The sequence below is a fragment of the Mesocricetus auratus genome, unplaced genomic scaffold, assembly GCF_017639785.1.
Source record: "Mesocricetus auratus isolate SY011 unplaced genomic scaffold, BCM_Maur_2.0 Super-Scaffold_100010, whole genome shotgun sequence".
Classification (NCBI taxonomy): domain Eukaryota; kingdom Metazoa; phylum Chordata; class Mammalia; order Rodentia; family Cricetidae; genus Mesocricetus; species Mesocricetus auratus.
The window spans coordinates 47,873,431-48,161,788 of NW_024429194.1; the positions used below are offsets into that span (position 1 = coordinate 47,873,431).

General features: G+C 45.0%; 4 protein-coding genes, 3 long non-coding RNA genes and 4 other non-coding genes across 13 annotated transcripts; 3 read left to right on the forward strand and 8 right to left on the reverse strand.

Annotated features, from left to right (window-relative positions):
• Positions 1-35,093: 35,093 nt before the first annotated feature.
• On the reverse strand, positions 35,094-57,802 carry Nop58 (NOP58 ribonucleoprotein). Of its 2 annotated transcripts, none has more exons than XM_005070597.4 (15): positions 57,547-57,802; positions 54,264-54,340; positions 51,788-51,840; positions 48,923-49,044; positions 47,834-47,970; positions 46,382-46,446; positions 44,666-44,800; positions 43,528-43,673; positions 42,566-42,692; positions 41,377-41,540; positions 40,361-40,495; positions 40,136-40,197; positions 37,903-38,036; positions 35,983-36,161; positions 35,094-35,348 (listed from the first exon to the last, which is right to left on the reverse strand). In XM_005070597.4, the coding sequence occupies exons 1-15, from the start codon at positions 57,589-57,591 to the stop codon at positions 35,298-35,300; spliced, it is 1,632 nt and encodes a 543-aa protein (XP_005070654.1). In that variant the 5' UTR covers positions 57,592-57,802; the 3' UTR covers positions 35,094-35,297. The 2 variants fall into 2 exon arrangements, with proteins under 2 accessions (XP_005070654.1, XP_040609468.1); XM_040753534.1 differs by lacking the exon at positions 57,547-57,802 and adding an exon at positions 51,465-51,580.
• On the reverse strand, positions 42,423-42,508 carry LOC121143005. The gene has a single exon (XR_005880148.1). It is a non-coding gene; the product is annotated as a small nucleolar RNA SNORD11 (small nucleolar RNA).
• Positions 43,387-43,469, reverse strand: LOC121143006. The gene has a single exon (XR_005880149.1). It is a non-coding gene; the product is annotated as a small nucleolar RNA SNORD11B (small nucleolar RNA).
• Positions 51,600-51,684, reverse strand: LOC121143000. Its single transcript, XR_005880143.1, has one exon. It is a non-coding gene; the product is annotated as a small nucleolar RNA SNORD70 (small nucleolar RNA).
• On the reverse strand, positions 52,846-52,931 carry LOC121143001. The gene has a single exon (XR_005880144.1). It is a non-coding gene; the product is annotated as a small nucleolar RNA SNORD70 (small nucleolar RNA).
• A 17,167-nt stretch (positions 57,803-74,969) lies between the features above and the next one.
• On the forward strand, positions 74,970-95,390 carry Sumo1 (small ubiquitin like modifier 1). The gene is made up of 5 exons (XM_040753537.1): positions 74,970-75,126; positions 86,876-86,950; positions 89,174-89,251; positions 91,443-91,514; positions 94,564-95,390. The coding sequence occupies exons 1-5, from the start codon at positions 75,115-75,117 to the stop codon at positions 94,630-94,632; spliced, it is 306 nt and encodes a 101-aa protein (XP_040609471.1). The 5' UTR covers positions 74,970-75,114; the 3' UTR covers positions 94,633-95,390.
• Positions 95,391-96,183: 793 nt separating this feature from the next.
• Positions 96,184-206,156, reverse strand: Kiaa2012 (KIAA2012 ortholog). 2 transcript variants are annotated; one of them, XM_040753535.1, is made up of 22 exons: positions 205,811-206,156; positions 204,367-204,633; positions 192,980-193,139; positions 190,316-190,471; positions 185,316-185,458; positions 184,084-184,246; positions 182,553-182,695; positions 178,322-178,490; positions 176,373-176,519; positions 172,419-172,586; positions 152,397-152,476; positions 137,154-137,291; positions 127,817-127,883; positions 109,874-109,961; positions 107,503-107,656; positions 106,399-106,513; positions 104,213-104,550; positions 101,889-102,091; positions 100,849-101,021; positions 99,715-99,928; positions 98,300-98,459; positions 96,184-96,301 (listed from the first exon to the last, which is right to left on the reverse strand). In XM_040753535.1, exons 1-21 carry the CDS (start codon positions 205,892-205,894, stop codon positions 98,321-98,323), a joined length of 3,309 nt encoding a protein of 1,102 aa, XP_040609469.1. In that variant the 5' UTR covers positions 205,895-206,156; the 3' UTR covers positions 96,184-96,301; positions 98,300-98,320. The 2 variants fall into 2 exon arrangements, with proteins under 2 accessions (XP_040609469.1, XP_040609470.1); XM_040753536.1 differs by lacking the exon at positions 137,154-137,291.
• Positions 206,157-208,312: 2,156 nt separating this feature from the next.
• Positions 208,313-227,666, reverse strand: LOC121142814. Its single transcript, XR_005879922.1, has 3 exons — positions 227,483-227,666; positions 223,935-224,076; positions 208,313-209,161 (listed from the first exon to the last, which is right to left on the reverse strand). It is a non-coding gene; the product is annotated as an uncharacterized LOC121142814 (long non-coding RNA).
• A 15,485-nt stretch (positions 227,667-243,151) lies between these two features.
• Positions 243,152-246,047, reverse strand: Fzd7 (frizzled class receptor 7). Its single transcript, XM_005070599.3, has one exon. It carries the CDS (start codon positions 246,045-246,047, stop codon positions 244,242-244,244), a length of 1,806 nt encoding a protein of 601 aa, XP_005070656.1. The 3' UTR covers positions 243,152-244,241.
• A 9,868-nt stretch (positions 246,048-255,915) lies between these two features.
• LOC121142815 lies at positions 255,916-259,560 on the forward strand. The gene is made up of 2 exons (XR_005879923.1): positions 255,916-256,834; positions 257,109-259,560. It is a non-coding gene; the product is annotated as an uncharacterized LOC121142815 (long non-coding RNA).
• Positions 259,561-271,070: 11,510 nt separating this feature from the next.
• On the forward strand, positions 271,071-278,719 carry LOC121142637. Its single transcript, XR_005879666.1, has 3 exons — positions 271,071-271,279; positions 271,552-271,636; positions 278,104-278,719. It is a non-coding gene; the product is annotated as an uncharacterized LOC121142637 (long non-coding RNA).
• Positions 278,720-288,358: the final 9,639 nt, after the last annotated feature.

Sequence of the window (288,358 nt, forward strand, 5' to 3'; positions counted from 1 at the left end):
CGGGCGGCGGCGGCGGCGGCGGCGGCGCCACAGAGCCGCACTGCGCCTGCGCGCCCGCGGCCCCGCCCGGCCCCGCCCCTCGCTCCCAGGCTAGCTGCCGTGGAGCCAGGCCCTGGCGCGGCGTGTCTCACCCGAGCGGCCCGGGGCAGGGTGGGGCCCGCGTGGGGCGGGCAGCCTGGGTCCCTCTGCTCACACACGCGTCCCTGCCGCACGTGGATGGTGTGGCGGTCTGTGCGAGCGGGTTGGGGGAGGGGGGCGGCCACATCTTTTGTTTAACGTCGGCTAATGCTACCCTGGGATCTGGGTGGAAAGCCTGGAGGACATCCTGCCGCTGCTGTCGGTAGCGGCGGGCGCTTCCTCCTCGGTTTCCCTGAGAATCCGGGGGCCGAGCCGCCTTTCCCAGGAGCCGAGACTCCGGGGCCGCGTCCGTCTCCCCTCCCCTCGCGGCGCAAACAAAAGCCTCACTCGTGAAGACCGTGAACCTGACGTGTGCGCGCTAGTCGGGGTCGGCCTTCGCTCGAGCTGCTGGCCCCACGGCCTTCTTAGGTGACGAGGCTGCTGAGCGATGGCGAGGATGGGCAGCCGGCGAGGAGACTTAAAATCGCACCCGCCGGCCTGCTGTGCGAGCGTGAGCCCGCACAGCCGCCCGCACCCCTCCCAGGGAGGGCTGTATTCACAAAGGCTGGAGGGGCTTTGCAGGGCCTGTGTCAGGAAAACTGCGGCGGGCGCAGAGTTGTGGTCTCCAGGTATGGAGTGGGATCCTGTCTCCTCATCCAATGGAGAAGGTCTCGCCCGCACCGCAGTTTCCTACGACCGCTTTAAACCTTTTTTTTTTTTTTTTTTAATCTCAGTTTGGTTGTACTCTGGGAACCAGGATAGGGGAGGGCACTGTGACTATCCCCTGCGGGGGTCAGCCGACTTGGGTGGGATTTTGCTAGGGGAGAGGGGAGAAGGTGACGTGCTTGGCGCCATGATCGGAAGTCTGGCTTTAATTCTTTAACTGCGAGGTGGAAAAATTGCGTGGGAGGGCGATCTTAAGAGATGGAGTCTAGCCCTCCCTCCTCCCGGTAGGCAGAAAGGCTTTCTGAAGGCTGGTTTTGCCGGTCTTTCATTGTGGCTAAAGGCTGTTCCAGGATACATTCATAAGTACACTCCTCAAGCCTTACTGTTCCCTTGCTTATTCAAGTCTTTTATCTTTTTATCTGAACGTGATGTTAATAAATCACATTCCTTAAACTGGTTTCTGTTATCATAGTAAATATCTGCTATAATTAAGAGTTGTGGTAATACCTGCCTAGGGCTCTTTTTTTAGCTGAAATATTTTTATACTGTTTATCCTTCAGGCAGAGAGAATTTTTTTCTCTGTAATAAAATCCCTTTTGAAAAAATAAAGAGAATATGCATTGACTCTAGCTTTACTATCATTTTGTTTTGCCTAAAAGGCCTAAAATAAGGAACTGGCATTGGTTTAACATTTAGTTTTCAAAATATGAAATTTAGTTCTCAGAGAAATGACAGATGTTGAAGGTGCAGCAAGTTTATTAGCTGGTGAAATACAATTTTTCTTCCTCGAATTGAGGTCAAGTACTTTATTATTCAATTATTATTTGCATAAAATTTTCCCAAGAAACATTAAGTGCCCTTGTGCATGTTATAAATGTGTAATAAATTATGTAGGAAAGAAATCTTGGGAAATTCATGTGGAAAAAGTTCATACCACTAACTTAGCAGAAATAATCAGTAGATCTTAATATGCAGCTCTTGTCCCTTTTCTATTGCTCTTACAGTCACTATCTGAGTCCAGATGTAACTATTCACAGTGAGACAATCACCTAGAAGAGTTGACACTTAGCAGTGACTTAATCTACTACAAAAGATAGGCAACACCAGTCTAGTTGATAAAAAAACAGAACCGATAGGGCAGTCAGGTTTGGAATCTAGTGATCAGGATAGGGTAGGTTATAATAACATCCCACAGATCTTGTTAGCTTATTAAGGCAGAAATGTACGTACCCTGTTTTGTGTTTGATAGAAGCATTTAGTGGACCTATCCTGAGTGGGGTCTCTATGGAACCAAGGAAAGCAGGACTAGAGAGTGTGGGATAGACTGAGCTATAACATAGTTGCAAAGCTTCAGCGAACCTGCAGGTGCTCTGGAGTTGGAGTGGCTTTTGAGTGTTGCCCTAAAATGTGGCAGGGTACCAGGTCTCTCTCAACCAGTTGTTTTATAGAGACTGCGGGGTTGGATGGAAGGTGACCTTAGTCAAGAACTCTCAAGGACACCTGAGAACTGTCCGTTACCAGGGCTTCCAGTGTTTAGAGAAAGAAGATGTCATGTAGATCTACAGAATTCAGCATACTTTTCAGGGATGCTACTCATTGCAGTCCCTGAGGTCCCTGGATTACTGAATGCTTCACTAAGATATAGGCTTTCAAGATTGCCAGAGTAGGGAATCATAAATTTTAATTGCTAGATGTCCAATGTCTTGCTCTGGCTGTTTAAAAATTAAAAAATATCTTCCACCAGATGCAATGTGCCCTCACGTTTTATTGGCCAGTGAGGTCACATGGCCAAATCTGACCTCAGAAGAGTTGGGAATAGAGTCCTACTACGTTACTAGAGGGAGAGCCTGAGGACTGTGAAGAGCTTTAGCGTCATCACCACCACCACATCCAAGGACAAATCCCAAGTATTCCAGTTACCAAAAGTTTAGCAAGCAAGAAGGGATCCTAATAGACAGGAATAACGGAAGTAAGGAACCCAGGAATGGGGAAACAACACAGAAATCCAGTAGACAGACCAACTCCATCTGAAAAAGTAATGGATCTTCATTTTACATTACGGTCCTTCATGGAGTCCATCTTTCCTTTAAATTAGAGAACTGACAAAAGCAAAGCAAGTCCTCAGGAGGGGATGTTAGTTTGCCGTTTTAAAGAGATAGTCTCAATATACTGCCCTGACTGCTTGAACCTGCCACTGCCTCTTCAGTGCTGTGATTACAGATAAAGCCAACTGACCTGGCATAAACATCATTAGAACTGGACCTGGAGAAGAGTCCAAGGAGAGTTCATGTTTTGCCAATGGGGAAACTGAGGAGTTGCCTGAGCTCAGAAATATGAAATTCTTCTACGAATAACCCTCACGATCATTTTTTTTTAAAGCTTAACTCTAGCAGAGAAACATGGCAAATATCCAATGGTTGTCCCGGAGATATCTACCCAGGTCAGAATAACAGAAAACAGAGCTTCTTAGGGGCTAGAGAGATGGCTCAGCCAGTCAAATACATTGCCCCTCACTGGGGAGGACCAGAGTTTGCTCTCAGCATCCATGTCAGGTGTCTCACAAACTTCTGAAGCTGGATGATGGTGGCACATGCCTTTAGTACCAGCTCTCGGGAGGCAGAGGCAGAAGGATCTCTGAGTTCGAGGCCAGCCTGTTCTACATAATAAGTTCCAGGACAACTAGAGCTACCTAGTGAGACTGTAGGCATTTCGGGCAGATCGGGTGGGACAGGTATTCTGGCACTCGGGAGTCACAAAATACTGAGTGTTACACAGCTCAGATGGAAAGGTATCCTGGAGCTCAGGAGCCAAGAACTATCACAGGCCGCAGCAAGTGTGGGCAGCTTACAGCCCTGCCTCAGGGAAAGGCTTCCCCAGTGTATTGGCTCTGCTCCAGCAGGAGAGGGTCTTCCAGCTGGGGATGTTTGCCCAGTGTAGCAGGAGGAGAGTGGAGAACCCAGTGTAACAACACGACTCTGCCAGGGGAAGGTTACCCCGGCAAAAGTGTTACAGCCCCACTCGCTCTGCTTTGCCCAGGGTCGCTGCAAAAGAAGGTCTTCAACCGAAGCTCATCCAAGGGGTTTATTGGGAGGGAAGAATCCAGGAGAGTGGCGCAGAGGACAGCCAAATAGCATGAACAGACACAGAGTGTATATAGGGCTTCCAGGGTGGGGATTGGTCAGATTTCAATGCTGAGCTCAGATTAGCTAGAGCTCCTGCTCAAGGATTGGTTAGTTTTCTGCACAGGTTAGGGTCAGATTTGGCTCTGGTTTCAGGGCCAAAGTATGTTTCTTTCACTGGTCCTTTTTAGCCTTTTGGCTCTAGTTTTAGGGCCAGGGTTCCTGATTCCTGATTCCTGGGTCCTGATTTCACTGGTTCTGATTCCAGGGACAAAGTGTGTTTCTTTGACACTGGTTTCAGGGTCAGGGTGCATTTCTTTGGTTCTGGTTGCAGGGCCAAAGTGTGCTTCTTTGGCTCTGCTCACTGTGTGTTTCTTTGGCTGGACATTTTTCCCTACAGAGACCTTGTCTCAAACTCCCATGTCCACCCCCAAAAGAAAATTCTTCGAAGACTTAAATTTTCCACAATTTAGGCAGGTGGTGGTGGCACAAGTCTTTAATTCCAGCACTTGGGAAGCAGAGGCAGGCAGATTTCAGTGAGTTTGAGGCCAGCCTGGGCTACAAAGCAAGTTCCAGAACAGCCAAGACTGTTATACAGAGAAACCCCATCTCAAAAAACAAAAACAACAAAAAATTGTCCCACAACTTTTAAAAAGTGTACTGTTATTACTGGGGTAAGGGAAAGTCCCAGGGTTCTAGCTCAGATTGTACCTTTACCCTCTGAGCCATCTTGCTAGTCCCATACTTTCCACAATTTACTTGATTTACCCTGGACTTCTCTACTGACATAAGAGCTCTTCCTTACTGATGCCAGAAACTAACTCTGCTGTTCAAAGAGTAGATATGTGACCTTTTGTTTCTTTTCTTTCCTGTCTGGCTTTTTTTTTTTTTTTTGAGACAGGGTTTCTCTGTATCCCCAGGTTGTCCTGGAACTCGCTCTGTAGATCAGGCTGGCCTCAAACTCACATAGATCCACCTTCCTCTGCCTCCTGAGTGCTGGGATTAAAGGCCTGCAAGGGCTCCTTTTGTAAATGTCTATCTAATGTTGCATTGTCACACTGCATTTTCGTCACTTTTTTTCATTACTAGATGGCAAAACAATTTAAAATTAGAGACTGTGTAACTGTGCCTGATTCATCACTATCCCTGGTAGCTGTCCTCAAGAACACTGTTGGAATAAATTGTTCAAGACTGTCCCTAAGACATGAGAAAGAAGCTAGCCGTGCTGGGTGTTGGTGGTGCATGCCTTTAATCCCAGCACTCAGGAGGCAGAGGCAGGCGGGTATCTGTGAGTTCGAGGCCAGCCTGGTCTACAGAGTGAGTTCCAGGACAGCGTCCAAAACAATACAGAGAAACCCTGTCTCAAAAAACCAAAAATAGGAATAAAAATTGTGCTGAGCTCTTGAAGTTCCTGGAATCTATCCATCATCCCCCCCCCCCAAGCAGGGTTTCTCTGTGTAACTTTGGAGCCTATCCTGGAACTAACAGCATGCACCACCTCCGCCCAGCATCCTTTATTATTTCATGAAGTTAATTAATACGTAAAAATCATATTTCCTTAAAAAGATTTGTGACATCAGAGAACAGTGACCAAATCCCCTGCTGCTACAAAGCCAGAAAGTGTTGAATAAATCATAACCAAAGTGAAAAGCCAGCTAAAGGTGCACACCTTTAATCCCAGCACTCGGGAGGCAGAGGCAGAAAGATCTCTGTGAGTTCGAGACCAACCTGGTCTACAAGAGCTAGTTCCAGGACAGCCTCCAAAGCCACGGAGAAACCCTGTCTCTAAAAACAAACAAACAAACAAAAAAAAAGCTAGCTAAATACATAAAGCAGCACAGATACTTGATCCTGTATAAGCTTCACGGTGCCTAGAGGATTGGGGGAGGGGGTCACAATGAATATCCTATTTATTGCACATTCTACAGATGTTTGATAATTTTCCAATACTTTCTCTGGTTATTAAGTAAGTTCCCATTTTTCTCACCAGAGGCTAAGGCTGCTGCATAAGCATTTGAAATTCACTCAAGTTTAAACACAAGACCTTCTTCTGGCCTTGCATTCTAGTTTTTCTGGCTTTTGATAAATATTTATCTGGCCCTTCATAATGACCTCCAAATAACTGTGCTAGACTATCTGCTTTCAGAAATTACAAAGATAATTTCAAGGGCACAATTTGTGCAATAACGAAGCTACTGTAATACTCACACTCCCGACCTTCACCCTGAACAAAATTAGTATACATCCATCCTTCAGAGAGGCTTTCTCAAACAAAGAGAAACCCACACCCAAAATGAGTTCCTTCTTTCTCAATCGAGAATTCCCATAGTTAAAACCAATTAAATATTTAGAGATGGCTTCCAAACAAAACCATTATGCCTTAAAATGTGAACTTCTTCCTTAGAGCTAAAAAGCTACTTTTTTATGTGTACGTGTGTGTGCCTGTGTAAGTCACACATGTGTTGGTGTCCTTGAGGCCAGAAGAGGGTATCTGTTCCCCTGGAGCTGGGGAGGAGGGTTGGGATATCAAGGTTGATGAGAATAAAACTTGATCTTTAGAAGAGGAGAAAGTTTTTTTTTTTTTTTAATATTTTATTTATTTATTATGTATACAATCTTCAGCATGCCAGTAGAGGGCACCAGATCTCGTTCAAGGTGGTTGTGAGCCACCATGTGGTTGCTGGGAATTGAACTCAGGACCTCTGGAAGAACAGTCAGTGCTCTTAACCGCTGAGCCATCTCTCCAGCCCGAGGAGAAAGTTTTTTTGACTGCTGAGTCGTCTCTCAAGATTCAACTTTTGTTTTTTGTTCTTGGTTTGCAACAATATCTTGCCCTTTAGCCTAGGCTAGCACGGAACTTATGACACAGCTAAGGTTACCCTAGGACTCACATCAATCCTCCTTCCTTCGCCTTTCATATGCTGGGATTCTAGTTGTATACCACCATACCTGGTTAAAAGATCAGTCTCTTCTGTGGTAGGAAATCATACAGCAAATTTATATAATTTATCTTTCTTTTCTGTTCATTGGTGTCTTGCCTCCATGTATGTCTGTGTGAGGGTGTCAGAAGCCCTGGAACTGAGTTACAGCCAGCCAGGTTTGCTGGTGCAAACCTGAAATCCTTACATTCCAGGGATGGAATATGAGGGTCAGAAGTTCAAAACCATCTATGGCCACACACTGAGTTTCAGGTCAGTCTATCTCAGAACTAACCAACCAAACAAACAAACAAAAAGCCCTGATGATAAAAATAACATTCAATCTGGAGAGATGGCTCAGTGGTTAAAAATAACATTCAAGGGACTGGAGATCTGGCTCAGTGGCTAATAGCACTGGCTGCTCTTCCAGAGGACCCAGGTTCAATTCCCAGCACCTACATGGTAGCTCATAACTGTCTGCAACTCAGTTCCAGGGAATCCAAAACACCCACAGAGGCATACATGCAGGCAAAACACCAAAGCACATAAACTAAAAATGAGTAAAATTTAAAAAATAACATTCGAAACATCAATTATAAAGATAATAGTTGATAAAAAGACTGGATATGCCCCTACTTCCACCAACATGACACAATATCATTGGCACTTTTGAATTATTATTGCAGAGGCTAGACAGATGGTGCAAAGAACCAAGTTTGACTCTAAACCTATATCACACCTGTGACATCAGGTCCAAGGGGATTCATCACCTCTGACTTCCAAAAGCACTGTATTCACGTGCACATGCACACACACACACACACACACACACACAAACACATATGCACACACACATACACACTCACACAGACACACATTAAAATAATACACATAAATGTAAAAACCCACTACTGCCTTCTCCTAACTGACTTATTCCTTTTTGAGGACATTGTTTTGCTGATGGTTCTCATATCAATAATTTCCCCTTATGTGTCTGTTACCTGATGGGGTTATCCTTCCGTGTATATGTTTCTCTTATTGGCTGGTGAATAAAACATTGTGTGACTAGTGGCCAGGCAGGAAGGATAAGTGGAGCTACCAGAGGAAGAGATTTCTGGGAAGGGTAGGTAGACAGGAGTCGCCATGTAACTTGCCAAAGGAGGAACAGATCCAGACCATTCTCTGGTAAGATAAGACCATGTGGAAATACTTAGATTAATAGAAATGGGTTAATAATTAAGACAGAACTAGCCAATAAGAAGCCCAACCTACCGGCCAACGGTTTTATAACTAATATACTGTCCATGTGCTTATTTGGTTGAAACAGCAGCGGGAACCTATCAGGCCAGAAAACTCATGCTTACAACTACCATCCAAAATGCTCTTTTAAAAAATCCCAAACTTGTCTTGAAAAACAAAAACAATCCCCAAACTGCCAGAGCTTAGGAGACCAAACAAGGGGGATCTCTGTGAGTGTGACACTAGCCTGGTCTACAAAGGAAATCCCAAGATAGCTGGGGTTACATAGTGAGACCCTGTCAAAACAAAACACACTAAGAAATAAGCTCAAAACATTTATTCTTTTGAAAACATTGAAAAAAAGGTGAAACTATTAGACTTCTCATTCTTTTCTTCCCTCTCTCAAATGCCACACAATAATTTTTCGAAGACACTAAAAATAAATACCTTAGGAAAATGTAACAATTCCAAACTATACAAAATGACTTAGTAGCTAAAAGTTTGCAAAGTTTTTATGCAAAACATCTGTATGAAATCTTATTTGCCCTTATCTTGCCTTCCTATATCTCCCTATAATGATTTTTTGGTTGTTCTTAGACATAAAAAATTAGTAATAAAAAATATGGCCACTGGGCAGTGGTGTCACATGCCTTTAATCCCAGCACTCTGGGAGGTAGAGGCAGGCAAATCTCTGTGATATATATGTATATTGAGTCAGAGGGAAATTCAGAGAAGTGATTGGATCACAAAACAGTTTTCTAGTTAGAGGGTTAATGATCACACTTCAATTGTCCACCACTTACCCACTTAAGTATAATAGAGAACAGGCTTCAGCTTAATTCCTCAGCCTAACTCCCTTCACCTTATTTCTGTCTTTATCCCTTGCTTTCACTCTTAATATTCAGAAACATTGAATCTCTCTTTTAAAATGTATTTAACTTTTACTTTATGTGCATTAGTATAAGATTCCCTGGAACCACAGTTACATATGGTTGTGAGCTGCTATGTGGGTACTGGGAATTGAACCTGGGTCCCCTTCAAGTGCTCTTAACCACTGAGCCATCTCTCCAGCTCTCTTGAATGTCTTTTTTGTGTAGTTCTGGTAATTGAACCCAAGGCCTTGCACATGCTAGAACTATACAGAGATCCTGTCTACAAACGAAAACAAACAACAAAGGTAAATGGGGCCAGCAGAATGGTTCAGAGGGTAAAAGCACTTGCCACTAACCCTGATGACCTGAGTCTGATCCTCAGAAACCTTGAGGTAGAGCGCTGCGGAGCTGCCTCCTGAAGATTTTCCAGCGATCTTCATTTGCATGTTGTCTCATACACACACACACACGCACACACACACACACACACACACACGCATGCACGCATGCACGCACTCACACACACACACACGCACGCATGCACGCACGCACGCACGAACCCCCTCATATACATCAGATAAATAAATAATATTTAGGTCTGGGATGGTGGTAATGCACATCTTTAATCCTAGGACTTGGCAGGCAGAATCAGGAGAATCTCTGTGAATTCCAGGCCAGCCTAGTCTACAAATCGAGGTCTAGGGCAGCCAGAGCTGTTACACAGAGAAACACTATCCCGAAAAAAACCTAAAAAATAAAACTTTTTGAAAAAAATTAAAAATAAAAACTGTATTTAAAATGTAAGTGAAAGCATTTTATCATTGGCTAAAGAATTACTAAAAGTCATACTTAAAAAGGGCAGGAGTTTAAAAGCAACGACAACAAAACACTCCTCTCGCTTTGCCATTAACCTTGGAAGCAGTATGAAATCAAAATGACAAAACGGGTCACTTCTTTCCCATGGTCTTTTGTCTGATATTATCTGCGTATTTATAAACAATTTAGTTCTTTGAGAACAATTCCAGAGATCTAAAGCTGTTTTAAGATATAGACAGGGGCCAGGCGTTGGAGTCGCACGCCTTTAATCCCAGCGGATCTCTGGTCTACAGAGTGGGTTCCAGGACCGGCTCCAGAACAACACAGAGAAACCCTGTCTCCAAAAACCAAAAAAAAGTATATATATATATATATATATATATATATATATATATATATATGTATGTATATATATGCATATATATATATGTAACACAAATACAAAAATTAACAAGCAAAATCTTAGCTTTAGGTCTCAAAGTGGGTTCTGGACTTTGCTGTGATCCCCAGGGACCTTTTGTCTCCCCTTCAACCCTTGTAGCAGTGTACTGAGCCTGCGATAGGAGAATTTCTTATAATGCAGTGCAATGAACCCTCAGCTGAGATGCAATCTTGTTAGCAGACTTGCTTTCTTTCTTTCTTTTTTTTTTCCTTAAAGAATTCTTACCCAGTAATTCCAGCATTCAATCCCGTGCAACTTTTACAGCATTCAAGTTGATGAAACCCACAGTGATGGCAAGGAGTCACATTGGTATCCCAGTACTATGACTAGGGAAAGAGAAACTAACAAGAGCAAAATGGAAAACAAATACCGAGAGTAAGGGGTGAAGTCATTGGTTCACTAGTGACAAGAAAGTAAGGAGTGAAGTCATTGGCTCACTAGATATACTTAGAAAACCAGCAAGCATTTTTGCAAATATTGCTGCAACAACAGGAAGGTACTTGCCCTCCAGACTAGGTTCAGGAAGGTAGATGTCTAGAACTTCCTTGATTAGTCAGTAAAGTGAAGTTTATTTAAGTTTTCAGATTACAAACCATCATCCATATTTTTTGTACTTACTTTTTCTTTTCTTTTCTTTTCTTTTTTCTTTGCATTGTAGTCTCCATGACTGGTCTGGAGCATGTGTCATCATCACTGTCATAGGAAATAGGTCTAGGGATGTAGCTCAGTGGTAGACTTCTTGCCTAGTACATACGAGGTCATGGCTTCAATCCCTTTATCACCAAAAAATAAATATAATATAAAATGTATGATTATTATATAATAACATAAAATAATGACAACAACCTCTACATTCAGGATGCTGAAATAGGAAGACAGTCAAAAATTCAAAGCTGTGCATGGTGGCACATGCCTTTAATCCCAGGGCTCAGGAGGCAGAGGCAGACGGATCTCTGTGAGATCAAGACCAGCCTGGTCTACATAGCAATTTCCAGGATAGACAGCACTACACTGAGAAATCCTGTCTTGAAACCTGCCCCAAGTAGTAAAATAATAATAATAATGTTCTCCCTCCCATCTCCAGGCCCAGTGATGAGCTTATGGTCCTTACATTCTAATACACTTCACTGAAATGGGGTGGAGATAGGAAGAAACAGAAAACATAAAATTTAAAAATAGTTGTGTTTTTAAAATACTCAATTTATGAATTGTTATCTTTTAAAGATTTATTATGTATACTATGTTTCTGCCTGCATGCAAGCCTGCACACCTAAAGAGGGCACCAGATCTCATTGTAGATGGTTGTGAGCCACCATGTAGCTGCTTGGAATTGAACTCAGGTCCTCTGGAAGACCAGCCAGTGCTCTTAACCTCTGAGCCATCTCTCCAGCCTGTGCATAGCTATTTTAGCTTGATTTATTTGCCCAACAACTGTGTGTGTGTGTGTGTAAAGTGTATGTGCAGATGTGTACATTCATGTGTTTGTGTTGGTGTATGCCCATGTGTGTGCATTCTTGTGGTCAGGCTTGGGAGTAGTTCCTCAGAAGCCATCCACTTTGTTCTTTGAGACAGAGTCTCTGCCTGGGATCTGGTACTTGCTGATTAGGCTAGACTAGCTAGCAAGCCCCAAAGCAAGCCCCAAAGATCACTTGTATGTATCTCCCCAAAGCTGGGATTACATGTATGGGTCAGCATGCTAGCTTTGGCACGGGCGTTGGATATCAAGCTCAGGTCTTCATGCTGTCCTGGTAAGCACTTCACTTTTTAAGAAAGAAAATTTGCTGCCGGGCGTTGGTGGCGCACGCCTTTAATCCCAGCACTTGGGAGGCAGAGGCAAGTGGATGTCTGTGAGTTTGAGACCAAGCCTGGTCTACCGAGCAAGTTCCAGGACAGGCTCCAAAACAATACAGAGAAACCCTGTCTCAAAAAAGGAAACAACAAAAAAAGGGGTTTCTTTGTGGCTTTGGAGGCAGTCCTGGAACTCGCTCTTGTAGACCAGGCTGGTCTCAAACTCACAGAGATCCGATCTGCCTGCCTCTACCTCCCGAGTGCTGGGATTAAAGGTGTGCACCGCCAACGCCCGGTGGAATGAGAGAATTCTTACTTTCATTAATAGTAAGGAAGTGTAGGATTCTGGGAGATCAGTGTCTGCCTCCTCATGTGGAGAACAGGCATAATCAAATGCATCTAATTCTTATAACCAAATTACCTACTGCTTATAGTTGTTATGAGAACTAATTAACAACTTTGAACTGCTTTGAAATCCCATATGAAAGACACTTGATCTTTATCTGGGAGAGACAGATAATGCAGGTATGGGAAGTCACCCCTCCTCCAGAGCTGAACTTGGTTCTCACTTGTTCAACTTGGACATCTACTTGGCAATTATAATTCAGAGCCATAGAGTGAGACCCTGTCTCCAAAACAAATAGATAGATACAAGTAAACAAAAGAATGACTTGGAAGATGGTCCAGGGGGTAAAGGTGCTTGGTATGCAAGTCTGATGACCTGAGTTAAATCCCTAGAACCCTCATAAAGGCAGAATGAAAGAAGTAACTTCAGGAACTTGTCCCATGACCTCCATAAGCAGGCCCCCAACCCCACAGCATGCATAAACACAACAATAAATACATTTTTAAAAAGTGTGTGTGTATGTGTGTGTGTGTGTGTGTGTGTGTGTGTGTGTGTGTGTGAGTGCATGTGCCCTTGGACCTTGGCCCTTGGCCTGAGGTGTTGGAGTCCCTGAAGTACAAATGCTTGTGAACTGACAGACATGGATGCTAGGACCTGGACATGGGTCTTATTCAAAAGCAGTATGTGCTTTTAATCACTGAAATGTCTTTCCAGCTCCTAGAGTGTCATAAATTGCCCATTGTTCTTATTTTATCCATCCCAATGGGTGTGTAGTAATCTCATGTGTGGTTTTAGCATTTCCCCAATGGCTACCTGGGTGAAGAGATGGCTCAGTGGTTAAGAGGAACCGGATCCAATTCCCCACACCCACACGGTGACTAACAACCTGTGTAAATCGGGCTCCCGGGGGATCTGATGCCCTCTCTTAGCTTCCATGGGCAATGCATGTACATGATGCACATACACTCAAGCAAAACACCCACACACAAGAAAATAAATAAAGCTGCCGGGTGGTGGTGGTAGCAGTGGCAGCATCTAGGAATGCACACCTTTAATCCCAACACTGGGGGGTAGGGGGCAGACAGAGGCAGGCAGATCTCTGTGAGTTTGAGGCTAGCCTGGTCTACAGAACAAGTTCCAGGACAGCCAAAGCTACACAGAGGAAACCCTGTCTTGAAAAAACAAACAAATAGACTTAAAAAATAAATAAAGTTTAAAAGATGCTTTTAAAATCCAGGCAGTATACTGGTCATTGGTGGTGCACACCTTTAATCCCAGCACTCAGGAGGCAGAGGCAGACGGATCTCTGTGAGTTCGAGGCCAGCATGGTCTACAGAGCAAGTTCCAGGACAGGCTCCAGAACAATACAGAAAAACCCTGTCTCGAAAAATAAAAACAAACAAACAAAAAAAAGTCAGGCAGTGGTGACTCATGCTTTTAATCCCAACATTTGGAAGGCAGAGGCAGGTGGATCTCAGTGAGTGCAAAGAGACTGGCATGTCTCTTTTTTACAATATTTATTTACTTTATGTGTATGAGTGCTCCATCTGCATGAAAGCCTGTATACCCATTATAGATGGTTGTGAGCCACTAAGAGGCTGCTAGGAATTGAACTCAGGTCCTCTAGAAGAACAACCAGTGCTTTTTTGTTTGTTTGATTTTTGGTTTTTTGGTTTTACAAGACAGGGTCTCTCTGTGGCTTTGGATGCTGTCCTGGAACTAGCTCTTGTAGACCAGACTGGTCTGGAACTCACAGAGATCTGCCTGCCTCTACCTCCCGAATGCTGGGATTAAAGGCGTGTGCCAGCAACGCCCAGCATCTAAAATAATGTTTTTTATGTTCATTCATTTCTAAATTTTTATTGTGAATTTCATATCAGGTACCAGAATCCCACTCATCTCCGGGTTTCTCCACATCTGCCCTCTGCCCTTGTAACCTCCCCACCCAAAGGAAACAAATAGCAACAATCTTGATGTGGAAACTGTGTTGTGTCACTATGTGTCACACAGTATACACTTTTGCCCAAAAAGCTTTACTTGCAAATGTTCATTACAATGGGTTTTTTTGTCTGGTTCAGGCCTCCAGCTTCTGCTACACTATCAGTGCTGAATCCTGGATTCTCACTAGGACTCTCAGATTTCCTGTAGCTGCCCTGTGTAGTGGAGATCCTGCAGCTTTGGTTCTGAAAGACCAGCCACTTTGTGTGCTCCAGCAGTTTACCGATGGGGGAGATGCTGGAGCGGGCCAACTCAAATGCCTAGATCTGGGCCTGGGTAGTAGCTGAGTTGGTCAGCCTGCCTGTTGTCCTGCACATGCACCACCTGGCCGGCTCTCCCACACTCCTCTGTGGGTGTGGGAGGGGGCCGGGGAGGCAGCTCTCCCTCCCTCACAGCAAGGCCGGCTCTACCATTCCATCAGGCAAGGTGTAGGAACCCCCCAGTGAGTGGCTGGACTAGCTCATCCAATCTCATGCCTTTGGGGCCAGCTTTCCCACACTGTCCAGAGGAGAGATGGCTTGGTCTCGCCCATACCACCAGGGTCAAATTTACTGTGCTGTGTTGTGAAGATTTTTTTAACTGGGCAAAGATGTATTATATTTACTTCTGCTGCGGAACATCACCATGGCCTCAGGTTGCTGCACAGGCTACTCAAGTCACCTTTCCTGATCTGCCTCTCATGGCAGTGCACAAACCTTCCCCCTCTCTCCTCTCCCGGCTCCTGTCTCCCCACCACACCTCTTGCTCATAGAGGCACCTGACTCACAAGGCTGTAAGCGGGGCCTCTCCAGTGTCTTCTGCCCCCACCCGTGCCGTGTGGCAGCAGGCAGGAACCTCTCCATGGTGGAGGGCCAAATAATGAGTTGTTTGCTTGTTTTTATAGACAGACAAGGTTTCTCTGTGTAGCCTGGCAGTCCTGGAATTCACTACGTAGACCAGTCTGGCCTGATACCACAGAACGGCCTGCCTTTGCCTCCCAAGTGCTGGGATCACAGGCATGTACCACCACCACCTGGCTGAATGGATGTACTTCTATTTCCAATTCCATTTCATTTAAGTTTTTACAGGTACTATGTGGCAGTGCGATATATCAGGGTTATTGTTACTTTGCAGTTAAGTTTTGCAGTCAGAAAACCTGAGTTCTTTGTTCTTTTTCAAGATTGTGTTAAAGCTGTGTGCTGGTACAGAGGCAGAAGGATCTCTGTGAGTTCCAGGCCAGTCTGGTCTACAGAGCGAGTTCCAGAACAGCCAGGGTACACAGAGAGACCCTGTCTAGAAACCGAAATAATAAATAAAAATAGAGGGAGCTGGTATGGGAGGTGGTATGGGAGAGTTGGGGGTCATGGTAAAACTCAGCTGGACTTGCTCCTATAGATTTCATTAATATATTTATTCGTGACTCTCACAGTGTCAGAATTATCAAATCTCTCTCAGGTCTATCTTACTGAGCTTTGTGACATAGCAACAGGTTATTAAAAGATTCAGACTTTGGAAGTTTGTGGAATATTTGTCTCCTGTGTGCAACTTAAGGTGAAAGCCAAGTGGTTTCATTGAACTTAACTCGTATCTTCAGGAGCTGGGACAAAGCTGGGGACTCGGCTCAGTGGAGAGCACTTTGCTGGCAACAGGAGGCCGTGGGTTCCATCCCATAATAAAATAAAACGTGAACAATGGTCAAGGAATCTAGCACTGGAAAACTCATTTTCCAAACGAGTTACAATTTTAAAATTCCACTAAGTCTCCCTACTTACTTATTTGAAAGTTTCTTGAGAAAGAGCCACAAGGATTCTTAACTCCCAGTTCTCTTAAATGAAGCTCCTTCTTGGCAAATAACACTCACTGGAGGAATTCTCATCACCAAGCAAAAGCGGGAAGAAATCAGCCCTGGGGTGTTTAGGCTGCACACTACAGCTGCACAATCTGCCTGTAGCGACTCAAGCCAAGTCATAAACAAAGAGCAAGCCTAGCTGTGCAGGACTCAACTTGATAGGAAATCAAGGAAATTCAACAACAACCATCCAACATTACACGGTTTGGACTTCTGTTTTTCAGAACACTGTAATTTTCCTGCGTCTTTTCTTGAACTTTCTGTCATTGGGTATGTCCCTTCCTGTGGATTCTTCAGAAAGTCTGTCCTAAAGTGACATGAAAAGATGACCATGCCTCCTCAGAACGCCTGGATTCTAGCCCAGCTCTGGATCCTTGGGCTAATGACCAAAACACTGTTTCTGGCTGGTGACCCATGTCTTCAACCCCAACTCATGGACAGATCTCTATGGGTTTTCAGCAAGCCTGGTTGACATAGTGAGTTCCAGCCAGGCAGAGCTACGTGATAAGACTGTCTCAAAACCAAACCAAAACCAAACAAAAAACGTTTTTTTTTTTTTCTGGACTAGTGAGAGTGTTCAGTGGGTGCAGGCATTTGCCTCCAAGCCTGACAACCTGAGTTCAATCCCCAGAACTCGTGGTAGAAGTGAAGAAAAACCAACTACAGAAAGTTATCCTTCAACGGCACACACTTTTGTGTTGATGGGCCTGCTCCTCATTGCTCAGCCAGGGTCGACTTTACGTTTGCAGGAAGGCCCTGGGTATTGTGAAATGCTGTATAAAGGAAAAATACAGTTATTAGTTTTCCACTGCACAACCACCATTATTACACCATGGCTCAGCACCCTTTAATTTCCCTTAAGATTAAGATCAGTCTCGGTTTCACTATCATCATGTATTGAACAAGCACCGGAAAATTTCCAAGACATAAAATCCTTATCTACCCAGAGATAAGCAGTCTTTGACACTTCCATCTTTCCATCTATACTGGTCTCTCCCTTTTTGCCAGTAACCCAAAATTCTTTTGTTTTTGTTTTTGTTTTTGTTTTTCAAGAGGTGGGGTTTCTCTGTGTAGCTTTGGAGAATGTCCTGGAACTCACTCTGTAGACCAGGCTGGCCTTGAACTCATAGAAATCTGCCTGCCTCTGCCTCCTAAGTGCTGGGACTAAAGGTGTGCACCACCAATGCCCAGCAAACCCAAAATTCTTATGCTGGACTACAACCTTTGGTCGATCTGTAAAGTCAGATCCTGACTAGTTTATATAGACAGTGCTATCGCTAATGAGTTATCCCTAAGTGGGCTGTTTCTGTTTCAAATGAATTGTTAGGCTGGACATGGTGGTCCACTCCTATAATCCCAGTAGTTGGGGGGCACATGAAGGAAGATTGCCAAGAGTCTGAGGCAAGTCTGGGCTATGTAGTAAGTTCTAGACCATCCTGAGCTAAAAGTAAGACCTTGTCTCACAACAGTAAAAGGAAAAGTTGATCCTGTTTCTCCCATCTAGCAAAAGTTTCTTTTATGTTTACCCTGAAAAACTCTACCCATCCTCCAAATTCGTTACTCTGTAGCCTTCCCTCCTGTGGCTCCCCACTGCCCTTTGTACTCACATTCCTATTATCTTTGTCGCTTTAAAAGTTAGAACATGGGGGCTGGAGAGATGGCTCAGAGGTTAAGAGCACTGCCTGCTCTTCCGGGGGTCCTGAGTTCTATTCCCAGCAACCACATGGTGGTTCACAACCATCTACAATTGAATCTGGTGCCCTCTTCTGGCAGAACACTGTATATGTAATAAATAAATAAATCTTTAAACAACAAAAAAAGTTAGTACATATTATGGTGGGAATGCGTGAGGCAGCTGCCCCAGTCTTCCTGTGAGCTGAGGGGAGAGGAGGGCTAGTTACTCAGATGCTGAGGGGCCCCGAGTGCAGGCTGGGTGCTGTGTAATACTAGAACAGGAGTTCACAAAAATATGTTCTGGAGAACTGAGACAGTTCTCCCCGCAAGAAAAAACGTCTAGTGCTCCTCAGGCTCCATCATGGAGTATGGTCCCTGTGTGTGCCACCCTGCCTTCTCTATGGAGAAAAGTGAGGTTCCAGACCTTACCTTCACAGTAATGTCTTGACATCCCTCTCCTTTGCCATGGTGCTGGCAATCAAACCTGAGCCCTTGTGTTTGTTGCCCCCGTAGTGTGATTTCAGGCAAGAGCCATCATGCCCAGATTCTCTTTTCTCTCCAAAAAGGAATATGACTTCATTAAACAACACAAATACTTCTATGTCCTTTTGAGTGCATTCTTAATTAAAAAGAAGTGAATTTCATGCCACTATGGCAAAATATCTGACATAACAAGTTTCATGGGGGCCGGAGAGCTGGCTCCGTAGTTAGGAGCACTGACTGCTCTTGCAGAGGACAGGGCTTGATTCCCCCATCCCCACCCCCCAAATGGTAGTTCACAAACATCTGTAATTCCAGCTCCAGGGGTTTCAACACCTTCTTCTGACCTCCCCAGGTATCATGCACAGATATGATGCACATACAAAACAAAACACATGAAGTAAAAATAAATGAATAATAATAATGAGTGTTATTATTATTAACTTCACAGAGGAAAGATATTATGGCTCCCACTTTCAGAGGTTTAGTACATCATACTTGGCTTCATGTGAGGCAAGGCATGATGGTGATGGTGATGGTGGTGGTGATGGTAGTGAAGACAGAGGCAGGCAGATCTCTGTGAGTTCGAAGCCAGCTTGGTCTACAAAACAAGTCCCAGTCCCAGGCCAGTTAGGGCTGATATACAGAGAAACCTTGTCTGGAAAAATCTATAATAATAATAATAATAAGAAGAAGGAGCCAGGTGTTGGTGGCACATGCCTTTAATCCCAGCACTTGGGAGGCAGAGGCAGGTGGATCTCTGTGAGTTTGAGGCCAGCCTGATCTACAGAGCGAGTTCTAGGACAGCCTCCAAAACAATACAGAGAAACCCTGTCTCAAAAAACCAAAAAGAAAAAAAAGAAGAAGAAGAAGAAGAGGAAGAGGAGGAGGAGGAAGAAGAAGAAGAGGAAGAGGAGGAAGAAGAGGAGGAGGAAGAGGAAGAAGAGGAGGAGGAAGAGGAGGAAGAAGAAGAAGTTCCCCTAAATCTTAGCCCCAGAGCTAATAATAGCAACAGCTGTAATTTGATGATTATTTAGGGCATTGCAGTGATAAACTGAAAAAAGAAACTCGAGTGATCCTCAAGCCCAGTGGTTCTCAACCTGTGGGTCATGTCCCCTTTTGGGAGTTGAACAATTTTTACAGGTGTCGCCTAAGACTGTCAGAAAACACTGGTATTTTCCAGGCGGTGGTGGCACACACCTTTAGTCCCAGCACTCGGGAGGCACAGACAGGTGGATTTCTGTGAGTTCCAGGACATGATCCAAAGCAATACAGAAAAACCCTGTCTCAAAAAAAAATCCACAGATATTTACATTGTGATTCATAACAGTAGCAAAATTACAGTTATGAAATAGCAACGAAAATAACTTTATGCTCTGGGGGATCACTATAACCTGAGGAAGGATCTGTATTCAAGGGTGGCAGCATTAGGAAGGTTGAGAATCACTACGTCTCAAGCAAATAATTTTGGCATATAACCTAAACTGGTCTCAAACTCACAAACCACCTGCCTTTACTTCCTTTACTTCCTCTGAACTGAGATTACAGGTGTGGGCCTCCACGTCTAGCTAAGGAGGTTATTTAGACTATCTTCAGCTATAAGTAATTGTCAGAGGTGGATATATAAAGACAGTCACAATATAAAACATGAGTCCTCCCACTGAAGGGGGATCACTAAATGTGCACAGAATAAGTTGTGACTGGCCTGGGGCTCAGAAGAAAACCAGGTGTCTTAGTTCATGTATGCTGCTATAACAAAATTTCTGAGACTGGGTAAGCTATATGCAACAGAAATTATTCTTCACAATTCTGGAGGCTGGGAAATCCAAAACCAAAGAGCTGGCCTATTCGGTGTCTTCTAAGGGTCCAATTTCCATGTCTAAAATGGTGCCTGAAGGTGTATCCTCCCCAGGGAATGAACTTTGTGTCCCTATATGAACTGGAAGAAATGGTGGAGGGCATAAGGGCTGTCAACTCTGCGTAGTCTTTTTTTGTTTGTTTGGTTGGTTTTTGCTTTTTTTTTTTTTTTTTTTTTCCGAGACAGGGTTTCTCTGTGGCTTTGGAGGCTGTCCTGGAACTCGCTTGGTAGTCCAGGCTGGTCTCGAACTTACAGAGATCCGCCTGCCTCTGCCTCCCAAGTGCTGGAATTAAAGGCGGGTTTTTGCTTTTTAAGACAGGGTTTCTCTGTGTAACACCCCTGGCTATCCTAGAACTTGCTCTGTTGACCAGGAAGGCACTTGAATTCAGAGATCCACCTGCCTCTGCCTCCCAAGTGCTGGAATTAAAGGTGTGTGCCACCACCACCTGGATACTTGTTTTTTGCTTGTTTGTTTGTTTGCTTGCTTTTTAATTTATTTTATGTGCATTGGTGTAAAAGTGTCATCCCCTGGAACTGGAATTTCAAAGAGTTGTGAACTGCCACATGGGTGCTGGGAATTGAACCCAGGTCCTTTGGAAGAGAGGCCAATGCTCTTAACCTCTGAGCCATCTCTCTAGCCCCAGGTTTTTGTGTGTTTATGTGCATGTACCCATGTGGGTATGAAGGACATGCGTGTGTGCATGCGGAGGGCAGAGGTTGTCAGTGGGTGAAAAGGAACCTCTTGCTAATCCAGGAACTCACTGGTTGGCTAGGCTGGCTGATAGGCTTGCTCCTGGGATCCTCTTGTCTGCACCTCCCAGCTCTGGAATCACAAGAGCATTGCATCCCATTGGGCTTTTTTTAACAGTTGCTGGGAAGCCAAACTCGGGTCCTCATGCTTTTGCAGCAGGCATTTTACTGACAGAGACATCCACCCAGACATCTAATAACATCTATTTTAAAATTTTTTTATTTTAGTTTTAATTGTGCCTGTGCTTGTGTGTGTGCGTGTGTGCACATGAGTGTAGGTGCCCACAGGAGTTTGGATTCCCTGGAGTTACAAGCAGTTAGAAGCCTCACAGTGTGAATGCTGGAACCTAAATTTATGTCCTCTGTAAGAGCATTAGCTTTTGAGCCATCCCTCCAGCCCCTCTATTATCTTCTTAAAGGCCCTACTTGTTTGTATACTATCATATTAGTTGTCAAGTTCCAACATACGAGTTTGGGGAACATATCTGGGCCATAACACCAGGCTCTTAGTCTAGGCATTTTGTTTAATTTTTTAGGCCTTTCAACCCTCATTCATGAAGAGGAACTAAGGATAGTTATATCTATCCAACCTCTACAGCACCAAGTTCCGAGTTATCCATCCCCTGTGCTGTGTCTCCTGGTTCCTGGTCCTGCATAGATCTTGAAGAGAAAAGCTTTCTATTAGGATCACACTAAATGAACAGTGTGGTTATTTTAGCAAAGAAAAATATGTAAATACCTTACGTATGGAGCCAGAGGAAGGCGAGGAGAAATGTGATGTGGAGAGGAATTCATCTTATGAAGCCAAAACCACCTAGAAGAGATCTTGGGAAGTACTGATTGCTACATTTCTTCATTGAATCACTCAGTGCCAAGTTCAATGAGAAGACCTCAAAGGCCCTCACATCAAATCCATCACCATGACTCCATTTCGATGTAGCACTTTCTCTTTTCCCATTAAATCAAACACACCCTCACCAATTAGCTTCTGCAATTGCTAATCCCTCTCCCTGGAGTCTTTTCTTCCACTCCCCATTTTCCCGCATTGCCTGACTTTACTTTCTTCAGCCTCTGCTCAGTTAGCATAGCGCTGGAAGGCCTTTTCTGTTCACCCCGTTTATAAGGTCTTCATTATATTATCCTGATTATTTTTTTCTTCAGTCACTGTGGAAAGTTATGTCGTGTATTTATTTGGGGTCTGTCTCTCCCATTAAAATGTATTCTCCAGAGGTTCTCAGTGAATGCTATCAAGAATGAAGAGCTCGGCCGGGCGTTGGTGGCGCACGCCTTTAATCCCAGCACTCGGGAGGCAGAGGCAGGCGGATCTCTGTGAGTTCGAGGCCAGCCTGGTCTACAAAGCGAGTTCCAGGACAGTCTCCAAAACAATACAGAGAAACCCTGTCTTGAAAAACCAAAAAAAAAAAAAAAAAAAAAAAAAAAAGAAGAGCTCGGAGCACTGAAGTTATCAGCCTTAGCTTCCCAGCGTCTGACAAGAGTCTAATGACCCCATTCCCCGGGGGGGGGAGTGGAGCCAGTGATATTATCGAGTAGATACAAGACTGCGACAAATGCAAAAGGGCCCAAGAACTATGAATGCTACTTGCAAATGAATGTTTGCCTGTGTGGTTCCATGGACGTTGGCATAGACATGAATCTCCCATGTCAGACGCAAGGGACTTTTTTTTTTTTTGCTCTGATCATAAAACATAGCATATTCATCAGTATACTGAATGAAAATGAGGACGTGGTGATGGCGCACACCTTTAGTCTCAGCATTGGAGAGACAGAGGCAGGTGGATCTCTGTGAGTTTGAGGCCAGCCAGGTCTACACAGCGCCAGCAGGATGGCTCAGAGGGTAAAGGCCCTGGGCGAGGCAAGTGTGACACCTTGAGGTGGAAGGAGGGAGACAACTCCACAGTCGCCCCCGACCTCTACGCTTGCCTGTGGCATGCGCACCCCCTGCCCACACACAGAGAAGGAAGGAGGGAGAGAAGAGACCAGCGTGACTCTTTAATTGTCATGAACGTGCCCATAGCATATGTTAACCACGAGGAAACTCGATGAGAGAGGTCTAGGGGACTCTGTATCTACATTTATAATTTTCCTGTAGCTGTATTATTATTCCAAAATAAAAGATTTTTTTAATCATAGGAGAAAGACTGATTCTTCCAGCACAGGCTGCGGCATTCACTTTAAAATACATTATTCCTCCTTGAAAGTGTTCTAACTCGAGGTAAGGAGGCCAGCAGGGTGAAGAGCCCTTAGAAGTGAACCCTTAACTCTGCACACCCTGGCTTAGGGCAGAAGACACTAGCATTTGGTGTAAGGAACTGAGCATTCAGGAGAAAACTTTACACAGTTCACACAGACAACGTAAGGGCCTGCCTGTTCTTGCCCATGGCTTTATTCATCTGCCCTTGTTTTCTGATAGAAGCTGGGATCCGACATCTGAAAGAACATTTTCCCACTGATTTCCCATGCTAGCCTGGGGCCTCCCAGAACCAGGGGGGTGAGCCTTCAAGCGGAGCTCTGAACTTGGGGAAGGCCCCCAAGAGCGTGATTATGCCCAACGGCTTCCTGCCTGATTTCCCCTTCCTCTACTTGATCGCACAAGCACAAAATTATAAAGACAAAAGGCTTCCATCAACACCAAACCAATGGGAGCCAGAGAGATTTTCTTACTATGGTTCTATGGTTAGGTGGTTAGGTCATAACCACAATTTCTCATTCTCTCTCTCTCTCTCTCTCTCTCTCTCTCTCTCTCTCTCTCTCTCTCTCTCTCTCTCTCTCATCCATCCCTCCTTTCCTTCCTACCTTTCTGTTATTCCTTCCCCCTCACCTTCTTCAAATGTATTTAAAGTCAGGATTTTGACTTCCCTGTGCTTTTTGCTAGAATTTATATTCTAGAAGTACAGCTAGACACAAGTCTAAGTGTTTCCAAGATGAGTAGAAGCAAGTACGTTAAAGCCTGGCAGCTTCCTTTCCAATTTCCAAGGAAGGGAGGGGCCAGAAGCAATCGAAACAATTCATTCCTCCTATTGTGTGCTTCGCTGACACCACGGCAGCAGTTAGGGCTCTCTAGAGGAACACAACCCATAGAATGACTACACATCAAAACAGGGCTTGTTAGACTGGCTTGTACCATATGGTCTGGGTAGTTCAACAATGACTGACTTCACAATGGAGGACCTGAGACCTTGTAGCTCCTCAGACCACCAGGCTGGACGCCTCAACTAAGCAGGCACTCTGCCAACTGGGCTCCCTCTCCAGCTCTTCTCATGCTGAATTAGATCTTGGAAGTCTTCTCTTGGAGGTTTGCAATCTGCTGGAGGAGGCGGCTACGGCTGGGTAAATGAACAGCAGCAGACTTGAAGTTCAGGTGAGGGATATGGTTGATGCTAGGAAGGCGGTCAGAAGGCCTCAGAGGAAGTTCTGCAGACAGTGACCCCTGTGAGCTGGACAGCCAGCAGTCAAGCGTCTGCTGCTTGATTCGCCGAGAAAAGAACCATTGTTTGATTTTGTCACTGTAGGAATATCACAGAGTGTACTCACGAGCCTAGACCCTATGGCTCAGCAAACACCCAGGCTGTATGTATGGGAAAGCCTATTGTTCCTAGGCAAACAAACCTGTACCTCTGGTTCCTCTGCTGACAACTTTAAGTATCTAAAGAACCAAGCATATCTAAATAAAACAGGCATGGTCGCACATGCCTACAATCCTAGCCCTAGAGCACTGAGGCAGAACAGTGAATCTAGGGTAAGTGCAGACTACATAGCAATCCTTGTCTGAAAACAAGAGCAAAAAGCAAAAAGCAAAAAAAAAAAAAAAAAAAAAAAAAAAACAGGCTGTGGTGGCTCATGCCTTTAATCCACACAGTGAATTCCTGGACAGGTTCCAAAGCTACACAGAGAAACCCTGTATTGAAAAACAAAACAAAACAAACAAAAGCAGGGGATGGAGAGATGGCTCAGTAGTTAAGAGCACTGGCTGCTCTTCCAGAGGACCCAGGTTCTATTCCCAGCACCCACATGGCAGCTCATACCTGTCTGTAACTCCAGTTCCAAGGGATCTGACATCCTTACACCTATGCACATTAAATAAAGTATTAAAAAACAACAAAAGCAGAGAGAAAAAGAAGGAAAGATAAAGTAAAAACAGTATGTGAGAGTCAGGTGTGGCAGGTCACACTAGTAACCCGACACTTAGGAAGTGGAGGTTGGAAGATCAGGAGTTCCAAACCTACACAAAATCTACACAAGACATTAGGCAACAACTTCACACTCCATCACAGTCCCCAGCCCTGCCCCTGCCCCCAAAGCTGAGGTTCAAATCCAGGGCCTGCACAGGTCTACCACCTTCCATCTTTATCACCCCCGCCCGGCAGGCCCCAAGCCTGGATGACTTCAACCTGCTTTCTAGGTACCCACACTCAGGCTGTTAACAGAAACCCAGCCCCGGGCAGGCAATGCTTTTCTGAATTCATGGGTACACCCCACTACAGTGGTCACTTCCCACATCCCTTTCACCTTCTGGCACGCCTCAGAAGGTGACCTCATGCTTTCTACAGAAAACAGAATCTAATTCCCAGCAACAGGTGGTAAATGCAACCAGCCCCTGCCTCCCCTATTCCCATGTCTGCTAACATTCGATTCCCTTTTCCTTCTTTGAGTCCAGTCTTCGCTTCTGGATCCTGGATTCCTTTCTCTCCTGTCTTTGTGGTCTTGTACTGTGACTAAGGCCAGGTGGCGAGATAAGGCTCTCTCTGTCTCGCCTTCTGGAGGCTCTTTCCTTTAGCATGAGAACACACCCACACCACTCCTTTCAAAGTAAAACATCAACAACAAAAGACCTCTGTCTAGACCTCCAGTACCATTCCAACTGCAGACTCGCTGTCCTTGTTGGAGTTTTTCTCTCTCCTCTTTACAAGGCTTCCTTTCCTCTGCCCATAGAGTTCCCTAAGCCAGCCATAGTGATGTGTACCTGTAACCTTGGCACTTGGGTGGCTGAGACAGGAGGACTGCATGAGTTTAAGGCGAGTGTGGGCTATCTAGCAAGGCCCTATGTCCTAAAGATAAAGAGGAAAAAGCCAGATGTGGTGGTACAGGACTGTGATCCTAGCCCTTAAGGGGCAGTGGCGGAGAATTCCTTTAAGGTCAGTCCATCTACACATGGAGTTCCAGACCAGCCAGGCCTCACAGCGAGACCCTGTTTCAAAACCAATGAAACCAGATAGGATTCTCATCTGTGAGTATGTCCCCTTCTCTTGACAAATGTCCATTTATTCAGGCATCACTCATAAATCACTAGAACAGTAAAAAGAATTATAGTGGTTCAATTTATTCTCTTGAGAAATATCTTTCCTGTCCTGGAACTGGATTTGTAGTTCAAGCTGGCCTCTAACTCACAGAAATCTACCTTTTCAGTGTTGGGATTTAAAAAAAAAAAGCAGTAAAAATGTAAAGGTCTCCCATCATTTAACTATAGAATTAGAGATTAACATAACATTGACTAAAAAATTATATCCAGTTAGTTGAGCAGTGGTGGCAGCGGCATAGGCCTTTAATCACAACACTCAGGAGGCAGAGGCAGGGATCTCTGTGAGTTCGAGGCCAGCCTGGTTTATAGAATGAGTTCCAGGACAGTCTCCAAAAACTACACAGAGAAACCATGTATCAGAAAACAAAATTATTTCCAGTTAAAAAATTCCTGTAGGGCTAGAAAGATGAATCAGCAGTTGAGAGCACTGGTTGATCTTCCAGAAGTCCTGAGTTCAATTCCCAGCACCCACATAGTGGCTCACAACCATCTCTAGTGGGATCTGATGCCCTCTTCTGGCATAAAGATAGAGCACTCATGTACAAATAAATCTATTAAAAAAAAGAAAGAAAGAAAAAGAAATTCTTCTGGCTGGGCAGTGATGGCACATGCCTTCAATTCCAGCACTGGAGAAGCAGAAGCAAGCAGATCTCTGTGAGTTCCAAGGCTATCTTGGCCTACAGAGTGACTTCCAGAACAGCTAGGGTTACACAGAGGAAACCCTGTCTTGAAAAACAAAACAAAACAAAACAAAAAATATTTGAAATGTAGCAAAATAAAAAGATGGGAAGGAGTTCATCCTGACATTCTCTGACTTGATTCTTTCTCTGTGTTTCTATGGCCTGATGCCTCCCATTTATATCTTCTTAAAAGCAACTCAGAAACCATTTGCTTTCTTCCGTTACACTCCTCAGACTTTAGGGCTTTTTTTGTGTGGCTAGGTATTTGTGTGATTTTTGTTGTTTGTGCATGTTCTCCTGCTGGAGTTTGCATGCACACATGTGGACATGTGTGTGGGAACCACAAGTTGCCTTCCTCAATGGCTTGCCACCTTCCTTCCTTCCTTCCTTCCTTCCTTCCTTCCTTCCTTCCTTCCTTCCTTCCTTCCTTCCATTCATTAAGATTTTATTTTTAGCCAGCAATGGTGGCATACGCCTTTAATCCCAGCACTTGGGATGAAGTCTGGTCTACAGAGTGAGTTCCAGGACACTTAGAGCTACACAGAAACCCTGTCTCAGAAAACCATAAACAAGAAGAAAGATTTTACTTTTATTTAGTGTATATGAGTATTTACCTGCATGCATGTTAGTGTACCACATTATGTACAGAGCCCATGGGAGCCAGAAGAGGGCCTTAGGTATGCTACGTGAATGCTTTACAATAGAACTGTATCTCTAGTTCCAGCCTGTAGTCCAGGTTTTGCAACACTGCTGATCCGCGAATATTTTGGAAGGCATATAAATCAGCTGGGTTGTGGTTTGAAAGAAGTTCTGATTGTATGGTAGAAAAATGACTGGCCTTCTTCTAGGATACCCATAAGTAAGTCCATCCCTTCCAGGCTTGGATGCTGTGGTTTTTACTGCCAGTTGCTGGCAGATGGCTACATGGAAAAAGAAGGCTGTGACTTGGCAACATGTCAAAGTCTTGCCACGCCCCCACCCCCAAAACTGAGATTCCTGGCAGTCAAAGAAAGGGTTTTCTCCAGAACATAATTACAGTAATGCTCTGGCCAGCCAGTCCCTGGGTTTCACGGGGTGGGAGAACATCTGTGATTTGGGAAGTGGAAAGAAAATGGGATTTCAAGAATTGATGAGAGATTAAGAAAAAAACGAAGGGGCAAGCAAAGCAGATCTTCCAGTAAAGGTGCTTGCCACGAAGCCTGGCAACTGAGTTCATCTTCAGAACCCACATAAAGGTAGAAGGTGAAGAGCAACCCCACCAAGCTGTCTTCTGACTACTGTCCATCCGTTGAGCCGGGTGCACTCCAACATGCAGGCACAATAATAATTAATACCAATTTCAAAAACCATCTGAAGTTTATGAAAAGTAAGACTCTAAGGAAGACTGTGAGAAAGACCAAAGCCCACGCAGGATGGGTGGGAAGGGTGGGGCATTTGAGTTAGTACAGGAAAATCACTTAAATTTAAGCCAGATTTTTGCCGGGCGTTGGTGGCACATGCCTTTAATCCCAGCACTCGAGAGGCAGAGGCAGGCGGATCACTGTGAGTTCGAGGCTGGGCTGAACCGACAGCCTCGAAAACAATACAGAGAAACCCTGTCTCGTGAAAACCAAAAAAAAAAAAAAAAAAAAAAAAAAAGATCCAGAGAAAAAGGAGACACCATGATGAACAGTAAATACAATACTTAATAATTGTAACATCTTGCTATACTGACTCCATCTTTTTATAACCATGATTTTTGCTGAACTACTTGAAAATAAGTTAGATGCCAAGATATTTCTTATCCTTAAAAAAACTAGGGTTATCCTTCAAAACTACAATACCATTACATCTAAAAATAATACAATTCTTCCAGATTATTTGCTGCTTTCCTCTCTGTCTCCAAAATCTCTGATCTCTTTCTTTTCTCAAGGAACCAAGATACACACACTGCATTTCAGATCCCTTTAATCCCAGCACTCGGGAGGCAGAGGCAGGCGGATCTCTGTGAGTTCGAGACCAGCCTGGTCTACAGAGTGAGTTCCAGGACAGCCTCCAAAGCCACAGAGAAACCCTGTCTCGAAAAACCAAAAAAAAAAAAAAAAAAAAAAAAAGTTTGAGGCCAGTCTGATCTACAGAGCAAATTCCAGGACAGCCAGTGCTGTTACACAGAGAAACCTTGTCTTGGGGAAAAAAAAATGTACTTATGGGTATGTATGTTTGTTCACATGTGGAATACTTGTGAAGGCCAGAAGTCAAATCCCTTGGAGTTATAATTTCAGGCTGCCAGACCAAACTCTGGTCCTCTGGAAGAGCAATAAGCATTCTTAACTGCTTGGTCATCTCTCCAGATCCAAGAATAATGGGAGGCAGAGGTGGGTGGATCTCAGAGTTTCAGGCCAGCCTGGTCTACAGAGTGAGCTCCAGAACAGCCAGGGATACAGAGAAAACCACTGCCTCAAACAAAAACTTAGGGTTATATCATAGCAACTTAGAAGAATATGCGTGTTAGATGATAAAAAGGGTCAGGCAGTGGTGGTGCACATCTTTAATCTCAGCACTTGGGAGACAGAGAGGCAGATGGATCTCTGTGAGTTTGAGGCCAGCCTGGTCTACAGAGCAAGTGCCAGGACAACCTCCAAAGCCACAGAGAAACCCTGTCTCGAAAAAAAAACAAAGCCAAAACAAACCAAAACAAAAAAACTGTTAGCCCTGTACCCTTTCTCAATTCCCAGGATGGGATTCCTTAAAAATGATCAGTACTTGGGAGCTGGGAAGAAGAGAAGGGGAGAAGAGGAAGAGAGAGTAGGTCATGGGGGAACAGGAAGGTTGAGTGGGGGTTGGGTAGAATAGGGGGAAGAGGGAATCATAGGTTAGAAGACAGATCAGGTACCAGTGTGTCCTCTAGTGATCTAAAGGGATGACACCAATTGGCAAGTTAAGCAATAGTGGAGAGACCACCTCAAATGCCCATTCCTGATAATGAACTTGATGTCTATAACCATCCGGGAGCCTTCATCCAGTGACTGATGGAACCAGAGGCAAACACCCACAGTTAAGCACTGAACTGAACCCACGGAACCCAGTGACAGAGAGAGAGGAGAGATGAGCAAATTGGCAAAGAATGGGCTGGCAAAACCAGCAGAGACAGCTGATCTGAACAGAGGAGAGCTCTTGGACCCCAGACTGACAGTGGGGAGGCCAGCATGGGACTGATCTGGACCCCCCAATGTGAGTGTCAGTGAGGAGGCCTGGGCAACCTATGGGGTCCTGAGCAGTGGATCAGTGTTTATCCCTGGAATACAAACAGACATCATGTGCCCATAGCACAAAGAGGGATGCTCTCTCAGCCTGGACTCTTAGGGGAGTGCCTGGACCCTACCCTGAGTGAAATGACAGACTCTAGATATCCCTTATGTGGAAGGAATTGGCAATAGGGTGGGAGGCTGGGGGGAAGAAGGGGAGGTGCAGGAGGAGAGGAGGGAGAGGGAACTGGGATTGACATGTAAAACAAGCTATTTAAAATTAAAATAAAAAAATTAAAAAAAAGAAGATCAGTACTCTCATGTCCCCTCTCAAAAACCTTTTGAGACAGTCTCACTTACCAGAAACAGCCCAGGCTGGCTCCAAACTTTAATGCTTACAATTAGCCTTTCTGGTTACTGGATGGTCTAGTCCACCATCCAAGGTACTTTGTTTTTGATGTATGTATGTCTGTACACAATGATGTTTGTGAAGGTGTATACATGTCTCGGCCAGAGGACCCACCACCTTTCATGTTGCTCCTGGGGCACTGTCTATCTTTCTCAGTTGGGACAGGTTCTTCCGATGGTTTAGAACTCACCCAGTAGGCTAGGCTGGTTGAGCAACCCATTTTGGCATCCCTGGTCATGAAATTAAAAGATCCTGTCTTCTGGGGATCCTCATGCTTGCAAGGCAAGAGCTGGGTAATTCCCACTCCTCCTTCCTGTTTTTGAAGTGGAGTGAATGTAGAGTTAAGGAAAAGAATACCCTTATAAGCCGGGCAGGGTGGCGCACACCTTTAATCCCAGCACTCGGGAGGCAGAGGCAGGCAGATCTCTGTGAGTTCGAGGCCGGGCTGGACGGACAGCCTCCAAAACAATACAGAGAAACCCTGTCTCGTAAAACAACAACAACAACAACAACAAAAGAAGTCCCTATAAGCTCCAAAAGGTAGAGCCAGGGCACGTGCCGGTCTGAATGTTTGGTATCGTGCTGGAAACTAGACCCAAGGTTGGATGAAAATATAAAATTCTCTTAAGGCATACTGATGGGGAATGTTATTCTGTATACATGTTTCTCTTATTGATGAATAAAACACTGATTGGCCAATAGATGCAGGAAGATAGGGGAGGCTAGGAGATGAGGAGAATGCTGGGAAAAGGACAGCAGAAAGACTGAAAAAGAGACCAGAAAGATAGGATGCACCAGGTGTTCTCTAGTAAGATAAGGCCACGTAGAAATACATAGATTTATACATAGTTATGGTTAATAATTTAGACAGAGCGAGCCATTAAGAAACCCTAGCAATCAAGTAACAGTTTTATATATTTTTTTAACAATTACAATTTTATTTATTTACTTATTGGTTTTTCAGGACAGAGTTTCTCTGTGTAGCCCTGGACCAGGCTGACCTACAACTCAGAGATTTGCCCGTCTCTACCTCCTACATGCTTAGATTAATGGCATGCGTCACCACTGCCTCAGCTCTCACTTGTTCTGGGTTGTTCTGCTGAGAAAGGGTCTTGTCAGACAGTCCAGGCTGTCCTACAACTTGCAACCCCCCTAGCTCCAGTCTCTCAAGTGCCAGGATTACAGGAATGTAGCTACCATGCCAAGATACTGCTGATATTTTATCTTGTAAAACACAGCGGGAGCTGGGAGTGGTGGCAAAAGCCAGTAATCCCACTACTTGAGAGGCTGAGTAAGCAGAATGGAATCTGTAGCAAGTCTTTCTCCAATGATAATGGATGATGGTGATGATAGTAATAATGATACAGCTTAGTAATAGAATGTTTGTCTAACATGTGTGAGGACCTATTAGGTTCAATTCTTGGCACCACAAAAACAAGCAAAAAGTTATTTTCTCAAAGACAGTAATAATTAAGTGGAGGGCACTGGGGTTTGGCAGCTCCAGACCTTTGAGACTCTGAACTGATGACAATGGAAGGCACTGTGCAGAAGATGCATGGTATGGGCAGTGTTCTTCTACTATGTAGGCACATCAGGGAGAACAGAATGCCTTAAGAATCCCATCCCCACCGGGCGTTGGTGGCGCACGCCTTTAATCCCAGCACTCGGGAGGCAGAGGCAGGCGGATCTCTGTGAGTTCGAGGCCAGCCTGGTCTACAAGAGCTAGTTCCAGGACAGCCTCCAAAGCCACAGAGAAACCCTGTCTCGAAAAACCAAAAAAAAAAAAAAAAAAAAAAAGAAAAAGAATCCCATCCCCATAGGAATCACTGTTTGGAGTATGAGGGGGGGAAGATCAGTTGGTCACCAGCAGTGTCGTCGCAGTTGCCAGAGAGGTCAAGCATAGCCATCATGGAATCAGACAACTTATTGGCGAGTTTATCTGAACGCCTCTGCAATTTTTTCTTACTCAAGGCAGACACTAAAGCCTGGCCTTGTTGAAGTGAGTCTGTCTCTAGGATTCTCTGCAACATTGGGTGGTTGTCTACTGAACTGACATCTACTACACGATTGTTTTGGTGGCAATGGTGGCCCACATTGCGTTTAGCCCAACCCATCTGTTGACAATATCCAGTGAGGCTTCCAATTTTATATGCAGTGGTTTTATTTTCAATGGCATCTATTTTCACCAGCAGAGAATGGAGCCAGACATCTATTTCTTGTGGGTCCATGTCACGCAACAGCTTCTCCCAATGCAAAGACACCACTGTTAGGATCCTGGCTTGCACTTGCTGCCAGCCCTCTGATCAGGCTTCACCCCAGTTTTATAATTAATACAGGGTCCGTGTGTTTATTTGGGGGAAAGCAGCTGTGGGCCCAGGCGGGGCAGAAACCTCCATCTTCAGCACACAAGGCTGTACAAGGTGATCAACTAGCAGTAAGATCGTGAATCAGCTCTGAAAAGTGACAGCACAGAACTGTCCTCTCACTCATGGCCAAGGTGCTCAATTACCTTGACACTCGACTAGCAGCCATGCAGGGCTGTACTTATGAGCATGTTGGTCTTTGGCTACTTTCAGGAGACATACTCAAAATTATGCTAAAGTTCACCTTTCAGTTTTGAAGGCTGCATTTTCTGAGAACTCAGGGAAATGGTTAACAAGCTTAGCACTAGAATTTCTTTGGTTGTACCAGCATAAGTCAGACCTTGGGGAATCATTTTCAAAATTATTACTGGGCACACGAGGCTTGGTTAATACCAAGGACAGAAAGCTTCGTAGCTCAGTCAAGCCCAATCAAAGAAATAAATTCAAATATGGTATTTAAACATAAAATTCACCAAAACAGCACACCATGTTTTTTGTTTCGTGTGCTAGGTAGACATGTTCTCAATCCTTAAAGCTGAAAAAGCAGGTCAGGTGGTGGTAGCACAGGCTTTTAATCTCAGCACTCCAGGGGTAGAGCTCTGTGAGTTGTAGGCCAGCCACAGCTACATAGTGAGATCCTAAAACAAAACCCCAAAACAATGACTAATAAATGGGACATAATGCCCTGAAGCTGTGCGTCAAAGTTTTTATGGCATTATGAATTATTTTTATACTTTACAGAAAGTAAGTTTACCATAAAAATCATTAGGGGCTTAACGTACTGGCTCAGAAGTCAGGAGCACTTGCTGCTCTTACAGTGGACCTGGCTTAAAACCATCCATAACTAGTTCCAGGAGAGCCAATGAACTCTTTTGCCCTCCACAGGCATAAAGCATGCATGTAGTTAGTACACACACATATACAAGCAGGCAAAACACATACACCCACACGCACAGAGCCAAGGAACTGAAGATGCAGTTCAGAAGTGAGGTTCTGGGCTCCCATCCCCAGCACAAACACAAGAGTTTAAACTAAGAACCATTTCATTTTACCCTTTAAGAATAAGGAACTGCCGGTGTTGGTGGTCACGCCTTTAATCCCAGCACTCGGGAGGCAGACGGATCTGTAAGTTTGAGGCCAGAAGAGCGAGTTCCAGGACAATCTCCAAAACAATATAGAGAAACCCTGAATCGAAAAACAAAACAAAACTAGGGGGATGGGGGCTAGAAAGTTGGTTCAGCAGTTGAGAGTACTGGATGCTCTTCCAGAGACCTGAGTTCAATTCCCAGCAACCACATGATGGCTCACAACCATGAGATCTGGTGCCCTCTTCTGGCCTGTGGTGATATACTCAGAACACTTCATACATAATATCTTCTAAAAGTGGGGGAAGGGAGTGAAGACCAGCCTGGTCTACAAGAGCTAGTTCCAGGGCAGCTTCCAAAGCAATAGAGAAACCCTGTCTCAGGAAAAAAAAAAAAAAAAAAAAAAAAAAAAAAAAAAAGGGGGTGGTGGTGGTGGCCTGGAACGAGGAATACAGTTTAGCTGGTAAAGTCCTTGACAGGCATGAAACTGTGGATGGGCTCTTCAATCTTAAAAAACAATCGCTACACATGTCTATAATCCTAACACCTGGGAAGAAGAGACCAGAGCATCAGAAAGAAGCTCAGTCATTCTTGGTTCCACATTGAGTCTAGGCATGAGACCTCATCTCAAAAAACATACATCAAAAGCAGTGAATGATAAAATCACAACCATTTTCTTCCTTTCTGAAGCAGGTAACAACATTCTGCACAGTCAGTTTTAAAATATGATAAGAGCCGGGGGGTGGTGGCGCATGCCTTTAATCCCAGCACTCGGGAGGCAGAGGCAGGAGGATCTCTGTGAGTTTGAGGCCGGGCTGGACCGACAGCCTCCAAAACAATACAGAGAAACCCTGTCTCGTAAAACCAAAAAAAAAAAAAAAAAAAAAAGAGAGAGAGAGAGAGAGAAATAAGAGAAAAACCACAAGATCTTAAATTGGCCCATCTAAATCACCACTTTTAAAAAAGCTATTTCTAATTTTGGAATTTCCAACCATTGACAACTCACTTTTCAACAACTATAATAAAATTCTAATAAATACCAAGTCAAACATAGAAAGGGCTAAAGATTCTCTACCTAAAATATAAAGAGATCACACAAATGCCTTATAATACAAAGAAAATATTTTTATTTGTATATCAAAGACTATAAGGTTAACAGTTGATGACAAGACACAAAAACAGATTGAGAAGTTACAGATAATCATGGTTGGATTCACCTCCCTTGATTATTTTATAGAGCATCTGATATGCTCCCAACTGAATGTTAAGCATGATGTGTCCAGGTGACAGAATTATAGTTCCTTCCCATCAGTCCTCAGCTTCTTTCTTTTTTTTCTTTTTCTTCTTTTTCTCTGGACTCTGAAAAATAACCAATAAGAATATTAACCTTTCCTTACGAAGTGCATAAAAGCTACTCTTAGACAATTTTCACTAAAATCTATAATTGCAATGCCAGGAAAGCAAGCTTCAACAAATGGTGAGCTTGGGGTGTGGAGGAGTACAGAGCACTTACTTTCCATGCATAAAGCCTTTGGTTCAATCCTTAGTACAGTAAACAAAATCAAACCATATTCCTTCCTCCCTTACAGCAAATTCTTTTCATGGTAAAAAACGAAATGAGAGGGCTGGAGAGATGGCTCAGAGGTTAAGAGCACTGACTACTCTTCCAGGGGTCCTGAGTTCAATTCCCAGCAACCACATGGTGGCTCACAACCATCTACAATTCAATCTGGTGCCCTCTTCTGGCTTATAGGCAGAACATTGCATATGTGATAAATAAATCTTAAAACAAAACAAAATGAAATGAGAAATGGCCTCTAATACAATTGGGCAGCTTTATTTTTCTACTACATTTTCCTTAAAAAACACCTTGCTATTTCTGACCAAGACTAGAATACATATTATTACTATCTATGGTTAAGGTTTTTTAAAACTACCTGCAGTAAACCCAAAAGATAAGAAAAAACAAAAACCAACAACCAAAATGACATACAGGAATTGCTGTGCTGGTGCATGGCTCTTCCTCAGAAAGCGGCTCTTCCTTAATGTGTTTCTTTTTATCCTTCTTCTTTTTCTTCTTTACAGATGGCTCCTCTTCTACTACCTGCTCTTCCTCTTCCTCCTCCTCCTCTGCCTCCTCAACCTCCACTTCCTCTTCCTCCTCTACTTCAGCTGGCACAGGAAGAATTAGAATTGTATTACTTATTTCCCTCAAACTCTAAAATACTTTTCTGTCATAGTCAATTCTCTAGTGTCTATTATTGTGATCATTTTGTAATTGGAAACTTCTAATAGGAGTCTCTCTCCTTGTCTAATACCATTAACCATAAAATAACCTAGACCAACCTCAGAAGTAATTTTTCTTTTTTTGATTTTTCGAGACAGGGTTTCTCTGTGGCTTTGGAGGCTGTCCTGGCACTCGCTCTGTAGACCAGGCTGGCCTCGAACTCACAGAGATCCGCCTGCCTCTGCCTCCGGAGTGCTGGGATTAAAGGCGTGCGCCACCAACGCCCGGCCAGAAGTAATTTTTCATGATGAGCTATTACATAATAGAAGTCAGCATTAAAACAAAGGTCAATTGATTATGTAGCCTGATAATTTGGAAGAGTCATCCACATTAGAAAAAGTCAAGATATAGGAGTTTCTGTAGCTTCGCCTACTTAAGAATGTTTGATTGGACTTAACAGTTTGATCCTGAAGGTAGACAAATGGCTCAATAGGTTAAGGGCCCACTGTACACTTGGGCTATGTTGTCTAGCACCCAAGTAAGAACTCAGGCACAGTGCTGCAAGCCTGTAACCCCATACAGCTGGGAACAAGTAGACAGAATCAATCTACACAATCACAGAGCTGGTGAGATCTTGCCACAAAACAACAAAACTAAGGCAGAAGATACCTGATGTTGACCTCTAATCTCTAGAGACACATTTTCACACCCACAGTGACCCTAGTTTTATAAATACTCAGTGAGATATGGGTGAGACATGAGTAAATAATATACTAAACAGGCAATAATAAATACTAAGGTTAAAGATGAAGCAGTTAGGGAGATTGCACATGGCTAATTCAACAGGGGTCAAAGATGGACGATAGTGATACCAAGACAAGAGTATTAGAGAACGCCAATGGATCAAGGCAACTACTCTGGAATGAATATATATGCCTTGGTTTTCTGTTTTAGTTTTCCAAACTTTTCAATTAGGAAAATAGAAACACAAGTTAAACAAATATTTTATAGTTTCTCTACAAATTCTTTATATCTATTAACAACACATTTTTGACAACAAAGGTATTTAGAAACTAATCACTGGATCTGTTTTATTCTGGCCATGCTAGGAGGCACTCAAAATCAGGTGTAATAAATAGGTGCTTGCTCTTATTATCAACTTCATTTGAGATACTCTTGTTGATAATGAACAGCATGCTGCAATGATATTCTTCTAGTATATCCAATGAACCAAGGAATGGAGAATATCATTGTGGCATCAATCTACATTTCTTCTTAATCAAGTAACTAAAATCAGGGTACCAATTTACAAGCCACTTAACAAATAGCTCAAAGGATTCACTGTAAAATCTAACAATATTTTAGTTTCACAAAGAACAGAATGACATTATAAAACATTACCAGTTTTCATCGAATGCAATGGTAGATATTTCTTCAATACTTAAGAAATCCATAGTTTTTAAAGATCAAGATATTTGAGCATATTATTCAAGTAATTAAATGTAAAATTTCAACTAGGGCCAACAATATGGCTCACTGGGTAAAGGCACTGGGTGGAAGCCTATAGACCTGAGTCTCTTTAATTTCTGGATTCAGTCATAGAAGGTGTCCTCTCTGTATACTGTACCATCCCCAAACAAGTAAATGCAAAAAGTACAATGTTCGTTTTTTAAAATTCAAACTAACCTTTAATTTTAATCTTGGCTTTTTTGGCTTTCTTTTCAGTAATTTCATCCTCTTTATCTACCTCTTCTATTTTGCGTTTTCTAGAACAAGTTGCAAGTGTGGAGTCACCAGAGGGATCATATGTCTTCACTTCACTGAAAAAACCAAGTAAATTATGGAAAATCTTTATAGACACCTGTAACTGAAATATTCAAGAAAAAAAGCAAATGCTGCTGGAGAAGACAAAAGCACACAATGCTGTTTCACTTTAGTGGCTGTAGGGTAGTTTTGGCAAGTCAATCACACTCAAGAAGTGATCCAAATAAATTGTGATTTAGTAACCCAGGCACTTACTATTACATACAAAAACAACAGCATTAAAAGGAATAATCAAGTGAAACCAGTTTCCAAGTAAAACTGCACTGATTAAATTTACATAGATCACTGGGTAACTAAGCATCAAACACAAGTGTTCCACAATCTCATTCCCTAAGTGGGAAAGTAACAAAGGATGACACACTGATCCCCTACAAAGTATATGAAATCTCACAGCTGATGTCTTAAGTGTGTCATGAAACAAAATGAGCTATGCTCTGTCCAGCAGAGCTGTAGATGAATGGCTGCTCAACTGTAAATATTTACCATTTAACATTGTTAATTTACCATTTAACAATGATGGGCTCTATATGCTTATAGATACTGTTATTAAACATTGTTGTCCATTTATACTCTATGATTTCATTAAAATTCATACATACCTATTTTTACTTTAGTTTTTTTTTTTGAGACAGGGTTTCTTTGTGGCTTTGGAAGCTGTCCTGGAATTAGCTCTTGTAGACCAGGTTGGTCTTGAACTCACAGAGATCAGCCTGCCTCTGCCTCCTGAGTGCTAGGAGTAAAGGCTTCAGCCACATACCTATTGATGGTAGCATATGTCTATAACCCCAGAAAATGTGATAGTAAGAAGAATAGTTTTTAATTTTAGGCCAGCTATTTTGCTTTTAAGAGACAGGAACTTGTGTAGCTTAGACTGGCCTCCAACTTGCTATAGAGGCAACGATGAGTATTATAAATTTCCAGCTATACTGCCTCCATTTCCAAAGTGGTTTACCGAAGGACCTTGATATACACTGTCAATTTATCATAAAAGATGCACAAGTTACAAACATCCTTCAAATGATAACCAAAGAATCCATTTACATATAGGTGTGGACTGTATTTTTTAGGCTGGCTTGTGGTTTTAAGAAAAAGTTTCATAGCCGGGCAGTGGTGGCGCAAGCCTTTAATCCCAGCACTTGGGAGGCAGAGGCAGGCAGATCTCTGTGAGTTCGAGGCCTGGCTGGATCGACAGCCTCCAAAACAAAACAGAGAAACCCTGTCTCGTAAAACCAAAAAAAGAAAAAAAAAAGTTTCATTAATAAATGACACACTACAGCGTAAGTGAAGAGACTGAATTAAATACATGTTTATGAAGGACCAGCAAGAGGGCTCTAAGAAGCATTTGATACCAAGCCTGAAATGACCACCTCATTTCAATCCCTAGAAACCACATGGTAGAAGAGAAACAACTCCTGAAAGATGTCATCTGACCTCGAGTGCCATGGCTTGCCCACCTTCACACACACTCCAAACATACACAAATACATGTAAAAAACCAAACAAACTAAAAGTCAAATATGAAAACTAAATGACAAGAGAAATTATAGATGTGGACATTATGGTAGGGACTATAATAGACATGTTCCTGAAGATTGCTCAAGATATGAACTATTCAACACAAAAAGATTAAGCTATGCTTAACTTAGTGATTTCATAATTGCATACACTTTTCAAAATACTGACACGCAAAATAAATGATTTTTATTTGCAATTTTAAAGAGTCATGGATTTCATGTATGTGTATGTGTTCTGACAGTTGAGAGCTGCTATGTGGATGATTGGTATCAAACCCAGGTCCTCAGCAACAGAAGTTAAGTGCTCTGAACTACTGAGCCATGGCTCCAACCCCATCAGATTAAAAAAACATGTTATGTGTATGAGTGCTTTGCGTGTGTGTGTGTGTGTGTACACACAAGTGGCCCTAGTTCTGAGCTACCATGTGGGAACTGGAACAAGATGACCTGAACAAATGGTCTTTAATTGCTGATGCATCTCTCCAACCCCCTTTCTGGGTTATTCACACTGAGCTTACAATAAAAAGGTAGTCAAAACATTTAACAAGTGATTCTATCCTGCAATGTACTTTATACTTTACCTTTTGTGTTCATACTTTTCTGCTTTTGCTAATGCCTTTCCTGTTCCACTTATTTTTCTTATCTAAGAAGAAAAATGAAATGAAAATTACTAAGTCAAAATCTACAGCACATACTATTGTTTGGCATACAGCAAGCAGCATGTGATAACTTCTTTGCTAATTTGAGTAAGCATCTCAACGGAAACACTGTTTAACAGCTGCCACACACAGCGTTGTGATTCTTACCCCTCTGTCTTCCAAAATTCTTAATCTGGCCTCTAATTTGGCTCTGTTCTCAACTCCCATTGCAGAACTGGAATCTTCACCAAAAGCATCATATCGGATAGCCAAAACGGTTTTGGCTGCCAGCATTCGCGAAATCTATTAACAAGCATAAAGTAAGAGGCAGCAAGGTTACTTTCCAAGGAGAGGTAAAACCTTCCCAATCTTTACTCATGGGAAAATTTTAGTAAATTTCCATGTACTCTAAGGCTATGAATGAGAAGTTCTAGTCCAGTTCTAGCCCTTTTTTTCTTCCACTTAACACCAAGTTTGATGACCAACACGAGGGAAGGAGAGAACTGGTGTGTGTAAATTGTTCTGACCTCTGTGGGCACCACACACATTTTAAAAGTAAAAGAATCTCTTCAGGGCTGGTACCTAACATGTATGAGGATTTAATCTCAATCTCAGGCAGAGGAAGAGAAAGGATGAGCTTAGCCAATGTCTAAGTATTTGTGTGCCCTTTTTCAAAGCAATTTATAGCGTTTACTTATTCCTTTATTTTTATTAATGTGCTCTCAATTCTACAAAATTTCAGTTCAGTCCTATTCAATTAGGTATCTACAGAAACAAATGTGTAAAATAGACATTCAAACCTGGCTTTTCAAAGTTAAGCACAATATATATGCTACATCTAATAGACTGGTTTTCTTGACAAACAATAGGTCAAATTACAAATTATCATTTAATGTATAAAAATGCCTTTTACTTAAATATTGTAGTAAGCTGAAGGAGCTAAGTTTTAATGTACACTGTAATTACAGTTAGAAAAAAACACAGTTCGGGGGCTGGAAAGATGGCTCAGATATTAACAGCATTTGCTGATCTTACAGTTTGGACATAGACACCATACATATGGCAGCTGACACCACCAGGAACTCCAGTTCCCAGGGATCTAATGTCCTCCGGCACCAGAGTACAGGCATGCAGAGCAGTACATACACACATCTTGAAATAAAAGGGGAAAAACTGTAACTCACCTTCCCTTTGTGTTTGGGACTCGTCTGGCCTACCAGAGAAGCATGATATATAAGCCCATACTTAGGGGTATCTCGTCTAGATTTAAGGGCCCTGAAAAGTGCTTTTTCTGCGCCAAGAATCTGAACTGTAGAAGCTGCATGCTTGGCCAAATTCAAAAGAGAACCTACATAATAAAAAACAAAGTAAGGTTAAAAAAAAGTTCTTTCAGGTATATAAAAAGTTCTATATGAAAAGTATTTAATTCACAGAAAACCCTAAATGCTTCGTATTATTCTGAGTGCAAGGAAAGCTATGAACTGGAAACTTGAGATTCTCATTCATTCGCATGTTAATCTGAGTGATAGGAACATTAGCAATTTGATCCATTTTCTAAGATTCTGAAAATCAAGTATGCTGTTTCTATAGATACATTAGGTCATATCAATGATATGAAGCTGATATTTGTTTTAGCCTTCCTATGGAAGTGAATTAAGAAACATTTCTAGGGCAGGAGAAATGGCTCAGTGGTTGGGAGCACTGGCTGCTTTCCAGAGAACCTAGATCAACTGCAGCACTCACAACTGTCTGTAACTCAAGTCTGAGGGGATTGAACACCTTACATCAATGCACACAGAATAACATTACAAATTATTTTTTTAAAAAAGGATATGCACCTGACGTATACTAAGGAAGTTAGAAATACAATACTAATGGTACAAACTCAATCATTAGAAATACACTTAGAGTACAGATTCACACTCCAGCTAGGCTGCATGTCTCTTACTGCTGTGTTAAGAGGTAAAGATCAGAGCAACAGTGCACAGGTGCCACAACCTCACAGCAAAGGGCACTTGAATGGACTATTTGTCTGATATTACTGACACTACTGAAAGAATTACTCCAGCTTAAGAGATTTGCTATGATCAAGTCTAGAAATGCATCCAGCTAATACTATAAATTAAAAAATTTACTCAAAACCTGGTCTCATGAATTTTTTTCTGATGCTGAGGCTTGAACTTAGGACTAAAATATGATACTGAACTGTTAGCCTTCTGACCAAGGACCACAGTCTTTCAGAAGAGGTAGTGACTGAAGATGCCCTCATTATTCAAAAAGAAATCAGGCAAAGCAACAGGAATCATCATTGTACCATGGTCCTTAGTCTGCAGTGCTACACACACTTGTTTACAAATCACATTAAACCGTCACCTGCATGAGCAATGAGCCGTGCTCCAACTAACTCCCCAACCATAACTGTAACATTAGGTGCAATGGCCATCATTCGATTTTGTAGATATTCATACAGCTGAGTTCTGTATTCGGAAATTTCAATCACCTAAAATGAGGAATTAAATGAGGAAGTCACAAATGTTATGAGTATATAATTCATTTTGAAAATACCAGATTTTGGCCGGGCGTTGGTGGCACATGCCTTTAATCCCAACACTTGGGAGGCAGAGGCAGGCGGATCTCTGTGAGTTTGAGACTAGCCTGGTCTACCAAGAAAGTTCCAGGACAGGTTCCAAAACAATACAGAGAAACCCTGTCAAGGAAATATCAGATTTCAATAGATATATATATAGAAATGCACTGGTAACTTACTGACAGTTCTCAATATTGCAATGGCTGGGGCAAGATTGCATGAGCATGGGAGTTAGAGGCCGGCTTAGGGAGCTAAGCTGCTAGCGCATGCTCATAACCTCAGCACACAGGAGCCTGAGGAAGAATTACAAAAAACTCAGAATTAAGCAATCTAATTGGTATATCTTTGTAGTCTTAAGAAATTGGGTTAAATCACTTCAAAATATAGATGGGGTGGTGCATGCCTTTAATCCCATACTCAGGAGCCAGGAAGAACTCTGCAAATACTAATCCAGCCTTGTCTACACAACAGTGAGTTTAAGAACAGTCAGGGCAAGGTAGGGACCGTGTCTCATAAAAAACAAACCCTCAAACAAAAATTATTGCCCATAATATAAATTACTTCACTTTATTACCTATTGCATAAACCACACCTAAGCGTACACAAAAGATGGCATCAGATGAGGTAGTGACTGAACACCTTCATATATTGTCAGGTGAACAATAAATGCAAAAATCATCATTGCCATCAGTAAATCATTAACACACCTACATAGACGTCAACTACAGCCTCTGTGGGGATAACGTACCTGGGTACACAGGTGGAGAATGTTGCAAATATCTTCTTCAGAAACTTCTGTTCCCATGGATATCTCTGCAGCTGCTTTCACTTCAGCTTCTACTTCCTCTGACAGCAAGTCAGAAAGAGTGGCAGATGCATAGTTCTTCCTGTCACCTATGGCATGTTCAGAAGATGAAGCAGAATCATTCTTGGATATTATAAAAATAGCAAAGGGGGAAGGGGCACATACATCCAGATATAACTCCACTAGTGGCTATATAAATGTGAACAAGCCTGACTCTGGCTTTTCTTATAAAAAGTGATCTAGAAATAAAATGTCAGGTGGTGGCGGCTCAAGCCTTTAACCCCAGCACTTGGGAGGCAGAGGCAAGTGGATCTCTGTGAGTTCCAGGATAGGCTCCAAAGCTACAGAGAAACCCTGCCTTGAAGAACCAAAACAATAAATGAACCTCAGTTGCCTTGGATTTCTCATAACCCAAACTAATGAAAGCTGTTATCTTTGAAAGCCAACATTGATGGATACTGGTTAATAAACAGTAATTTTGCCGGGCGTTGGTGGCGCACGCCTTTAATCCCAGCACTTGGGAGGCAGAGGCAGGTAGATGTCTGTGAGTTCGAGGCTAGCCTGGTCTACAAAGCGAGTTCCAGGACAGCCTCCAAAACAATACAGAGAAACCCTGTCTCGAAAAAACAAAACAAAAAACAAAAAAAAAACCAAAAAAAAAAAAAAAAACCCCCCAGTAATTTTGTTATCTGGGTCAGTTGGGATCATTTGGAGCTAGTGCCACTATCTAGTATTTGTAAAGTTAGATATTTAAAAGGAGGTCACTTAAAAAAAAATCAAAGTTAAAGCTCAGTTTTAAAACAACAAATATACTCAGGAGACAGGGACAGGCGAATCTCTGTGAGTTCGAGACCAGCTTGGTCTACAAGAGCTAGTTCCAGGACAGCCTCCAAAGCCACAGAGAAACCTTGTCTCAAAAAACAAAACCCATAAATAAAATAACAAACATGAAATGGCTACACTTTGAAATTTTTAAAACTTCAGTAATCTTAAGTGCGTATTACAATTCTACTGAGCTGTATCAATTCTGGGTTATATTAATTTATTTTCAGTAACTTAAAAGGGTAAACATTTGACTCACCGACTCTCTGTAAACACCTGCAGTATGTTAAATTATCTGAAATAATTTTCCCCATCTCAGGGAAGTGCCAGCCATACCACTCCCTACACCGCATAATGTAGTTGTTTAGTTCTTTATCCAAGTCGTCTAATAAGGCTGCAAAATGAAATAAAAACAAATCTAATGAGAGATTGATAGAAGTTAACATACATAACAAATTGCCTCAAAGAATTCATTTTCAAGCATTTAGTGGATTCATACCATTCTGTTTTCATAATAGTTCCATTACCCTCCAAACTGAAAATCCTACAGCCTTCCAAAAACAACCTCTGGGGCCAGGCGATGGTGGCACACAGTCCTTCATCCCAGCATTCGGAAGGGGCAGGCAAATCACTGGGAGTTCCAGGCCAGCCTGGTCTACAAAGCTAATTCCAGGACAGGCTACAAAAATCCTGTCATGAAAACCAAAACAAACAAAACAAAAACCCAACCTTTGGAACCAGGTGTGCTGACACACATCTTTAAGACCAGCATTCTAGAAGTAGGGGGAATGTTGAAACTCAAGGCCAGTATTGTTTCCATTGCAAGCTCCAGGCTAGCTAGGACTACATAGTGAGACTTCATTCCCAACCAAACAAAAAACAAACTGCTGACATTTATAACAGCCTAGTCTGTGAAGTCACTTGCTGTCAAGACTAACAACCCAAGTTCAATCCTCAAGACCCACTCGGCAGAATGACAAATAGAAACGAGACTTCCAAAAGGTGCCTCTGACCTTCACACAAATGATGTGTGTGTATATGCTCTTCTCCAATTCCCAGGAATCTCAAACAACTTTCTACATCAATTCTAGGCATCTCTTTTCTGTTCATGCCTGATGCCCCTCAAGAGGGCATTAAGAATGGTTGTAAGCCACTATATAGGTTCTGGAAATTAAATCCTGGTCCTTCCCGCACTGTTTGGCTCCTTTTACAGGTTAAGTTTCCCTCATTTTGGCATGTATTTCATGTTATTCCTTTTAAAGGCCAAATGGCCTTTAAAATGTCTATCTGTTCCGTAAGTTCGAGGCCGGGCTGGACCGACAGCCTCCAAAATAATACCCTGTCTCGTAAAAAAAATAAAAAAGTCTATCTGTGCCTACATTTTGTTTATCCACTGAATGATAAAATTTTCCTTTTCAGATAGTATAAATAATAATATGAACATAGGTGTGGTAACCAAAAAAAAAAAAAACTAAATCCATGATACACATTTAGTAATAGAATAGTTGGTCAAGGCAAAATTTTTTTTGGTTTTTGGAGACAGTGTTTCTCTGTGGCTTTGGAGGCTGTCCTGGGACTAACTCTTGTAGACCAGGCTGGTTTCAGTCACAGAGTGATGCCAAGTGCTAGGATCAAAGGCGTGTGCTACCACTGTCTAGCCAGTCAAAGCAATTTTTTATTACCTGTCTGTTTCTTAAAATTGTTTAATTCATGAGAAGTCTAAAAAAGTCAGGTGAAAAACAGAACACTCAACTACAGATTCTTCTTGCAGTTTTATCATTCATGGAAAACAAAATCAATCAGTACAATACAGCATTAACAAGATTATCTCACAAGAGTCAAACTAAATTGTTTTTCTACTCTGCTTTCCCAATTATCTACTCATTGAAATTCTAGTGCATCTTTCTCAACAGACAAAATTTGTAACATCTGGGGAAAAAACAGAACTAAACAGATCAGACTGCCATATACTTACAAATTGCCTGAACAATCATCGTGTCTACTTTATCAGCACTGAATTTCAATCTGTATCGAGACAGGCTGGGGAGATGAAGAGAAATAAATTAGATAACATTTTTAAAAAGCACTTTAAGGCCCGGCAGTGGTGGTGCATGCCTCTAATCCCAGCACTCGGGAGGCAGAGGCAGGTGGATCTCTCTGAGTTTGAGGCCAGGCTGGAGGTCCACCTTGTTTCTATGGCAGGGCCTCTCACTGGACTGGAAGGTTCAGCATAGGTTAGTAGGCTAGGAAAAGAGCTCCAGGGACCTACATGGGATTTTAGTGCTGCCAAGCCCAGGATTTTTATGTGGGTTCTGGAAGACATTTGTAGCCTTACATGAATGCTGGAGGGACTATCTCTGATTTTTAACACAAAGAATGGTCTTTCTTGTTTTTTTTAAGTGCTGAACTATTTTTTAATATACTCATAGCCCTTTCCTTTTTCCCCCAAAACAGGCTTTCTGTAACTTGGGAGGCAGAGGCAGGCGGATCTTTGAGTTCAAGGCCAGCCTAGTGTACAAATCAAGTTCCAAGACAGATAGGATTGCTTCACAGAGAAACCCTGTCTGGGGGGGGGAGACAAGTAAGAAAATCTAGCTCTAATACAGGAAGACTGATGGGTCTACTGATTTCTAGCCAGCTCCAGAATCCTGTGTCCCGGGTTCTAAGGGAAATGGCCCCAGAGGGTTAGGGAGAATGATAAAGGACAACTTCTTTTGGCCTTAAGCACACACCATGCACAAAGCAAATAAAGTTCTCTCAGACCACAGCAATGGTCCAACACTACAGGGGAAAAGAAATCCTATGATGCTGTTCTTAAGAATATAGGCAATAAGCCGGGCGGTGGTGGTGCACGCCTTTAATCCCAGCACTCGGGAGGCAGAGGCAGGTGGATCTTTGTGCGTTCGAGGCCAGGCGGGACCGATAGCCTCCGAAACAATACAGAGAAACCCTGTCTTGTAAAAACCAAAAAAAAAAAAAAAAAAGAATATAGGCAATAGGGGTTAGAGAGATGTCTCAGAGATTAAGAGTACTGCCTGTCTTCCAGAGGTCCTAGAAGTTCTATTCCCAGCACCTACATGGTAGCTCAAACCATCTTCTTCTGACCTACAGACATACATGTAAGCAGAACACCACACACAAAATAAATAAACCTTGGTTTTGTGGGTTTATATCACTTATCAGCCATATTGAAGGTGAGCAAGTTTCTTCATAGGAGCAAGAGTAGCATCTTCCTCATATAAAATGAATACTGGTAACATTGAGTATAGTACACTTAAATCTATACATAAAAGTGAGCAATCGGGGGAGGGGAGAGCTGGGATTGACATGTAAAGCAAGTTTACATGTTTCTAGTTTAAATAAATAGAAAAATAGTGAGAAAAAAAAACAAAACAGTGAGCATTCTTAATTTGTCTCTAAATCTTACCTGTGTGCCAATCCAAGACACATGGCTGCCATCTCACGTGGTTCTACCCCAGGAATCAAGCCATCCATTTGCGATCGAATTCCTCTCATAAGTTCATTAACAACAGGACTATGGATGCAGCTGAGATTCAATTTTTCCTGTAAGAACATTTACATTAGATGAAAAGGTTTTCCTGTTGTTTTTCAGAGTGACTCTCTTAAGAACTTACTAAAACGAGGCCAGCCTGGTCTATAGAGTGAGCTCCTGGACAGTCTCCAAAACAATACAAAGACACCCTGTCTCGAAAAACCCAAAAAAGAACTTACTAATATAGCAGACTGATTTCAAACTCTAAGTAGCAATCCTGCCCCCAGCATCCTGGAATGACAAGCATGTGCTACCACACTGGATTGTGAAATAATTTGGTCTTTTAAAACCAAATTATTGGTTTTAAAACCAATGATTGGTTGGAAAGATGGCTGCTCTTGAAGAGGTCTGGGGTTCAATTCCCCACACCCACCCACACAGTGGTTTGCAGCTGCAACTAACTCCTGACCCAGAGGATCTCATGTTCTTTTCTGACCTCCACAGGGACCACGTACACACATGGCAAACAGACATACCCAAAGACAAAATACTCATACAATAAAAATAAAGATATAGAATTAAAAAAAAACACAACAAAACCAAACTAAACTACTTTTATCTGTCCACATCTATTCACTAGCTCCTTGATACAGACCACCTCCATTTCATAATATACAAGTCATTACAGGCTTGGACCACCATAATTCACTTAACGGTCTCCCTCTTTTAGTTTATATCAGCCACTAAAAACATCCAATGAACACATCTTTACTGAACGGAAAAATGTTTTATGTGAGGGTTATCATACAATGTTAATAGATACTAACAGGGTTAGTGCTTACTTTATTCCTTTTTTGTTCATCTTTATTCTCTATAACGTACAGGGAATACTTATTTCTGCAACTCTACTGGAGCTTATTATGCTGCCTAAAGGAAAAAGACTGATTATGAGAACTTGTGACAACCTAGAACAGAGAGCAAGCTCCGCAGCACTTACAGGCACAGAAGAGCCATGGCTCTTACCTTTATCACCCCTCCTAGTTTAGCATCAGCCACAGCCAGGGGCTCATGGGCTTCTTTTACTATTTTCTTCAGCACTTTCTTTAGCTGCTTGTTGATTTTGCCCTCCATCAGAGCTGTAAATGCTTTTCAGGAAAACAGAAAAATATGTATTATAACTATGAGAGCTCTTCTCATGTAAACTTTAAAGCAAATATTTCCTTTGAAAAGGTCCAAAGATTTCTTTTGAAATGAAAATGACCCACGACCAGACAGTGTTGGTGCTCGCTTTTAATCCTAGCACTTGGGAGGCAGAGGCAGGTGGATCTCTGAGTTTCAGGCCAGCCTGGTCTGCAAAGAGAATCCAGGACAGCCAGGGCTGTTACACAGAAATCCTGTCTTGAAAACACCAATGTATATGTTTTATAAAACCCAGTCCTAAATGCCACTCATAGTGATGTACACTTTGAACCCAACATTTCAGAGGCAGAGAAGCAGGAGGATTGGAGTTAAGCTTATGAACCAAGTGCTGTGATCTAGGAGTGTTCTATTACACCTGTCTATTTCATTCCACCTTTTAATGCTGTATACACTGGTTCTAACAGACTGCTTCCTTTTATTCTTTCCTTACTTTTATATCTGTGCACTACTCGCTTTTCTGGCGATTGTAGAGGCCAGAAGACAGCAGATTCCCTGCAACTGGATTACAAACACCTGTAAACTGCCAAGTGAGTGCTAGGCTCCTCTGGAAGAGGAACAACTATCCAGCGTTTTTAGTTTGTAATTAGTGACACCCATTTTAATTAACCAAGCACAAAAACCCTTCCCCTAAATATATATTTTTCTAAGTACAAAATCCCTATACTAGACTAACTCTAGATTTTATTCCAGGTTAGCAACTGGAAATAGTCATCATTTCATAAAAAACAATCTCATATTTTAAGAAATTGACTTCATAAATTGGGTGTGGCGCCTCAAGCCTTTAATCACAGCTCTCGGAAGAGGGCGATCTCCAGCTTGAGACCAGAAACTGTCTTGGTTGAGGGGCCAAAGAAATAGCTTCAGGGGGCTGGAGAGATGACTCAGTGGTTAAGAGCACAGGCTGGTCTTCCAGAGGTCCTGAGTTTAATTCCCAGCAACCACACGGCAGCTCACAACCCTCTGTAACTGTAACCCCATGGGATCCAATGCCCTCTTTTGGTGTGCAGGCAGCTTAGTGAGCACCTAAGTTGGACCCCTTGAACCTACTGTGGTGAAGAGAACTCTCACTAGTTGCCCAATGTTAGAGGAATAAATACCATGTATGAACTTCTGATATATTAATCACAGCCCACAAGACTCTAAAGTTAGTTACTTAGCTTTGGCCAAACTGCTTTATAAGACCAGAGAGATGGTTCAGCAGGTAAAATGCTTGCCACTCAACCCTGCATAACTAAATCAAGTTCCCGGATTCCATGTAAAGATAAAAAGAGAGAAGTGAAATCACGAAATTGTTCTCTCATTTTCATGTATATATCATGGCATATATATCTGCTCCCCTACACCAACTCTTCATGGGACCTGGGATATTGCTAGTTGGAGTGCTGGGTCTAATCTCTACTACTTCGAAGGTAGAAGCAGAAGACCAGAAATTCAGTTGCAAGGCTATCTTATGCTACATACACCTGTCAAGATAACCCCCCCCAAAAAAAACTGCCTTATGAGACATAGATAATTAACTACTATGAAAAAACTGACCTATTTGACAAAACATTTTATCAGATAAGGAATTTTAGAAGTTTCCATGATGGCACTCCTAACAAAGTTCAATTATTTTCCTCACTTAAAAATGTTTATTATAAGCCGGGCGTTGGTGGCACACACCTTTAATCCCAGCACTCAGGAGGCAGAGGCAGGAGGATCTCTGTGAGTTTGAGGCCAGCCTGGTCTACAGAGCTAGTTCCAGGACAGACTCCAAAACAATACAGAGAAACCCTGTCTTGAAAAACCAAAAAAAAAAAAAGTTTATTATAAACCTTCTCTGTGTTTTGCCATTTATAACAAATAATATTTCTTTCACAGGACTGATTTAAAGACTTTGAGCAATTCATTAGCACAAAACAACACTAATCAAGCATACGACAAAACCCAAATAAACAAAAATCTTGTCTAGTCTTAATTAATTTTTAGTCCTTTGTTCTCAAATTATATCAAACAATCAGCTTATTAGTGACACAGAACATGCCTGTTCACTGATCATGGGGCCGATTTTATTCATATTTTAAAGAATTCTACTTCCCCTCAGTTGAATATTGATATGCTTTTACACAGTGGAGAGCTTTCATTTTGTTTTTTACAAGACAGGGTTTCTCTGTATTGTTTTGGAGGCTATCGGTCCAGCCAGGCCTCGAACTCACAGAGATCTGCCTGCCTCTTCCCCCTGAGTGCTGGGATTAAAGGCGTGCGCCACCACTGCCCGGCTTGTGGAGAGCTTTTTATTAGCACCTGTTATTTCAGGGAGCTATGCTCGATTTTCCCCCTGAATTAAATTAATACAAGCATTAGACTGGGCACATGACCACATTACCTTGGTCCCTTGTAGAACAGCTTTTACTGAACTGTGCTTCAGCATTAGGCTATTGGTTTCCACAGGGAGATCAATTTAAGCACTTGTCATCTCTCATCACATGGGGGAAACCAGCCCTATGGTGAAAAAAGCTAACTCAATGTTGTCTCAGTGGTAGTGACGAATGGATTAGATCACTTAAATTCAGTTCCAATAAGGATGCATCATTGACAACATTGAGTAAGATTAACTCAGGCAACTGAAGAAAACAACCTTTTAATAAAAAGAAAAGGCCAAATTTTTAAAGTAAAAAAAGGAAGAAAATTCTCTATCCTCTTACTTACCTGCTAATGCTTCTGCTGTATCCTGAAATTTCTCAAAATGTTTTAACTTTACTCTAGAATGGAAAGAGAACAAATACATTATTGGAACAGTTATTCTGAAAAGGTATATAGCCAGAAAAGAGACGCTGAATGTGTACAGCATACACTAAGCAAAACAAACTTGGGAGATGTGGTGACACGTATCTAATTCCTGCTGCCACAAGAGGATCACAAAGTCAAGGCCAGTGCAGGTAACTACTTAAATATTGCTTCAACTTATTTAAAAAATAAACAAAAATAAAAGAGCAGGGCTGGGTGGTGGTGGTGCAAGCCTTTGATCCCAGCACTCTGGTCTACAGAGTGAGTTCCAGGACAGCCTCCAAAGCCACAGAAAAACACTGTCTCAAAAAACAAACAAATAAAATAAAAAATAAAAGAGCAGGGTAAACTGGGCGGTGGTGGCGCATGCCTTTAATCCCAGCACTCCGGAGGCAGAGGCAGGCGGATCTCTATGAGTTCGAGGCCAGCCTGGTCTACATCTCGAGTTCCAGGACAGCCTCCAAAACAATACAGAGAAACCCTGTCTAGAACCCCCTCCCAAAAGCAGGGTAAGCTTCCATGTGCCTTTAATCCCTGCAGTTGGGAGGCAAGAGGATCTGTGTGTTCAAGGCCAATGTAGCTCACATATTAAGTTCCAGGCCAGCCAGCTCTACAAAGAACAAAACAAACAAAAAAGTTGGAAAATTTGTTCTATATTAGAGTATCAATCATCTGGTGCATCCAAGACCAGAGCTCTATCTTTAGCATCACCACCACCAACTAGACAAACACCAAGTACAAGTGAAAAATAACCCACTGCCCAGTGGTGGTGGGAGCATGCCTTTGATCCCAGTGCTCCAGAGGCAGTTGGATCTCTGGTGAGACCACCCTGATGGAGCCGAGTTCCAGGACAGTCAGAGCTTTGTGAGACCCTGCCTCCCACCCCCTCAAAAGAAAAAAGCTTATTGTCAGACTCACATTCCGTTATTGCCTACATAGTTTATCATGATGTTTTCTGTACAAAGAAATGTGTTAGTAAATTCATTGCTGTCTCAGTGGTAGTGACGAAATTATTAAATCACTTAAGACTCAGTTCCAAAAGGAATACATCATTGACAACAATGAATAAAGATTAACTGAGCAAAACAGATTAGATTCTCTTAAAATAGAAAAATTAAGTCTTCTATATGCCTAAAAAAGTGTTAGCTAAAATGAGGTTTTCTTACCTGGGAAGGTAAATGCTGGTTTAGCCCATCAAATGCACTTGAAAGCACACAGTACTGCTGGGTGATGATGGCACTCACCTTTAAGCCCAACACTCGAAAAAGGCAGAAGCACATGGATCTCTGTGAGTTTGAGGCCAGCCTGGCCTAGAAGAGCTAGTTCCAGGACAGCTAGGACTGTTTACACCGAGAAACCCTGCCTCAAAAAAAAAAAAAAAAAAAAAAAAACACCTCCCCAAAGTCCTAATCTTACCTTTTTTTAGACCCTATTCTAACCTGGTTTCTACATGTATACAAAGAGCCATCTACATCTCTCAGAACATGTCTAAATGTTCAAGGATCCAGAAAGACATAAATCGCTAATGCTTAATAGTCAATTACTCTGAAGCTTCATTTTCCTCAGTGTATCAAGAACATCTCTAAATCCAATCAGTAATGCTACTGCTGATGGAACATCACAAATGATATGATTACATTTCATTTTGCCCTTTCTCTGGATTATCATTGTTTTGCATTTATTAGCAGTAGCAGATGAATGACCAAATTATGTACATCCATGGACAGGATCCCTCCTAATCCACAAGTACCACATTTACCTAGTAGGCTATTACACAAGGTGATTCGAGGTGAAACAGCAACCCTGACTAAACCCATTATCTCTTAACCTACTTAGTTACTATTGGATATTACTTTCTTGTCAAACATGGTATACCCTTCAAGGATTTACAACCTAATTAACATATCATACCCTAGAGCTAGGAATAAATCATGGAAGATGAATACACTAATACACTATAGAGTTAGAAACTGCCACAAAAGCTAAAATTCTTCCTTGATCTGTACAATTACTGCCCCCTCCCCTTGGTTTGCTTTTGATTTTTTTCTGAGACAGGGTTTCTCTGTGTAATAGTTAGGGCTGTCCTGGAACTCTATGCAGCAGGCTGGCCTTGAACTCAGAGATCAGCCTGCCTTTGCCTCCCTAGTAATGAGTTCAAAGGCTTGTGCCACCACTGTCCATCTACAATTAGTGCTTTTAAAAGGATTATACTTAATGATATAGCATGCCTTCAAATATCTCATAAAAACATAATCTTGGGGCATTGTCCACTGTAGTCTCTAATACAAAACTGTGACAACCTATGTTCTAAAACCCAGTAAGCTGAAAATAACATCCAAAGGGGAGATACCCACAAACTAGTATAAATGCCCAAATCCTTAGATTCAATATTACTTACATTTTATTCGCTTTTTCTGGAGTTTCAAATTCTTTCCACAAACTATCAACCTCTTGAAGTTTCTTCTCATTCAGTACCTGCAATAAACCAGATTTCTTCAATTGGGAGTTTAGGCATAACAGCTACACTCTTCAAGTTATAACCATCCATGAAAAATACCAGCAGAGAAATAAATATGCTTCTCTCTCTTTTTTTTTTTTTTGGTTTTTCGAGACAGGGTTTCTCTGTAGCTTTGGAGAAATATGCTTCTCTTATTATAATGAGCTAGTTCTTACAAAGTATAAGTTATGGTCAAATTAATAGGAAACCTCATTGCAGTCTTTGAGAACCCTTCCTGTATTTTTTCTGCCCCAAAGTTGATTCTATATTTTCCCTAAGCTCTTAAACATATTACTCTTTTTAAAAATATTTTATTTATTTATTGTGTATACAGTCTTCTGACTGCATGCCAGCAGAGGGCACCAGATCTCATTCAAGGTGGTTGTGAGCCACCATGTGGTTGCCGGATATTGAACTCAGGACCTCCGGAAGAACAGTTAGTGCTCCTAACCGCTGAGCCATGTACTACTACTCTTCTAGGACTCAAGTCAGGTTCCAGCACCTACATACGGTGGATCATTAAAAGCCCGTGACTCCAGTTTCAGGGTTATTTATTGGGTGACTCTGTCCTCCTCAGGTACCGGTACTCAACATGTGCACACACAAATATATACATAATTAAAAATAAACCCTTGCCTGACCCCTGTAGTACTGGATTATAGGTTATGTGCCACCATACCCAGTTTATGCTTTGTGCATGTTAGGCAAGCATTCTTATCAACTAAGCTACATCCTCTGGCCCACTACAGAGACTTTCTTTATATGGGTTCATATAAAATCAAAAGCAAATTAAAGATTTTTGTTTCAACACCAATACTCTGATAAAGCAACTCCAAGAACAGGATAAGGCAGATCAATCCTCAAATCTACCACTCCCATTATCAAACACCCCTGAAATTGGGATGTTTTACAATGACTCATTTATCTAACTGGCACTGTAAAAGAACATGTTAATCATGACACAAGATAATATACAGTTATGCATATAATTTTACAGCAATACAGTCGGTAATTATCAGACCATACAACAGTCACACAAGGTCAGGTGATGGTGGCACACAACTTTAATACCAGCACTTGACAGATCTCGAGTTTGAGGCTAGCCTGGTCTACAGACCCAGAGAGGAAACCCTGTCTCCAAAAAGACAAAACAAACACAGTCACACATTAACATTTATAATCTCAGACATTTTTCATGAAAAGAATTTCAATTATTAAGGAACTTTGCTGTTAAGGATTTGCTGATATTTAAATTTAGTCCTAGGACTGAATATGTTAGCTCATTTGGTAAGAGTGCTTACCTAGGGCCGGGCATTGGTGGCGCACGCCTTTAATCCCAGCACTCGGGAGGCAGAGGCAGGCTGATCTCTGTGAGTTCGAGGCCAGCCTGGTCTACAAGAGCTAGTTCCAGGACAGCCTCCAAAGCCACAGAGAAACCCTGTCTCGGAAAAAAAAAACCCAAAAAAAAAAAAGAAAAGAAAAAAGAAAAAGAGTGCTTACCTAGCATGTTGCTGGTTGGCTTCCCAGTACTACATAAAAACCAGATGTGGGGGAGCATATCTCTAATCTCAGCATTGGTAAGGTGGGAGAAGGATTAGAAGGCCAAAATTGGGTTATCCTAAACTACACTGCAAATTTGAGGTCAGCCTCAGACACATGAGATCCTCTCAGACACACACACTCAATCAAAGGTAATCTCTAGCTGGGAAGTACACAGCTTTAATCCCAGACTCAGGAGACAGGGGTGTAGGTGGATCTCTGAATTCCAGGCAGCCATGGCTTGTAGAGACCACATATTAAAACAAACAAGCACAGGGTTTTTTGTTTTTCGAGACAGGGTTCCTCTGTATTGCTTTGGAGCCTGTTCTGGAACTCGCTCTGTAGACCAGGCTGTACTCTACCTCACAGAGATCCGCCTGCCTCTACCTCCCCAGTGCTGGGATCAAAGGTGTGCGCCACCAACACCGGCCTGTTGTTAGGCACTGTTCTATGTAGTGCTTTTTGCCCTATACTAACGCATAAATTTAGAAAAATGAAAATTCTCTATTAGTAGAGTTGAGAAGACTGCCTAGCAGAGTCCTCACTCTACCTCATGGCTCCCCATGTCAGTAGCATCGGTGTAGGAAAACACCACCGTTCTATCATTTCTATGACCACAAACTTGTAGCTAATTCATAAAACTTTTCCCTATTTAAACAAAGAACACTAAAGTTGATAGCACCCATCATATTTCTCACCAAAGCTTCAAATTATGAACTCCCTGATTTACACAATTTCATCACCACGGCTTATCGACAAGCCTCACACAACCCAAACTGGAAATCATGAGCACCAGTGCCGACAACCTTCCTAAACGAAAAACTCGCTTTCAGTTCTGTAGTATACATCCAACTGGCGGCCAGAGTCAGCTCTTATATTACAGGTAACTCAGGCATTTGTCCTGGGTTTGAGACTAACACCCATGTCGTCTTTTTAAAGCATGTCCTCCTGTTATCGTCACCAAATAAAAGTAACCTCATAAAAAGACAAATTACACTAAGTCACTACTCAATAGCTTCCAATCATGCCTGGAAGGACCCTGATCGTGGGCTCGGGCTTTAATCTAATTGGTCTAAATAGTGTTTCGAGTCAGCCGAGGCAAATAGCAGGATCCTCAATAAATGGATGAATGGCCAGGCGCTGGTGGCGCACGCCTTTAGTCCCAGCACTCGTGAGGCAGAAACAGGCACATATTTGTGAGTTCGAGGTCGCCCTGGGCTGCAGAGCGAGTGCCAGGACAGGCTCCAAAGTTACAGAGAAACCCGTCTGGAAAAACAAAGTGCACAGCTAGATGCATAAATAATAATTGATTTACGTTGGGGGGTATAGTTCTGTGACAGGGAGCTGGCTTTACAAGGACTTATTTCTACCGTGAATATCTTATTAAATGAGCGCTTAATCGTCACTTGCAATATGGGTGCAGTCCATTTTTTAAGCCGAGCAAATCCCTCTGAAGCAGAGTCCGCTGAGCCACGTGTTCACCTCTCTTGAACTCCCGGCCCTTGACTTTTCACATCCTCTCGGAGCCCGGGAACTTGAAATTTGACATTCAAATGTGCTCCGCTGTTTCGACCTCTCTGTAAGTCTTATCCCACTCCCTGACTGTCCAACAAGCCTTTCGGTCCAACACCTCCATCTGACCTACCTTAAAGATGGCGTAGCCCACGGACGTTTCAAACAGGACCAACATGGTGAGGCCGGGTCACCGCGCTGTGCGGTCGGCCGCGAGCTCTCACCCCACTGCAGAAACCTAACCTCTCGGCCACTGAAGGCCCGCTAGGCCTCAGAGGCGAGGGCGCAAACGCGTTCGCCTCCCCGGGAGCTGCTGGACCACGCGGCCAAGTCGTCCCACGCCTCTCCGCATGGAGCAGCAAGTGCGCGAGTCTCCTTCTCCGAGGAGTCTGGGACGGCAACGTCACTTCCGACCAATCGCTGCCGTAGAGCGTGCGGTCATTTCCGGGATTTTCCCGCCGGCGGAAGAGTCCGGAGAGAGGGGGCAGGAAAATATCGCGAGACTACTGAGGCCCTGAATTGATTTTTTTTTTTTTTTTTTGGTTTTTCGAGACAGGGTTTCTCTGTGGCTTTGGAGGCTGTCCTGGAACTCGCTCTGTAGACCAGGCTGGCCTCGAACTCACAGAGATCCGCCTGCCTCTGCCTCCCGAGTGCTGGGATTAAAGGCGTGAGCCACCAACGCCCGGCTCCTGAATTGATTTTTGAAGCTGCCAGTTTACACAGTTATATAAGGGCGAGCAAGTTCTATGTAATTTATATGTAATATATATACAATTTATAAGCATATACATTATGTATGTATAATTTACACCACATTGTACCACGCCCCCGCCATGTAAATGACATATTTTATCTTTAAACAAACGGACAACAACCGGGCAGTGGTGGCACACACCTTTAATCCCAGCATTTAGGAGCCAAAGGCAGGCAGATCTCCGTGAGTTCAAGGGCAGCCTGGTCTACAGAGGGAGTTCTAGGACAGCCAGGGCTGTTACAAAGAGAAACCCTGTCTAGAAATAAAAAAAAAATGCAATTCAGAGCTAACTGGGTGCGTGTCTGCTGTTGGCATGTGGAATTTAAAATGGTCCGTATTCGCCGGGCATTGGTGGCACACGCCTTTAATCCCAGCGCTTGGGAGGTAGAGGCAGGTGGATCTCTGTGAGTTTGAGGCCAGCCTGGTCTACAGAGCGAGTTCCAGGACAGCCTCCAAAGCCTGGCCTCAAACTCACTCTGATCTGAGAATGACCTTGAATTCTTGTGTGTTTGTTTGAGACAGGCACTCTCTATGTAGCCCTTACTGTCTGTCCTGGAGCTATGTCGACCAGGGTGACATGAACTCACAGAGACCCATCTGCCTCTGCCTCCACAGTATTGAGATTACAGGCACACCCAGGCAGGTGGATCTCTGTGAGTTTGAGGCCAGCTCTGGGGACAGAGCCCAAGGCTTGGTAGGCAAACAATCTACTAAGTGACCCACAGCCATAGCCCTGTTTTGGTTTTGTTAAACAGAGTCTCTGTATGTGGTCCAGGTTGTCCTCCTGGATTGGCCTCCAGAGTGCTAAGATTAGACGTCTGTGTGACCATCTATCTTCAGTGACTGGATTTAAATACTCCAGTTCTGAAAAGACTGACCTATACGCAAATAGAAAGGAATTCCTCGAGCCGGGCGTTGGTGGCCCACACCTTTAATCCCAGCACTTGGGAGGCAGAGGCAGGCGGATCTCTGAGAGTTCGAGGCCAGCCTGGTCTACAGCCTCCAAAGCTACACAGGGAAACCCTGCCTTGAAAAACCAAAAAAAAAAAAAAAAAAAAAAAAAGAAAGGAATTCCTCGGAAAGCTAGTGTGCAGGCAAGAGCAGAGTTGATTAGAATGACAGTTAAACTCATATTTAGAGAGACAAGGAAACCAAAAAATGTAAGGGAGAGGAGAGGAAGGGGGCAACAGTATAATAGGAGCAGAGAGTATCCTCCAAATTAGCTTGATTTGGGAGAAGGCTGTTTGGGTAGATGGGTAAGCTAGAAACACTATGTCACTTCTTTTTTTTTTTTTTTTTTTTTTGGTTTTTCAGGATCTCTCTATATTGTTTTGGAGTCTGTCCTGGAACTCTTTCTGTAGACCAGGCTGGCCTCGAGCTCACAGAGATTTGCCTGCTCTGCCTCCCGAGTGCTGGGATTAAAGGCGTGTGCCACCAACGCCCGGCCACTATGTCTTTTTATAGTTCTAACTCCTACTAGTTTTGTGTCTTGTGTCCTTAATACATGTTATTTCCTAAAGAGTTCTATCTGCAGTTTATGCTTACCTGTGTCTAAATAACTGTGTGATGTTATTCATCATATAAGATCTGATTAGGTAATTCTTAACATTTAAATAAAGGAATACTTTCAGGAAGTAAAAGTCTTTTCCTTACATCTAAACATTTGTGTCTGCCACTTACATAATTCCCTCAGTGCTGTTCTTCAGAGCTGTCTTAGGTTTGGATTTGGATATTGGCCAAATAAAGTAATTGTCTGAAATTCCCTGTAGTTAAACAAAATACTGGGTCAAGGAGATATGGTACGAAGAAATATTAAAGGGAAAATACAGGAAGCTGGAAAACAGCTTAATAATTACAAACACTGCTTTCCATTCAGTTCCCAGTGCCCATATAAGGTGGTTCACAACTGCCTGCAAATCCAGCTCCAGGGTATCTTATTTGTTCTTTTAGCCACACACCCATATATGCATACATAAATAAAAATAATAAATTTTGAAAAAAGAGTATGTGAGAGTGTAGGTAATAAGGACTTACAGTTTTAACATGGTAAAATGACAATAAGAAACATGGTTCTAGCCAGGCTGTGGTGGCGCATCCTTTTAATCCCGGCACTCAAGAGGCAAGGCAGGAGGATCTCTGAGAGTTCAAGGCCAAGCTGGTCTACAGACTGGGTTCCAGTTATGCCCAGGGCTGTTGTACAGAGAAACCCTGTCTTGAAAAGCAATAGTAGTACTCAACCATGTTCACTCACTGTCTCCAACTCTCTATCCCTCTCCCCAGATTCTATTATTGAAAGACCCCGGCACGCTTCAGCAATTATTATCCGGGTCCCATGACTACTATGGTGATCATAGACACAACTAGGGGCAAGGGTAGTTGCCAAGGACTAGGTTTTCTAGTATTGTCATATGAAAGTTCCCAGCACGCTTCAGCAATTATTATCTGGGTCCCATGATTGCTATAGTGATCAGACACAATTGGGGGCCAGGGTAGTTGCCAAGGACTAGGTTTTCTAGTATAGATTTCAGTACCAATTGATAATGCTACTGTACCTATAACCTTTATGTCCTTTTGTATAACAAAATTTATATAGGCTTCAGAGGATCAAAAGTCATACAGCTTGGATCCACTTCTCACAGGTCAAAGAGGACTCCAGATAAGTACAGCCAGTTATCCCACCTGTCTGTTCCTGAGAATGAGATTTTCTCTCCTGGTCATGGGATTCCTGACCTTCCTGATCACTAATACTAATGGGCCTAAAGAGTTCCAATTAAATACATAAGTTTTAACTTCTGTTCCCAGTTTTAAACATGTCTTAAACAGGTTTCCACTTCTGGCAAACACATCTGAACATCAGTTGCTGACCACAGCCTGTTCCTAAAGACTGCGAGCCCTAGACTTGCTGTGAATGTGAACCAGTTCAGCTGATGTGGACAACCCCTGTCTCTTCAACACAGTCGGCCAATCAGCTGCTCCTGGATAGATACCCCATTACCTAAATTCCCTTTTTGCTTTTGACTTGCATTTCAGCCTTCTTGGGTCCCCTAACTTCGTCCCAAAGTCAGCAAGAAGTAGCATGGAAAGGAATACATCGTCTTCTTTTCCCTGGTTGAGATGCTAAGTCAAAAGAAAAAAAAATTCCCTTACATTGGGAACAGTATAATAAGAGAGGGAGACATATGTGCCACTCTCAAAGAGGAATGTTATTTTTATGCAGACAAGACTGGGGTAGTAACCAAAACTCTGGATAAACTCAAGGAGAGGCTAACTGTGTGTCAGAAAAAATTTAAATCCCAACAATACTGATATGAGGGTTGGTTTAACAAATATCCCTGGTTCGCTACACTAGTCTCTACTCTTATGGGCCTCCCAACCTTTGGGCCCTACATTCACAAACAATAATTCAAGCCTTAGTCCTAACTCAACAATACCATGCCCTCAAACATATGGAACCATAAGTAAACCTTAAGTAGAGAGGGCTGGACAATAGGTAAAAGATTCTACCTATGCACAAGAACAAGGGGGGAATGAAAGACCTCTACCCAGGACCCCCTAGGAAAAGAAAAGCAAGGCCTATATATACTCTCACATACTTGCCTAATGAAAGAAACCCAGACCAGGTGTCTCACCCTCAAAACAGGATGTCTGTGGTAGCAGTCATGGGACCCGGATAATAATTGCTGAAGCGTGCTGGGAACTTTCATATGACAATACTAGAAAACCTAGTCCTTGGCAACTACCCTTGCCCCCAGTTGTGTCTATGATCACCATGGTAGTCATGGGACCCGGATAATAATTGCTGAAGCGTGCCGGGGTCTTTCATAAAGTAATACCAGGAAACTTTGTCCGTGGGAACTACCCCTGCCCCCAAGATGAACCAATGAAATGCCTGTTACTTATGTATAAATATTGTACTCCCTACAAGCCCGGTTTGCTCTGCACCCGAGTTGCAGTAGCATCCGCAGGCGCCTGTGTACTCAATAAATCACCTCTTGCATTTGCAGCCAGTGGTCTGGCCCCGGTTCTTGGGCAGAGGGTTTGGTTCAGTGCCCGGCGCTTTGATGCCGAGGTCTTTCATTATCTGGCTACATCCTCACCAACACTAAGAGCCCTTTCGGTTTTATGAAGAGTTTATGCTGGGTGCTTGCTGGCCATGTTGGTGAATACCTGTGATCTCATCACTTAGTATATAAGGCAGGAGGATCAAGGAGTATAAGGCCAGCCTTGGGTACACAGTGAGGTCAAGGTCAGCCTAGGCAATATTTAGTTTTGAGGAAGGACTTTTATCCCAAACTGGACTGAAATTTACTCTGTATTCCAGACTGGCTTCAAACTACCAATCCTGCCTCAACCTTCCAAGTGCATACTCTCTAGCAGGGGAAGTTCTACTTATGGAAGTAGAGGAATAGATCATTGTTTTGGATTTATTCTGCTCTGACTAACTAGAAGAAGTGGGGAGGAAAAGATGGAATGTGCTCTTTAAAAGGCATCTGATAGTTATTAAGGCAATGAGGATTTAGGAGAAAAATATCTCAGAGAAGAAAAACAACCCAGTGTTGTAGTTCAAATACAGTTGTCCTCGGCCGGGCGTTGGTGGTGCACGCCTTTAATCCCAGCACTCGGGAGGCAGAGGCAGGTGGATCTCTGTGAGTTCGAGGCCAGCCTGGTCTACAAGAGCTAGTTCCAGGACAGCCTCCAAAGCCACAGAGAAACCCTGTCTCGAAAAACCAAAAACCAAAAAAAAAAAAAAAAAAGAAAAAAGAAAGAAAGAAAGAAAGAAAAAAAGTACAGATGTAATCCCATCCATGCTATTTAGAGTAAGGCTTTTGGGAAGTGGTTAGATTAGATAAGGGGTAACCTCCAAACTGGACCCTGGTGACTTTCTAAGGGGAAGGATAGAAACCTCACAGAAGAAGCTGCACAAATGGTCCAGACAAAATGGTAACTTAACCAAGAGAACCCCTGCAAGAGCTTGTGCTGTGATGCTTGGATCTCTAACCTCCAAACCTGTGGTTTTTTGTTTGTTTGTTTGGTTTTGTTTTGTTTTGTTTGTTTTTCAGGGCAGGGTTTCTCTGTGGCTTTGGAGCCTGTCCTGCAACTAGCTCTTGTAGACCAGGCTGGTCTTGAACTCATAGAGATCCACCTGCCTCTGCCTCCCGAGTGCTGGGATTAAAGGCGTGTGCCACCACCACCTAGCCCCCTCCTAGTTTTATTTTAAAAGATTTTTCTTTTTTTTTTTTTTTTTGGTTTTTTGAGACAAGGTTTCTCTGTGGCTTTGGAGGCTGTCCTGGAACTCACTCTGTAGACCAGGCTGGCCTGGAACTCACAGAGATCCGCCTGCCTCTGCCTCCCGAGTGCCACCAACGCCCCGAGCTTTGCTTTGCTTTTAAGCAGCTTTTCAGGTGTCCCAGGCAGTCCTCAAACTCACTATGTAACTGAGGGAACCTTAAATTTCTGATTTTCCAGGCTGGAGAGATGGCTCAGAGGACTCAAGTTTAATATATTATTTATTTATTTTTGTTTTTTTTCAAGGCAGGGTTTCTCTATGTAGTCCTGGCTGTCCTGGAATTCACTCTGTAGACCAGGCTGGCCTCAAACACACAGAGATTTGCCTGTCCCTTGCCTCCCTGAGTTCTGGGATTAAATGTAAGAGCTACCACTGCTTGGCTTTCTTTTTTTCTTTCTTTCTTTTTTTTTTTTTTGCTTATTTTTTTTAAATGAAAACAAAAAGAAAAGAAAATGGAAAAAAATTCTGATTTGACCTCTACCTCCTAAGTAAAAGAGGCTTGGGGTATATAGCTCAGCTGACAGAGTGTTTGCATGTCATACATGAATCCTGGGCTCAATCTTTAGTACCTCATGACTGGACATGGTGGAGCACACCTGTAATCCCAGCATTGGGTGATGGAGCAGCTGAAGGTCATCCTAGATCATGTAAGGAGTAGGTTCTAAATCAGCATAGGATTCATGAGACCTCAACACAACAGAGACCATGGTTGTGGAGGTGCCCTAGCCGGTAAAGTGCTCACTGGGAAAGTGTGGGGAACTTAATCTGGATTCCAGCACCCCCATTAAAGCCAGGTGTGGCTCTCCTTGGTAACCCAGTGTTGTGGGTAGCAGAGACACAAAAGAGGATCACTGGAGTTTGCTCACCAGGGAGTCTAGCAATTGCAAGCTCCAGGTTCACTAGTAGATACTTAGGACATATTGGCTCATGCCTGCAATCGGAACAGCATTGAAAAGATAAGGCTGTAGTATCAGTTTGGATTCAAGGCCAGCTTGGGCTATGCAGGGTGTGTGAGTGTGTGTGTGTGTGTGTGTGTGTGTGTGTGTGTGTGTGTGTGTGTGTGTGTGTGTACAATTTCAGGGAGTCAAACTCAAGGCCTGTACAAGTGTTCTACCACTCAGCTACACCTAGCCACTGAGGGGCCCTTTTTTTGTTTTTGTTTGTTTGTTTTGTTTTTTCGAGACAAGGTTTCTCTGTATTGTTTTGGAGGCTGTCCTGGAACTCACTTGGTAGACCAGGCTGGCCTCGAACTCACAGAGCTCCACCTGCCTCTGCCTCACAAGTGCTGGCATTAAAGGTGTGAGCCACCAACGCCCGACTGAGGGGCCTTTATAATTCCATTTCTTTGTTTCTTTCTTTCTTTTTTTTTTCCCCCCTCTCTATGGTTATAAGTCACCAAAAGAAAGAATCAAAATATTCTGGCAAAATCAGAATTTAAACACTTGTATAAGTTGTTCAATTCTGCCCCCATTTTCTCCTCTTATGAAACACAGTTAATGCTATTACTTCAGGAGTTCAGGAGATATATGTATATGTGTGTGTGTTCATGTATATACATATGCATACATATGCCTGTCTGTGTATGTGAGTACATATAATACATGTGCAAGACTCAAAAGGCGTGCTATTCATGAAATGTGTGAATATTGTAGTTTGGATTTTAAACAGATTTATCTATTTAATGTATATGTGCCAACCTGAATAAGTTTATGTGCACCATGGACATGTAGGTGTCCACATAGGTCAAAGGGCATTAGATCCTGTGATTGTTAGCCACCTGATGTGGATGCTGGGAACTGCTTTTTCTTGCAAGAGCGGTAAGATCTCTTTTTTTCCTGGGGGGAGGTGTGTGTGTGTGTGCGTGTGTGTGTGTGTGTGTGTGTGTGTGTGTGTGTGTGTGTGTGTGTGTGTGTTTCGAGACAGGGTTTCTCTGTATTGTTTTGGAGGCTGTCCTGGAACTCGCTCTGTAGACCAGGCTGGCCTCGAACTCACAGGGATCTGCCTGCCTCTGCCTCTGCCTCCTGAGTGCTGGGATTAAAGACATGCACCACCATGAAGGCCATGCAGTTTGGATCTTAAATATCCCTCAAAGGCATATTGGTTAAAGGCTTAATCACTATAGTGGCAACTTTGGAAGGCAGTGGAAACTTTAAGAGGTTTGGTTTTAAGGAGAGATCTTTAAATTACCGGGGACGGAGTTTTCAAGAGGAAAGCAGGAACCGAGTCCCTTCTTCCTCTTTCATGTGTTTTTAGCCAAATGGTTGGTTCTACATGTGTCTATGTGCTGTGCTACCTTAGCTCAATTCAAAACGAAGGGTGCAAGTGATCATGGACTAGAACATCTGAAGCCTGTCAGTCTGGCGTGGTGGCGCACACCTTTAATCCCAGCACTCCAGAGGCAGAGGCAGGAGAATCTGTGAGTTCCAGGTCAGCCTGATATACAAAGTGAGTTCAAGGACAGCCAGGGCTGTTACACAGAGAAACCCTGTTCCAATACATACATACATACATACATACATACATATTTTTGACGGAGTTTCTTTGTGTAGTTTTGGCTCTCCTGGAACTCTCTCTGTAGAACAGGCTGGTCTCAAACATAGAGATCTGCCTGCTTCTGCCTCCCAAGTGCTGAGATTAAAGGCATGTGCCACCAAATCCTGGCTAAACCTTACCTCTTTGTAAGTTGATTATTTCAGGTGTGTGTTACAGTCACAGACAGCTAACATGAAGAGGACCTGCCATTCAGTGAATTTTAACTTTATTAACTTTGATATGCCAATGACTTCTAAACCTCTTTCTTTGTTTCCTCTCTGTCTTAGAATATGGAAATTATTAGATTGTTTTTTTTGTTTGTTTGTTTGTTTTTTTGGTTTTACGAGACAGGGTTTCTCTGTATTGTTTTGGAGGCTGGCTGTCCAGCCCGGCCTCGAACTCACAGAGATCCGCCTGCCTCTGCCTCCCGAGTGCTGGGATTAAAGGCGTGCGCCACCACCGCCCGGCTATTAGATTATTTTTTAAGTATATTGCATGCATGTATATATGTGGACCACATGTGTGTTTGTTGCCTGCCGAGGGCATCAGATCACATGGGACTGGAGTTACAGATTGTTGTGACCCACCTTGTAGGGTGCTGGGAATCATAATTGAGCCCTCTTCGAGAGCAACAGGTGTTGTTGACCTTGAGCCAACTCTCCAGTCCTATTTTATTTATTTGGTTTTTTAATAACTTTTTGTTCTTATTTTATGTACATTGGTGTTTTGCCTGTATGTATGTCTGTGTCAGATCTTGGAGTTACAGATAGTTGTTAGCTGCCATGTGGGTGCTGGGAGTTGAACGTAGGTCCTCTGAAAGAGCAGAGTGTTCTTAACCTTTGAGCCATCTCTCTAGCCCGTTTGTTTGTTTTTCGAGACAGATTTTCTCTATGTAACCCTGGTTGTTCTGGAATTCACTCGGTAGTCCAGGCTGGCCTGGAACTCAGAGATCTCCCTGCCTCTGCCTCCCAAGTGCTGGGGATTTAAGGTGTGCGCCACCGCTGACAGGTTGTTTTTATTTTTTTAAATTAATTAATTTATTATGCATACAGGGTTCTGCCTGCTTGTATGACTGCAGGCCAGAAGAGGGCACCAGATCTCAATATGAATGGTTGTGAGGCACCATGTGGTTGCTGGGAATTGAACTCAAGACCCCTGGAAGAGCAGCCAGCGCTTTTAATAGGGTCTTAGTATGTTGTCCTGGCAGGTCTGGAAGTTTCGGTGTAGACGAGGTTGACCTCAAATTCAGAGATCTTCTTGCCTTAGCCTCCAGAATACTGGTATTAAAGGTGTCCAACTCAAACCACCAGTTTACACTTCTCCCTCCCTCCCTTCCTTCCTCCCTGTTTTTGGACTATCAATGCAGCCAGCTGACAGACTGACAGGCTGCTTTCTTTAGGCTTTTGTTTGTTTGTTTTACTTCCCACAGTGAGAGCTCACTTTATCATTCTTCATGTTACCCAAACTTTTACACTTCCCCAGCACCTCTACTTCCAGCCCTGTTCCTTTCTATGCCAATTCCAAAAATTTAAAAATAGTTTAGTAGACTTTTCAGGAATTAGTTCCTACTTTCCCCACTGATGCTTTCATTTCAGAGTCCACCTCCCAAACCCATTTCCCCCACAGAGATCTGGTCCCACTCATCCCTTCCTGAGCCGTTTGTCTAGATCCGGGAAATCTCTCATGTTCCTTCTAGTCAGCAGTTCTCAAAATATGGTCTGTGTGTTGCATGAACTTTAACATTGGGTGTATAAAAGCGGTGATTCATAAAACTTTTGATATCTTAGCACGGATCAAGAGGTCAACATCAAAGCCGGGCGTTGGTGGGTCAGAAAACAGAGTTCACATTCCCTCTAGAATCCAGAGCAGGTAAGAAAACAAATTGTTGCTTAGAATATCCAGGAAACCAAAGCCTAATACATGTCTTGATTTTAGGAAATCATTTTTATTAACATTGTTTATGTATATGAGTGTTTTGCCTCTATGTAAGTCCACCATGTGTGCCCGGAACCCTCAAAGACCAGAAGAGGGTACCAGATCCCCAAAGCAGGAGTTACAGACAGGTGTGAGCTACCGTGTAAATACTGGGGCTATACAGTAGGAAGATCAGTAAGGGCCCTTGACCCTGAAGTTAGAGTTTCTGGCTTCCAGAACTGTAAGTGCTACGGTTTGTCCTGTGGATTCATGGTTAGAGGCCTGGCCTCTAATGGAACAGTACCAAAACCTTATAGAACCTTTGAGAACCAGGACTTGCTGGAAGGAAATTAGGCATAATGGTTTTGTCATTAAAATAACTTAATGTTGGCTTCAATGACAAAGGGTGGTTAAAAAAAAAACGAGCAGGTCTGCCATCTGAGTTCCTCTGGCCTCTTCTGTGACTTCCTGCTATTGTGATACCATTTGCTTGATAGTGGTGTAGCCAGAGGCCCTCAACAGAGCCAGGCCCATGTTGGTGCATTGTTCTTTTTTTTCCAGTTTTTTGAGACAGGGTTTCTCTGTGGCTTTGGAGGCTGTCCTGGAACTAGCTCTTGTAGACCAGGCTGGCCTCAAACTCACAGAGATCTGCCTGCCTCTGCCTCCTGAGTTCTGGGATCAAAGACATGCGCCACCACCGCCCGGCTGGTGCATTGCTCTTTAAACGTTCCAAACGGTGTTCTTTATGTGCTAATACAGACTGCGATATATTGTTAGAGCAACAGAAAACAGAGTAAGACAGTAGCATGGTAATACATTTGTGTTGTAAACCACGGATCATAGCATAACAGAATTGTTAGAAATTGTGCATTTCCCTGTCTCCTCCTTTGCCTTCTACCTTTCACTAATCCGTTGTAATGAAGAGAGTTCCTCCCCTAGGTTCTAGCTAATCTGCTATAGGAGAATAAAATCTATTTTGAGATTCTGCAGAGAAATTTAAAGAAGGCATGCTCCATCACACCATAACACCTGGCTACAAAGATTTTTTTTAAGATTTATTTATTTATACATGTACAGGGCTCTGCCTGCATGTCTGCCTGTAGGCCAGAAGAGGGCACCAGATCTCATTACAGATGGTTGTGAGCCATTATGTGGTTGCTGGGAACTGAACTCAGGACCTCTGGAAGAGCAGCCAGTGCTTTTAACCTCTGAGCCATCTCTCCAGCCCCAGAGCTGGCTTTTTAATAAACTTGCTTCTTTCTACCAATTCCTGCTCTTCTACCCTACCAAGTTAGTTCCTAAAATAGCAAGCATTATTGACTTCAGATTCCAGTCACAGTTCACGGTAATTTGTTAAAACCCCAACAAGAAACTTGAACATTAATTTTGTTAGGTTACAGTGCTAAATATCATTTGAGTATTCTTTGTGAAGAATTGTAGCCATTTTTACTTTGTATGGAGGCTATTCCTGGAAAAGCACATAAGATTGGGTCTGAGCTTGAGGCAGGTAGGAACTATCCTTTTGGGGAATCACACCTATTTTGTGCTTTTATAGCAGAGCTAACCAAAGCCACAAATGGGTACTTATCTGCAATCCCAAAGTTAAAAATACAACAGCTGAAAGTATATTCTCTCTCTCTCTCTCTCTCTCTCTCTTCCTGTTTTTTTTTTTTTTTCAAGACAGGGTTTCTCTGTGTTACAGCTCTGGCTGTCATGGAACTAGCTCTGTGACCAGGCTGACTTCTAACTCTGTTTGCTTCTGCCTCTCAAGTGATGGGACTAAAGCCTGTGACACCACCACCCTGTTGAAAAATGCATTCTTCTTACACAAATGCAAATAGATAGCCTTTTCAAAGGCTGCCTTGCTTAGTAGTCAGTGCTCACCAATAAACTGCCCAGACGCCGGGCGTTGGTGGCACACTCCTTTAATCCCAGCACTCGGGAGGCAGATGCAGGCGGATCACTGTGAGTTCGAGACCAGCCTGGTCTACCGAGCGAGTTCCAGGACAGCCTCCAAAGCCACAGGGAAACACTGTCTCGAAAAACCAAAAAATAAAAATAAAAAATAAAAATAAATAAACTGCCCAGACTTGAGCTCAGACATCTATTAATGACTGGACCCTTTCTACAATCTTGAACCGTTTAACCAAGATTAGCTGCTCTTATTTAACATGCTCAAGGTTCATAACACCTTTCATTCTGCAGCATAGCTATTATTCATAGATTCGTTTTTCTCGATATGGTAGAACACATCTAATTCCAGCACTTGAGAGGTGGAGGGAGGCTGAACCATCACCAGTTTGGGGACAGCCTATTTCTTTTTTTTTTTTTTTTTTTTTTTGGTTTTTCGAGACAGGGTTTCTCTGTGGCTTTGGAGGCTGTCCTGGAACTAGCTCTTGTAGACCAGGCTGGCCTCGAACTCACAGAGATCCGCCTGCCTCTGCCTCCGGAGTGCTGGGATTAAAGGCGTGCGCCACCAACGCCCGGCTACAGCCTATTTCTATTATGAAAAGACATCTCTATCAAGAATTCAACCCAGCACTCGGGAGGCAGAGACAGGTGGATCTTTATGATTCGAGACCAGCCTGGTCTATAAGAGCTAGTTCCAGGATAGTCTCCAAAGCCACAGAGAAACCCTGTCTCGAAAAACCAAAAAAAAAAAAAAAAAAAAAAAAAGAAGAATTCAAAAGTCAAAATACAAACAAGCAGCCAGGCATGGTGGTAGTTCATTTTTATCCCAATACTCAGGAGGAAGAGGCAGGCAGATCTTTGAATATACATTAGTCTACATTTGAGTTCCAGGTCAGCCAAAACTACATAGTGACAGTCTGTCTCAAAATGGAACAAAACAAAATACAAGCAAACAACCCCTGCTGAACAAACAACCTTTTAGATTTATAAAACATCACATATTAATTGTGCACAATAGACTTCACTGGAACACTTCCATATGTTTTTAATGCATTTTGAGCATATTCATCTATCTCATTTCTACTTCTTTTTCTCCTTTCCCCCGTTCCCTTTCCTGTGAATATGTTTTTACATTCTTTTAATTGTTTTAAATTACATCTATGTGTAAGTGTGCAGCCATACCTAGAGAATGGCATAGGTATGGAAGCCAGAGAAAACATGCAGGAGCAAGTTCTCTCCTTTTACCCTGTGGGCCCCAGGGCTCAAACTTAAGTTAGACTTGGAAGTCCTACTGAATTATCCAGCTGGTCTTTGAATCTGCTTTTTTGCATGGCCTTCATAATAGACTGGTGCAGTCTCAGTAATATATCTGTCCTCATAGATTTGCCTCTCTGAACATGTCATATAATAGAATCTTGTTTGTGAATTGCCTTCTTTCACTTAGCACAGTGAGTCAATGTTCATCCATATTGTGGCAGTTATGAGCACTTCATTTTTTTATAGCCCAATAATGTTCTACCATATTGGTTTTTTGTTTGTTTTTCTTTAAGGTTTTTCTTTTTCTTTTTCTTTCTTTTTTATTTTTTTGGTTTTCCGAGACAGGGTTTCTCTGTATTGTTTTGGAGGTTGTCGGTCCAGCCTGGCCTCGAACTCACAGAGATCCACCTGCCTCTGCCTCCCGAGTGCTGGGATTAAAGGCATGAGCCACCATCGCCCGGCTTTCTTTAAGGTTTTTCAAGACAGTGTTTCCCTGTGGCTTTGGAGGCTGTCCTGGAACTAGTTCTTGTAGACCAGGCTGGTCTCAAACTCACAGAGATCCGCCTTCCTCTACCTCCCGAGTTCTGGGATCAAAGGCGTGTGCCACCACCGCCCGCCCATATATTTTCTAAAAATTACATTTTATTTGTGTGTGTGCACAAGCATGTGCCAAGGCATGTGTGTATGTGGAGTTTAGAAGACAACTTGCAGACATTTGTTTTCTCCTATTACCATGTAGGTCCTAGAGATCCAACTTACATCCTCAGGGTTATTAGCAAGCAGCTTTACCCAATGAGCCATCTTACTGGTCCATATGTACATATGTCTTCAGGACGTGACAGTGCATACTTTTCTTTCTTTCTTTCTTCTTTTTTTTTTATTTTTGGAGACAGGGTTTCTCTGTGGCTTTGGAGGCTGTACCTCACTTCCTGTTTGTCTGTACAGATCTCCAGATCTCTGTGGTTAGCTAGTGGCAAGCTCCATTCTCTGACCTTCAGACAGGCTTTCTTTGTGCAATCAAGATATCACCACAGGAGGGGTATTGGAAACTTGAAATTCTAGTACTTGGAAGGCTGACACAGCAAGAGCTGAGTTCCAGGACAGCCTGGGCCAAATATAAACACCCTGCTTCCAAAAACATAATCAACAAATAAAAGTCATAAAGATTTGTTTGTGTTCTCTCCTGAGAGTTTTACTTTTAGGTCTTTGTGCTGGATAGTTTTATGTCAACTTGACATGACCTACAGTCATCTGAGAGGAGGGACCCTCAATTAAGAAAATGCCTCATGGCACACACCTTAAATCCCAGCACTCGGGAGGCAGAGGCAGGCGGATCTTTGTGAGTTCGAGGCCGGGCTGGACGACAGCCTCCAAAACAATACAGAGAAACCCTGTCTTGTAAAAACTAAAAACCAAAAAAAAAAAAAAAATGCCTCTAGCCTGGCAGTGGTGGCACATGCCTTTAATTCCATCATTCGGAAGCCAGAAGCAGGAGGATCTCTGTGAGTTAGAGACCAGCCTGATCTACAGAGTGAGTTCCAGGACAGCCTCCAAAACTAGAGAAACCCTGTGTCAAAAAAATAAAAAACAAAGCGGGGCGTTGGTGGCGCATGCCTTTAATCCCAGCACTCGGGAGGAAGAGGCAGGCGGATCTCTGTGAGTTCGAGGCCAGCCTGGTCTACAGAGCGAGTGCCAGGACAGCCTCCAAAACTACACAGAGAAACCCTGTCTCGAAAAACCAAAAAAATAAAATAAAATAAAAAACAACAACCCTGGGTGTTGGTGGCGCATGTCTTTAATCCCAGCACTCGGGAGGCAGAGGCAGGTGGATCTCTGAGTTCGAGGCCAGCCTGGTCTACAGAGCGAGTGCCAGGACAGCCTCCAAAACTACACAGAGAAACCCTGTCTCGAAAAACCAAAAAAAGAAAAAGAAAAAAGAAAAAAAAACCCCCAAAAAAACCAACAACAACAACAAAAAACCCAAAACAAAACCAAATAATCAAAAGAGAAAACGCCTCCATAAAGTCAGGTTATAAACAAACCTGTAGTGAATTTTTTGGATTAGTTATTGATGGGTGGTGCCAACCCTGGATAGGTAGTCCTAGGTTCTGTAAGAAAGCAGCTGAACATGTCATGGAGAGCATCCAGTAAGCAGCACCCTCTATGGCCTCTGCATCAGCTCCTACCTGCTAGTTCCTGCCCTGTTTGAATTTCTGTTCTGTTTTCCTTCAATGATGGACTACGATGTGGAAGTAAAAGCCAAATAAACAATTTCCTCCCCAGTTTAATTTTTGGTCAGTGTTTCATCACAGCAATAGGAACCCTAACTAATGATAATAATAAAAAGAAACCCTAACTAAGACAGTCTTACACACACACCTTTGAAACATTCCTTCTTCTGCATGTGAACGATCAGTAGTTTCATTACTAATTATATTGCTATTATTTTTTAAATGCTTAGATGTGTATGGGTGTTTTTGTCTGCATGGATGTCTATGCCATTTGTGGAGGCCTGGCCTGGTGCTGACAGAAGGTACTCTGGGACTTGAGCTACAGGTAGGTGTGGATGAGTGGGGTGGGGGGGCTGGGAATCAAACCTGAGTCCCTGGAAGAACAAGCAGTGCTCTTTGGTTGCTGGACCATCTCCAGTGGCCTCATTACTAACTGTAGAAAAGATTCTTTTACTAATGTCTTATACTGTGAAGTGTTATTGATTTAAATTGTCAGTTTTGCCTGGTGGTGTCGGCACACGCCTTGAGGGAACAAAAATTAAAATTTTTATTTTTATTTTTTTATTTTTTATTTTTTTGGTTTTTCAAGACAGGGTTTCTCTGTATTGTTTTGGAGACTGTCCTGGAACTCGCTCTGTAGACCAGGCTGGCCTCGAACTCACAGAGATCCGCCTGCCTCTGCCTCCCGAGTGCTGGGATTAAAGGCGTGCGCCACCAACGCCCGGCTCAAAAATTAAAATTAATAAAAGTTTTAAAACCTGAAAAGAGATCTGGCTGGCCAGATGAACAATAAATGGAACCTTTTGCTTTTGCATCAGAGTGTCGATTTGGGATTCCGCAAACCTGGCACAACAGCCTCTAATCCCAGCACTTGGTAGGCAGAGGCAGGTGAATTTTTGTGAGTTCGAGATCAGCCTGGTCTACAGAGTGAGTTCCAAGACAGGCTCCAAAACTACACAGAGAAACTCTGTATTGGAAAAACACACACAAAAATTATTTTTTTTCAATTTTACTCTTTTTTCTTATATATCCGTAATCCACACTGAATGTCTATGCAAGAAGGTCAAAGAATTTTAGGTCTTTCTGTGACGAAAGGCAACTAATAGGTTGGAGGTAGCTCCTTCTGCCCACGACTTTAAAATTTTCAACATTTTAATTATCTACAGCTCGCAAAATTGTCCTAGAGCTGAGGGCAGAGGAGAGGAGGCTCCCTGCGAGTTCGAGGCCAGCTTGATCTACACAGCGGAGTTCTAGAGCAGCCAAAACAAAAGATGTATCTTAAGGGGTCGTCTTTTCGTTGTGGTTTTAAATCAAGGTCTTGAGTGTGCTGGCAGCAAGCAAGAGGAGGTAATAAAAATATTATGCTCACGATTCGCTATATTTAGGGTCGGTTGGCGAGGTTGGGAGGAGACAAAGAACTAACTCGGTTTAGCCCTGAGAAGCGCGCAAGGTGTCCGAGAGGGAGGAGTCTAGGATGTCAGTTTGACCTCAACCTTTCAGCCTGGTGGCGAAGCCCTCGTTTCCCCTAGGGGCTGAAGCAGCGGGCCGGGTTCTCCCTTCGGCAGAACAGTTGTTCTCTTGCTCCGGGCAAGCAATGTTACAAGACAGACGCCCCAAGGCCCTTTCCCGCCTCCTTTTCCCGTCTTCCCAAAGTCTCCTATGCGCGCAGCGGAAGTGACGCAAGACGTAGCGGAAGTCCCTGCAGCGGCGGTGTTGTGCTGTGGGGAAGAGACAGATTTGTAAACCTTAGAGTGAGGTTCTGCCTGCCGGAGGCCGCTGTGGTGCGGAGACCCCCCGGGTGAAGCCACCGTCACCATGTCTGACCAGGTACCGGGCCCGGACATCGGGGCTCAGGGCTGTCGGCCCCTGGCTGGGCCCGGGGACCGAGGCGCGGGGGGAGGGGACGCGGCTGGGGGAGGGGGCTGCTGGCGGGGAGGGGGCCGCGAGGGACGCCGAGCGCCCGGCCGAGTTGGGCCGAGCCGCGGGGACGCGGGGCTCCGGACAACACCCGCCCTCCGCCGCGGTCGCCGCGCCGCCCCTCCCGCTGCCTGGCGCCGCGGCTCTCTCGACGGCTCCCAGGTTTCTCGCGGGTGCGCCGGGTGCCCAGGCCAGCTCCCCAGTGCCTGAGAGCCGCCTAAGAGAAAACGGCCGTTTCCCTTCAGAGGACCGATGGCAGAAGCGGGGCCCTAGGCCCAGTTATGTAACGAGAGAACCCCAGGCCGGGAGGGTAGGTGGCCCCGAAAAGCGGCTCCACTCCACTTTGGGTTCTTGGTCTCGGAGTGGGGGCTGGAGAGGAAGCCTTGCCCTAGGTTCCCGGGACCCGAAGACGCTGCTTTCCGCTTTCCGTTGTGTTTGCCGGGAGGGCCTGTCCGCCGCTGATCCCTTCTGAGTCTCTTTTTTTCCATCTGGGGGTGCGGAGCGGTCGGCTCTTTTTCTGTACTTTCCATTTCTTACTCGGGATTGGCCCATCAACTCTCTAGTTGGAGGAGCGCGCAGAATAACCGAGAAACAACGAAACTAGGTTAGAGTACCACCACCACCAAGCCATTTCATCTGGGCATTGACCTGCTTATGATTGGTACCTTTTCAAAAATAGCACTTTTTAAAAACACGATAGACAATCTTGATGATATTGCACCCCCATGTCACCCTCTTCCAGGTGATATTTTTGAGGAGAAACTGCTTTTACAATTGTAGAATCTTTACAGAAAGCTGTCAATAGTAGAATGCTGTGTCTCAGTATTAATGTTAAGAATTTGCATGGTACTTACATTCAAATAGGAGCATTGCCACCTACATTTTCCTTTATCCCTTTTTTTTTTTTTTTTTTTTTGGTTTTACGAGACAGGGTTTCTCTGTATTGTTTTGGAGGCTGTCGGTCCAGCCCGGCCTCGAACTCACAGAGATCGCCTGCCTCTGCCTCCCAAGTGCAGGGATTAAAGGCATGCACCACCACCGCCCGGCCCTTTATCCCATTTTTATTTACCACATTTATGGCTAGTTTTAATACATAGGATTTTTGTCTGGTTCCCCTTTGTTTGCTTAGATGACTGAATTTTCAAGTTTTTTGACATTTATATCTATAATGATAATCAGTAAACTTTTTCATTCAGCTCCTCAATGTAGTTGAATTGTTTTTTTAATTTTATTTTTAATTTATTTTTTGTTTTGTTTTTCAAGACAGGATTCAGTGTAACCTTGGCTGACTTGGCTAAAATGGTTCTATTTTTATAGCCTATCCATACTGTAGATTAGTTGTGGGGTGGATTTGTTTATAAATAATCTGGATTAATTTCTGTTTAATCTGGATAGAAATGTTTATGAATATCTCTCCAGTTAGTTACAAATAAGGGAGGAGAAGGGAGGAAAGATGAGTTGTAAATGCTTCGTGTCATCAGCCTTTTATTTTGGAAGGAACTAGAAGGTGTGCCAACCTGATTAAGGGCTCTAGTTTGAGCTCACATCATTTAAGAATATGGAGAAAGTCTCCAAAGTTACACAGAGAAACCCTGTCTCAAAACACTTAAAAAAAAAAAGAAAGAATATGGAGGAAGGAAAAAAGGACCCTAGGACACAGGCTGTTTTCAGGGGATCTGTGAAGCCACACTAGGGTGTAGTACTTCTTACTGGACACTGGACTTAGGCCTCACATGTGTACATGCCAGGCAAGCACTGTACCACTAAGCTAGACCCCGTCTCTTTTACATAGTCTCACCAAGTTGCTAGGTTGTTCTTGAACTTAATTCTGTAGCACAAGGTATCTTTTAATCTCAGTGTTGCAGAGTAGGGAGGATTAGAGTTATGCTGCCATACCTGGCTAGTAGGTGTGTGATGTATTTATTTTCTTGCTCATTCTTTCATGATTGTCAGTAAAGTTTTTAGAGACATAACAGAAAAAATGGAAACAAGTCTTTTTTTTTTTTTTTTTTTTTTTTGGTTTTTCCAGACAGGGTTTCCCTGTGGCTTTGGAGGCTGCCCTGGAACTCACTCTGTAGATCAGGCTGGCCTGGAACTCACAGAGATCCTCCTGCCTCTGTCCCGAGTGCTGGGGATGTGCACACAATATCTGGCAAAGTTTTGTGTTTGTGTTTGTTTTGTTTTTTTCAAGACAGGGTTTCTCTGTAGTTTTGGAGGCTGTCCTGGAACTCATTCTGTAGACCAGACTGGCCTTGAACTTACAGTAGATATCAGCTGCCTACCTCTGCCTCCCAAGTGCCACCACCACCTGACTCAAAAACAAGTCTTTTTAAGTGAGCTACACAGTAAAGCAATATGCAAGAGTGTGAAATAGTGCTACTTTTAGAAATTTAGACTTGAAAAAAAGTATGCTAACATTTTAGGGGTTATTTATTCATTTTCTTTTCCAAGACAGTGTTTCTCTGTGTAGCCCTAGTTGTCCTGTAACTTGCTGTGTAGACAAGGCTGGCCTCAAACTCAGAGATCTGCCTGCCTCTGCCTCCAGAGTCCTGGAACAAAAGGCGTGTGTCACCAGGCTGATGGGATTGTAAATAATTGAGAGTGTGTTACTCGATTTAGGAGCTATTGCTCTAGGCTGATTGACCTCATTACTATTAGTTCCCAGAATAAGTTCAGTATTGAGTGTTAAATTTTTAGAGATGAATGGTAAATGAATCCTTACCTTTAAGGGGCTAATAAGTGAGGACAGGAATACTGCTGTGTAATAGCAACACATGAGACTGAACTACTGTTTTCAGAAAGTAGCCTTAGATAGTATTTTCTTCGTCTGAGGGTGTAGGTCAATGATAATGTTCTTTGAACAAGGATACCTTGGGTATCCTTTTCTGAGGCAACTCTTAGAAGTTTTATCTTGTGCTTAAAATACTGAAGTTGAGTAATTAGTTTCAGCTTTTCTCTTAGTTTTTAGATGATCTCACTGTGCGTCCAGGCTGGCAGTGATCCTTCTCAAGTGTTTTCCCTTTCTCAAGTGCTGGGATTACAGGTGTATGCGACCATGCCCAGCTGTAACTTCAGTTTAAAATAAGTGGACATTATGTTCACAAAGAGCTTACATTGTTGGGTTCTTCAGTGATGAATACCCTTTTTTTTTCTCGAGACAGGGTTTCTCTGTATTGTTTTGGAGGCTGTCCTGGAACTTGTTCTGTAGACGAGACTGGCCTCAAACTCACAGAGATCCACCTGCCTCTGCCTCCTGAGTGCTGGGATTAAAGGCGTGTATCATCACCGCCCAGCCAAATATTATTTTTTATGTTTGAATAAAAAATGTGTATTTGGTTGATCTGGAACTTTGTATACTCTGTGAATTCGAGGCCAGCGTGGTCTACAGAGCGAGTGCCTGGACAGCCTCCAAAGCCACAGAGAAACCCTGTTTCTGAAAAAAACAAACAAAAAAAATCAGCCCAGTTGGAAATAAACTTATATCACCTAACTTTGGAAGTGTAGCCTGTATTATATCACTCAATTGAATTCCTAAGGTCAGCCCAGATTCATGGGAAAGATGTATCTCATTTCTCAGTAGGAATAAGAAAGAATTTGCAGTTATCTTTAGTCTACCTTATTACTTGTTTGTTGCTGCCATGATAGCATTTGTTCTACAGTGTTCTTTATAGGTTCGTGTTCTTAATCTCTGCTGATCTTGGTAAACAGCTGGAGTTTGCAGGAAAATATGAAATGGTTGTATATTAAAATTTATAGCTTTGTATACCACATATTTCTGATTGAGTGAGGTGTTGCTAGTGGGTATTACAAACCAATTATAATGAAGCACATCAATTAGAATATAACAATTTTATAGTATATTTTAAAAATTTACTTGTCTTTATTTTATGTGCATTGGTATTTTTGCCATACATGTCAGGTCCTTTGGAACTGGAGTTACAGGCGGTTGTGAGCTGCCATGGGGGGTGCTGGGAATTGAACCTGGGTCTTCTGGAAGAGCAGTCAGTGCTCTTAATCACTGAGGCATCTCTCCAGCCCCCAAATTTTATAGTATATTGAAATAATATGATAGTCATGCTTATAGTATTCATAGTTGTATAGTTGAAATTTCAAAACTATAAAACTTTTTTTTTTAAGATGGTCTCTTTGTAGCCCTAGGTATTCTGGAACTCCCTATTATGTAGACCAGGATAGCCTCTGTATCCTGGGATTAGAGCTGTGTACCAGTATACTATGCAAGTAAAATGTTTTTTCAAATAATTGTGATATTCCATAGTAGTTAGGTTAGCTCTGTTACAAGTTACATATAATATTCCTTATATAAGTATCTATTTTTTTAAACATTTTTGTGTGCACATGTATGTCATAGTATGTGCATGGAGGTCACAGGACAATTTTCAAGTCTATTATAGATGGTTGTGAGCCACCATGTGGGTGCTGGGAATTGAGCTCAGAACCTCTGGAAGAGCAGCCAGTGCTCTTTACTTTTTGAGCCATCTCTCCAGCCTAGTATCTAATTTTTTTTAAGCTTATTTCATTTACATGTATGGGTAATCTGCTTGTATGTGTGTATGTGCACCATGTGTGTGCATGGTGCCTCTGGAGGTAATGATAGCATCAAATCTCCTGGAATTGGAGTTAAGGATGATTGTGAGCCAACATGTGGATGCTGGGAACTGAACCTTGGTCTTCTGGAAGAGTAGCCAGTACTGTTAGCCATTGAGCCATCTATCTAACCTTACATTGGGATTGTGATAGACAGTAGTCTCTTAAAACATCTTTAGCATTCCCTTCTGGAAATCCTTGAAATTGTGAATATTTTCATAGATAATTGTGGTCATTCAGTTTTTAACAGATAGTTATTGAACCACCTTAGTTTTGTAGTTCAAAATTTGGATATTGTAGCTGGGAGGTGGTGGCGCACGCCTTTAACCCCAGCACTCAGGAGGTAGAGGCAGGCGGATCTCTGTGAGTTCAAGGCCAGCCTGGTCTGCAGAGGGAGTGCCAGGACAGTCTCCAAAGCTACACAGAGAAACCTGTCTTGAAAAACAAAAACTACCAATCAAAAAGAAGAACACATCGAGAGTAAACTCAGTTGGGTGGTTGTGGTACACACCTTTAATCCCAGTGCTTGAGGGGCAGAGGAAGGCTGAATTCGGTGAGTTAGAGGCCATCCTGGTCTACAGAACAGCCAGGCCTGCACAAAGAAACCCTGTCTCAAAAAACAAAACAAACAAAAAAATTGGATATTCCTGCAACATATTTTTAAAAGATATGCTGTGATCTCTTCTTCCTCCTCTTGACTCTTTTTGCATTTAATGCCTTTTTGGAGTTAATAGGATATGAAGGAAAGACAGGAAGGAAGGAGGAGTTATGTTTTCTTGCCTTATCTAGGGCTGGTTATTTAAAGGTTTGCTGAAATTTGCAAATTTATGACATCTGTGTAACCTACACCCAGATTAAGAGCTCATGTAGTTATTTTATTTTTATTTTTTAAATTTATTTATTTTGGTTTCTCAAGACAGGGGTTCTCTGTATTGTTTTGGAGGCTGTCCTGGAACTTGCTCTGTAGACCAGGCTGGCCTCGAACTCACAGAGATCCGCCTGCCTCTGTCTCCCAAGTGCTGGGATTAAAGGCATGCACCACCAACTCCCGGCTTTATTTTATTTTTTTTTGAGAAAGGCCAGTATGGCTTTGAACTCACAATGATCCTCCTGCCTTTGTCTCTGCCACAGCACCCTGCATAAATACTGTACTGTATTTCTAAAATACATAGAATATACATTCGTATATTCCAGTAAAACCCTGCCTCAATCCTCTGAAAAAGGAAAAACAAACAAAACCAACTCAGCAGTTCAAACTTTTTATTACATTTATTTTTTTGTAGGTGTGTGTCTGTTTATGTACACTTGCCATGAGTTCACTTGGAGCTTAGAGGGCAACTTTGTGGAATTGTTTCTGTTTCCACTCTGTGGTTCTCAGGAATTGATTTTAGGATGATGTCAAACTTGGCAGCAAGTGCTTTTACTTACTGATCTTTCTAGTCCCTCCCCCCCCACACTAGCGCTTTTGTGTGTGTGTGTGTGTGTGTGTGTGTGTGTGTGTGCGCGCGCGCGCGCTCTCTCCTGTCTTTCAAATTTTTATAATATGTCTTATAAGTGTATACCCCATGTGTGTGTGCCCAAGGAGGCCAGAAGAGGGCGTCAGAGTCCCTGGAGGTGGAGTTACAAGTAGTTGTGAGAGAATTGAACTCTGTTACTTTGCATAAGCCCAAGCTCTCTTAACTGCTAAGCCTTCTATGTGTGTATCACCGAATATCATTGCCATATTACATTCCAGTCTGTTTTTACCGCAAAGTATTTATACAAAGTTACGTAGGCCTTTTTTTTTTCTTGAGACAGGTTCTTACATTGTAGCCCATGCTGACCTCAAACTTGTGACAGTCTTCCTCTGCCAGCCTCCTAGTGTTGAGATTACATCTGTGAGGATCCATCCAGTAGAGACTTGCTTTAAACATAACCCAAATGATACTTGCTTACAGTTCTATTTTGTCAGGGTTGCTTTTGGGTTGAATTATAGACTGTCTAATAGATCTTGGGTTGGATAAGTATTCTGCTAGTTTGTCTCATGAAACAAGTGTAGACACATATTGCTTTGGTGCACTAGATAGGAGAAAATGTAGAAAGTAGAGTTTATATTCCATGTCTCATATGTTATAGGACCATTTTAAGTCCTGACTGTCCAGGAATTCTCTGTACACTAGGCTGGCCTTTAATTTAGAGATCCACCTGTCTCTGCTTCCTGAGCAGTAGGACTAAAGGTGTACACCACTGGGCTGGAGAGATGTCTCAGCAGGTTAAGAGTGCTGATTGGTTTTCCATAGGCCCTGAGTTCAATTCCCAGCACCACTGGCTCACAACCATCTATAGTGGAAGTGATGCCCTCTTCTCGCATAAAGTTGTACAGGCAGACATTAAAAAAAAGCCTTAAGGCCGGGCGTTGGTGGCGCACGCCTTTAATCCCAGCACTCGGGAGGCAGAGGCAGGTGGATCTCTGTGAGTTCGAGGCCAGCCTGGTCTACAAGAGCTAGTTCCAGGACAGCCTCCAAAGCCACAGAGAAACCCTGTCTCGAAAAACCAAAAAAAAAAAAAAAAAAAAAAAGGCCTTAAGAAAAAATAAGGTGTGTACCGCTGCCGTCCTGCTTATTTAAAAAAAAAATTACTGTTGTTATTATTATTGGATTTTTTAGAGAAAGGGTTTCTCAGTGTAGACCTGGCTGTCCTGGAACTCACACTGTAACACTGTAGATCAGGCTGGCCTGGGAGAAAATCCTGCCTCTGCCTTTCAAGTGCTGGGATTAAAGGCTTGGGTCACTACCGCCCTGCCTTTGAAAAATTTTTATTATGGAAAATTTAAATATGTATACAGTGCACCTCATATGTTCATTTTTAAATCTACAGCATTCTGTCCCATTCCATCTTATTTTTGAAGTCAGTCTCAAACATTCATGTATAAATAGGACCTGAAGTTTTCTTTTTAAATTATAATCACATTTCCCTTTCCCCTTTCCTCCCTCCAAGCTCTCCCTGGTAGCCCCTCTTGCTCTTTCAAATTTATAGTCTCTTTTTCTTTAATTGTGTGCATTCTTAAGTACATAAATATAACCTGCACAGTCTGTATACTTGTGTGTTTTCAGGGCTGACCATTTGGTATTGGATATCTGATAGTTGGTGTGTTCTTCCTGGGGAAGACTACGTGTGTGTTTTTGTTTTTGATTTTTGGGACAGGGTTTCTTTGTAGTTTTGGAGCCTGTCCTGGAACTGTCTCTGTAGGCCATGCTGACCTTGAACTCACAGAGATCCTCACAGAGCCTCTGCCTCTGAACTGCTAGGATTAAAAGCACCCGCTGGGTATAAGACAATTGTTGACCTCTTGACTTTCCTTAGTAGTTCTTAGAGCCTTTTGGGCTCCCCCTCCCCCATCCACATTAGCATGTCTATTGGTGATACCCTTGTTGAGGTCATGTAAGCAGCCATATTGATAAGACTTTAATGGGTGTGTAGCTTCTGACATTTCTAGGAGACATAATCCACAATCTCACAGTATATTCTACTTTTTTTTTTTAAAAAAAAATTTATTATATATACAGCATATGTTTGTATGCCCACATGCCAGAAGAGGGCACCAGATCTCATTACAGATGGTTGAGAGCCACCATGTGGTTGCTGGGAATTGAACTCAGAACCTCTGGAAGAGCAGGTAGTGCTCTTATCCTCTGAGCCATCTCTCCAACCCAGTATATTCTACTTTTATTCTCTTTTATTTTTCTTTTCTCCTTATTGCTCGCTCTCCCTCTCTCCCTCTCTTTTTTTAGTGAAGGGCAGATATGTAGCCCTCACTGACCTGGAACTACTTATGTAGACTGTGCTGACTTCAAACCACAGAGATTTGCCTGAATGCTGGGATTAAGGACGTGTGCCACTACTGTCCAGCATGATTGCTAATTCTTACTGAAAGAGAAGGGATACTTGGAAAACACTAAATTTTTTTGTTTTGTTTTTTGAGACCAGGTCTCTCTATGTAGTCCTGTCTGTCCTGGAACTCAACTTGATACACAAGCCTAGACCAGGCTGGCCTTGAACTCAAGAGATCCTCTTGCCTCTGCTTCCTAAATGCTAGGATTAAAGCAGTGCCTTTTTAAAAAATATATTTCATTCATTTTATGTGTATAGGAGAGGCAGGTGGATCTCTATTGAGTTCAAGTCTACACACAGAGAAACCCTGTCTCCAAAAAAAAAAAAAAAGTATTGGTGTGGCTGAAAGGACCAGCAACAAATTAGTTAAATGAGATGCTCTGTCTATGTGACTGAGTTGTGCTGACTGCCAAAGAGTACATCTTTGTGAAGATTGTTAGACTTGAAATAGTACAGTATGAATATAGAGCACTTAAAAAATGCAAGCTCTGTTTTCCATATCTTCCACTTAGTTCACGTCTCAGTTCTGTTTCTGTGTTGTTTCTTGGAGAGCAGAGCTATAGTGCTCAGTTCTTAGTAAATTTCTTTACCTTCCCAGTTAGGAGGGTTCAATCTCAGTGATTCAGCCTGACAACTTGTCATGACTTTCTTCTGCTCTGTTGGCTGAATATTCTCAGATAACAGCTCGTGGAGAGTAAAAGGGCCCGTAGCAAATACTGACTTGTGCTATGGCTCTGTGAAGGGACTTAGACTTCAGTTGATCTGTAGGGTTAGATCTCTTTGAATTGATTCTTAGGAAAGACTACCTTTATGTCAGGTAAAGGAAACTGGGGCCATAAATGGAATAAGGCTGATGGGCATATTTGGGGTGTGGTAGTTTGAATGAGAATAGCCCTCATAGGTTCATATTTTTGAATATTTGATTCCCAACTGGTGACTGTTTGGAAAGGATCAGGAGGTGTGGCCCTATTGGAGGAGTAGATGTGAGTTTTCAAAACCCAGCCATTCCCACTGCACATTCTACAGCTACCCTAATCTAGGGAATACTGGAATATCTTCTAAATAAAACTTCTCACTTGCTCTCCTCTCTTTAAAGGGGCTCTTTAAAGGGGTTTTTGTTGCCTTTTATTGCTCTTCACCACAGAGAATACGCTCTTTGCTCTCTAGATACTTGCAGGAAGAAGCAACTCTTTACTATGACTGGACATTGGTAGGAATGTGGCAAGACAGTGTTTGAAGATAGTCTTCTAGTTTTCAGGTGAAATACCATGACTAAAGAAGTTAATCTTGCCTGCTGACACAGTACTCAGTCCACAAGCTTTGAAAGCTCTGCTGAGTGAAAACCAGGCATCTTGTTCCACACTGACACTGTCTCTTCTGTCACCTAAGCATTTTCTTAGACTCTGGACTGATCAATCTTGGAAGAAAAAGCTACTTGGAGCTTGGTACACTTACTCACTTTCTTCCCCTCCCCACACTTAATAACATAAATAAATGCTATTTTTTTTCTGAGACAGGGTTTCTCTGAGGCCATATAAATGTTGTTTTTATACATGATCTTTGTACTTGCCCTCTCCCCAGACATGCTGCTCTGTCCCCTCTATCCTTATTGCTGGTCCTTTTCCTCCTCCTCCATTATCCCCCTTCTGCTTTCATAATACATACACTCTGTTACCCTCTTGTTATTTCCCCACTGTAGATTTCTTTCACCCTTCTCATAGTTCCCTTTATACATACAAATGTGAACTTCAGTCTAGACTTAATACATTTGAGAGAAAACATAAACCATTGATCATTGATTGGGTTGTTTTTAGATTGTAGATAGTGATCTCCTTTTAGATAATACAGTTGAAAAAGACTTCACCCATTTCATAGACTCTTTTCACTCTATTGATTATGTTACTGTACAGAGACTTTACTTTCATGTAATATTGTTGTCAGTTCTTGGGGTTTTTTCCTGTGCTTTTGGAATTGTGTTCTGTTCATTTCTAAATGTCAAAGACTTCAGTAGTTTTAACTGTACTGGCATGTGCTATAGAGTTTCTTTGCTTTACTTGTAAAATTCAGTTTGTTAATTCTTCTCCTACCCCCCTTGCCTCCAGACTTGTTTTCTCTGTGTATCAGTCCTGATTGCCCTGGACTCAATTTGTAGACTAGGATGGCCTCTCACAGAGATCTGCCTGCTTCTGTCTCTTGACTGCTGGGATTAAAGGTGTGAGCCATGATGCCCGGCTCAGTATATTAATTCCTAGTGAGCGTGGATTAACTTTTTTTTTTTTTGAGACACTATATCCCTGGCTGGTCTAGAACTCTAGGCTAGCTGTAAACTCAGATTCACTACATGGCTGGATTAGCTTTTTGAAATACTACAAATAGCAAGAATATTTTAGATATTTAAGTGTGATTGATGGTTGAACTAAAGTGTGTGTGGGGGCTACTTTTCTGTATCACTAAGAATGACTTAACTGAGGTGCTTTATGCTGAGATTGTTCTCATGTAATGTAGTTTCAGTTGCTTTGTAATACTCCTTTATTTGAAATGTGTAAATCCTTTTTGTCTTCCCATGAATCTCCTTTTTCTTCACCTTCTCACTCCTAGATTTCAGTCACTGTTTTCAGTTCAGTCAGAACTTATAACTTGTAAACCTGGATGAAAATGCTTCAGATTGACTTTAATATTTAGACCAGTGCTTTCCTATTTGATTGTCCTTTCTAAATAGCCTTTGCTTGTGATGTATTTACATATCTTGGTTTAGCAGATTGCCTCAGGATAGTTTTCTTGAAATCAGAATGTTTTGCTAAGAACTCCAGGAGGATTAACTTCTGGTTAAGAGGAATTGGCTTTAGGGCAAGAGTTTTTAAATTGCTCCTCTTGACAGCAGCATCTTTGTTACCTGGTAACTTGTTAGAAACATTCTCAGTGCTGGGGCTCATTGATTTGTCTTAAGTCCTTGAGCTAACTAATATACATTGGTTAAGTTTTAGATTCTTACTATAGGATATGATACTTAAAAAAAACAAACAACACTTTTATTGATCTTTAGTGGATGGGGAGTTTGAAGAGTAATTGAGTGTTGGGAAAATAAATGCTCTCCCAGGTGCAGAGTATGTTATCTGGGGGAAAGGAATGGGTGCTCATAAGCAACATAGTATTTAGAAATTTTTAATCTGGAAATTTCTTTCAGGAGGCAAAACCTTCAACTGAGGACTTAGGGGATAAGAAGGAAGGAGAATACATTAAACTCAAAGTTATTGGACAGGTGAGTTTCATTTTTTTCTCATTTGACATTCTTCCAGTGTGTAAAAACAGAAAAAATATTAGTTAAGACAAGCTTTTTTTTTTTCTTTTTTTTCTTTTTTCCGAGACAGGGTTTCTCTGTGGCTTTGGAGGCTGTCCTGGAACTCGCTTGGTAGTCCAGGCTGGTCTCGAACTCACGGAGATCCGCCTGCCTCTGCCTCCGGAGTGCTGGGATTAAAGGCGTGCGCTACCAATGCCCGGCTAAGACAAGCTTTTTAAAAATTGGATTTTTACTTATTGTATATATGTCTGTTAAGGTTAAAAGAGCTGATACTGTTTTTGAGACAGGGTCTCACTGTGTAGCTCTTGCCTGGTCTTGAACTTATGTAGACCAGGCTGTCCTCAAACTCAAGAGAGCTATTTGCTTCTTCCAAGTGCTGGAATTAAAAACATACCACCATACCTGGAATGCTGTTATTATTATTATTTTTAAGATTAGAAATAGTGAATGGTACATTCTTACGATCAAAGTATGATAGCTTTTCACATTCTTCTAAATGTGTGATCAGTGCCACTGTAAAAGTTTTGCTTTTGCATTTCCTTGATTGTTGAGAAAGTTAATTTTTTGAGGGGTCTGCTTTTTCTCTGTCTCTCTCTCTCTCTCTCTCTCTCTTTCTCTCTGTGTGTGTGTGTGTGTGTGTGTGTGTGTGTGTGTGTGTGTGTGTGTGTGTGTGTGTGTGTGTGTAGTGGTGGTATGGGGGACTGAACTTAGGACCTGGGACAAACCAGGTACAAGTTCTACCATTGAACCATATCCCCAGTGTTCTTCTTACTCTTTATTATTACTTTGAGTGTGGTATGTGTGCATGCAGTGGGCACACTCAGTTGCTTACGCTCACATAGTGGGTGTCAGAGAAGGATGATAGTGTCTGCTCTTACTCTTAGGCTTACTCCCCTGAGACAGGAGTTCTCTCTGTTCCTAGACCTGGCTGGTGACTAGCAAGTTTCAGTGCTCCTCCTAACTTTCCCATAGCATTGGAGCTGGGCTTGGCATGTTTTTTAGTGTTCATATTGGGATCTGAACCTGGATCCTCAGGCTTGTGCTGTCTTTTTTTTTTTTTTTTTTTTTTTTTCCGAGGCAGGGTTTTTCTGTATTGTTTTGGAGGCTTTCCTGGAACTCCCTTTGTATACCAGGATGGCCTTGAACTCACAGAGATCCGCCTGCCTGTGCCTCCCAAGTGCTGGGATTAAAGGTGTGCGCCATCAACGCCCGGCTCAGGCTTGTGCTGTCTTGCCTATCTTTTTCTGCTGAACCTTTCTTTACCCTCTACCCTTCTTTGTTTTTAAATATTTTTTTAAATTTATTTTTGTGGGTATTTGGCTATATATATGTTTGCACCACCTGAATGGAAATGGAGTTACAGAGATGGTTGTGAGCGTGGGTGCTGAGAAATCAAACCCGGGTTCTCTGAAAGAGAACCCAGTGCTCTTAACCACTGAGCTGTTTCTCCAGCCATTGTTACCACCACCACCATCATCATTATCATTATTTTGAGATGTAGAACTCACTTGGTAGACCAGGCTGGCCTTGACCTCTCAGAGATCTGCCTGCTTCTGTTTCTTGAGTGCTCACATTAAAGGAATGTGCTGTCACCTGCCTAAAAATTTTTTTTTAATTGTATACTTCTGTGTCAGCATATGAGTGCAGGTGCCCAGCGAGGCCAGAAGTGTCAGATCTCCTGAAGTTGAAATTACAGGTGGTTGTGAGGTGCCAGACATAGTGCCTGGAACCAATTTCAAGTCCTGCACAAGATATATGTTCTTAACCACTGAGCTGGTTTCTCTACCCCACCACCCACCCACCCACCCACCCATGCATCCATCCATTTTGGGTTTTTTCGAGACTGAGTTTCTCTGTGGCTTTGGAGGCTGTCCTGGAACTAGCTCTTGTAGACCAGGCTGGTCTCGAACTCACAGAGATCCGCCTGCCTCTGCCTCCCGAGTGCTGGTATTAAAGGCGTGCGCCACCAACGCCCGGCTGATTTTTACTTTTAAGTTGTAATTTTTTTTACAATTTTTTTTTTATAATGGGTTGCTAAAAAGTAACTTGGAATTTGATGAGATTGTTTTTAATGAAGAATATTTTAATGGAAAACTAACTGACAAGGCATAATTAAATAATTTGGTTCAAGTTGGCTTAGTAGTATAGATAATGAAGGAATAATGTTTCCCTTTATCTCCTTAGGATAGCAGTGAAATACATTTCAAAGTGAAAATGACAACACATCTCAAGAAACTCAAAGAGTCATACTGTCAAAGACAGGTTTGTATATTGTGACATTAAATATAGTGCTTTGCCATAAAGTTTTCTTTTCTGAAGGTTGTTAAAAGACATTGTATTTTTACCATTAGAGACTTAAGGAGAACACCCTAGTGTTAATCTGTCATTAATCATCATACACTGTTCTTTTCCTCTTGTGACCCATTACAAAGTTTTAATTAATAGGATATAGAAAAAGTTTGAAATTAACTCACTTTTACTGACTGCTCAAATGAATATTTTTGCCTGGTTGGTTTACCTCTGTATATAACAATAAAAGGTTAGGACTAGGGTTTTGGTGATTATTGTGAAATTTCCCTGTGCTTCTAACCATGAGTTTTAGGCCATATATCAAATTTAAATCTATAGTTTGTTTTCTTGGCACTGGAAATATGGCTCAGCAGGTAAGAGCACTAACTGCTCTTCCAAACGACTTGGGTTCAATTCCCAAGCCCTACTTATTGGCTTACAACCATCTGTATGTAGCTCCAGTCCTAGAGGATCTGAGGCCCTCCTGTGAGCACAGCACACACATGGTGTACAGACATATAGGCAGGCAAACATCCAAATCCATAAAAAAATACTTAAAAATAGTTTTTTCTTTATACATGATTCAGATTGCTGCTAATTACATTTCATATTTTCAAGCATATTTCAGAATTATCCTTTAAAAAGAATCTGTATGGGGGCTGGAGAGATGGCTCAGTGGTTAACAGCACTGGCTGCTCTTCCAGAGGATCTGGGGTCAATTCCCAGCACCCACAGGACAGCTTATACCTGTCAGCTGGAGTTTCAGGACTTCTGATACCCTCACACAGACATACATACAGGCAAAACACCAATGAACATAAAAAGAATATCTGTATAGTTGACTGTATTCACACGTAAGTTCAAGAATAAATGAAATCTTCAGCTCCAGCTAAAAATGTTCTAGGATAGCCAGAATACCCTGCCTCAAATACATAAATATATGAGTGTAAGAATGTATTTTATGCTGGGTATGTGGGATACACCTTTTATCCCAACACTGATGGGGTGATGTAGGCAGGAGGTCAAGAGTTCAAGGTTGGTTATTTTCCACTATATAAGAAATTTGAGGCCAGCCTGAGCTGCATGAAGTCCTGTTTCATAAAACTAAAAGCAACACAAGAAAAATAATACATTAGAGATAGCCAAGGTTGACTTTTTTGTTTGTTTGATTTGAGACAGAGTATGACACAACCTTGATTGTCCTGGAACTCACTATGTAGATCAGGCTGACCTGGAACTCAGATCCTTCTACCTCTGCTCCCTGAGACTTGAGTGCTAGGATTAAAGGTGTGTACCATCACACCTGATGTGTTTTAATATCTTTAATTTTTTTCAGGGACAGTGTTTAAACACCCACAGATAAAAGTGTCTTAAGTTAGTTTTTTTTTTGTAAGTTAAATTTTGTTTGTGTATGGTGTTTGTCTGCATGTATGTCATGTATGCCTGTGCATTACATACATTCAGTGCCCTCTGATGTCAGAAGAAGGCATTGGACCCCCCAGGAATAGAGTTACGTTAGCTGCCATGTGGGTGCTGGGAGTTGAACCTGAGTCTTGGAAGAACAGCCAGTCCTCTTAAACACTAAGCTATCTGTCTAGCCCTTAAATAGGTGATTTTTGATTCTTCCTAATGAAGTTATTTTTCTCTAAATGAGTTATCTCCCCTTTAGCTATCATGTTGAAACAGTTAGAAAAATACAAACATGTTTTGTGACATTTAGACATAACGTGTTCTAATATGTTATATGTATGGTGTGTGTGTGTGTAATCTGTTTTTTGCTTTACCAAATTCTTTGGATTTATTGTTTAAAAACAACTGTGCATATATAATTAGAAGGTCCTTATTTGCTTTTATACTATCTCAGGGGAAATGAATACAGTAGTGGTTTGGAGGATAGGTTTATCAATCATTTTGAGATAAAATTCTTAGCTTCTTTTATCTACAAGCTTTTATCTACAGGCCTTAAGCTCCCTAGTTGTAAAATGAAGGTGAGGTGGTAGTAGCTTCTTGAGTCTTTGCAAAGAACATTATGAATGCATATAAAGTACAGGATAGCCTTCCTAACAAATAATTAGTTCTCATTATATGGTAATTATGGTTGAATGGGTGATCTAATTTTATGACCTATGTAGCTTGTTAAACCTTTATGCTTTTTCCTTTTTAGGGAGTTCCAATGAATTCACTCAGGTTTCTCTTTGAAGGTCAGAGAATTGCTGATAATCATACTCCAAAAGAAGTAAGTATGATTTATCTTCTGAATCACACTTTTGAAATAAATAAGATTCAGTGATAGAGCATGTGCTTAGTGTGCATGTGTTCCAGAGTTTGAACCCTAGCACCAAAATAAAAGAGAAAAAACAGTAAGTTCTAAAAATTGATATTTGCTGGGCAGTGGTGGCATACGCCTTTAATGCCAGCACTCAGGAGGCAGAGGCAAGCGGATCTCTTGCCTCTCTGTGAGTTCAAGAGTTCGAGACCAGCCTGGTCTACAAGAGCTAGTTCAAGGAAAACCTCCAAAGCCTTGAAAAACCAAAAAAAAAGTTCCTTATTTATTATGTGTATGTTCATATACACATATGTTCATGAAGGTCATGATGCATATGTGAGGTCATTTCTCTCTAACATGGGCATCCTGGGGGTAGTAAGTCCATGGGGACAAAAAACAGGTTTTTCCTTGGGGCTCAGAGGTTAAGGCTACTTGTTGCTCCTGCAGAGGACCTGGTTTCAGTTCCCAGCACCACATGATATACCATCTGTAACTCTACTTCCAAGGGATCTGAAATCCTCTTTTTTTGGTTTGCCTCTGCCTTCACTTCCTGAGAGCTAGGATTAAAGGTGTGCACCACCACCACCCAGCTGGAAATAAATCTTCTTTTTCTTCATTTATTATGTATAATATTGTATGCCTGCCTCAGATCTCATAGATGGTTGTGAGCTACTGTGTAGTTGCTGAGAATTGAACTCAGGACCTCTGGAAGAGCAACCAGTGCTCTTAATCTCTGAGCCATCTCTCCAGCCCCTAGAAATAAATTAAAAAAAAAAAAAGGCAATTTTTCCTTCTTAGATGACATGACTCATCGCAGTGAAAGCACTTGCTGCCACGTTTTGCATCCCATCCCCAGAATTCACATACTGGAAGGAGAGAATTAACTATATAAATTTGTCCTCTGACTTCCACACACAAGCCATGGTACATTTGACTGTCTTCTTCCCACATCTCATACACACATACCTACATACATAAGTAATAAAATGAAAATCTGTTGAGATTCCCCTGTGTACTTGTCAAAAGTGCCACTAAGAAGAGGGTAAAGCAAAGATTGAGTATGGGATAAGGCATCTATGATAACCCTATTAGAGACAGACACATCTTATATTTGATCAATTTCTGGTACTTTGATGGTGATAGTGACCTCAGAAACTGAACTTGGGAAATCTAGAGCAGTCCTTACAGTCTTTTTTGATTTTTCCAGACAGGGTTTCTCTGTGTAACAGCCCAGGCTGGCCTTGAACTCACAGAGATCTGACTGCCTCTGCCTCCCAAGTGCTGGGATTAAAGCGTTGCACCTCTACCACTGGCCGGTCCTTTTTGTTGCTGTTGTTGTTTGAGACAGGGTTTCTCTGTGAAGCTTTGTAGATCAGACTGGCCCCAAACTTACAGAGATCCTCTTGCCTCTGCCTCCCGAGTGCTATCACCACTGCCCAGTTTATAAAGTCTTTGGTTTTGTTTTTTTGGTTTTTCGAGACAGGGTTAAGGTCCTTGTTTTTTAAGAGTATAGATAGTCCTTTGTGTTTGTTTATAAAAATGTTTTCATAATCGTGATTGTAAAATTGTTTTCCTACTTAGCTATTAGTTTTGATAAGTCATGATACAAGTTTGACTATCTTTTGTGGCATTTAGAGTTATCTTTGTCATTAAAGGGTTAATTTACTTTGCTAGCTTTTTTCTTTTTTCAAATTCTTAGGATTTACTATTTTAAACTAGTTTTGGTAGGAGTATTACAGAGTGAAGCTGTATATTTCTGAGTATGACATGGTGTCTCTCTGTCCCATTGGGGGCAATGTTGATTTCCTTTGTTTATTTTGTTTTTTGAGACAGGGTATCTTTCTGCAGAGCTATGGCTATCCTGGGAATTCACCATGTAGATCAGGATTGCCTTGAACTCACCTCCTCCATCCCTGCCTTCCATTAAGAATAATGCTAACTTTGTTGACTCATGATAATTGCCAGATTCATCCACTGTAAAGTTACTGTATTAGGGTTCTATAGTGGAACAGAACTGATAAATATATATAAAGGAGATTTATTAGAGTGGTTTACAGTGGCTGTCTACCAATGGGAGGTCCAGGAATCCAGTAGTTGTTCAGTCCATGGGGCTGTATGTCTCAGCTCATTTTGAGTATCCTGAAGAAATGGGCTCTAAACCAATAAAGGAATGCCAGGGAGAGTGGACAAAGGGACAGAGTTCAAAAACTTCCTTCTTGGCAGGCGTTGGTGGCGCACACCTTTAATCCCAGCACTCGGGAGGCAGAGGCAGGCGGATCACTGTGAGTTCGAGACCAGCCTGGTCTACCGAGCGAGTTCCAGGACAGCCTCCAAAGCCACAGGGAAACCCTGTCTCGAAAAACCAAAAACAAAAAAAAAAAAACAAAAAAACAAAAACTTCCTTCTTCATGTCTTTTATATAAGCTGCCACCAGAAGGTGTGGTCCATATTAAAGGTGGATCATCCTATCTTTAGAGATCCAGATTAAGCCTAACTGGGTGTAGTTTCCAGATGCAGGCAGGTCTCAGAGCTGGAGGACAGCCTAGGTGGTCTATAAACCAAGTTCTAGGATGGTTGGGACCACACAGAAACCCTGTCTCAAAAAACTGAACTAACTAAAAAGATCCAGATTTTGAGACAGTCTCATAGCCCAGGCTGGCTTGGGACTTACTGATGGTCTTAAACTCCTTATCCTCTTACTTCCACTTCCCAGGTGCTGGCCTCACAGAAGGAGAATTTCTTTTTTGGTTTTTTGAGACAGGGTTTCTCTGTGGCTTTGGAGGCTGTCCTGGAACTCGCTTTGTAGACCAGGCTAGTCTCAAACTCACAGAGATCCACTTGCCTTTGCCTCCCGAGTGCTGGGATTAAAGGCGTGCGACACTACCTCCCGGCTAGAGGGTTTTAATTACAGATGACACTTGTTTCTTCTTGTACTTTAAAATAGTGGCCACATAATTGCATTCAATGTAAAAAGTTTGCTTTTATAGTACAGTATTAACCTACTTCTCTTTTCTTTCAGCTGGGAATGGAGGAAGAGGATGTGATTGAAGTTTATCAGGAGCAAACTGGGGGTCATTCGAGGGTTTAGATAATTCTTTTTATTTTTTTCCTTTTCCCTCAATCCTTTTTTATTTTTAAAATAGTTCTTTTGTAATGTGGTGTTCAAAATGAAGATTGAATACTGGCACTCCATCTCTTTTAGACCATCTGGTAATCTGAATTATAGTGTTCAATATTCATTATTGGTTGTTTTTGTTGTGCTGATTTTTGGTGATCAGACCTCAGCTCCCATAATATTGCCCTTCTTATTTTAAAAAAATTCATGTGTGCACAGAGAGGCCACCCTTTTCAGGACTGTGCATTTCAGGTTTGTGATGATAAAAAGATCAACTAGTGGGAGCTTTCCTATGACCTTCCAATTGGCCCTGAAGTTCCAGCATGCAGTTGCCTCACTCCTGGACTGTGATTTTCAGTGGGAGATGGAACTTTTTCAGAGAACTGAACTGTGGGAAAATGATCTTTCCTCAGCTTGAAGCTACTTTTAAAATATGAGGGTCTGGACCAAAAGACGAATATCACATTTGTAGTCAAGATGACAGATACAGTGAGAGTAACAACTAACTCCAAAGATGGCTTCACTGGAGAGGAAGAAGCGTCCTTGAGAGTAAGACAGGCTGTCTGAAGATCCCAGGAAAGCAGTTAGTAACAGTTACTCATGCAGAAGTGTATGCAACAGACACTGCTCCTTTTGATTCTGTTTGTACTTTTTGGCCTGGGACATGGGTTTTCAAGGGACATCGTCTGTACCAGCTTCATTAAAAATAAACAATATTTGTAAAAACCGTACTAAAGTTCCTTTTATTTTAGTTATGTAGGGAGAAAAATGAAAATGTCCCAGATAGGATTTTCTTGCTTGAGTGTATTTCTTTCGTACTGTATAGACTGTATAGCTATGACCTTAATGACTTTGAAGCAATGGAAGTTACAGGGGTACCTTGTTAATTAAGCATTTAGTTATGATCACAATGTCTTTTTAAAAACTTGGCTGTCCTGTCTTTTTCGATTGTGTTATTCTTGGATGGTGCACATATACCATTACTGGTTTTATTTTTTTTTTCCTTTTAGAGTACTTTTAAAATCCCAATGAGTCACAGGATTAGGTATATGTACACATTCAATTTCATGTTATTCTAAGTACAGTGTCTTCTGCCTGCTTTAGCAAATAAACCTGTCTCAGGTGCATTTTATAAACTGTTAGCAGCTTACATACCCTTCTCAGGTAACTTGTTCAAAAAGTATATTGCTTGAAGCTCTTATATTTGACCCAGACTTTATTTGTATTGTACAAATTGGAGCTTTTAGACTGCCTCCTGGCATTTTACACTTATGTTCTGGAAATAGTAACTAGAAATTAGGTTCAGTTGTAGAAAATCTTTGAGTTGCATCATTTGTCAAGACCAACCAATAGATTTTATTGGTTATTTGAGCTATTCAGAATTCATATAGTTCACCATCTTAAATTTTTTTATCTCTAAATGGAAGCTTTAAGCATTTAATGGTGGAGCTTAGTTTTAGAATAATTTTTGTTTTGGGGATTTTGGGGGGAGTCTTCTACTGTTGACCTAAAAAATATACTCAATTGACATAGTAGTGCTGTTAAAACAGACACTTGAAGCACAAATTTAATAGATGATGTTTGGGAAGGACCCCAAGTAGTATTTATTAACCACTCTTATCTGGTGCTTGATTTCAGCATCCTAAATTTGCAAAAGGGAAAAAAACAAGCAGTTAATGTTTTCCTTGCATATTTATTCTTGAGTGCTTGTTAATTACTATTGAATTTGCAAATAGGTTTAACAAAAACTTAGTGCTATTTAAGTTTACTATAATCTTATCTATTGTGTTTGGCCATTTTCTATTTTACATGATACAAGGAGTTAATTCCTGTAGTATAGAATGTAAAAATAGCTAAATTTCTAGGCTGGAGAAGTGTAATTACTGTACCTTGTGAGTATTAGTGGGGAATTACCTGTAAACACTGTTCTTTACTTATGGACAGTGTGATGATTAAGTCTTCATTGTCATCTTGCCTGAGTTTAAAGTCACTCTGGAAAGACCTCCGGGTGTGTGTCCAGAAAGGTTTGATGTGGGAATTCCTACCCTGGGTGGGGTCGCTGCCATTCTGTGGGACCCAGCACTGAGTGAGGCTAAAGTGGGTGAGGTGCTGGCATTCATCTCTGACTTGACTACTGATGCAGTAACCAACTGCTTACCTCTTTAAGGGGTTTTTTGGGGTGTGTGTATAGTTTTGTCGCAGTAATGTGATTAAAAGTTAGGAAAATTGGGCTGGGGATGTGGCTCAGTGGTTAAGAGCACTGGCTGTCTTCTAGAGGACCCGGGTTTGATTTGCAGCACTCATGGCAGCTCACAACTCTTAACTCCAGTTCCAGGGGCTCTTACACAGACATACAGACATATATAACATATATAACACCCTTACACAGACATACATGCAGGCAAAACAACCAAAATTAGCAATGCACATGAAATAAAAACAATTTTAAATTGGGAAAATTCAGATACTACTTGGTTTTTAACACCCTTTTCTTTCTTACAATTTCTCTTCTGTGATGCTTTCTTTCTCCCTCCCCCCTGCTTTGTTTTTCGAGACTGGGTTTCTCTGTGTTACAGGCTGGAACTAGCTTTTGTAGACCCAACTGACCTCTGCCTCCCCAGTGCTGGGATTAAAAGGTGTACAACACCACTGCCTGTGATGTTTTGTTAAGAAGGATGTTTGTTAGACATTAAAAAGAGCCGTTAAAGGACAGCCTCAAGTCACAGAAACCCTGTCTCGAAAAACAAAAAAAAAAAAAAATGGTTAAACGACTTAAGACCTACTAGGATGAAGTCTTAGTTTTATGAGTATGTTCTTCAAGACACAGTTGGGAAAAAGTCTCAAGATTTGTTGGTTCTCAAGGATCAAAAATAATGAAGTTTCTAAGGTGATGAAATAGTTTTATTTCTTTGCTGATGTAGTCACCGGCAACAACCTGTGGCCATTGAACATTTAACTGTGACATGTTGCTCTAGATCTGTGCTTTGAGGACAGAATTTCCTCATGAAACAGCTCATTTTGCTCAGGTGAACCTGTATCAAGTGATTCCAAACATCCCTTCAAAAAGATTTGTTTTATATTCCCAGGATGAATTGTAGGTTGTGTCTTATAGAGCGATTTCTTTTTTTTTTTTTTTCTCGAGACATGATTTCTTTGTGTAGCTTTTAGACTAGGCTGGCCTCGAATTCACAGAGATCCATCTGCCTCTGCCTCCTGAGTGTTGGGATTACCAAAGACATACACCACCACTGCCTGGCTGGAGGGATTTCCTAATATATGATTAGCTCCTTTTAGTTAATCCAGTTATTGCATGACAAAATGTTCAATCACCATCAACTTTTGAACACATTGAACACAGTATACTAAGACTGCTAGTGTCTCCAACTTTAACAATATGGAATGGTAGTTTAGGCACCATGGCTTTTGAACTTACATGGTCCTAAAAACAGAATTTAAGTAAGTGAAAAGTTAATTGGGCCCGAGTGTGTGGAGTATTGCAGGAATGCTGGGGGGGATAGAGAGGTTCCAGGGTAAAGAAAGTGGGAGGTACGGGTTGAGGTCAGATGAAATGGGACGAATTGAGCTCAGGCTAGTTTTACTATAGAAGTATACCTTTTTCTGTCACCACATCTCAACTTACTTTTTTTATTTTCTTTTAGCCTTATGGCTTGGGGATTTGTAGGAACTGGAAATATGAGTAGACCCATGGTCTGGAAATGTTCTGTGTCCACTGCAGACCACTGGCTTCCTTTAAGAGTTCTTGATGAAAGTGAAGATGTTTTTCCAAAGCAGCTTTTTGCCTAAGGAGACAACCCCACCCCCAGTTCCAAAAATGATTAATCATTCAGTCTTCTAAATTGGTAGGGTTTTGGGTTTGGGTTGTATGATTACCACATTTGGGTTATACTCTGTTCATTTAGTGCCTTCCATGAGAGTTTTGGGGGCATCATAGGATTCCTATAGAAAAGGAAGAAGGAAAGCGGTAGTTTCCAGTTCTTAAACTTGGGTTGTGGAAGGGATTCCTTTGCTTGTTTGCTTGCTTTATTTGTTTTTGTTTTGTTTTGAGATAGGGTCTCCTTGCTAGCCCTGGCTGTCCTGGAACTTGGTATTTAGACCAGACTGACCTCGAACTCGCAAGATCTGCTTGCCTCTGCCTCTGCCTCTGCTTACTGAGTGCTGGAATGAAAGTGGATTCCCTTGCTTTAGAGAAGGAAACAACAGAGAAGCACAGGGGCAGATGTCACAGACAGAGATGGAGGGAAGTCAGCTGGCACTGATTTCCCGGTCTTGGAGGGATGAGACTACCCATTCTTTAGCGCTTGGTTTCCTGTCTCAGCTTCCTGGATTAGTTTTACGTAGTCACTCTTATTACCTCAATAACTAGTGTCAGTTTTTCTTGGAAAGTTGAGGTTCTAGTAGTTTGCTTTTTGTCTCATTACTATTACGATACATGATGTCTATCTATTGAAGCTGAACTTTTCTAATAACCTACTTTGTAATTCTAACAGCTGAAGAAAGTTCAGGGCAGAAACAACTCAAGGTTAATGAAGTCTTGAGAGTTCTGGTACCTTCTCTTTCTGGACCTCGTTCACTGGGGAGTTGGACCCAGGGCATACATAATTGGAATATTCTAACAACCTGCACAGTAGTCCTGGGATTCACTTTTTTTTTTTTTTTTTTGGTTTTTCGAGACAGGGTTTCTCTGTGGCTTTGGAGGCTGTCCTGGAACTTGCTTGGTAGTCCAGGCTAGTCTTGAACTTACAGAGATCTGCCTGCCTCTGCTTCCCGAGTGCTGGGATAGGATTCACTTTTTTTTTTTTTAAATGGGATTAATTTATCTGTAAACCAGAAGATTAAGATAAACAATCTTAAATTCTTGTCTAGCTTCAACACAAGTTTTATAAGCCATGACAGAGCACTGCCATGTTTGTAGCAGCAGAAGGCCCCTTGTGTTTTAGTCTTTCTAGCCATGCTAAGGCAGTACAAGATGAGCACTGGCACCAGATCAAGCCTCTAACGTGCCCTGACAGCAGCCGGTGTCCAGCTCTCCAGTACCTGGTTTGTTCCTGTACAAGTTCTGCAGCTTCCTCCAGAGCCAGCCTTGCTGCTTCCTCTTCCTGTTGCCTCCTCTCCTCAGCCTCCCGCCTGGCCTTCTCCTCTGCTTCTTCTTTCTGCCGCTGGTACTCCAGCCGTTCTTCTTCTGCCATTTCCATCAGGCGTTTCTGTTCTTCTGCTAACTGCATTTCCAGTTCCTTCTGCCGTTGCTTCTCTGCAGAACAGAAAGAGGTGGGCTCAGCAGGGGGCACCAGTAGAGCAGCTGATGTTTCCGGTCTACCTTGCCAATCTTCGAGAGACTCTGTGGGTTTGCTAATCCAAATCCTCTGGCAAAGTGCCTATGGCTGGCTTTAAGTCTTAGGGAAGGTTTTCCCAGACTGTGAGTTCACCGGGTATTGTGCAGCTGTGTGGGGAGGAGCATCAGACTAGGGTTTAGAGAAGCATGCTGATTTAACAGCACACTGACTAATCTAAAGGATGTGAACCGGGAATTGACCACAGCATCATCTATTGAACTTTCTGCCTCATCCAGAAAAGTATCCTGGAAGAGTACCTGGTCCATACCTGAAGGTGTGGATTGAGGCTCTCCAGATATTTGTGACTATCTCTATCTGCCAGAGGAATGGGGCAAATAGAGCACTTTGGGTAGCTCTTGAGCAAGCTGACAAGGGCAATTACTGTACCAGAAGTCCGACCCTGCAATCATTTCTACAAGAGTCTTCTGTTCATATCCCATCCTTTTATATCAACCCTCTATAGTCAGACATAATTACCATTCTGGGGAAAAAAAACACCAAAAAACCAAAAACAACAACAAAAAACACCCCCAAACCAAAAAAAAAACAACTAGCTTACACATGCGGAGTGCATTGTGCACAGAGGCCTAGGATAGCAATAAAAGAGTGCCCACGGAGCCGGGCGTTGGTGGCGCACGCCTTTAATCCCAGCACTCGGGAGGCAGAGGCAGGCGGATCTCTGTGAGTTCGAGACCAGCCTGGACTACCGAGCGAGTTCCAGGACAGCCTCCAAAGCCACAGAGAAACCCTGTCTCGAAAAACCAAAAAAAAAAAAAAAAAAAAAAAAAGTGCCCACGGTGGGTTTAAAGTATTTTTGGAAGCTCAGGAATCCTCTCACCGGCCCTCTCCACCTCCTCCTGCTGCCGCTTTCTCTGCAGTTCCTGCAGTCTCCTCCGGAGCTGCTCCTGCTGCTGCCAGGCTCTCTCCTGGGCAGCCTGCAGCTGGAGTCTCCGCTTCCTCTCCACTTCCTCCTGCCGCTGCCGTTCCTCCTCCAGCCTCTGCTTCCTCAGGCTGGGAACACAGGAGGTATCACGGGAATGGCAGAAAATACAGGTCAACCAACCGATACTTGGCTTTGTAGCCTTGAGGCGTCAGGAAGTGCCCCCCCCCCACAGAGAACAGATTTCTACAGCCAGGATTGAAGGGCAGAGCTGAGACAGGGGTCTAGAGGACCAAACTAGAAGTTTCAGCATGCAGCTCAGTGCTGTTGCCCAGGATTTAAGTGCCTTGGGTTCGCTGCACTTTCTTTTCTTTCTTTCCTCCTTTCTTTTTCTTTTTGGTTTTTCGAGACAGGATTTCTCTGTATTGTTTTGGAGGCTGTCCTGGAACTCGCTCTGTAGACCAGCCGACCTTGAACTCACAGAGATCCGCCTGCCTCTGCCTCCCGAGTTCTGGGATTAAAGGCGCACGCCACCAACGTCCAGCTCTATTTTCTATTTTTTAATAAACTTACTTTATGTGCATGGGTAGTTTGCCTGCATGCATATGGGTATCTCCTGGAACCGGAGTTACAGACAGTTGTGAGCTGCCATGTGGATGCTGGGAAATGAACCCGGGTCCTCTAGAGGAGCAGCCAGCGCTTTTAAGCGCTGGGCTTTCTCCAGTGCCTTTATTTTCTATTCTTAAAATATGGATCTTGAATTCTTGCCTCAGGGTTGTGGAGATGAAGTTTGAGTGAAGATCTGAGAAAGAGCCCAGTACATTGTGCACAATGACAAGAGCTTGCCACATGCGGGCCTGAATCTCAACGCCTTCCCCCGAATTCCGTGGTCAAGACAGTATCTCATCTCTGGTCCAGGTTGTTACCGTAAGCCTTAGCACTGAGCTATGCACACCCCTGGGGAAGACCTGCCCTTCGAGTCTGGTCCGCGGCCTCACCGGATCTCCTCAGCGCGCATCTGCTGCTCCAGTTCTAGCTCCTCCTTCATCTTCTCTGCTCTCTCCAGCTGCTCCTTATGGAGCCGGGTCAACTCCTCCTGCTCCCTTCTCTTCCGCTCCACCTCCAGCCGCCTCATCTCTGCCCTCTCTAAACGAATTCTCTCCCGGGAAGCCTTCTCCCGCTGTCTCTTATCCAGGAGGGCCTAAGAAACCAGACTGCTGTAAGAGTAAGGCGCAGACCCAGCTGCAGCCCAGATAGGGTTTTCTCTGATCAGAGATGGAATTCTAAAGCTGACTCCACACTACCTCTACCTGGCTGGCTGGCTGTGGGACTGGCCTGACCTACATTCAAGTCTTTCTCTTGCTTTGGGATTGGGGGAGCATGGCTTTCCTGATAGGATCAACCTTCATGAACAACGACGTCCAGATGTGCCAACATACTGTCCCGCTGTGTCAGAAGTGATGGCCTTTACGGCCCTAGCTGCACTTCAGAACTGCCCAAGGATCTTGGTCCAACTTGGTCTACTTGGTCCAACAAATGAAAATCTCGGGAGTGGCGAGTGGGGTGGGATAGGGGTGGGGCTCCTGGAATTTTAAAAACTTGGAACTTGAAGTTGGGGCTGGAAGGCTGTTTTAGCAGCATGGTGGTGGTGCACACCTTTATCCCTAGCACTCGGGAGGCAGAGGCAGGCGGATCTCTGTGAGTTTGAGGCCAGCCTGGTCTACAGGACAGCCAGGGCTACACACAGAAACCCTGTCTCAAAAAGAAAAAAAAAAAAGACTGTTTTACCAGATGTTTTCATGACTCTAGAGGAGTCAGACTCAGTTAATCTCCTATTTCAGTGAAGGTTTTCTTTTAGCTTTTCCTTTCTTTTGCTCTCCAATGCTGCCTCCTTATGCAGTCACATTTCTAGGTGGGGAACATAGATAAGCTCTGTCCTACCTGGAGTTCAAACTCTTTGGTTCTGCAGAAACTACATGCTATTATGGATTGACAATAAATCTAAGAAATTCTAATGATCTAGAAAGTTCTGCTCATAGATTAAAATCTCCATCCATTGTGCAGAGCAGAGTTCTTCGATCTAGGCAGCTGAGAAGGTCTGAGGACCCTAAGGGGAAAAGGTCCCTGAAACTTGGGGACACTGTGCCATTAAATAAACAAGCAATTATTTAAAATAGTGACAAGAATTTTGAACCGGAGTGACTAGACCTGAGGTCAAGCCTTGGCTTAGCCCCTGAATGGTTGTTCTAGCAATTGCCATTAAACTTGTAGTTTTGGTCTCTAGTGTGCAAACTGAGGCTGACTACACTTGTTTCACAAGTGTGATTTTAAAGATTAAATGAGGTGCAGTAGTGTTTATTGAATGCACATGGATTCATAGAGGCTTGACCTGTGTGCTGTGGTGTTTGAAGATATTTTGGAGTACAAAGTCTCTAGATGCAGTTGTGTATCCTAGTGAAGATTCCAATGGCAGAAGTAACATGCGCCAAGAGATGATGTATGTGAATCCTATTCTTTTTTGTTTGTTTGTTTTTTGAGACAGGTTTTCTCTGTGTAGTCCTGGAATTCACTCTGTAGAAGCTGTGCTGGCTTTGAACTCACAGAGATCCACCTGCCTTTACCTCCTGAATGCTAGAATTAAAGGTGTGTGCCATCACTGCCTGGCTCACTCAATTTTCTATTCAAACGTTCATCTTACAGCCAAGGCCACTGGAACACAGCAACTCATGGAAAAGCAGCCTGAAAGCAGGTGCATGTCTAGGAACTGCGGGGTCTAGTTGTATGCCACAGTCTTTGTAATGTGCCAGGCCAAGCTGAGGCTGTGGCTTGATTCTACCTTTCTGTGTCCCAATGAGACACGTATTTCTCACAGATGGCTTCCATACTTCCCTCCTACGCTTTAGGGTTGGATACATTCCTTGGCAGTTTGGGACGTCATAGAATACCTCACTTACTTCAGAGAGTTGAAACCTCTTGCTTTGTGTCTTTGATCAGGTCTGGCTTCTAACTAGGGTCTGAAGGCACCAAAGTAGAACAAGTAAGGCCACCACGTGCCAGGTGCAGTGTCACATGCCTTTAATCCCATCACCCGAGAGGCAGAGGCAGGAGGATCTCTTGTGAGTTCAAAGCCAGCCTGGTGCACAGAGTGAGTTCCAGGACAGCCTCCAAAACAATACAGAGAAACCCTGTCTCAAAAAAAAATCACTTAATGTAGCTGTTTCAGAAAATACTGACTATTTAGGGACATTTCTCTCACATCTGCAGTTCTGCCAAGTGGGGACAGAGCTTCCTCTGGCCAAGAGGAGAGAACACCTGCCCATACCTTGGAAGGGTCTTCAGGATGTCTCTCTTCCTCAGAACCTGTGTTGCTAGTGACACCTGTGGCCTGTGTGGGTGATGCTCTCCCGTCTATGGACACCTGGCTCTCCAGAGCATCATAGTCATGAGAAAGCCAAGGGTCCTCAGTGGCACAGTGTGAGCGGAGGAGCCCTCTGTCTGAGGTGCCACCTGCTTCCTTGGAGTTAGTGACGCTGGGCTCACTCAGCTCTGCGGCCATCTCCACGTTCCTCTCTTTGTGCGCCCTTTTCTCTTTGGTTCCTGGTTTCTTTTCTTTCGGGACGAGCTCCGGTTTCTTTTCAGCTTTTGAGTCCTTTAACTTTCCTGGGGAAACAACGGTGACAGAGGTAGAAGAAATGTGACCTCTATTCATTCTCTTTAGTAACCTTTTCCCCCCTTGAGACAGGGTCTCACTGTACAGCTCAGGCTGTCTTGGAACTCACTATATAGACAAGACTGGCCTCAAGCTCACAGAGTTCCTCTTGGTCCTCTTGGGTGCTGGGATTAGAGGCGTGTGCCACCACACTTGGCTCTTTAATACCTTTTAAGATTAGGCATGCATTGGGATGAAGTGGTGTGCTTATCCCTGAATCCATCCCCAGAATCTAGGGGAATAGAATCTGTAATAGTGATTAGAGAAGAGCTGCTCTGCATTGTATTTAGATCACTACAGATGCAACCACACAGTAGTGTCACTGCTGGAAAGGTTGCAGCTCTGACAGCAGACACAGATAAAGGGTACAGCATGCATGCACTTAGTACATAGGGCCCTAGGGCCCATCCCTGGGGCCAGAAGCAAAGAGAGGTCCCATCCCACCCTGATGACCAGGGGCAGGACTTCTGGGGAGAATCTCAGCACATCTGACAAGTCCTGCCTAAGGCTACAGCTCTAACCGGGTGAATTTTAATACTCCCAGGATCAAGGACATTTGTTTTCCCTACTCCTGGCCATGCCAAAGGCTAGACAAATGTAAATGCAGCAAGAGAGTAAAAGACAAACTTCAAAACCAAATCTGTCTCTAGGGGCGAATCCAATGTTGTCCTTGCAATAAGATGTGATTTGTTTAAAGTGTATTCAAATCTTGGGAGCACTAGCGGGCAGGCGTGAGTTTTAAGCAAAGGAAGTTTGGAGACATCTGAGATCTTTTTTTTTTTTTTTTCCCCGAGACAGGGTTTCTCTGTGGCTTTGGAGGCTGTCCTGGAACTCGCTCTTGTAGACCAGGCTGGTCTCGAACTCACAAAGATCCGCCTGCCTCTGCCTCCCGAGTGCTGGGATTAAAGGTGTGCATCACCAATGCCCGGCGAGACATCTGAGATCTTATAAGGCAAAGAAGGACACTGAGAAGGGCGATGGTAGGAGAACCCTCAGACTCTAGTTCTCTCTCCACTTCTGAACACTCTCACCGCCTAGGCTTGGCATCCCTTTCCGGAGATGTTCAGGACCAGAAGCATTTCAGATGGAGGATGCTTTCTGGTTTTAGAATATTTACACATACATTAAATTCATATAATATAAAATCCTGTCGATGGGACCCAAGCCCAAGTCTATAACTGGTTAATGTTCCATATACACTTTTGACCCGCAGCCTGAAGGCAGTCTTATATATTTTTTTAAGGTAGGAAGGGGTTTTATTCAGAACCAAAATGAAACTGTAGGCCAAATATATGGCAAGACCTGAGCGGAGTGTTCACGAGCCTTCCCAGTATCTTCTCCTTGTGTGGATGTTCAGCAAGGTTTAGACTTGGGACAGTTTGCATTTTGGCTTTTCATTTTAAGGATCCCAGCCTGTAGCTATTAGCTCACAGCGGCAGCAGTAGTGATGCACACTGGGACTCAAATGGGAAAGGACAAACCCTGGGTCCACTTTTCCTCTGAAGCCATTTACCCAACCTCTCTCAGCCTCAGGTACCCAAACAGCATGGTGGCACTCATGTCAACACTCCCAGAGTGCTGTTAATGTCATCCCCTCTCATGGTTGACACAGGTCTCTACCGGACCATGGTTTCCTCTGCCCATTGGCACTGAGACACTGCCGTGAAATCAGGCTACAAAGCCAACTTGGCCAGGCAGTCAAACAAAGCTTGACCCAAAGGAACCAACTCCATTGTCCATATTACCTTCTTGCCTGTTGGAAGTCTTCTGAGTGATTCCTCACAGGCGTACTTCCTTACCTCCAACAGCCTCTGCCTGCCTCAGGACCCTTCCTTCTCTCTCTGTTTTGGGTGCTCTGGCCTTGTCTGTTTTGGTTCTTTTCTTCCTGTTAGCCTTGTCAACCAAGTTCCTTCCCTAAAGGAAGAAATTCAGCAAGAGGACTGTGATACACATAGGGAATAAAAGAGTTTACCAAGCGAAGATTACACTGGAAGAACATACGGTGACAGAGACTTAGAAGGAATATGTTCTGGATGAAGCAGATGGCCAGCTTCAGAGTGTGGAGCTAGGGGGGGAAGGGCACTTTTTTTTTTTTTCTGGAGCTAAGGATTGAATCCAGAGCCTTGCTAGGCAAGCCCTCTACCACTGAGCTAAATCCCCAACCCTGGCACCTTTTATTTGAAACGATTAGGAATAATTTCAGAGGAGAGAGAGAGTAAGAAAAACCCTTTATAGGCTGCCTTCTTTTTTGATGTTATGTCATCATCTGCCGAGCTTGAAGCAAAGGAAGCAGTCTGCTTGTTAGTGCTGCCATTGTTGGCTGACTGATTAAACTCGGAGCTGGCTTCATACTCCCTAATGCATCATGCGCTAACGTTCAGAAAACCCTAGGCAGGTAGCCAGAGCCACGCTAGCTTTTCCCTTTCCCTAGGGACTGTGACAACATGGAGGGTCTCCCTAAAAGAGGATGGCAGAGGGGGACCGTGGTTACCACTTGGTAGTTGTGTAGGGTTGGCAATGGGGGCCGTGCCCATTAGGAAGATGCAGCCTAGTGCAAGGCGCAGGGTCTGGTGAGCAGACAGTCACTGGACCTCTGCCTCCGTTACCCCTCTAGGGAGATGCTCTCTTTTATGCATTTATTTACTTATTTTAAACTTTATGTGCATTGATATGAAGGTGTCATAGCTCCTGGAACTGGAGTTACAGGCAGTTTGAGCTGCTATGTGGGTACTGGGAATTGAACCTGGGTCTTCTGGAAGAGCAGCCAGTGCTCTTAACCTCTGAGCCACCTCTCCAGCCCCTAGTGAGGTGCTCTTATCTACTAAGCAGCCTTCAGAAGTCTACGTGGAGCCTTGGAGGGATCCACGCAGGGTCTGGACCAGACTGTTCATTCTTACACTCACATGACTGATGGGAGCTGAGGTCCGCTGCTTGGATAATTGTGGCTCCGTTTTCTTATTCTTTTTGTTTGAAAGAAGAGATGCAGTCTTCTCTGGGGATGAAGGCTCATGTTCTGGCAGTCCTGTGTGCAGGTGGTACACACTGTGATCTCTGTCCCTTCGGAAAGAGCAAAGTCAGCAGAACAATTCAATGACCAAAACTTGAAGTGCGAGGAAAGAGCAGGCCAACAGCTGCCAACAGAACCACTGTTGGGATGTTTGACATGTTCAGGCAACTTTCTCCTTAACGTTCCTGCATAAGGGGGTTAGAAAGGGTGGTCTTCCCTTCTGGGGTTTCCTTAAGGTAAGTCCCAAATCGTAGACAATTGGAGAGACAGTTTGCTTCTTCTCACTGCATAATTACACCTTTAATTGAGAACTTGTTTGGAGGTTCTATCAGGGAGGCGTAACTACAAGGGGATCCTGGACCAAAGAAAGACGGGTCCTCTTCTGCTCGGGGAAGGTTTTCTTCTTCAGGGGAGACAACAGCTTTGGGAGGGACACACGTGGAGTTGTGAGAGAGGAAGGGATGCACATCTAGCCAGTCAAATCGGCTGGATCAACCCTGGCAACTGATCGATCAGTGGGGTGACATGCAGCAGTCAGACTGCCCTCACAGACAGCTACACAAGGATGTGGCTTTTAAGAAAGATGACCTCAGCCGGGCGGTGGTGGCGCACGCCTTTAATCCCAGCACTCGGGAGGCAGAGGCAGGCGGATCTCTGTGAGTTCGAGGCCAGGCTGGACCGACAGCCTCCAAAACAATACAGAGAAACCCTGTCTCGTAAAACCAAAAAAAAAAAAAAAAAAAAAAAAAAAGAAAAGAAAGAAAGATGACCTCAAAAACATGCACTGCCCCATTCATTCCCTTGCGTCTCTGAGTTTTATTCTTAATTGGATTCACCCACTATGAGGTCACGTGTGCTCAGTCTTGCGTGTCCTAGTGTCATTGCCATCACTGACTTATGCCTGCCAAGGACAGCAGCAGCAATACCATGTGCCCGCTTGGGTGCTGGGTCTCAGTCTGGGTCTTTTTTCTTTTTAGTTAAATCAGTGTATTTACTATGGTATGCTAGCCCAGGGCCTTACTGTGAAAACTTGAGAAATATTTGTCGAATGAGGTAAATGGAATTTCCTGTAATTACTCAAGTCTTTAAGTCATTCAGTGACACTCTATAAAAACTCACAGAAGTCTGTTTTAGAATTGTGTTAGGAAAACCTCTGTTTCCCCAAGGAGCAAGCCGGTTGCAAATGAGCATTGTGGGCCTGACTGTATTGCTGTTTTTCTCTTCCACATTTAGGAATCTGTGTTACATCTGAATTTAAGTCACAATAACTATAATGAGTTTTGTGAATGTTTTATGCTTTTTACTGTCCTCTTGATAAAAAAGAAATGATTCTCTTTAATTATTTCATTGGTTTTGGCTAGAGGGAGGGGAGTTGTGTTGACCTGTTTAAAGTATGTTGTGGGAAAAGGGATAGAAAAAAAAGGAAGAGAAAAAAAAAGAAGAAGAAAAGAGAATTCTTTAGCAACAGCCTCAAACATGGAGGCTTCCTTCTTTTGCTTCTGGTTTGGCACAAAACCCTTTGACCCGAGAGCTTATACTGCTGATCTCTAACCACCCCAGGCTCAAGAAACCACAGTAAGGTCTAGTTCCAGCTGGTAGCAGAGACGTCTACAGCAGAGGCCACAACCGGAGGAGACTGAGGACGAAGGCCTGGGCTGCTGGCCAGTGAGCTCACGGTAAGCATACAGGGAAGGTATTCCTGTGCTGGCAGTCACTAGAAGAAGCCATGATGGTGGCTGGCCAGCTTTATTCTGTCCAGACCTAAGGAACCTGGAGGAACCAGGACGAACTGCTCCTCCCCGGCCTCCCAGGGTCTTTGTAAACACCAGGTGCATAGACACGCCAAAAGCTGCTTCCAAGTGGCTGGAGCTCACTCTTCCCCACCTAACCTGGAGTTCTTGGTTTAAGAAGCTCACTCCTCGAGCCGGGCGTTGGTGGCGCACGCCTTTAATCCCAGCACTCCGGAGGCAGAGGCAGGCGGATCTCTGTGAGTTCGAGGCCAGCCTGGTCTACAAAGTGAGTTCCAGGACAGCCTCCAAAGCTACAGAGAAACTCTGTCTCGAAAAACAAAAACAAAAACAAAAAGAAAAAAGAAGCTCACTCCTCAATGTGTAACCTACCCACGGGCTGGTTGCGTTTAATCCAAGCTGCCAGCATGCCATCCCACGAATCTCAGGAAACAAAACAAAAAAAGCAGAAAGTGAATTAATGAAAACAAAACCCAGGGTGGATGGGAGAAGCTGCTCTTGCTACAGTTGCATACTCACCCGCTTTTCAAGGTGTCTGCCTCAGAGGTCTGGGTGTGTTCAGCCACAGGACTGAGGGAGTCAAGGGTCACGCTCCTGGGCTCTGGGTCTGTGGAAACAGAGTATCCTCCATCAGCAAATGACCCAGGCAGTTTTCTCAGGAGAAAATCGGGCGGGGGTGGGGGGTGGGGGGGATGTCTACTGGTGAGTTCTGAGCAGTGCAGAAGACAGAAACAAAGCTGCCACAGGATCAGTGCTGGCTTGTGGCTAGTGACACTAAAATTACTACAGTATCGTTTGGGAAAGTGATAGACAGGACAGTATAGGTCTAGAACCATAAACGTGTTTTAGCCTTAATCAGGACTCTCTCCTGGTTATTTATCCCAAGAAAACAATGCAAAAGAACAAACAAGCTTTTGTAACAACTTGTTTACTTGTTGGTAATGAAAAATTAGAGACAACTCAAAAATGATTTGGGAACTGATGTATACATGACTGGGGTACTTAAAATTATAGGTAAGGCTGTATGTGGTTGAGAGGTAGGGCTTGTTTCTTGCTGTGTTCAAGCCTCAGTATCACTAAGAAGGTTACTTAAGTAGGAAAGAAAATTATGGCTAAAGAGAAATATTGTATTTATGGAATAATGACAAGAAGAGATAGAGACTTAGAAAAGTGTCGCGATGCATTAAAATCTGGAGGGGACAGAAATATCACCTCATGTTCCAGACTAGTTGGAGTTAATAGTCAGACCCTGTCTCAAAAATCAAACAACCGTCACAAAAATCTACATGGCTAAGGACTGGAAGGGAAAATAGACAAAGAATACTGTTAGAGTAGAAGATTTAGGCATGTTTAATTTTTTTTCTTAAAACTCCAGTGTGAGTGGCTGGAGAGATGGCTCAGAGGTTAAGAGCACTGGCTGCTCTTCTAGAGGACCCAGGTTCAATTCCCAGCACCCACATGGTGGCTCACACTGTCTTTAGCTCCAATCCTAGGGGATCTGATTCCCTTCTGACTTCCTAGGGCACTGGGCACACACAGTGCACAGTTACACATGCAGGAGAAACACTGACACACATAATACAATTTTAAAACTGAGTGAAGCGCCTCTTTGTTGGGGTGGCGGCGGCACACACCTTTGATCCCAGCACTCCGGAGGCAGAGGTAGGCGCAGGCTCTGTGAGTTTAGGGCAGCCTGGTCCACACAAGGCAAGTTCCAGGACAACCAGGCTTTGCAGAGAAACCCTGTCTCGAAAACTCAAAAGAAAAAAACAAAAATCCCAACATGGTCCTAACAGTAGAAAGCAAATTGCTTTAAACAATGTCATCTTTATGAGGGGACTTACACATGTTACTGTGACACTGCTCAGGTGATCATGCTCCCCTACACCCAGGACTCCTCTGCCCGGTTCCCCTTGCCATTCGCACACTTTCAGGTGATAATGACTCTATCACACATGGACCTCCCTCTGGGACTTTAGAATGGGGACAGAACTATCATCAGTGTACAAATTGGCTGAGGAATGTACCTGAGAATTTCTTTTTGCTTTGTATATGTGACATTAGCAGGTAGCAGGAGATGATTACAGCATCTGTGGTATCTTCATGAGAAGAGGACCTTTGTGAGAATTTATTTCTTCAGCATGGTGGGGGATGGGCTGTGAGGGAAACTCATTGAAGTCATGCCCTGCCCTGAACATTTTTTTTTGAACTTGGGCCCAGAGCACAAGATGACCACCAGAGAGCGCAATTGTACTGTCCAGAAGCGGAGGCTTACGCTGGCAGTTAACTCCACCATTTGAGATCTGGGATGTGGGCCAGTGAAGGGGGATTTCTTTCCCTTAGTAAAATCACCCGATATCATAACTATGCAGAACACAGAATAAAATCTGTATTTGTACCCATGGACTTCCAAGTTAGCCTTGTGAAATTCGTACAATTGCACATATTTAATTCACATTTTCCCAGGAAAGAAATGAAGTATTTGTTCATGTGAGAACCACGACTTCATGGAAGAAAAGAAGCAGGGACACTCGGAAGAGCCAGCGGTGTTATGCATCAAGAGAGCCAGCCAGCGAAGCTTAAGTCGATCTGTACCAACCTGCTTTCGCAGCAATTAACCCACTCTTGAAAGAACGTCACTGAGCCCTTGCATGAGAGTCGAGTCCTACCTTTGCTTTGCTTTCAGAACCAGCATCTCACTATGTAGCCCAGGCTTGCCCAGAACTTTCCTGCCTCAGCTTTCCCAGTGTGGGGTTGCAGGCGTATGCCAGCATATCTGATGGGACTTTCACAATTGTCTTGAATGGCTAGATTAATTTAGGGACTGTTGTCTCCTCTTTTCCTTTTTCCTGCAAAGAATCTTGATAGGTCACCCAGGCCAGTCCCAAGTGCCACTACACCACCCTGTTTGGTATTGTCATTTTTATGATAATAGTTTCTCCTATCTGTGAAGACTATGCCCAGGGTTACATAGAATTATATATCTATTAATGTCTATTTTTATTTAATCAAAAGGAAATCATATATTGCTTTAATATTATACTTTTCCATGTTTCAATCACAAGTTAATAATTAGTAATGATACTGTAAAAAATTAGAGTGGGTTCCAGGACAGTCAGGGCCACACATAGCAACCCTGACTCAAAACAAAACAAAACAATCTGGGCAGTGTGGCAGATGCCTTTAATCCTATCACTCAGGGAGGCAGAAGCAGGGGAGTCTCTGTGAGTTTGGGGCCAGCCTAGTCTACAAAGTGAGTTCCAGAACAGCTAGGACTGTTATACAGAGAAACCCTGTCTTGAAAAATCAAAACAAGCTGGCGTTGGTGGTGCACGCGTTTAATCCCAGCACTCGAGTGGCAGAGGCAGGAGGATCTCTGTGATTTTGAGGCCAGCCTGGTCTACAAGACCTAGTTCCAGGACAGCCTCCAAAGCCACAGAGAAACTCTGTCTCGAAAAAGAAAGCAAAACAACAACAACAAAATTTGATTATGAGTGGAAGTGTCCTGTCATTTTTGCTGGGTGCTGGGTGCTTGCTGTAGAAATGAACAAGTTCATGAAACCGGGGAAAATGGTGCTGGTGGTGGCTGGACGCTAGCTACTCCGGACGCAAAGCCATCACTCTGAAGAACACTGACAACGGCACCTCCTCCTGTAGTCTTGCCCTGGTGGCCAGAATTGACTGCTGTCCCCCAACATGACAGCTGCCACGGGCAAGAAGAAAATTGCCAAGAGATGGAAGTACTTTGTGAAAGTTTGTAACTGCAGTCACCTCATGCCCACATGGTACAAAACTGTTGTCAACAAGGATGTCTTTAGAGACTCAGCTCTGAAACACAAGGTCAAGTTTGAAGAACTGTACATGTCAGGAAAGAACAAATGGTTTTTCTAGAAGCTTTGATTTTAGGTACATTTTTGTTTCCATAATTAAAAGTTTAAAAAAATGAAAAAAATTAGATCACTGTAGGGGACTGCTGGAGAGGCAACTTATTGTAAGCTGATGCAGAAAGGGAAAGATCGACCAATTGTCCCACCTTCCTATGTAAACTATGCCATTGGATAATAAAAAATAGCACATGGGAGTAGTCCTCTTTGTTGGCGTTTTCCAACCAGTAATTGAAGAAACCAGGCAGTGGCGGTGCACACCTTTAATCCCAGCACTGGATTGGGGGAGGGGGCAAAGGCTGGCAGATCTCTGTGTGTGTGAGGCCAGCCTGGTCTACAGAGTGAGTTACAGAACTACACAGAGAAACCCTGTCTTGAAAAACCAAAACAACAACAGCAGCTAGTAATCGAGGAAGGACTGATAGAATTCCATATGGTAGCCTGATTTTGCCAGCTCCAGCACGGATAGATCTGTAGCTACTAACACTGGCAAGAGACAAATGAACATTTGTGTCCCTTGCCAAGAGGAAGAATGAAACCTGAGCCCGATTAAGTCCCTAGGCCCGAGAATGGAGTAACAGGAAACAGGAAAGCTGAGACACAAGAAACCACAACAGGAGGACATAGTTAGCAAAATCAACACCACGGGAAACTCAGCAGGACAAAGTGACCCAATTTTCTGAGCACAAACTAAAAGAGGGGAAGGGAATAAATAGAATGGAACCTATAATTTAAATGGCCATATCAACTAATTATAATTAACTCAACAAACTAGGGTTGTAAAACATTAAGAACTTGAACACTGAAAACATGGCCAACCATATTAAAGAATTCTTTGAACAATCAGGTGTGATAATGTTGTCTTAGATACTTTTCTATTGCTGTGATGAAACATGACCAAAAGCAACTTGAGGGAAAAAAAGGGCTTATTTGGCTTACATATCCTGAATCACAGTCTATTAAGGGAAACCAGGCAGGAACTCCAACAGGGCAGGATCCTGGAGGCAGGAGCTGATGCAGAGGCCATGGAGGGCTGCTGCTGCTTACTGGCTTGTTCTCCATGGCTCACTCAGCCTGCTTTCTTATAGAGCCCAGGACCAGGGATGGCACCACCCACAATGGGCATTTTCTTATTAGTGATTGATGGGGGAAGGCCCAGCTCATTGTGGGTGATGCCATCCCTGGGCATCATAGAAGTGTAAGCCAATCAATTCTGTCCTCCCTGTTGCAGCAATAGAAACCCTAACTGAGACATTGATCCTGGTGACACACGGCTGTAATCCCAGGTCTTGGGAAGTAGAGTCAGGAGGCAAGGTCATCCTCTACTATAAAGTGAATTCCAAGCTGGCTTGGGTGACATGAGACCCTGTCTCAAACAACAAAGCAAAACAAAAACACAACAACACAAAAACCAAACAATTTCATTTGCATTTTGTGTCTTGAAAGACTATGTGACTGATTTGTAGAACCTGTATGTAGTAATCACTCAGTCCTTTTCTTTATTTTTAGTGGTTTGTGTGCTGTGGCCTGGATCATAAATATCCCTCTTGGGTTACGTGCTGAAGGCTTGGCCATCAGCCTGGGCTGACATTAGGAGGCAGTGGTACCTTTAACGGATGGGCCTCTAGGAAGAAAGCTCCCTGGGGTGTGCGGGCCTTGGTTCCTTCTTGCCTCTCTCTACTTCCTGGCCACCAAGGGGCTTGTTCAACTGCTTGCTGCCATGATACTCCACCTTCAGCAGCCCTGAAGCAACAGGAGATGACGTGACCAGGGATTGAACCCTCCACAACCCCGAACCAAACCAAAGCTTCTACATTTTCTCAGTGACGAAAAGCTGACAAAGGTATGGGCACGGTCCAATTGTGTGAATAGTATCATTCGGGAGTAACGACAGCGTCATCTCCTCCATCTGGTCCACTCACCTCTCTTTCCCTGGCAGTGCTGGTGAGGCCAGCTAACATGGCAGAAGCCTCAATGGAGGGTGTCTGTATCCCAGGCCCCTCTGGAGAGATGGTGCTGAAGTGTCACTCAGGGGTGATGCTTGACAGCTATGGTAGGGCTGCCGGACATGTGCTATGGGGATCAGGGGGTGTCTTCTGTCTTCTTGACTTGCACTTTAGATAGGCTCTCACTGTCTTGCCCAAACTGGCCTTGGATTCTTGGGCTATCGTGACCCTCCAGTCTCACCCCCTGAGCAGCAGTTTTAAATCACACAACAAACCAACAAGTGACCTTCTCCTTTTGTACAGATATTGAAATGACTTAAAAACCTTTATGATTTTATGTGCATGTTTATTCTTGTGGAGCTGCACATGGGTTGGGCAAGCACCCCACCACTGAGCTACACCCCCTGGCCTGCTTTTCCCTTTACCCTGGATCAGAATCACATAAACAGCTTTCCGGATGTTAGCCATTTTGAATTCATATGATATGCCTAGTTCAGTCACTGACTATAGTTGCTGCTATTTATTTATTTGCAATTTAGCTACTGTCTTAGGAATTTCACACCATTGATCATTAAGACTGGCCGGCCTTCCTTCCACTCCTGTCTTTGAGATAGTGTTTTCCTATATAGCTGGGGCTAGCCTTGAACTTGGTGATCCTCCTGCCTTAGCCTCTCAGGTGGTGATATTATACATATACCACCATGCCCAGTGTTTTCTTTTCTTAGGCTGTCTTTATCTCTGGTTTCAACTGCTCTTTGTTTTTTGACAAATTTAGATTCTATGTGAGAAATGAGTGCTTGTTTCTAGAGGATGAAGGAGTTTTCAGATTCATAGGTAACATCTGTATTCTGGGGACATGAGTGTGCAGGAAACAGTCCTAAGCATGTTCCTGCCCTCCCACCCCGCCCCCAGGGGGAATTCAGAAGCCTTTCCCATAAGGGAACGGAAAGCTGGAGAGGGTGGGTCGTTCACCCCGGTGCTAAAGGTAGAGCCCAGGGTGCAGGACCTAGCAGCGGATGTCTGCACAGGTCCCACAGGGAGCCGCCGGGAGCAGGGAGCCTGGTGGCCTTCATGAGGCCACTCTTGCATGGTGTCACCTTCCAACTCTCAAGTCAGAGCCCCACCCTGGCTCCCAAATTCACACTTTCCACCTTCACAGAAATCCCACCCACCCAGCCTTTGCCGCCGTTGCGGGCTTGGCCAGCATGGTTCTTGTTCTGTCACAGGTATTTGCTTCTGGGGTCCAGAGCTGCATCTAGGAAATTCCCTGGAACTGACCTTGATGCCTGCAAAGACCTTGGTTTTACTAATTAGCAGGGACCATACAACTCTCTTGACTTGACAGTCTCAGATCCCTTAACCACCTATGGAGAAGAATTTCCAGGGACTGTAAACAGTCTACAAGATCCATGCTGGCTTTAAACAAAACAAAACTGTAAAGGGAAGCCTTACCGTCAGCCTGGTTCCAGAGCCGCATCAGTCCCAAATAAACACACAGGAGGCTATATTAATTATGAAGATGTTGGCCTTGCTTGTTTCTTACTGGCTAGCTCTGACTTCAGTATTTATCCCATAATTGTTAATCTAAGTATTTCTCTTACTGGAGAACTTTCCGGGCTTCTTATCCCTATGGCAGTTACATCTTGACTCCCTGTGTTTCTCCTTCCCAGAGTCCTCCTGGACTCCTAGTCCCACCTATCTTGCTTCCCTATTGGCCAACAGTGCTTTATTGACATATACACAGGACTTCCTCCATCACAAAACAAAGCAAAATGCTGCACTGAGTGCATATGTGTATGCTTGCATACCCTTGTGCATGGGTGCCTGTGTAACTGTGTCTGAGCATGTGTGTGTGTTTCTGATTTTGTCACTCTTTCCTGTTCAGAACACATGGATGGTTACAATGTCTTAAGAGCGAAGAAGCTTGTAGAGACCTGGCCTAGCAGTATTTACATGCTAACAATAAAATAAAACAACAACTAAAGAAACCTAGCTTTGTAGCTCAGCTCTTTCCCTCACTGGCTTGAGGGAGCGTTTAACGGTCTAATTTTTCTCACCCATGAAGCAGGGATAGCATAGTTTCAAATACTATAGTTACGGCGGAGGCTAAAGCAGGACAAATGTACACGAAACACCCGACATGCCCCCAAACTACTTCTTTTCTCCACTCTTCCAGTGACTGGTGGCAAACAGATGCAAAGGAAGCTTGTGTGAGTTTAAAAGTCTCAATTGTTCCCGTGGTGCCCGAACAGGGGTTTATGTGCCCTTGCCTTTGCCCCAGCCTCCCTGGCCCACCCGCGTGGAATCCGTGGGCAGTCCCAGCACGCAGCTGCATCACACGTTCTCAGAGAGGAAAGAAAAGAGTCCGTGATGGGACACTGCTGAGAGGCAGCCTGCAGGGAGACCCCTGCCTGAGGTCTTGAAGTCCCCACAAGGAGTTCCTCTTTTTGTCAAGAGCTGTGGCCTTGCACCCTGGGGCAGCTGCTACACTGCCAGTGAGGGTCCATTTGTCTTTTGGTCCCCTCTCCTGTCAACCCATGCTGTTTTGTTTCTCAAAAGGGGGAAAAATCCTGCAGGGGTGGGGGCGGGGGGTCTGAGCTTAGAGGTGGGGAGGGGGGGTTGGGTGGAGGTGGAGGGTTTGAGGTTTAGCTCATTGATAGAGTACTTGTCCAGCAAGTTCAAGACCTTGGGTTCTATCCCCAGCACACAAACAAACAAACAACCCCAAGAATCTCTGCGTTCAATCTGTTTGGAAGTGTGTGTGTGTGTGTGTGTGCATTTAAATCTATTTCTTCTTGCCCTTTCTGCTCTCTCTGCTTCTACCCAAGAACACTTGACTCACAAACCCTCCTTTGATAACTGTTGCCAACCAGAATGCATCTGCAGACTGAGGCTGGGGAGGCCAGGCCTTTCCATTGCCCAGCTCTGCGAAGAAGGTCATGTTACCCTACCCCTCTGCCTTAATTTTCTCATCTGACAAATGGGGATGGGCAGACAGCAAGATACTCTATAGAAAGTGATTCACCTGTTGAACAGGAACCCCCCTGCTTCTGCCTTCTGAGAGTATTACAGAATCAGTAATGTCCCTTCCTCATGGCAGGTGTCGCCTCCTCCAGGAAGCCCTCAGTTACGATTTTGAAATAAAATGTCCTCCAAAGCTCATGAGCTAAAGGCTTGGCTGTCAGCCTGTAGGGCTACCGTGAGGTGTAGTGGCGTGGTTGCTTTCTCTCTCCCTTTGCTTCCCAGATAGTGGCTGTGAGCAGCTCTGCCCTGCTATGTCCTCTCTGCTACCACATTCTGACCTGTACAGGTCCAAGGCAGCAGGGCCACATGAGCACGGACAGACCCCCAAATGCAGTCATCCTCTTTCTAAGTCGCCCTCTCTCCTCTGTTCGGTCTTAGCGATGGAGAGCTGACTGGCCTTTCTGACCTCGGTCTCCTGTCTTTGCTCCTCCAATCCATTGCTGCTGCTGAGCTCTCTCAGGTCCTATTGGAACCGCCGGCATGCACATCTTCTCCTCCAACAAAACCAGAGCTGCTGTGGAGGAGGAAACATCTTCCCAACCACAGAGCATGACCTGAAAAATGCTCCTTAAGGGACTAAGAGATCCCCACCCGCTTCGTGTAGTCGGCGGCTAAGGCCCTGGGAAGGCCTGGCTGGTGGCTGAACCACAGATGCTCTCTTTGGTGCCGCTAAAGATTTTACTTTTCTTTCTTTCTTTCTTTTTTTTTTTTTTTTTTTTTTTTTGGTTTTTCGAGACAGGGTTTCTCTGTGGCTTTGGAGACTGTCCTGGAATTCGCTTGGCAGTCCAGGCTGGTCTTGAATTTACAGAGATCCACCCGCCGCTGCCTCCCGAGTGCTGGGATTAAAGGCATGAGCCACCAACGCCCGACTAAGATTTTACTTTTCTAAGATCATTAAATCACCCAAAACGAGGAGGAGCGATTAGCAAACCAGCTCTGTACTTTTCAGCGAGGGGGCTGAGGGGTCGTCTGAGGCCTTACGTCAATGGTCTCACAGGACCTCTTACCACCTCTCGGGGCCCCTTGTGGTCACCTACCCCACAGACCTGGGTGTAGCAAAGCCTTAGGTGGCACACAGTGCAGATGGCAGGCTGGCCTTCCCAGTGAGCAGCTGCAGTGGAAGGAACCTAGTTCTGGCTCAGCTGCTGGTCATAACTGGGGCAGCAGTGTGGCAGGGATGGGCTCTCAGTATTACTCAGGCTAGCCATCTTGGTTTGTGGGATGAATCAGAGGCCCAGAGAGGTAATGCACTCTGCCCTCATTAGTGGCCTTAGTCAAAGCCAAACAGGTAAGGGAACCCTCTCTCTCTCTCTCTCTCTCCCTCTCTCTCTCTCTCACACACACACTTTTTGTTTTGTTTTGTTTTTTTGAGACAGGGTTTCTCTGTGTAGCTTTTGGAGCCTGTCCTGGAACTCCCAGAGATCCACCTGCCTCTGCCTCCTGAGTGCTGGGATATTAACCCTTTCAAATTTATTCTTTGTATCTTTCACTTCATGCATACCGATCCACCCATCTCCCCTCTCCTTGCATCCACCCTGTACCCTTGCAACGCCCCTCTAATAAAACAAAATACAATTTAATATAAAAAAGGAAAAACAAAGATTAAAAGGAAGACAGGGGAAATCTCGTCATGGAAGCTGTGGTCTGACATGGTGAGTCACGAAGTGAACCCCTTTATCTATGTATTTTTATATGCGGGCATTCGTCGCCTTTATCTATGTATTTTTATATGCTGGTATTCGTCGCAAAGAATCATTGGTCTGGTTCGAGGTCCCTGGTGTCTGCTCCACTATCAACACTGGGCTCTCACTGGGACATTCCCCAGATATCCCATCACTGCCCTGTGTTTCAGGACCACCCCCCAACCTGTCTGCATCAGCAGATCATAGATGGGGTGGATGCTGGGCCAACACGTAAACCCTGCTTCTGGGCCTGGGTGGTTGCAGCATTGGTCAGCCCTCCGATTCTCCCATCTTTACCACCAGAGTGGACTCTCCAGCGTTGCCCTGGCAACCTCGCAAGGGGTGGGAACCCCTGCCTTTCGAATTTGAAAGTCAGCGTCCTCAGTGAGTTGATGCCGATGTTTCTCATATACCAGTGCGCGTGTGAAACAGCGGAGGGTCACGTGTGTGTTCACATGCTTGTGTATGTTCAGGAGCATATGCACCTATTTCTGAATGTGAGAACTGAGGATTGTGCCTATGACCTCATGGTGTATCAAGGGCCCTATCACACTGCACCCAGCCCTCTTTTCATCCGTCTTCAGGTGACAGGTGCATCTATCAGCCTAACCGGGTTTCCCTTTTTGTTCTGAGCCAAGGTCTTACGAAGTTGCCCGGGAAGGACTCCAATTTGTAATCTTCCTTCCTTATTCTCCCAAGCAGCTGGGATGACAGGCCTGTGCCACTAGGCTTGGCCACCGAGAGCCTTGTCAAAACATAGGTAGGTTTCAGTTGAGAGCTCTGAATCTGCGTCCCCACACCTCTCAGGGTCTAGCTAGAAAAGGCCTATGCAGGTGATCCTCAGAAACATCCGGCCTACATCTTGTGGATGCATGTGATGTAACTGAGGATGCCCGTGACATTCTGAAGGCAGACACCTCAGGTTAGTGGAGCGAGTCCATCTAGAAGCTGACAGGCCAGCATCACCTGTCCCCGTCGGCCTGCTGTAGTGTTCTCTACCCTGGCGGCTGCTTCTTTGACTATCTATGATGGTGTGTGTGCTGGCTGGTGGCCCTAGCTTCTTTGAGTGTCCCAGTTGTAGTTTCTTTCTTTCTTTTTTTTTTGGTTTTTCGAGACAGGGTTTCTCTGTGGCTTTGGAGGCTGTCCTGGAACTCGCTTGGTAGTCCAGGCTGGTCTCAAACTTACAGAGATCCTCCTGCCTCTGCCTCCCGAGTGCTGGGATTAAAGGCATGCGCCACCAATGCCCGGCCCCAGTTGTAGTTTCTGACCGTGGTTTTTCCTGGCTGAAATCTCCACTCTAAGTTCCTGAGGGTATATGATGGGGGAAGTCCTGTACATTTGTTAATAAAGCACTGCTGGCCAATAGGAATCTAGATAGGTGGGACTAGGAGTCCAGGAGGATTCTGGGAAGGAGAAACACAGAGAGTTCGAGATGTAACGCCATGGGGTAGGAGGCCCGGAAATTTCTCCGGTAAGAGACATACTTAGATTAACAATTATGGGGTAATTACTTAAGTCAGAGCTAGCCAGTAAGAAACAAGCAAGGGCAACAGCTTCATAATTAAGATAGCCTCCTGTGTGTTTATTTGGGGACTACAAAGCGGCAGAGACCAGACGGCTGGCAGGGGATAAACCAAAGCAGCTAGCAAAGAAAAAGCTTCTCTTAACAGGTGTAGAACTCAGCGTTGTCATCATGAATCTCCTGACAGCTCAGCATATTCATTCATTCATTCATTCATTCATTCATTCATTCATCAGATTTACCCATTCACTTGTGGAACATGTGCAAGCTTTGGACAATGGCCTTGTCTTCAAGCACGCACACAAGTGTGGTGCTATCCAGTGGTACCCAGTGGCTATCCAACACACGTGTGTGAGACTGAATGAGACTGCAGCTCTCCGGAGGAAGCGGGGGCGTCAAGTGACTTGCGGTGTAATGAGAAGCAGACAGTGTGGGATGTTTGCGAGGAAAGGACTTACTTTCAAAGTAGAGAGCCCGGCTCCCCAGGCAGCTCTCGTTAGGGTCAGTGGAAATCACACCGCCAGATCTTCACAATTCACAAATGCATTAAATATCTCTTTCTCTCCCTTTGCTACCACAAGACCCGTGGAGGAAGCAGGGATATCCTAGCCCCTCCCAGGCCAGCCACAGCGTGGGCAGCGAGAGCCTGTGGTTAGTGGTGGAGAGAGAAAACATACCGAGCTAAAGAGCTGGCTTGAGAGGAAGTGTGACTGTGAGTGTGCGAGGCAGGAATGTGGCAGCGTCTACAGGACACAAAGGAACATACCTGACCTGCAGCGGGCCTGCCTGTTTCTGCTTGTGGGGAGCAGCGCCCCCTTGTGTTTAGCTTGGTTCAGCCAGCAAGACCTTGGCTTTCCCAGCTTTCTTAGCTCCGTGGGTCCCGAGGATTGGTCTTGGTGTTTATCACAAGAGAAGCCCTCACTAAGATAGAGCCTGACAGCTTGCTGGATCCCTGGACCCCACACGGTGGAAGGAAAGAACTGACTCCTGCCGCTTGTCCTCTGATTTGGACATGGGCAGTGGCACGTGCCTTGCCTCCCCCAATAAATAAAAATCCAAAGTTTTTTTCTTTCTTTCTTTGTTTTTTTTTTTTTTTTTTTTTAAGACAGGGTTTCTCTGTATTGTTTTGGAGGCTGTCCTGGAACTCAGTCTGTAGACCAGACTGACCTCAAACTCACAGAGGTCCGCCTGCCTCTGCCTCCCGAGTGCCAGCCAGGCTTAAAGGCGTGCGCCAACAACGCTCGGCTAAAACGAAAAGTTTTTTTTTTGTTTTTGTTTTTGTTTTTCGAGACAGGGTTTCTCTGTGGCTTTGGAGGCTGTCCTGGAACTCTCTCTGTAGACCAGGCTGGCCTCGAACTCACAGAGATCCGCCTGCCTCTGCCTCCCGAGTGCTGGGATTAAAGGCGTGCGCCACCAACGCCCAGCTAAAACGAAGTTTTTAAAGGCAGCGGTGCACCCAACACTGACCCTTCCTCTCCAGTTCTGCGGGATGAGGAAAGCGCTGAGCCAGCACTGTGTGTATTAGGGGAACCTTACAGAGACAGGACCAATTTTGAAGTATTGAGAGGGAACCTGGCTGGGGTTCTGGACAGCCTCACGTGGTAGAGCGTGCCTGACTGCTACCTGCCAGCTTGGCTGTGTTTTCAAGGTAGAAATGAGTGAGCTTTCCCTGCTGCTTATGCTATCTTGCCTTTGTTAGGACAGCGGGACTATGAGTACACACCCCTCTTTATTATTATTATTTTATGTGTTTGAGTGTTCCACCTGCAGGTGTGTCTGTGCATCAGGTGTGTGCCTGGTGCCTGCGGAGGCCAGAGGAAGGCATCGGATTTCCTCAAGTCTGAGTTACAGGTGGTTGTGAGTCACCATGTGGGTACTGGGAATTGAACCCAGATACCCAGGAAGAGCAGCCAGGGGTTTTAACCACTGAGCCATCTTTTCAACCCTACACATTCCCTTTGATAAGGTGGCAGGCCCTGGGCCTTCTCTTTCTGAATGGAGTTGTGGAAGTGACTCATTCTTCTCTTTCTTTCTGGTGTTTCCTGCTCCATGACTGCTCTAGGCGTCTTCCTACTTCACAGACTTCATGCCGGGTTGTGGAGCTCTGTCAGGGCATCTTCAGCCAAGGCAGGGAAGACAGCTGAGTGATAGAGGCTCTGCCTAGAGCCCCTGAGAGCCTGAGTTTGCTGTCTGCATTCCAAGGAATAATTTTTTTGTTTCTTCAGACAGAGTCTCTCACTATGTAGACCAGGCTATCCATATGTGCTGGGGTTCCAGGCAGGCACTACCACACCTGGCCCTCAGATGTACCATCTGTAAAGAAGGCGGAGGCTGTGGAGGCTGCCTCGTTCATCTCCGGGTTGATGCCCTTTTCTGGTCTTTAGCTCAAGGACTAAGGCAGAGATGAATGGAGTCTCCAAGACCAAATGCCCTGCCACCGAGTTATGTTAAGGTTTATCATAAGAGATAAACATTTTCTGGTCTTCAGCTCAAGGACTAAGGCAGAGATGAATGGAGTCTCCAAGACCAAATGCCCTGCCACGGAGTTATGTTAGAACAAGACTCTCTTGATAAGATGTTAGTACAAATTATGACTATATAATTAAAGGTTTCCCTTTCTGTTTGTTCTTAAATAGGTTGCTGGGCATGGTGGCACATGCTAGTAATCTCAGTATTTGGGGGATAGAAGTAGTAGCAACAGGAGTTCAAAGTCATCCTTAGCTGCATAGTGAGTTTGAGGTCAGCGTAGGTCTCAAAAACTATATGTATATTGTTAATAACATACATGGAGGACCATCTGGGATAGGTACTATTTAAAGCTGGTGGTGCTAGGATTTGAACCCAGGAAGGAAGACCCCACAATCAGCATTCTTCATCACATCAAGGGTCTCAGTGGAGAACTAAATGTGTCCATCAAAGAGCAAGTGCCCAAGTGGTAGAAAGTAAAGAAATCATCACGTGGGCTCCAACTGTGGCTATATAATCAAGGTTTTGACAAAACAGAACGGGTCCTGGAGAGAGGGCTCAGAGGTCAAGTGTTTACTGTTTAGTAGAGGACCTGCGAAGTTGAATTCCCAGCATTCATTTCTGGCAGCTCACACCTGCTTGTGATTCCATCTCTAGGGGGAATCTGATGCTTCTTGGCTTCCACGGGTACCCACACGGACATGCACATATCTAAAACAGATGTAGGCATGCCTTTACAAGACTTTCTTTTTTTTTGGTTTTACGAGACAGGGTTTCTCTGTATTGTTTTGGAGGCTGTCGGTCCAGCCCAGCCTCAAACTCACAGAGATCCGCCTGCCTCTGCCTCCTGAGTGCTGGGATTAAAGGCGTGCGCCACCACCGCCTGGCTCCTTTACAAGACTTTTAAAAGAGGGCACTCATAGCTAACTGTCCTGTAGCATTGAGTCTGAGGCCGGCATTCCTTTTTTATTGTCTTTTGGACATAGGGTCTTGTGTGTTCAAGGCTGGCTTCAAACTCTTTACCAAAACAAAACAAAAGACAAAACTTCCAGGTAACACTGAAGTGCAGTAATGTTTAAGAGCTGCTGGTCTAGGAAGTAGCCAGAATTGCAGTTTTATTCTTTCCTTGGGCTTTGGGACAAGAGCTATTTCTCCAGTCAGCTCGGATCTGGAGGTCTTTGGTTGACCTTGCCTTATGGAAACTTGAAAGCAGAATCCTAAGTCCTCTCACTACCTCATTTTTAAAAATTTTATTTATGTACATGTGTGTAATATACGTAGTACTGGTGACTGAATCTTGGGCCTTGCACATCCTTGGTAAATGCTGAACACTGAGTTGTATCTCTAGTCTCTGGCTCGGTCCCTATAACAAACCATGAAGATCACTACTGAATTTAAAGTAGGGGAAAAAACAAACAAACAAAACCAACTTGACTGTTAAGACCGGAGAGGAGAATTGTTCTTTAAGTATTTCCTTAGTACTTCCTTCTTCTTGCCTTCCAGGACCTGAAAGCCTTTCTAAAAATTAGCATTTGTCTTTTGGGACAGGCAAAGGCCTCTGTGACTGAAAATTAGCATTTGTCTTTTGGGACAGGCAAAGGCCTCTGTGACTGTCTGCAGTGGCATTTCATTGCACTAGAGCATGTCTGGCGAACCTCCGAGGAACCTGGCGAGAGCCAGCCCTGCCGTCATCAGACAGGAAGTCTGTTTTGACCGGCTGGGTCATTGCTTCTTTCTGTGGTGCCTAAAGCCCCGTTGCACTTGGTTGAGACCTTGGAGCCTTGTCAGAGCTCACATTCTCAAAAGTGTGATTTATAATAGGGAGGATCTGAAGTTCAGGATTTTTTTTCTGGCTAGTGTCTTTGAAGATGGAGGTGCCAGGGCCTCATGTTAGAAGAATCCTTGCTTAAAACCTTGGCCAACCCAGGGCTCATACTACCATAATGTATTATTGTCCAATACCACAAAGAGTGATGTCTTTAAAAGTCAGAGCTGGAGAGATGGCTCAATGATTAAGAGTGGCTATGACCAGTGGCTGCTCTTCCAGAGGACCTGGGTTCTAGTCCCAGCACCCACATGTTGGCGCACAGTGTCTATAACCCCAGTTCCAGGGGATCTAATGCCCTCATCAGTCACTGCATGCACATGGAACACAGACACACATGCAGGTAAAACACCCAGACATGTAAAAAAACAAAAACAAAAACAAAACCCAAAACATCTTTAGAAAACAATAAAATTAGCATAAAAATTAATTTTTACTAGGATGTCAATGGAAAGAAATAATGAAAGATAAATAGGAAAAGGTCAAAACCTTCAACTAAATGGAGATAGAGTCAGTGTTGTTTTGTAGAGGTAGATACTCATTTTCTGTAATATCTGAGACCTACCTTCCTGTGCCTCCCAAGTGCTGGTAATAAAGGCATGCACCCCCACCCCCAGCTGAGATTAGTATTCTGTAAGGGGCTTCATTTCCTCTGTTTCTTGTGCAGCTGCCTGAGGAGGGGCATGTTTATGCCAGCCTGGGCAGACAAGGGTGCCAGGCATGGAGAGCTGGTGGTGGATTGTAGCTCAAGCTCAATTTAGTAACACAGACCTGAAGTTAGCAGCCTGGTTAGTGCACTTGCCTGTGACTTTGAAAAGGGGGCCAAGTAAGAAAACAAGTACCCCTGGGTGCTTCAAGTGGTTTATTTAGGATTCAGAGCCCAGGCTGGTGCTCAGCCCACGTGCTCCCTCTGTTGGACACCTTGGTATAGCAACAACAAGCACATTGCATCTGTGTGGCCTGGAACCCACCCTTAGAAATGTGAGATGTGCTGTACTGGCATGTTTCCACTTCTGCAAGAAGCAATGAGGGTTCTGGCATCCTGGCAATCACCTTTAATCCCAGCGCTCGAGGCAGAGGCAGAGGCAGAGGCAGAGGCAGAGAGGCAGAGGCAGAGGCAGAGGCAGAGGCAGAGGCAGAGGCAGAGGCAGAGGCAGAGGCAGAGGCAGAGGCAGAGGCAGAGGCAGAGGCAGAGGCAGAGGCAGAGGCAGGAGGATTTCTGTGAATTCCAGGACAGCCAGGGTCACACAGTAAGACTGTCTCAAAACACACAAACAAAACCAAAACCAAAACAAAACAATAAAGAAGGGACCAGTTCAACTCCTGGAGGCCCAGTAGACTGCAGTATCAGTAATGTGCCCAGGTACGCTGCAAAAGAGCTTACAGGCTAACTCTGTCTCTGGGCTATGAACTCTGTATGCCTCCAAACCCAGTGGTCCCAGGCTCAGTATTTCATAAAACCACTACTACCTAATCAAGATCAAATACAGACTTGTGCTTAAGGAAGCCACCACGAAGGCATTCTTTTTGTTGGAGAAAGGATCAAACAGCCCTGGTTGTCCTGGAACTCAGTAGACCAGGCTGGCCTTGAACTCAGAGATCCACCTGCCTCTGTCTCTGGAGTGCTGGGATTAAAGGCATGCACAACTATGCCAGGTTTATCAAGACATCCTTGCCTTCCAGGGCTCGGGATGACAGCAGCTAGGGTGTACAGAGGATGGGCCCTGCCTCCTTGCACTCACATCTCTCGGGGTGTGGAACCCCGGGCCCTCACTAGCATACCCACGCCTCCGTGAAAGTGAGAGGACAGAGAAGAAAGCTGCCTGGAGTAGGAATGGGGAGTAGGGCTTTTTGTTTGTTTGTTTTTGTACTTCCTTAAGTCTCTACTCCTGCATCCGTCTGCATCTCTAGCAGGAAAGAAATCTTTAAGTAATCCAAGAAAAGAAAGCGTGTCCCCACATTTGCTTGTGACAGTAAGAGTGTTCTAAGTTCCAGGGCACAGTGGGAGGGGAAATGAAAAGATCGTTCTGTCAACAGGTCTCAACATCGAGAAGTTCATCCTGGGCAAACCCACTGACAGGATGTTACACCCAGCGCCGCCAGCTAACTGTACCTTGGCCGTCTTCGTCATTCCCTCTGTGGGGTCCTCCTGGTTCTTCATGAGAGTCAGCTTCACGTTCCTGTTGGGTTTACATACCACAAAGAGTAATGAGAGGAAATAAATGCAAACATCCCTCTGTCCATGCCCTTCAGGGAAAATGAACTAAAGTTTCCTTAGTTGTTCCCCAACTGCCTTTTTTTTTCTGAACGGTGCTGGGGATTATTATTATTATTGTTGTTATTATTATTTTATTTTTTTGAGACAGGGTTTCTTTGTGTGTCTCTGGTTGTCTTAAAACTCACTCTTAGACCAGGCTGGCCTTGAACTTACAGAGCCCTACCTGCCTCTGCCTCCCAGTGCTGGGACTAAGGGTGTGCGCCACCACTGCCTGGTGTTGCCAGGATTATAATGAGGATGTCTGCCCGTGCCAGGCAAGTGTTCTGCTGCCGAGCTTCACCCCCAGCCCATCTTCTTGGTCAGCTTCTTTCAGCATAAGTGTCCAGGGACCAGTTAAAGCGCCAAGTGGGCGAGGCAGAGCATGGGCCCGTGGAGCGTGAGTCCCAGGGACCTTGGTGGCGTTTTGCTTATTCAATGTGCAGTGAGTGTCCAGTGCATGGCACAGGTGTAGTTGTGTGCTGCGGGATGGGAAGGAGAATGTCACAGGCCAAGGCCAGCTGGTGGAGGGCACAGAGCAAAAGGCTGTCGTAAGATGGAGCAAAGGCAGGAAGAGGCGGGAAGGTTGAGAAGGCGTTGGAGCCTCCAGGCCACGGTAAGGATTTCATCCTAGAATAGATGCCTCTTAGGGAAGCCAATGGGTTAGCCTGGCCTTTGGTGGAGTTCCCAGGGTGACCATGGGCTGGGGGTGCTCTCATTTGACACCCTCTTCCCTCTGTCCCCGAGTCACAAGAGTGATCTCACTGTCCAGAAATCCCCCTCCCAGCTCTTTTCAATCTCAGCTGCCGTTCACTGGGATTATTTGAAGAGTTTAACAAACAAGAGACATGCTAGGTTCTAACACCAAACAAAACCAGACTCTGGGGTGTAATGTTTGAGGTGTCTCATTTCAGTGTGCAGCTGGATCAAGAACCCGTGTCCTTATAGCAGTTGGAAGAGCAGCTGAAGACCTAAAAAATAAAGCGGGCAGAGTTGCCCCAGCCTGCACCTGGGTGCCCACCCCCCTGCCATTTCAGTGACACAGCTGGACTGAGACATTGCATGTTTCGGGCCCTGCAGTGACAATCACTTTTCCACCTGTCATCAAATTGCCCATTTAGGGAAGAGAACATTCATCATCTGCTATGTCCCTCTCCTCAGGATCCCCCCAGTGCTTCTTGCTTCTCTTGCTGGCTTTGTCCCGTGTGTTGGCCTAGTACTTGGAGTTGATGAGACCTGCTGACATGAAATGCTAAAGGTGGTAAATAACTCTCCTTCTTTTGGGTTTCTCATTTTGGAGACAAAACAGATGTGCCTAGTATAGTAAAATAAATGAATAAATAAATACGAGTAAGTAAAATAAAAAATTCATCCCCGAATAAAAGAAAAGATGCTGGCTGGTGATGGCACATGCCTTTAATCCCAGCACTCAGGAGGCAAAGGCAAGCAGATCTCTGTGAGTTCGAGACCAGCCTGGCCTATAGAGAGAGCTCCAGCATAGCCAGGGCTACACAGAGGAATCCTATCTTGAAAAACAAAAAACAAACAAACAAACAAAAAAACCAAAATCATGGCAGGAAAATCCTTACTTAGTCACAGTAAACTGTTGAGTTAGAAGATTAGAAAATGTACCAATTTTTACATCCTTATTTATAAAGCCTTCCAATCTATCAGGAAATTGATGGAAAGAGAGAAACAAGCTCCTTGTATTAGAAGAATTTCAAATGCAGAAAAATGACTGGTCTCAACAACATGCATCCCTGAGTCTGCAGGGGCAAGGAGTATATTCTTCTCATTTCCCAGATGGGAAGATGGAGGCAGGGAAAGTCTTCAAGTGAATCCTTATTAGAGAAATCAACTTTTAAATTCAGTTCATTCAGATTCTGAGAAGTGCGGAGCCACTGTCTGTCATTTTTGTTGTTGTTGTTTACAGATATGAGCACACATGTTAAATAATATACCTGAGGTCATTCATTCATTGCAACCGAATGGAAATAGCCCACATGGTCTATCAAATAGAGACCCGTTAGTTAATTATGGTAATTTAGGAAGAACAGGTAACTCTCTGCGTTGACACAGAAGTCCATGAAATCTAAGAATAAGACACTGAGCAGTGTGCAGTAACAGGCTAGTTTCCATGAAAACCCACTCTTCTAGTTATATTTGTAGGTATTGCATTCTACACTTCAGTGAGGGCACACAGGGCCAGGGATGATGTACACGCCTGTAATCCAAATACTTTGGAGGTGGAGTTAATGTGTAACATCAGAAGGTCAGTGTTATCCTCAGCTACATAGTGAGAGCAAGGCCATGAGCCCCATCACCTGCCAATAAATAAACATAAAAAAACAACAACAAACCTCTTAGTGCATTTCAGATTCAAACCTTGAACTGAAAACTAAAACTAATCCCAGCACTCAGGAGGTAAACAGAGAAGCTCAGCCTCCCTGTGTTAAACTTCCGTTGCTGTGACAAATGCCTGGGAGAGACAGTTTAAAGGGAGCAAAGCTCTGGTTTCTTAGTTTTCACAGTCCACTGTGGCGGGAAGGCGTGGAGTGAAACAGCCAGGAAGTTGGCAGACAGCATTCCTCCGTTCCCATGGCTCTCTACACTCCCATGGCTCTCTCCTTTCCCTGTTTAATTTCATCCGGGCCCCCAGCTTAAGGCATGATGCCACCACGTCCAGGGCAGGCCTTCCCCAATTTAGTTAACCCTCCCTGGGAATGTCGTCACAGACACACCCACAGGTGCCCTTTATGCATCTCCAGGCCTTGTCACCTAATAAAGTTGACATTTAAGACTGACCTTCACAGCTTCAGTTGAGACCCTGTCTGAAAAAAATCCAAACCAACATCTGGGGGCATAGCTAAGCAGTAGAGCACTTAACTAGCATGCAAGGTCTCCAACATCACAAAGCCCAAACAGACAAGAACAAAACACTAAAATGAAATCAGTAAGCCGAGCGATCAAAACACAAGGGATTGAAATGCTTGGAACTAGTAGTGTTTCAAAGTTTATATATACACACACACACACACACACAGACACACATATATATACAAACATACACACATACAGACACACACATACATGCAGACACACATAGACACACAGACACACATACACATACATACACACACACACACACACATATATACAAACATACACACATACAGACACACACATACATGCAGACACACATAGACACACAGACACACATACACATACATACACACAGACACACACACACACAAACACATTTTGGATTTTGGAATATTTGCATACAAATAATGAGATATCCTGGGAATGAGACTCAAATGTACACACAAAATCCACTTGTGTTTCAGATAAGTTATACACACAGCCTGAGGATAATTTTACACATTTTTAAAGTATATTTACACTGTGACACTTCTTTCACTTTTCAAAGATTTTCTTACTTGGGTGTATTTCAGATTTCAGATTTTGGAATTATAGATGGTCATCTTGTTGGGTGAATAAAACGGATGAAAATTCAAATCCCAGCTCTGCAACCTCTGGCTAAGTCATTTGTTTGTCCTCTGTTCCTTCAGCAAATGACATTTATCAGCCATGTGCCAAGCACTGCGACAGGCACTGGGGACACAAAGTTGAAAGATCTATTTGCAGAAAGCTCACTGTCTTGTAGGAAAATGACAAGAAACATCACAGTTCTAAGACAGAGTGTAAATGTTGTGATAGGTCCAGGTTTCCCCAGGACCTCAAGGGAGGTGAAGCTAAATTAGACCCGGGAGGTTTGTTTACCAGTAGACACAGAGTGAAGTCTTGCAGGAGCAGGAAGGCAGGGTAATTCCAGACAGAGGAAACAGTATGACGGGGAGCCTGGTGGCTACAGTGTCGGACAGTGTAAATTGAACATAAGCCACATCTTGCCTGGTACAGTTTGGAGTTTTAGAAAAACAGAATGTTATACTTTTCTACTTGCAAAGGAGATAAATCTTTGAAGATGGGAGTTCAACTGCACGGTCAGTGTGGACACAGAATATCGCTGTGTTTAGAACGAGCAAGGACAGTAGTGTGGAATTAGAGGCTGGGAGGGAAGCCGCTACAGTAAGAAACACCGTAAACACCCAGGCAATTCTGGGACCCTGCGTGAGGCAGTTTCCAGTGACACATGTGTGGTGGAGCCTAAAGCTTGCTCTCAAGTCCTACAATGTCACTTACAGACCGGGAATTACTTAACTCCCGAGCCTCAGTTTCCACAGCCGTCATTGAGCTAGGCTCTGGTCACGTGATCTGAAGCTCTTATTTGTCCTTGGAAAACCTCCAGCAGTCTTGACGTCCATCCTCAAACCCAGCCCTCCTTCTGGGCATGGTGCTTCTAGGCCCACAGCAGGCTTCTCCAGGGCAGTGGTGAGAAGGGGGAGGCATGGGATACAGAAGGAGGAAGGGGGACTTCTGTCTGTCTCCAATTGCCTACATGACTTGTCACAGAGCGTCAGGCTCTCCATCAGTGACGTGAAAGTAACAATGAGTAATACACAGAGCTGGACAGGGTGACGAACACTTAAAGTCCAGGTACTTGAGTGGTGGAGGCAGAAGGATCAGAAATTCAAGGGCATCAGCTACATAGTTCAAGGATAACCTGTACTACAAAAGACCTTGTTGAGAAATAGATTGATAGAAGCTACATAGAGTTCCCCAAGTTTTCACCATGGAAGACATATTTGGAAATTCTCTTTAATGTGACATTTGAAATCCGGGCGTTGGTGGCACACGCCTTTAATCCCAGCACTCGGGAGGCAGAGGCAGGCGGATCTCTGTGAGTTCGAGGCCAGCCTGGTCTACAGAGCGAGTTCCAGGATAGTCTCCAAAACAATACAGAGAAACCCTGTCTCAAAAAAACCAAAAAACCAAAACCAAACCAAAACAAAAAAATCCATGACATCTGATACCCAAAAGCAATTTTCTTTAGTTTTTTATTTATTTATTGTGTGAATGTACATGTGTGTATGTTATATGTGTGTGTATGTTATATGTATGTGTATGTGCATATGTGTGTGTACATGTGTATGTATGTGTGTGTATGTGTGTAGTGTGTGTATGTCTGTGTGGGTGCACACCTGTGGGTGTCATTTCTCTCTTCCCTACTGTGTGGGTCCCTAGGATCAAGCTCAGGTTGTCAGGTTTGGTAGCAGATGCTGTTCTCTGAGCGTTTTTAAAAATTTATTTCATGTGTATAGCTGTTCTGTGTACCACACGAGTGCAGTGGTTACAGGAGCCAGAAAAGGGCTTATGATCCCCTGGAATTGGAGTTACAGATAGTTGCTAGCCGTCATGTGGGTGCTGGGAATTGAACTTTGGCCCTCAGGAAGAGCAATGAGTGCTCTTAACCTCAGCACCATGTATCTCTCCATCTCCCCTACTGAGCTATCTTGCCTGCTCTTATTTCAACACTTTCTTTGTTCTTTCTTTTTTGGGGGCTTGTTTTTAGTTTTTTGAGACAGGGTTTCTCTGTGTAGCCCTGGCTGTCCTACAACTGGATCTGCAGACCAGGCGGCCTCAGAGTCAAGAGATTTGCCTGCTCCCAAATGCTGAGGTAAAGTGTGTTGTGTGCCACCATGCCTGGCTCTTCAATACTGTCTTAATGATAGAAAAAAAAGTAGTACTCCCACCCTTTAAAAATATGTGAGAGTTGGAGATTATAACTCAGATCCTCGTTTTTGCTGAGCAAGCATTCTCACCCACTGACTCTACAAAATCAGCATCTCGTTTGAAAGTTTCAACTTCTAAAGTAGTCCAGCTTTTCTGGCACTTTAGAAAGATTCTGGGGCCAGGGATGTAGCTCAGTGACAGAACACTCGCCCAGCATACGCACAGCCCTGACTCTGATTTCCAACATTGCAAAACAACATATCCCGAGGGCCAGTCCTGGTAGTAGGCGCCTTCAATCCTAGGCAGATCTCAGCAGCTCAAGATGAGGCAGAGGGTCCATTGAAAACAAACAGGAGAAAAAGGGGGAAGAGGAAGAGGAGGAGGAGGAGAAGAAGAAAGGGACTGGAGAGATGGCTTAGCAGCTAAGGGCACTGGCAGCTCCTTTAGAGGACCCAGGTTCAGTTCCCAGCTCCCACATGTCAGCTCATAGCTGTCTGTAACCTCAGTTCCAGGAGACCCAGCACCCTCACATAGACATACATGCAGGCAAAAGATGTACATAAGATTAAAAATTATAAAAAAGAGAAAGAAAGAAATGAAAACATGCTGGACAGTGGTGGCAAATGGTTTTAATCCCAGCACTCGGGAGGCAGAGGCAGGTGGATCTCTGTGAGTTCGAGGCCAGCCTGGTCTACAGAGTGAGTTCCAGTACATCCAGGGCTATACAGGGAAACCCAGTCTCAAACAAAACAAAACAAAACAAAACAACTCCAAAACCAAACGGATCCCTGCTCCTTCTCAGGCTCTGAGGCCAGAACAAAGATGTGAAATTAAATTCTTCACAGAAGCAGTGCAGAGAGACCTCACGCAACCTTACGGTGGCTTTTCATCCTAGTTCCCCGTGTGTCAGCTGTGTTTGGGTCATCCTTGAGCCTCGGTTCATACGAGGGCAGAGGGATCTGAATACTTGCTGGAAAGGGGAGTGGGAAATTTAAACAAGCTTGAGTGTGTGAGGGCCTCAGCCTCAGCAGGGGCCAACGAGTATCGGTTCCTTCCTCCCCTGGGCTGAGTCTGTTACAGACGTGAGCATGTTTTCAAAACTGTTATTTTATGTAATTCTCACCTCATCCTTGAGAAGCAGGTGTGGAGGGACTATTGTTAATCATTTCTATTTTGCAAAGAGGAAATGGTGTTCCAGAGGATTGGAAGGTCACTCAGAATCAGAGAAGACCTGGGCTCGCCAACTACTTCTGGCCTGACACCTTTACATTGCTATGTCCCACTTCATCTTGGCCTTGCGTGTTTCTCTTGGGAAGGTAACACTTGCCATCCTAAATATTTTCCTGGCAATATTATTCAACCTCATACATTCAGCGAATGTTGAACCTCACTTTGTAGTCCTCCTGCCCTATCCCTGCCAAGTTAACAAAGCACATTGAAACGACTCTTGGTCCCAGACCTTATTTCATAGGGCAGTGGGCTTCATCTTTGGACAGTGTCTTAAGCCAGGCCTTATTTCCCTGTTACCCCCATTCAGCTTGTAGAAACCCTCCCTGATGCAACCCCAACAGGCCTTGGCAGTGATCCTCTGAGCAATGGGTTGTACCTGCCTCTGTGAATAAAACCTGGGACTTCAGGACAGAGGCTCTAACTGTGGGCATGGTTGGCTCTTGGCTTGCATTCAGTCAGATCTCTCCATTTTCAGCTTGAGAGTTCCATTAGCTACATCTGCAGCAGCTGTGGAGTTGAAGCTTGTCATCTATTCTTTGTCTTCTGAAGAGAGGCTATATAACCTTCCGGGACAGTGTGTAGTAGGGGTACATTCTGCATGCGTTTACATCAGACTTTCAAAACTCCCTGCTTTGAATTCTGTACTTGGGACAGTGTGTAGTAGGGGTACATTCTGCATGCGTTTACATCAGACTTTCAAAACTCCCGGCTTTGAATTCTGCGCTTCTCATTTGCTCCACAAACACATTCTCACTTTCCTTCCTTAAGCAATGGCTGTTTTAGATATACTGCATCTTTGCTTATTCATTGTACTTTGTGTTTTCCCCTATACTGTCTCAGAATAGGGCGGGGATCTTGGTCTATTTGTGTTTGTTTTTCCCCTCTTGTACTGGAAATGGAGCCTGGAATTTGGTGCAAAACAGCTGAGCTACATCCCCAGCCCATCTCGGTCTATTTTGCTCATGGACATAACCCAGATACTCAGAAGATAGCAAGCACATAGTAGGTACTCAAAATGTTAGTTAAAAGAATAAGTAAACAGCAATGATGATGATTTACCACTGTTTAGGAAGGTACCAGCCATACTTCTTTAAGCCCTAAGAAAAAACAACACTGTTCCTAAGAATAGATTTGGGGTAAATATACAGGTTTTTTTTTTCTTGGTTTGGAAATGGGGTCTCATGTGGTCAAGGTTGATTTCAAGTTCCCTATGTTGTTGGTTTTTGATAGGGTCTCATGTAACCAAGGGTGGCCTCAGATTCCCTATGTAGCTGAAACTGATGTTGAATTACTGATCCCTGCCTCTACTTCCCAACCGTTAAGAACCCGCATGTGAGTATCATTAACTCTCTGCATGACTCTTAGTCCAAGTCCCACCTTGCAGAATGTGGAAGCCCACAAAAGCATGGCCTGAGAATTGTGGATTATCTGAGGTTAGGACAGTGGCCCTTATGACAGTTCCTGTCAGTCCTCAACACTAGATAGCATGTCACCATGAGTTCTCAAGTGTTTGTCCTGTCCTGTGTCTGTCTTTCCTAGTCACTTGTTATCAAGGGTCTGAGGTGGTGTCCTCTAGTATAATACAAAGGATCTGAAGTCCTTCCAAGCCTATCTTGGTTCTGCTCCTGGTCAGTTTCTTTGACTCTGTGGCCATTTTTCAGCTCAGCATACTCTGAAGAGGTCCAGAGGGGTTGGGAAAAAGCCTCAACCAAAGGGTTGTGGGATGAAAAGGGTGGACCAACCGATGGAGCACCACTGAACACTGTCCATCAGCCAGGGCTGTGTGGCATGCTGGGGGGGGAGGGAGAGCAGCAAAGGCGGACCAATGACATCCTCACCTCAGGAGTGCTCAGTGCCCTTAGCCAGAAGCGAAGCTGAGCCTGGGAGATCAGTGAACTGTTAGAGGGCAGAAAACGAGGGCTGATGTCCAGGAGAGAATCCACATCTAACCCTGAAATCATTAACTCAAGAACCAGGAATCTAACCAAGTTAAAGGGGCAAACAGTAATAATTATGTCAGCTACTGTCAAGACAGAATGAATCATATTTACCTGTTTTATGAGGCAGTTCAAAGTTACCCTTTTTCTCTCTGCTCCACTGTCCCCCACTACCTAAACCAGACACCCAACTGGTTTGTCCCTGATGGCTGGCTGGGATTACTGTCCTAATTTGTTCTTCCTTCATCTGCTACAACCTGCCTATTTTCTGTCCTCTCTGATAAAGTGAGCGCGCAGAGGGACTTCTGAGCTGTTTTTGTAGCATGCAGAAGTGTATTAACTGGCATTCCTGTGTATGTGTCTATAAACCCCTTGTCTTCTCAGTGTGAGATCACCTTCAGGAACGGCGTCATGTCGATGTGCAGCTTGCGTGTGTAAAATTCTTTTTCGTTTGAACATATCAGCCCTTTATTTATACAACTTTGAGGCTCTCCCATCTTCTGAGCTGCTGCCTCCAAGGACTGCGGGGCTCCCTGTGAGAGAAGCAGAAAGCCCGACTTTCATAGGAACGATACACAGGGCAACACGAGCCAAGCCAAACCCCCTAATATTTATAAAAAGCATGTTTTTCATCATGGCAACACTAATAGCAACACCTATTTTTAATCACTGAAGACATGGGGGATATATACATGTGGAGAACTATTGGACTGGTTAATAGAATCCAGAGAAGTGGGAAAGAGGGCCTGAGGTGGTAATTATTTCATTTACTACTCACAGCAACCCTGGGAGGCAGGTCTGTAAACCCCCACTTCACAGATCAGGAAACCAACTTGCCCAGAGCCACTGGGATGGCATTTGAAAGAGGTAAGATCACTGCCCAAGACAAGACTCTTTTTCTCTCTTTTTTTTTTTTTTTTTTGTGACAGTCCCTCACTATGTAGCTAAGCAGGCCTCAAACTTGGGATTCTTTTGCCTTAAAACTGTTGGGGTCATAGACTAGTACCACCATATCCAAACTATTTTCGTGATTTAAAAAATATCCCTAAGCTTCCATGAGTGGTCATCAAGTCTGTCCTGTGACATGTAGGATTATGGCAAGAGTCTGGCTTATTTGCAAACTGTGTTTGATGTGTTGGGAAGAGTGATTTAAACAAATGTGACGGAGAGGGGAGGAAGAATGGGCAAAGACAGGAGTCTGGGAGGCCCCAGGGGATCTATGATCTCTTGGGCCACACTCTCTGTGGTCACCAAAATGGGCAAATGGTGTCTCATTTCCAGGCACGGAAAGTGGGATCTGAAGTTGTCCTCCAGCCCTTGCTTCCCACTGCAACCTGGGTGACCTAAGAAGCGAAATGGCCATGTCCCTCTTCAGCTTCCAGGCCTGAAAGGCCATTGCCTTTGGACTGGAGGCCAGTCAACCATCTTTTTTTGTTTTGGTTTTATGAGACAGGGTTTCTCTGTGTTGTTTTGGAGGCTGTCGGTCTAGCCTGGCCTCGGACTCACAGAGATCTGCCTGCCTCTGCCTCCCGAGTGCTGGGATTAAAGGCGTGAGCCACCACTGCCTTACGACGTTTACCAGGAGGCCCTTCGTGCCTGATCCTGGTCTTTTTGGCCTCCTTCAGTCCCACAACAACTATTTATGGGGTGTCTTTTTCAAGCCCAGCAGAGTAGGTAGAAACAGCACACAATGAAGAGCACACTGACCCCTGCTGAGAGGCAGGAGAGAGAAAAGAAGGAAGCCACGCTTGAATGTCATTCACTCTTGATCTGGAGAAAAAGCAGCAGAGGGATGTTGAGGAGAGCCCAAGGACCACCATCAGCACCAGCTGCCCCTGGAGCAGGGCCTTCACTGGTCCATCTCTCTCCCGGGAACCCATTGCTCATTTTACTCCTCTTTATCCTCTGTGTCCTCTCGGCCTCCCAGTCAGGCAATGATGGTGGAGACCTTGCGGTCTTGTCTGCACTAGCTAACAGTGAGCTAGCTCCTTGAGGGCAGGAGCCACAGCCGCCTTGTTCTCCGGTCCCAGCAATGCCTGGCTCGGAGGTTGTGAATGTATACACAGTTGAGTGTACAGAGTAAGCTGGAGAGTATGAGATGGACGAGTGAAGGGTAGCAGAGGCAGCTCTGAGTGCAGATCAGCTCCCTTCAGATGGGGAGGGGACAAGAAGCATCCTTCCCAGGAAGTAAGCCTTGACCTCCACAGGCCTGACCTCCCTGTGGCACTGGTCCCTCATTTGCAAAGAGAAAAGTTATTTATTTTGCGGGTGCCGATTTGCTGGGGTCACATACATTAATGTGCTATGAGATCACCCTGGGTGGGAATTTGATCAGTTCCATGCTTTCTAGGAGACTAACTCTCAGATGTTTGTCTCTCCAGGCAGCCATAAACCATCCCTCCCATAACATTTATATTACTTGTAAGCATTTATGAGGAATTAGCAGTTGGTGGGTCTCCACAAGTGACCATCATTCCAACGAACAACCACATCCATTTCCTTTGCTTTGAAATGCGTCTAGAAATATATATATATATATATGTATATATATATATATATATTCATTTCAGCCATACACCTACTTAGCTTCTCAGGCAGAGATTTCTCTTCCCCTCTTCTAGATCCAATGACAGTATTTGGTTCAAGCTAGAATCTGACAGGACTCAAGCCGCTCAGTCTCACAATCCTCATTCTCAGTTGGACTCTTCTGCCTAACCTTTATCCTGTCCAGTTATTGGCCAGTCAGCTTCTTCATTAAACCAACCACAGCAACGTATATTCACACAGTGTAAAGGAATACTCCACACTTCAGGAATCACTGGATGGATGACGGAAACCAGGCCACATGATTTGGGAGACAATTTCTTCATTATCTACAAAGATTTTGTGTTGGGCTAGAGAAGAAGGCTATGGCCAAAACCAGGTAAAACGGCTGGAATTACTTCCATTCCTGTGTGGAGTTCAACTTGACTTGTTGAAATCCATATCTTTTGACTTGTCTTTCTCTCTAACAATTCTCTTGACCGTTCTGCTCATCTCCCTGCCACTTAGTAACCATCAGTTGTAGGCTGATGGAATGCTTTCAGAGAAGCATGGTTTATTGTTATGATGATGATGATGATTACGGTGTTCAAGTGGTTCTGCAAATAAATAATGGTAAAAGAGAGACTGGGAGACGGGAGTAAAGATGATTAAACATATGAAGAGGATTCTGAGAGGCGGTAAGAGGAGAAAAATACCAGAGAGTTAGAAGCAGAAAGGCAGGCCCTGTGCTTGGTGGTTGGTGTTTGTTCATTAAATAGGTATTTATTGTGGCTACAATGTGCCAGACAAGCCAGCATGGGTCAGCAGGTGATTTTATATGCTGACTCATCAATGAACACATTGTAATTGTGCTTGATAGGCTGGCAACTGATGGGGGACATTTGGTGACATGCCTTGTCCCGGGACGGTGATATGGGGGACGTCTCTGAGGAGGAACAGTGGAGCCCAGACTGAGTGACAGGAAAAGACCACACGGGCCAGAGCTGTCTTTAGAAGCCAGTGAAGCCTGTCTCTCTGTGCTCTGATTATTTTCCAAGGTCCAACACAGGCAGGGACACTTTGAAAAGGAAAGTGGAGTTCTCGATTTCCAGGCCCCATCCTGACCCTGTGAGCTTTGAGTCTGCAGGCTAGAGCAATCAAACCTGACCCTGGGAGCTCTGGGGTATGTTGAGAGCTAAGACAGCGCCATAAAGAGTAACCCAGGGTCAAGGTCAGGAAAGGCAGGAAGGAGAAGAAAACCTAGGGCTAACGGGGAAGGAAGGGAAAGATGGGGGGGGGAGCAGAGCCCTAGAACTGTTTTTGTGTTTTCATGTGCACACTTTGGTGGAAATAATTTTAAATTGGTGGAAAGGGGACCTATTTCAGAGAAAATCGAAATTCATCCAGCCCCCTTCCTCATGTTGTACTGTAGATATTTGACTATTTTTAGGGTCTGCTAAAAGCACCTGGAAGCCTTTCTCTTTAGTAAATGAAACAATAAAGATGAATGAGTTAATTTGCTAAAGCTGATTTGAATTGCACAGAAGGCATTTGCGCAAGTGCTTGGCATTTAAACAGTTATCTGACATTTAAAAGGGGAAGGACTACTAATGAATTCAAGAGCTAATCTTACACTGTGACAGAGCGAGCCACGGAAAATCCAGGATTATTATCTTGCTGTAAACATAATGCGATTCAGTTGCCCTATCAACAGAAGAGAGCAATTGACTGCATACAAATATCCATAGGAACACGAACGAGCCAAACTGAAGGGGGATGTCCCTTAAAATTAAGTACATAGCTTATCACTTCCTTTAGTACTCTTGGATTGTAACATCTGAACCACAGACTCAAGGAGAACCACCACCCTGTAGTCAGTCAATTTCCCTCTTCCCTTGAGATTTCTTGAAGCCTCCCAAGTTCCTTTACAAACAAACCTTGCGATCTCTCACTTTAAAATGGAACTCTGAAAACCCAAACAGCTCCCTCTCCACCCCTGAGTCCCACAGAGTCACCAAGACAAGGATCTGTCCCGTAGGCGTCCCGCGGGGCCTCCTCCTGATGTCTCCCACTCTTTTCTAATTGGGGTTTCTCCACCTTTGTAGCTGCCGCTTAATGGCTCCAATAGGAGCTCCTGTCTCTCATTAAGTAGGCTGCAACACTCTGGCCCGCTAACCGCCTTGCCTCCCACGCAGCTCCGTTCTGCCTGAGAGCCAGCTGCCAAAAGTCTCTGGGAACCTGTGGGCAAGCTGAGCCCTGGGGAAGGAAACAGGAGGGAGAGCGAGCCTGGGTAGCTGAGATTTGAACACACCCCACCATTATCTTAATGCATGGAGGAGGGAGCGGGGCTGTGGGGATGCCTTTGTTGAAACCCCTGTGAAGTCCTTTAAGTTGTCACATCAAACCTCTGTGCACACAGGGCGTTTGTCCCCACCTGTGAGCAAACAAAAGGAAGAGTCCTGACCACCAGACCCCCTCCATGGCCTCACTCTCCTATTCTTTGGCGCTTTGAACCCTGGTGGGGAAGGGAGATAGGAGAAACTTAATCCCTATGTGTAGAGGAGGAGGAGGGCTGGGATTTGAACTCCCCCTCCCCACAACCAAATGCTGAAAATGGGAGTTTCTGGATGGGGGCCTGATCAGGTCCCTGAGTTTTGCCATCTGGGGCCTAGTTACTTCTTCCCTTGGCAGCCTAGGACCCTGAAGTACAGTGGAACTAGGAACCGGAGCGGGGCTGGGCTTCACAGGGAACCCTGCTGGCTCCTGGGGGCTTGGCTTCTCCAAAAGGGTGTTCTCTGAGGGACGCTGCCACCCTTGAGCTCCACTCACACCTCCTCTCATCTCCTCAGGTCTCCCCCCCTGGGAGAGAAGGAGCGCTCTAGTGCACAGCCAGCCACAAAGGGCCAGGAACACTGGTTCTCAACCTTCTTAAGCTGTGACCCTTTAATACAGTTCCCCAACCATTACACTTCTTTCATCGCTACTTCATAACCGTAATTTTGATACTGTTATGAATCGTAATGTAAAATCTGTCTTTCATGATGGCCTCAGGTGACCCCCTGTGAAAAGGTCGCTTGACCCCCACAGGTTGAGAATAGCTGGCCTGGAAGCCCTTAGCTCACTCGCCTAGCCTCCTAGGGGCAAAGGGTCTGTGGCTTCCACCCACCACCAAGCTGCTCAGCCTCCTCACTCATTCAGTGGTTGTGTCCCACGCATCTCTGCCACCTGAGGTGCCACAGTCTTTTATGTTCTCCAGGAAGTGCGGGCCTGGCAACAGGTTCTGAGGGGACCTTTCCAGGAGCAGTCTACCAGTGGGCATGGTGGAGGCAGCCTGACTCCTAGGGATCAAAGGGTTCCTTGTTCCCCTCCTGTTAAGAATTTTGGTCTCCATCACCCCACCTCCTTTTTCTCTGCGATGTGATATCAAATATCTCAGGCTGTCTTTGAACTGCCTTCATAGCTGAGGATGAAGGTTTCCTGAGCTAGGATTACAGGTGTGTGCCACCAGGCCGGTTCCTACAGTGTTTTCTTGCACACGAGGCGAGCACTCCACCAACTGAGCTCAGGTCCTTCCTCTGCTTTTTCATATCTCAAATCTATCAAAATTCCCAACAGTGTTTACCAAATTAGCCCATTAGCCCCCACGCCCTGGACAAAGGAAAGAAACCCAGCAATCCCAGTCTTCCCCTTTGTGAGGGCTAATTTGGTGATTTTATTTTTGCCAAGTCACTATGCTTTCTGTGCCTCAGTTTCTCTACCTACAAATAAGTGCTCACTTCATCATTCTCAGTGAGATTTTTGAGTAATGAAACACAGGACATTTTAGCTTCAGGGCTTCTATTATCTGGAAGAAAATCTTATCCAGGAATTCTAATTGATATTGTCCTCAATTTAATTAAGTGCTTTGTTGACACAATACAATCATTGTTTATCTAGCTTAGCTGGAGCTAGAGGAGAAAACTTTTGAGCCAAAAGAGAAATCTGCTCTGCCCGTGGGGAGGAGGAGCCCAGCGTTTTCCATGAGGGGTGTCCAGCTGGGTTTGGGTGATGGCACACCTGCCTTGGACAGGAGATGGGAAATGGGGCATGGGAAGTGGAAACAGCCTCCCCAGTCCTCCTAATTCAGGGCTTCCAACCCCAACTCCGTTTTGGTGGTGTGACTTTTCCAGCCTGACAATCCACAGCTAGGGTACCTCAACTTGATTCCATCATAAAAGGGTCATTTTAAATCAGTCACTAGGGAAACAAGTTACTCCTGGTGCTTAGATTCCTAGATTGGGCCATAAAAGTTTACCAACCCCATAATTTAGAAAGACCATGAAGTTGAACTAGCCCCAGTAATGCTGGGACAGAAGAGGGTTGGTGGGAGACAACCAAAAATGTTCTATTTTCTCTCCTGCCTACTCTCCTCCACTGGACACTTCCCCCTTCCCTCCCCCCATAATCTCTTAAATTTTTCCTAGCAGCACTAGCTATGGGGTAGGGAGTCCACTGTGTTCTTAATCCCCCAACTCCCTGCCTCCCTCCTCCCCCTAAAAGCTTCAGGTCCTGTCTGATCACAACTTTCAAGGCAGACAACAGAAATGAAATAGCAGTGGTTATAATTCTCCAAGAGCCCTCCAGGGCCTGGCATTGTGCAAGTTCTTGCCATACTCGGTTTCATTGAACCCTTGCAGGAACCCATGGGAGAAACACTCTCCCTTACCCAGGAAGAAACTGAGTCTCAGGTTAACGAACCACAGAGCCAGGAAACAAGAAGATGGGATCTAAATGTGGTCTTATGGAATCCCCAATCTCCAGTTATGCTTCTTTGGAGGTATAGGTCACGAGTGAATGGGACCTGGTGGTCCTGACATCCATTTTCCTTGTGTGTAAAATGGAGACTGTAGCTTTACCCACAACAGAGCTGTTATAAAGATTGAGGGGGTAATCTGAGTCCTTCACAGAGACCCCCAGACTGTCAGCTGCTATTGCCTACTACTCAGAACAGATAATTGTTCAAATTTGTGTGTTGGTACACCGAGATTCGCTGTTATTCCCCTAATTTTTACATATGTTTGAAATTGTCTATCATAAAAAGAAAGCAAAACAAGATCTTAACGAGGCAGGTGTTATGTGTCACCAGCAACCAAGACATCAGTACATGCAGACTTATTGGAATAACAATAGTCACATAAATCCAACATCTAAAACTTTGGTTTTGTAATTAAAACAAAAACCAAAGAACCCTCTAGTAAACCATCCTTGGATTGTCTGAGGAGTTTGGGAGTGGACAGGTTGGACCAGAAAGGAGGTTTGCTCTAGGTCTTCAGAGATCCTTTGAATCAAGTTCCACAACTGGAGAGACGTTTATAAAAATGAGAGAGGAGGAGAGGGCATAGGGAGGGGAGAGAGCATTCGCAGGGAAGGGAGCACAGAACAGTTCCCTTCTCCTTTAATGGGAAATAGAGAAAGTTAGTTGTTCTCATCAATGCTAGAACCCATCTCACACTCTCACAAGGATCTCTAAGAAGAGTGCCAAGTGACATCTCCAAATGTGCACATGACCAAAGCCTTTCCAGGGAGCAGAATAAACAGGTCCAAATGGCCACCAACATTCAACAGCTCTGAAGAGGTGAGGGAGAAATGTGGGCTCATGATTGTTAACATGGAGGTAAAACATGATCAACTCAGAGATGTCCTCCTAGGACTCTGGGATTTTCCTATGAATTATGTATTTCTACGGACTGTGAGTTTTCTATGACACAAAATTTTTTATGTCAATGAAGTATTTTGTCGATTTCTTCCAGTGGCTTTCATGTGTCAGGAGTTATGTTAGACACCAGAATACTAAGATAAATTAGGTGACAAAAGAAAAAAAAAGTCTGCCTTCAAAGCTTGGAAGTTTAGCTAAAATGTTAACTGGAAGACAAGGTATGGTATGGCTTAGTAGGACCTGGAAAAAAGGTTACTTTTAAATCTTTGTACTATTGTAGAATAATCTTTTTTGTTTGTTTTGTTTTGTTTTGTCTTGTTTTTTGAGACAGGGTTTTTTCTCAGTGTAGACTTGGCTGTCTAGGAACTCCATCAGTAATCCAGGCTGGCCTTGAGCTCACAGAGATCTGCCTGCCTCTGCCTTCTAAATTCTGGGATTAAGTTGCTGCCACCACTACCCAGCTTGGAATAATCTCTTTGTACACTGTAAAAATGTGTTTTTGCCAAGGCACCTTCAGATTGGTTTAATAAAGAGCTATGACCACCAGTAACTAGGCAGGAAAGAATAAGCAGAAATTCTGGGGAGAGAGAGACAGAGACAGAGAGACAGAGAGAGACAGAGACAGAGAGAGACAGAGACAGAGAAAGAGACAGAGAGAGGCCAGAGGACATGGAAAGAAATGGAAGGTACAAGGTGGAAAAGTGGTAAAAAGCCATGAAACAAAACATAGATTTAGCCGGGCGTTGGTGGCGCACGCCTTTAATCCCAGCACTCGGGAGGCAGAGGCAGGCAGATCTCTGTGAGTTTGAGACCAGGCTGGTCTACCAAGCAAGTTCCAGGATAGGCTCCAAAACAATACAGAGAAACCCTGCCTCGAAAAACAAAAACAAAAACAAAAACCATAGATTTATATAAATGGGTTAATTTAAGTTATAAAACAAGCTTAAGATATAGGCTGAGCTTTCACAACTAATAACTCTCTGTGTCATTTTTTGTAAGCCGGCGGACCAAAGAAAAATCTGTCTACCTTGTACAAAATACAGTGTGTCTACAAGTGCACGTATGGGTTTATTGTCTGGATGGAGGAAGGCTAATAGGAACTTCAAACATTACTTGTGGAACAGATGAGGTTCACACAGCCTTATTCGACCTAAATCCTATCAGAATGTCAGGCTACTCTTTGAAATCCAAAAATGATAAACTTAAGACATGTAAGACTAAATATGAATTTATGCTATGGTAAGCTCACCAAAACCTAAACTAGTTAGGATAGGTGGAAATAAACATGATGTAAGGGAAAGAGACATCATTCCAGTTTAACAGAACTTTTAGGAAATTGCCAAAGCTCTGGTCTCTACAAAGCAACAAAACCCTAATACAAAACACCCAAGAAGGAGCGTGTTACAAAGCTTCCCTTTTAAGCTGGAGTTGCTTTGAACAAGGATGTTGACTAAGGGGAAGACAGGTGAGACTTGCTTTATTTTATTTATTTTTATTTTTATTTTTGTTGTTTTCTTGGAGTTACGCTCTCTCTATCCAGCTCTGACTGTCCTGGAACTCACTATGTAGACCAGGCTGGCCTTGAACTCATAGAGATCTGCCTGCTTCTGCCTCCTGGGTGCTGGGATTAAAGATGCGCACTACTATGCCTGGCTGCTTTAAACAAAGGGATATGGTGATTCTTGGGAAATCTAAGGTTTGAGTTTGTTCTTTGGTATTCTTCTGGCAGCCTCTCTGGCCTCACAGTTCTGCAAAACAGAGCTTAGAGTAGTCCCTTCTGTCCCAGTTACATAGACAGAACTAAGTGAACAAGACAAGTTCAAACTTGAGATGCAAAAAGAGACAAATTCCTTGACTCTGAGTCTTAGAAAGATAAATGTTGGAAAAGAGTTGAAGTCCTCCCTTGAAAGGTAAATCCTGAGGGCTCTATTCAACAGCCCAATACAAGTCTGATTAATGTTAATTTTTTTTAGAACTTTTTTTTTTTGGTTTTTTGAGACAGGGTTTCTCTATATCGTTTTTGGAGGCTGTCCTGGAACTTGCTCTGTAGACCAAGTTGTCCTCGAACTCACAGAGATCCTCCTGCCTCTGCCTCCGGAGCACTGGGATTAAAGGCATACACTACCAACACCGGTATAATGCTAAATTTTTTTTTTTTTTTTTTGGTTTTTCGAGACAGGGTTTCTCTGTAGCTTTGGAGGCTGTCCTGGAACTCACTTTGTAGACCAGGCTGGCCTCGAACTCACAGAGATCCGCCTGCCTCTGCCTCCCGAGTGCTGGGTTTAAAGGCGTGCGCCACCAACGCCCGGCTAATGCTAAATTTTTTTAAAGGAACAGTTTTAGAAATGATGATGCAAGCCAGGCAAGGGACACACTCCTTTAATCCCAGCACTCAGGAGGCAGAGGCAAGAGAATCTTTGGGTTCAAAGCCAGCCTGGTCTACAGAGGGAGTTCCAGGATAGCCAGGGTTGCACAGAGAAACCCTGTCTTAAAAAACAATAACAAGCCGGGCAGTGGTGGCACATGCTTTTAATCCCAGCACTCAGGAGGCAGAGACAGGCGGATCTCTGTGAGTTCGAGACCAGCCTGGTCTACAAAAAAGCTAGATCCAGGACAGTCTCCAAAGCCACAGAGAAACCCTGTCTCGAAAAAACAAAAACAAAACAATTATGGTGCTACTTAGCTTGCTGTGCATGAACTCTTCCTGTACATTGTAACTGCTGAGTCATTTTAGCTACTGTTGGATATAATGCACACTTTAGAAACTACTTATTTAGCTAGCCATAGTGGTGCACGCCTCTAATCTCAGCACTTTAGAGGCAAAGGCAGGTGGATCTTCTGCCTTTCCTTATCCATAGAGAGAATAAAAAAGAAGGGAAGACAACAAGAACAACAATCCCAGGAAAATGAAGTAAGGTATGAACCTAGCACACCCTAGTTTCCAGCTAGCCTGGCTACCCTGCTTTTCGTGTACTGTCTTTCCCTTATGGATACCTAAGAACAAAACAGAAAAAGCAACAACCGTAGATACAATCATGATTTACTTACAATTTTAATTTGTTCTTTCAAAATATTCAGTGATGTTTGAAATAAAATGGCCCCCAAAGGAAGTGGCACTACTTGAAGGTGTGGCCTTGTTGGAGTAGGGGTGGTCTTGTTGGAGGAAGTGTGTCACTGTGGGGTAGGCTTTGAGATCTCCTATGCTCAAGCTATTCCCAGTGTCACAGACCACTTCCTGTTGCCAGCAAGATGGAGGACTCTCAGTTACTTCTCCAGGACCATGTCTGTCTGTCGGCATGCCACCATGCCCCAAAATAATAAACAATGGACTAAACCTCTGAACTGTAAATGAGCCACCCCAATTAAATGTTTACCTTTATAAGAGTTGCCAAGGTGATATTGTCTCTTTACAGCAACAGGAACCCTAACTAAGACAGTGGGTATGGCAGGATATGTCCATCATTTCCACGAGGCAGGAAGATGGCCAGCCTGGGGTACCTAATAAGACCTTGTCTCAAAAAAACAGTAATAATAACAAAAAAGAAAAGAGGAATACAAAAGAGAGGAAGAGAAAAAGCTGGGTTCAATTGCTCCCGGGGACCACTCAGCAATGTGTGGAAACATTTTGATTGTCACGATAGTGCATCTAGTCAGTGGGAACCAGGGAGGCTGCACAGCATTCTTCGATGCCCAGGCTGATTCCTCCTCACCAGTGTCTGCTCCAACCTCAGGAGGGCCCAGTATTAAATCACAGATTCTAGGAAATTCACCTGTCTCAGCCTGCCTCAAACTTGCTATGTACAGACGATCTTGACCTTCTGAGCCTTTTGCCTTACCTTCCAAGTGCTGGTGTTGCAGGTATGTGTCACCGTGCCTGCTTCTGTGTGATGCCAGGATCAGACACAGGGCTATGTGTATTCTAAGCTAGCCCTCCGTCAGCAGAACAGCATCTCCAGCTCCTCGCTGCTGTGTGTGTGTGTGTGTGTGTGTGTGTGTGTGTGTGTGTGTGTAGTCTTCAGGATTAGACCCAGGGCCTAGCTTATGATAGGCAAGCACTACCCACTGGGTTGTAGCTCACATATTTGCCCGCTGCTATTTTTTTAATGTGAATTATGTCTTTTCCTTATGTTTCTAATTCTCAGTGTTTTCCTTTTAAAACTGAATAAAATTATTAATTTTTTTTTCTTTTTAGTTTTACTTTCTCTCACTACACAGATGTATTGCCTTCTGGGACTTTCATTTACAATTTTAACATTCTTTTTAGGTGCGGGTCACCTCACCCAACCTCAAGCCTCTCCACAGAGGCCCTGGGGAAGAGGAAAAGCACTCCCGGGATTGGTGTCCGCGACCTACGGAGGGAAGAGCCTTACCCGGTCTCCGGAGACAACCCGGGAACCAATTTCTCTTAATCAGTTGTAGGACCCCAGGAGGAGCCACGGGGCAGAAGGGGAAATAAATCTGAAGGAGAAGCCCAAATCCTGTGAGGAGCTGGAAAGACCTATATTAAAAAGGGGCACCATACCTTTAGGACTTCAGAGCTGGCGCGGCTCCATCCCTATGCAGCTATTAATATGCAAAAAATGCCTTCATAAATACTTGATTCTGCTCGCAGTGGGGAGGCCGTTCATTTGAAAGGGGAAGTGGGAGCTTGGAGTTGAAGCACGTCTTTCTCTTTTTTCATTGCTCTTTTCATCTCCACACTCCCCTTGTAGTTTTCTTCCCCCTGTTTCTCTGACTTAACCCTCTCCTCTAACGCCAAGGAAGTTGCCGATGGCAGCTGCGGTGCTCGTTTAACTGATGCGCTTGGCGCTGTGGCCCTGAACCTCGGGCTAGGTGTGGAAGGGGTACCTCGGGGCCTCTTCCTGGAGATGGTGCGGGCAGCTGGGGTCCCCTCACCGTTTCCGCAGGCCCTAGCGAGGCAGCGGCTCCAGACTCAGAGCCGAGGTTTCCAATGCTGCCGGGAGGGGGCGCCCGAGGCAGCCTCCAGACCCGGGGGACTCGGCGTCGTTGGACAGCACCTCCAGGCCATGTCTCTCTAGTACTCAGGAATTGGCTGCCTAGTCCAGGCCTGTGACTTCTCATAGGTCGGTTGTATCCAAAAGGTTCCACCTTTAAAAGGGTTCACCTTTGGGATTCTCAGCTAGCAGTATGACTTAAAAAGAAGGTATTTTGTGTGAGTGATCTTATGGTATGGCCAGACCCCGAAGGATGGGGGGAGGAGGTGAGCCAGTGAGCATTAATGGAAAAGAAAGTCGGGCTTGATTGCCAGTTTTGTGTACAGAGAAAGAAAGGCCCTTCCGGAGGCAGGGAAGCCACGGCTCGGGCCAGTGACCCTTCAAGGTAGGAAACCGAAGTCTGCTGGGTAGAAATTTGTTTCTAAATCCTTCCCAGATGCTGTATAGTAAACATAAAATTAGTCATTTATGTGGAGTAGGTTGAGGAAGTAGTTAAAATCCGAGGCAGTTATTAACCTAATAAAGGGCAGCTTGCTGGCCTCAAGAAGTAAGGGGGAGGGGTGAGGGAGGGAAGAGGAAGTCCCTCTGCACCCTGCACCTCATTTTTCTTGGTTTGGGGACTGGGGGGCTCCCTAGACTTTTCCCCATATGGCTTCTCCTTCCGGGACTCCTTTTTAAGGAAGGAAGACTACGGTGACACCAACAAACCAAGTTCTCAGAAGAGAACCCCTCCTCCGTGTTGTAAAGGAGATTCTCAGAGTTCGTGAGTTTGCCAAGGCCTTGCAGATGAACCAGGGTTGGAGCTTAAGACCCAAGGTCTACATTCAGTCTGACTGCAAAATTTGTCATTTATTCTAGTTGTTAACTGGACATGGCTAGGCCACTCTTTGCAGCCTCCTCCAGCACAGACAGAGGCTGCATGCCTTTGGACCATGCTGGAGTACTGGGGGTATTTGGGTGGCCTTTGGAGCCAAGATATATTTTATATTCTTAGTCATAGCTCTGTAATATTGCTCCTGTTATTACTTAAGGTTTTCAGATGCCCCCTTCAAGGGAGGCATTAAATAAACACATGCAAGTGCATACACACACACACACACACACACACACACACACACACACACACACACACACACACGTTGTGTCTGTGGTTTCCCAGTAGTGGAGAGGTGGCCGAACTGTGCTTTACTTCAATGGAGGTCTGACTCAAGTCTGACGCTGTTCTAACCATGAGGGCTCAGCTGCAAACACTCCTGCTCTGTTACCAAATGCTAGGGAGAGAGGAAAGGCCGGTGGCAACAGCAGGAAGTTGGAGATAAGAGAGGGATGGAGAGTTTGCCCTCAGGCTGTAGACAGGGAGGGGCCTGAGTCCCCTGGAGCACAGATGGCAGAGTCGGCCTCACGTTTCCCAGTCCCTGAAATCAGCTCTAGGAGTTCCCCACTTGTTTCTCTTGAGAGACTCTGAAGAGAGTGTCACCCTCAGAGTGTCCGATAGAGACATACTTATCAATATTTCTGCACAAATTTCCTCAAATCTTTAGATAGTCCCAAGCCACCCAAATCACCTTCGTTGTTCATAATTACCCTAGCTTGTGTGTGTGTGCTAATGAGTGTGTATATGTTCATGGGTATGTGTGCATGTGTGTGTATGTGTATGTGTGTGTGTGTATGGAGGTCAAGGGTTGAATCTGCTCTTTCTTTATTCTCCATGTTATTTGTTGAAACAGGGTCTCTCACTGAACTGGGAGCTCATGCATTCAGCTAGGCAGGTTGCCCAGAGAGCTCCAGGGATCTGTCTGTCTCCTCAGCTCCCATAGATAGTGCTGCAACTGCAGATGTAGCCACTGTGCCTGCCAGGGTTTGTTTTTTTAGGGGGGGGTTGGTTTTTTGAGACAAGGTTTCTCTGTGACTTTGGAGGCTGTCCTGGAACTCTGTCTCGTAGACCAGGCTGGTCTCAAACTCACAGAGATCCGCCTGCCTCTGCCTCCTGAGTGCTGGATCAAAGGAGCACGCCGCCACCGCCCGGCTAGCCTGCCAGGCTCTTTATGTGGGGCTTGGGGATCTGAACTCAGGCCCTCATGCTTGCATGCAGGTGTTTCACCCTCTCCCCGGCTCCTGTCCTTGGTGCTTTAAAAACAACAAGCAACATCAAACATCATCGCTGTTTTCTCTCCCTGCCTGTTGCTGCTGTTGTGCTCCTTTTCCCTTTCCGACTTTGCAGGAGTCTGGGAAGAGTCTGCCCTGCTTCTTCACACACACAAAGAACCACACAATGGAATCCAAATCCCAAGCCTGAGAGTAAAGGAGCCCAGTGACGGAACAGTTTGCTGGCTCATTTTACTGATGAGCTGAATGAGGCCCCAAGAGATAAGGGTTTCAACTTAGGGTCACATAGCAAGTTAGGACAAGAACCCCGGGCAAGTCTTGACTCCCAGGGTTGGGCTCATTCAGAGTCAACACTGTACCTGATTCTCTGTTGCTTGAGTCAAAGGTGAGGAGGTTTCACAAAGATTTCCATGAAGATTGGTTCTGGAGTCAGTGTTTGCTGCGGTGAAAGTCAGAGAGAAAGGGGGGGTCAAGGCGTCAGATCTAGGTCTCAGAACTTTCATATGAACCATATCCATACATACTTAGCTCACGTGTATTGAGGATTAAAGCGCACACCTATGGCATTACTGGCTATGACCCATAGTCTCTGTAGACATGGCTAAGCTCCTTGTTGAGTGGGGTATAGCTTTTATGTTCAAATTTAGATTTTCTTCTTTTGACTGGTATTTAAAACAAAAAGCGGGGCGGTGGTGGCGCACGCCTTTAATCCCAGCACTCGGGAGGCAGAGGCAGGCGGATCTCTATGAGTTCGAGGCCAGCCTGGTCTACAGAGCAAGTTTCAGGACAACCTCCAAACCAATACAGAGAAATCTTGTGTCCTAAAACAAACAAAAAAAAAAAAAGAAAAAGAAAAAGAAGAGAAAAAGGATAAAAGTAGATTCTTTGTGCTAGTGGAATTCAGATAAAAACTGAAATTATAAAAAGGAAATGTTGATGTAAAAAACTGCTGATGCTGACGAATATAGATTTTGTATGCTCACACTTTACTGAAATCGGAAAGTGTTTCATGACAGCGTCCAAGAAGAGATCAGAGATTTCCCCTGCCCCTCAATGTGGGGATATCAGGTGACAGTACAGCAAAGAGAGGCAAAAGCCATGTGGCTGTGGGCTGTGCTGGTACCCTCCACATGAGACTGGGCGGCGTTTACTGGTAATCCCTCCCTCCCTCCTCCCTCCCTCCCCCGTCCCTCCCTCTCTTCCTCCCTCCTCCCTCCCTCCCTCCCTTCCTTTTCTTTTCTTTCTTTCTTTTTTTTTTTTTTGAGACAGGGTTTTTCTGTAGCTTTGGAGTCAGTTCCGGAACTCACTCTGTAGACCAGGCTGGCCTTGAACTCACAGAACTCCCCCTGCCTCAGCCCCATGAGTGCTGGGATCTGTCTCTTATAGGCTCATTGTTTTTTCTGTGGTTTCTCAGTTTTTTTTTTTCTTCTTCTTCCTGATTTGTTTGAGGATGGCTTCTGCAGAAACTTAAAACAGTTTTTAGCTTAAATCAGACCGGGGAAACCGCGGCCCAGAGAATGGGACAGTGTGGGTTCAAGCCTACACCTGAAAACAGGGGCACTAGGAACCAGAGCCAGGTGTCCGGAGCTGTGTCTTGCGCCCCACCCCCGCACTGTCTCCCATTAGCCTCACTTTACATCCCAGCTGCCTGGCTGGGATCCAGCCTCGACGGAACCGAACCACCCAGCAGAATTGAGGTTCACTTCACAGTGGCTTGGAAGGAACCCCACGTCTTTCAGAAAAGAAACGTATGAAGCCTAATACATAAGGGAAGTTCTTGCAACAGCAGAGAATGAGTCAGTCAGCCAGAGTTCAAGAAATGTAAACACATCTTTAGATAGGAGACTGAAAAATCACTTAGGACTTCTCATCTCTTGGGTCAAGACCTCGGTGATTTACTGAAGCCCGCGCAGTGGAGGAGGTGCTGGGCTCCAGCTGCGCTCCCGTGAGATAAGGCCAAGGGGGTGGTAAAACTCCCTTCTGGAGCAACACGGGGCGCTCTGCCTCGTGAGCAACCCCGGCCACTGGCTGTCAACCTAGGGTGGGGCCTTCTTCCTGTTTTAGGAGCTGGTGTTGGCAACCAAAAAGCTCACACTGCTTCAGCGCCACTTCGGGGCTGTTGAAGCCACTCGAGGCCTTTCTGTGACGAACATGTCTGCCACTATTGAGATAAACAGAAAACACATTCCCTGGCTGCCCACCAGCCAGACCGATCAGATTTTCAAATGCTCCCATTAATCTGGCCCTGGGCTTTTAGTGAGGAGATAGCGTTCCCCACTAGATAACCAGGCTATTCAGAGGTGACCCTGCCTAGAGGGATTTTAGCCTAAGTCCTTTCTGACTTCCTCAAATCATGGCGTTCTTCACCAGACACTCAAACCTTGGAAGGTGGAGAGCAACTGATTCTAGCATGGAGTCTAGCGTGGAGTTCGGCTCCTTTAAATTTCCTTCTATTTAAATCTGTGTTGACAGTGTTTAATTCCCAAATTGCTGTTTTAAATAAAAATGAAATACAATTATATTTACTCCTGCTGTTTCAGAGTGCTTATTTTCCGGAATGGGGGAAGCTCTGATGGGACCCATCTGGTAGCAGACTGGAAACCTAACTCCAAGGAACCGCCTTATCGGGACAGGTGGGCCACCTGGCTCCTCCTGTGCATGTCAGGGCTTGGTAAACATTGGCCCTGCAGGCTCTGAAATGGCCAAATGTTCTGTGGTTACCAGGGTAGGAGCTGTTGGAGGTGCTGGCAGGAGCCTCTTGAAATCTGTTCAGGGCCTTTTTCCACACATCATTTCTCAAGAGCATACCCTTTGATCGCCGGGTGCTGTCACAGAATTTCCTTCCTAACCTGCAGTGTCATCGTCAAGCAGGCGACACATCTGCTGCCACACAGACCTCAGGGACTGTGGCTGTCTCCCAGCCTTGTGCAGAGCCTCCCCCGCCCCAGCAGAAACCAGTAAGAGAAAGCCCTGACATCAGCTGTGGTACCTTCACGGTTTTGTGTTTTGGTCATAAATGGAAAATGCAAATGCAAATTCCAGGTTATTAAAAATTTTTTTTATCCCAGGGTAAACTTAACTATAAAAGGAAGGAGACGGCAGTGCCGATGACCTTTCCTTAAAAATATCTAAAAATATTTTATAAGATGTGACTCAAGATGCTTATGACCTATGGAGTGTTATAATAAATCTCAAGTATGTTTGTTGAAAAGCAAGAGACCGAGACCCAAGACGGCCTGTTGGTGGTGCCATTATCAGATTCTTGGGATAAGATTTAAGGCTTTGTTTATGCTACACATTTTCCCTTTGAATCTTCCCAGCTGAGAAGGAGGGTGAGATATGCGTCTTAAGCAATTGCTCAGGACCTGCGAAGGCCTCCAGGCTAAAGGCATACCCCTGGGAGGTCCAGCTAAGGAGCCTGTCTAGGAAATATGAGTCAGTCAGAATTTAAATATGGACATGCCTTGCAAATGTGAGAGCAGTATTTTTCTTCCAATTTGGGGTATCAGTTCTTTTATTTACGTACATTTCTTGGACCTAGCTCAGTCTCTAGGGTCTAGCTTTTGGTTTGGGAAATATACGTTTCTTTCAAAAGTTCAAAATTTTTGCTTGCATGGAGAAGTCCAAAGATTCATAGCAGTTTACCAAGCTTAAAATGGAAACCAAACTGCCGAACTGTAGATTTTAAATTTTGGTTGTGTGGCAATAAATATCAATGACTTTAGAGACCCTCCAGTGAAGACTTGTCATGAGATCCCTAAGGGTGTGCTGGGATGCTGTCTTTGGTTGCCTTGGACGGCCCGTTTCTCGCTCTGTCTGCCTCTCTTCTCCATGCATCCTGCAGTCAAGGCTCATACTTCTCTCCTTCTGCTGTTTCCTAACTCTCCTGAGGTCTCTGTCCCTCTAGAATCCTTTCTTTTCTTTTCTGTTTTTTAAAATTTAAATAACAGGGTTGCTTTTCATTTATTTTTACATACCAACTAATTTCCCTCCCTCCTCCATATGGAAAAGAATTCTTTTCTTTTTGGCTAGTTCCTACACATACCCTTAGAAACTCTGTTATGGGTATTTTTCTTTCCTTCCAAGGCATGGCTCTGTCTCTCAACTGTATTTTTGTGCCTGGCACGGTATTTGTTGTCAGCAGATGGTCGTTTGGTGTTGGCTGAATTAATGAATGAGCAATTTCTTTGTGCTTTGTAAAATAACCTTACTTATTCTTTCTGCTGAACATGTTTCCAATGTCGGTGCTTACATTAATTCTCAAGTGAAGAATTGTGGGGGAAACCAACAGTGGTGACGTCCTCAGGCCACAGGGCAGAGCGTGAAGGGAGCAGGAGAAGCCAAGAGTCCTGAAGCAATCTCTCAGGCTTCAGTCACACAGATTCCCAAGGGGCAGCGATTCTAGGGATATATATATATATCCCTAGATATGTATATATATTTGTACTTTCAGCCTATTTCCTGACCTTTCAAAATTTAGTCTGCTTTTAAAAAAATGTCATTCAATGTGTCCCTGACTTGTTTTATTTTTATCTCTCTCTCTCTCTTTTTTTGAGATAGGGTTTCTTTCTGTAGCTTTGAAGTCAGTTCTGACACTTGCTCTGTAGACCCAGGCTGGTCTTGAACTCACAGAGATCCACCTGTCTCTGCTTCCCAAGTGCTGGGATTAAAGGTGTGCACCATGGGCCCAGCTGACTTGTTTTATTTTTGTTGTTGTCCAATGTGTCCCTGACTTTTGAAGACATTTTCAAAGAGTTGAAACTGACTTCCGAGCCTATAAATACTCATAAAGCCCATCAACGATGTACTATCTTTAGGATCTTACCAATTTAATCTAAAATTTTTCTTTAAAATAAAGTCCTCAAAAAACAAAAATGTGCACTTGGGAGGCAGAGGCAGGCAGATCTCTGTGAGTTTGAGGCCAGCCTGGTCTACAGAGCCAGTTCCAGGACAGCTTCCAAACAATACAGAGAAACCCTGTCTTGAAAAAACCAAAAAACCAAAACCAAAACAAAAAGGTGTGACAATTCTATAGATGATTCTTTTTTTTTTTTTTTTTTTTTTTTGGTTTTTCAAGACAGGGTTTCTCTGTGTAGTTTTGGAGGCTGTCCTGGCACACGCTCTGTAGACCAGGCTGGCCTCGAACTCACAGAGATCCACCTGCCTCTGCCTCCGGAGTGCTGGGATTAAAGGCGTGTGCCACCAACGCCCGGCTTAGATGATTCTAACAATAGACGTTGAAAATTTTTCTGAGCACTCAGTTCCAAGAAGCATCACCCATTCTTAGGGTAGTGTTATATCTATCTACTTAAAAACATATGAGGGGCCAGTGAGCAAATCAAGGGACCAAGCAATGTTCTCCTACGCTGAGAACCAGAGAGATGAAAAGGAGGAGGAGTGAAATAATGAGAGAGGAGCCCGCAATGCTTGGCACATCGGAAATGTGTGACAGGAATTGTTACCATTGCTACAACCATTATTATCACCAGCACCATTGCCGTTATCTCCATCATCTTAATTATCTTCGTCATCTTCAGGACAGGGCTCCTGTTTAAGAGGTGCTGTATTGCTCGGTCCTACATACACGTGAATGGACACGGAACTCCCCACTGAGGACGCTGGCAAAGGGGCGAGGGTGGAGTCAGCCTCCCCGTTGGCTTCCTGCTTACCATCCCAAGGTCATGATTGCATCTTTTCTCCTACTTTTTCAGTCCCTGGGAAAAGCAATCCCTCTGACTCCACTGTAGTCCCAGTGTTAGTACAGCAGGCTCCTCACTCGGAATTCACTGATGCCTCCTCAAATGAGCAACACGGAAGACCACACACACACACACACACACACACACACACACACACGTTTCCTTCGTCAAAGAGTGTTTTTATGAGAAGAGCCTCTATGTAATCACCCTTCTCCCCATTCTGAAACGGGCAGCCATGTCTGTGGGTGGAGGGGGGAGGTATGGAGGTTTGCATCTCTCTGAAGGTGGGGGGGGTGGGTGGGGTAAGACATAAAAGGGATCTCGGAAGAAGGGGGAATTGCCCTCAGTCCTCCATTTAAGACACCAGTCACAGAGGTTTTTCCAGACAGCTTCCTACTCTGTGACTATGCAGCTGGACTGTGCCCCACTGTAGGGGGCAACAGCCACCTTATCATCACAGAAATTGTGCAGTGTATACCTGGACAGCTATAGGACCTCCTTGGAGACGGTCCCTCCTGGGCCAGCTGAGTGCAATTACTTGGGAAAAGCCAACTTCTCTAAGATTTCTGCTCAATGCCAGCCAGTGGGCTTTCCAGGAATTGCTCAGGAGGATTCTATGTTTCCCAGACATCTTCAGTATATCCCATTTCCTGTTTACTGGTGTATTAGGGGGAACTTTGTACTTCTGGAGGTCTAGATATGACATAACATGTTCATGAGTTGAATGACACTGAGTAGTTGTGGTGCTTTTGTAAAGAGAAAGGTAACTTTTTAGGGGTATTGAACCCTTCCTCTTTGTGATGGAGACAAGAATGGACAGATTCACAGACTGAAAAACAATAAAGAATTTCAACTAAGAGTGTGAGAAACTTGAAAAAAAAGGATCCAGTTTCTTTACCCTTAAACGGGGGAAAATATAAAGTCAACAGACACCTGGATTTTGAGCCTGGTGATGGGTTGGGTGACTTTGAAATGCTGTGTGGATCAGAGGTGAAGCCCAGCAGGGTCCCCCATGCTGGAACTGTGAGGGAAGTTTTGATCAGCAAGGGCGCCAGTCAGCTGCTGTTGGACACGTCCATGGGAGCCACAGGTGTGTTGTGTGAGGCCACCTCAGGTCCCAGTCTCCATCTCCACACAAGTGGGGTTGGGACCATGGCAGACAAGAGGGGTGCTGGTCCCAAAGACAGACTTTTTTATTTTCATTTTTTTTCAATCTGTTAGAATCACCTGGGGTGAGAATATTGCAGCTGTCCTTGGTAGCCAAGGTGAAAATGGGTTTAAACAAAGCTGTTTTTATGGCTGAAGAGAATGAGGATGACAAGCTGAAGGGACAGAGGTGGGGGAGAAGGAGGGAGGGAGGAAGGAAGAGAGGGAGGGATGGAGGGAAAAGGTGGAAGTGATAAGGAAGAAAAAAATCACAGAGCAGCTTAGAAAATTCAAGCTAGAAGAAACATATCTTCCAGGTGAATAACCCACCCAAACACATTCCCAAGTACTTCCCCTTCTAAAATTCATTTTTCTTCATTAATCTATTACCAACACTAAGAATACGAGAGTTTGCCAGAGAATGGACAGCATAGATCTGCACAGCTACAGTGGTACAGCCTCCTGTGTGTGTGTGTGTGTGTGTGTGTGTGTGTGTGTGTGTGTGTGTGTGTGTATGCAGGCACACACATACAGTCACAGGCACGCCCAGAACCCAGGCTGAGAAAGTAACCTGGAATCCAGAGAGCCAACGGTGGAGGGAGAAAAAGCCGTAATTAGTGTTAATTGTTGACCCTTCAGTTCAAGAATAGATGCTTTGGAGAATGGAAAATGAGAACAAACATTAATTATTGAGTAGGGACTGTGGAGACAGACACTCTGGATTAAAAGGAGAGAGATAAATTGCATAATGAATGTTAATTTTCCCTCCTAGAATTGAGCGGTCCAGTGGTTGAAAGGGAAAAGGGGACTAGAACTGTCCTGAAGGAGAAACCCCCCTGTGAGTGGGGGTGGGAGGGTGGGGGAGGGCTCCACTTTCCGTCAAGCTCCCCGCTGCTCCCTTTGTCTCCTGGCTCCCAAGAAGTCTGCTCTCAAGCTTTTCCCTTTTCCTTGGGGTGGCTTTACTACTCCCACAGTGGACTGCTAGGAAGTCCAAGAATTTCTCTAAGTAGAACACCCCAACCCCCCCCCCGCCAGGCTGTGTTTCCAGGAAGCCCAAGGCTGCTTTTTCCTACGCTGGTGGGAACATGACTGGAAGTGAGGAGGCCACAGGGACTGTGGCCCTGAGGGTGCTGCTGGGGTTGGGGGCTGGGATGCATGTGGGCTCCAGGGCCTTAATTGTTGTTTTATCTTAATTACAATGCACCAGACACACAGCACCCCTACCCCACATTGGTAATTTCTTAACTGAAAGTAAAAACAGAATAAGGTAATTGTAGCCAATTTTGTGGACACTCTGCAAACAGGCTTGTCTCTGGTTGCTCTGGTTTCATCCCCACATACAGGCAGCCGCCCTGAGGGGCCTGCATTTTCCGTACCTCCTGAGCTGACATCTGTCATCAGCTGCTGTCTGAATGAGGGATGGTTGGAGCCTTCCCCCTCTTCTCTACTGTCCCCTCACAAAGGCTGGCGCGCGCACACACACACACACACACACACACACACACTCGCTGGGTTACATTGCATCCCTCTGCAAACATGGGTGATTCCTTGTTGTCTAAAAAGGGAGCATCTCAGCTCTGGCCTAGCATTCAGGCCTTCCTCAGCACTGGCCTGCCTGCCTTCCAGTCCCAGCGCCCTGTGTGGGCCGGGTTCTCAGTCCATCCATACTGGGCCACACACTCTCTGCTTCCCTACCCCTCTTTGTCTCTCTCTGTTCATGCAAGTCCCCAGCAGCACATCTTTCCTCCACTTCTCTGTTTCCTCACTTCTGCTGATGTCTCAAAGGCCTGTGCAGATGGGAATCTCTACATAAAAGCCCTCCAAACCAGAGCAGTCACTCCTTTGCAGCCCTGGGTCCTTCTTGGCTGGGCCTCAATTGCAGCCTCCAGTTGCCTGTGAATCTGTTTCCCCCCCTGCATTGTGAGGTCCCTACGCAGGGCTCTGGGTGCTAGGTTCAGAGTCCTGGGAAGTGAGTGAGGGAAGAAGGGAGGCAGAGATGGCAAGTGTGCCACAGAGGAAGGAGGAGAGCTGGGTGGCTTCCCAGAGAGGCTCGTTCATCTCTCTTGCACACAGAGTCGAGGGTAAGTGGGAAAACCAGGGTGGCTTTGCTCCAGCGAAGTTATCTGGGCACTGGTTCTTTACCACTTACTGCTTTGTCATCCACAGGACATGGTTGAAACCATTTTACCATCCCAATCAAGTGTAAAGGTAAAGACAGGAGAAAGTGAACAAAGAAATGTAATTTCCATTCTCATTAATCACATAGCTGGACCTAGGGCCAAGACACTCGGGAAAATACAATCTTGAGTTAGGTGTCCATATGTTCAACCAACGTTCAAGGATAAGGCTTCTAATTAATAACGGAGGAGTGGATGGACATTGGGGAACAATGGAAGCCTCTACTATTATAGACTCAACCAATATTTATGAGTGTTTTCTGTAAGGGCACCTGTTTCCTGAGATGTTCAGAAGTAGATTAGAGGAATTTACCTACAGGAATTTTAAATCTAAAAGAGGAAAGAAGACAACCGTCTAGAAAAATCAAGGAAGTGAGGCAAATGTGGTATACATCTGTAATTCTAACCCCAGGAGACTGAGAAGGCTAGAAACATTGCACATTCAAGACAGATTTGGGAAATACAGCAAGACCTGCCTCAAAAACCAAAACAGAGGGTGTGGTGGTGGGGTGTGGCAACATGATACAGTGAGAACTTTGACCTAACAGTATAGGAGCTTGTAGTTTGGATTTACCACACAGAAGTTGTATGACTGGAAAAAAAAAGTCGCACAACTCTGGCTCCAGTTCTCTTGATCAAACTGTGGTTTTCTGGACGCAGGCAGCTGAGTATGGACACTGCAATCCAGACAACAGTTTAGGAAGGGAAGAGTTAGCTGGGCTGTGGATCCTCTAGGAGGGGCACAGCCTCATTCTCCTTCATTCAGGCAACTCAGTGTGTATCTGTTTCATCTCTTGGTGCCCTCAGCAAGTCTCATTAAGTGCTTCCTTTGCATAAACACTGGTGATAGTAATCTACTGATTTCCCCCTTGATTTTAGGGACTCCAGAACGGAAGGAAGGTAGGGGAGACAGGATTTGTACCTTCACAGGCTCTGTAAAAATGATGCAAGCAGTGTTATCTGCAAAACAACAACAACAACAAGCCAACCAAAAACCAAAACAACAACAACAAAAACCCACAGGGAAATTAAGTGTGTTTTAGCATTTAGCGTGCTCTTTTCTTCAAAGAAGGAATTTCTGAGCCAGATCTGGTGATACACACCTGTAATCCCCACACATGGGAGGGTTGCTGCGAGCTTGAGGCCAGTTTGGGTTACACAGTGGGCCTCTGAAACAACAGTAATAGCATTTCTAGCAGGTTCAGAGGAAAAACATTTTTAAAAAAATTTCTCTTTGACGTTTTTTCTTCTTTGGGGGGTGGCCACAGAGGGGCGATGATGGCATTTTTCATAAGAATCTCAAGAGGCTTTTACCAAAGGAAAGGAAGGAGCCAGGTGTGGTAGCTCAGGCCTGTAATCCCAGCACTCAGGAAGCTGAAGCAGATGGACAGAATGTTCAGGGCCTGCCTTGTAGAGAAACCCTGTCAAAAAGGAACAGGAGAAAGGAAGGAAAAAAAAGAAAAATAGACCTCAGCATCGGGAGGAACAAAAAGATGCTGGCCATCAAGGCGTGGTCAGTGCTGGCTGTGGAGGCTTTGCTGGTTTCTTGATGATGAGAGGACAGAACCTGGCTTCCTTCTGAAAACTGGGACAAGCTTATGCCAAGCTGTTCATCTGCAGCGTGTGACACACCCAGTGCTGAGGCTGATGAGAATTCCCTGCAGTCTCTATAAGGATTGCACATCAACTAAGGTTACATGCAGGTCAGAAACCACTCAGGTAGTCAGGGAGGAAACAAGGTTGCAAACTGGTTGAAGCTGCCTGTGGTGGTTTGAATGAAAATGGCTCCCATAGATCAGGGAATGACATTATTGGAGGTGTGGCTTTGTTGGAAGAAGTGCGTTACTGAGGGGTGGGCTTTGAGGTTTCAGAAGCTCAAGCCAGGCCCAGTGCCTCTCTCTTTTCCTGCTGTCTGTGGATTCAGATGTATAACTCTCAGCTACCTCTTCAGCACCATGTCTGCCTGCACACCACCATGCTTCCTGCCGTAACAACAATGGACTAAACCGCTGAACTGTAAGCCAGTCCCAATTAAATGTTTTCCTTTATAAGAGTTGCCATGAGCCCGGTGGTGGTGGCGCACGCCTTTAGTCCCAGCACTCGGGAGGCACAGGCAGGTGGATCTGTGTGAGTTTGAGGCCAGCCTGGTCTACAAAGCTACACAGAAAAAGCCTGTCTCAAAAAGAAAAGTTTCTATGATTCTATGGTCATGGTATATCTCTTCCCAGAAATAAACCTAATACATTGCTTTTCAGCATGTTGCCTTTATGAGCTTATATGTCTCTGCCTCACTTCCACCCTCCAAATCTCATGTTAGGAAGGCTAACTGGCAGGGCACGATTTTCACTCAGTCTCCTAGCTGCAAATGCTGTCTGGGAAATGTAGTTTTTAAGCCTCTAGCTTCCATTGTTCAGGAAGGTGGGGTGCTCAACAACTGTATCCAGCCGTGCTTTCCTTTATTCAAGCCATTGATCTGGGATCAATAGAACTGATAACATCTGCCAACATTACTTCTTATGGGCTATCACCAAACACTGACTGGGCAAGAGGAACAATGTGAATCATTACCACATGGGCTTCTTTCTTTTTGCCTTCCTTTCCTCCTCCCCACCCGGAGGTGGAGGTACTGTGAACTGTATGATTCAGAACTGATGTTTGAAGAGGGAACGCAAGAGTAGTCAGAACCTAGAGAATGCTGAGATCCTGTTTCAAGCTTGGAAAGCAGAACTGCCCCGCTGAGAGAGCCTCCTGGGGAAGGGGCTTATGTAGAAACAAACACGGCTAGAGCTGGGAGGTACCCTATAAACCATCACTTTAGCATTTTCCAAAGTATGTTCCAAGAAGAGATTTAGATCCATGTGACACTTTGCTAGAAACCAAAAAGCATTCAGGGTTCAACCAAGTTTGAGAAGCTCTGCCTCTCCAGGAGGCGTGTGTGCTTCTGCATCAGGAATCTGCTTGATGCTAGTCTAGTGGTCCCCAAACGCATTCAACCTCAAAACCCTTCCCTTTCTGCAGGCTGCCCATAACCTTCCATATGAAGAGGCTGAGGTCCAAAATGGTGAAGTTATTTGTCCGTGATCACCAAAGCCACAGGCAGTAGAGAGGGCTGTGAGACCCCAGACTCCTTCAGGGCTCTTTGTTTTCCCTCACACAGACTCATTGAAAGTCATTTCTTCAATTTCTAGCCATCTTTATGTCATCTTTATGACAACAGATGCTAAGAGATAAATTACTCAAGGAAAGCCACACTCTGTCGCATATCTACCAACACAGAAAGACCTCCCTCCATGACCCAGGGCTGTACAGAGAAAATGAGTTATTTGTTATTGCAACATGAACTATCCTCAACCTAGTGAGCTGAAACAGTAAAATTTACTTATCTATCTCTCACAAATTTGGGCTGGGAATCTGGGAGTGACATAGATGTGGAATTCTGGTACAGTCATCATAAGGTCACAGTCACAATGTCAGAGAGGAGTTTGGTAATCTACAGGCCTAGTCGGGAGTTAACTAGCCTCTGGGAGGCTGAGGCAGGGATCTTGCAAGTTCCAGACCAGCCAGAATGACAAAGAGAGACCAAACCAAACTAACAACAAAAACTCTTCCTACAAGATGTCCTCCTACTCATGTTGCAACTTGATCCCCTCCCTGAGCCATAAAGCTTAAAGGTGGTAAGATCTTCAGTAGGTGTTTGGGCTTTGCCTTCAGGGAGTAATGCTCCTCCAGGGTGGACTAATTTTTGAAGGAAAGGCTCTTTAATCTGCATCAGTTACTGTAGGAGTGAGTTCTTAGAACTCAAGTGTACTAACTTGAATCCCTTTGTTCTTTTCCTTCATTTTAAGGCCCACTCCTCCCAAACAGGTGCAGATGCTGATACTGCCTGCTGGGATTCCTCAGTCTACAGAACAATGACCCAAAAGAAGTCTCCATTCTTTACAAATCACCCAGTCTCACATATTCTGTCATGGCAACTGTGGTAGTTTGGATGTAATTGACCTGGTTTTCTGTCTTGCTATTTTCTTGTTATGCTCCCTTCGCTGTTTTTTTTGTTTTTTGTTTTTTTGTTTTTTTTGTTTTTTTCGAGACAGGGTTTCTCTGTGGCTTTGGAGGCTGTCCTGGAACTCACTTTGTAGACCAGGCTGGCCTCGAACTCACAGAGATCCACCTGCCTCTGCCTCCCGATTGCTGGGATTAAAGGCGTGCGCCACCAACGCCTGGCTCCTTCGCTGTGTTTTTGGAATGGTAATGTATATCCTGTGCCATTATATGTTGGAAATATGCATTTTTCATTATGATTATTATTACAAGCTTATGGGGTCCAGGGAGTGGAATGTGGTAGTTTGAAAGTAATTGGTCCCCACAATCTCATAGAGAGTGACACTTTAGGAGGTGTGGCTTTGTTGGAGTGGGTATGGCCTTGTTGGAGGAAGTGTGGCAATATGGGGGTGGGCTTTGAGGTTTCCTGTGCTCAGGACACCACCAAGTGTCTCAGTTGATTTCCTATTGCCTGCAAGATGTAGGACTCTCAGTTACTACTCCAGCACCATGTCTGCTTGCACACCACTATGCTCCCTGCTATGGTGATAATGAGCTGAACCCCGAAATGTTTTCTTTATAGGAGTTGCTATGGTCATGGTGTCTCTTCACAGCAAAACAAACAATTCCTAACTAAGACAGCAACAGACAGTAGGCTATGATACACTTTCCAAAGCTACATACTTCACTTGTGTCTACATCAGTATTAGACATGAGCCCCTATATACTTTTGAAGGGGGATATGTCAAGCAATTCGTAGACATGTATTAAAATTACCACACCAGGAAATGTTGCAGGAATAAGGATGTTAATTAAATGACAAAACAAAACAGCAAGAGTAAAACAAACAAACAAACAAACAGGAAACACTTGGGGTTAAAAATCCATTTAGGACAAGGCTGGATGCTAATTAAGAACTCTGAAAGAGGCCGGGCGTTGGTGGCGCACGCCTTTAATCCCAGCACTGGGGAGGCAGAGGCAGGAGCATCTCTGTGAGTTCGAGACCAGCCTGGTCTACAAGAGCTAGTTCCAGGACAGCGTCCAAAGCCACAGAGAAACCCTGTCTCGAAAAAACAAAAAACAAAAACAAACAAACAAAAAAAGAACTCTGAAAGAGATTAGGATTTGAAGTTTAGATGGAACCTGAAGTCCCAACTTGAATTCTTGGCACAGACATCTTTGAATCTCTCTCAGTACGAAACTAGTGAATAGAAGAACTCTTGAGAGGAAATGTGTGCTGCTGGCACTGCGACCAGAAGAATATTTGAGGATTTGTATCAGGGATAAGCAATTCCGAGAGCGTATCCAATGCTTGACTTAGGAACCTTCCAAGCCAACTTTTCCTTTGGTAAGCCTTTGAATTCTGGGAGTGTTGCAATAGCCCAACATGAGCAAGGGAGCCAAATTCCTGCTTTAGTTTTCACATCTTTCTTCCCCCTCTCCTTTTTCTAAAGGTTATATTCATCTTTCTCTGCTGTTTGAAGGCAAACTATCATGATCTAATTGCCTAAGAATTTATTTCCAAATAGTTGTTGACAGAGCCTTACAGTTTCAGAAAGATCAGACATATCAGGTTCCCTCTTTTACTTAAGATTTTTTTTTAATATTAAAAGAAAGAAAAACCTAACTGTGCTCCCCCAGGAACTTTTCTGTGTGGCACCTGGGGTACTCAGTCAGTCAACACACATTTCTTGGATATAGGATAAAGAGAGGAGGTTCCTTAGGGCTCGTATATTAGGAGAGGCAAACCGAAAACAGATGCAGATAAATCCAAAACCACAAAGGTGGGGCTGAGAGAGAGGAAAGGAGTGAGATTACAGCTAGTTTGTTGTATGGAGGGAGGTAAAATTATTCAGGAAAATGTCCTAGAAAAGATGAACTTAGAGCTTGTCTAAATATTTGGGGGATGACTCAGGAAAAGGCCTGGAGAGAAAAAGACTGGAAACTGCACATTTGGGCCATCACAGAATGATGGAGGGATCACTGGAGGGCAGCCTGGAATGTGTGGGAGATGATACTGGGAGGGGTGTGGACATGGTGGCCGTGGCTCAGAGGTGGACCTCTTGCTTAGTATGTGGGAGGCACTGAGTTCCATTTCTAGCACCAAAATTAATATAAGCAAGTAAAATAACATTTAAAAGATGGATCTGAGTAAAACTGAACTTTCAGAGTCTCTTGTGGTAGAGCAAGTCTTTTGCAAAGGGGAAAGACCTTTCAATGTACTCTCTGTCAGATCAAACCAAAGATCCAAAGATCAAAACCCCAAATCCACAAATAATTCAAAACAGAACAACAACAAAAATACTCTCCAGGGGTTGCAGAGATGGTTCAGCAGTTAGGAGCGCTGGCTGCTCTTCCAGAGGACCTGAGTCCAGTTCTCAGCATACATGCTGCTCACAACCATCAGAAACTCCAGTTCCAGAGGCTATGACACCCTCTTTAGGCCTCTGAGGGCACTGCACAAGGGCACTGCACCCACAGACATGTGTGCAGGCAAAACAACGACACAAATAAAAGAAAAATAACTACAGTCTCAAAAAATGTGCTTCAATTAATGGAGTCCCTTAGAGAGGTAGACCTGTTCTTTGGATCATTGTAAGATGTGAGGTATTTCCTCACATTTTTGAAGCACCATCCAGTCCCCATCAAGACCAACTGTGCTGAGTTAAAACTGGAACCAGAGGGCTGGAGAGATGGCTCAGTGGTTAAGAGCACTGGCTGTTCTTCCAGAGGTCCTGAGTTCAATTCCCAGAAACCACTTGGTGGCTTACAACCATGTGTAATGAGATCTGGTGCCCTCTTCTGGTGTGTGCAGCCTTAAATGCAAGCACAACACTGTATACATAAAAAAAAAAAAAAAAAAAACTGGGGACAGACTGCCTCACTGAGTCATTCGGCAGGAGCAAAATGGGTGCTTTTGAATTTGAGGAGCAGGGTGGATTGAGTATGTTGTCCTCAGGACTGGGAGAAGATGCAGGCAAGTCTCCATGTATTTAGCCTGAGTTTTATTTTTCTTTCTCTCTCTGAAATTGGGTGGCAAGGGGGTAGGGGGTGTGCTGGGACTCAAACTCAGGACCCTGAACGTTCCAGGCAAGCACTCCACCTAAGTCTATCCCAGTGTCTGTACTCTTTTTCCAGGAACACTTGCTGCGATCCTGCTTCATGTGTTAGGAACTGTGACGGGAGCTGGAGATACTGAAGTGTCTGCAGCATCACGTCTACAGTGGCAACAGCAAACTTAATACTTAAATATTTCTGTTTCTGCTAGTTGCTTTTGCATTGCTCAAAGAGAAACCATGTCTTCTGGAACAGCACGGGCAAATGCGCAGCAGGTGAAAGTCCCGTTTGCTTCCCTGCTGTCCCACCAGCTGTACCACAGAGTCCTTCCAACTGTCTTGCTCCTGCTCCAACAGATTCAGACCCAAGATACTTAAAAACTCATCTCTGGTATTACTAAGTGGAGATGGAAGTCCTTGGGTGCTGCATTCAGAAGCAAATGGATCCTACTTCCCAGAAATCCCTATAATGGGTAGAACTTTCAGCAATAGACACAGGCTATAAAATGAGTCAAGGGATGGCTCTGTCTCTCTCCCCCACTCCTTCTCCTCTCCCTCCCCGTCCTGTGTGTGTGTGTACACTTTGCTATTTTGAGCAACCACGGACACAAAAAACATCATCAGACTACATAGAGGACAAGCCAGGGCTATGGAAATCTGGCCCTGAATCCAGGGCCTGCTCATTAAGCCAGTCGTGACTAACCCACCAATGCGTGCAGCTTTTAATCTTCCTCATCAAGGGGCCTGCTGGCTGCACAGCCCATGCAAGCCCATCCCGATGGTTTCTGGGTGGTTGACACTCATCACCCTCTGACTTCATTTCTTTTTTCCTTTGCAAAATGGCTATTGCCCAGAGCCAATGCCTCTTTTCCAAAACGTTGCCGTGCCAAAAGGGGTTTTGGAAACTGCCTTCCTGTCTGTCAGGAGCCAGGTGACTCACAGCCATGAACCAACTCACATAACAAGGATGCCTGATTGGATCACCAATTAACCACCTCCACCTCAGCAGCGTGGTTGGAAAGAAGAGATGAGGCTGTGTTTAGTTTGGGCAAATACCAAAAGGGCTTTATCACCCTGATCAAGGCATCAGCATGGCACACTAGAGCTCTTCCAAGCCATTCCTCTGCAACTCCTGTCTCCAGATGTTGCGGCAAGAGGGAACTTGTTCCTCAAACATAGGGTTATTGTGTCTGGACCACAGAGGAACCTCTGTGTCAGGGAGTGGGAGAAGCTGGCTGCTTCATGCCTGCTGCTTTTAATGATGTCTCTGCTGCCTCTGGGAACCTTTGGAAACTGAAGGTAAAAGCATTCTGCTCTGAACACAAGGCTGACCTGGAGTGTGCAATCGTACCTTGTCCCAGCGGAAGCTCTTCCGTTCCTGTGAGCCCTGCAAGGGATAGGCAGACGTTTCCACCATCTGGACTCAGTAAGAAGGGTCCCGGTGTGGGACCTCTGGAATTTTCTTGAAAATAAGCATATGCATGGGCAGCCATCGTTAGCCCCAGTGCAGGTGAGGGAGGCCAAGCTTGGCTGTGCTCCCCTGCACCCAGGTGGGCTGTGAGTAGAGATGCTGGTGTGTTCTCTGCTTACACAGCAGGCTTACTGCCTAGGCCCTGTCTTCTGGGGGGTCAGGATGAGATGGAGACAAAGGGGCTTCCATGAACCACACCCCACCCAGGCGGACTCTGGGCATTTTGAGGTCAGGGTGAGGCCAGTGGGACATTCTCCAGTTGAGTGTGGCCTGGCCCCTGGGTACAGGATCTGGTGATTCCTGTTTTGGCTTTTCCTCTCAGTCGATGCCTTTGCCTTTGTGTGACATTCCATGTGTATGATCACAGGCTAGGATCGAGGGCTGGGACTACACAGGAATTCCAACCCAGGCTGCACAAAGAACTTGTCAGTGTCTTGGTTACTTGTAAAGACTCAAGGTGTTTATATAAAATTACTGCTCTCAGTCCCGGCCCAGAAAGGTTCCACTCTCACCAAACAATCTCTAGCAGACCACGGGGGCTTCCTATACTTCTGTTCGGTGCTGACACTGCTACCTGGAGTTAGCATCAGATTGCTCAGGTTAAGGGCTCAGATCCACAAAGCTGTCTCCATTTAAACTGCTGACTGCAAGCCCCCATTTGTGACCTGTGCCTGTAACCCACTGGTTATAAATGGGGCTTCCAAGATTCCCTCTTCGAATTTGATGCTTTCTTAGGACACTCACAGACACTAGGCTTACTAATGTGTTATAAGAGATACAGCCCAACAGCCGGATGATGAGGTGCACGAGGTGGGGGCTGGGAGCTTTTGTACCTTCTCTGAGCACACAAGACCCCATTAGCATAAGCTCCATCATTATCAAAGTCAGAAGGGACACCTCTATTTGGAAATTCCATGAGTTTTTAGGTCTGTGACAAAACCAGGGACAAAGGCTAAATATAGTTTATATTATATTACTTTTACTTTTCCTGTTTCCAAGGCTGGAGTGGATGTTGAGGGACAGGTACATAATTCAATTACAGACATATAAATGTACATAAAGATACAAACACATGTGCACACATATACATACTCTCAAAAGACAAATGTACATATGCACAGTCACATACATGCAGGTATGCAAGCTTATACACATGTCATGTACAAATTGGCACAATGCACTGAAACATGCGCCCTGTCATAGGCTTGGATGCACCTTAAACATGTGCTATCACCTGCCTTAGACACATACAGGCATGTATCATGCACACAGCACACACATGCATTCACATGGACAGATAAGCATATGTACCACCACACACTCTGAGATCCATGAGTACACACACACACACACACACACACAGCATAAACACTTGGGATTTCTTGTCTCAGTCATGGCTGTACCATTCTAGTCTAATCATATTCTCTCTTTGAAATGACCCAAGACTAGGTGTGTGTGTCTTATCTAGGGCTATTGACCCCCAAGATGGCTCTTGGTGAAGAAGGGACACTGGTCAAGCTTGGTCCATTTGTATCATAGGTAAGGGAATGAAGCTGAGGAAAAAAAAAGGCTCCAAGGCATTTGTGTAGAAAGAGAGGGAAGTAGGGAGGTTGATTGTGACTACCTCAACCCTAAACAGAGAAACTGCAAACACAGAACGGAGTTATTGACTTACATATTTAATTTATGCTTACAAGAAATCAACCCTACATGCTTTGGGGACAGAATGAGAGACGGAAGGGGAGATAGATAGGAGCAGGGAGAGAGTGGTTGATTTAAATAGAGTCAGCCTGTTTCCAAGTAGCATGAAAGGATAGGAGTCTAACTGTTGTCTCCCTGCGGCTCTCATGCCCCTCCCTCGTTCTCTCAGTGTAAACTGTGCTGTGAAGAGAGAAGCCTCTTCCACACACTTGCTAGATCCTTCATCTGGTGCTCCCCAGAGGAGGACATGGCCCAAAGCTCTGAGGGAGGAGAAACAGTAGATGGACTGCATTTAAAAATATATTAGGATTTATTATTTATTGGTTTTATTTTATGTGTATGAGTGTTTTGCCTGTATGTATGCGTATATGCCACCTGCTTGCCTAGTGCCTGAGGAGGCCAGCAGAGGACTTCAGATGTCCTGGAACTGGAGTGACAGACACTTGGTGCTGGGAACAGGGAACAGGCCAGGAGTCCTCTTAAAGAGCAAATGCTCTTAACTGCTGAGCCGGCTCTTCAGGCCCTCAGCTGCATCTCTTGGACAATCGCCTGTCAAGCCCTGCACCAGCTGCTACTGCACTGCCATGCAGTGTTGCTTTTGATCTTGTTCACCCCTTGGCTGCCAGTGTCTCTGTGGGGCTCAGTCACAGAGGGCATGGCTTGCCCTGCCTCATCCTGCAATAGGAACGCAGCATCTTTTCCCTCCTGTGGACAGGTCTCAGGTCTGCCCTGGGCTGGAGGAGGACGTCCCTCGGAAGCTTTATCTACGGCAAAGTCCGTAGGTTCCAGTGCCCAGGGAAAGTCCTGGCTTGCAGTGTGTTTAGTGTGTCTACTGAACCCAGTGGTGTGCAACACAGGAGTTCAGGGAGCCAAGTCATCACGAGTGGCTGTTGGGTGGAGGAAACATCTCGTTGGTGCATATTGGTGCAGCAAGCTCTCCAAACAAGCCAGACTTTTTAGGGGGAATGACCGAACATTAATTTCACTAATATATTGTTGAAAATACCACCACGTACCCTTTTTGGTGGGGAATATAGAGAGGAACCACAGAAAAGACAATGGGTAGTGTTCCCATGCACCCTAGAATGATTACCTGGTCTTACTGGCAGTGTCTTCTCATTTGGGCCATCTGCGGGACTGTTGAAGCCCGATGTCCTGGTGCTGTCCATGGCCTTCTGGACCTCTGGACTTTTCCTTCCTTTAATCTGGGGTGGGGGACCCACTGATTGGTCCTCTCTTTGGGCCAGGATATCACCATCTCCTGAAGCAAAGTGGGAAACTCATGAGTGGAAAAGCTCTGGAATCAGGTAGGTCAGTCTTCCCTGGCTTAGTTGATAGCTGTTCGGGATAATGGCTCTGTTTGTGTCCCTCCTTTCTAGGCCAGCTAAGAGGTAGTAAAGTTGCACTTGGCTAGAACAGGGGCCCTTCCTTTGAGGAATGGGGAGGAAGTTGTAGCTGTGACTGTTACCTCATAGAAGAAGCCAGAGACAGGGACAAGCCTGAGAGGTTGCAGACTCCCCAGTCTGAAGGCTGAGTATGACGAGGGATTTTGTTTACAGGATACAGTTTTCTTTTTTTTTTTTAAAGATTTATTTATTTATTTATTTATTATGTATACACTGTTCTACCTGCATGTTAGAAGAAGTCGCCAGATTTTTTTATTATAGATGGTTGTGAGCCACCATGTGGTTGCTGGGAATTGAACTCAGGACCTATGGAAGAGCAGTCAGTGCTCTTAACCTCTGAGCCATCTCTCCAAGCCCCAGGATACAGTTTTCTTTTGAGACAATATCTGCTTGTGCCACCCAGTCTCTCTGCCTTTGTGTCCCAAATGCTAGGATCTCAGGCCTATGCAATCACACCCAGCTGGATACAGATTTCTGATGACAAAGCAATTTTGCTAGATGAAGCCAAGGATCACATTCCCTTCTCAAGGTATGTTGGGTAAAAGGTACAGCTGCCTATTGATTCAGGATAGACTGGATACCCACATCCTCAGGTGCTTAAGTCACTTATGTAAAATGGCATTTACCTATATCCTAACTTCATCTCCTTGTCTATTGTCTCTAGGTTCCTTATAATAGTTGATACAATATGAATGCTATGCAAATAGATGCTATATTGTACTGTTTAGGGGAGAATAGCAAAATAAATAAAATGGGGGTTGTTTAGTGCCTTTGATTTTTCCCCCAAATACTTTTTATTTGTAGGTGGTTGAATCTGTGGATGTAGAGTGAGTGCATTGATTTGGAGGGCCAACTATACCACCCTCCAGATGGTAGACAGAGGGCCACAGGACTGATAAAAAAAATCCCAAAAAGAAAAAAAAACCTCCATCTCCATTCTCTCTTCTCAAATGCAACTGGGACTGTTTTAGGAAGACAGAACCTGGGACCCACCTACAAAAGCCTGGTTTGTCTTTTAGAGATAATGATCTTTATTTCATATTTGACACAATTGTTGCTTTTAGGCTTAAAAACTGGTTTCATGTGGAATCTCACAATTTCACAGGGTGTTTATTTATTACAAAAGGAAGAAATACCACCCCCCTCTTTAGGCAGGGTGTCTCTCTACAGTTCTGGCTGTCCTGGAACTCACGGGGGGGGGGGTTTGATCTCATAGGGGTCCACCTACCTGCCACTGGGTTTAAAAGTGTGAGTCACTATGCTTGACAGAAGTATTTTCACAGTAGAGAAATCTGGTAGACACTACCTTTGACCCAGTAAAGGTAAGTGTCACTTCCTATGGAACACACTGTCACTGATGTCATAAGAAACTAACTTGGAAATCTGATGTACCCAGGAGCAACTGTTATTCCAGCACTTGGAAAGTAAAAACAGGAGGATCAGAGGTTCAAGCTCATCCTCAGATATACAGTGAGTTTGGAGGCAGTTTGGACTATATTTCTATGTGAGATTCCATCTCAAAACAAAACAAAACAAAACAAAACACAAACCAAGCTGGGGGGTGGTGGCGCACACTTTTAATCCCAGCACCTAGGAAGCGGAGGCAGGCATATCTCTGTGAGTTTGAGGACATCCTGGTCTACAGAGGGAGTTCCAGGGCAGTCAGGGCTATTACACAGAGGAAACCCTGCAAAAAACCAAACCCAAACCAAACCAAACCAAACCAAACAAACAATACCCCAAACCAAAACAAACAACAGAAACAAAAAAATTCAAACTAAACCAAACCTAAACTAAACTATAACAGCAACAACCCACAGGATAGGACCATGCCTAGAGAGTTCTTACAGGTTAAAAGACCCTGAAGAGAGATGACAACTAAGCACTATGCATGACGTTGAATTAAATTTTGATTTGGGGAAACAAGCAAAACCCCATAGAGAGCATTGTTGTTATAACTAGAAAATTTTGAATATGGATTTTATATTGGAAACCATTTCTGCACTAATGCTAACTTTCTTGAATGTGATAACTGTATTGTGGCTGAGAGAATATTTTGCTGATAGACTGTATAAGGTCTGCAACTTCTACCTACATAGTGTGGCAGTAAAATAAAATATGTGTGTGTGTAGATGTGAAGACACAGGAGCTGGCTTCACTTCCGTGGAGTTAAAGGGGAAATGTTCTAGGGCTGAGCAAGAGAATGGGAATGTTGCAGCCTTTGTGGCCATGGGAACAATCCCATTTTCAGCAGCCAATACCCTGCACCAGTTCTGTGGGGGACATGGTGTGTGGGAAAGCTTGCCTTTTTTTTTTTTTTTTCTGAGTTGGGGCATCACTGTCTTGAGCTTACGACCCTCCTTTGGGTCACATGCTGAGCTAAGTCGCTCTGATTTGTCATAGACTTCTTAGGGCAGCTTCTACCTGCTACAGCAGTCAAAGATGGGCTAGCTCTTGACTCAGGCCCTGGTGGGTGGATGCAATAGGTCAAAAGGAACAGGATGAGCACTGCATAGGTGAAATCTGCTGTGCTGTCCTCATCTCTGGCTCTGGCTGTGAATGGGAAAGTGGCAGAAAGCGGTCCTTGCCTGTACTAGCTCTACGGAAGAAGCAAAGTGGGTGACTGACAGCTACGAAAGAGGCCATTAAGTAAGCCCTGCTTTCATAAACCTTTTACCAACACGGTGCCCTAGGTTCTTTGTTGTGTCTACTCTCAAGGGCAACGAAGGATAATAGGCAAGACTTGGAGTTGAGCACTGGGAGTACCTGACCTTCAACCTCAGCAAGGCCACTTGGAGTTGTATGATCTCAGATAAATTACTTAGTTCTTGGCATGTCTACTTTCTGGTCAGTAAAACGAAGGTACAATTATTGTGAGGGCACCTGAGAGAGTATGTTAAAAACCAAAAGCAGAGCCTGGCACAGAGGGGAACTCAAACAAATCAATGTGCACCCCTCTGTTTCCGGCCACCCGAGGAAGGCTCGGGAACTTTCCACAAATGGCTCACCACTTCCAACCTATTTCTTTGGCATACCCATGCACATGACTTCTTTATTGTTTTTAAACATTTTTTAGTTTTTATTTTTTTGAGACAAGGTCTCTTTGTGTAGCTCTAGTGTCCTGGAACTTGCTCTGTAGACCAGGCTGGCCTGGAACTCACAGAGATCCACCTGCCTCTGCCCCGAGTGCTGGAATTAAAGGCATGCCTTACAATACCTGGCCCTTTGCGCATAATTTCACATTTCAAAAACAGTGAAGATTTTTAAATCAAAATGACAAACTTTTAAATGAATGAGTACATATCCATAAAAGATTGGAAATGAAATTTCATTGCTTGAAAACAGGATTAGTAACAGGGCATGCAACAAATTTTCAATCAGTTTAGTGCCATTTTACATCTGTAACCAGAAAATATTATGGAGGATGAGTCATCGAGTAAGTCATTTGTGAACTAGACACTGTTAGTTGTATCAAAGCATGTGGGTTAAGGCAGTTGCTACCTGAACTACAGCCATCTTCAAGAGGCTGGGGATGAACTAACCTCCCTGGAAGCCTCCTTTCTCTCCTCGGAGGACCCTCCTGTGTCTTGCCTTGTTTCCGTGTAGGTTCCCTTGGGATGCTGGAGGGAGAAAGGAACTACCTTGAGGTGAGGGTGTGTCCTGGCCACTGGCCACCGGGAGATGCACCATTATCCCCCTTGTCCTTTGTAAGTATGGACGCTTCAGGGAAGGTCGCCATAAAGGCATGGCTTCTTCTGGTTCTGGATCTGATTCTGGGTGCTGAGCACCTAGAAGGCAAAGAGAAAGATAAGACATGCATCTCATCTTTGTGGAGAGCCATCACTTCCTTGCTTGTACAATGAGGTTTTGGTTAAATCTGTGTCCATTCTGTGACTAAAGGGTTGGCCATGTGACTGAGCTTGGATTATAAGAGGACCTCATTATCTTAGCTACAGTGATTGATTCCAGGGCAGGGACATGAGCCAAGTCAGACTGTCTGTCCTTCCCTCCCTTCCTCCCTCCCTCTCTCCCTCCTTCCCTCCCTCCTTCCTTCCCTCCCTCCCTCTCACTTCCTCCCTCCCTCCCTCCCTCCCTCCCTGGGTGATGCTGAGGAGGGAAGCATTTATCCTTGCAAGAATTCCAACAAAACAACCTCCTATAAAATTTCTAGAAGTCAAAACTCTGTAAGAAATCAGAGGCAATTTCTGTTGAAGTTTCTAGAAAACTGTGACTCCTTTAAAACTGGGCTTATCTTTTGTCCCAGACTGACCAGTGAAGCCCCAGGAGCAAGAATCCCTGTTAAGCAAGGGCCTTAGGGAATTTCTCCTGTGACACAGGCTGAGGTGGGGGTGGTGACTCTCAAGGCTCCTCTAAGAGCTTTCTTCAGTCCAGTCGGACCTGTTCTCCTAGGTCATGCTATCATTGAAGTCTTAGAAAGAACAGAATCCTTTTCCTGACAAGGATTGTTGAGATTGTCTTTTAGATAATGAAATAATTTTAAAAATCAAAAACTCTCTTGGGCAATACTTTTCTTTTTATAAAACGAAGGTCCAAATAGCCAATAATTGCTTTTAGCTTGGCTGCTAGGAAATCGTTAAATTGAACGTTTACCTAGAGTACTAACCTCATCCAAGTTGTCTTATAATATCAATTTCTCTGATCTTTTATTTGTTTGTTTGTTTTTTGAGACAGGGTTTCTCTGTATTGTCTTGGAGGCTGTCCTGGAACTCGCTCTGTAGACCAGGCTGGCCTCGAACTCACAGAGATCCGCCTGCCTCTGCCTCCCGAGTGCTGGGATTAAAGGCGAGCTCTCTGACCTTTCAAATCAAAGTTTTTGTACTGGGTAGTTTTATGTCATCTTGACACAAGCTAGAGTCATCTGAAAGGAGGGAGCCTCAATTGTGAAAATGCAGGGCATTTTCTTAATTAGTGAATGATAGGGGAGGAGGGCTCAGCCCATTGTGGGTGATGCCATCCCTGAGCTGATGGTTGAGTTCTACAAGACAGCAGGCTGAGCCAGGCAGGGAAAGCAAGCCAGTGAGCAGCGCCCTCCCATGGCCCCTGTGTCTGTCAGCTTTGCTCCGGGTTCCTGCTTTGTTTAAGTTCCTGCCTTGGCTGGACTCCCTCAATGAACTATGACTCTGGGTATGTAAGCCCTATAAACCCTTCCCTCCCCAAGTTGCTTTTGGTTGTGGTGTTTTTGTCACAGCAATAGTAATCCTAACTAGGACAGTTTTCCCCATTTCCATTTTCAGTTGCTTTCTTGGTATTATATAATTTTTTTCCCGGTAAGCTGCTGGAGCATTCTTGATACTATCTGTGGTACATTGGGGTTATTTATGTATCTGTCTGTCTTTTCCTCGTTTAGTAACATGAACTGCTTAGAATTGAATTGGGTATGATCAGAAGAGACCTACGGAGTTTGCTGACTTTCCTTTGTTTGGAAAAGACCTTCTTTTGTCCCTGGGGATCACCCTGGGGATGACCTCAGCCATCACTTCTGGAGGGGTTGGGACTGGCAGGGAGCCCAGCTTTTAACCCTTTCTGGCCAGACCAAGTCCCTCAGAAATGCCACCAGCAGGGGACCTACCACTTCTGCAGGCCTTTTCTTTGGGGGGCTGTGGGGCATGGAAATGAATCTCCATTGGGATAATGAAGAGCTCCATTGGGGGTTCATTGGCTTTAAACCGGCCCCTCAGGGGGTTGAAGACTCTGGGTGGTTCTTCTGAAATAGGAGGTAACTTCAGAGCCTTTGGTGCCTGGAGAAAGTTTAAACAGGTATCAAAACTCTGCCGACTGGGGAGGGCAAATGATGCCCTATCTTACAGCATTTCTTGTACAAATAGCCACTAGGAGAGGCAAAGGTCATGGGCTGGGAGGGCGCTGATCGCTCTGGTGTGCGTGGGCGTGTTGCTTTGATGTCTCCCGGGAGCTCCACGTATGTCCTTCCTGTCTGATTCTTCTGAGTTTTATCAACATGATAAATTTGAGAACCTTTCAAAGAACCAAGCATGGCGATCCACCCTGTAGTCCCAGCACTTGGCAAGTGGAGACAGGAGGATCAGGAGTTCTAGAACATCTACAGGGAAACAGCAAATTCATAACCAGCTTGGGCTACATGAGACGCTGCCCCAAACTCTCCTCTCTAACAGTCCCTATGGTGACTGGGGTGATGTCATGGATCGAAGTGACGTGACTGGGATTTCTGTGTACTGAGAAAAGAGGACTCTCCAAACATGTTCAGAGGACAAGAACGGAAACAAGGGGCAGAGAATAGGACCAGTCCTCTGTGTCTGGTTCCCTTTGGTAACTTCACTCTGTAGACCAGGCTGGCCTTGAACTCACAGAGATCTGCCTGCTTCTGCCTCCTGAGTGCTGGGGTTAAAGGTGTGTGACACCGCTGCTGGACTCCCCTTGGTAACTTCTTCTTTTTTTAAATATTTATTTATCTACTTTTTATGTACACACTATTGGGTCTGCATGTATCCCTGCAGGCCAGAAGAGGGCACCAGATCTCATTACGGATGGTTGTGAGTCATCATGTGGTTGCTGGGAATTGAACTCAGGACCTTAACCTCTGAGCCATCTCTCCAGCCCCCCCACCTTTTTTTAGTTTAATTTTTTGTTTGTTTTTACATCCTAATCAAAGTTTCCCCTCCCTCCTCTCCTCTCAGGACTAACCCTCCATGCCTCCTTCTCTGTTTCTTTCAGAAAAGGGCAGGCCTCCCATGGCTATCCACTAGCATGCTATATCAAGCTGCAGTGAGACCAGGCACCTCCTCTTCTATTAAGGCTGGATGAGGCAATCCAATAGGAGGAAAGGGTCCCAAAAGCAGGCAGTGGAGTAAATACAGCCCCTGTTCCCACTGTAGAAGCCCCACAAGAGGACCAAGCTACGCAACTGTAACATTGCAGAGGTCAGTCCCATGCAGACACCCTGGTTGTCGATTAGTCTCTCTGAGCTTATGAGCCCGGGTTAGTTGGTTCTGTGGGTTTTCTTGTGGTGCCTTGACACCTCCCCTCCTACAATCCCTTTAGCCCCTCCTCCACAGGATTCCCCCGAGCTCCCTTTGGTTACTTTTAAGCCTCAATCTCTTCCTTAAAATAAGAGTGGTCATATTACCCATACGGCAAAGTTGGGAGATGTAAATGAATTAATATATGTATTTACAGTAGTGTTTGGAATATGGATTGCTTTTATGACGTGCATAGTGTGTGTGTGTGTGGTATGTCTGTATGTATGGTGTGTCTGTGATGTGTGGTGTGTGATGTATATGTATGTGTGGTATATCTGCATGTTTTGTCTCTGTGTGTGTGTGTGTGTGAGTGTGTGTGTGGTATGTCTGCATGTATGGTGGGTGTATCTGTGTCGGTGGTGGTGTGTGTGGGTGGGTATTGATGATGGTAGAGCTTGAGTTCACATTAGACAAACACTTTGCTACTGAGTTTCCTCCCCAGCCTGTTTCTTGAGACTAGATTTTACTATGTAATCCAGGCTGGCTTTGAACTCCTGCCTTTGCCTTGAGTGTGAGTGCTGAGGTAACAGGCATGCTCCATCACACTTGGAATCTAACATATTTGTTAGAGAATAGATTTCTCCCCATTAGCATTTAACACCCAGTTTGGCCCCTAGCAGAAAAATCTCAGCTTCAGATCATGTTGTCACATGATCACAAATGAAGAGTCACGTACCAGCTTCAACAACTCCTGTAGCTTGGTTTCTACTTCCTATCCCCCCCACACACACTCACACTCACAACCATATGTATAATATCATAAGTGTGTGTGTGTTTGGGGGCAAGATACCATAGGGGTAATACTCGGAGTCTCCAGTTCCCAGTTATTCAGCATTGCACAGCACATCACTTTTTGCTTGTAACATTTAGCACATGAATTTAGTGCTCTCAGATGTGTAGGTGCTAGCTTTCAGAGAGTTTTGATTTCAGAGGAAGAAAAATAGAAAAAAATTGCTGTTTTTTCCTCAGTGCTTAAAAAAAATCAGAAATCAGAAACACACATAAGCATCCTACATGTTTGGGGCTCATTGAGTAAGGAAATTCTACGCCATTTATGCAAAGTAATATTTATAATTCTGAGACATTAAGAACATGATTAGCCAAACCCACGCACATAAGATCTCTGTTCCTGGAGACCCTCCCTGCGCAGGTGCTGCCCACCAACAGCCCTGCTTTGAATACAGACCTTGTGGGTTCTGCTTCACAAGGGTGGCATTGAGAGAGCTGGGTGGGAACTCAGCCTTCTTGTGTGAGCGATGGCTGACAAGCCAAGCCTTAGTTTCTTTATTCTAATTAGAGATCGACACAGGGTTTTAACACAGTGGAAAATATTGCTTTCCTGTGTTAAACGAAGGCATAGGATTCAAAGGAGTCCCTTTCTTCTGCGCCTGGCTTGGGTCAGGCCTGACTGGTGCGAGCGCTCAGGCCATGTGATCCTGTGGTGATGCTGGAGTTCAGGTCTGCTCTTTACTCCTGACCCAAACTAACCTGAGAACACAGCTCAGACTCAGGACCACCCAGACAGTCCTGGACAGAGTGAAAACAACATCTCTTACTGGTACCAGCATTACCTAGGCTGCCTGTTGTCCTTCTGAGCCACTTCAGGGGGTGATGGCCTGTCCATATTCACACAGTGGCTATGGGTCTGAGCATTCTGGAGTTTCTACATATCTTATCTGTCACAAACGCTTCCCAAACACCCAAGTTCCATATAGAATTGTGAGGGGGGGGGCAGACCAGAGATGGCCAGAATCATCTTTTTTATTTAAATAACTTATTTTTATTTCTTGTGCATTGATATTTTACCTTCATATGTGTCTATGTGAAGGTGTCAGATCTCCTGAAACTGGAATTAGAGATGGTTGTGAGCTGCCATGTGGGTGCTGGGAATTGAACCTGGGTACTCTGGAAGAGCAGCCAGTGCTCTTAACCACTGAGCAATCTCTCCAGCCCTTTGGCCAGAGTTATCTTAAGGAAGGAGGTATTCTTCATTTTAAAAATCTTCATCACATTTATTTATTTATTTTATATGTGAGTGGGCGTCTGCCACTGTGTGCATGTGGGCATCGGAGAACAATCTGTGGGAGTCAGCACTCTAATTCTAATGCGTGAGTCCCAGGAATTGAGTCAGGTTGTCAGGCTTGGTGGCAAGAGCCTTCAGGATACACCATCTTCCTGGCCCTCTTCTTGACTTTATTTTTAAAGATTTACTTATTATATATATAGTGTTCTGAGTGAATGTTTGTCTGCACGCCAGAAGAGGACATCAGATCTTATTATAGATGGTCATGAGCCACCATGTGGTTGCTGGGAATTGAACTCAGGACCTCTGGAAGAACAGCCAGTGCTCTTAACCCCTGAGCCATTTCTCATAAGTTTGGCAAATTACCCTCCATTTGCAAAGGTGACAGAGCCTCAAGTGAGCGAGCGTTGCTAGAGTCGGTTTCCCCCAGCATTTTTAATTGGTAGTGAGCCAGTCACTCATAGGCTCAAGTACTGCCCTTACTTGTTTAGGGAGATTCCCTGTCCCCTAATAGGACAGTGCTCTGCTCTGAGGAATGATGGGGGGGGGGGGGCTGCCAAAACTCCATGATTTCCAACAGTAAATTGCTATAGCACTTCATTCCAACTCTACCTCATGAGCTCAGAGACAACCCTCTTAGCCACTCAATTTCTAGAATAGGATTAAACACACACACACACACACACACACACACACACACGAACACATACAGACATCACACACAGGCACACATACACATATGCACACACTACACACATGCGCATTCTCTCTCTCTCTCCTACCTTCTTTTTCGTTGTTTCCCCAAGGGTTCTTGGTTCTGAGCTGCTGGCAGCCACTATAGGAGGGAAAAGGCACCCTTCAGCAGGAGGCTCCCTTGACAAGCAGTGGCCTCTGGACTTGTAGGGTTTTACACTCCCTTGCGTATCTGTAGAAACAGGTAGGAATGAAAACTTATCAGTCGCAGGTATAGGGTGAACTGCTAAGTTTTAACTCTTGTTATTTTTTCTTTCTTTTCTTAGAAACTTGTTTTCAGCTGGGCATTGACGGCACATGCCTTTAATCTCAGCACTTGGGAGGCAGAAGCAAGTGGATATCTGTGAGTTTGAGGCCAGCCTGGTCTATAGAGTGAGTTCTAGGACAGCCTCCAAAGCAATACAGAGAAACCCTGTCTCGAAAAACCAACCAACCAACCAACCAAACAAACAAACAAACTTGGTTTTAATTGTGTGTGTGTGCTGTGTGTTGTATGTGTGTGTGTGTTGATACATGCTACTTGCCTGCAGAGGCCAGAGGGTATTAGATTCCTTGAACTAGTTAGAGGCAGCTAAGATTGCTGAGAATCATCCAGTGTGGTGGGAACTGAACTGGGGTCCTCTGGAAGAACAGCAAGTACTTTCAACCATTGAGCCTCCTCTCTAGCCTCTGCTTTATTTTTTGGGTAGCTTTTCATACTGTAACCCAGGCTAAGTAGCCTGAAACTCACTATGCAATGCAGGATGGCCTTATGCTGGTGCCCCATTTCCTGAGTGCTGCTCAGATCATAGTAAGCACCACCATCCCTAATGTGAGCGTTCAGATCACAGTGTACACCACCATTCCTAACCTGAGTGCTCAGATCACAGTATACACCGCCATTCCTAACCTGAGTGCTCAGATTACAGTATATACTGTCATTCCTAACCTGAGTGCTCAGTTCACAGTATGTACCATTGTCCCCTAACCAGAGTGTTCAGATCACAGTACATACTCACTGTCCCCTAACCTGAGTGCCTTTCTGGTTATAGAATGAATATATAATCAAATGCATATGCATGAATAGAAATTAGTGTGGGATACTGAGGTGGCAATGGCTCGTCCATGGCAGGTAGGGGACCCTCAGTGTCACTGTCTGGTATCTTGCTGGCTGAGTCAGGTGGTGGTGAAAATAACAGCAATAATAATAACACAAGTGTATTGAGAACTACATATGGTGAGGAGATTGTGCACCGTGTTTTACATGTATTAACCCATGCATTCCCCATGGAAGCCTCAAAGTGGTGTTATCCTCATTCCACAGAGTGGGAAAAGGCCTCCGCAAAATTAAACAAGCCTAAGATCATAACTGGGAAGCGGGGGACAATCCAAACTCGTCATGTGCTTAAGCACTAGGCAAAGAGGAGCCGGCGAGTCTCATTCCCACAGTCACTGGCCTCTGCTTGCTTTTTCCAAGGTGAGTGGCATTTGACAAGTCTGTGTTCTCTGGTAAACTCTGCATTAGGTTCACTCGGATCAACATAGACCTCTGGGTTCTGACACTGGGACCTGCTTTCCTACCTGGGAAGGCACTGCTGTAGAACGTGATGAGGGTTTTGTCACCAGGAAGCTGAGGGGGACCGATGTGGGCACGCCCAAGGGCCTTCCTGGAGGCTTGCCGTATCTTTTCATTGTGACTTTGCTCTGAAGCGTGCACACTGAGGTGATTCCCTGTCGATGTGTCCTAGGAAACGACAGACACACAGCCTTGTAAATACGAGGGAATTCATGTCAGGCCTGTATGTCAGGCCTTGTGGATCGTGGGTGAAATCTCTCTGCAGCACAGGAAAACAAACATTGTCATAGCAGCATGCTCCTTAACGCCGTTATTACTATGAAACATATAACTACTGACCAAAGAGGGAATGACACACAGCTATGTCTGACACACAGTGCTTTACAGAAGAAAAAAAATCAGGAGGAAGTGCTTAAATCATGGCCTTTACATCATAAAATCTCTTTCACCTTCTGTAGTGTGGCTCTTCTCCATGTCTCTGCTCTTCTTGACATGTGACCTTGTGAAGCCTAACAAGGCCATTCAAGATGGGAACACATACTGTCTGTTGCTCTGAGCAACTGCTAACACACACCACACACACCTCTCTCACATTCCCATGTTCCCACACTATATACACATACACACACACATACACACATATCTCCCATGTTCTCACACTATACACACACACACACACATCTCCCATGTTCCCACACTATACACACACACACATCTCTCACATCCCCATGTTCCCACACTATACACCACACACCTACCCACATCTTTCTCATATCCCCATTCCCACACACCACAGGCACACATACACACACCATACATACCACATCTCTCTCGCACCCACCCCCATAACACACACACACACACACACACACACACACACACACACACACACAGCCGTAGAGTTTAGAAAGCTTTTCTATGTTTTAATTCACAACTCTGCCTTGCAGAGGAGTTCATTCAGGAGGCTAGAGATTAAGGTCTTAGTCTATTGCGACTAGTAAGAAACAGACCAAGTCTAAGGCCACAGGCCTAGGCTGGGTGGAGAGTCAGGGAGGATTTGTCTCAGCCCTGTGGGGAGCCAGGAGATGGACAGAGTGAAACTGCCCACTGCACCCCAGGACCTCTGAAAGCACTCCCTGCCCAGAGCACACTGTGACGTCCCAGGTGGGGGGTTTGTGGGCAGCATTTCCCAGGTGAGAAACAGAGAGAACCCTGACAGAAATGACAGGAACGGTACCTCGGCCCGGCTTTCATCTTCCTGCCTTGGCTGCTTCCTGCGTGGCGTCAGGTGAGTCCACTGACTGCTGTGGTGCTGGGCGGCAGGGCCCTGGTCCACACATACATCAGTCCCGGCTTCTCCTTCATCCAGGCCCTGTTGATCTGCAGAGGTTTCAGTGGGTCAGCTGGGAACCTCAGACAAACCGCAGCACCTCCAGGGAAAGGGCAGCCAGCTGGTAGACACGGGGCTGCCCTGGGTGGAAGCTTTGCTTCTCTGATACTGTTTCCTCATTTGTAAAATGGGGATCCCAATTTCTTGCCCTCACTTCCTTATAGAGGTGGCTGGGCCTCAGGTTGGAAAATGACAGTGACCGTTTCTGTGTGATGTGTGAGGGGTCCTGGGTGGTGGCGGTGTGACTGTGTGGCCTGACCTGTAGCCACTGGATGCCAAATTGGAAACCTGACCTTGAGGTTCCTGGGTGTCTCCTGGTGGTTTGCTTGGGGAAGACCGGGCAGGACTGCTGTATCACTCAGGATTCACCCTGTCTGCAGCCTGCAGGGAGGATCCGAGTCAACAATGATTGCGGCATAGTTAGCAAATCTTTCACCGAGGGCTTAAAGGGTCCTGCAGCTATTTTTCATCACCAAGTCAAGGTAGATTTATTGCTGAAAGAGTCTGGCAAGCCATCCTTGTTTGGAGCCAAGCCGTAGCAATGCCTCCACTCCCGGCATGCAGCTCTGTCAAACAATATGCTGCTTTCTTCCAACCAGGGGCCCTGGAAACCTTCAAGTGCCCTGAGTAAGATGGAGAACCAGGTGTCTGGGACCCCTGAGCTTTCCCCAGAGCCTCACCTGTCTCTATCATTCCCATCCTTGGCATCATTGGCTCTAGAGTCAAAAGCCTGGGGGCGGGGGACAGCTCTTCGGCCGTTCGTTCCTCTGCCTGGAGGGTGCTCTGGTTTAAAGTGATACTGGATAAGACTGAAGCTCAGGGGAAGTTCAGAAGTCCGCCTGGGGTTTATGGCTCAGGGAACTTAATGGATAGCCCGGGGCTGTGTTGGCTTGTTTGCAAGAGGACCTTAACTCCACACAGAGTATATAGTGCTAAAGACCATTGAATTCTAGAATGATCTTTTGATGCTAAACCAGACTGCAGATCCATTCTTCCTGGTCAGATTCTTCTAGAGTCAGATGTACTTCAGAGGGCGGAGGAAGTGAAGCTCCAGCCAGATTGGTGCTCACTCAACAGCTGTGTACATCCGAATGTGTAAGGTGGGTAGAGGGTAGACGCAGGAGACTTCTCTTGGGCCGTATCACAGTGAGATTGAATCTGAGACTCAGCAATTCTCAGTACGGCATCGCCTAGCTCAGTAGTTTATGCTTAATGGAACCGGGCTTGCAAGAAAAGCAACTGACAACTTAGCTATTGAAAGGAGACCAAAGCTACATCCCTTTGTATGTCGAGCATGGACTTGGACTATCCCAATTGCGTGCTTTAGGTTAGCAAGTTAGAATCGTCAGAGAGTTTTTACCTTATCCTTCCCCACGATTGTTTCTTTTCATGCTCATTGTACACAATTCTCTCTCTCTCTCTCTCTCTCTCTCTCTCTCTCTCTCTCTCTCTCTCTCTCTGTCTCTCTGTCTCTCTGTCTCTCTGTCTCTCTGTCTCTCTGTCTCTCTCTCCCTCTCTCTCTCTGTCTCTCTCTCTCTGTGTCTCTCTGTCTCTCTCTCTCCCTCTCTCTCTCTGTCTGTCTCTCTCTCTGTCTGTCTCTCTGTCTCTCTGTCTCTCTCTCTCTGTCTCTCTCTCTCTCTCTCTGTGTGTGTGTGTGTGTCTGTCTGTCTGCCTGCCTGTCTGTCTGGACATAAAGAGGATACCAAGAGTCTTCTTTCACGCCTCTCTTCCTCCCTCCCTCCCTTCCTCTCTCCCTTTCTTCCTTCCTTCCTCCCTCCCTCCCTCCCTCCTTCCCTTCCTTCTTTCCTCCCTTTCTGTCTTTCTTTTTTTGAGACAGGATATCTCTACACAGACCTGGATACCCTGAAGCTTACTATGTAAACCAAGTTGGTCTTGAACTCACACAGATCCTTCTGCCTCTGCCTCCTCAGCACTGGGATTAAAGGTGTGCACTGTAATGCCTGGCCCTCTATCACTCTTCATCTTGCTTATTGAACAGGTTCCGTCACTGACCCGAAAGTTCACCATCTTAGCTAACTGGTCAGCAAGCACTAGGTTTTTAGTGGCCTCCTCCCCTAACTGCTGGAGTTCTAGGTGCTCATGACCATACTTAGCCTTTAGATGGGTGCTGGGGGTTTGAATTCAGGTCCTTTTGCTGACACAGCAAGTGCTCTTACTAACTGAGCCATCTCCCCAGCCCAGCTGTAACCTTTCACAAAAGCCCACAGGGGAAGGAAAGCAGACACCATTGCTCCCATGATATAGATGAGCAAACTAAGGAAGTAGGAAGCATAGCTTGGCTCATTGTTGGGGATCTGAGCCTCACAGACAGGGCTTTTCCTACTTCTTCAGAAAAAAAAAAGACAAACAGAGGAAAGCTAAAACTAATGAAAACAGTGAGGTTCAAGTTTCAACCTCTGAACGCCATATAATTCTTTAAAACTGATTTTTTTTTTTGCTCCTGTGATCATGGACAATTGGGCATTGCAATTAGTGATTATGTTGGGAAAAATCTAGGGAGGTCGGTAATTAACATCTATTGAGCACTTACTGTGTGCTAGGGACTGCACTATCCCCTTGAACTCCCACATATGGTCCCATGAAGTGTACTTGGTGTGGTCACTCAGTTTTATAAAGAGGAAACTGAGGACCAGAGAGGTTATGTGGCTTAGAATCTTGTGCTATCAGCACCATCCCTCTGTTTTCTGCCTGATGATGTCAGCGCCTTGGTACATGGTGTCAGTGAAGTCACTGACCCCACAATTGTGAAGCCTTGATCCCCTCCCCTGTGAAAGCGCAGCAAATCACTGCTGACTTTATTGGATCCCAGATCATCAAAACCCCAGGCTATCAACTGGAGACAGGGTTTGGGAAGAGAGATGGCAGAAGGCACGGACGCAATAGCTGTCCTCCCAGGGAAGGACAGAAGAGCGAGAGGGGACATGGAGACATTACCTAGGATATGGATTGCCCAGAAACATGATTTCTTCAGTGTTCTAAAATCTAGTGGTTTAAGGAATTTCAACCCATGCTAACAAAGCACATAGAGACTTAACACTATAACCAAAAGTATAAAGGGATCATTGATGGGGAAGTCCTGTGTATATGTCAATAAAGCACTGTTGGCCAATAGGGAAGCAAGATAAGTGGGACTAGGAGTCCAGGAGGACTCTGGGTAGGAGAAACACAGGGAGTCACGATGTAGCCTGCCAGAGAAGTAAGATGTCCATCCGGTAAGAGAAATACTTAAATGGGTTAAATACTTAAGTCAGAGCTAGCCAGTAAGAAACAAGCAAGGCCAACAGCTTCATAATTAATACAGCGTCTTGTGTGTTATTTGGGGACTACAACGCGGCTGAGCCCAGGCGACTGGTGGGGGAAAACCAAAGCAGCTGACAAGGAAAAGGCATCACTCTACAGATAATGAGGAAGACAATTGCCAGACCAATGTGTTTTATAGAGACAAAACAGAACCTGTGGACCAGGTTCTGACCAGAGTTCTGTGGCACCAGAGTCTAGGGTCAAGGGAGTGCTCGATGGCACCAGCCTCTGAGGACCTGGCATGCTCCACACTTCCTATACTTATCCCAAAAAGATCCCTTTCCCAAGAGAGAACTTGTTCTGACATTGCCATTGTTTCTGGGAACTTCTGGATTTCAGACAATACCTTTATATGATGACAGGCTTCTATATTTTTCTCAAGTGCTCTGTTCCCAGCCATCTTTTCCTTTCTCTTATCAAAGGCAACTCACGACTCTTTCAGTGACACATGCTCCCAAGAAAAATATCAGTTGAAGATGGATCATAATTTTCTGTGAAGTACTGAGTAGTTTAGCGTGCCCATTATGCAGATGAACAAATGGAGACTCAGAGAGGTTAGCTGACTTGCTCAAGAGCTTCCATGTCATACATCAAAGGAGAGCAATGCAAAACAGATTGATGGCTCCTAAGTTTATGTATTGTTAAAGCATTGTCACAAATATCACAGGACTAAAGAATGTTAGATAGTAACATATGTCTGCGGCCCAAGCATTTAGAGAGCTGAGGCAGGGGGCCTGTGAGTTTTGTTAGCTTGGACTACATAGTGAGACCCTGTCTCAAAAACCCCAACCAACTGACAAACAAAAACGAATGTGAGAACAGAACAAACTTTGAACTCTAAAATCCAGACCTATGTTGCTCAGCACAGTAGCCTTGAGCCACATATGGCTATTTGTATGAATCAAAACTAAATTAAAACTCAGTTTCACAGATGCTCTCTAGGCATATGTGATTAATGGCCACTCTACTGGATAGCACGTGTCACACTTTCCAGACTGACCCCTTCATCTTACAGATGAAGACGATGGAATCAGAACCCCTAGATCTTATTCTTCAAAACTTTATTTTAAGCTCTTAAAAAATCCAAGTGTCTGTGAACTGGTCACACAACCAACAGGTCTGGGTCAGGGAGATGGTTCAGTGGTTAAAATGCTAGTAACGCATGCATCAGGACCGGAGTTCAGATCCCCTGAACTCACTTAAATGCTTGGTGGGTGTGGCAGCCTGCTTAGAATAGAATTCTAGCCTCAGAGGTTAGAGACTGGGATCCTCAAGGCAAGCTGGTTAGCAAGACTATCACATCAATGAGCTTTGGGTTTGATTGAGAGACCTGCCTCAATGGATAAGGTTGAAGAGCAATGTAGAGTGATCCTGACATCACCCTCAGGCCTCGGCACGCATCCACACACATGTGGACGAGCACACCTACCCATGCACGTGTGCTCATCTACAACCAAACATGCATATACACATGTGCATCCCACAACACATACTCATGAAGAATGAAAACAGCAATGAACAGGTACCTTGTTCATAAGATGGTCTCTGTTGAATCCAAAATGAAGGGAAGACAGGCAGGACATGGTATTTTGGGGGAACACCTGAAAGATCCTGCTGTGGCCTGAGATTCTTGGGTATCCCAAGCTGACTGTCCTGGAGCAGCACAGTGTCCTTGATGTGTCCTGAGGGGCAGGGCAGGAGTTACTGACATGAAGCATAAAAAAAACCAATCTAGAGTTCTGCACATTCCCGGCTTGTAGTGTTGGCTTTGAACAGACATTAAAGAGGACAATTAGAAGATGATCAGGATTAGAAAACTCAGATGGAATGCATGGAAGCTTCCTTGGTAAGTGCCTGGCACTCTGCTTCTCTGCCACATGAGCACTTTGTCTTACTTCACCATTCCCAAAAACCAGGTCCTTGTTGGGAAACAAAACGAGAGCTGCTTCCTGGGTGTTGACTTCCTCTGCTTCAGAAAGAGAGATCTAATCATAGTGGGTTTGTCTTGCTTTCTTCTGTGTGCCCCAGGATCCTCAGTCTTCTGAACCTAATCCAGTCGTTCTGTAGTATTTCTTGACGTTTTACCAAGCGCCCACCCTCTGCTAGGCCGCAGGGTAGACACGGAGGAACTAGGCATGGATTTCTCACAGCTGTTGGAGAAACGGGTCTCTGTGTACTCAACTCTAGCTCTGAGGATCAGTGTGATGTGAGGCCAGAAGCTCAGTATTGGCGGGATTGTTAGAAAAGCCTTTGCAGAAGATTCCAGCTTGAATATGAAGTCTAGATTAAAACCTCTGTGTCTGTTTACCTAAATGTGCACACACGCATGTGCAGGTATGAAACTAAAACGGGCATCATGAAAGGGCAGGAAAATTCCTTGAGGGAGGCGGAAGATGGAGACAGCAAGGATGCTGTAAGGCTGAGGAGGGCCAGCGGGGAAGGAAGATGGATGGGGAGCAGTGGGGCAGGGGAAGGAAAGAGCACCCTCCAATGACATGTGGGTGAGGGTGCCCTAATGACACCCGTTACTTTGCATACTAGCGTAAACATTAATTTAAACAACTTTTAAAGCTGGGCTTGGTGACTCATGCCTTTAATTTCAACACTCAGACTGAAGCAGGAGGATGTCTATGAGTTTGATGCCAGAGATCAATTTCCAGGCCAGCCAGGGATATACGGTAACACACACACACACACACACACACACACACACACACACACACACGCACGCACGCACGCACGCACGCACGCACACACACAAGCACGCAAGCAGAAAAAGAAGCTTTTAGAAAGGATGAAAAAGAAAAGAAACAGGCTTGAAGGGTGGGGCCGACTCATGACAGGGGCAGGCAGAAGTGAGAACATGATAACATCACAAGGTGAGAGAGGTGAGAGAGTGACAGGGACAAAGGGGGTGTTGGGATGTGGCCTCTCACCATTGCTCTTCCAACCTGAGGGACTGCATTAAAGAGAGACTTTAGCAAGGAGCTATGGCAAGGGGCCCACAGATACGAGGTCCCTGCACCTTGTCTTAGACCACATATGCTATCTAGATGACGCCATGGATGGATCTGAGATCTGTTTGTTGTCTAAAAGCTGTTACCTTCCTTGAGAACATCGGGCCAAGGCTGTGGGACTGTAGCCTGCCCTGCCTTGGCCCCAACCAGTGACAACACTTTTTGGTTGAGAAGCTCTTTCTCACAAGTGGTAAGTAAATAGAACGGCCTGCAACCATGGCTCTACCTAGAAAGGAAAATCAATTGCCAGGCAAGCCTACATCTCTCACTTTGTTTCAAGCCACCACTTATTGCGGCAGGGAACTGTTTTCTCTCCTTTCCCAGGTAAACCTGTAAAACAAGAATTTTCTGGTCCTATGTGTCGGTACTGAAGGAACGGCAAGCAACAGAGCGAGGCCTGGCACTTCTTACCACCATCTCTCATCCCAGCGGTTTGCCAAATAAAATACAGGATGTCCAATTAAGTTTAAGTTTCAGATAAACAACGAACACTTTTTAGTAGCAATATGTCCCAAATATTGTGAGTTTCACTGTTTGTGTGGGTGTAGTGTGCCAAATTTGGCAACTCCCAATTCCCACTTCAGGCTTTCATAAGTCCACAGGGTGCATTTGGGGTTTCTGTCAGGCGGAGGAGTAATCATCTCTCTCCTGAGGGGATTGTGCCAGGGGACCTGAGATGACCTCAGACGCGGAACTGGGGAATGCTGGGAAGAATGTGGAGCTGTGGGTACAGGAAGTATCTGCCTTCTGGGTCCAGCTAACCTTAGACAAATAAATACTTAGCCCTCCTTTTTGTCTTGTCTTATGAACAGTGGGGTTTAAGTTGGAAGATCTCTGAGACCTCAGTGTGGGGTAGGTGGGGAAAGAAGTTCTGGATTGGTCTGTGGACTGTGAGGAGCTGAGGTTGAACAGCATGATCAGGGCCAAGGACTCAGGTGACCCTTCCTGATGCAGATTCAGGGAAGATAAAAGGCAATAGCTGGGCTAGAGGCTTGTGGACCACAGAGCTTGGGAACTTTGCCCTAGTGCGGAATTGGACCTTAAATCCTGATGTTTCTGGAATCGATGGAAAACACACCTTCACATCAGACTGAGAGGTGGGGGGACGGGGGTGGGGGGGACTGAGGTCGGGGAGGGAGACTGGACTTCACTCCCTCCCGCTTTTCCACTGACCTGCACACTGGAGCCTATACATTGTATTAGGGGGCCATGTTCGCAAAAGGCCTCGGAGGTATCTCTTGGCGGAGTACCCAGGCTGGATCTGCCGTTGGCTCTGACTCTCTGGCTTGCTTCGGAAGTAGAGGTAAGGTTGCCAGGCTCTGTCCTGCTCTCTCTGCGGGGACACCAATCGGGAAATAGCATAGTGACTGAGCCCTGAATCTCCTCTTGATGCAGGATGGTTAATCCAATCCTCACCAGCAATCCAGAGATTCCCAGAAGGTGCCAGAGGGCACCAATAACAGATACCTTGCCTAATAAACACAACCCAGGAGCCCGGAAGGCAAAGCCCTGAAAGGCCCTGACGATGCGCAGTTAGAGAAGGAGAAACGACAGATGCCAGATGCCATCTTGGTATAGAGCTTTAGGAAAGAACAAAGTGTCAGAAGAATCACTTCAGCTGAGGAAATTATGTCAGTTCCTTCAAAACAGCCCAGACGCAGTGGAAACTGTGCACTGTGGTCTCAGCACCCAACGCTTTTCATGTGAAGACAGACAGACAAACAGAGCCTGTCCATGTTCACAGGGAGCCTGCATTTTGAAAATATTTGGCGGTGTTGCATTTCATTCCATCTAGGGAGAATTTTCTACAACTTTCCCTCCCAAATCAGTCCCTCTGTGCAAGGCACATGGGGAACAAACAGACATACAATGCTTGACCAGGGATTTATTTTGTATCGAGAGCCTTTACCTCATTGTAATCCAATAAGGTGGTGGGCAGAGTTCAAACGATGCAGAAACACTGAATAGCCAGGTGGTAGGGGCACATACCTTTAATTCCAGCACCCTGGAGGCAGAGGCAAGCTGGCCTTTGTGAGTTCGAGGCCAGCCTGGTCTACAGCGTGAGTTCCAGGATAGGCTACACAGAGAATAGATTTCTCCCATGGGAACTTTGGTTATATTTAAACCACAGCAGAGCATGGAAGGCACAACCAGCTGCCCGTGGAGTCAGACAGAACTCAGAGCTTCAAATTTCTCATCAGCACAAAGCCTCCTGCTCCCCAAGAACATTTGATCTCATCAATGGAGCAGGACTTAGCTCCATGTACCACCTTGATAACAGAAGAACAAAAAGTGCTTTGAAGCAGGCGCTTCATCCAATGTCCTGGAGAGTAAGAGCTATGAGACTAGAGTCCAGCATGTTCATGCTTGTTAGGATTCAGTGAAACCCGACTCCGAGGCCAACACAACGAGAAAGAAAGTGTGATAGCTCACATATCAAAAGGACCAAAGTTTGGAGAGTAATGGGGCTGGTTAAATCAGAGGTTCGATGTCTCCTGAGTTGCACAGGCAGCAAGGCCCCGTGTGCCTCTGAGAAGGCTTTCACTTCACTCTTACCCACAAGCTGAGCCTGAACAACGGACACCGGAGACCGGAGACGGGAAGCGGGCCAAGAACGCCCTGCAGAATCGGAAGGGAGCTTAAGAGAAAGCCTGCAGTGGTCTTCACCTGGAATTATGGTCAGGGTGTCAGCATTCAAGGTTCATCCGCCTCAGGACTTTATGACCACGGGCAGGTCTCCGAGGCTTTCTGGACCTCCCCAAAGTGGAGCTAACAACGTGTTAGGAGTGGGAAGTTCATGATGTTTATAGCCACATAGCCTAAGAGATTTAGATTTTACAGGTCCCAGAAAGACATTCTTTGGAAATTAGTAACTAAGTGAACACACAGTTCTACTCCCTACTACACCTACTTCCAGTCACCTAATTTACACAATCGCATCAACATGATGAACACACTTCCTGTCTTTTAGGGCTGCCCACGGTCCACGCTGTAGATTGAACCTAGTACCTCCCACATGCTAGGCAAGTGCTCTCCTACCAACCAATATCCCTAGCCTCCCCCATCTCTCCTTTTTGTCTTGGGATTTCATTAAGTTGCCCAGGAAGACTTTGGACTTGGGATCTTCCTGCTTCAGACTCCTGAGCAAAGTGGGATTTCAGGCCTATGCTACCAGGCTCTTTCAGGAATTGTGTGTGTGTGTATACACACAACACACACACACACACACACACACATATCCCTGAACACAAATGCCCACACATGTGGATATATATACAATATATATCCCTGAGTGCACACACAAGTATGTGTGTATGTGTGTATGTGTGTCTGTGTGTGTGTGTGTGTGTGTGTGTGTGTGTGTGTGTATGTGTGTGTCAGTCAAAGGACAGCTTTGTCTCCTGCTTCCACCAGGCAGGTTCTGTCAGCCCTCTTTCAGGGACTGTAAATAAAACCATGGGAGTTGTACCTTCCTAAGCCTGGTTCTGGCAAGGTGAGAGTTTGCTTCCTCTCAGGCCTCCTGGTGTCCGTCCTGCCTGCCTTGCACGTGGGAACACGCCTCAGTCCTCCTAGCTCTGAGTGGGAATGAGGAGCGTGCACTGAAGGAGACTGTGAAGCAGCTTTGAGAGCCGTTCATGCTGAGCGTGTGTCCTTGGGCAAATTAATTACGTCCCAACTAATTTTGTTCAGTGTCCTCAGCAGAAAGAGTAACGAGCTGAGGTGCGTAATGTACTCTAGACTTCTTTCTAATAGGTGGTCAACAATATTAGTCTTTCTTTCTTCGCCTTGCTCAGGGTGTGGGGAACTCTGGAAAATTGTGAAATACTTCTTATAACTGTTGCCTTATTAACAGACTCCCAATTCATTTTGACTTTTTTGTTGTTGTTGTTGTTAGCTGAATCCCTTTCCCAGAATCCCTTGTATTTTGGAGTGACTGCATGGCCCAGTTCTGGACAGAGAGACAGAATAGGAAGCTCTTGAGAACGTCTGGAAATCTTGTCTTCCTCAAAGAAGGGATAGATATGTTGGCCAGTGTGCTGGTGACTTTCTTTTTGCTTTGAGCCAAGGTGGGATCTCTGGATTCCTGGGTGCCACTAGACAGGAGACCTCTTCTAAGTGGTTTGGAATCTCGCTTCTTCTCTGTAAAACTTTGTTTCAGGTGACTGATCCCTGAGTGTCCATGTCTCCGCCTCTTCTGAGATGCTGTGGCCTCTGTGTGAATCTGGACAAGACATCCCTACCCCCCACTCCCACCCCGCTGCTTCAGTGGGAGCTGGGCTGCTTGCTTAAGGTACAGGGAGTTGCCAAGACAAGTCAGGGAAGGCCTTGTCTTCAAGTTTGGACTACTTGCATATTGTCTGACTTAGCCTTTGAAAGGTGATCTTGGTCGCTGTATTAGTTTCCAATGGCTGCTCTAACAACTCACACACAGTGTCTTAGCTAATGCAAATGTATTATCTTACACTTCTAGCAGTTAGAAGCTTGAGATGGGTCTCAATGAACCAATAACATCAAGGTGTGGCCAGGCCTGTGGTTTCTGTTGGAGAGCCCAGCAAAGAGCTGTTTCCCTGAAGCCTTTACCAGCTTCTAAAGAGCCCTGTATTCCTTGGCTTGTGGGCCCCTCCTCCAAGGCAGCAACTTTGGACAGGGTCCTTCTCATGCTGTGGTCTTTCTGGTTCTCCCTTTTGAGTCCTTATATTTAAAAAATCCTACCAGGTTAGGCAGTGGTGGCACAGACCTTTAATCCCAACACTGGGGGGGGGGGGGGGGGCAGAGGCAGGTTGGCCTCTGAGTTCAAGGCCAGCCTGGTCTACAGAATAAGTTCCAGGCCAGCCAAAGCTATACAGAGAAGCCCTGTCTCAGGAGGGAAAAAAATCCTCATAACTACAGTAGGCCCACAAAAAAAAAAAATCCAAAATCATTTCCCATTTTAAGACTAGCAAGCTAAGCACAGTACTGTAATCCCAGTGTACGGAAGGTAGGGGCAGGAAGATTGTGAATTTAAGAGCAGCCTGAATTTATGATGAGACCCTGTCTCAAGACAAAACAAAAACAAAACAAACAAGACACAAGGGCCAGGGGTGTAACTCAGTGGCAGAGACTTGCCAAACATGTACAAGACTCTGGGTTCAATCCTTAGCAAATGGAACCAAAGCAAACTAAACTCCATCCAATTAGCAGCCCCAATTTCATCTGCAACTTCAGCCCCTCCTCTTTGCCTTATAATGTAACATATTAAAAGGCTCTAGGGATTAGGAAAAAGACATCCTGGTGTGTGTGTGTGTGTGTGTGTGTGTGTGTGTGTGTGAGTGAGTGAGTGTGTGTGTGTGAGTGAGTGTGTGTGTGAGTGTGTGTGTGAGTGTGTGTGTGAGTGTGTGTGTGTGAGTGTGTGTGTGAGTGAGTGTGTGTGAGTGAGTGTGTATGTGTGTGTGAGTGTGTGTGAGTGAGTGAGTGTGTGAGTGAGTGTGTGTGAGTGAGTGAGTGTGTGAGTGTGTGTGTGAGTGTGTGTGTGAGTGTGTGAGTGTGTGTGTGAGTGTGTGTGTGTGAGTGAGTGTGTGTGTGTGTGAGCATGTATGTATCTGTGTGCTCACACATACATGTTTTTTTTTTCTGCCAATTCCAGTTTCTTTTTCAATTCCAGTTTCTTTAAGCTCTTATTTAGTTTCTCTTGGTAGCTTCTTGAGTGACTCCTGTGAAGTTAGTTAACAAAGCCACCTCATTGTATGGACAGGGGCATTGGGGAAGACCAGGACCACTGAGGAGACCGGCCAGGGTGAGAGCTATTCCAATGTGCATAATGTGAGTGGAAACAAGGCAAAAATCCAGAGGAATGAGTTAGAGTAATTACAACCTCTTAAAAGTGCATTTTATTAATGTATAATGATGGTGGAAAACAGAAAGACAAATACTAAGATACTAGAAGTAGCAATATTAGGCTGCTGGGCACAAGGATACACATCATTCTTTTTTTATATAAAGCCAAATTCCTAGCAATATGGTTAGATTATGTTTATGAAGAGAAAAAGTTAAGATTGAACTCATTTTATTGAAGCGACCCTCTTCTCTTGCGTGTTTTCCAAGTCCTCTTTCCCCAAGAGCATTTTACATGTAACCACCCACTCAGAGGTTACTTAGAAACAGAGAGGGAGACAGAAGGGAGCCTGGGAGGGAGTTTCTGGAAGAGGGAAATAAACATGACAGCAGGAGGCTGGCTGCGGTGGGTTCAGACTGCTCAGCCTGCCCTGGCTTTGCCAGTCAACCCTCTGCTGGCTTCTCTGGAGACAAGTAATTAGTATGCGCAGAGCAGCCTGTTAAGCCACTCCACTTTTAATGAGAGGCTTGCTCTGACAGGCTGCCTTTTCCGTGTCTACCAGGCTATGAAGACAGAGGGGTGAAGGGGACTCCAGGGCCCCTGTGCCTAGCCTTGCGTCTGCGGTGCTGTCTGCTTATCCCAGGATAGAAGGAGGCTGTGCTTAGGGCTTGTATGCCTGCCTGCTCAAGATGGCAGGGCACCAGGAAGGTCAGAATGGCCAGGCCAGGCAGCTGCTACCGTCCTGCAGAGAGTGGCCCAGGTTCTGTGTGTGTGTAGAAGACCACAGGGAGTAAAGAGAGATTTCCAGAAATGCCAGGGCTGGCAGGCAGAGCCCTCCACAATTCAGCCTTCACCAGATTCTCCAGATAGATTTTCAGCCAAGAGTCCATGCCCGGCTGACTCCCCTGTTTCTCTCTATTGGCTCTGGGCTCCTGCTCACCTATGCCTGGGTCTCTACTTATTTTAACCACAGGATTCCATTTAAATTCTTCTTCCTTCAAGAAGTCCCTTTCCCAGTCAGAGGCAGTCAGGGTGGGAAGATGCCAAAAGCACAGACAATAAAGGCACAATTAGACAAATGAGATTACCCCAAAGTCACACGCTCTGGCACAACAACAGAGTGAAAGGCCTGCAACATGGAGTGTTTATATTATAAAGTATTTCTTCTGACAGAGGGTTACTCTCCAGAATACAGAAGGAACTCAATCAAGTTAATAAGAATCCAGTTTAAAAATGGGCAATTTAGCTGGGCGGTGGTGATTTTAGCACCCAGGAGGCAGAGGCAGGAGGATCTCTGAGTTCGAGGAGGCCAGCCTACAGGAGTGAGTGTCAGGACAGCCAGAGTGACACAGAAAACCCTGTCTCAGGGAGTGGGGGTGGGGGTGGGGTAGGGGGTGGCAAGGGCAATGTATGCAGACACTTCTCAAAAGAAGTTCAAATGGCCAAGAGACTTAGGAGAAAACTGTTTAATGCCATTAGCAGCAGAGACATGCTCATCAAAGCGTCAGTGAGAGGTCACCTCACCCCAATTAGAAAAGCTGTTATTACAAAGAAAACAGAGGGTCAGGGAGAGAGTTCATGGGCTAAGCTTGATGAGCTGGGACCTTCATGGTAGAAGGAGGGAACCCACTCCCAAAAGCTGTCTTCTGAACTACTCATATACACAAACACAAAATAATACACGTGATTTTTACAAATACAAAAACCCAGGGGCTGGGGATGTAGCCTCATTATTAGAGTGTTTGCTAGTATGCTGAGGCCTGAGGTTCTATGTCCACTGTACAAGCCAGACAGAGTTTGTTTATCTGTGACCCTAACCCCCTAGAGATAGGAGCCAGAGGGTCAGAAGTTCAAGGTCATTCTCAGCTACACGGTAAGTTTGAGAACAGATACAAGATCTGGTCTTTAAAAAGGACAAAAAATGAAATAAATAAAAACCAAAAAGCAAACAATAAAAAATGACAAAAATGACCGAATAACAAATACTCGTGAGATACGGAGCAGAGGGAAGTGTTATCTGTGTTGATGGGGGTGTAAATCAGTATAGCCACAAAGGAGAACAGAGTGGCTGTCTATGCAAACTCTGAAAACAGATCCGCTACATAACCACTACTCGGCTGTGCCTGAAGAAAATAAAGTCACATACCTGTGCTCTAATATTTATTTGGGGACCAATGGCTAAGATATAGAATTGTCCTAGGTGCCTATCAACAGATGAATGGGTGTTTTTCTCCCATGTGTGTTGGGAGCCTGCACGAAGGTCCTTGCACCCACAGATCTCCAGGAAAACCAGCAATGTTAATCGCACAGGATTGTCCTCTCAGAGGAATGGATGTAGAACCGGTTCTTCATTCAGAAAGCTGGGGTTGGAGGTGATTAACAGCCTGGGGAGTTGTGTTATCTGTTGGGCTAGGCCATATCAAGCTCCTACAACCAGGACCGGAGATGCCTAATAATCCAAATGACCCTTATGTTATCTATATAGCCAGGGGGCACCCAAGCTCCCACAACCAGGACCAGAGGTGGCTAATAGCCCAAATGACCTCTAGATATCTTTATGACCAGACCAGATCCTTCCTTAGGCCCTTAAGCTAGTACAGGTCGCCTATCTCTAGAACCTATCTTCTTGGAAGAAGTGACAAGTCCCCTGAGTCTAGTTTCGATGTAATTATGCTTTTTGTGCCCTGGGAATTGTATTATTACACCAGAAAACTATTCCCCCCTAAATTTTACCAAGTTTAAATATGCTGGCAACACAGTGCCTGGCATTAGACTTCTCTAGAAGGTTTTCATTGTCACCTAATTCACAGTTCATTTCCCTGCCTGACACCAGCAGAGAGCCCCTCACCTGTGGAGGCTATGAGAGGTAAACCAGACTGTAGAGAAGTGAGATTAGAAGTGTGTGTTAGGAGGAGGTAGGGAGGACACAGAAAGAGAAAGTTCTGGTGTTCTGTAGCACAGTGTGGTGGCTGTCGCTCACAAGAAGCAACTACCTGTTTCATCCAGAACTAGCAGGGAGAAACTCAAAGACCCCAAACAGAAGATGATGCTAGGCCAGGCCAAATGCCAGCTATCCTATTTGCACACATATAAGTGTAAGCAGACATGACCACACCATACCTCATCAATCTGCATAGTCATTGTGTGTGAGTCAAAAATTAATGTGCACATGATTATTTGTTATTGTTTCTGGTTCTGGGTTTTGAAAGACTTACTATGCTGCCCAAACTCCTGGGTTTAAAAGATTTTCTTGCCTCAGCCAACTGGGTATGTGGGACTATCAATGCAGGACACTGTACTGGCTTAATAGGAGGTTTAAGACAAGGACTAGAGACGGGTGGTGGTGGGACACACCTTTAATCTCAGCACTCAGGAGGCAGAGACAGGAGGACCTCTGTGAGTTCGAGTCTGGCCTGGTCTACAGGGTGAGTTCCAACATCGGCTCCAAAACTATAGAGCAACACTGTCTCGAAAAACAAATAGCAAACAAGCAAAAAGACAGGAACTAGAGAGATGGCTCAGTGGTTAAGAGCATTGGCTGCTCTTCCAGAGGATCTCAGCTCAGTTCTCAGCACCCACATGGCAGCTCACAACTATCTGTAACAGTTTTGGGGACTCTGATGCTCTCTTCTGGCCTGGATGGTTCTGCATGCAAATGATTCGTAGATATACATGCTAGGGAAACTCCCACAATAATAAAATAATTGAAAAATTATATTAAAAAAGAGGTTTAGGACAATGTTTAAGGGAAACTAGATGAAATGGTAACTGCAGGATGTTTGAATGTTATATGGGATGCTAACTCTCCTGATTTGATCACTACACAGTTTTTTTTGGGGGGCGGGGAGGGAGTTTCAAGACAGGGTTTCTCTGGGGTTTTGGAGGCTGTCCTGGAACTAACTCTTGTAGACCAGGCTGGTCTGGAACTCACAAAGATCCACTTGTCTCTGCCTCCCAAGTGCAGAGATTAAAGGTGTGGCTAATCACAACATTTTAGATGTGTATTGAAGCATCTCACTGTGCCCAAAAATATAATTAAATAATAATACAACAGTCACAAAGCTCCCCCTCTTTAATTTACTAGCATATTAGTAAGTTATACTGCAGCTTGTATCAAAGATTGCCTGTGTCAAGTGGCACTGAGACATAAATTAGCTTTCTTCACCAGGCTGTACACTCCTGTTGGTGAAGGTTGCGGTTCCCCACAACAACACTGGCAATGAATATGCTCACTCAGCTGCTATCTGTCCCTTATATGCTACGTGTTAGGCATTGTCCTGGGTGCTGGTTGGTTGGTTCTTAGCCCAGCTGAATGGGGGAGACCTGGTGTCTTTGAAGCTGACTCCCTGAGCCCCAGTTTTGTAATTTTTTTCAGTGTGGAAGAGATGGCAGTAATAGTTGTACAGTAATGTGAATGTATTTAATGCCAGTATGTCGTACACATAAAAAGGCTAAAATGTGTGTATGCTTAAACACGATAGAAAAATAGTATAAAGTTGTGAGAATTGAATAAGGCTGAAACACAATTAGAATGATAACAGGTGTAGCAGTTCTCAGTATTAGTCATTACTTATAAACATTCTCCAGAGCCAGGGAGATGGCTCAGCAGGTAAAGGTGTTAGCTGTGCAAGCCTGATGACCTGAGTTTGACCCCTGAAGCCCATGTGAAAGATCTGGATACCGCATCTGTAATCCCGGCATTCCTATGGTGAGATGGGAGGTAGAGATGGGAGCCTTTGGGCCAGCTAGACTGGAGAACAAAGCTAAAGGGGACATTTTAAAAGTCTGGGCAGTGGTAGTGCTCACCTTTAGTGCCAGCACTAGGGAGGAACAGGCAGGTGGATCTCTGTGAGTTTGAGACCAGCTTGGTCTACAAGAGCTAGTTCCAGGAAAGCTTCCAAAGCCACAGAGAAACCCTGTCTTTAATAACCAAAAAGAAAAAAGAAAAAAAAGAAAGAAAAAGAAAAGAAAAAAAAAGAAAAGAAAATTGGCAATGGATTCATAAAATTTTGAAAACGTAAGAGCGAGAAATAAGGAAACAGTCTGAAAATTAGTCTATGGGACAATTTTAGAAACTCTTTAGAATTCGGTTGTGCTTCAAGATCATAGCTGTGATTTTCATTTAAAAATAGACCCAAATTATGACTATCTGCGTTTACAGCAAAGTGACTTCTAAATGTGGAGACACTGAATGCGTGAAAGATGTCGGGAGAGGTTTTAACTTTCCCTTGGTTTAAAACAAAACAAAAACCCAGAGGAAGCCTGTAGAGGTCTGAGAACTCTGAAGCCATGGCATGCGTACCCTCACAAACAAACAAACAAACCTTAAACACAGAAAGAACTTAAGTTAGGACATTTCTTACACAGGTGATTGGGTGTGCAGAACTCAAACAGACAGATATTGAGACAACACTGAGCTCTGCAATCTCAGGAGTTAGTCCACCCTATTCGAGAAGGACAAGGAGAAGGGCAGGGTTGAGGGTTACCCACAAGAGCCTGGGACTGGTGTGGGCCTGTCCGCTGGATGCTGGACTAGGATTTCAAGGTAAAGGGCAGTGGGATGTTTGGTCAAGGCCGTTACATCCGTCTACTTTGGAGCGCGAGGGGACAGGAGAGGCTTTCCTTTTGGAGGGTGTTTGCCTACAGTAGCATACGTGATTACGGTGCCTGGTAATCAAAGCGGGAGACAAGCTAAGAGACACTGAAATCATGCACAACCAGTTCACGCAGTGCTTGCCCTAGAGGAGACGTTTACCTTTGGATGCTCTAAGAGATTAGCTTCCAATGCACAATGAGATGGAGGTGTTTGCAAAGGAGGAAGCCAGGGTGTACTTCTCTCAGGGGAGTGGGAGAAGACTGTGAGGGCACACGTTGTGTTTAGAAGAATGTGTGAGAGTTATCTAGCGGCATGCATAAACGTTTAGTTGAGAAAGGGGTTGGTGGTGTGAGCTAGTCTGCATTAGGAGGGGCCTTGAGGGGTCCATCATGGGGTGGTGGGATGAAGAGTGGGACACAGGGCTACACATGGAAGAGAGAGCCAGTGTGTGAAGGGCCTGGTGTCCCAAGCTAAAGTTTTGCTAGAGTTGAGAGACTTTTTTTGTTTGTTTGTTTTTACGAGACAGGGTTTCTCTGTATTGTTTCGGAGGCTATCGGTCCAGCCCGGCCTCGAACTCACAGAGATCCGCCTGCCTCTGCCTCCCGAGTGCTGGGATTAAAGGCGTGCGCCACCACCGCCCGGCTAGAGTTGAGAGACTTTTAAACTGGGGAGTAACCCCCCATCTCCAAACTGGAACTTCAGAGTGGCACATCATCACAGACTGTCTCAGGGTCTGTGTGCATCTCAACACATCAGATCGTGAGAGTCAGGGGACAGCAGAGATTCCCCTTGATAGTAAATGCAGAACGGAAAAAGTAGTTAACTTCTGCAGGTGGCGAAAGGCTCAAGGCAAATACTTAAAAGGTGTTTTCATTTCCACAAGCTAGGAACACCAGAGGTCGAAAGATGATGTCCGTGGCTATGAGGCAGGGTTTCGAGGGTTCTGTTCACAGCCTGGGTAAATCCTTTTCACCTTTGAAGCTTTCCCCATGTATGATCTGTGAGACTCATGGCAGGAGTTCTTGGCATATGGGACAAGATGACAAACCTGGGGTCTGAGTTTCGTACCTTCCCTCCCTTGGGACCAAGAGGTTACATTCAAAACTGCAGCCACATTTATGCACACATCACCGACTCCTCTTCCAAACCCACCTGTCTCCTTCCATATGCCAAGATGGCTTCTTTGAGGTCTTGAAGCGTGTGCAATTCAAGGTCTGGCTTCTTCCTGTGACCTCTTCGCCTCTCTTTGGGTGTCCATGCTGACACAGCTAGCCCCTCTGAGTACAGGATCAGGGCCCCCTTTCTGGTGCTGAAGGTCTTAGGAAGAAAGAGGCTCCAGGAGTGCTGGCTACCACTGTCCCCATTCTGGGGTTTGCTGACCAGGACATAGTCTTCCGGGGACTTCCAGTTCAAGTAGTCCTTTAAGGGAGAAGGAAAATGCCTTGATTGAGACACCGTGGAAGACCCTTCTGCAGCAAATAGTGTCTGTGCAAAGTTTTTGGCTTTCTAAACTGTGTATTATTTATGTGTGCACATGTATACACATGTGCCATGGCATGGATACAGGTCAGAGGGCAGCATGTGGGCATCAATTTTTGTCTTTCACTTTATGGGCTACAGTCCTATCCATACCTATTTAATTAAAAATAAAAAGAAATCTTAAAGTACACACACACACACACACACACACAAGCCCCACACAATAACAAAAGTTAGTAGAACCTACTACCTAAATCCACTTTATTCCACACAACCTTCAGAAGAGCCGTACCCGCCTACAGGCTTTCGGCAGAGCCCAGGGAAGGTTACAGGTGAGCTACATCTCCTGGTACACAAGCAAGTAGTCAGAATAATCAAGGATAGCAGATGACTTGGCAGTTAGACTTGGAGCAGTGAGCAGTTTAAATATGAGAAACTATTCCAACCCACTACCGTTTCAGCTATGCACAGAGAGGCTATCTATACATTCCAGCCCATGGAACATTGCCTAATAAGGGAACTATGTGTTTATAAGTGTACGCCATTGACCACTGAAAGCCTTTGAAACTTTATTCATCTTTTAACCCAGTGAAGGTCAAGTATCGTGGCAAACTGCCACGACGAAGGAGATCTCCGTTTGACCCAAGAATTTACAAGGTTCCCCCAATGTGTTTATTGTTCCTAGCAGTCCGAAGAAATAAAAAACCCAGCACAACAAGGGACTTTTTGCCACCTCTTTAAAATCTTCTAAAATGAGATTTGTTTTGGCCTCCATTAAATATGAATCCTGTGGGCTGAATTCCACAAAGTTCAAAAAAGCCATTGGAAGGCAAAATACAGTATTTCAACCCCTGGGCATGGCTCCTAAAAGCCAACAACAGTAGGTTCTCCAAATTTCTCCTACAGACCAGGTGGGAATTCTGGTCTTGAACCAAATGTCCAGGCTCCAGACCATCTAGATTCTCCTCCAGGCCCAAGCAAAGGCAGTAGGGAGTGAGTGCAAGCAAGGCAGGGCATTTCCGTGGCAATTGTGGAAAACCAAAACATAGCTTAGAAAGACAGAGCGTTCCTCCCCATGCTCAAAATGTGCGCTCCCCCCGCCAGCTCTCAGACTCACCTCTGGTTCAAAATAGACTTCCAGCTTCTGTGTGTTCTGGACCAACTTCCCGTGTCCCCGGCTCAGGAGAGAGAGAGTGAGCATGCTTCCTCCTGACTACTCCCTCTCAAGGACGGTTCATCTCGTTTTGAAGGCTGAAAACTGGTCACAACTCAGGGTTTCCAAAGCTCAAGCGTGCACCAAAGGAGACCATGAACATTGGGCCTTTTATGAAATATGTTTCCCCTCTTAAAGAAACCCAGAACATCCGGCCACACCGTTTAAACAGAGTGCATCTTTGTGGAGAGAAGAAACAAAACCGTATGGCTCCAGACAGCAGGCTGTGCACTCTCTGCAACTCGAGCCCTTGTTGTCCCTGAGACCTGGTTGCTCTGCTACAGGTCCCGTGCATCTGCGAATCTGGGCCAAGGCACCATCCTTCTCATTGTGAATGGAGGTTGTTTCCTGGTTGCTATGGCAGCATAGGGAAATGAAGTCCATTAACCCAGGCAAAGGCACTGCTAGTTCACTGGCTGGGGGTGGGGGGGTTAGGGGGGACTGTCCACTGGACATTGAAGGGACCAGACTCACATACCAAGTCCTGGGGGTATGGAGGTGGTGGGAAGCCATGTTGAGGTGGGTTTTTTTTTTTTTTTTGATGTGTGTTCATCTTGTTTTTAACAAGTGTCTTCCCTTTCCCCTGGCATGTGAGGCTGTCCCAGTCAACTATTAACAAACTCAGGGAGTCCTCTAGGTCACCGTAAGTCATCTGTGATGTGTTCCTTGGCTGTGCCCCAGGATACCCTGAACTAGACAGGAGGCCTCATTTTACTAATGACTGCTTTGCATGAGTGACTGGGAGATACCAGGAAGTTCTGGCTTCCTTTACATTCCTGCTTCTCAGTGGGGAACATTTTAGTTGTCACATATCACACACACACACACACACACACACACACACACACACACACACACACACACACACACACCAGGACCAAACTACACCACTCTTGGACCTAGGATGTTAAATGTCCTGCAAGGTGTGACTGTTTTGCATAATGAATATCACTTGGCACCCTGTTAGGAACTTAGCACTTGCTTCTCTTTGATGCAGAGACAGCACAAAACAAGCTAGAGGGGGGGCCTGGAAGTCAGAGGGCTCTGTTGCTGGTTAGGACCCAGTTTTGGCGAGGGAAGACAAACAGCTCGTGGAGGCGCCCCCTGCTGGTAGGTATTCAGAAGTGCAACAACCTGCGGGCCTACCTACCCATCAGTTCCCTCCCTGTGGAGCCTTCCCAGGGCTCCACCACAAGGCCCCAGCCCCCAGGGCAGGCTCAGATCTCCTAGTGTAAGACCTCCTGCTGTGAGATTGAGTTTATCTGGAGGAATTAAGATCGTGAATGCAGAGGTTCAAAACTGGGTTTAGTCAAATCAACAGTAAGGTAACACTTTAGCACCTGGGAGGCTGTAAACCAAACAAAGCAACATAAAATAGCCAGTGTTGGTGAGGGATGGGGAACTCAAAAATGTAAATGTACATCAATGTGCATTTAAAATGCTGCATCTTTGCTTTAATCCCAGCACTCGGGAGGCAGAGGCAGGTGGATCTCTGAGTTTGAGGACAGCCTAGTCTACAGAGCCAGGACAGCCAGGGCTACACAAATACATCCTGTTAAAAACAAAAACAAAAACAAAAACAAAAAAAACCCAAACAAAAACCCAACAAGCAAACAATAATAATCAAAATAAAATGGATCATCCTCTGTGGAAAATGGTATATATGACTGTTTCAAAAACCAAAGCATATAATTGACACATTGTCCAGTAAGCCCACTACTTTTGGGTACATTCCCTAAAGGAGTTTCTAGAAGCAGACTCAAGAATTTGCCTTCCTCATGTTCATAGCAACCAACTGAAACAGGTAAGATGTGAAATCAATCAAGTATCCACCAACACACCCATGATTGAACAAAAGGCAACATAAGTATACAACAAACCATTATTCGGCCACAAAAAGAGAAAGAAATTCAGATGTGTGCTACATTGTTGATAAACCCTGAAGACATTGTGCTAAATGAGATAAGCTAGTGACAATATTGGTCAAATATAGGAAGGCGCTACTTACAGGGCATCTCTAGAGTATTCAGAGTCAGTGAACCAGGAAGGGATGGTGGTGGCTAGAGACTGGGGAATGGGCGGTGGGGGGGAAATGCAAAGTCAGTGTTCTGTGGAAACTGTGTTTGGGAAAATGAAAGCTTCTGGAGATAGCCTCACCACAGGATGGATGTTCTCAGTTACAAGGAACTGTTAACTTAAATATGGTAAAAATGCTAAACTTCTGGCCAGGCAGTGGTGGCACTCACCTTTAATCCCAGCACTCGGGAGGCAGAGACAGGCTCATCTCCGTGAGTTCAAGGCCAGCCTGGTCTACAGAGCTAGTTCCAGGACAGTTAGGGCGGTTACACAGAGAAACAAACAAATGAAAAGGTAAACTTCTCTATTTTTGATCACACTTAAATTTTTTTCAAATGCATAGCAAAAATTTGAAAACTGACTCAAGCACTTGCTAACTTAGGTGGTCAGCATATCCTGAAATGATCTCCTCATAAGAAGTAGGACAAAATCCTTTAAAACCAGGGCTGTAGATAGTTTCCAGGAGTCTTAGGCTGCAGTCATCCCTATCCTCCCCTTCAATACCTCTTCAAAACATAAAGACCCTTGACAAAAGCTTCCCAAGTGGTAACTTTAGCTGAGATGAAGCCCTAGTCTTGAAAAGCACCCCATCCCTGAAAGACAGGACAGCTGTGCTCCCAGAGGTGGAGGACAGAAGGTGTTTGGGGGGGTGGTAGAGGGAAGGCATGGACGGCGGGGGGCCTCTGGAAGGCTACAGAAGGGTCAGGGTGGGACATGGAAGGAGGTCAGTGGGAAGACGTGAGGACAGCGAGGGGACAGGATGAGGGAAGCCATTGAAGGAGGCATGCACGTGGCCAAGGGGTGACCTCCCTGGTGGCCATGGCCGTGAAGGTCATATAGTCACTGGCTTTTATTCCTCAGCACTCTCCTTTCAAGACTGGGTCTCGTATAACCCGGGCTGACCTTGAAATTGCTGTGTAGTCATGGTGACCTGGAATTCCTGGTCCTCCTGCCCACTCAGCTGGGGTCTTCAAAGCAGGGAGGCGATGTGATTCCATCTGGGGCTTTTGAAAGGAAAGTCTGAAAGCCTTGTAAAAGGCAACAGAAGGAAGGAGGGTGCTTATCTCGTGAACCTCTGGGTCAACACTCAGGACTCGTAACCCAGGCCCGTCTTCCCTTGGACTTGAATGAACTTGTTGGTTGCCATCTGACCATTGGGTGAAAGGGAAATTCCATCAGCTGCAAAAAATAAAAAATAAAAATAAAAATGGCATTGCTCAACAGAGAGTGAGACAGCTCAGAGGAGCCTGGTGGAGCAGTGGGGAGGAAGCTGAGTGAGAGCCACAGCTGAGGGGCGACTGTTTCTCTGGCAGACACACACACACACACACACACACACACACACACACACGCACGCACGCACACATGGCGTGAGCCCTATAGACTCGGAAATGCTGATTTGCCCACAGACAGTGAATGGGACACGAGGTAGTGACAACTGTTCCAGTCTAGTGTCTCAAGTATCTCACTTGAGAAAACACCCAGGTGTCCCTGTGGCCCTCTCAAGGCCAGGGCAAGGCAGCTAGGCCTCCCCGGGTTGTCATCTATGAGCAGACGCCCCCCAACCCACGGCAGGCCTCTCCTAAATCATCGTGTTTACATGCATGCTGTTTAATACGGACAGTGAGCAGATCCATGGATCAGTTAATAGGCATTTAAAAGCATTTACTCAGTCCCCACAGCAGTTTATGGAAAGTGCGTTTAGAAAGCCATTGAGGTTATTGGTATTCTAAAGTGCTCAGGGATCCCAGATGAAAGGGCCTCGTAACCAGGAAGTATTTATAACTGGAGAAGGAACCCTCCACACCCGCGTTATACAACACCGCCACCACCCCCTGGCATGCCGGACCTGTCAGCCCATGCGGCGTGTATGTTTAAATTACACTGTAAATTCTACAGGGTGGAGACCTTGTTTTTACGATTTGTAAAGCATCATGAATAACCATGGCACTCTGTAAATAAATAAAAACCACATGAAACGATGGAAATAGATGCCTCCTCCCCTGTGTGTTTGGGAATTTGTCCCTCATTTCAAAGTCCTTGGGTTCAATGGATGCCACTCTGCAAAAGTGATGTGGGACATTACAGTAGGATTTTTGTCTCCCCGAACTCCCTTTACAGAAGTGTGATCGTGTAGTTTTATTTATCTTCAGTCTACAGATCCGCTGGAGCTGTCGTAACTTCCCGAAGAGCACAGAGAGAATAGTTTGACAAAGTCACATGGCAAAACAGAGGTGACATGGGGCTGTCCTTGAATCTGACTCTAACCTGTGGTTTACCCTAGAGTGGTGGTAACTACCCCTGAGAAACCCCCATCAAGACTGATATTCAGCTGTCAGGAAGGAAGGTGTGGTTACAGCCTCCTCATCAGCCGTGGGATGTTGCTATGGAGATAGAGGTGGGACTCTAGCCCTCTGACCTGACTTCTGGGACTCCCTCCACTCTGGCATCACCTCCCTGGCTTCTCAGTGCCTTACCTTTGTGTGGGTCAGCTCTCAACTACTTGGTCTACAGGGAAGGTCAAATGAGGGCCAAGAGAGGCCCTCAGTGATCTGCCACAAACACCAATCACAGGCTCCGGTAAAAAGTCAAAATGAAAGACCCTTGGAAAGACAGCTTCTGCATTTGACACATAATGCTGCCTGATACAGTGAGGGCTCTTTCACCGAAGATCTTATTCTACACGGCACCCAATACCACCCCTTGCACATAGTAGCTGCTCACTAAACATTTAGCGGTTTGCTTTGTAACATGCTCAAAGAGATGAGTAATTACCTTTGAGCCATTAAGAGATATAAATGAAGAGCATTAAGAGCATTGAGTCAAAGCCTGTCTTAGCAGCCGATAGTTTGCCTGGCCACGGTACAAAGCTTAGCCGACTCACAGATTAAAAGCACCAACCAACCCAAGACTCAGTAAACAAAGACAGAAAGGAGCGCTAACATCAGTGGGACAGTCAACCCTCTTGGCCTGTTGGAAGAAGCACGGGCTTGCTAAGGATGAGTCCGTGGCTTTTTCAGATACTGAAGCTGATTTCTCATGTGACTAGGGCCAGGTATGAAGGAAGACGATGCAGAAAGCAACACAGAATGCTCTGGAATCATAGAAAGGGAGGAGGTGCCTTGGTCCCCATAGCCTTCCTATTCTTAGGTATAAATCAAGGTCACATACCTGGGCTGGTCCAGGATGGGGCACTGGGGACCTACTTACTCAGGGTCTGTTTGAAGAGTTTGCTTTGGGAGTTGAAAATGCATGGCTCTTCTAAAAACCTTTGCTCCAGGCTTCATTTTCTTAGCAGGGACACTCATAATAACTGTAAACTCATGTTTATGGTGGGGAGATAGTAAGTTCATAGAAGAAACACAAATGGCACACTCTTGGTCCTTTCATACCGTGGGAAGAATCAGTCACTCTCCCGACAGCAGCTCCTTCGATGGGAACAAAAGTAGCAATTCCTAGGAATTGATCAGTGAGGAGGAGAGGAACAGCCATGAGGCCAGTTCTAGCAGGAGACAGAGCACATGTCATTCCCAGAGACCCCACAGGTTCTGCAGGTCTAGAGCCACTAAACAGCAGTAGAAAGGAATGTTTTATTGGTCTCACTGGCCTGGAACTCAAGTAGACCAGGCTGATCTCAAACTTAGAGATTCACCTGTCTCTGACTCTCAAATGCTGAGGTTAGAGGCAGAGGCAAGAGAATCTTTGTAAGTTTGAGGCCAGTCTGGTCTACATTCCAAGTTCTAGGCCAGCCAGGGCTACATGGAGAGACCCTCTCTCAACAAAACAAAACAAAGTTTCATTGCCTATTGTTATAATGATGCTTACTTAGAGGGTAAAATACCTGATATAAAGGCATGGGCTGCCGCATAGTATGCAGCAAATAATAGTGTTTAAGAAATAATTCTGTCCCATAACACAGGCTTCACAGGGAAAGCTCCCTACTGTCAGGCCACAGAAGTAAGTTTTGCTGTACAAACCACTGCTCTGAGGTCACTGCCTCCCAGAGGGCCTCTCACACGTAGAGACAGCAAGTGACTGGACTACGCAAGTAGACATGTCTCTGTCAGCTGCCTTTCAGCTCACTGTGTGACTCTGATAAGAATAATTTCTGTTTTCTGACTGTCGAGGAGTCCGCCTATGAACTGTTCACCGATCCATTTGAGAAATACTAACTCAACACAGAAACTGCATCTCTTTGGGAGTGACTCGCAGGCGGTAAGGCACACACGTGTTCTTGCAACATTTGCTTACGTTGGTAAGATTTTGTTTTTGAATGTTCAAATTGCGTCTCCATCCACGGCCCCAGCAGAGCTAGCACTTCCGGTGAGAGTGTGAGGCAAAAGGATGATGTCAGGAAGCCAGGGTGCTCCCAGAACATCCTGTCAAGGAAGCCAGGGTGCTCCCAGAACATTCCTGTCAAGGAAGCCAGGGTGCTCTCAGAACATTCCTGTCAAGGAAGCCAGGGTGCTCCCAGAACATCCTGTCAAGGAAGCCAGGGTGCTCTCAGAACATCCTGTCAAGGAAGCCAGGGTGCTCCCAGAACATCCTGTCAAGGCCCACATGTTGCTAGAGTTGGCGCTGTGAACCAAGAAGCCCCTAATCGCCCAGGGACCCTCACTGCCCGTGTTCAGCTTGGGTTCCTTTAGGGAAACACTCAGAATCTCTTGTGAACTAATCTTCATGTTCCTCTGTAGAGGCTGTGTAACCAGACAGCACAGAAACGGGCCCCAGAGTGAAGGCCTGATTGGGGTTGACAGAAAAGGAGAAGGAGCATCGGGACAAGACAGCATGCATCTCTCTCTGGGAGGTAGGCTTGGCGATTTTGTCTGTTCCTCATTTCTCCAAAGGGCTAGCCTGTGCCCGTCCAGACCACGTTCTTAAAACGAGGGTAGGCTGCCAGTCTCTGACTGGTCCAGGAGGCTCTGGGATACGGGGAGAGAGGAAGTTGCTCCTCTTCGTCACACATGTGGCGGCAGAGTCTGCCATCCTGAGGCCAGTAGCCGGAAGCCAGGCAGGCCCAAGTTAGGAGGACTTAGCGAAGTAACCTGAGCAGTGCCCTCTACAATCATGTGATCGATCGCCAGCCCCCCCCCCCTCACCTCCTCTGCGGATGCCTACCCATCCTAACTCGGGACCAGGGGAGTTGTCAGCCAAGTAGGAAGGACAGCTTTGCCATAGTCATTTCAGTGGGAGGTGCTGGCAGCTCGGGTGACTTGGCTCTTTGGATTTTACCACCCTCCTCCTCCTGACAGCCTGCTCCTGCCTAGGTGCACAAAGGGTTAACCAGCCTTGCAGGACTCAGCTGCCAAGAGGCCCTTAATGCTCACTCCAGCACTCCGGGGCTTGTATGCCTGTATTCTTACGCTGTTGGAGTGGCCTGTTCATGGCATCTGGTTCCCTGGCAACAGCTTTCATTGGCTCATTCAAAGAGCTTTCTTCCTAAGAAAGCTCCGACCGAGCCTCCCACTACCACTACTAATCACTATCTCCGCGCCTCGCTCAGGATGCAGCTGGTATGAAAAACAGCATCTGCGGATGCGGGGCGGTACCGCTACGATTGGGCTGACTACTCCTGCCTTGCACTGGTTTTCTCCAGGACTAGGTGGAAGTGGTTCGCCTTTCCACTAGGACTGAGGGAGAGACTCTCGGCCAGAAAGTTTTCCCGATGCTGGAGTTCTTTGTTCGGCAGGAATCAAGTCTTTGTAATTGACTGGTTGCTTTCTGAGCGCTCTGTCGAGGGGCATGACCGAGCTGAGAGAACCCAGACAAGAAACCCAGATTGTGGATGGCTTGTCCCAGGCCAGCAGCAAGCCGGGACAAAGTCTGTCTCCCTTAGAACCTGGGGAACCTGACAGCTGCTCCACCCTCCCACAAGATGTCAGCAACTCCAGATTTGCCGAGAATGGCAGCAAAAAGGAGCTCTTGATTACAGTTTTTTTTTTTTTTTTGAGGGGGAAGAAAAACTTGACTATCATTTCTAATAAAGAAGAGAACTCCTTCGGGAGTCTCAGACTCACTGAGGATCACTTGGGGTTGTTTTGTCTGGAACTTGAACAAAATGAAAATTTACAAAGCAGAGTTGAGGGAGAAGGCAAGCTATTTTTGTTCACCTGTGTCAATCTGCCTAATTCATTCTGGCATTAAAAAAAAAGTTACCAAATTTCATCTAATTCACTTAGACTCGCAGAAATCTAAACACTGAGCACGATCAGGAAATAAAAGTATTTGAGATTTATAGTCACGGTGATCAAAGACATTGACTTCCCGCCTGGCCACCTACTGTGTGTGCATCCTTGTCTATGTGGAGATGCGATGGGAGGGGCTAGAGAGCCGAGGCTTCAAGGACGCAGGACTTGTGCTTACGTCGCCTGGAATAGGGTCTTTTCTGCTGCTTCAAGGATGGTCTGATCCTTGGGTCTCTGTGGGGTGAATGGAGAAGGGTTGGCGGTGCTCTGTCATATGCTGTCAAAATACGCAACTGGGGACACACAGCAACAGGCATTTGAGGGACATTTGAGGTCCAAGTCAATTCTGTTCCCTATTAGAGTGCAATAGGGAGATCTGCATAGTCTATTTCAGCTCCTTCATCTGGAAATAGAGATGACAGGACCTACCATGAAGGCCGGCTGCTCCCTTCTCCTGCCAGGCACTGACAAGCTTTGGAAGCTCCGCAGGGTGATTCTGATGTTCAGCCACTTTGAAGAACCATGGGTGATGCCAGGCATTGGTGGCGCACACCTTTAATCCCAGCACAGGGGAGGCAGAGGCAGGCAGATCTACAGTTTGAGGCAGTCTACAAAGTGAGTTCCAGAACATCCAGGGCTACACAGACAGACTTTGTCTCAAGCAAACAAACAAAAACACCATGGACGAGGGCTGGGTCTATAGCTCAGTGTTGGCTGATTGCCTAGCGTGTGTGAGGCCCTAAATCTAAATTGTCAGACTCTGAGGGAAAACAAGAGCTGTTGGAGAAGAGTTGGGATACAGTGTATGCAGCATCCATAAAGCCCTGAGTTCAGCCCCCAACCCCAAAAGAAACAAATCAAAACAAACAAAACTCATCCATGGATGCACCATTTGGAAGGCTCTTTATAGGTTTTTGTTTGTTTGTTTTGTTTTTCTTTCTTTCTTTTAGCCTGGAGAATTCCTTGAAAAGCAGAGCATCTTAAGCCTAGGGACATAAGAAGGTATTATTTATAGAAATAAAATTACTTTCCCCTTCCTCAGAGTAAGGAGTTAGGCTGGAAAGAAGGCATAGTTCACTGCCCAGAAGCACACTCCCTCCTTTGAGCCGGAAGTGATTGTTATCCACAACGAAGATCTTCAGGTTCCAATTGAAGACCCAGAGAATAAAGACGTGGAATTTGGTCAGAACAGTAGGTTTTATAAAATAACTCACATTTTCATTAGTTAAGTTACAGGGGACTGGAGAGATGGCTCAGTGGTTAAGTGTACTGGCTGCTCTTCCAGAGGACCCAGGTTCGATTCCCAACAACCACATGGCAGCTCACCACCACAACTCCAGTTTTCCAGGGATCCGAGGTTCTTTTCTGACCTCTGCAGGAATCAGGCCCACAAATGGTGCACACACATGTATGCAGACAAAATAACCATACACATAAAATAAAAATAAATGAAAATAAAATACTTTAAAAATTGCATTACGTGTGTGTGTGTGTGTGTGTGTGTGTGTGTGCCTGTGCTATGGTACAAATGCAGACGTCAGAAGACAACTCCTTTTACAGTTTGAGTTCTAGGGATAGAACTCAGGTGTTAGCCTTGTCACCGGGACCTTTACTTGCTAAGCCATCTTTGCCAGGTGCTGCAGACAAATCTTAATACATCAGTGGAAAGATGGTGACTTAGTGGCTAACCACAGAATATGTACAGTTATATACAGACTGTCATACCCCTCTTGTTGATATGACTAACACCTGACCGAGGAAATGTAAAAAAGGAGCATTTGCATGCTGTGCTGGCTTGTCATGTCATGTCAATTTGACAGAAGCTAGAGCTGAGAGGAGGGACCCTCAACTGAGAAGATGCTTCCATGAGATCCTGCTGTAAGGCATTTTCTTTTTAGTGATTGATGGGGGAGGGCCCAGCCCACTATGGGTGGTGCCATCCCTGGGTTGGCGTCCTGGGTTCTATAAGGAAACAGGCTGAGCAAGCCATGAGGAGCAAGCCAGTAAGCTGCACTCCTCCATGGCCTCTGTACCTAGGATCCTGTTCTGTTTGAGTTCCTGTTCTGACATCCTTTGAAGTATACAGTGATGTGGATGTGTAAGCTAAATAAACCTTTTCCTTCAAGTTGCTTTTTGGTCACGGTGTTTTGTTGCAGCAATAGAAATCCTAACTGAAACGGGCTCACAGTTTGAGGTTATGGCCCATCACAGGGGAATTATGGCTGCAGGAGACATCTGATCACACATAATTAGGAAGCCAGGAGCAATGGGGGCTGGTGCTCAGCTCATTTTCTCCTTTTATTTAGTTCAGGAACCCCAGCCCATAGGCTGGTGCTGCTGGTGTGCAAAGTGAGGCTTCCCGCCTTTTCAGAGATACTCTCACAGACACACCCTGAGGTGTGTTTCCATGGTGATTCCAAATCCCATCAAATTAACAATCAAGACAATTACACACAGTGGCTATGTCACCAGGGCTCTTTGTGGTTAGTACAATATGGGGTAGGCCAAAGCAACACGGGAGACTGTGTTTAGAAATCCCAGACTCTGTACGATGATCCCAAGCCAACCCCAGACTGTTCTTTTTGCTCTTCTATTGTGAGTTCCACTAGTAATTTAGGGTAGAGCCAGAACAAACTGGTGTTAGAACCCCCTATATTTTCTTTGGAGTTCAGTTCCACGTATGAACATAAGAGTGGCATGCTGGCTCCCTGTGGTGTACTGTCTTAGTTAGGGTTTCTGTTGCTGTGAAGAGACATCATGACCACAGCAACTTTTATGAAGGAAAACATCAATGGGGTGGCTTACAGTTTCAGAGGTTTAGTCCATTATCGTCATGGTGGGACATGGTGGCATGCAGGAAGACAGTGTTAGAGCTGAGAGTCCTACATCTTGATCAGCGGTAACAGAAAGTGTCTGATACACTGGGTGTGGCTTGAGCATATGAGAGACCTCAAAGCCCACCTCCACCGTGACACACTTCCTCCAACAAAGCCACACCTCCTAATAGTGCCACTCCCTACACAGGCCATTTTCCTTCAAACCACTACACATACAAAGTCAGTCTTTTGGAGGCAGCTGCCTAGAACACATGATGGAAGCGACTTCAGAATGCTAGCCTAGTTAAAAAAAAGAAAAGCTCATGAATGATGATGATGAGTGATGTCTTTCACAGGTAAGGGAGGAGACTGAACTGTGTGTGATACACATGATGGAAGCGACTTCAGAATGCTAGCCTAGTTAAAAAAAAGCAGAAAAGCTCATGAATGATGATGATGAGTGATGTCTTCCACAGGTAAGGGAGGAGACTGAACTGTGTGTGATACATATACAGAGATTTGCCAACTCAATGTTAACTCAACAGAACTCCCATTCTCACTCCAGGGTGTGGATTTAATCATTCTCAATAATTCCTTTCAGCATTAATCGATGAGAAAAGTTAAAGGAGTAATCTAACTTACTATTATATTAACCCTAGTTCCTCAGTCTCAAGATGCCATTTAAGTACACTCTTGTTTAATGATGAGATTTAAGGGGGATAAACATGATAACTGTGAAGTTGAAAATATCCATGTGTTCTTAGTTAGTGCCTCTTTCGGTGTTGTTTGGTTTGGTTTCCAAGACAGGGTTTCTCTGTATAGCTCTGACCATCCTAGAATTTGCCTTTTAGACCATGCTGTCCTTAAACTCAGAGATCTACCTGCCCCTGCTGTACAAGTGCTGGGATTAAAGGCATAATGTCTTGGGAATGTGCCTCTTTCAAAGTCAGGCTAACTAGCTTCTCTGAACATTGTGATTAATGTCAGTGACGCTCAGTATTGGGGGTGCTCATCAGCATTGGGAGTGTTCATCAGCATTGAGGGTGCTTATCAGCCTTGGGGTGCTCATCAACATTGGGGGTGCTCTGTATTAGGAATGTTCATCAGCATTGAGGGTGCTCATCAGCTTTGGAGGTACTCAGAAACTTGGGTGGGATTTAGCTTGCGAATGGAGACTAGGTGCTCTGACTGGTAGTCTTATTATTGGAGTATCAGGGTTTCTGCTTGTTTTTCCTGTTTGGCTAAATTCAGCTTTGTCCTTCCCTTAATTAGATTATCTGTTTCTAGAAGCTTCTTGAGAGATACCTGGTACTCAGGGTGACTTTCAATAAGTGAGTTGCTTCTCTCAAAGTACCTTGTTTCTCCTGAGACATCCACCAGTTTTTATTGTAGAGTTCTAGTGCCCATTGTGTGGGCTGCCGTCTTCCCTCTATATGGTGTGGAGTGTTTGATGTGTTTTGCTGGAAGACAGACAAGTAAAGTCATGCTTCAGCAATGAATACTGAATCTTCACTTATTGTAAATACTCTTTTCTGCATTTATTGAGTTCTCAAATGGGGGCAGAAGACAACGACTCAGAGCCAGCTCACTCTCCTGCTCGAGGGTGGCAAGTATTCAAAAAATTGTAAGTTGCGATGGGACTTTGAGGATAAGGTAGGTATCTAAAGACTGGTGTATGGAGGTGCACTCCTGGAACCCCAGCTCTCAGGAGGTGGATGCAGGAAGACAAAGACTCAGGGACTGTTCTGAGATACACGAGAACTTGTCTTAAGAAAGAAGAAAAATGATGGAGCAGCAGGTAAAGGCACTGGCTGTGCGAGCCTGAGGGTGCAGGCTTGAGCCCTGGGACCCAGGGAAAAGTCAGATGCAGGTTTCACACACTAAGTTGAGACAGCCCACCTCAGCAGGGTGGAAAGTGAAAGAATGGGCAGCCAAAAGTTGTCCTTTGACCTTTACAAGTTTCGAGAGGGGGGGGGGACAAAGCAAACCTTGAATATGTGTCAAGATCCTAGTGCCCAGAGTAGGTAGGCAGTCCCCATCTCTACCTCAGTCCCTTACAGAACAGTCTTAGTGGATTTCCTTGTGCTGCATGTATTGTACATGGTAAAGTAGAAAGTATCTCAAGAAAACAAGGAAAATGGAAAGCATTAACTTGAAGCTGGCCATGGTGGTGCATGCCTGTAATCTCAACATTCAGGAAACTGAGGCAGGAGGACTGATAGTTTCAGGTTATCTGAGGCTACATAGTAAGACCCCTATACTGTGTACTCTTTCCCACCAGCTGCCTGGGTCCCACTGCTGCCTCTGCCCCCAAATAGCACCCAAGACACTATATTAATTATGAAGCTGTTGGCCATTTTCTATGGTTTCTTAATGGCTAGCTCTGACTTAATTATTAACCCATAATTACTAATATATATTTTTATAAGGTCTTATCTTACCAAGAATGCCAGACTTCCGCCCTCTCCTCCCAGGACCACATGGTGACTCCCCATTCTTGACTCCATTTCCCAGAATCCTCCTCGATTCCTAGTCCCGCCTATCTTGCTTCCCTATTGGCCAACAGTGCTTTATTATTAACCAATCAGACAAACATATATACAGACTTCCCCCATCAGACCCCCTCTTTTTTAAAAATTTATTTATTCTTCTTTCATACAATACATCCTGATGACAGTTTCCCCTCCCACCTCTCCTCCCAATCCTCCCCAACCTTCCCTCTCTCCCAGATCCACTCTTTCTCAGTTTCCCTTCAGAAAAGAGCAGGCCTCCCTGGGATTTCAACTGAACACAGCATGATAAGACATAGTAAGACTAGGCACAGACCCTCATGTTGGGTCTGGGAAAGGCAATCCAGTAGGAGGAAAGGGGTCCTAAGAGCAGGCAAGAGCCTAAGACAACCGCACTCCCACTGTTGGGAATCCCACAAAAACCCCTAACAATCATGACACATGTGATGTGCAGTGGACCTGGTGCAGACCTTGACTGTTGCTTCCATCTTGTGAACCCCTATGAGTCCTGCCTGGTTGATTCTGTGGACTGTGTTCTCCTGTTGTCCTTGACCCCTCTGGCTCCTATAATTCTTCCTCCCCCTCTTCATGGGGGTACCCCAAGCTCCAAGTGGAAGGACCCAATGGAGAGCTCCAGTTTGGGCTATCTGTCTGCCTAACGTTTGGCTGCGAGTCTGCATCTGCTCCCATCAGCTGCCGGAGGAAGCGTCTCTGATGACTGGGTTGGGCACCCATCATGTTTTTCTTCCTGGGTTACCTCATCCAGGCTGTTCTTCTCTAGTTCCATCCATTTGCCTGCAAATTCCATGATGTCATTTTTTTTTCCAAGAGAGGGTTTCTCTGTATTGTTTTGGAGGCTGTCCTGGAACTCACTCTGCAGACCAGCCTGGCCTCGAACTCACAGAGATCTGCCTGCCTCTGCCTCCCGAGTGCTGGGATTAAAGGCATGTGCCACCAATGCCCAGCGATGTCATTTTTTTAATAGCTGAGTAATACTCCATTGAGTAAATGTACCACATCTTTCACACACACACACATTTATTTATTTTTATGTGTATGGATGTTTTGATTGTGCACCATGTATGTGCATTGCCCACAGAGAGAATGTTGGATTCTCTAGGACTAGAGTTACAGGTAGTTGTGAGCTACCATGTGGGTGCTGGGAATTAAGCTCAGGTCCTTTGGAAGAGCAGCCAGTGCTCTTAAGCCCTGAGCCATCTCTCCAGTTCTTCGGTCTAGGGATATGTAGGTTGTTTCCATTTCTGGCTATTATGAATAAAGCTGCTCTGAACATAGTTGTGCAAGTGTCTCTGTGGTCGGGTGTATGCCCATGAGTGCTATAGCTGGGGCAAGACTCCCTGAAACAAAACAACACATGCACATGCACAAGTTCTCTGAGTGCATGCCTGCGCACACACAGACACACACACACGCACGCACGCACGCACGCACGTGCATTGATTTATATAAGAGAGGATGAAGCCAATGCTGTAAGAACTCAAAGAAGGGCGGAGGGACGGGTGCCCCTCACTGGATGTTGAAGAAACAGGTTCGAAGTGGGACAAGTAAGAAGAAAACACACTTGGGGGTGGCCATGTAAGAGCACCTCTCCATGTCACCAGCTCCAAGAGGAGAAACAGCAGGACCCTCATTGCTGCACTCTGACTATATCACATTTGTGCCAGTTAGCCTTCTACAGGCTGCTTCTAACCCAGGTCTGAGTTATACCATGGCAGGCAGGCTAAGGCCTGTAACACTGCAGACAAGGTGCGCCTCTGATGGGTAACTGGTTTAGGGATTCCGGTTGACTTTGCAAAACTTTCTCACAATGGCGCAGCAGTCTAAGACACCTCTGCCCAGCCTGCCTTTCTTCCCATTCTCCTTCATATGGTGGATCTGTGCCCTGTCTGTTGCTTCTCCTGGCTCCAGCCCCATTTTCCCTCACAGGTGTTTTCCCTAATAAATCTCAGACACATCTAATCTTGTCTTGGTATCTGTTTCTTGGAGGACCCAGATGGACATACAACTCTTGTGACGATGCCAAGTCGGCGTCCCCACTGCATTCCAAAGCTCCTGTTTCATTTGCTTGATTATTCCTTCCCAATTATCTTCCTAATTACCACCGTCTTTTAGAAGTTGGTGCTGCTGGATATTCTCTAGGGAAAAGACATTGTAACTAGGAGGAAGTGTCCATGGGAAATTCCCACCACGGAAAAAAAGCAGGCCTAGAGAATAATTAGAGAAACACCCTAATTTTTCCTTATTTTAATTACTTTTAATAAGCTTTCGAAGGGGGGAGGGCAGAGAGATGGCTCAGCAGTTAAGAGCACTTGTTCTTCAGAGGAGTTGAGTTTCATTCCCAGCACCCACACGGTGGCTCACAACCATGCATACTTCTCGTCCCAGGGGCTTCAATGCCTTCTTCTGACTTCAAGGGCACCAGACAAGTGCCTGGTACAGATACACACATGCAGGCAATATACGCATACTCATTAAATAAAATACGTCTTTAGAAATGTAAGACGTATCTTTAACTTTTAAGTTTTAGTTTTGGTTTAATGAGACAAGGTTTTATTTTATAGCCCAGGCTGGCTTGAAACTTGCCATGCAGCGCAGAATGACCTTAAACATGCAATGGTTTTCCTGCTTCTGCCTCTTGAGTGCTGGGATGACAAGTGTGTGCTACTACATCAGGTTTGTGTGGTTCTGGGGGTTGAATTCAAGGCTTTGTGGATGCTAGGCAGATGCTCTACCATCTGGTTTACATCCCCAGCCAAGTTTATGGCCCATTAGCCAAGCATGCACCACCTAGTTTCTCTGCACTGAGATGTCTTCAGGTTTTCAACTGGGGAATTAGACAAGCAATAGTCACTCAAAAATCCATGATTTAATACACTCTCTTGAGATGAACTTACTTTTCTTTCTTCCTTCCTTCCTTCCTTCCCCACTTCCTCCCACATACATGTATTGAACAACTGTGCTATGACCTGTATATAAGACTTGAGGAGCAGCCCCATCTTTTAGAGAGCTTGGAGACTGGGGGGTGGGAGGGGGTGTTTGGGTAGAGTGGGGGGTTGGAGGTGGGGGTGGGGGGTTGTAAACATATCAGCAAATGATTAAAATGTTCATATGAGTAAATCGTTCTTTCTTAGGGCAGTCATGAGATGGGTGGGGAGGGAGATGGGTGCTTGCTGTAGTCACATTAGCATTTCTGCAGGAAGTAGCAACCCCCATTCTTCAGAAAAGAACACATTGGATGAATTAGTTTTGGTTGCTAAAGCCATTTTGTCAGGAAAAATTAAATGGTTAAGGCTGGAGAGAAGGCTTAGTGGTTTGGAGACTTTCCAACTCTTGCAGAGGACCCAGCATTGGCTCCCAGCATCCAATATGACAGCTCACAGTTGTGTATAACTCCACTTCCAGGAAATTCAATGCTTCTTCTGACCTCCAAGGCCTTCGGCATGCAAACAGTGCGTATTATAATTAAGAAAAGTGGCACAAGAGAGAAAAACACCACACAACAGGGTTCAAGCAGAGGAGTTTTTTTAATTAGGGAAAGGTATCATAAAAAGGGGGAAGGGGAGGGGGGAGACCAGCCTCTGGAGACAGAAGCAGCAGGAGAGAGGAAAGAAGGACAGAGAGAGAGAGAGAGACAGAGACAGAGACAGAGACAGAGACAGAGACAGAGACAGAGACAGAGACAGATTGAGGAACAGACAGGGAGCAGGAGAGGAAAAAAGAGAGGGGTGGGCAGAGCCCTATTAAAGGGGAACATAGTGAATATGCACAGGCAGTGCTCTTAGCGACTGCAGCTGAGGGTGTATCCTGCCAGAACCCCAAGGGCAGGCCAGTACAGATGCCTGAATACTAACAGTGCACATACACACACTCAGGCACACATACATACACATAAAATATTTTTTAAAGAAAAAGAAAGTGGCTTTTGGAGCCAATGCATTTATAGATCATTTTGAACTTGTCAGTCTGTACCAGGCTTTGTGCTGGGAGCCCCTGCCTCAGTATCCCCAGTTCTGAGATTAAAAGTCGTGGCCACTATGCCCAGCTTTTACAAACATGCTCTGGGGCTCAAAGCCAGGTCCTTGTGCTTGTGTGGAAGCTTTTTACTGTCCCGACTGAGCCATTTCTCCAGGACTTAATCTTGCAATTTTAAAGGTGCACAGTCTAAACTGCCTGGGTTGGGGCTGGCAAGGTCCTATGGCAGGAGGCAATCTAATGATGGGAACTTATGTAAGGACAGATCACATGACAAGACAGGAAACCAGACAGCCACCGAGGAGGGGTCAGGCCTAGCTTTTTATATTGAAAATCTCTTAGGAACTTAGTCCCATCCGAGGGCAGGACTGTGAGGGCTCAATGACCTTCCTTCAGCAAATCCTACCACCACTTCCGGGCCAATGACCTCCCATTAGGCTGTACTTACCTAAGGTCTAGTACTTCTTAATATTGTTACACTAGGGCTCGCGTTTCTAACATGAGCCTTTGTGGGGTGAGGCAGGGAACAAGCCACATCCAAGTCACAGTAGGGTAAACAGAGGCCAGACAGCGAGGTCTTCTGTAAGTCACTGTAAGGGGATGAAGAGACTATATTGAAGGTTTTGATGATCACAAGGTCTTGATGGGATTTGTATTTTTTTTTAAAGGTGTCCCAGCAGGTTGTGGTGTCACAGATCTGTAATACCAGTATTCAGTAAGCTGAGACAAGAGGATTCTGGGTTCAAGGCCAACCTGGGCTACATAGCAAATTCAAGATTAGTTTGAGCTATAGAGTATGTTTGTATGTAAACCCAAACAAGGGTTGGGCAGTTCAATTGGTGGAGTTCTTACCTAGAATACAAAAGGCCTTGGAGTAGACATACACACAGACACATAGGCACACACATACACACACAGACACAGACATACAGACATATAGACACACACATACACATACAGACACAGATATACACATATACACAGACACATACACACACACACACACACACACACACACACTTACAGTGGATCTGACCACATGACATATCCCATCTTCTTCTCATGGAAGTAGGGTCTTCCCACAAACTCACCAAGGGGTACATTTTTGAAGGGTATTTGTCAGGAGCTAGGACAGTAAGAGTGGGGGAAAGGACGTTCCTTAGCTGCTCTGGCCCAGGAGGTCCCTTGCCTCCAGGAACCACATGGGTCAGATGGTGAAGGGAAAGGGCTTTGTTTCTGGCTCTGGCTGGTAGCTTTTCATTTTCTTGAAAGGTAAGAGCAAAATGGAGGGAGGGGGAATAAAGGTCTGTTCTCTTTTAAAGAGAGCTAGGGGAAATTGAGAAGAATTCAGAGAGCAAAGCATCACGTGACCTTACATCTGGAACAGCTGGATGCCACTGCAGTCCCCACCTGCCAATCCATGGGGACGCTGACCATGTACTGACAGGTCAGAATACTCAGGGGTAGCAAAGGACAGATTATAGATATAGGGGTCCCAAGGAGTTAGGCTCAAACATTGGCTAAACTGGCCAGTTCCTTAAACGTCCCTGAACCTCATCTTCTATCTGTAAGACCAGGTGACACCATGACTGTGAGGCTTAGACCAGCTAATGCATCACAGGTAGGGGAAACAAATGGCAGCTCTTACAGTTAGAGAGCATGTTGATTATGTTAGCTTTTCAGGGGCCAACCTGGGCTTTTTTCTTTCTCCTTTTTAGAGATAGGCCCTCACATAGCCCAGGCTGGCTTCAAACATACCATGTAGCCAAAAAAGTCCTCCTGTCTCAGCCTCCAGAGTACTGGGATTATGGGTGAGCACAAACATGCCCAGCACAGGCATGAGGCTGAGGCCACATAGGGCTAGCACAATGGAGCTGCATCCCCAGACCCAGGAAGCAGTCTTTGAAATTCCCATTTCCTCTTTCAAGATTTCCCAGCCAGTCTCTAACTTTTCTTTTCACCCACACTTCCTAGAAAAGCTATGCCAAGCTCTGGGAGGAGTTTTGAAACATACCTCTGCTTTTAAGTGAGTTCGGATTGCTTTTATTATGTGCCTTATTAAATTCCCATGGAAGGTTCTCATTTTCATCAGGCTACTGGCAGTTATGCTTTTTGGGGAATCTGGAAGCATTGGGAAGAGGATATCAACGTTCCCCTCTCCTTCCCTCTCCTCCCCATGGCTCTGCTCTATAGACCCGGACCTGGGATGAGAATGTTAATTTGTTTTCCCAGTTGGCGTCACCAGGTTCCAGGAACCACAGCCTCTGGTACCCTTAGCGCTTTACACATGGGGAAGGTAAGACAGGGGGAATGCCTTCCAGCATCTTGACTGCTCTGTGCCATGCTCCCTACCCAGTCCCTAGTGCAGTTGCAGGTCACTGCAGCCTCAGGAGCTTGCCTTTGAGAGCTGGTATTTTGTTGGTACAAAGTCAAGTCCCAACGGCAGGCTGACTTGGGTTGCAATGGAAAGTAGATTCCAAAGCTGCCCCTGGAATGTGAACTTTTCCTGGAAACTTTCCACGTAGCCTCTTAGAGAACAGCAGGCATCAACGTCTTCACACCAGGAGTCAATTAAAGAAACCCAAATTATTGCCATTCCAATAAACAGGGATCTCTGTTCCTCTCCAAATAAACTTGTTGGGATGGCCTCAGTGCCAGGTCTAATTACACAGTCAAATAGCATAAATCTGGTTAGAAGCCTTTTGTCTGCTTTAATTAATTTTCTCCTACAATCAAAGCTATTTTCAATAAATGTTAAATATGTATTTAAACAACTCCGGGGCTTCACATGGCTCCTCAAACCTGCTGGGGCTCTCTTTCATCTGTCCTTACTCCCTTCTGGTGAAGCATGCTCCTAGAACACTCTATTCTCAGGTAAAGACAAGAACAGCACATCTCTGAAATGCAGCCTGAGATATAAATACTTATATCCTGGGGACATGGCTCAGGTTAGAGTGGGGGTCATTTAAGGTGGTTCCGAATACTGTTACACATTGGAGTCACTGGATGGAAAAGGAGGTGAAGTAAATAGTAAGAAATTTAGCAGTTGGAGTCGAACTATGCCTTTCCAAGCTGTCTGAGACAGGACTTCCCAAATATAATCATTCTCTTTGAATTATTATTATCAGACAATAAAGTGCTGTGTAGTTGGTTGTTTTATACTATTTACTCTTTGCTCTTTAGCTCTTTGGGGGCCCACCACCCAGCTTCAAAATGCTCCCAAAAAATCACATGGAGGCTTATTATTAGTTATGAAAGCCCAGCCTTAGATTGGCTTGTTTCTAACCAGCTTTTCTTAAGTAATTATGCCATCTACCTTTTGCCTCTGGGCTTTTATCTTTATCCCATATATCTTTCTTATATTTTGGTTGTGAGCCTAGCCTTTAACAGCTGAGCCATCTTTCCAGTCCCCCATATACCTTCCTTTATGTTCTACTCTATGGTTTGCTGAGTGGCTGGCACTCGAAGTCGTCCTCCTCTCCCTCCTGGAGCCTCTTGCTTCTTCATCCCTCTTTTTCTCCTTCTATTCACTCTCTTTGCCTGCCAGCCCCGCCCATCCTTTTTCCTGCCTTGCTATTGGTTATTCAACTCCTTATTAGATGAATCAGGTGTTTTAGGCAGGCACAGTAACACAGCTCCACAGAGTTAAACAAATGCAACGTAAGAGAATGCAACATATCTTTGCGGCATTAAACAAACGTTCCACAGCATAAACAAATGCAACACATCTTAAACTAATATTCCATAACAGTTCTGGGCTGGTGAGAAGGGTCAGTGGGTAAAGTGCTTGCCACACATCCCCAATGAGTTTGACACATGGGTCCCCCACAAATGTGGAAGGGGAGAAGCAGCTCCACTAAGTCTCCATGGCACGTGAGAGCCTCTCCCCATAATAAAAAAGAAAAGGAAGTGTTCATTAAGAAACACCAAGTGGGGCTGATTGAGAACAGCTCGACACGGATGAGGTGAGCTGTAAGAAGCTAGGTAACCACATACCTGGAAGCCCTGGAGGACTCTCTGAATCCCAGGTGACACTCCAGTGGCCACCCCAGGTTAAGGTAGAAGCTTGGAAGACTATGTTTGTAAACCCCATGGAGGCATCTTCAGTATCAGGGAACCTGACATGAAGAACCACTGTCCAAAACCCAGGTACAGAGGCTCATGTCTGTAATCCAGTGGTTTCAACCTTCCTAATGCTTTGACCCTTTAACAGTTCTGCATGCTGTGGTGACACCCCCCAGTCATAGAGTTATTTTCATTGTTACTTCATAACTGTACATTTGCTACTTTTATGAACTGTAATGCAAATATCTCATATTCAGGAAATCTGATATGTGACCCTGTGAAAGGGTTGTTCGACCCCCACAGGGGTTTTGACCCACAGGAAGAGAAACACTGCTTTAATCCCAGCACTTTGAAGATGGAGGCAGGAGGATCAGGACCTCAAGTCCATCTTTTGCTCATCAAAGGACTGTTCAAGCCATCTTCACAGGACAAGGACCCCATGGGTGTAGAGAGAGTCAACGTGTCAGCAAAACTTACAGAGCTTACCGGCCAGCAGAAGAGCCTATCCAATCATTCCAGAGACTGTTACTCACCTCCTGTCTCCTGTGGATCAGACTGGAAAGGGGAACAACCACCTCTGGGAGAGGGTGTCTACTGGAGAAAAGAACATCAAAGCAAGCAAAGCGAATACACAGACAGACCAGTGAACAGGAGGACACCTCCATGGGTACCCTGACAGGGGCTGGAGGATACCAGGTTTCACTTTGCTTCCCTTCTGTTCACCTTGACCTTGACATGGTGATTCCATTGGCTTCCAGAAACTCTGGATCAAGGGCAGATGGGAATGGGGAAGAAGGATGACCCTGACTCATGGGCTAGCAAGAAAGGCATTGTTCTCTTGTTTCTTTGGTCCCTTGTGATCTCGTGGTACTTCCTGCAGCCTGCTGGTTCGAACTGTGCCTTTAGGGTCCCAGAAAGAACCTGGAGAAAATTTCCTAGGAACTTTCTAGCATCATACTCAACTGTGAGTCACTCCAGAGAAGGAGAATGAAAGGGGAAGCTTGTGTTTTTAAAAAATGGTGTGGTTTTTATCTACCAATAAGAACACAAAATAAAGGCTCTGAGAGTCAAGCTGGTGTCAAAACTTGGACCTGGGAACTTCTCTTTTTGCTTTATTGTCTCTACCTCAGCTTCCGGCCTATATGTGAGTCTTCCCCCATTAAGGTCACTGAAAAGAGGACAACATGACAGTTCAGGGAAAACTAGGGATACTCCACGCTTCCAGGTGGGAAAGCGAGGCACGAACATTGGCTGAACTTGTGGTTGGCTTGTTCCTGCAAAGTACGAAACTGGTATTGTGTCTAAAAGACACACAGCTTTTAAATTCTCCTTACCAGCTTTCAAGACGGTGGCGAGAACTGCCTGGTAGGTTGTAAAAAAGGAATACAGGGATGAGTGGAGGAAAGCAGAACCCTGCCAGATGTCCTCAAAGAGCAGAGACAATGAAAGGAGCCATGGACGATATTTACATCAGTGCCAAATGGCCAGGGTGGTGCCAAACTGGCCTGGTCTGGTTCCATCCCCCTGCAAAGCAGAGCCCTCCTGGGCAACGCTTCCTTAATGCCGAAAAGGGATTCATCTCCTAGACCGGGGCCAGACATTGGGCATGAACAGCAATGATCGCAGATCTTATTCTTAACTCCCATGAGGACGGCAAAGGGCAATCATTTTTGTCACTTATTTCCCTCTTGCTCCTCATTGCTCCACTACCCACCAAAGCAATTTCTTCTTCCCAGAGGCATCTCTGCTAAAACAGAGCATGAGATCTGTAGTCACTAAGAGTTACAGTGGTGATCTGACACTAACCAAATACAAGTTACTCATCTTAGCACAGTCGTGGTCCACTATAGGTGATCAATGCATGTTATAGGGGAAGGAGGGAGGGAGGCAGAGAGGGAGGCAGGGAGGGAGGCAGGGAGGGAGGCAGGGAGGGAGGCAGGGAGGGAGGAGGCAGGGAGTGAGAAGAAGGAAAGCAAGGGGAGGGAGAACTCCATACCTTACATGTTAGGATTCAGCTATCTCTTTGAAAGTTCATTAAACTGGCTGGGAAGTATGATCAATTAAATTTGGTAAAACATAGCTTGACCAAATACAGAGAGTTGGCCGGGTGTTGGTGGCACAAGCCTTTAATCCCAGCACTTGGGAGGCAGAGGCAGGCGGATCTCTGTGAGTTCGATGCCGAGCTGGACCGATAGCCTCCAAAACAATAGAGAGAAACCCTGTCTCATAAAACCAAAAAAAAAAAAAAAGAAACTCAAAGACGGAGCTGAGGGTATTTCCCTATGCAGAAACAACAAATGATGACTTCTTTCATTTTGACACACACACACACACACACACACACACACACACACACACACACACACACACACGTTTTCTACTCCCCTCCCCAACCCAGTCAACTTCCTAATTCTTTAGAATTCTGTCATTGTTTCTCAACTTTCTCACCTTCAAGGGGGAGTCTGGAGCTTGAACAATGCACTAATGCTGCAGCCATCAGGACCTGAATGCTGCCCTTTTGGAACCCAGTGCCTAGCCCTCCACTTACTTAGTTTCCCTGTAACCCTTTTATGTCAGAACACAAGGAGAGATGAACTAAATGCAAAACTACTTCAGCTCACCAGCAGATTAGCCCCAACAGTGGCCATAATCCCCATGCGACACCCTGTCCCATGGGATAAGGTCTGCAGACACAGCTTATAGAACAGCGGGGGCTAACTCCCCCTAAGAAGTAACATGTGATTGGAAACAGCCGCCCTGGACCAAGGCTCCACCAATTGAGCTAACCACACGTCTAATGATACTTCAAAGAAACGAGCCATTCTTTAGAGACCAACAATTTGGTAGTCATGGCTAGATGAAGAAAAAAAAAAACCTATCATAAGCAGGGAGAGGGCTGGTACAGTGCAGGAATCAAGTTAACCTCTTGGTGTCCCAGCCTTTTCTCTTTACGGTGGGAACAAGCGTGTGTGTCTGAGAGGCTGAGAGGGGATAAGATGTGTAGTCATCACCTTCGGCGATGCTGTCATTTCCAGTAACTTTGAGGTACCGGGAATGACAGCGATGAGAAGTCAATTAATTGGCATTGGGTTTGTGTCACGGGTCAGGAAAGGTGCCTTCAGAGCGTTCTCAGTGTTCTGCTCTCTATCACGCTCCTTTGTGGACTTTCTCTTTTTCTTATCGATTTGTTCTTGTTTCTGAGGAACCTGAAGCTTCACTCACACTAGGCAAGTGCTCTACTCCTGAGCTCCATTTCTGCCGCTCTATTTAAATCCCTTTTGGAGACCAGGGGTTACCCCGAATGGCCCAAACTTGTTCTGTAGCCCAGGCTTGAAGTTGTGATCTGTCTCTTTAGCCTCCTGAGTAATTGGAATTACAGGCCTGTGCCACCAGGCCCAAGCTTTCTTCTTTGAACACCATCCTCTAATTTCTGCCTTTCCCCTTTTCACTCCCTCCTCTCCTTCAATATATTCCCTTCCTCACTCCCTTCCTTCCCTCTCTCCCTTCCCTCCTTCCCTCTCTCCCTTCCCTCCCTCCCTCCCTCCCTTCCTCCCTCCCTCCCTTCCTTCCTCCCTCCCTTCCTTCCTTCCTCCCACCTCCCTCCCTCCCTCCCTCCTTCCTTCCCCCCTCCTTCCTCCCCTCCCTCCCTCCTTCCTTCTTTCTTTTTCTGAAACGTGGCATCACTGTACACCTTAACTCACAGAGATCCACTTGCCTCTGCCTTCTAAGCGCTGCTGATATTAAAGGTGATTTCTTTCCCTTCATTCAGAAAATAAGTGAAACATATCTCTGAACCAAAGAAGGAAATGAGGAAAATAAGGAAGGCTCCATTCTGATTTCTTGGAAGCCTGAGCCTATGCATCTATATTTGGGTTGATTTTTTTTTCTGTTTTAAAAATCAAATAGCCAGATTTAAAAGACTCAATACTGCTTCTTTCTCCCTATGCAGTAACTGTCTAGAGGTAGAATTGCCCAAGTCTTCCTGTTATGAGTTATTTATTTATTCATCTATTTATTTATTTTTCTTTCTTTTAAGTGGAGCCACTGAAGAGATGGGTGTTGGAAACTGAACTTGGATCTTCTGCAAGGACAGCAGCGCTCTTAACCACTGAGCCATCTCTACAGCCCCCTATTGTGAGTTTTTAAACCTAATGTTCTGACTACCAGAAAGCATGCCTTTTAATTTAAAAATAATAAAAGGTCATCTAGGTGGTTCTGATTGGCTATCAGATACTGCATTTTGATTTCCCCCCACCAAGTGTCATTCCAGCTGCTTAGTCAGAATTCATTAACCCCGAGAGACAAGCAGAGAGTAATTTTAATGCCTAATAGGGTGGTTGCAGATGAAGGGATGTTATTATCTGGAGTACATATTTTTACAACTTGTAGACCAAAATTCACTTGGTGAATAGAGGAATTGTACCTTCCTCAGAGATGACAGAACTGAATCTAATTTTGTCACTGTTTTGGCTCTTCCAGCAAAATAGGTTCCCATTTCAACTGAAGCAGGAACCCGTTTCTGTTGAGGGGGCTTTCTTCAGGGGATCTGAAAGAACTGGAGGGTTCAGTTTTTAGCATTCTTTTTCTTTTTCTTGCCACTTGTATTGACAGGAAAATGAAACTTCCTCACGGGTTGAGAGGTGGGTTTGGTTTGAAATGTTGGTTCTCATTTTCTGGAGCTCTTAACTTTATCAAGCCATTTGGCATTTGGGGAGCGCTGCCAGAAGGGCTTGTAAATGCTGGCTACACTGGAAGCTGAGGCCCCTGGTAGCCAGCTAGTACAGTGCTCACCGACTTCCCCGGAAAGGACACCACTTACTGCCTTGCCTGTTTGGAAGTCTGATCTGCAAATAAGGATGAAAATGGCAACAAGCTATCCTTACAGGGAATTATTTCCCGCTTATAGTTAGTCTCGATTGCACACCACCAACAAAAACTTCTATTCTATCCAGTGAGAATCTATTACAGTGAGAATCTGGGCTTTCTAAGAAATCTAAGCAATCTAAGCTCACGTAGATACAAATGAACTAAAGGCTGGATGTGAAGGGTCAGAGAGATGGCCCAGTAGATCAAGGTACTTGTCACCAAGTTTGACTCCTAAGTTTGGTCCCCAACACCTACCTATATGCTAGAAAGAGGGGGCCAACTTCAGCAAGTTGTCCTCTGACCTCCACCCATGGACTGTGGTACATATGTGTAAATACGCACACAAAATAAATAAATAAAACTAAATAAAATATAATTACGATAAAAGAGTACATGTGAGCCCACCCCAGTGTTTAACCAGGAGGTTTTACCTGTGTTTGGGAAAACCTTTTGGATTATTTGCTCGTCTCTGCTATGTCCCCTCCGACTGTATTGTTCCTTCTGCTAGAAACCTAGTAATTGCTGGTCAGTGATGGTGCAAGCCTTTAATCCAAGCACTCGGGAGGCAGCAGCAGGCGGATCTCTGAGTGTTCGAGGCCAGACTGGTCTACAGAGTGAGTTCCAGGACAGGCTCCAAAGCTACACAGAGAAACCCTGTCTCGAAATAATCAAACAAAGAAGTCTACTATATTCTTGCTGGGAACCCCTGCAAGCCTGCCAAGGCACAAATGCAGAAGAGGGAGCACAGACCATGAAAATGCTGCTTATCCTGACAGTCAGCTCCAGGAAAGAGGCAATGTTGGGCAAGGCCTGTAGCCTAGCATGCACAAAGCCCTAGGTTCAACCTCACAGAAACTGGACATTCATGTAATCTTAGCACTTGGGAGACAGAGGCAGGATAATCAGGAACTCAAGTTCTTCAGCCTGCCCTGCGCCAGGAAAAAGAAAAAGGGGGGGGGAAGCAATGCCTATTTATTTCTCTGAAAATGCTTTGGGTTTATTGTTGAGGTTCATATGCACTTGTAATTTTATTTTAGTTTAGACAGGGTCTCACTTTGTAGACTTGGCTGGCCTACAATTTACTATGTAGACTAGGCTGGCCTTGAACTCACTGGGATTAAAGGCATGGATCACATATGTATATAAAGTATAGCTATATCCATATAAGCAACAAAAAGAATGTTGCCTCCAGAATCCACACTTTCTGGAAGAATTTAACCACATTCTCTGCACTTTCTTCCCCTCCCCTAATGGTTTCCTGTTTATAAAAGAATGCTCCAATGAGATACACACTGAAAATAGGCCCCACTCTTGGTCCTTAAGGCCTACTAGAGCTCCCTGTGCCTCGGTTGCCCTTTCTGTAGCTGGATAACGCAGGGAATTCAGGGTGGGGAGCATGCTCAGCTCTAATGCTCAGTACACTTTTGAACGTTTACATGGAGAGCCTATTAAATAATAACAATAATAATTTCCATCTCCTAGAGTATGGACAAAATGAGTCAATGTAAGTGATTAGCACACAATTGATACATTTTAAGATCTTCCAGTCATCCTAACCTTAAGAAGGGAAAGCAGATCATCATATGCTCCACAGGCAAAAAAAAAAAAACCCAAATAAATCAATAATAAAAATCAGTTAAAGCCACTAAGTGATAAAGGTACACATTGTAATTGTACTACGATAGTATTAAACTTATATATGTGACAATAACAGTGGACGAATTTTTGTGATTCCTGGCGTTGACCTCCAGGAAGGGGATTTCCATGGTGCTGGGTTCATTTGCCCTATATTCCCACTCATTGACTCATCAATGGGGAGACAGCTTGTCTTGGTCAGTAAGAAGCCAGAATTTTCCCACTAAGTCCTTGTCCCTCCATTTGGCGCTTACCCTCTCTTTCAGGGCTGGAATGGGTAAGCAAGGAGCCATAGCAACAGGAAGGTCTCCTAGGAAATACATGAAATATATATTTAATTAAAATATAATTACATCATCCCCCCCTTTTTCTTTCTTCCTCCCAACCGCTTCCATATATCCTCCTTGCTCCTGTTTGAATTTGTGGTCCTTAAAAAATGTCTATATATGTGTGTGTGTATAATGGGTATAAGTACAAATATTTAGAATGCTGTTAAAAATTATGCTGGTTTAGTAAGGCAGCAGTCACAGGTTCTCCCTCAAAATCTGTGACCTCTCTAGCCCTAGGTAGTTGGGTAGGTTTCCAGTACTAGACATGAGTTCCGGCCTGTTGGTGGTGGTCCTTAAGTCCAATTAGAGAGCTGTTATTTACTGCCAAGACAGTAGTGCCATTATTACACCCTTAAGGTCACTGTGCCACGTTGGTCATTGTTGCCGTTCATAGCTGGATAGGACTTTGGCTTCTTCCTTGCCTTGGCAGCTTGCATCCACCTTCCAGTGAAATGGACGAGGCTTTCAGGTCAGACCTAACTCAGATCATCTGAATCCTGTGTCCAAAGACCATGGTATCTTTAGCAATAGTGACCTTCAACCTCTAGAAGCAACCAAGAACAACAGCAACAGCCTATCTTGTTTTGGGAGTCTCTTAGACTCCCCTGACCAAGAAATTGAAAGGGGGCTTCTTATGCCTAGTATTGGGATTTTTGTTAGGTGGTCTGTGGCTCTTGGTGGGACAGTCCATGGATTCTTCTACCAAGCTTGAGGGCCTATTGGGAGTGCCATCCTAAATTACTTTTTTTTTTTTTAAAGATAGGGTTTCATGTATCCTATGAAGCAGAGGATGACCTTGAACTTCTGATCTTAAGGTCTCGTGCAATTTTGTGTGTGTGTGTGTGTGTGTGTGTGTGTGTGTGTGTGTGTGTGTGTATGTGTACTGGGGACTGAGTCTGGGATTTCACATATGCTAGCATCTATAGCCATACAGCCAACTTAATTCTCACTTGCAGGCCCTTGGATCTTGATGTAGAAATTCATGTTGGGGAAGAATGATGGGCTTGTCTGGGTGTGGTGGTTCATGCCTGTAATTCTAGCACTCAGGAGGCAGAGGCAGGCAGACCATGTGTCCAGGTCAGACTGATCTCATAGCCAGGTGGGCTCTGTCTCAAAACACCAAAAGAAAAAGAAAGCATCTAAGTAGTATTTATGAGCCTTCTGCCTCTTTCTAAGAAAAAAAAAAAACACAAATACTCCTTGGAAACGAGCACTGAAAATCCCCTCCCCAATTCTGCCTTGTCAGGATGTGAGTTATTTTCCATCCCTTGGAACCGATCTGGATCAAATTAAGAGGAATAATAGAGAATGGAAGACATTAAGAACTCAGTAAATATTTGCAGCATGGTGATTAGGGGCACCAACCAGAGCCAATGTGGTCACTCTCCGGCTCACCTTGCAGGCCTAGGTTTCCCCACACGCCAACTGGGGGGTAATTATACCTACTTCCTAGGGTTGTTATAATGCATGAGTGAGATCATTGTGTATTTATCATAAACATGTTGATATTCACTGGGTACTTATTAGGTACCAAATGCTGTGGTTAGGGTTTTGGGTAAGTCGTTTTGCCCACTCTACCATATTGTACTCAGGGCTTTGTGTATAGTTGGTGCCCAGGAGAGGTCAACAACAGCAAAGATAGTCATTATTACCGAGGACACACAAAGAGCTGGTCTGTACCGTCCTTCACAACATGCTAATACCATCACGAAATGCTCCCTTTCACAAAGCCAGTGCAAACCCAAGCCCCTCTCCCGCCCCTCTTTGCTCTCTGCTTTGGCCACGCCACATATTTAAGTCCTTTTGTTCTGGGGGAAAGAGAACCAGATTCAGTTTTAGGGCGACCTGGGTAGATCCTTCTCTGTAGTTTGGCTTGGAATTACTTGGGACATTGAACAAACTGCTTTTAGCCTCATGACCGTGGTTTCCCCATCTTTGGAAAGCCTTCAAGGTACCTCTATCGATTTGCTAGTAAGTTTAAGTCCTAGGGAGAGAATGACGCTTTGAAAACAGAATGCAGCGTTTTCCATTCACTCCCTAGGATCCTTGCCCCAGTTAGCAGGGTGCTGCTGTTTGCAGGGTGCGTCTCTGGTTGGGGCTGGGTAAGTCCTCCTAGTCACTGTACTGAACACAGGGCCTACTTGGCACCTTTGGAGCTTTTGGAGAATCGCGGTTTTAGCTGAAGTTTCTCTCTACATCTGCTGCAAAAAGCAAATCAGGGACCAGCTGCCATCTAGCTTTCCTTCCAGCGACTAAAGACCTGGAAATAAGAACTAAACGCTGTATGCCTGCGTGCCCCCTGCCCCGCATTTAACAGGTATGGTTGGTGGTAGGTTAAGTGGCACATGTCTTCCTCATTGCCATTGTGTTTTCTATCCTGCCCCACAATACCCTCCCAAACGTACTTTTCCTTTTGATTCAATCGTAAAGCTGAAGTTTGGGGCTCTCGGATTTCCCACGGGTGTGCAGCGCTGGACCACTGGGGCAGCTTGTCTGTTTATTCGTGTATATATGGAAGTCATCTCACCCCTACTGTCTCTGCATCTTAAACGCCCTTTCTAGCCCCGGATATGCTTTTCTCGGGAGACCTCCTGAACGCTGAGCTGAACCTGATGCCAGCTGAGTAGCAGAAAGAGCTTCACAGGTAAGAGGCATTAACGGCACTCACCAGCAAAAGGCCGTGGGACGGAGCTCCTCAGAGCATGCTTGCAGTTAAGTGGGCCCTCGGCATAAGCGCACTGGAACCCCTCACAATAGTTTCATCTTGCTAGTTAGGCAGCTTTTGAAAGAGGCTTGAGGAACCTAGAGAAACATTTAATTCCTGCCTGGGTGAAAGGAACTGGTCTGCCACTATCATTTCAAGTATTTGAGTATAGATTTGGTACTAAAATACCCAGCAGTAAAAGTTCCAAGAAACTTATAGACCTGGCTGTGATATAGTCACACATTTGCAGAGAAAGCAAGAGTACATGGAATACAATCTTTGTTTCTGAGAGTCTCACTCTATATTCAGGCGTGTCTCAAACACAAATCCAGTGCTGGAATTACAGGGGTGTGACACCCACAACATCCTAGCCACCCCTCATACAGACTGAGTAGGTGGCACAGACTGTTTCAGAGTTCCACAGTCTCCGAAGCGTCTAAAGCATCTTCTGCCGATGCAGAGTGCACCCTTACTTGGTTGGCTGAAGGGCAGAGCACACTGAGGTACCTGTAGGAAGACTGGATCACCCAGGCATTTTTGAAAGCATTGAGGGCTCTGCAAATGGATGGGCCAGTTTAGTACACTGCACGGTGATTGTGCTGGCTGCACCTGGATGGTTTTCACCTCGGAGGCCATCGTCTCAGATGAGGAGAGCAAGCCACCAGAGGACAAGGAAGCAATTTAAGAACACACAAGTTCCAGAGTGCCACGTACTCTGGGTTCTCGGGAACAGATTCTTCCTGGGCATCTGTGATCGACTGGGTTGACCTGAACAGCACTGTACCAGAGGCCAGGCTGCTGAGCACAGAGAGCTTACCACGGCCAACATGAGGACAACACCCACTCCTTCTACCTGCATCTCTACAGCTCCTCGATAATTTGAACTCACCAATGAAAACATCACAGAGCTAGATTAAAGCAGCCATTCGAATAAACACTTGCCTAGTCCCAAACTTGACACATTTCAATAAACATTGCTCTACAGTTAAAATAGTCCTTTCGAATTGCCATTTACCAACTCTTTTAACTTACCTTTTTGTTAGTAAGCTTTCCATTTCAGGGTTGAAATAAGTATGAGAATAAGTCAAATAATGAACCTTTAAGAAAAGGTCAAATGTCATTTGAGTCTCTCTCCTTTTGTCTGCATCATGACTTTTTATTTGCTCATTCTTCCTTGAGGGACAAGCTCCCTCTGAACTGGGTCTAGGCCTATTTCAGGTGAGCTTTGTCTGTCTTACATTACCTGTTCTCCCGCTGGTACCTTTGAACTGGATGTTGATCAGTGCTTTTGAAATGAAACTAAAATAACTACTGTTGTCAAACTTGCTAACCCCCAACTATGATATTGAGAAAATTCCAGCATGAATGTATACGTGTGCATACATACACACATCTATCTTATCATCTACTTCATCTACCATTTATCTAATCTATCATCTATTTATCTGTCACTTACCATCTATCATTCATCTATCTATTCTCTCTATCATTTATCTATCTATTCTATCATTTAATTTCTCTACATCTACCTATCTATCATCTATCTATTCTCTCTATCATTTATTTAATTTCTCTACTATCTATCTATCTATCTATCTATCTATCATCTATCTATCATCTATCCATCTATCTCCCCAAAGAGAGGGCTGGGGAGATGGCTTGCTTACCCCACAAATACAAAGACTTAAGTTAGCAACTTTCACACGCATGTAAAGCACACATGTCTCCATGTAAAGGCTGGGTGTGTGTTAATGTACCTCTAGGACTGAGGGGACAGAGACAAGATCACTGGGACTCACTGCCTAGCCATCCTAACGGAATTGATGAGCTTGAAGTTTGAGGAGAGACTTGTCTCAACAAAGAAGATGAAGAAAAAGAGGAAGACGGCCAGCGTCAATCTCTGGCCTTCACTTCACGCACATGTGTGTGCACACGCCCGTGCTAACATATTTCACTCCCCTCATTTCCCCCCACATGCATACAAAAGATAACAAAAGAGAGTAAGAAATATGTTTACCAAAGAACGGGCATTGTTGTGGTAACCATTCAACTAGGTTCAATTTCCTAGGAAGGGTGAGGAATATAGGTTCAGATTTTTTTTTAAAGACTTATTAAGAAGAATCTAAGAATGAACCTTTTGAAACCAGGTTAACTCACCGAGGAAAGGGAAATAAGGAAAAAAGAGAAAAGAATGTATATTAGTTAGGGGATCTGCGGCTGTGATAAAACACTAGGGCCAGAGTGTCCTCAGGAGGAAAGGGTCTATTTCACATGACAGCTTGTAGTTCATCATCCAGGGAAGTCAGGGCAGGCACCCAAGGCAGGAACTGATGCAGAAGCCATGGACGAGTGCTGTTTACTGCTTTCTCCTCATGGCTTACTCAGCCTGCTGGCTTTACCACCCAGGACCACGCACAACCCCCATGGGCCACCCACATCAATCCTTAATCAAGAGGATGCCCTACAAGTTTGCCCACAGGCTAATCTGGTGGGGGCATTTTCTTGATTGACAGTCCCTCTTCCCAAATGACTCCAGCCTATGTCAAGTTGGCTTAGAAACTGGCCAGCACAACATCTATGAACTGTTTATTTAAGCGTGCACTGGAGTGTTTTCAGTCTCTTCTAGGATTTCCTGGAGCCCCGTAGACTGTTATTCACTGTTCACATATGCATACACAAAAATATACCATCTATAAATAGCCATCTGCCTTTTCAGTGAAATTAAAGATGGGAGAGTGAGAAGAGATTTTCTGAGTGGAATTACAGGGCTCAAACCTACAGCTGTTATATTACGACAACCCTACCAAGAGAATTACCAATATCACTATTTTAAGTACATTTTAAAAATTAATACTAAGATGTCAACAGGACCCTCCCACCCCCTGCCAAGAGTTCTCACACATTCACTTACAAGATTAGGTGTTGCAATGCCTTGTTGTGTTTTGTTTTGTAAAGTGCAGAAGAGTTTTCAGTGTTTTTGTTCCATATCTGGGGACTAACACCAAATGCTGGCCAAAGTTTTCTTACTCTATCCGTGTCCTTTTGCAAATGTTCTCCCTCACATAGTTTCTGCTAAAATGCAACTTTTTAGGGAAAAATTTCCTAGGTAAGGTTTGACCTCACAGGGCATCCTCATGTGAAAGAAGCTAAAGCGGGAGTCATCTGCTAACAGGCGCAGGTTAGTGATCTCTTCACAGATGGTTTGCTCCCTCATTAAGAACAAGCCTCCTCGGTCACTGGGAGCATTGAAAGACAAGCCAGGAGGAGTATGTTCTCAGGAGCAGCCACAAGGCTTCCCTTGGAAGGATCTAAGTGCCTCAGTTGTTTACAACAAGGGGGGGGGAGGGAAAAAAATAAGAAGAACAAGCAGCAAGGTCCTTCCATTTGCTCTGAGGGCAAACAGTCATAACAGGCCATACTGATTCCCCGTTGAAGACATGGTTTACCTAAAAGTTGCCATTTTATGACTGCAAAGTGGATAAAGAATACATTCAAAGTCACTACATTTTCTGTCCTTGCAGCCCAACTCTTCATCCCTTAGACTGACCTCAGAACCCAAGACACTCATAAAGAAACAAAACAAACAAACAAGGCTGGTTTGGGCCAGTGTCTAGCTAGCTGTCCGGCTCCTGGAGAGAGCTGCCTGTCGCTGGTTTTCATTCTTTCCGTTTGTAAAACACCGCCTGTTAATTAGAACAAACCCAGAACTGTTTCTGTTATGCTTTGGAAGTACAGACACTTTCAGCCGGTTGTGGAGGGGAGACACAGCAGCACTGCCTACCTTGGGTACAATCTGGTATTGGCACCTACATTAAACAAGGGGCGAGTGAAAAAACTCTGGAGGCTTAGAACTCAGAGTGTGAGGCTGCCTTGACCAATTTCCCTAGGGCTACCCAGCCTCTTCGGATTCCAAAGTTAGCCTCTCCAAGTGGAAACAACAGCCAGTGGCTTCTGAGGCCACCTCAGGGTCAGTGGCTTCTGAGGCCTCCTCAGGGTCAGGCAGTAGTCTATTCCTGCGGGCTGCTGAGTCACTGCCCCCTCAGAGAACTCTTAGCCTGTTTTAGTTTACCTAGAAGGTAGAGGGAAGCCTCCAGCTAAGTGTTCTACAAAGGTGACCCCTGCTCTTTATCTGGAAGCATCTACAAACTTTCCCTACCCCCTGAATTCAAAGCCTTCAAATATTAATAACTTAGATAAGGTCTATTAGGGGACACATACACACACAATTCCCAAGGAGGGGAAAGTAGAAATACCAAAAATACTTTCTAGTTCTCTTTCAAACATGGGCTTACTCCATAAGGTTAATACATTACAGATCAGAGAGACATACGAGCTTCCCTGGAAAGGTTTAGAGCAGTGGTTCTCAAGCTTCTTCATGCTGTGCCCCTTTGACCCCCAACCATAACATTATCTTCATTGCTAATACTTCATTTTGTAATTTGGCTAGTTATGAATTGCCATGTGAAATATGATACGCACGATACTGATACGAGACCAAAAAGGGGCCTGGCCCTCAAGATGAGAACTTAGAGGTAATGAGGCCATGGAGGGGAACAGGAAACAGAAAACAAGAACTGAACAAAACCACAGGACAGTCAAGCTTTCAGAACCCTATGGCACCATGCTCTTCTATGGGGGACATACCCCATGCCACACCTTCTTTCCACAATAAAGTTTTGTCCTTTGGTTTACTATCTCAGGAAGAATAAATAAACATTCGCTTTCTATTTTTTAAAAAATTTATTTGTGACCTGTACATGTGATAAAGTGGGGCTTCATTGTAGATCTTTAAAGGCAAAACAAAACAAAAATCCAAAGTAAAAATGTATAAATACAATATATATTTTCTTACAAAAATGGGAGATTTACAAAATATACATACCGCACTGTCTCTATTTTACAAATTTCACATGCACTTAAGAGATAAAACACAAAAGATGCCAAACCTGTGTAGTGGCAGTTAAAAAAAAATCTGACAGTTGAGATCAATTTTTTTTAAAGTTTCAGAAACACAAGATCATTTGAAAAGCAGCTCCATTCAACTGAATGTGACATATATATATTTGTACTCGCGACAGTACCCCGATTGGCATTTAACGACCGCTCTGAGAAACTGAGCGGCCCTGCAAGATGGGAGGACAGTCTGTGACAGGTGGACTGAAAGTTAGCTCCCATGATGCTCTGCTTAGCTTTACACCATTACTCCAAAGAAGCAGACTTCTGTTTGGGGGAAAGTATATGAGTTAAGATGAATAAGTTTGAGTCTTCTGGCACATTTCAGAGAACTCCAGAATCACTTTGAAGTTTACCCTCCTTTAATGACTTCCCAAACCGGGCACAAGCTCTCCTCTTCTTCCACTGGCATCCCTGCCCACCACCTCTTCAGGCGACCAGAGAAAGGGCCAGCACGTGTTTCTCAGACTTGTGGGCAAAATTAACTCTTTCATTTTCCCTTTGTTTTGATTCTGTGGAGCATTATGCCTCTTCTTTAATTGTGAAGAATTCAGACTGGATAGGGGCAGCCAGATGTGGTGGTTCACACCCTTAATTCCACTTAACCCAGCACTCAGGAGGCAGAGGCAGGGGGATCTCAGAGTTTGATGCCTGGTCTACAGAGTGAGTTCCAGGATAGGGAGGGAATACAGAGAAACTGTCTTAAAAAATCAAAACAAACAAACAAACGAAACGAAACAACAACAACAAAAACAAAACCCAAACAACAAAAAACCCCAAAAGACACAAACAAAAAAACCAAAAGAAACCAGAAACACACACTCTCACACACACACTCTCATTCACTCTCTCTCTCTCTCTCTCTCTCTCTCTCTCTCTCTCTCTCTCTCTCTCTCTCTCTCTCTCTCTCTCTCTCTCTCTCTCTCTCTCTCTCTCTCTCTCACACACACACACACACACACACAAATCGGAAGGAAGGAGGTGGGACAAAACTCCCGAAATTTAGGTTTATGGGGGCGGGTGTGGAATGGAGGGAGATTTCATTAAGCTGTTTACCAGAGCCTGTTAGATCATGTGTTCTGAATTAAATATGTTTAAAACAAATAACAAAACTCCTTGCATTTCCTTTATTCAAGTCAGAACCTTTGGCTGAATGGGTACGAAAGCGCACTGCCCTTAGCTTTTCCTTAAAAAGGAATGTTTATCTCAACCAAATTAACAACCCAAGGGAAACCTCAGATTTCTGCTGCTTTGCCTATAAAAGCTGCTGCCTTCACAGTTAAGCCTTTCCTCAGGGAGACACTTTTGTTTCCCGCTTTGTCTCTTACAACAAAGACAGGGGGGAAATGCATTCCTATTTTGAAAAGCAACAAGTCATCACTTCTTTTCAGGGTATGAAACCAAAGAAAACATTCTTTTTCTTTCTGCCTTCTGCCTTCCCAAGAAAAAGGAAAAACGTAGCAGAACTACCTACCACTCATCTCCTTGGCCTCCTCTCGGAAACGTTACCGACTTCTTTCGCGTCTTCATCTTCGCATTAGGATTCTAACAGGCAGGCCTCCCCGGCCTTCCAAACGCTTATTTCACTAGACTTGACAGGAGTAGGGGAGGAAAAACAGGCGGGAGGGGGTCGGGGAGGCGGACTGTAATGTCTGACCCTGGAAATTAACCCATCTGGGCTCCAGTTTGGTCACAGTGAAAAGAGATTATGGTTTGACCAACGCTTGACAAGGGCACCACAGGGGGCCCCCATCTTCCCAACAAAGCCCAGGCTGCAGACAGAACGCTATCTCCCCCTCCCCTGGCCTCACTGGAGTGAGGACAGCCACTTGCCTTGCAGCAGGGATTGGGCTCAACCCTGGCTCAGCTCTGGCGCCGGGAAGAACTCACCAAGTCTCTGCTGATGTCAACCTTTCCCCCAAGGCCCTAGTCGGCCTCTATCTTTCACAGTTAGCACCATCCTGCCAGTCTTAGCCAGAAGTCTTTTCATCCGCACTGCCTTTTGACTTTCCACTCAGGCCTCCTCTCAAAACCACCTCTAACCCCAAATCTTCTCACCTCCAAGTGACTTCTCACTTCCACGTTAAAGCTCTGTGGAGGGGTTAGCCTACAGGAACAAGTCTCCACCCAGCAGTTCTTTCCCTACGATGCCTCTCCTCCTACAAGGAGGCAGAAGAGACACAGGTAGGAGAAGGACCGGGGCTCATACCGCAGTCTCCCCCTTGCTGCTGTGGCTGAGTCTGTGGTAGAAACGACGCCATGACTGCAGGGTCTTGCCAGACCAGATCCAGAAGCCGGTAGTGATGCCCACGATCATGGTCATCAGGTACTTGATCATGAAGACTGTAAAGTCGGGGCTCATGGGCGGGAAGTGGCCCGGAGGGCAGGGCACAGCGTAGCTCTTGCAGGTCTGTAGGAGCCAGGTGCGCTCCCAATGCTCGCGGAAGGCCTGCTCGTAGAAGTAGCAGGCCAGCACGATGGTGGCGGGCACCGTGTAGAGCACGCTGAAGACGCCGATGCGCACCATGAGCTTCTCCAGCTTCTCGGTCTTGGTGCCGTCGTGCTTCATGATGGTGCGGATGCGGAAGAGCGACACGAAGCCGGCCAGCAGGAAGGACGTGCCGATGAAGAGGTAGACGAACAGGGGCGCCAGCACGAAGCCACGCAACGCATCCACACTAGACAGGCCCACGTAGCACACTCCACTGAGTAGGTCCCCGTCCACCTGGCCCATGGCCAAGATAGTGATTGTCTTGACCGCCGGCACAGCCCATGCAGCCAGATGAAAGTACTGCGAGTTGGCCTCGATGGCCTCGTGGCCCCACTTCATGCCAGCTGCCAGGAACCAAGTGAGGGACAGAATGACCCACCAGATGGAGCTGGCCATGCCGAAGAAGTAAAGCACCATGAAGAGGATGGTGCAGCCCTCCTTCTTGGTGCCCTGCGCCACCGTGCGGTAGCCATCGTCCGAGAAGCGCTCCACGCACACGGCACGGTCCTCTAGCAGGAAGCCTGCCACGTGCGCCACAGCCACCATGAAGTAGCAGCCGGACAGGAAGATGATGGGTCGCTCTGGGTAGCTGAAGCGCCGCATGTCCACTAGGTAGGTGAGCACCGTGAAGAGCGTCGAGGCGCAGCACAGCACCGACCACACACCTACCCAGAGGCGGGCGAAACGCCTCTCCTCCTCTTTAAAGTACATAAGGCCGTTAGCACGGCCGGGCTCACACGGGGCACCGCAGTCGCGCTCACCTAGGAAGCGGTAGCCCAGGTAAGGGGGCACTTTGAGCTGGCGCGGGCACGAGAAGGGGAAAGACCACCGGCCTCTGCCATCTGAGGGGGGCATGGCAGTGAAAGGCGGGTCTGGCAGGTAGGGAGCAGTAGGGTAGGCGGTGGGACTGCCGCCCGCGCCCCCGGAGCCGTCGGACGTGTTCTGGCCCACGCAGATCTCGCCGGCGCCGTGCACCGGGAAGTTCTCGCAGCGCAGCCGCTCAGGCCACTGGAAGCCGAACTTGTTCATGAGAGCCTCGCAGCCTTGGCGGGCGCGCTCGCACAGGGAGCGGCACGGAGGAATGGCTTGGTCGAGCACCGTGCAAACGGGCGCGTACATGGAGCATAAAAAGAAGCGCAGCTCGGGAGAACACTGCACCTTCACCAGCGGGTAGAACTGGTGCACCTCGAGACCGGCGTCCTCTTGGTTCGTGTGGCCCAGCAGGTTGGGCAGGATGGTCTGGTTGTAGGCGATATCCGTGCACAACGGGATGGAGATGGGCTGGCAGAAGCCGTGGTCCGGTACCGAGATGCCCTTCTCGCCGTGGTACGGCTGAGCCCGGGTGCCTGTAGGCACCGCGCCCAGAAGCGCCAGCACCAGGGCGCACAGGCCCAGGGGCGAGTGCGACGCCGCAGTGCCGGGGCCCCCCATCGCGGCCCGCGAGTGCAGTGGCGTTCTCAGCTGGAGGAAAAAGACGAGCGGCTTGGATGCAGGGAGGCGCCGCCGCGCCCGGCGCATGAGAGTCCTCCCGGCGCCGGGGCCGGGCCGTGGGCGGCGCGGAGCCGAGGGCGCTAGGGTGCCTGCACGGCGGGGGCGAGGCCGCCAGCCGAGTGGGCGCCGCAGCCGCCTCCGCGTGGCACTCACGCGGCCGCCGGGGGCTCAAACTCCTGGGCCTGGGCTGGGGGATCGGGGGTGGGGTGTCGCCTTACCCTCCCCGCCGAGACGTAACGGTGAGGCTTTCTCTTCGGCGACCGACTACAAGCGTCTCCGGTTACCTTTCAAAGTTTGCCCAAGTCTCTCGAGACCCGGGCGCACGGCGATGCCCACGTCCCCCACACCGAGTCCGGGCCTCCGCCAGACCAGAGCCCCGCGTCTCTGCCTGCTCGCCCGGGCCGCCGCCTCGGCGGTGCAGCTCCGCCTTTTCTCCTCGAGGCCCCGCGGGCTGCCGCCTCCTCCTCCTGCGAACCTCGAGCCTCCTTCAGTCCGGGGCAAGGTCGGCCCCAAGTTTCAGTCAAACGTCTGGTTCTCAATTTGAGTCCGATCGGTGCCCAGAGGCTAAGAACTGGGCGAGTTCTTTCTGGAAACCCAGTTGCGCGGAATCCGAAGCGCCGACGCTCCTGCACCCGCGGCCTGCCTGCTCCCGGCCTCTCCAGCCCGCGCAGTCCCGGCCGGCGAGTCCCCGCGTCCGCCGCCGCCCGCCAGGGAAGGAGCGCAGAGTAACGCCTGGGAGCCGCGCTGGTGGCTAGAAGAAGCGTCGGGCTCGCAGGGTTTCGGGCCGCCCCGCCCCCTCCCCTCCCCCCATTCACAAACCACTCCGGGGGCGGGTCCCGAGCCCTCCGGAGGCCCAATAGCGCGCTTTGTTTTCTCTGTAGACGCCTTCCGATTGGTTGGAAGTCAGAAGGGGCGGCCGAGGGAACGAGGAAGGCGGTGCCTGAAGCGCTCTGGGCGGATTCCTGAGGGGAGGGGCGGGGGACTGGGAGAGAAAAGTTAGGAGAAACTTTTACCCAGAATTTGCTCAGGGGAGAAGAACGCCCGAGAAAGGGAATTTGCTTGAAAGATTGGTTCCTCTTCCGGGTACCCTAAAACACACATTCCTGAGCAGAAGGGTGCATTCGCCAAAGGCTTCGGCGAGAAGCTGAGAATAGCGCAGCGCTTGGGCGGAGAGACGTGACCCAGAGTCACGTTAGCCTTGCCTGGCTGGCTAGGGCGGGAGGCTTTTGGTTAGCATCAGTGTGGATCGGGAAGGGGGTGCGACTGAAGATCGCTTTTTTCTCCCCATACCCCAAACGACCACATGAAGCCACAATCCCCTCTCCCTCCCCCAGTCACAAAGAAGGGGGCCTCCTGGAAGGAGAAACCTGAGTCGGCCGAGGTGGGGACTTGTGGCGGGAGGAAGTGCAGACCCTCAGAGGAGAGGGCCCAGAGCTGGGGGTGCTCGCGACTCAAGAGTCAGCCACCCCGCCCGCCCGCGCGCGCGGTCGGGAGCCTAGGGAGCCGGAGAGGCTGGGGGTGGGGCTGGAGGACGCTAAGGCAGCGCTGGGGGATTGCTTATGAAAGTAACCTGAGACCGCGTTCCCCGGAACTCTCCGTACGATTTACTGAGCGCCTTCGGTTGCCCTGTTTCTCCTTCGTTCTGCGGTGTGTGGCCTTCGGGAATCCCATCTTCGTTGCTTTTGATCTTTCTATTTGGAATCTACATAGAAAAGTTTTAATGCACGTTAGAAACCAGAGCATTTGCTAATTAAAGGGCTTTCGAGACACAAAGAGGGGTTATTTTCCTTCTGGGGTAGCGTTTTTTCTGATTGGTAAGCGTTCTTTTGTTCTCGGTCAAATCTTAACCCTGCTCCAGGCTCTGGGTGCTCGTGCGCCTTGTCTGACTGCCCGGGACCGGTCGGAAGTTACTAAGGGACCTCTGCCCTCTCAGAGGGGCCAGCAAGGAATATCATGAATATTATGAATTCCAGTGCAGGGAAGTGACAAGTTGAATCGTTGAATCTCTCTGTCGTCCCTGCAGTCGTACTTTTTAAAAAACGTTATTCCTGGCTGAGTCCTTCTGCCTGTCTCAGTTGGTTGCTGATGCTTGAGAGACTTTTGATCAGTTTGAATGTTGAATGCTGGCAGGAGTCACTGCCTCCAGGATACGGTTTCTCCATCTAGGAAAACGCTGATTCTGAAACCTAAGATAACTGGATTCCCTTTTCTAGCAGACTTGGGCTCCTTGTAATTTTCTTTTATTTACTTTATCTCAGAGGTTTGCTGAGATCTTTCCTTCCACTTGAGAGTTCTTTGGTGCTCCAGTTAGTGGGTCTAAAGAGCATGCCCCTCGGAACAAGGTAGCGTGTCAGACAGTTGACACCCCCTCATCTGGCCTGCAATAGAAATCACCACTTCCCTTAGCATCAGTTTACCCTTCATACCAGATTTTTTTTCCCTTTAGAGTGTCTACCTCAAAGCAATAAACATGAGTAGACAACATTTTCCTTTTTAAAAATGTACTTTATTCAAGACTTCAATCTCTACATTCTAAATCTCTATTACCTACCACTGTGCTGTGTTGATATTTGTTGGGAGATGTTTAAGGCATGGGAGCTATTTTGCTTTGTCATTGAAAGTGTGGGCGGTGGGGCTTGGAGTCCTTTTTTCTCCCCATGAGGTTCAGGGTGTCCTCCCTTTTTGAATCAAAGTTTCATGTTTATTCATCAGGCCACTGACCTAATTCATCTCTGCTTATCGAGGGAGGAATACCAAGCACTGACATCAAATAAAATGAAAACTGACAGGACAGAATGCTGCCTCAAATGCAACCAAACCCAGTTAGCTGTTGAGCTGCTCATCCTTATGGTCCCAGACGGCTTCTGATGTTAGGCAATGGGAATAATGGTTTAGGAAGGGGGGTGGGTGAGCCAGTGTAGAAGAAGGAAATGCAATATTTTTTTTTTTTGGTTTTTTCGAGACAGGGTTTCTCTGTGTAGTTTTGGAGGCTGTCCTGGCACTCGCTCTGTAGACCAGGCTGGCCTCGAACTCACAGAGATCCGCCTGGAAATGCAATATTTTTAAAGTGATCTATGCATGAGGTGCAGGAAACCCATCCTAGATGGACTGTCACAGCCGTGAGTCCCTTTGCTCTGCCCCAGGCAGATAAGTGCAAAAGGAGCAGAGAAGCAAAGGCAGAGTTTAGGAATTGGGGTGGGGAGACTGTTTTTAAAGATGATTTAAAACAACAACAGCAATACTCAGTCTGAACTTGGGGCAGTAGCTCAGTATTGAGCAATTGCCTAGTGTGTGAAAGGCCCTGGATTCAATCCTTCATGTTACAAAGACCAAATCAATCAAACAAAAATATCTCGATCCAAAATTACTTCATGGAAATGAGAATTGACTGTGCCTGGTGCTAGTGTTGAATGCCTTTAATCCCACAATTTGGGAAGACAGAGGCAGTTGGATATCTGTGAGTTCAAGAACACCCTCCCCCAAATAAAAAGAAAGAAAAAGACTACTGTTTGTGAGGGGCGATGTTGTAACTTTCTGTGCTTGCCTGATGTCAAATGCTGTCATAAAACACAAACAAAAACAAAAATGCTATGGGGTTAAGGAGCTGTGTCATAAAGGAGTGGACCAGAAAAGGTAAGTTCACATTGGAAACAGCCAAGTCTGTTTGGGTTCTCTGGCAAGTGTGCAGTGTCGGTTTACATTCTCCCCAGGATTAATTTTCTTTCCAAGTAATACCTCCCACACCCAGATCCTAAAGCCTCTTACTGGTATCTTCTTTGGAAATCCAGGGGTGGAAAATTTTGTAACTGTCTGCTGCAAAACTTCCAATTGTCCCTGCCCTTTAAAATAACAAAGGCCTTTATTTCTTCACATCATAGTCATATGCGGCCCCAAAGAAAGTGGTGGTAGTCATTAGCTCCATCTTCTCAAGTGCTACTTATTTTGGCTAAGTCCCAGGTTTATCTAGTTGAATTGCATTCTGATGTCAGGGCAGATCTGAAAATGGCACGTGGTGCCCAGTCCTGTGGTTGTCATGAAACTCTGGCTGCAAGAAGTGTTCACGAAAGACCAGAAAGGGCATCTTGGAACACACACTTCTCTTTCTGGCCTGTCTTTTGCCAGTTTTGACATTATAGCACTGAATATTTGGGATATCCGATTGTCAGCTTGCCATCAACTTTTGCTCATCTTAGATTAGCATGTTGGCTTGTTCTCCACCCAAAAGGGAATATTTTTTATCTTTAAAGTACTTTCAAATGTTATGGAAATTAGAGATTCCAGACTGAAGAAGAGGAAGTTCTTTCACCCAAAAGGGAATATTTTATTTTTAAAGTACTTTCAAATGTTATGGAAGTCAGAGATTCCAAACTGAAGAAGAGGAAGGCCATACTGTAGTGGTGCTCATGTTTGGTGTGTGGGCAAAGATGATTATACAGCAGATTCAGCTACTGAATCTGTTGAACCAACATTTTCTTCCTTGGTCAAGAGTTTTATGAGTTATTGATTGTTGTCAATAACAACAGGTAGTCCCCCAGTTTAGCAGCTTAGAAATAACAAATACTTGGTATCTCACCGTTTTTAAGTGTCAGGAGTCTGGGTGCACTTAGCTTGACATGGCTTGGAGTCTATCTTCTCATTGCAAAGAGGGTGCTTGTCATGATGTCATCGAAGGACCCTCTTTCAAACTCACATGGCATCTGGCCAGGCCTCAGGTGGTGGCCAAAGCCATCAATTTCTCATCATTCATACCTCTCCTAAGGACCCTCAAAACATGAAACTTCCTTCAGAACAAAGGGAAGAGAGGAGAGAAAAGTGAGAGGAAGAATGTCCAACACTATGACACTTAAGAGGGCAGCCACCATCTTTCTGTAGCCTAATCCTGAAGTGACAACCTGTGATTTTTGCCATGTTGTATGCATTAGAGAAAAGTCCCTAGATTGGCCTCACTTGAGGCAATGGGGATGGCAGTAAGGTGTAGGAGACTCATCGGAGTGGAGGGATGCTGGTGGCCAGGTCCTTCTTGGCTGGTCAAGATGAGGACACGGAGAGAAACAGGTCCTGGTCTGCTGACCCCGAAGTCTCAGACTGAGAACACAGTGTTGATTGGCTGGCTCCAGTGCCACTTGCATCTGTTAGAGTCAGGACAGAACCCTGCTCTGGAGGACTTTTTCCAAACCACATCTTTGGGCAAAGGGAAAAGGAATGTTGAGACAGTTACCTCATGAAAGACCTTCAGCCATTCTGAGGGCAGAGAGTGAGATGACCCCAGGGGATCACATCTGCATTCAAAGGACAGAACACTGTGGACACAATCTAAGGGAGGCTTGGGCCATCTGGGTTATGAGGTGGCGGCACTGTGGGCCATCGCTATCTGCATCTCTGCCATTCTGTGTGGTGAGGAGGTCTGAGAAAAGTGTGCAGGTGACCAGTGTGGACTGACTTGGTTCTGTCCCCCCACCCGACTGATTTCCTGTCCTGCCCCAGGCAAGTCACCTAGCCTCCATAGCTCCCTCCAGGGTGTAGAGGGGCTTTGTGTAAAATGCATGTGACCTATGCACAAGAAAATCATCAGGACAGTCCTCTGGTTTGGTTATGTGCTGCCTTAGATGAAATAAAAGGCCTATGTAGCAGCATATTTGTGGCTCTGGTTCTTTGTTGAAGTTGATATACATATATTTTTTTTACAGCCGTATGCTAGTGGATGTTTATAATGACTGTCTAAGAGAAAAGCCTTAGTCTGTATTTTCCCAATTTCCAATGTATAAATATGTTGTAAATGAGCTTGGATTTGAAAAAAAATGCATACAGTTAGCCCTAAGAGCTACTCTAGGACACTAACGGGCTTATAGAACTTTCCTTCCTATTGTTTTGAGCATCCAAATAGTCACATTTAAAATATAATGACCTTTGTTTATACAGTGCCAAATGCTATAAATACAATGTCTAATTTCATAGCAACCCTGGAGATTCTGGGTAGAGGTTCCTTTTTTACAGCAGTCAGGCCTAGACTAAAGCTTAAATCAGTACAGTATATTTCACTGCCCTCCATGGTGTAAATGGCTAATCCCTGCTGTTAATTTAGAGAAGCCTTAGGGTGTTAGCACTTGGGTTATCAGGCCTAAATTAGTGATGGCCCTTTGTGTGTTGCACTCACATCTTTTCAGCCCCCTTGGGAGAGTACATCAACTTAGCCTATCCATCCAAAGGACAACTAGTTCCCACTGCCAAAACTGCCCTAGTGGGCATCTAACTTCACTCTTGGCTACTAAGACCGGCAGGAAACTTGGTAATATTTTAGGTTATCCCTCTAAGAGATTGCAGGTTCTACTAGCAGAGACTAACAGAAGAACAGGGAACATATTAATAGTAGCTGTGGTTAAAGCCCCCAAAGAATCTTCTAGAAGAGTGGAGATGGGAGTTAGATCAGTGGCACTCATTCCTAACTGGTCACCAGAATAATCTGAAGAAGAAGGAGGAAAAAGGGATGGAAGGAGAAAATGGGAGAGAAGAGAGGAGAGGAGGGGAGGGAGGGGAGAGAAAGGAGTGGAGAAAGGAAGGGAGAGGAGATTCAGAAGTCTGAGCCCACCTCAGATATGTTGGGTCAGAGTTTCAGGCATGGGACTTGGAGATTTAATTTTTTTAAAAGCTCACTAGGTGATTCTTTTGAGTTAGTCAAGCTTGGGAACCTCTGACCCAGACTTCTATTCCAAACCAGTGAACATGTCACTGATACCCTGCAGAAGGTCCTAAGTCTCACACAGAGTCCTCCCTCTGCCTAGTTACATGTTGAAATGAAGGCTAGAAACATGAGAACTGTAAGGGAGTAGTGTGTGTGTGTGTGTGTGTGTGTGTGTGTGTGCATGAGAGAGAGAGAGACAGAGAGAGAGAGAGAGAGAGAGAGAGAGAGAGAGAGAGAGAGAGAGAGAGAGAGAGAACGGGGAAGCGATAGATAGAGAGACTGGGAGGGGAGAGAGAGAGAGACAGAAAGACACAGAAACAAGAAGGGGGAGAGACAGAAGAGGGGGCTTGGACAAGTGACTGATTGTATGATGTGATGCTGGTTTCTGGGATCTTATTCATGAGGCTCAAGTTCTCTGCTGCTATTCTGAAATGTAACAGCTGCTACTCCCACAGTTCACTTCCTCAGACTGACACTGCCATCCTTGGACCAACAAACCCTGACTTCATAGATTGAGCCATGAATAGATGATGTGACCCAGCCACAGGGTGGGCTGTCATGAGACCACTGCCCAACAGGTGCGTCTGCTGGGTATAGAGTAGCCACTTGATGAGATCCTTCATTTGGGGAGACTGAGTGTAAACAGACAGTGAACAGGAACGGCAAAAGCATGCAGCAGGAGAAAGTCGGAGGAGGCAAGGACTGTCAGGCAACTGGGCAGGTGGAGGGCCATTAAACGGTAGCAGCAGGAGCAATAGAAGGAAAGACAGGAAGGCAAAGGGGAAAGCAGGGAAGGAAGGAGTGAGAGGGAGGTTAGGAAGGGATTGGAAACACCTGTTTTAAGAAGAGAAGCCCAGAGGCTGGAGAGATAGCTCAGAAGATAAGAACACCAGTTCCTGGGTTCAAGTCCCAGCTTACACCTGTGCTAACTCTAGCTACAGGGAATCTGGGGATCAAACACTTTCTTTTGCCCTCCCTTCCCCAGGTACCATACCAACCCTATTCCAGGACCTGGAGAATGCAGAACACCTGCCTTTCTTCTGACCTCCTGTTGGGGTAGGCCCACAGCCTCAGAAAGCTGATGGCATCATCACCAGGGGCATAGGAGAATATCCGTTCCCACCACACCATCACCAGGAGAATGGTTCGCTCCCACCACATCATCTCTAGGAGCCTAGGAGAAGCATCCACTCCCAGCTAAGTATCCAGTTTCAGTCCTGCAGACACCTTTGTGCTGCTAGGACAGCCTGGATGAAGATCTTGAGAATAGGGCTGGGGATGTGACTAGTTGGTAAGGGCTTGCCTAGCACGCATGAAGTCCCGGGGTAGATTCCCTAGCACTGCCTAAGGCCTGGCATGGTAGCTCGTACCTGTAATCTCAGTACTCAGGAGACAAAGACAGGAGGATCAGAACTTCAAGGTCATACCCAGCTGCAGAGTAAGCTCAAGGCTAGCCTGGGATACACGAGACCCTGTATAAAAACAAGCAAGCAGGAAACTAGCGAAACAACAACAGAACAAACCAGGAAGATATAATAGGACTGCAATCAATGTATTGACTGTGAATTATCTCTAAAAGCTCAGGAGAACCTTTCTCCTGGGTTGTGAGGAGAAATCAATTTGTTAAGGCATTCTACCATCCCCAACACGATGTAGGGGCTGCTAATGTCCTTCAGTCGCTCTTCTTCCAAAGTGAGAGGTCCCCAAGTCTTTGGCTGCTCTTACCATCTACTAGGTTTCCTTCCTTGCCTCCTTGTGGTAGCCACTGAATCTGGCTGTGGGTGTCAGAACAGTTTGTTGTATGCAATATAAACACATTAGATATGACTTCCTTCCCTTCTGCTGAGATCTAGAACTTGGGAAATGAGTGAGAGTCAGGGTCTTTGACCCATGCTGACCGATGAACTCCCTTTCAATATTTGAGGTGTCCTGTTTGATCACAGTGTGCCTGGCCTGTAGTACCCCAAGTGTAGTATATCACTTTAATGCTCCAGTTCCCTTCCTGCCTGGAGATTACATTTTATTTTTCTGCTCTGGCATCCATGAGGTGGGCATTTGCTTGTTGAATCAAATTGTCCAGTTTATCAATCATATGAAGTTCGGCATGTAGGAAAGTGGTAGGATTTACAAAAGGCAGATATACAGGAAACAGATAGGTACAAAAGATCTCAGGAGCCTGAGAACCCTGGTTAAAAGCACTGCTGTTTCTCCTAAATCGAACATAGACTTAGGAGACACAAACTAAATTAAGTGGCCTGAAGGAAGAAAGTTGGTTCTCAAAGGGTAGCAGTAAAGGCGTTGAATTTTTAAAAACCTGCTTCCCTCTTTTTAACATCTGGTAAAAGCTCCCCAAGAGGGTCTAATATGAAGTCAGGATTTTAAATAGTTGATGAGAAAACAGAAAGCAAGTGTTAGTTTCCTTTTCTTGAAAACTCTATTAAGTCAGAGAACTGCCTCCTTCAGAATTTGCCAGTCGGGAGACTGCACAGTATGTTTCTTCCCTCTCCAGAGGATTCAACTGGAGAAAAAAAAATACTCAATGGCCACGAAGACTCCTGGGGTCCTCCTGATTAACTCCACACCCTTGGCTGGCTAAGGTCCAGTCTGGTCATCCCGGAGCTGGTCCACAGAGGAAGCTGTGCTTTGTGGTCTGGGGGTTTCTGGACTAAGCAAGGACTCCCACCAGCCCAGGTTCTTGTGTGTGTATAGCCTAGATGCTAATGGGCCTCCTCCCTGCACCTGCTGACTGACACCCCACCTGTGCGATTTGTCTCAGGAAGTCCATGCTAGCCGCGCTGTGTGTTCCCTTAAGGGCCTCGTGCCCATGACTTCTCTTCCCTTTCCACTTAGTCTCCTTCCCCCGCCTCCTCCCTGTTCTTATAAATAGCACTTTAAACTCTAGAGCCAGGCTCTTCAATTAAGGTGTAGACAAAGTGGTTTGACTCCACTTGATTAAAAACTCCCAGAAAGGCGGAGAGAATGCAAACCTTGAAACATTTGCTTTTCAAAGCCAGGGGAGTGGGAGAGAGAGAAACTGTTGATCTCAGATTCACCAGATGTCAGTTTGAAGGGAGACTAAGAATTCCTAAGCCTTTGTTTACCAAATCCTTGCTCAGAAAACTCCGAGAACCAGTGGCTTTGAGTACCTGGCAGAGGAGCCTCCCCCTCCCCCCCCCAAAAAAAAGCCAAGATAGGGTGGGAAGGAGGGAGGTGGTGCTGGAGGAAGTGGGGAGCCATTTGAATTTTGGTTTCTTTCCTCTTAATTATCTGGGGTTGCCCTTCGAGAAATCGGTTCTCTTTGCAGTTGGGAAATTAACCCTTAATCTCCACAAATGAGGGCAATCAACCCATTTACTAAATAAACACAGATCATTACGGCTTGGCCGCCCCTCATTGTGATTTAATTTGAGAATGGGTTCACCTGAGCAGGAGCAGGGGCGTGACCCAGTGCTGTCCCCTAGGGGAGGTGGCAGGTTGAAAAGTGGCTGAGAGGGTGGGGCGGGACTGGAGGGAGCTTTGAGATTTCTTTATGTGTGGAAATCTTGGCCCCGCCTTGACTTGGTTTTTACCTTGCGAACTGAGCAGGAAGCGCTCTGTTGTGTGGTGTTAGCTTTGGCTTTGAGAGTGCAAGCTGGTTAAAGCGGCTTTTATTTGGATGTTGACTGCTGAAGCCCCTGGGTGGGAACAGAGAAGCCCTTTATGTCTTAGTTAGCTCGTATTAATACGTTGAGGAATCTGTCCTTGCATTGAATCCCCTGCCTCACCCACCAGTCACTCTGTTTATTGGTAGCCACAAAAGTTTATTTAAATCCTGGGGACGTTGACTGCTGTGGGATGCTGTGCCAAGCCCACAGGGGGTGCCCAATAAATGATTGAGTCGATGAATTACTGTGGCCCAGTTCAAATGGAAAAACCTGTGAAGAAAGCTCATGGCCTTCACTTATTTGAAAATATGCTACTGAGGAGCCACTTCATCAGGTAAAAGCGTTTGACACCGGATCTGGTGACCTGAATTTCATCCCTGGAACCCACTTGGTAGACAGAGAAAACTGATTCTCTCTAACTGTCCTGTGACTTCTACACATGTGCTGTGACATGTACAGCCAAGCGTGCCATACACGTACCCACAAAAAAAGTAAGTGCAAAAAAAAATGTTAAGAAAAAATAGGAGGCCGGGCGTTGGTGGCGCACGCCTTTAATCCCAGCACTCGGGAGGCAGAGGCTAGGCGGATCTCTGTGAGTTCGAGACCAGCCTGGACTACCAAGTGAGTTCCAGGACAGCCTCCAACGCCACAGAGAAACCCTGTCTCGAAAAACCAAAAAAAAAAAAGAAAAAATAGGAGAACTCTGACTCGGGTTGTTTTTCAGAAGGGATCTGAAAGGTCAACTTTTTTTTTTTTTTTTTACAGGTAAGAACGCTTAAGCGCGAGGTGTGAAATGAACCGGCTGATCGAAAGGACTGAAATTAAAATCCACACAGTTCCGTTCCTCGGCCTCTGTTTTTATCGGGGTGGCTTCTGCGTGGGAGATCTGCTAGGAATCTGGTGAGGGTAGCTGTTCTGCTTGGTGCCTGCCAGGCACCGAAGGTGGCCCCTCGCAGCTGTACCTCATCAGGAAGGCCCCGGGAACGGGGGCGGGGGACTTTAGCTGAGGTCCAGCGTGACCTCAGCCCCAGAGAGAGGAGGGGTCGTCTCTGCTGGGGTCTGCCCTGGGGAAGGGGCTGCCGCCCGCTCCTGTGGCCTCCAGCAGACCTGTGAAGAGCTTCTACTGAAGGGGGGGGGGGGAGGCAAGACGGCCCCGGAGGCAGAGGGAACTTCTAGAGCGGAGGTAAACAAAGGACTGCGACAGACTTCTCACTTCGGCAAAAGGCGCTTTGGTCTCCCTGTGAAACTTCACTCCTCCTCTCCCCAGCCGCCTTCCATTTACAGAGTTCGTCCCGGCCCCAGGGATGGGCCCCGTTTTAAAGCCCTAGTTCTAAAGACCATATTGGTCCTGCATGCTTAGTTTTGGCACCCTGGGATGGTGATGTCCTGACTTAAATCCCAGCTGAGCAGTTGGGAGTGAGCCAGCTGACCGAGTCCAGCGTCTGGGGCTGGCCGGATCCTTACTATTTTTATGAACTGCTAACATTTATTTAGTGCTCGCCATGCCAGAGACATCCCGCTAAGCCCTCACCCCTCACTCCCTGAACCTTCATCCGCAAGAGCCCTTGCAAGTGGCCACTTTTGATTTGACCCGTGTGGCAGACCGAGTTACGGAGAGGTCTGAGATCCCGCTGTCAATAAGGAACAAACTTTGAACCCGCTCTTTCCTTGAATGAGAAGGGGGTGGGGAGGTGTGAAAGGAAAGAAAGGGGGTGAAATTTAGCCCGCCTTGAAGAGCAAGAGCTAGGGGCCTACGTGCGTCTGGCCTGGAGAAAGCCCCCCCACAGAGTGAAGAGAACCAGTCAACTCAGGTGTTCTCAGAGGAAGCTCCGTGAGGTTGAGCTTCTGTCTGGCGCCCCCAGCCAGCTGTCCCAGGGGACATCACAGGTCCAGGGTGTTTGTGGGAGACTGGATCACTATGAAGCATGTAGGCCACCTCCCCTGGTGCTCGGCCTGACACTGGGAAAATTCCCACCAACGATTTGAAAGGTCTGTTTTACCGATGAAAAGAAGGCACGATGGCCCAGGCAGGATTAGCGTGGGCCACCGGAAACCCCTCCCCCGCACTTTGTTTACAGGTATGCTTTGGGAGGTGTGGTTGAAAGCCCATATTTAGTAGCTTGTCCGCTGTGTGTCCTGAACAAGTTACTTCGTCTTCTGCAAAGCGGCACTAGCACCTGTCTGTCTCCCGGGATTGGGAGGACCCAGCGAGAGGATACGATGAACCTGGCAGTCTGTAAATGCTCAGTGGAAGGTCATTACTTGCTACTGGTAAAGGTTTAGAGAGGCAATTTAGGAAGGCAGGTGATGGAGGCTTGTGCTTCCCCAGAAGGCCACCAGCATGCTCTGTGTGCAGCTGAGAGTGACAGCTTTGGAGGAGTGACTGGGCAGAGCAAAGCCGGGCCTCCCTCCCTACGAATATTCCTGATGAACCAATAGGCTCCAGAGATGGATGTTTATGAGCTGCCACGGCCTGCGAGAGCTGTTGAAGAGAAAGACTTCTTTTTCAAATCTGAATCTTTATACCCCGCAGAAAAGATATTTGGGGCCTTCCATATTTATTCCACCCAGGATCATTTTAGGCATAGGTCTCTTGGAACCAAGAATTGTGTTGCATAAAAATTATAGGAAAAACCAAAATCCTGGTTTCACTCCTAGGCAAGATCACTGTCCCCTCAGAGGCTGATCTAATGGGAAATGGAAACAAGTCGCAGTAGCATATTCTCAGTGTTCAGCTTGCCTCTTTAGTACTGTCTGGCCCGTTTCATTCAGCAGCACAACAGTCTCGATTGATACAGCATGTAGGATGATGTCCTGAGCTCGGGGTCTTGCAGGGACGGGGATGGGGGTGGTGTCTGGGAGTCCTGGGGAAAAGCTGGTGAAGGTGGCTGTTCTTGGTGTTTCTCACCTGAGGTGACATATTTGCAAAGGAGAGGCCAGAAGCCGGTACTGACTGCCTGGTGAGCCCTGGCCACAGCACTTGCATCAAAACCATCTTGTATCCAGGAGCCTTGGCACTAGTAGATGCTTCATAAATATCTGTTGGCTTAATAATCTGCTGTTTTCTACCTCCTCCCACATTGTGCAGTTAAATGTGTTAGTTTAAAGTATGTTTCCTCACAGATTTGAACATTCCAGCACTGAAGTTTGTATTCATTTGTGTGTGCAGAATAAAGATTTATTATGGGGGCAGAGCCTAACCTGCTCCACTGCTGCATTCTGGTCAGTGGTCCTTGTGTTGATCCCTGTGGCCTCCCCTGTGTGTAAATTCTGGTTGACCATCCTTAAAACACAGCCATGGGTTAATTATAGCTGGGCGAGGAGCTTTTGAGACAGTGCGTGCCTAGTGTATTCAAGGCCTTGGGTTTTATTCCTAGCAAAGAAAACAAAAACAAACCAATAAGTTATAAAAATGCTATTTCATGTTTTAGCAAGTAATAAATGTTATATATATATATATATATATTTACTTCTATAAACCAGTAAGGGCTTTTGAGTAGCTGAAGGCTAAAACTCCAGCTTACCCTGGGTGGTGGTGGCACACACCTTTAATCCCAGCACTCAGGAGGCAGAGGGAGGTGAATCTCTGTGAATTCAAGGACAGCCTGGTCTACAGAGTAAGTTTCAGGGCAGCTAGGACTACACAGAAAAAGACAGCCCCCTCCAAAAAAACAAAACCAGAAAACAAACCAAAAAACCAAAACCAAAACCCTCCAAAACTAAAAACAAAAAACCACCCTATTATTTTAAAAACATGATTTAAAAATAAATGTTTTATGTGTATATTTGTGTGCCTGAATATGTGTATGTACACCACATGCATGCAGGAATACAGGGAAGGCAAAAGAGGGCACCAGAGCCTCCTAGACTTGTAGTTACAGATAGTTTTGAGCCTCTACATGGACGCTGGGAACCAAACTCTGGCCCTTTGCAAAAGCAACCAGTGCTCACAACTGCTGAACCCAGTCTCTAACCTGTTAGGTTCTTTTGATAAGCATTAAACAAAACAAAACAAAAACAAAAAACCCTCACAATTCCCCAGAAGGTTTAATATGGTTTAAGTTTTACTATTGCATATTAATTCATTCATTTATTATTTATTTATGTGCACACCTGTGGGAACCCAATGGTGCTTGTGAGGAGGTCAGAGGACTACCATTGGGTCATGGGTGGAGACCCAATTCAAGTTGGCAGATTTAGCAGCAAGCGCCTTTCTTTACCCACTGAGCTATCTTGCTGATTCCAGTATACACATGAGCGAGATTGTAGGCCTCACTAACCTGGAACTTGCTTTGTAGACAAAGCTGGCTTTGAACCTGCCTGCCTCTGCTTCCTAACTACTGGAATTAAAGGCATGTGTACCACACCTAGCCCTAATATGTTTTTAAAACATTTTTAGCATTTTATTTTATGCATGAGTGCTTTGCCTACATACATGTATGCTTACCATATGTGTGTCTGGTGCTTGTGGAGGCCAGAAAGGCGTTTGGATCCCTTGGAACTGGAATCCTGGATGGCCATGAGTCACTGTGTGGGTTCTGGGAATCAAATCTGGGTTTTCTGCAAGTTTTCCCAACAGCTGAGCTATGTCTCTAGTCTCCTAATATCTTTTGTGTGTATGTCTATTTTGGCTGCATACATGTCTATGCACCACTAGTGTGTCTGGATCCCCAAGGAGGCAAGAAGAAGGCATATGATCTCCTGTACCTGGAGTTACAGAAGGGCGTGGGACAGCTATGTGGGTGGTGTGGTGGGACAGCTATGTGGGTGGTGTGAACAGAATCTGGGTCTTTTAGAAGAAAGCTCTTAACTGCTGAGAGCTCTCTCACCTTGGAAAAAAAAAAGATACAAATTTGTATTTTGTGTTCCTGGGGATCAAACCCAGGGTCCCTTGCACATCAATTAAAATAATTCATCTCTCAATAAACTATACCCCATTCCTTATATTTTAAACTTTATATATATATATGTATATACACACATATATATTACATACACAGAAATGGCATTTTAGAAAGGCTGAAAAATATACCCAAGATTGATTGCAAAGCTAGTGACATTTGGGCCTGGAATTCGAACCTGGGCAGTCTGGTTCCAGAAGTGGTACACTCCATCACATTGCCAAGTGTCAGGTGTATATACTGCTGGCCAGTCAGCCATGCTGCCTAGTGAGACCTCACACTTGCCTGAACTCCATGAAGGGGGGGGGGGGGGCTATCTTTAAGGCTCTCACTTCATTTAAGAGAGCTTTAATTGTTAAAAAGTCCTTCATTACATCGAACTGAAGTCTGCCTCCCCAAGGCTTCCATTGATCTTCACAGTACATATTTAATCCCTCTTCCACACAATCACCCCTCAGATACACCTGTGCTTCCCCGCCCCCAGGCCTCCTCCTCTACATGGTTTGTGGGAACCCTGGAAACAGACCCTCTCATGGTTCCAAGCTCCCAAAGCAGCTGAGGCCCAGAGGAGGCTGGAGAGCTCGAGCGGGAAGGGAGTGTTAGATCAGGTAGTTCAAATAGCTCCCAGGCAATGTTTAGAAGGATGTGCGAGGAACTCCCTGGGAACCAGCTAAGCTTTCTTCACCATCCCTGCATCCTGTGCATGCCTATAGCACAGACACTGTCGTAAGATGTACTTGGTCCTGAGAAAGGGAGTACAGTAGAATTAGCAATGACTCTAGTCCACTGCTTCAGAGTGCAACCTAATGGGATTCCATGGGTCAGGGCACTGTACAAAAAGTGAGCATGAGACCAAAAAAGACACAAAAAATGGGGAGGGTGGAAGGCTGAATGGAATATAAAGAGGTTCTGCATTGGGAAAGATGGGGTGGTACCTAAGCTCCGGGCCCTTGATGAGGTCACATATGGCCTAAGCATTAATGAGCTAGGACAGCAGACATTGAAGGAATCAGAATGCATGGGTGGGTGGTCTGGAGTGGGGTGGAGAGGACAGTGGTGAGAAACAATCAGGGCCAGCTCTCTTGGGAGGGCTATCAAGAAAAATGAGGTAATAGACACCCCTTCTGGCAGCCAATTTTACATCTTCTCTTTGACCCTTAGCGGTCAGCTAATCTGTGGCACCTGGTAAAGGAATGACCGTCCTCCTGTCCTGTAATCTCATGGCCCATTATCTCCAAGTGTTAGCAATAATGATAGCCTCCCAAAGCCCTGGAGAATTTAATTCCTGACCTAGAACAGAAGGCCCCTTAGAAAGGCAGCAGAAGCTGGGCGGTGGTGGTGCACACCTTTAATCACAGCACTCGGGAGGCAGAGGCAGGTGGATCTCTGTGAGTTCCAGGCCAGCCTGGTCTACAGAGTGAGTTCCAACCCAGGCTCCAAAGCTACGCAGAGAAACCCTGTCTTGAAAAACAGACATACGGAAGGCAGCAGAAATAATGAGCAGGGAAAAAGAAATCTCTTCACTGTTCAAATGCACGTGCTCATGTACCATTCTTCAAAGCCATGTGGGCCAGGCCTTGTGCTTGTCCTTACAGGTGATTGGCAGCACAGCCTCATGGGAAGCCATTCGAACTTACAAACTTCCTGGGCTGTATAGTTCAGTTGCTATTTACCCAGCATGCATAGGGTCCAATCCCGGCACTGCACACACAGTGCCGCAGTAATACTAACCTGCAATCCCAGTGCTTGAGAGGTGGCGGCAAAGAGGACAGAAACCTCAGTGTCTTCCTTGGTTACACAGTGACTTCAAGGCCAGCATGGGCTACCTGAGACCTTATCTCAAAAATACAAACAAAACAACATACTGGATGCCCACTTGTATGCCCAGATCTGTGCCCATCCTCCTTTATGGTTTTTAGGAAAGGTATGGAGGGGGAGCATGTTCCGCTGAATAGGATGTTTTGGGCCGCGATCCGGGACTGCCTTTGTCGGCTGTCCGGTAGATGTAAGTGTGTAGTCATGGAGGCTCCTCTGAGGATACCCACAGGACTCTCTTGATCACCCCAGTGGACAGACTCCCTTTTGTCTAAACCTGGGTGCTGCTCTCCAGCAGTGCAGAGGGTAAGTCTAGTAATGTGTGTATCTCTCTGAATTTGAAGCCAGATCTTTGAGCACATAGGCATTCCTCATCCTCAGTCTCCCAGCTGCTTCCAGCGATTAGCACAACCTGACACCAGGCCCATCAAGATAAGGATCCTGATGGCCACAATGGCTTCCCTTTTCTTCCCCAGAGCTTCTTGACTGCTCTGCACTTTCCACTAGCTTCTAGCAGGGAAGAGTTTAGAAGCATGGGGCCAGGCCAGCCGCAGCTTCCCACGAGCTCCTGCAAGGGCTCCAGGGACAGGAGGCCTTTCCCTTTAATAAGCTTCTCACACTACATTAAAGATAAAAGGGGAAGGGAAATATTTATATTCTGACAAAGCAGCTCTCCCCTTCAGGCTCTTGTTTTATTTATTATCTTGCTCTGTCCCTCTCTGCCTCTGTGTTTCAAGGGCTGGGCATTTGTGGTCCTTTTCTCCTTCAGTCATTAATTTCGTGGCTGAGTGACAGTGACAGGGGGACTTTGGAACTGTTGTCAAAGAGATGGGATTGTAGGAGGGTGCCATTCCCAGGTGACACAAAGTAGATGTTCCTCCACCCTCTCGGGAGCTGCTCTCTGTTTCTGCCTTTATTACACAGTGCTTGGGTGAGGAGCGGTTCATGCTGGTTACGTGGTGTCGTTTCAAATGAAGCTGTGTCAGTTGGGTAAGCTGTTCAGAGGTACTGTAACCTGGGTTCTTGATAGTGGGTGCTCGGGGCCTCCTGGCTTTTTCTCTTGTGAGTGTCCTCTCCCTCTGGGGACTAAGGAGGCTTATTTCTCCCTGCTAATTTACACAGAGCCCATAAAAAATCTCATCCTTTTGCAATGATGAATATTAAAAGTTCAGCCTGTCTGTTGCTTCAAAGCCTGGGTGGTTTGTGAGTGAGTTGTTCTGCTGAACCTCCTCTCACCTTCTCCAAGGAGCCTGCCTAGATTAGTGAGAGGAGAGGAACAGAAATCACTTAGCTATGCTCTGTGAGCTTGGGTAACATTTTTTTTAAATAATGGACCTTTTAAACAGAGGTTTTTAATTATTTACACACGTGTGTGTGTGTATGAATGCACATGTGTATGTGAACATGGCACAGTGAGCATTGGAAGTCAGGGATTCGGGCCATCTCATCAGCCTTGACCTTAAAAAAAAGTTGCATATCATCACCAATGAAAATTTCAAATACCTCAAAGGAATCAGCGACTTACCTGTTCTATGGAGAATGGTACAGCGACTTGCCTATTCTATGGAGAATGGTGTATAACGATGACTCCTACCCCAACATTTGCCAGCGTGTAAGCTTCAGGAGGCATCGCCATGCTCCAGTTTCTTCACCTGTAAAAGGGCATGATGATGTGTGCCCTCCTTCTGAATCGAATGATTCATGCCTGAAGACGGTGCTTGACTCATAGTGAGACCACAATAGGCATGAACTTTTGTTGTTAGCATCCAAAAATAACCAGTGAGTAACAGCTGACTTAGATATTCTGGACATGTGCATATTCTGTGTGTATTATACATAGAATCACTTTACAGTGATGTGATAACCTTTCACATGCTTAAAAAATAATCATTCTAAGGGGAGGGCTGGCAAGATAGCTCAGTGGTTAAAGGTACTTGCTGCACAAGGCTGTGGACCTGAATTCAATCCGAGTTGTGTAAAGGCAGAAGAGAGCTAATTTGTCCTCTGACTTTCGTGGCATTCATGTGCACACACACACTCACATACACACACACACATATACATGTGCACGCACACAGACATAGACACACATATATGCTCACACACATATGCATGCATACATACACATCCCACATACACATAGAATAATAATCAAAAAAGTTAAAAAGCATTGGGTTTACCTGAGCGTTAGCAGAAGGAAGGAGAGAAGATAAAATGAGTGAATCCTAACAATTAATTTCCCAATGTAAAGGTACATTAATTCTTAAACCATTCCAGTGGCCTAGAGTGATGACGGCTTCATGGCTAAGAACATGTACTCCATTTGCAGAGGACCCAATTTTGGTTCCTAGGGTCATGTCAGGAGGCTCATAACTGCCTGAAACATAAGATATCTCTATCCTCTCAAGGCAGCTTCCCCCCATTGCATGTAGCCACTCCTTCCACACACATATTTAAAATAATAATAAAAGTCCTTAAAATATCATTCCAGTCTAGAAAACAACCACGACGATGATGAAAACTAATGGGAAGCAGGACATGCTGATGTCCACTTGTAATCAGCCCTCAGGAGGCAGAGGCAAGAGGATTAAGGTGAGCTCATGACAGCCTGGTGTACGCTGCACTGCCAGGCCTGCCCGGGCCTACCTAACTCGAGACCTTGCCTCAAAAAAGAAAGAAGAAATGGGAAATTCAGGTGAGTGGGGTTGGGTGAAGCCTGCCAGGCAGCGAGATGCCTTGGTGTGCCAATGTTTCTTCCTGTCTCCCCACTTGAACACTTGTGTGATTTTTAATTTGAGTTTTAGCATCTTCGTCCTGATTTGCATTCATTCATTTACTCTAGAGGGTCTGTCCTCATTCTGTGTTTAATTGGATTCAATGTTTATTGCTAGTCCTTTTACTGCGCCTTCCACATGACAAATTCTCTAATTTGGGCCATTTCTTGGGTGGTTGTATTTAATCATCACGTCGCGTTTCTTCCTCTTTTTTTTTCTCATCAGAAGGCTCACTGGGGCCCCATTCCCTGTTTTCTCTCATAACTGAGAATGTCTGCCTGTTGCCTCTCTGTGAAAAATGACTACTTGTTAACTGCACCATTCTCCACCCTGTTTTGTTTATTAATTAAAAAATAACATATGGGCATACAAAACGATAGGCTTTGATATTGTTTTCATACATACAATCATTGTACTTTGCTTGTGTATGCTCCCCCATTGTCTCCTCTTGTTTCCCTTCTTCTCTTCCAATAGCCCCCTGCCTGCCCCCAGCGTATGCTAACACAGGTCAGCTTCTGCTCTCACATCAAGGGCGCGGGTGCGCGCGCACGCATGTGCGTGAGTGTGTGTGTGTGTGTGCCTCAGTGTGATTTATTATCCATATATGAAAGGAAACGTTATATTTGCTCTCCTCCCATTACTTGCTCTTGTTCCCTCTCCCCTTTTTCAGTGTGTGAAAATTCCTCCTGTTCCTTAGACAAGGACTCATGAATCTGAGGGTGACTTGGAATTTGCTGCAAAGTCAAGGATGACTTTGAGTTTCTGATCTTTGCCTCTACTCTAACTGCTCAGATTACAGGTGTGGCTGCTGTAGATGCTCGGGTTACAGGTGTGCCTTACCACATCTGGCTTCTCCTTTCTGTGCCTGTTTTTGTTAACTGTTGCTTTCTCATTATTTATAGGAGGTAATGGAGCTTTGATTCTGAACTGTGTCTTTAGCTGTCTGCTCTCTCTTTTCTCCTGTGTTTGCTAGTTTATTTTCCCAGCTTTGAGTTTATTGCGTTTGTCCCTGGGGAGTACCAAGGAGACAGAAGAATATTTGTGTTTCCTCTACCAGAAGCAAAAAGAAGTTAACTGATGATAAAAGGCCTCTGGCAGCTCAAGATGAGGAACCCAGGCATCAGGTATGAGTTCAGGGGACAGTTGGTGGCTGTGGTGGATATCTGACATCACAGTGTGACCAGGAGCCACACCAGGGAAGGTCTACTTAACACAATTCTTGGGTCCCCAGGCTTCATCTCGGGGTCTTAGTATAAAGTCTAGCTCTGTGAGCTAGGCCCAAGTGCTTGCTCTCTCTGGGCTTCACTCCCCTCACTAGTATACCATGAGAATGAACCATTGCATGTTAATGAAGATTAGATTACAGTTTATCTGAAGGGCAGGGTGATTGCACATCATAGCAAGTGATCCATAAATGCTGGCTATTCCCCAAAGTTAAAGTGAGCTCAGTGGGGAGCACTTTCCGAGTATATGCGAGACCATGAGTTCAATCCCCTGCTGTACAAAATTAAATAAATAATTGAAGATTATTATCCCTAATCAGACTGTGAAGCCACAGAGAAGAAGGATCACATCTTATTTCTTGCTGCTTGCCTTGCATATAATTTAAAAAAAAAGAAAAGAAAAAAAAGCTGTAGAACTTTAGTGAATTTGTCAGGTAACTTTATTGTATCATTGCAAATATCAAACTATCCAACTCTTAATTGGCTTTGTTGGCTTCAACGGATGCTGTAACGATACGCGACACACAGTTACTGAAAGTGAAGCTAAGTATTTAATGTAGAAGATTACTCACAAGATACCAAACCCCGAGAAGCCCAGCAGATCTCAGCTAGCGACTGGACCGGAAGCCGAACTCCAGGAAAAGAGAGCGAGACTTCCTGTGCGCTGTCTTTTATGCCTTCCCCCGTAACGCCCCTAGCCATGCCCAAAAGTGGGCTTGGCTAGTGACGTAGTTCCGCCTACGTACGTATACGTCTTTATGTCCAGCCGTATACGTCTTTAGTCCTGCCTAAAGTGGGTGTGGTTAGCGGTGTGGTAAACCGCCCTTTTATTACCTCATCTGTATGCGCCTCTAGTAAGTCACATGTTTAATGACGGCATAGACTTAGTAAGTCACATGTTTAATGGCGGCATCAGACTTCCTCCTACAGGCTTAACTGGCATGGGTGGACTATAGCCCTTAGATCAAATCCAGCCTGCTATTTAAAAAAATCAATCAATCTATCTATCTATCTATCTATCCATCTATCTATATTTATGTATGTGAACATTTGACTTCAATGTATATATATGTACCTCGTGCATGCCTAGTGTCTCTGAAGGCCAGCAAAGGGTGCTGATGTCCTTGGAACTAGAGTTCGGGATGGTTGTGAGTCCCTATGTGTGTCCAGGTTCTCTGCAAGAGGAACAAATGTTCTTAACCACGGAGCCATCTCTCCAGCCCCCATACCTATTTTTGTACAGTCTATGAGCTGTAGATGGAGGTTTCTGTCCTGCCTGGTCCCACAGTTGCTTTGCCCCCAAATAAACACACAAAGACTTATATTAATTTATAAACTATTGGCTGATAGCTAGGGCTTCTTATTGGCTAGCACAGTCTTAATTATTAACCCATTTCTAATAATCTATGTATTGTCACGAGGCTGTGACTTACTCGTCATCCATCATGTTACTTTTTCAGCAGTACGGTGTTTCTTCCCAGCCTTCTCTGTCTTCCTCTCCCCAGCCTTCTCCTGGTCTGGTAGCCCTGTCTATGCTTCCTGTTGTTAAAACGTTTAGGTTTATCCAGTAAGGAGACACAGACCGCGACTCAACGATCCCATGTTGAGTTTATTGGTGGACGGGGAGGGAAAAGGGGAGCAGAGAAAGAGAGATAAGAGAGAGAGAGAGAGTAAGAGCAAGAGCAAAAGAGTAAGAGAGAGTAAGAGAGGAAGAGGAGTAAGAGAGGGTAAACGGGCAGGGGTCAGTCCCTTAAAGGGGTCCTTTGCACCTGCCTGGTTCTCACGGAACTCTGGGCTGGCCAGAGTGTTGCCTGAGTGCATCCTGCCAGGTAACAGGGCAGGCCAGAGTAATGCCTGAACCTTTCACTTCCTGCCTAGCTATTGGCCAATCAGTGTTTTATTCATCAACCAATAAGAGAAACATATATACAGAAGGATATCCCCCATCAATGAACTAAGAATGTTGTTTGCATCTTTAAATATTTGGAATAAATAAAAAGAATATATTTTGAGAAACTTGAAACCTATGTGAATTTTGTTGCCCATGGATAAAGTTTCATTGGGGCATGCTTACACTCACTCACTGATGGAACATGGCAAGCTTTCTCTGTAAAAGGTCAGTCAATATTGCAGGCTTAGAAGACCATATTTAAGTCTCTTGTGGCAGCTCTTCAATTCTTTCATTGTAGCAAAACACAGCCATAGGTGGCAACCTTGGGAGACAATGCTGAACTCCCAAAACAGTAGAAAAGCAGAAGGGCTCCTATTTAGGGAGCCAGCTCACATGGGGTCCAGGCACGGAAACCAGCCAGTGTTAGGATTTTGAGCATGATACTTCATGCCTTTGGGTCTAATTGTCTAGAAAAATTTTAATATGTTGAACTAGATTTTTCATCTCTACTTATTTTATTTTTTAACAGCAACAAAAATACTCACATTTATTTATTTATTGTGAATACAATGTGTGTTTGCACCACAGCATGTATGGAGGTCAGAGGGCAACTTGGGGAGTTGGTTTTCTGCTTCCACTATGTAGGCTCCAGGGACCAAACTCAGGCTGTTGGTCTTGGCAGCAAGTGCCTTTACCGGCTGAGCTGTCATGCTGCTCCACTTTTTGTTTTTTCTTTCGAGGCAAGGTCTCTATAGAGGCCAGGGTGGTCTCAGACTTGTGATCCCTCCCACACAGCTTCTCGTGTGTTAGAATTACAAGCCTACCCCATTGCTCCCAGCCTGAAAACTTCTTTTAGTTTTAAATTTTCCAACTTTTATTTTGGTATTCCAGTGTAATAACCCGTCTATTCTGAAAGTGTACATTAGTAGTTAGAACACTTCAGTTGTAGGCGACAGGCATTCAGTCAAGGAAAAAGATGCTTATTATAGAGATAGGCAGAAAAGCCACAGAGATGAAGGGCAAACAGGAAATACAGGTTAACAGGACAAGAGGCAGTGCAGGTCCCATTGGTAGGTAATTGCCTTGGGACAGACGTCTGACTAGTCTCAAGACTTATGATTGCATGCCCGATGTTATGTTTCTTAGCTTTGTTTAAAAGAACCACCACAATTGTACCCAACATGGAGCAATTATTCCTCAAAGCCAGATCCGGAAGGAAATATATGCCAAGTGGGAAAAATGGCGGACACTCAGGACGGGGAACAGCACAGTCGTTTAAACACCAGACAATGAAGCATGAGGAACCAACTCTGGTCTGTGAGTCATTTGCTCATTCTCTCAACAAATTCCCAACTTGTGAACGGGATTTGGATGACACCAAAGAAAAAATACTGACCTGTGGGAAACGACATTCGGGTTTTACTTACGAAGACCTAGGGGTAGAATGTGTTCCTTTTACATTTGAGTCATTAAACTATATCTGGGTATATGCTCATTATAGGAAAGATGTTAAGTAATTCTCTAATTATATGTATTACTCTGTGGGCAGAGGATCCGGGACAAGTGACTTCTCTCACGTGTCAGGGTGCAGAGCTAAAAGCAGGACTTGACTTCCTGACTTGAGTAACTATTCTGAATCCTCTGCCAAGCAACCGTGGCCCCAGTTCAGGAGCAGCGACCTTGTGGGGGAGCCTGGCTTCCCACAGTGAGCTTCTCAAGGGTAGGAGCTGAGGCCTGTTCCCTTTGTTTCCCTTGGTGTTGGACACAGAAGAAACTCACAGAAGAGCCAGCTGCAGCTTCAAGCGATGAAGCCCAGGCTATCTCCACTTTAGGTGAAGATGAGTTGGGGGAAATGGCAGCCACCCCCAGCCGTTGTCAGCAAAGCCTGGCCCAGGGAAACAGAAAAGAGCAGAGGAATCTGGAGCCTTTTTCTAACATGAGATCGAGTTGAAGGCTCCCCGGTGCTCACATTGGACAATTTATCCATCTCAATGTGTATGTTATTACTTCTGGCACATAATGAAACATTATGACCTCACAAAGCAAACTAGTGAGTGTAATTGTCTGCATTCATCTCTCCCCCACCCGTCTATGGTGAAAAAAAATGCTAGCCTGAGCCTTGACGTTTGCTCAGAAGGGAATGTTTATAGAAATTTGTCTTCAATCAAGTACTCCTGCATGTGTGCGCTCTTTGTTGAGGAAAACTCACCAGCTCGCTTGACTTGGAGGGCTGGTGCCCAGGCCTTGACTCAGCCGTCTCCCATGCGGTGGGGGCCCTAAGGCTCAGGCAGGCTCAGCTCTTCAGGGTCAGAGCAGGCCCCAGGGTGCCTCGGTGAGCATGCATGCACGTATGTGTGTACAAGGGTGTGGGTGTTTGTGCACATGCGTGTGTTTGCATGTTCGTGCGCGCGTGCTCGCGCGCGTGCGTGTGTGTGTTTGTGTGTGTGTGTGTGTGTGTGTGTGTGTGTGTGTGTGTGTGTGTGTGTGTGTAGGACTTTAGAGACTGCGAGATGGCTTATTTTTTAAAAAGGAGAACGTCACTGTTTTTCTTAAACTTACCTAGAAAGGGCCAGGTGTTCTCATTCATTATTACTTTCTTTCCAGAGGTGTTGGATCTGCTCATCTATATGCCAAGATTTGTGCAAACACAGGTTTTTTTGCAACCTTGAGTGTCTCCAATTGTCTGAAGGTATGTGGAGAAAGCCTCAGAATTAAGTTCACCTCAGTTCACTTCGACCTAATGAATCCACATCTGTCTACACTTTAAGGGACAAAGGAGAGGAGGCCAGGGGAACCAAAGTCTCTACAGAGCCCGGCTCCTTTGAGATCCTTTTGGGCAGGCCCATTGCTACTTTACTTACCTTTTTGGTAAGAATATGGTTGCTTTGTTTTAATAATTTTTTTCTCCTCCTTGTATCTTAACATGGGGCAGCCCTGTGTGCCATATCCCCAGGTCCTTAAGCGGTTCTTTACCACATCCTGTGGCTGTTGTTCTGGTGTTACGCTGACCACACACCAATTTTGTCCTTCCTCCAGATCTCACATGTCGTGGTGTTTGCTCAGCTTTGTATGATAGTGAATCTGAGGTATTCATTAATACAGCCCAGATGGGGTGATTTCCTTCATGCCAATTTCCTTGGCAATTCCAGCAGGCAGTAAAGATTTTTTTTTTCAGACAGATTTTTTCTATGTAGTCCTGGCTGTCCCAGAACTCACTCTGTAGATCAGGCCAGCCTCGAACTCAGAGATCTGCCTGCCTCGGCCTGGAATTAAGTGAAAGAGTTTTCTGGTGGGCTACCTCTTAGTCACACTTCTCTCATAATCAGAGAGGTTTCCAGAAGCCAGTCTCTTATTTCAGCTGGGTCTCATTTTTCTCTGTGTAGTCACAAAGTGGCATAAATTGAGAGCAACACTGAAGGATGTTACTAGACATGCTCAGACAGAAGGGCGGGTGGCAGGAGTGTGAAACCATCCAGGTCCCTGGTGGGGTCATCCAGTCGCACTTCCAGCTCACTCATCCTCCAGAAGTCTGCCATTTGGCTCTCTCTGGGTTTCAGTGGAGATGCTACAAGATTACCATTCTTTTGATCGTTCCTATCTTTTCTCCCCTTTCTTCCTTAAAGTGGTTCCAAACGTTCTTTCATGTGAAACTCATTTGGAGAGTTATTTCACTACCAGGAGCATCCAAAGAATTTTTAGAGTTTCCATTCCACCATGCAGCTTTACCCTACAAGCAAAAAGAAGTCCAGGCAGGACACACCCAGGCTGGGGCTGGAATGAGCAGCCAGACCCTGGGACTCAACAGCTCTCCCGAAGAGCACTTTGTGGGGAGCCTTGAGACACTGGCTAGAGGATTCTCCAGGGTGAAGGCTCTCCACAGGAGCAAGGGTGGAGAGACAGATGAGCCGAAGAGCTCATGAAAGTTCTTTCCCCAAAGCTGAAGCTGTCCACTCTGGAAATCAACATCCTGTATAATGGGGGCTTTCTGTCAGGTTACAGAGAAGCTAGGAGAAAAGAAAATTTTCAGCTGAAAGCAGAGCAACATGGGATTATTCTTTGTGTAGCGTTTTTGTTGATCAAATAAGTACCTTGCAAGACTCTATTTCCAATGTATCTCTAGTAAACCAGAAAACAACTGTCTCTTATCTGGTGAGAAAAGGAGGGGGGACATCCCCAAACATCAAAGTTTTCCAGTGACTATGACCCTTTAGTCCTTTTGTTTCACCAGAGTCGGCACTGCCAAGCATCCCTTGTAACTTTGTCCAGAGTCCTGCTTGCAGGGCTGCAGATGAATAAACTAATGAGGCTGAGCTTCAGGGATGGTCTTGGGGTCCCCGGTGATACCAAGGCAGCAAGGAGGATTCTGAAACCCTCCAGCAAATCAGCTCTCATGAGGATGTTGTTTGCATTTCTTGCCTCATTCTAAAATAAGGCTACCACGAGTCGATGTACTCCCTACAGCTACTCTATCCCCAAGTAGAGTGGCCATGTTTCAAGTCACATTCCCATCTTGTCACCCTTGTTTCTCTTGATTGTCAGTGGGTTTGCCTGTAACTTTCACAATGTTCATTTGATCTTGTAAAGAATGAGAGAGAACTTAGGGCTGACTTGTGAGAAACGTAATGTTTGCTGTCTGGTTCTCTCTCCCTGATCAGGGGTGGCATATTTTCCAACATCTTGGACTGCCCCATTGAATATATAAAACTTATCCTGAACTTGAACCAAACAGGAGTTGAAGGATGGAGAGGAGAGACTCTGCTTGATGTACCACCTGTCTACAGTTGCAAAACTTAAAGGAGAGCTCACAGAGGTTTTCTTTTTAGCATAGCTCTGTTCCAGCAAGGTAACACTTAAGGAGTAAATGAACTGAATTAGAAACAGGTGGACTTGCTTTGAACCTATCCTCTGTTTAAAAAGTTCAGGGAGAAATGCTTGTCATGATGTACTTCAGATTCAGCACACCTCACACTATTTGGTGGTAGGGAGGCCATTCCCTGAACTCAGCACGAGTGTACTAACTAATGTTTGCTGTTAATGGCTCATGATGATGCAGCTGGTACATACTGCACATTCTTTGGACAGAGCCTTCTAATGGTTAGCGTAGCTGGGCACTCAGCAAACAAATTCTGTATTTACAGGTCTGTTTTTCTAACCACTAGATTGTTCTTAAAACTGCTATTAGCCTGGTGCACTGGAACACTCCTTTACTCCCAGCACTTGGATCTCTGTAAGATCGAGGTCTTACAAAGTGAGTTCCAGGACAGCCAGGGCTACACAGAGAAATCCTGTCTCAAAAACAAAACAAAACCAAACAAAATATAATTACTGTCTCCACCACCTCCAACAATAAGCTCTCTAGTTCTAAAAATAAATTGGTTCTACATTTTCTCATTTAAATCCAGGCCACTAACTGATCAACAAAACTTTCTCTGAAGCTAAAGCCACTATCATATCAAGGACATCTTGAGATTGGCCCATGCTACAGAGGTGTGGCTAATCCTATAGTTTGATGTGTATGTACATAACATAGCTCTCTATATAATCTTGTTTTGATTTCTCTAAAACACTAAGTGGTCTAGAATTTTCCTTGTAGTTTCAGCACATAGCCATGTATCCAGCAGATGTACCTAGCTGAACACATTATTTTGAGCATCTTTCATTCATGGTAGGGCAAATAAACCATGGAGTCTAGATTACTCTTGAAAAATTCCCAGCACTCGGGAGGCAGAGACAGGCGGATCTCTGTGAGTTCGAGGCCGGGCTTGACCGACAGCCTCCAAAATAATACAGAGAAACCCTGTCTTGTAAAAACCAAAAAAAAAAAAAATTCCTTCAGTGTCTTATAAAGTACTATCCAGAGACATCCTTCACTAAATTCAACACAGCTAAGTGTTCCTCTAATAAAGGATCAGGTTGCTATTTTGTTTTGCATTATTTTAGCTGGGAACCAGATAAGTGAGTTAGATCCTAATGTTTAGAGGCTTGAGTGTACTATAAACACTTCTTTTTTACCCTTCAGCTTCAAGGTCACCTCATGTCTTAGAAGCACAAGGGCAGGGAAACCAGCCAAGCCTATGTAGGGTTTGTATCCCACGTCTGCTGACTCCGAGGCTTCATTTATTGGGTGGATGGCTGGATGACTGCAATAGTCTTTACTGTCTTTTGTTTCTGACTCCTTTTCTGGGGATAAACCATGATGAACCATCATATATTAACCCATTAAAGCATTATGTTGGGAAGGGTTCTAGCACTGAGCCGTACCTCCAACTCGGGAATGTCCATTCTTGAAAGCCTTATTCTTTTCTTTCCCTTTCTTTTTGGTGAATGGCCACATCACACAGCTAATGTGAACTACTGTGTAATTTGTTGCTGCACTATGCTACTTTTTCAAATTAGCAAATGTTTGATATGATATTATTGAGGTATTGACTCTGATACGAAGGTAAGCATTTTTCCCTATGAAGGGTAGAAAAATAGAACAATGGCTCTGATGTCTTGAGGCAATAGCAAATCATGTGACACAGTAGAAGAAGAAATTACTAGCTATTTTAAAGAGGAAAATCAAAAGAGAAAGCAGACTGGTTAGTTGAAGGTCTGGTCGTAAATATTACAAATTTCTTAGAGCCACAATATATAGCAATAGCACTCATTTTAATACCATCACTAATCATTTGGGATACTCTGACATCCTTTCATTTCATTATTTGTGTATTTAGTGGAAACTCTTTAAAAAGTCATGTCACTAGCCAACACAAGTCATTTCATGGTTATGATGTAATTGTAAGGTAATATTTCAGAGCTGTCAACATCAAAGACCTGAAATATGGCTTAAAAAAAATTCAATCGGGACCCCTCCGAACAACCTCTTAGGGCCTAGCCAATGGTATTTTTGTCTTCTGTTTTCCTTAAGCTTTTAAAAACAGAATCATACAAAAGATATATTCTCTAGAGGCATATGAATTAAAGAGTAAAAATAAATAATGCCAGGTGAAATTTCCCTTTTGATTTAAACAGTGGGAAATAGAAGTATTGAATATGTCAAGAATAAAAAGAAACAGAAAAATTGCACTCAAGTTGTGAATTTGGGTCCTGAGATGGGAGTAGAACACTTGCCTAGCAAGACCCTAGGCGCAACACTAAGAATAAATAAATAAATTTCTGCATTGGAAGGAATTTTTTATTTCTTTTTTACTTTTGTTGTTTGTTTATTTTGAGACAGGGTTTCTCTATGTAGATCTGGCTGTCCTAGAACTAGCCCTGAAGACAAGGTTGACCTCATACTCAGAGATCTGCCTGCCTCTGACTCTTAAGAGCTAGGATTAAAGACATGTGCCACCATGTCTGATTGAAGGAATATTTAAAAATGTATCAAGAGTATCTGCATAGTTTATCTTGCAGAGATTTCTAGAGGGTTAGCTGTGAAACTTAAAATTCTTTACATACAATAAAGACCAAAAATTCTTTCTATACAAAAGGCCACATTACCATATACCTTTTCTATATATTTTAAAAATTAAAAAATATTATTTATTTTACGCATATTGGTGTTTTGGCTGCATGCATGTCTGTGTATTACATCCATGCTTGGTACCCTTGGCGATCAGAAAAGACACTGAATTCCCCAGGGAAAATGGAGTTACAGACCATTATGAGCCACCATGTGGGTGCTCGGAATCAAACCTTGATCCTCTGGAAGAGCAGCCAGTGTACTTAGCTGGTAAGCCATCTTTTCAGCCCCTAGTTTAAATTACTTTTATTTATTTTACATGTATGAATATTTTGTTTCCCTGAATGTCTGTGTACCATGTGCATGAGTGATTCCCCAAGGAAGCCAGAAGATGGAGTCTGATCCCTTAGAACTGGAGTTAGACTATTGTGAGCTGCCATGTGGGTGCTAGGAACCAAATCCTGGTCCTCTGGAAGAGCAGCCAGTTTTCTTAACAGTAGAGCCATTTCTCTAGCCCTCGAATTCTTCTGTAGTTTTGACCACTGTAAGCTTGGCTGTGAAATGCTGCAGGGGGATTCCACAATGTGATTTATCCTTTTCTGCTTGTCTAAGGTGATGAAGAAAGGAGACTTGGAATTGTCATGTGCTTTTTAGCCTCATCTGACAAAAAGAGAAAAAGGAGGGACGGGTAGAGATGAAGGAAGTTAGGAAGGAGGAGAGCCAGTAATTTGAGAGAAGGCTAGGAAGGACTTAATGAAAGTCGAAGAGAGGGAGGGGGAGGGAGGGAGGGAGGGAGGGAGGGAAGAAAGGAAGGAGGGAGGGAGGGAGGGAGGAGGGAAGGAAGAAAGGAAGGAAGGAGGGAGGGAGGGAGGGAGGGAGGGAAGAAAGGAAGGAGGGAGGAAGGGAAGGAAGAAAGGAAGGAGAGAGGGAGGGAAGGAAGAAAGGAAGGAGGGAGGGAAGGAGGGAAGAAAGGAAGGAGGGAGGGAGGGAGGGAGGGAAGAGAGAAGGAGGGGGGGACACATTTTTAGATGGTAATGATTTCTTTTAGTCATGAACTGCTAACCCCTGTGGTGTCCCCCTCCCTGGTAGTCCAGAGACTCCAGCATCCTTTGCTTCCTGCCAGACTTGCCAGAAAACACTATTATTATTATTATTATTTTACAGAAGGCTGATTCCTAGAAACAGAAGAATCAGCTGAAAATCACATGCAAGTAAAAACAAAACAACAGACCTGACAGGATCTTTCTTTCAGAAAGACAGAACCTTGGCTTTTGCTACTAAAAATGTCACATTGAAGGAGAAGTTCAAATTGGTATGATGTGATAGCCCCCAGGAGACTTCCTAGGACCAAGTGTCCCCTCTCTGGCCTTCCTCCTAGTACTTGGTCACTCAGAGGTGACACCTTCCCTCGCAGCACAGTAGCAATAGTAGTGATCATAGAGCGCAGTGCCCCACCCCGACCGCTTTAGTCTCACTGTGGGTCAGACACACACTGTGGCTCCTGTTGTTACTTGTCAGTCCCTACTGAACTCCTCCAGACAATGGCTTACTGTCACCGTGAGAGGAAACTGCTTACAGATGTCAAGCAGCTCGATGGCTTTCAACCAAGGAAGCTGCTGAGCTAGCTGCACTTTGACCCTATGTCGGCTTTTACCAGAAATCCCCTTTGCTAATACTCTGGCTGACTTAGCTTGGCGATCTCTTCACAGCAGGGCCAAAGAGATCGGGAGAGAACACGTGAGAAACTTCCAGGGTGTTTGGAGAGTAAAGCACTGGATGTCCTGGACGTTCTTTGCCTCAGTGATGAAGACCAGCCTAGTCTGCTGCTACATTCCTGGTGTCTATCACATAGGAAATCAACAAATAGGAAGTGAATGAAATCAATGGATTCTCATTAAATTTGTTTTGGACTGCTCTGAAATTTAAAACCACTGTAGCAACTACACGGGGGCTTTAAGGAATGGTGGTAGTTTGAAAGGGGACTTAAATAGAATGGTTCAGAGCACATTAAAAAATGGGTGCAATGTTAAAAAACTTACGAGACACACTGAGGGCCTCACTAAACTGATCACATGGTGACCAAGGACCCACGTGAACTCACTGATAGGTCGGTGGGTCTCGTGATGGTGAAGAACCTACCAGCAACCTCAGGTACCACAAGGAGGCTGAGAAGGGCAGAGAGGGGCGCCAGGGGGCCGTTCCCCACTGTGCTCATCGCTGGGCTGCCAACAGCTGAGCTGCTGAGTGTTTTCTGGAACGTGAAGGTGTGATGTACAGCCAGCCATTCCCTTGCAGCCGCACAGACCCACAAAGCATCAGAAGGTGTGTATATATCCTCCCAGGGGCTATCCTGAAAACAGGCAGGAGTTTGGTGCGGCTCCTGAAAAAACATTGTAGCACATTCATTCAAAGTAAAACAAAAGCAAAATTTCCCCTAGCACAAAGCCACGTGGATAGCATGTCTCTGTCCAAAATAGGGCTGTGCGGGGTACAGCTGGACTCACTGACCCGGCATCCACCATGTAACTAAGAGGGATGCTGAGGGTGTATGTGGCAGATAAGGTTTCTCTGTCAGGGAAGAGATTGTGAAGCTGACTTCAAAGACAAGAAAGGAGGGCCATTGTTAAAGCCTGGGTTTCATGGGGAGACCTCATTTCAGAGGAACACTTAATAAACCAACTCTGCAGAGTGGAACTTCTAGACTCTTTGATCAGCAGCACCTGGAAGCTCCGGGCTTAGGGCTTAGCAGCACTTGGGGTATGTCTCTTATGGGTTAGCCCTGGATTGAGTTAAGGCTTCACCCAGTCTCTGGAGAGTTCTCTGCAACCTTCCTCGACAGTCTTCAAGCGTGTTTCATATCCAGAGGTCATTTGACTTCTCACTTGGATCCCTCTCTTTTACTTGTGAACACATTAGCTCCCATGAAGACTCATCTCCCCTCAGATCCCAAGACTATGCAGGTCAGAGAGACACCATTCCAGCCAGGAAGAATCCGTACCTGGCCCTTCAGTCCTCAGCAGCCTGCTTATCGTGTTTCTAGGAAGGAGGAAAAAAGAATGATTTCTGGAACAAAACAGCCCAGAGAAGAAAGTTAAGTAAAATCTGGGCCTTCTCCGGGTGCTTTGGACCACTTTATTAGAATTTTGACCTTTCAAATACAGCTTAAATTTTTTTGTACTTTATCATTGACAAAACATATCAAAGTGGGGACAAATACAAAATAAAATTGAGCTCATAAATTCGACGCCATTTGCTTGTTGTTAGGAGCCGCCAAGAATTTATGCCCAAGTTTCTATTTTATCTACAACTCTAAGTTTGTTTTCACTGGAAGGGAAGTCCCTTCAGCAGAGGGTAATTTAATTTTGTTAGTAACCAGACACATTCTGTTTAGATTTGGACTCCTTTTAAAACGGGCGCTTTCTATCAATCACTCATCCCAAGCATGTTTGGATTATGGACCCTGCTAAAAAGGGGGCCATCTGCTTATTGATGATTTGGTGACCAGCAAGGGACAGACGCCTTATCTACAGCAGCTTCCCAGAGAGAAATATTATCGATATCCACAGGTTAATTAGCAGGAAATGGTCTGGCCACAGCTCGCTTGCCACGTGGCCTCCTTGGCCCCATGGGATCCAAGGCTGCCTTCCCAGTGAATGGCCGTTATTGGATATTGCCGAAGGGAGAAAATTCCAGCAATAGTGAAAACATCACTTTCCACTCTATCACTAGAAGCCAAACACAGAAACCATATTCAAAGAGCTCTTTGTCCACAAGATAGCGAGGGAACCAGAAACTTGTTCGGCCAGATTCTCTTGTTACAATTTACTGCTGCATCAGGTGGGGGCAGGGACAGACAGCCCTCCTTTCAATAATAGGATGATTCCCACAGGAAGCTTGGCATCTCCAAGTGTGTGTTTAAAAAAAAAATCCCTTCTTCTGCCCGCACGCACCTCAGCCTTCAGTGTGGAAAAGTGCCTGTGACTGCTGGAGGGGGCCCACTCGGGGTGGGGGGATTGGGAACCAGTAAGGGCACCAGCGCTTACCAGTGGTGGCTTCCCAGTTGGACGGGGAGGTGCCAAGGGCGGCTCTATTTAAGAACACCTTCCCTCCTAGGGATTAAAGGCGGGAATCCAGGCAGGAAGGGATTGGGAGAGGGGAAACGATCCATTTCCCTGTAGAGCATTCCTAAGAGAACAATCGCCTTTGTTTTCAGCAAGCTGAGAGTCGCTTGGGAAGAGCAGCCGGATCTGGGTTTCGGGCAGGTTATGGCCTGTGTGTACACGTGAGGTCTCCTGGTGACCAAGGGCCCAGGTGGGTGGGCCTGGAATGTTGATGCTAAAACAGGGCTGAGGGGGTGTTTGGGCGCTTTGTCTGCAGGCCTGCGCCCGGTGTTCTTGTTGCATTTGCTTCTGAAACTCCAGCAAACCCGTCTCAGGGAATTACTGCATCCGCCACGGACGGCAAGTTGGATGATCCAACTCATCATCTGCCTGTCCACTTTGGGGATGGAAGCGGCTTTGGTCCAAGATAGGTCGCAACTACCTGGAGAATTAAAAAACAAAAAACCAAAAAGCACAGCAGTTTCACAGACCCTCAGGTGTCTTTAGGGAATCTGGCTTGAGGATTCTTTGGCGACCTGAAAGAAAATGGCCCCCAAAGGGAGGGGCACTATTAAGAGGTGTGTCTTTGTTGAAGTAGTCGTGCCTTTGTTAGAGGAAGGGCATCACTGTGGGCATGGGCTTTGAGGTCTCTTTTGCTCAAGCTTCCCCCTCCCCCCACTTCCTGTTTCCTTCTGACCAAGATGTAGACGGCACCATGTCTGCACATGGCTGTCCTCCCCACCATGATGACTGACTCTCTGAACTGTAAGAGTCGCTGTGGTCATGGTGTCTCTTCACAGCAGTAGAAACCCTAAGGCAGATTGCTATTCCAAAGCTCCTTGGCAGGTAATTCTCAGGTAGGGAAACTGCTGACTTTAAAGGAACTTCCTGGCAGGAGTACAGTCTTTGCTGTGCTTTAGATGCTAATGTGTGTTATCTAGTTGATATTACGAATCCACGAATTGGTCCAGCTTCTATGGGCTTGAGCGTTCTGTGGGGGCAGATCCCTTGGACCAGTGTCTTTCCTAAAATGGGTCAGAAGGGCCTAGGACAGGGACTCACTGGCCTTGGGCTTCTGTTGTCAAGATCTGATGCCTCTAGACATGGCTGGTTGCAGGCCCAGGACTGATGCTGGGAGGTGAGAGAGAAGCCACCTCCCTACCCAAGCCCAGGACTGGCTCCTGACTTGTCCCCGCACCCTCCCGATCAATACCTCTTTCACGTCCACCCTCCCTGCAACAGCCTCCCCGGCTTTCTTAGGACTGGCTTTCTTTCCTTCCCTGTGTGCTTTTCACTCTCAAGACAACCCCACTTAAGCTCTTTAAAGTGGGTCTTTTGACTTGTAAGTGGTCTTGCACAATGTATATTGTGTCTTGGCCATCAATTCATTCAACAAATGTAGGTTGAGTTACCTGCCTTGTGCCAGAGCTTTTCGGGTCACATTGGTGAAGAAACCTGACGAGGATCCCTAATCTCATAGCCTATATAGTCTAACAGGATGCTAAACATTTATCTATAAGTATAAAAGCAAGAAAACAGTGTTGCATGATAAATAAAAGGACCCAGAGATGGATATTAGGGTTCAACCTGAAGGTCAGGGAAGCAATGCAGCCAAGCGATCAGAGAGCTCTTACCTCTAAAAGGGCTAGGGTGTTCCTATTGTCGACATGGCTGGAGAATGAATGCCTGATACCAAGACCTTGCTCCTGTCTTATATATCTCTCTGGTGCTGGGATTAAAGGTGTGAACTATAATTCTCTTTTAGACTGATTCAGTCTCGTCTATCCCTGGGTGGCCTTGAACTCAGAGAGACCTAGCTACCTCTTAATCCTGAGTCCTAGGATTAAAGGTAAGTACCGCCACCATCTCCTAGTTTCTGACTGGAGATTAAAGGTGGGATTAAAGGTGTGTGCCTGGCTTCTATGGCTTGTGGCTAACTTTGCTTTCTGAATCCTCAGGCAAGCTTTAATAAAACATAAATAATATCTCACTACAAAACAGAACTACAGGGGCTGAGGGTGTGACTCGGTTGGTAGATCCAGTCTAACATCTGCAAAGCCCTGGGTTCTATCCACAGCACCTTATAAATGACTATGTTGGCACACACCTGTAATCCCAACACTCAGGAAGTGGAGGCCAAGTTCAAATCCAAAACCATTCTCAACAGTGTACCAGTTGCGGTCGGTTTGGGATACCTTAGACTCTGCTAAGGAGCAGAAGACAATGAGGGGAAGGATCAGTGTTTGCACAGCATGCTCAAGGCTCTGGGTTAAATGCCTAGTACATGGAGAAAAATATAGAAGAAAAGAAAGAAAATTATCAGCATGAATGCTGGGCATGGGGGCACATACCTACAGTCTTAGCACTCAGGAGGTAGAGGCAAGCGGATCACTGCGGGTTTGAAGTCAGCTTGGTCTGTATATAGCTTCAGATCAGCCAGAGCTACATAGTGATCTATTCCCTGTCTATTCCCCTTAACGCCTTACAAAAGAAAATTATCAATAGATTGGAAGGTGGTAAGTGCTGTGGGGAAAATAATTTAGAAAAGGAAGGCGATGGATGCTGACCCCGGTGGACCATTTGCTATGCTAAACGTGCAGTGTCTGTATTTTTTATTTGCATGAATGCCATTGCAACTTATTTTCCCTTTTGCTTGTTTGTTGTTTTTACTTAGTATCACATTTTAAAGATTCCCCCCTAAGCTGCTAGGAGTATATTTAATTTATTGCTTCTAACTTTGTACTATATTCTATGATGTGTGTTTACTGTACTTATCCATCCTCCCAATGACCGACTCTTGGATGGCTTCCAACTTCCCATTCAATCAGCATTATCTCCAGCTAGAAAACCATGCTTTAGATTTATAGCCAAGAGTAGAATCACTTGCTATAAATTTTTCTTCTGCTTAATTTCACTAAATGTCACAGAATTGCTGAAACGGTTCTCAGCCCCATCAGCATGTACAAGGGTCCTGTATCTCCTACCCCTACCAACACTTGGCATCACCCAGTTCCTAGAGCATTTGCCAGAGCAGCCTGGCTTCTGCTGTCAATGCTGCTGCTGAAATAACACTGTTGTTGGTTTCCAGGGCCTTCACTTCCACCCAATTCTATTTCCTGCTAGCCAACAACCCGTCTCACAGGTACCACCGGTTTTTCTACTGAAAGATTAATTCCATTGGGATTTCATATCCTCGGATCAAAATTCCCGTCCCATTGTCTAGACTGGGTGCTGAAATTGTCTCTCCCTTCGTGGTGTCACAGTTTGGCTTCTGTAGTAGGATCCCATTTCTGATCTTATCAGACCTATGTTGTCCCTTCTGGCTTTAAGATTGTCAACTGACAGGCTGGAGAGATGGCTCAGAGGTTAAAAGCATTGACTGCTCTCCCAGAGGTCCTGAGTTTAATTCCCAGCAACCACATGGTAGCTCACAACCATCTATAATAAGGTCTGATGTCCTCTTCTGTCATGCAGACAGAACACTGTGTACATGATAAATACATGATAAATAAAATACATATAAAAAAAGATTATGAACTGACAAGGTCTTCTTTCTTCAGCTGGGAAGGCTACCCTCCCCAACTCTACTGGAATAATCAAGGCTCACCATAGATAGCAACATTGGGGCTCTGTCCCTCAAGTGTTCCCACAGCTTGCTTTGTGTCCCTTCTGTGACAATGCTTCAGCCTTCGATTGTGGACACCAGAGGACCCCAGCTTTTCTGAGGGAGGGTCTGTGTCCTAGTCACTGTCATAGTCTTGGGATTTCCTGCTGTGTGGGGTACACAGACATTCGATTAATATGTGTTGACCAAACGAAGGAAAGCAAGAGTGAGAGAAGGCTTTCTCTCCATCTCTCACACATGAAATTGTTGCAACATCAGGTTTTCCTGCCCTCTTGAAATACTTCTCTTCTGTCTTAGCCTATCTAGATTGTTTTAACAAAATACTTTAGATTGAGCTGGATGTGGTGGTGTGTGCCGGTAATCCCATCTGCTGGGAGACTAAAATGAAAGGACTGCATATTTGAAAACAGCTTAGAAATTTAGCAAGGGCTGTTTCAAAATTTGGAAAAAAAATTTAAATGCTGGGGATTCAACTCAGTGGTATATTGTTTGCCTACCATGCATAGGACTCTGGGTTTTCTATCCCCAGTATTACAATAAATAAATAAATGAATAAGTAAATACAAATAAATGAGTAGGGATGGGGGAGCAGATTGGTTGGTAAAATATTTGCTGAACAGGAATGAGGACTTGGGTTAGATCCCCAGCACCTATGTAAAAAGCCAGATGTAGTTGGTCGAGACAGAGGCAGGCAGATTCCTGGGGCTTGATGGTCAGTTAACCAAACTTAATTAGTGAACAGGTCTAAGTGAGAGACCATTTCCCAAAAAACAAGAGTAACAGAACCAGAAGAGCAACCTCAGAGGCTAACTTCTAGCCTCTGTATGTATACACACAGGTACATGAATCCTCCCTCCCTGTCTTGTCTCCATGTATACACACAGACACACATAGACACACACAGACACACACAGACACACACAGACACACACAGACACACACACACACCACCCCCATAGATAGAGAAATAAAAACCAAACCAAACAAACAAACAAAAATACCACAGGCCAAGTTGCTTAGAAACAAAAGAAATTGATTTCTCAGGTTTCTAGAGACTAAATCCCATATTTTAGATCATGACTTTATGTTCAAATCAACCTCCACAGGCCCACTGCCATGGAGGTAAGGATATGAGCATGTGAACATGGGACAAGCATTCATATAATAGCCTCCTCCAAACATTTCTCTGCTTTCTCCTTTATTCAAAAATGAATCCCTAACTCCAGCAACCCCAAAACTTACCCTTATCTCTTACTATCTGTGGAAGTTTTAGAACATGAGCCAAGCTTATTTGGGGCCACAATTACTCATTATTTGGTATTTATATTTGATGGTGGTGGTGCATGCATTTAATCTCAGCACTTGGGAGGCAGAGGCAGGAAGACCTCTGAGGTCGAGGCCACCCTGGTCTACAGAGTGAGTTCCAGGACAGCCAGGTATACACAGAGAAAGAGAAACCCTGTCTTGAAAAGCCACAAAGAAAAAAAGAAAAGAAAATCAACCAAACAAAATGTCATTAGTCATATTAGTTGCCATTGATCATAGTTAGGTTATTATATTCTTGGATGCTGAGATCCTCACCAGGGGAATGAGCCAGTATTGCACCAGGATAAGTCAGCCTGTGCTGCCTTCGGGTCTTGCCTAATTTAACAGTTGTTAACTATCTCAAATCTGGGCCCGATAGTGCAGCTTTCTTACCTATCTTTCATAATGGTCCCAAGCAGGAAGAAATTCAGATCTCTTATAATCCCTGATATTTGGATTGTGTCATACCTGTAGAAAGTGCAAGATGCTGCGTGTTGCATTAAAGAAAACAAATGTAATATTTGTACTGCCAGAGCATTATTTCTATCCTACTCAGTTTCCCCTTGACTCACGTTGGCTCAATAGTGTCTGGCTTGAGAAGAGGAGAAGCCGGTCTAGACCTCAGCCTGGAGGGTGACCTCAGGCATGTAATTTGTCTGTCAGTACTCTGTGGGTGGAGATGACAAAGAAGATAATTCATGGTGACATCGGGAATCAAATTGTGAAGTCTTTTATTTGTGTGTTAGTTGGCTTTTGCTTGCTCTGTCTAGATTCTGAGATTCTATGGATTTCCCCTTCATGTGTTTACACTTAACATTAAAAGAGACATTTCCTCATATTTTTGTTACTAGAAAAAGCACACACTCTTTGTCCTGTGGGCTGGGATCATACATGTGCACCACCATGTCAGGCTGATCTGAAAATACAAGGAAACATTTATTTTTAACATTAAATTCAAACACATTAAGATGCTGAGCATTGACACTGGGCTTTTAATGTAGACATAATTTTAGACTACAAAAGTAAAAAAAAAGGTCTCTTAAAATACATTTATATAGCAAGTTGCTACAAATCCATGAAATTAAAATAAAATTAAAGAGCTAGGCAGGTTGTAGGTGGTCAAGTGGCATTATCTAATGGTTTTAAGAGGTGGTTAATCATGTCTGGACCTATTAGTCTTAATTTAGGAGAATGCTGCAAGTTGCAACTCAGTTGGTGATAGTCCTGATATGCCTGGGGTCACAGGTTCCTGCCCCGGGTGAGCAGGTCACCTTTGTTTTTGTATACCCTCCGATCCCTGGTTCCCTCTGACTACCTTCCTGGCCCCATTTGACAGTGGCGTCCTATGGAGGTCACTGAGAATGTCCAGGACTGGTCATGGTCTTGAAAATCCTCCAGTCAGCTGCTGTGTCTGAGACACAGAGTCATTTTAAGGGAGGTGTGAATACAGTAATGTGATAAGTGGGTGTTAGTCTCAGAGCTTGCTTTGTGAAGCTCTCTGGGCCCAGGAAGCACAAACCATATTTTTCTCTCTGTCAGTTATAAAGTAAAAACAGCTTTAAAACCTCTGAAACCTAAATAAATTAATAAAACACATTTGTTTTCTCCCCAAAAGGATTGGATGGGCTGAAGACATGGCTCACGAGTTAACACGGGCTGCTCTTGTAGAGGAGTGGAGCCATTTCTCAGCACCCGAATGACTCACACCCACCTGTACCTCTAGTCCAGAGGTCGCAGCCCCCGCTGCTGGTCATCATAGGCACCAGGCATACACATGGTATACAGATGTACTTGCAGGCAAAAGTCCATACAATAAAACAATGATTTTTTTTTTAAAGGACGAGACAGCTGGCCTGGTGGCTCAGCAGGTAAAGGTTTTTGTCACTAAACCTCATGACCTGAGTTTGATCTGGGAAACACACATGGTTGAAGAGACCAGCTCCCTGCTTGTCAGCCATGACCTGCTGCAGAAAAGACATATAGGCCTCTGTAGCACATGTCTGACCTTGCTGGGCCTGCCCTGGTCATCAGATGCCTTCCTCGTGGCAAGGGACCAATCAGAAGTTAACTAGCTGGCAGTGCTGGCTCTGGGTGTGCTTTAGTACACAACAGTGCTGAGTGGAGCATAGCAACTGCCCTGGGAGGGCCTATAGGCCATAACAACCAGTTGACCAATCAACACAGGATGGGCTGCCCAAGCCCGGAAGAGCACCAATCCTGAGACTGTTGGGTATCCCTGGACACGCCCTTTATGCTACCTAATATATTCCCTGCCTAGTGGTTTCTCGTGGTCTTTTCTCCAGTTACGCTGCTGGATGAATGGATGAAAGGCCCGAGCTAATGGGGTTAGCTCATTAAACAACTAACTACAATAAAAGACTCTGCTTTTGCATTGAAATGGGCCTCTTGGTGATTTTGGGGTTTCAAAATTTGGGCACAACAATGGTGAAGAAAAACAACTTCCAAAAGTTATTTTCTGACCTCCGTAGACACACCAGGCATATGTGTCCTATCTCCATAAATAAGTAAATGTAAACATATTTGATTAAAAGAAATACACATGAAGCCCTCCGTGGGTTTTGTTCTTACTGCCCAAGGGCAGCTTGCACCAGTATTCCATGTCTCTCTACCATTCTAAAGAGCTAAGAGGGCAGGGAAAAGTTAAGCACAGATAGGTCACATGATTGGCGGTTCAAGGCCATATGCATCAGCCTCATTGCTGAATTCTAACTGCCCATAAGTCCCGGCTTCTACCTGGCCATTGACTTTCCCACCTAGGGTTAATGGAAAGTAACAGCAAGATGTGATGTGAAGAACTGGCAGACACACCCCAGGGTCCCTCTCTCCTTTTGTCTTCAGAGGGGTTTCTGGGTCACGTACGAGGGAGGCTACAGCTGAAAGGCATTGGCTTGGAAGCAGTTGAGTTGATTGGGC

Bases quoted from the DNA above. Each gene is read 5' to 3' on its own strand.
- Fzd7 (XM_005070599.3), bottom strand. From the start codon at position 246,047: ATGCGCCGGGCGCGGCGGCGCCTCCCTGCATCCAAGCCGCTCGTCTTT.
- Nop58 (XM_005070597.4), bottom strand. From the start codon at position 57,591: ATGTTGGTCCTGTTTGAAACGTCCGTGGGCTACGCCATCTTTAAG. The intron at 44,801-46,381 runs GTAAGTATATGG...TTCATTTTGCAG, and splicing joins GATGATTGTTCAGGCAATTT to CCTTATTAGACGACTTGGAT. The intron at 41,541-42,565 runs GTGACGGTTTAA...TTTATTATGTAG, and splicing joins ACGGCTCATTGCTCATGCAG to GTTCTCTTTTGAATTTGGCC.
- Kiaa2012 (XM_040753535.1), bottom strand. From the start codon at position 205,894: ATGCTCACTCTCTCTCTCCTGAGCCGGGGACACGGGAAGTTGGTCCAG. The intron at 176,520-178,321 runs GTAGGTCCCCTG...TTTGCCTTCTAG, and splicing joins AGAAAAGGCCTGCAGAAGTG to GTGCTCAGCACCCAGAATCA. The intron at 106,514-107,502 runs GTGAGTGTAAGA...TTCTTCCTTTAG, and splicing joins CCTCAGCTCCCATCAGTCAT to GGAAGGAACTTGGTTGACAA.
- Sumo1 (XM_040753537.1), top strand. The intron at 86,951-89,173 runs GTGAGTTTCATT...TTATCTCCTTAG, and splicing joins AACTCAAAGTTATTGGACAG to GATAGCAGTGAAATACATTT. The intron at 91,515-94,563 runs GTAAGTATGATT...CTTTTCTTTCAG, and splicing joins ATAATCATACTCCAAAAGAA to CTGGGAATGGAGGAAGAGGA.